We start from the raw sequence: 288,358 nt of genomic DNA on the forward strand, positions 1-288,358 counted from the left end.
CTGATTAACACAGTTCTCTCGTGTTTGTTTACACAGGGCTCAGCAGCCTCTGGCTAATGTTTCACCCTTGCTAAACAAACATAAGATGGTGCCAGGTTGTTCAGGACAAGAACTGTCTTTCCTCTCAGCGGGTTGTTGTGGGTAATTGTTGCTCCACCTCCAAAGCTCTCATCTGTGGAGTCCCACATGGCTCAGTCCTCTCTCTCCGCCTCCCCCATGATCCTTTAACTATGTGACGCTGTCAGGAAGGCTGGTGTGATAGCACAGATGGAAGTGGCAGCAGTGTGTAGAATACACCCAGCTATACATCTCCTTTGTGTCAAACACAAACTGTACCATCCCCCAGCTTTCTCAATGCCTACTAAAAATCTGCTCCTAGATGAACGTTGAATCCAGGCCACAACAAAGTGGTAGGAAGAAGGAAGTACTACAATGAACTTAACCCACTACAACAGTGGTTCCCAACCTTTTTGGCTCGAGGGCCACAGATATCATTTTTACAACCCTGAAGAGCCACCAGTCTCCACCAGCAGGTTCCCCCACCCCACTGCAGCCAGACAGAAGGAGCTCAGCAAGGATGCTGCCTTCTCGCTCATCTCCTGTCTCCCTGGCTGCAGCAGGGAAACCTCACGCGTCCTGTAGCCCCGGGCGCACCACCTGGGTCCCTAGGCAGTGGCTCCTTTCTGCAGCCAGGCGGATGGAAGATTAGTGTTCTCCTCTCTCTGGCTCCAGCAGGGACCCCAGCACCTAGGGACCCAGGTGGAGCGCTTTGTCATGCTCCCTGCTACAGCCAGGGGGAGGGGAGCGGTGATCTCCCATCCCCTCGGCTGCAGCCAGGAGCCTGCACCGGTCTTTTAGCCCTGCGGAAACGCGCTCTGTCTGGGTCCTTAGGTAGCAGCTCCCTTCTGCAGCCAGCGGGAGGGGAGCCGTGGGCTACTTTGAAAGCCTCCGCAGGCCACTTTTGGCCCCCGGTCCACAGGTTGGGAACCACTGCACTACAATATTCCTCTCTATCGAGGGCATTTGTCCTCAGGCTAAGTTGGTCTTCACCTCTCGGGGTTCTTTATTGCTCCTCATTGCTAATGGACACCTATGTAGCCAGGCACCAAAAAACATCCACGTCCAACTGCAAAGATTGTGTCCCATCCTAGCAGACAGACACAGCCCTGGCCATGCAGTTGTTCCCACTATACTAGATTGTTGTAACTAATTATTTCTGAGAATAAGCCACACACCCTTCAAAAGCTTCATCTTCTGCACTAGTTCTTCATTAATGACAGACTCCACTTACAGGTCTCTGTCACAATATTCAAAACCATCCCATAGGATTTGGCCTTCATTACCTGAGATCACTTCCTCCTCCATGACAGCTGCCTTCCACCAGAACAGAGGTTCTCAAAGTGTGGGGTCATGGCCCCACACTTCGTCATAGGGTTGCCAGGGCAGAAAGCCCCAGCCCGGAGCTTCATGGGTGGTGGGAGGTTGAAGCCCCAGCCCACAGCTCTGGAGGCCATGGAGTAATTTTTCTTCTCAGAAAGGAGATCACGGTGCAGTGAAGTTTGAGAACCGCTGCACTAGAATAATGAAGCTGTGGAGTACAGCTGGTTAAAGTCCTAATTTTAAAACAAGAAACAATCCCCCTCCAAAAACAAAAAAATGCAGTAAAAATTTTGAACATGTTTCAAAAAAATTTTTTTTTCTTTTTTAATTTTGAAAATGTACTACAAAATTTCAAAAAATGGTCATTTTCCCCCTGTTTGTTTGACCCTCCATTCTGTGGAGCCACCCAGGGCAGTTTGAGTGTATGGGAGCCAGAACTTTTACAGGGGCGGCACCTAAATCACGAAACTCATCACGGCAAGTGATAAAAAGTAGCATGGACTTTCAGAACTCACTGAAAACTTGTCTCTCTGACTTCCCTTTCCCTCAGTAAGCCCTCCACCCACAGAGATATACACATAATCCAACTCTCACTCTCATGCACACAGAATTAAAAAGAACTATAAACAAATCAAGCTATTTCTCCTGTCGGTCAGGAAAGAAAAAGATTGTTTCTTGTTTTTTCTATTTTGTATAAGTCTGTGGAAGTGCTCCGATATTGCTATTTTATTCAAGCTCTTATACCATGTCTATCAACTTTACCTATAGTGATAGGGACTATATAAATATCTAGAAGGAAGAAGGGACATAATAAAACTTGGCTCTTATATAATGCCTGTCACCTTTAGATCTTTACAGTGCTTGTCATCTTTCCTTTTACAAACAGGGAAGCTGAGGGACAGTAAGGTTAGGAGACTTGCCCAAGAGTACAAAGAAGGCTAGTGGCAGAGTTGGGAATAGAGTCCAAATCTCTTGAGTCCCAATATAGTTTCCTAGCCACTGAATTTCTGTTGTGACATTGATCACAATATCAACATTAAGCACATAAGCCTCTGAATTGCCACTGAAATAAATGGGGGAAGTTGTGGGAGTTCAGCACCTCTGAACACTAAACCCTTTTAAAAAAAAAACGTTCTTTAACTTGATGGTCATTATAACCTAGGTTTTATTCTGCTTTTAAAAGCCCTATATATAAAATTGATTTTTAAAAAGAAGAGAAAAGTAACAATTGGACGTATGAACCCTTAAAAATATACTGCAGTAGCGGTCCAAAACGCTATAGTTTACAAGAGGGTTTCTATAGTGTTTGTTGCTAGTGTAGATTTGTATTTTTAATGGGTGAAGAAAAGTTTAGTTACTACTATCATCAGTACTTATTAATGCACTTACAGAATAGTGCTGGATCCTGCAAGGACTTATGCATACGCTTAGCTTCACACACTGTGGGTAGTAGTCTCTCAGCTCACTTTGAAGGTATTACTCACAGTGCGCAAAGATAAGCATATATGTAGGACTTCTGATTTTAGATCTTACCCAATAAAACACCCATGTTACAAATAAAATAAAATTAAAATAGTGTTTATCATATAAACATTGGAAATGGTTACTTGTATCTAAGGGCTTGTCTATACAGAGCAGTGAAGGAGACGGGGGTGTGATTTCTAAAGCACACTAACTTGTTGCGCATTAACTGGTCTGTGCAGACCCTGCTGGTGTGCGCTAAAGGTCCCCTAGTGCACTTTCACACAGTGTGGTTCGAAACAGTACTATGTTAATGTATACTAGGGAGCACTATGAAGAGATCGCTCATTATACAAAGAAAAAGCCCCAACATCCTTCGTTTTTGGACTCACAGACTTTAAAGCCAGAAAGGACCATCATGATCATCTCGTCTGATCTCCTGCACATCGCAGGCCACTGAATCTCACCCCCCATTCCTGTAATAGGCCCATAACTTCTCAATGAGTTACTGATGTCTTTAAATCAAGATTTGAGGACTACAAGTTACAGAGAATCCACCATTTACTTTACTTCAAACTACTAAGTGACCTGTTTCTCATGCTGCAGAGGAAGGCGAAAACCCCCTGGGTCTCTGCCAATCTGACCTGGAGAAAAATTCCTTCTGACCCCAAATATGGCGATCAGTAAGACGCTGAGCATGTGGGCAAAACCCGCCAGCCAAACGCCTGGGAAAAGTTCTCTATAGTAACTCAGAGCTCCCCCATCTAATGTCACACCTCTGGCCATTGGAGATATTTGCTCATAGCAGTTGCAGATGGGCCATATACCACTGTAGGCAACCTCATTATACCATAAACTTATCAAGCACAAGCTCTCCATATAAAGCCCTTATCAAGCTCTCCATAAACTTATCAAGCTCAGCCTTGAAACGTTAGATTTTTTTGCCCCCACTGCTCCCCTGGAAAACTGTTCCATCTATAGCTACATAAAACTTTAAAATTGCTAAATAATAACTTCCCCCCCAAAATGAAATTAATAAACCCTGAAAAAGAGAAGCCCTACAATACGTAAGTCTTTGCAGGATCTCCAGATCTATAACGACATTCATCTAAAACACTTAAAGTTTGGGTAAGTGTTAGTAGCCCAGTTTTAGAGCTGGGTAACCTGACTCTGTAAAGGGGCTTCATGCAAGCAGACTCCTGAACCTACACAGATCCCTGCTGATCTCAACGGGGCTCCATGCTCCAGAAAGAAGTGTCTGTCTGTCTGGAGTCCTTTGCAGGATTGGGGCCTAAGGCACAGAGCGGCTGAAGGCCAGATTTTTAAAGTATTTAGGCACCTGAAGATACAATACAGGTGGGCACCTACTGTGATTTTCAAAAGTGCCTAGGAGTTAGGCATCTAGCTGGTTTTGTGAATACTTTAAAAAATGTAGCCCTAAATAACTTGCTAAGGTCATGAGTGAGTTATGGAAGTGCCACTACTAGTACCCAGGAGACCGAATTTTCAAGTCTCCTGCGAAATTGTTAGGCACATGCTTGAAGTTAACCACATGCTGAAGTCTTAAAGTAAGTCTATCCCTGTTCAGCAAGACACTTAATCTTGTGCTCAGATCCCAGGACTTCAAGTTTAGCGTGTGCTTAAGTGCTTTGCTGAATGGAATTAAGCACAACCTTAAAAATCAAGCATGTGCTTTAGTGCCTCAGGACCCTACCGACTACACTGCTCTCCTATTATTTTTATTATTACAGTTTAGCATGTACTGTTGCAACACTGAATACAGCTTGGTGCAATTTTTTTTTTCAACAAACAGTTTAATCACCCACAAATTCAGTTGACCCAAAGCTATTTGGAAACTTGTGTCGAGTTTGCTGAACAGTTTCGACGGAACTGAAAAAACGAAAAATGTCCTCAATGTTGAAACAAAATGAAATTTGTTTGACTTTTCGATTTGCCAAAATATCGTTGTCAGTTTGACCTCAAATTAATTTTTTTTTTAAATTTGGAACTGTCAGCGAACCAAAACATCCATTATTTGCCCAGCTCTAACACAGTGCAAACCAGTGGCTTTGTAGTTAACCCATCTTCTTTTTTTCCCCTTTTTTCCCCACCGGGATCAAGGAAGTACCTGTAATGATAATGACTCTGAGAGCCTTGCTTTCGATATCATGCAGAATATCATCACGGAGACACTTCAGCATAGAGAGTGACAGAGCATTTCTTTTCCTGGGGTTATTCAAGATAATGTGTCTGTAAAGATTTTAATAACAAATTAGTCCTGATCCAGTCAGAACAAATAAGAATCTCTGCAGTTGTTTCTGGAATCAAAGCTTTGGTCAAAATAAGGACGGGCGCTTGAAATTTGTTATTTGATTTAATATTATTTACCTGTATTGCAGTAGAGCCAAGAGGCTTCATCACTGCTCAGGACCCCACTGTGCTAGGCGCTGTACAAACAAGTAACAAAAAGATTGTCCCGGCCATAAAGAACTTACAGCCTCTCAACCTCCCTCCTTGGCTGGTGTGGGCGAGCTGGGGGCGTGGGGCCCAGTGCATTGCACCCTCCTGCCCCTCATTGTGGGGTCTGGGTTCTCTGTGAAATCCCACAACAGCAGGGACATCGCAGGAGGGCGCTGGGGAGTGCGGGGACGGCTCTGAAGTCGCAGCAGGGCAACGGGACACACGTGTGCGCGGCAGCGCAGCCTCACCTGATGCCATCCGCTTGCCGAGCGCGGGTGAGTTGCTCCAGCTGTGCCTGCCGCCCCGCTCCAGCTGTGGCGCCGCCGCTGCAGAACCCAGAGGCAAAGGGGCAGCGCAGGAGCCCGGAGGGCTTCAGCCGCCACAGTCGCGTAGCCATTGCGGGGAGGAAGAAGGAGTGGGAGGAGTTCGCTGCGCATTGCAAGTGCGGGAGCCTTTCCGGCTCACTGCTGACCCCTAGGCTGGCGCGGCTCTGCAGGACAGCGAAGAGGGGGGAGTCTGGCTCCACCCCGACCCACCAACAGCCCCAGTCTGTCTGTCTGCACAGAGATCTGGCTGCTATTCTACAGGCATCCAGAGCCTGATGTCCCCTGCAGCTCCCCCACGGGGGGGGATACACTTTACCAGAGCAGGGCCCGACCCAGGCTGCAAACCACATGGGGATGCGTGGGTGTGGGAGGGGGCCCATGTTACAACTTTGTACTGGGCCTGAAAAAATTATGCGTGGACCCTGGCCTCCTGGCCCTGCACTTCATGTACATCAGGGCAAAGACGTGGTCGTGCTGGTTTGGGAGCACTCATTTCGCATGGGGTGTGTGTGGACATGACTACGCGCTGGAGCAGGTCAATGGTGAATTGGACCCAATGACTCCAGTCCCCCCAGCCATTAGTGTGGTGCTGCATGGCAGAGTACTAAAGCAGCGGTGACCTCATTAATAATGCCCAGTGCAGGGTCTGGCATTCTGCTTGCAGAGCTGAATGGATCAGTCAGGGAGGATGTTGTTCAGGTCACTCTTCAGAGATGGTCAGCATTGGTGCAGAAGGAATTACTTTCCCCTCTTTTGAATAGAGTTCTGCAGTTCTTCATACCCTCGGCAAAACTGCCTGGATCTGTGACGTTCTGATCTTTTGGGAGTCGGGGATTTAGGTCTGCATCAGTAAATTGTCTTCAATGGCCTTTTGATAATGATAGCAAATGATTGGGCTGAAATCCATCATCCTGAATCAGTGGGAAGAAATACTTAATTTCTGAAAGTTTTGTCTTAATACATTGGAGTGATATTGTCTGTCTCTTAGCACCATCTATCTGAAGTTCTCAAGGAACATTACAAACCTTAATTAAGACTCACAGCCACCTCGTGAGACAGTTAATCAGCAGTCTGGTTATTTAGTCTCCTTTTGCAGATGGGGAAACTGAGGCACAGAGCGGAAGTGGTTCCCAAGATCGCATGATTTGATAGCAGAAGAGGGAATAAAAGAAAATCAGAAGTCCTTCCCCACACTTTTCTGTGCTCGAACAAAAGACCAGGCTCCCGTAGAGTGTCACTTGTGAAAAGGACAAGACTTGCAAGAGCAAAATGATGGCGCCCAAGTTGAGGAGTATGGAAGGGACCAATTAACCTCAGTGCTCCTATGATGTAGAACTGAGCAGTTCAGACCCAGGGGATTGCATTGGTACATGTGTACACTAGCCGATTAATCACAATACTTATTGTACCTTCCAGCCAAAGATCTCAAAGACGTTAATTTTTACAACATTCCTGTGAGCTGTAGATTCAATAGAATTATGGAATCATAGAATATTAGGGTTGGAAGGGACGTTACGAGGTCACCTAGTCCAACCCCCCGCTAAAAGCAGGACCAACCCCAAATAATTCATTCCAGCCAGGGCTTTGGCAAGCCGGGCCTTAAAACATCTAAGGATGGAGATTCCACCACCTCCCTAGGTAACCCATTTGATTGGTTCACCACCCTCCTAGTGAAAACGTTTTTTTTAATATCCAACCTAGACCTCCCCCACTGCAACTTGAGACCATTGCTCCTTGTTCTGTCAGCTGCCACCACTGAGAACAGCCTAGCTCCATCCTCCCTGGAACCCCCCTTTAGGTAGTTAAAGGCCACTATCAAATCCCCCCTCACTCTTTTCTTCTGCAGACTAAACAATTCTAGTTCCCTCAGCCTGTCCTCATAAGTCATGTGATCCAGCCCCTTAATCATTTCTGTTGCTTTCCGCTGGACTCTTTCCAATTTGTCCACATCCTTCCTGTAGTGGGAGGCCCAAAACTGGACACAAGACTCCAAAAGAGGCCTCACCAGTGCTGAATAGAGGGGAACAATCACTTCCCTTGATCTGCTGACAATGCTCCTACCAATACAGCACAATGTGCCGTTCGCCTTCTTGGCAACAAGGGCACACTGTTGATTCATATCCAGCTTCTTGTCCACTGTAATCCTCAGTTCCTTTTCTGCAGAACTGCTGCCTAGCTCATCGGTCCCCCAGTCTGTAGCTGTGCATGGGATTCTTCTGTCCTAAGTGCAGAACTCTGCACTTGTCCTTGTTGAACCTCATCAGATTTCTTTTGGCCCAATCCTCCAATTTGTCTAGGTCACTCTGTAGCCTATTCCTTGCCTCTAGTGTATGTTTAGTGTCATCTGCAAACTTGCTGAGTTTGCAATCCACCCCATCCTCCAGATCATTAATGAAGATGTTGAACAAAACTGGCCCCAGGACCAACCCCTTGTTACTGGCTGCCGGCTAGACATCGAACTGTTGATCAGTAGCTGTTGCACCCATTGCTAGCTTTCTATCCACCTTATAGACCATTCATCCAACCCATACATCTTTAACTTTAACCCATTTTATTGATGGGGACATCAAGTAATTTTCCTAAGCTCACCCAACAAGTCAGCAACAGAACCAGAGGTAAAACCCAGATTTCCTGACTCAGAGTCCCCTGTGTGAAGTACTCTCCTGAAATGCCTTGGCAGTGATGGGGTAGGAAGCTACAATAGTCTTCACCCAAATCACTTCCTCCTCACAGGGAGGAGTGTTGGGGCTGGTGGGCTTCTGGCACATCTGGCTGCCGCCTTAGAATGGTGACACAAATAGCAGAGAAACATAACTTCCAGTTCAGCAGAATGCACACAGAATTGCCAACCCCCAAGGTTAAAAAATCATGAGTCAGTCCCCCCAAAATGATGAGAGTAAAAAAAAAATTACATTATGTTTTTTTGGTCTGTCTTTAGATTGTTGAACTCTCCCTGATCATCCCTAGCGTGCATGTGACAATCGGTGCTGCTCTCCCGTCCATATTTATTGGGTAAGGCGATTTGCAGAAGCTCTCACCCTCACCCACTAGCCATCAGTTATTTCTGGCCACCTGCAACCTCCAAATCAGTCCTGTTCCCCCAGTCTCTGTATCACTTTTGTCCCCACATGAATTCTGCCTCACCCCACGCCCCCTACATCTTCCCAGTCCCCCAATCAATTCTGCCCCAACATCAGTTCTGTCCCCCTCCATGCCCACAACCTCCCCTCTGCTCCTCCTGGGTTTCTTCGCCCCCTCCCCCAGGATGGGGGAGGCAGCTCCAGGGGCCCTTCCCAGGCCACAGGAGGGGAGATGGGAGCAAAGCTGCCCTGAGTTGCTGGACTTTCTGCTCCCTCCTTCCCCCTCCCCTCCTGTGAGAGGGGTGTCAGGTTGCTGAGGGGACATGACTAGCACTCTGCCTGCTTCATCCAGCAGCTCTGATTGGCTGCTCTAACCCAGAACGTGGGGCAGTAGAAAAAACAGCCAATCAAAGGGAGTCCTCCCCAGGCAGGGCTGAAATTCAATAGAAAAGAGGGCTGGGGCTTCTGGCCTCATTGCTAGATGGAGAGCCAGCCATGACTGAAATCCCACCGCTGGTGGAAAAATCAAAAGAATTGGAAACACTGCTAGCACATAAAATCCTCTCTTAGCAGCTCCATGTCAAGAGATGCACACCAGAAGCCATTCTTGCAGTGCGCAGCAACTAATTGTATTGGTTCTGTAAAACCCAGGAGCTGTGCTCCATATTCTTGTGTGCCATCTACTGGCACCTTGTCAAGAAACTATGTACATGTATACAAATAGAGAGCACGCTCATAGCAACTCCTGCAGACCCTCTGCTTATTTGGATATTGTTCCTCAAACAAAAACAATTTTTTTGCTCTCTAATATTGCCTCCTGGAGCTCCCCCATTATTTGTTCCTCTCACTACTCAGGGGAGTGACTTCTCTTTGTTTCCAGGTTGTCTGGAAAATCTTCCTGTCAGAGTAGTTAAGCTCTGGAATAAATTGCCTAGGGAGGTTGTGGAATCTCCGTCACTGGAGGTTTTTAAGAGCAGGTTAGACAAACACCTGTCAGGGATGGTCTAGATAATACTTAGTCTTGTCTTGAGTGCAGGGGCTGGACTAGAAGACTTCTGAAGGTCCCTCCCACTCCTATGATTCCTCAGAGCTGGGAGGTAGCTGTGTGAGTCAGGCAACCAACAAAGGGACTGCTGATCAGCCAGAAAAGATGCTATTGTACTCACAGCAGATTGGCACTATGCATTCCCCTCTCCCCCACATTCAGCAAGGTTTTACACCTTGTCACAGATTTCCACCCTCATCTACGGTCACACCAGCTCACCCCATGCCCCTCACCAAATGTTAGGAGAAAATACTGATAAGTGCAAATGTTTTATGCATACGTGTGTTTCCATTATTTATACTTTACCATGGTGATTAGTGCAGTAGAAATAATGGCTAAAGATAGATGCACACAACAACAACAAGATAGGTGCACTTTGGATGTGAAGCTTTGCTCCCGCTTCATTGACTGCTCAAAAAAAATCCTCCCCACTTTTGCTAGCCTGGCTCCAACCCTGTAAAGTACCTACAGATTTCTAGAATTAGGGTCTGATTTTCAGAGGGACCTACTGAATACCCAGAGCTCCCATAGACTTTAATTTTAGTTGTGGGTGCTTGTCATGCCTGGTGGCTGAGACGGGCGAGAGGGCATCTCAAAGCAGTAGTCAAGAGTGCCTGGGTGGTTGGGTTACTGGGTGGTTGATCAATATCAGAGGTTGTCTGGGGCAATGCCTGGCATTCTTGCAGGGATTAGTAGCCAAAAAGTTCAATCCAAGGGGCCAGGTCAGTGAGTTAGGGAGGCAAAGTTGGGCGAGGTGGCGAGGCAGGGTTAGGTGAGGCAGCAGGGCAGTGACAGCAGTGAGGGTTGCCAACTGTCTGTAAATTTACAGGCAGTCAGTAAAAAAATGTGCAATTTTAAAACTGTCTATAAACCCGTAAATAAATAAAAACATCAGTGAAATTGGGTAGAAATAAAACATATTAAACATATTGTATTTTGACATTGATTGTCATCATTCAAAATCAATTTTTGTATCATAAAACTACACTGACCATGACTTTATCCATTTCCTGTTTTCTGTTATTGCACACGCCCAAAGAACCCGACTGATCAATGAACTGCAGTTAAAACAATTGCGTTATTCCAAATTCCTGTGTACAGAATATCACAAGTGAGCACACACTTTTGTGACATTACTATATTGTTTATGGCATTTTTAGTGATGTCAGTAAAAAGTTTACTGTGTCAGTAAAAAAAATCAACTTCAGATCTTCGTGTCAGTAAAAACTAAAATGCAAGGTTGCTAATCCTCAGACAGCGCCCACTTCCTGATGCGGTCTTGAGAATGCTGTCTGTCCATCCAGTCAGGAGCCTGGGGTTGGGGGTGTGGTTTGTGAGAGTCTGTAGCCCTTTAACACTAAGGCTGTTGGTCAGGGGGGCAGCAGTCCATGCACTGCTATGGTGCAGCCCTAAGCATGCCACCTAAGGAGCTGGCCGGTCTGGGTTTGATACTAGCGTCTAGACACCACTTCTCTTTCTCAGTGTGCCAAAGGACTGGCCTTATCCAGTTGGGCTCTGTGGAAGGCTCTAACATTTTCGGAAGTGTGCACATAACAGGCTGGTCCCAGGACCGCTCTTCTGGCCTGTACCCTTCCCAGTCAATGAGGTATCAAATCTGGGAGCCAGGATCTCATGGACAAGGTACTTACTTTGGCCTTGGAGTGATGGAGGGGGAGGTTGTTTTCATTTGGGAAAGGGATTGCTGGAGAAGGGTTTAAGGAGGGAGATGGAATACAGGGTGCACCTTAAGGTAGCAGGAAAATTGAAGTGTGAAGGTTACTGGGTTGATCTGCCTGCAGATATGGTGGTCCAGTTTATGTACAGGTCTGCTGGTTTTAAGTTGCATGGCCAATAGCCATACCTTTTGTCCTACTGCAAATATAGGGCCTTCCCACTGGTGATGGTCAGCAAGAGGTTTGCACGCCGTCTTGGCTGCATTTAGATTTTGTGTCAACCCCTCCTGTGTTTGATGGAGTTGATGAACCAGGTCTGGGGCTGTGGAAACTGTGAGTAGTGCAGGATGGAAATGGGGAAGCCATAATTTGCAAATCATCTTGGTGGAGGTGTGGTCTGCATTGTTGTACGCAAATTGTGTGTATGGAAGCAGTGAGGCCCAGTTATTTTGGTGGTAGTTTGTGAAGCATTACAGATACTGTTCCAATACCTGGTTCAATCTTTCTGATTGTCCATTCGTTTGTGGATGGTAGGCAGTCCATGCATGGAGATGCACTTCTAGGAGGAGGAACACTTCCTGCCAAAACCAGGACACAAATGGGGAACCCCAGGTTAGGGTTTTAACAAATCACAGGTATTCTATATTTTTGTGATCAGTGAACACTTGAATTGAGTGTCTGGCTCCTTCTAGAAAATGCCTCCAGGTCTCAAAAGCTGCCTTGATAGCAAGTAGCTCCTTGTCTGAAATTTCATAATTGTGCTGGGCGGGAGTGAGTTTGCAAAGTACACATGGAGATGGACTTCTTGGTCCAGGCCTCTTTCTGGGACAGCACCACCTGGTGCTGGTGACATTGGAATCATCAGTTTCCAGGATGAACAGCTGACTTGGGTCAGGCTGTGTGAAGACGGGAATGGAGGCGTATGATGCCTTCAGCTGAGTGAAAGCTTCTTGGATTTCTGGTGTCCGAGTGAACTTGGAGGGCTTTTGTATCAGAGAGGTTATAGGGGCCGGGATTCAGGAGTAGCCCCTTATAAAGCATTCACTGAAATTCACAAACCCAATAAAGTGCTCATTTCTGAAATGTTTCATGGTGTTGCCTAATCGTGAACCGCTTCCACCTTCCAGGGATCTGTGCGGACTCTCCTGCCAGACAGAATGTAGCCTAAGGATTTCACGGTGGGCTGATCGAAGACATATTTCTCCAGCTTAGCATAGGCTGGTCTTCAGAGCAAGTTAGGATGTCATCTAAATAGGTAACAACACAGTGCTCCAGTGTATCCTGTAAGTCATTAATTAGATGCTGAAAAGGTCGCGGGCGCATTAGTACGTCCAAAAGTCATCACCAGATATTCGAAGTGGCCATATCGAGTGCAAAAAGTTTTCTTCTATTCATCCCCTGACTGGATTCTGACTTTCTGATTAGATTGTACGCCCCCTTGAGGTCTAACTTGGTGAATACCCTGTGTGTTCTTACCTGATCCAGGAGCTTTGGGATCAGGGGTAGTGGGTATTGATTTTGCACTGTGATTTTATTTAGGGCACAGTAATCCACGTGGAGTTTTAGAGAGCTGTCTTCCTTTTTCACAAAGAGGACAGGGACCTGGGCTGGGGATACAGAATTTGGGTAAAATCTTTCTCCATATCCTAGTGGATGTAATCCTTAAGGGCAGCTAACTCGGGTTCTGATGTGGAATATATTTGGCCGAATGGAATGTTGGCCCCAGGTTGCAAGTCAATTGAGCAGTCATATTCCTGGTGAGGGGGTAGTTTGTCAGCATGGGTGAGGAGAATATGTGTCTGTGTCTTGTGCTGTTCCTGTGGGTTTCATATCCTTTTCAAGTAGGATGAGCCTAGGAAGAGGCCAAAGTGGTCTGAGCAAACTGTAATGCCTGGTGGCCAAAGCAGGCTACAGGACATTGCAGAGCAGTAGTCAACTATGTGTAGGTGATCAGGTAGCCAGCAGGTCAATCCACATCAGAGACAGTCTAGGAGCAATGGTCAGAGTTCTTGCAGGGGCCAGTAGCTGGAAGATCCAATCCTAGGGGCCTGGTCAGTAGGTTAGGGAGACAGGGTCAGGTGAGGTGACAAGCCTGTCTGAGTAGCAACCAGCAGGCAGTGGTCTGTTGCTTAGACAGTTTCCTCTTCCTGTTGGGGTCTTTATATAATCCAGGTACCCAACGAGAGTGCTGCCTGTTCATCCAATCAGGGGTCTGGGATATGGCTGCTGATGATCTGTAGGCCTTTAGTACTAAGGCCTGGTCTTCACTACAGAGTTAGGTCAATTTAAGGCAGCTTACATTGACCTAACTATAAGAGTACACTTAAATGTGGCTCCCATACTCCCCAATGTAACTTCCCCACTACACCCACTTAATAACCACATCTCTACGAGAGGCGGAGTGTTTAGGTCGATGTAGTTAGGTTGACACAGTGTCTGTGTAGACACTGCATTGCTTACATCACCTGTTGCTGCCTTTTGTTCCGACAGGTTAACGATCCCCCAGAGTCAATAATGAGTCAGTTAGGGAATAAAGGAATTTTATTATAAACACAGGAGTAATATAGATTTTTAACTAGTTATACTCATCTAAACAAACAATTAACTATAAAATATAGAATAATATACAAGGATATAAACACAATTAAGCACAAAACATAAATTGATATAAAAAGGTATTAAACAGGCAACTAACTGTAAAGACCTAAACTAATATTAAACAGACAGTGGTTCCCTGCTCAGGAATCAAACCCTGGTCTCTCACGTAGCAGACAGAGACACTTACCACTATGCTACAAAGACAGTTAGTTGCTTGTGGGAAACAGAAAGGGGGGGGAGGGGGCTTACACAGACGATTACCTATAAGGCAGAGTGGCAGAAGCAGCTAACTACAAGACAGAATGCTTTCACACAGACACACAGAGATTTCACACAGACAGTTACTTGCAGGACAGAAGGATTTTACACAGACACACAGAGAGTTTCTCACCATTACACAGACGTAACACGTTATTCATTATTCGATTTCGATACGGCCGGCAAAAACGATTCACGCTCGGGGGGGGGGGGGGGGAAGACGTGCGTGGGGAGAACAGACCAACTGATCAGGCTGGTTTCGATGAAGCTCTCCGAGGGGGCTTGGGAAAGACCCCTCTTTATGAACTAAATGGGACATGAAGGGTTAACTGATTGGCCAAGGAACATGATATGGGCTTCATGCCAGCACTGGATTGGCCGGGGGACCCTTGCAGTTTTCCTGGTTGCTGGGGAGTTTAGTCTCCCCTGGTCAGTTACATTCCACATATATGAGGTGGGAGCCAAAGGTGCAGCCGTGTCCATGGTAATGCCCTAATAAGGTCAGGTCGTGGGTTGACTGTTAGCCCGAATGGATGGGTAATAGTGCGAGGGGGGGCCATATGCAGGAATTGTGCAGCAACACCTTTCAGAAGCCATCCCTCAATGCTCCACGCCGATGGTTAAATTGGTGCAAAGGACACGCATCGCTGACACAAGGAGCGTAGCGCGGACGTGCAAAAATGATTTAATTACTGCGGTGCCTGTACGTCAACATAACTTAGGTCGACTTAATTTTGTAGTGTCAACTTGCCCCAAGGCTGTTGGTCAGGAGTTGTATTTACGGGCACCGCTGAGGACACTGTTGGTGGCCCTGAGTTCAATACCAGTGTTCTGACATTGCTCAGTATTTTTGAAAATCGGGCCCCAAGAAGTGCTGGCCTAGTTCATTATTGTTTCCATCTTACATAACTGGTATGACTTTGGAGCAGGAGCTGTCTTCTTGTTCTGTGATTTTACGCTGTTTTAAGCTGTTATGTTTGCCTAGCACAGTGGGGTCCTGGTTCATGACTGGGTGCTACCACAATACAAATTATTATTATTAATCAATATTTAATAATTATTGCTATTTTCATATGTATTTTTAAAACATTCAGTGTAACCAAACAACTAAGAATACCCACATTTCCCAAGGATTAGTCTTCCCATGTTCCAGGATGGGTCTCACACCTTTCCCGGCTCCCCTCCCCCATTTCATTTTCTGATGGGCCTTTTTTCTTAAACCCTGGCTGAGCTGTGTTAAAACTTCAGATTTTTAAAACGAGGTGACAATCTCCGGCCAAGACGCTCTCGTCTGGAGGCAGTTTCTCCCATTTTGAATTCGTCGCAAGTGGTTTTCAAAGTCTCGGCTTCATGTGGCAAAGGACGCTGCGTTTCAATTTGTGAGGCATTCAGAATCTCCTTCGTAACTGGTTAGTGACCTCCCTCCGTCAGCCCCAGTTTGCAGCTGCCCTTCTATATTACAATGCAAACATTAATCTTTTCTTATAAGATATTGTTTTCTGGACCCTTCTCCGCCCACTCTTTTTTTGTACATTTTCAACGGAATGTTTTCTAGTCTTCTTTTGAATATATCCTTTTTGATGCAAAAGTGCTTCCAGCTCTCTGCAAGTTGTGTTCTTTTTCTCTTGGATTGACACTCATCACACAGACATTTCCTTTCCCGCCTGCCCCCATTACAGACTTTTGTGGAGTTTTTTGGCCATGATTTCCCCATCTCATTAAAGACACCTGCTGCTGTCCTCTGCAGGGAAACGTTTCCTGAAGAAGACCTCTGTGTGGCTTGAAAGCTTGTTTCTTTCACCGACAGAAGTTGCTCCAATAAAAGACATTATCTCACCCACTTTGCTTATTTCATTTCCTGGCGATTTTCACAGTGCTTCTCTAGCAGCACTGTTGTTATGGTTGAGCTGGCATTTTCAACTGGAGATGCGTGGGAGCCAGGACTGCAAGCTCCAATAGGGCATGTCGAATGTTTATTTTTTATTATTTTTTCATACAATATAAAATTAGCATGATAAGGGACAATAAGGTACTTCAGTGTCAGGATGTTACTGAGACTTTGCAGGATATCATACAATGCTTAGATGTATGTTACTGGATTCAAGTGCATGTAGCTATAAATTCCATTCTGAGGCCCCACATACCTAGTTATTTCTCATGAAAATTTATTGCTGTGAAAACTACCAAACTGTCAGCTCTGGAAGATCTTGTGGCTCAAAGTAGCTGAGCACCCACAAATGCCCCTGGGAACCAGAGGCATTCAACACCTTTGAAAATCAGCAGAAATCCTCTCCTTAGCCAGTGAACCAGTGCCGCATCCACAGAGATTGAGCAAGTGTCTCCCGTAACTAGGGTTAGGAGAATAGTTCAGTTTCTATGGTTGTGCTTTCTGCTTGGTCTGGAAACACAGGGCAGATTAATGTATGCTGCTTTCTGCAGTGAAAAACTGGAATAAGATGGACCACCTAAAAGTCATTAGCTAGTAACACTTTTTGTCATACCCCTCTCCACTTGCTCCTCTTTGTCCAAAGGATTCATATCTTAAACGTACATACTGGAGTTTTATTGTGTAAAATGTTATATGTTGGCATCAGACTGTTAATAATTTCTCTGTCAGTTCCTGTGATGGAGATAGGAACATTAAAGTGTAATAATGTTAATAACTTGGGCTGGGATTTTCCAAGAACACTAAGGGCTCCATGGATGCTTGCCTCCTGAAATTCAATAGGATTTGGACACCTAACTCCCTTAGGCTCACGTGACAATTCTAGTCGTGGTTGTTATTAAAATATTTTTGTTTATGATCTATCCTGGAGACAAATTTTTGCTTAAATTTGTCTCACTTGATAATGAGACCTGCTCAAATTATTCTAATTGTGACTGATGGCAATGAAGCTCTGAGGCAATGTTAAAATACCAACCCTGCCTTTAATAAAAAGAGACATTTTAAAGTTATTCAGACTCCTAATTACAGAACAGATTCACTTCAGACTTTCCCAAGAAGACATCCTGTGCCCTAGTAGTAAGTGACATAGTTTTGATTCTCATGAATGTTTGTCTTTCATGCCTACCTAAAGGAGTAGAATACAGCCTTAACTATGGAGTTGCTGCAGACACCTCTGTAATAAATTCTTAAGCACAGTAACTAGTATAGCAGCCAGCACTCTAGCCAAAATCAAAGCAGTTCCTTATCTGTTAATAACACTGCCTTTTGTGGTCACCCATGGTGTTCTCTCAGCAAACAAGCCAACGTCCTGTTTGGCTTCTTTGTTGAAGCTAGCCATTAGGCATAAAGCTTCTAGCATAATTGCCTCTGCAATGCTCAGATCTCTTTCCTTGTCACTGTGTGGCAGCACTTCTCCACTGAAGAGATGCTGCCTATTTTTATTCTCTGCTTCAAGACCAGTTGAATGATCAAAGCCTTTCTGTCACCTGGTCTCTGCACTGTTCCCTCATTATTTGCTGCTGTTCCCATTGCTCCTTGCCTGCATCCCTTCTTACCCTCACCCACCTTGTTTCAGGTTCTTCTCTTATCCTCTTTCCCCACCTCCTTAGCCTTAGAATCTGAATTTTAAAACTCAGATTCCAAAGGTTATAGCATTAGACTTTCCTTGTGTACTGTTCGATTGTCAGTTTCTTATGCCAGGAAGAATGATAAAGATAATAATCTATAGAAGTCTGTAGACGCAAAGGGTCCATATTTTGCTCTCTGGTCCTCTCCACTGTTCTTACACACACCAGATTCTTAATTCCAGTGGACACTCAGGACCCGAAGGAAGAGTAGAATATCAGGGTCTAGATCCTCTGAGTCTGATTCTTCTCTGTCTCTATATATCAGGAATAACTGCACAGACGTTAAGTGGGCTACGCTAGACAGTTTTAAATTGCTGTTAAAGGAGAGACGAACAGGGGTTGCTGAGTAGATCTAAGAGCAGAATTTTGCCTAAAATTCTAAATTTCAGGATATCCACTTTCACTTGCAATGCTGTGTTCCAAGTCACTCCTGCAGACTATAAATTCAACTGCTAAGTTACTGCCCACCATGACATTTCCCAGTGCTAATAACGTTTTTCCAGTGGAGTGTGTTCAAATTTGCTGTGCTCTTCCTGTTAGCCTGTTTCCTGCCCTTTGTCCAGTTTCCAGTCCAGTGTGTGCCATCTTTCCTTCCCTCCAACCCCCAAGATTGTGCCAGAGATGATAGTGTATTAGAACAGGGGGATTTCTTCTTCTTCTTCTTTTGGATTGAAATAGGTTTTTGACCAATAAGACCAGGCTCGTAAAAATTACAGGCTGAGTCTTACTGGGAATAAATACATGGTGGCTCAAAATTTCTAGGGTGAATATAACAAAAGGTGAAGGTTCAGATAAGACAAAACAAATTACATTCACCCTTGATGTAGAGAGTCAGAATCAGGTGAAGTCCCCCTACTTAAGCCCTACATGACGATTGTGGGAGGAAGCTTGCAGATAGAGCCACTCAGTATATGTGCTTGTAAATCATAGGTCTGATACAAAACACATTGAAATAAATGGGAGTCTTTATATTGATTTCAATATGCTGTGGATCAGGCCCCACTTGTACAATTCTGTAAGTTTCTTTGTGTTGATTCCAAGTCAAAGAGGCTGTTGTGGAAGGATGCAATGGGGCAGGCCAGAGGATGGCTAAAGGATCTGTGCTTATATTGTTCCATTGGTCCCAATATTTTGTGCAACGGACTCATTGAGTGGAATTACTGCATTATTTTTCCTTTTTAAGGTTTTACATGTTAAATGCACAGTGTGTTGGCGCCAGTATAAGGGAAGACTGATGGCTTGATCTAACACAGCTGTGTGATATTGTGGAGAAACATCCTTTCAATCCATGTGTCAAAAGTGTCTGCAGTTCCTGTTTCCAGACAGAGGAAGCATTAACAGACAGAGAGCAAAGAAAACAAATCTGTATTTGGAGAATTTTAACACACAAAGTAAAAAGGACATTGTTATGATATAGGATTGTATTTAAAAAGTATCCTTCCTAGTGTTGCCTCCTCTTTTAAAACAAACACTACTGTGTTCTATAATAATAGCCCCACTCATTGCAGTATCACTATTGTAAGCTGCAGTGGTTTGGATCATTGCTGTAGAATAATGTAACACTATTTGTATTAAGAGCTGAGATTGTTAATACTGGAAGAATTTTAACATATGAATGGACTTTTCACAAGTTATTTTAGTGAATTTTTAGGATTCTGCTCACCTTAGGCAGTGGAAATTAGGCTGGTCAGTTTTTCTTTGTTTATATTCATTTTCACTTTTGCATTCAGCTTGTGTAATGTACTTGTGGTCAGGCTTCCAACGTAGCAGGGAAAAGTGTGTGCTCACTGATTTACATCTCTTCAACCTCACTGGAAACAATGGGGCAAAATTCTGCCCTGATTTAAAACCTGCTCAATCCCACTGACATTAATTTACTTAATTTTGGTTAAATTATTCATCCCTTCTGACCTGTAAGGCGTGTAAAAGACAAGGGTTTGGCAGTGTCTCTTTAAAGTAATATTGTCTAGCACATCACTTATAGTTTGAAAATCTGGATTACCATGGCTATTTGCATTTCCTGTTCATCAATATTTTATACACCCAGATGGAGAGAGGAAAAGCAAAGGCATTACTGGCTAATATTTTGTGTAAATTGCACCTTTTTTTTTGTTTTTTTTGGGTTTCATGAACAGTGGATGAATTATTCTACTCTTGGTACACTTAGCTCTGGAAATGTGGGCATCATGGATGACATTACTGTTTTCAGCAAGATCCTTCAGGGAGATGGATGCATATATTTGGAAAGCTGAGATAACATACATTTAAAAAAAATTAATTGTGACTGTGAAGTTTTTCATGGACTTGCTGTTTTTCAAGAAAACACACACTCAGTATCTCACTGTGGCAACTGGGTTTAACCTAATTGCTAAGAATGTAAAGGTGTCTGACTTTTGCAGGCCTTCTGGGTGAAATCCTGGCTCTTATTGAAGTCAATGGCAAAAATCTCATTGACTTCATTGGGGCTAGGATTTCACTTGCTAACTTTATGGACCTGATCCTGCATTCCTTGAATACTAATACTTCTAGTGACGCCAGTTTGGGATTCATGAGAAATCCAGGATCTGCGCATAATATACATACTGCACACACTAGTAAACACTGCATAGCCTACTTACCTTCCTTACAGCACAGAGCCACACTGATCAATTATATTCAGACATTACCTTTCTTTAAAAGTGCTCAATGTACTCAGCAAACCACACAGAGTCACGTAAATACTTAGGACATATTTACATTGGAGCTAGATGATGTAATTTCCAGCGCAAAAAGACATAACTGCACTAGATCTGATCAAGCTAGCATGCTGAAAATAGAAGTGTAGCTACGGCAATATGAGTATCAGGTGGGGCTAGTCGTCCCGAGCGTGAGCCCATCTGAAACCCCAGGTATATACTTGGGTTGGCTAGCCACTCCCTCTGCTAGTGTGAGCGCAGCAGCACTCCTATTTTAGTGCAGGAGCTTGATCAGAGCTAGCATGGGTATGTCTTCTTGAGCTGGAAATTACATCTTCCAGCTCCAGTGGAGATATACCCTTAGATAGGTTCACATATCTAGGGAGACAAAATGTAATTGCCTGGCCTTTAGTCAGGGAAATTTTTTTTTTTAGAGGAAGAAGTAAAGTAGGATGGAAGAAAGTTTGCAGAGGGGCACAGCTTACATAAAGACCACACAGGAAACAGCAGCCTGTTAAAGATATTGTCCAAAACCTTCAAACCTTGAGGCCTGAAGTTAGGCATCTAAATGCTTATTTAAGCACTAGTTTTGTCCACAGCATAAGTTAGAGCAGCTCAAAGGCAGTTTTAAGTTGTGTCTAGCTGTCCATAGCCCAAAGCGGCCATTCTGATAACCAGGAATAGCCAGAGCACAAAGACATTCTGGTCTTACCCCTATTTTTCTGCCCACTACACCAACTCTATATTACCTCAGGATTCCTCCTACACAGAGGAAATGATAAGAGGAGATAACTGACTGAGTTGGTTTTCTGTCTACTTTGCACTGCCAGATCAGAGACCAGAATCTGTGCTCAGGAATCCCTTTTTGATTTATGGCTACATTATATCAATCGTTGATTACACCAGCATGTATGTTTCTGTTGTGTGAAGAAATGTGGGTCACATTCAGCTCTCGATTACATGGTTTCAACTCCCATCCATTTATGCAATAGGAGCTGCAGCCATGTAATTAAGAGAAGAACTTGGCACTGTTAATGAGTGTCATTGGATCCAGATGGCTCAAAGTGGCTCAGCAACAATTTTTTGTTTTTAGGAACATTCTCTGAGAAGGGAGTCTCCTGTCCTTAGCAGAAAGAGAGCTGCTTTTGCCAAAGAATAACTCTCTCCTCACATGCAATCCTGCTTCTTCCCTTTAAATCATGTTAAATCAGGTTGGTTTGGTACCAATCGTTGGTACCAAAATGCTTGCCCTATTTACCTATATGGGCAGAGATTTGTTTTCCAAAGGGCACTGTGCAAGCCACATTGTTCTCACCTCTGTTGGTGGCCCATTTTGTGTTTCTGTCATAGTTCTTACAAATAATCCCTGACCTTAAAAATAAAAAAAAATAGTCCTTGACTGCAAAGAGAAACTCTAGGAACAAGTTAACTTAAGAGGAAGGCTGACATTTGTTTGTTATTATTTAACGAAAAACCCTGGGAAGTGGGTAAGTGTGGGCAATACCCAGTGTGTGTGATGTGAAGAACAGAGTGGGAGAGTCACCTCCTTACAAGGTATTTGTACAGTGCTTCTCAGAGTTGTATATGAATACCTTCATTAGCATTTGAGACACTGAGTTATATATATATACACATCATCATCATCTCAGGCAAAAACAGACTGCACTATGAATATTTTGAAACATATGTAAATGTACCAAACTTTACATACATACACACGGTATTATCACCACCCGAGGACATTAGCGCCTACAAACTGTGGATTTTCATCTGCAGTAAGAAGATTGTGAATCATAAAATGTGTCATCCATCCAGCACATTTTCATTAACGATAAACATTTTGTTTTCTGTGAGAATAGCCAGTCACAGTGTGTGTCTTACAAATTCAAAGACAGGTAAAATGCCCATAATCCTGAAAAGAACAAATTAGCCTAATTTAGTTCTGCAAAGTCAGAACCTGGTTTTAGGATATTTTGCAAAAAAACAGCAAAGAATGGGTCACAGGAAAGTGGGGGAAAGATGCTTCCACATAATATACTTGTACAGGCTGTGTGTTCAGTTCTCGAAGCAATTCAAGGCATTCACTATACTTTCCAAAGCCAATTACTTGAGAGACCACTTCTCTCCATTTATTCCATCACAGCTATTAAGATTCTAGATTTTAAGACCATTGTGATCATCTAGTCTGACCTCCTGCATCACACAGGCCAAAGAATCTCACCCAGCAACCTCTGAGTGAGTAATCTCTAATATGTTAAGTTAGGGGGGTATCCCTTGTGATCCTCACCTGCTTGGAGCTTGCCCAGAAATCCTGCAGATGCCCACTGATCCATTGTCCACCTGGGATCATCTGTGCGTAGGTCCAGTGCCTCTGCTGCAGCTATGGGTCCCTGGTGGCCACCCCACACTTATTGCTGCCAGCATGGCTCCATTGGAGCTGCACTGCCAGGACTTCCTATTGGCTGAGTCATCACCAGCCAGTGTCCTCTTAGCGTTGAGGGGACACTATAGAAAAAAGCAGGGTATCTCTGTGGTGTTGGAGGGGGAAGAGTATGTACTGATCTGCCCTGTCCCTTCACAAGGTGTGTCGAGACAGTACCACAGAGAAAACTGAGCTCCCTTTCTGCACAGGAAGGAGAGTACCTACACATGGAGGGTCCTTGTTCCTGTGTGATATCCCCTTAGAAATGATTGGTGTGGTGGTCAATGGGGTATACTTGGCAAGATTATGCCTTTGCATGTATGAAAAATGACAGTGGAACCCAGATGTCCAAGAGTAAACTTATCCAGCAAAGGCTGTTACAGCTGGTGTGACACAGATCTACACAGTTGTATGAAAAACCCATAATGTATTTTAAGCGACAAATGCTGTGTAATTTAATTAACTGGCACAATGGAAATATTAGTCCTGTCAAAGTATATTTCTAAGCCCTCTGTGCTATGAAGGGACAGTGGATTAATTTTAGGTGGGAGCTGATATAATGAGCTAACACTCTACTGCTGTTCTCTGCCTTCTCCCAAATGCAGTTTTTACCCTTTGCCTAAATAGGAGCAGGGCAGCAGCACTGTGTCTGGTTTGCATCTTCAGTCTTATACCTCACATTTGTGATTCGCTTTATCTGGTTATAAATTAAATTTGAACTACGGGCCAAATCCTCAGTTGTCTGAATAGGTGCAGATGAGGATCTGGTCCTCTGTGTTCAATTTGGCTTGTATAAGAGGAATACAAAATGAGTATTTAAGTATTTCATTGGACTGGAGAGAATTTAAATCAATATCTTGGATTGTTTTCATTCCAAATGACTTTTCTCATGATGTTCCATTCCATTTTTTTTAACAATGATGATAATATGTTGCCTTTATTCAGTACCTTTCAACAAAGGATCTCAAAGCACATTACAAATACTAGTTAGTTAAGCCTCAAAACCCCAGTGAGGTGGATACACAATTGCTTACCTTATCTCCTTTTCCAGTTTTTAGTTTTATTTCCCTCTGATGAGAGTGAAGAACCCATCCAATCTGTGGCAATTAAAGGGGCAACAAACACCATGTATTTTAATGCAATAGTTATTCTTCCTTTTATTCTTTAATGCATTTCACTAGATGTGCTCCCAAACTGGAAACTCAGTCCTGGGTACTTTATTTCAGTGGCTTGCTGCTATACATTTCCCTTGTTTTTAACTGCTCCCTTGTGAGCCTCCGGTTTATCTTGTTCCATTCATGCCCCTGAAGAGGTTCCAAGTTTTTAAAGTTCATTTCAGAAAGGTTTCATAATAAGAACTGGGGAAAATAATATAATCTTGCTTTAAAACATTTCCTTCCTCTGTTTTGCTGATGGAATCTAACAATTCACTACCATCTGGCTGATAACTCGTATAGATTTTACTGACTTGTTTTAAAGGTATTTGTTTCTTAGGTTGTAGGGCATTTAATAAAAAGAATGCTCCTCTGTTCAGACAGGTCCAGATCACAACCCTAGATCAAGACATGCTCCTCTTTTTGAGAGAGAGAAAAACAGCCTCTGCAAATACCCTGTACCTTTATAATGGGCCCAACCTTTAGATCCAAGCTGCGGCAGACACGTGGGTGGATGTAAAATCCAGATTTGACCCTTCTGCAGCTTGAGCCATTCTCTAAAACTAGAGAAAAGCCTGAACTGGAATCTGAAATCCAGCTAGCTTCTCCTCAGTGAACTTTATAGGAACTGATTGGACTTGAAACCCACCTCTTTAGCTCTTGGATTGAATCCAAAACCAGAAGGGAACTGTTTTCCGGATCCAGTTTTGATGTGACTCAGGGTGGTGGAAATCCCCACCATCCTGACTATGGGAAATCTCACAAGCACAGCTCAAGAACTCCTGGTGCTGTTGAACCTGTCTGGTTGGCCTCAGTCCCAAACCCTGACCGAACGCCTAAACCCAATCCTGTTCTAAATCTGAACATACAATCCTTGGCCTGCTTCTTAATTTGTAATTTCAGGCATAGTGATTGGCAGAACTGTATGGTAGTATCACTAGGCCAAATTCAGTCTGGCTTTAAAAAGGTTCAGTTCCACTGCAGTCATGCCCACTTACACTGAGGCTAAATTTGACTCAGTGGGTCAACTGAAAATACAGTGAAAATGAAAGATCAGTCAAAATATTGTTTAGATTCCCCCACAGCCCTTGCCTCCAGATTTTCTAAATTTTCTAAAAGTAAATGCTATGCATGGAGTTACTGACCACCTAGGGATGGAAATCCACTGTTTGGCCATAAAGCAGTGGCAATGTAAGTCTTCACCAAATGCCCTACCAGCATGAAGCTGGAACTTCCAGCAGGGCCTCCACATGGGGAGGAGGGGGAAAGGGTATGCTTTACCAGCGCCCAGAGGCTCAGGTAGGGGGGCTCTGTCCCAGGCTGCAACCCCCATGGGTATATGTGTGGGAGGGGGCCTGTGTTACAAGTTTGTACTGGGCCCGAAAAAATTATGCTTGGGCCCTAACTATCAGTCTTTAGTTTTGATGCCCATTCAATCCACAGCCTTGCTGATGAGATTACTGCTTATGTTCTATGATGCAGGTACTTGTTTAGTGACCACCAGGTCACTTTGTATAGACAACAGACAGATGGTAACAGACCTGGGCCAGATTCAAATTAATGACCTACAGGGTAAAATTTCCTATCTATTCTCAGTTACACAAGCCATCACAGTCCACAGAGTTAGGCACTTTAAAGAAAACTCTGTCCTACACTCAATATGTGGTCTTTCCGGGCATACTGCCTTGTTTTTATATATTCTCATATAATTTCATGATTAACTATTGTGTATTCTTTTTGCAACAAAGTATTCTTCTAATTTTCATATGGAATGATTTCAAATGCAACCTAACATAATTAGATTACATGTAATCTCTTCTCATTATGATCCTATACTCAACGGTGTTTGCAAAGAAGCTTATTTGAGTCTTAAATGCACAACATTAAATCATGCTGATGGTGACGAATGAGAGAAGGACCCTCTTACGAAAGCTGTTGATGCAAAGGACAAAGCCGTGTATCTTTCCCAGGTTAAACAGATAATTCCAGTGGCTTTGTCACACAGCTCTGTTTAAAGAAAGCTTTCATATGCTGGGCACACAATTTTTTAAAGTCCTGCTCAAAACCTATGACAAGTTGATTCAGTGTCTCTCACCATCCGTCTCTCCCCTGAATCGACAGTAACCCTTATTAATTTTTACTTCAACAGAGTTCCCAAAGAGATGGTATAGTTTCTATTAAGGTGTCAACCCTCAAGATAAACTGCATTTTGGAAGCATTTTCAAACAGCCATCACATTCCTAGTAGTATATTAAAAGAGATTATGTGTTGCCCGAGACAGTCAGCCTTGTCAAGTCAGGGCAAAACAACATTTTAAGCCGATTGGCTCATATATCTCAAGGTATGTGTGTCCTTGCACAAATTCACTTTTTTTCTCTGGTATTTAAGAAAATCGATGCTTCTTGATCTTGATTGATCTGAAATGCAGTCAGATTGAACCCTTAATATATTTTCAGTTTGGGGAAGAAAATAAAATGTGTGTGGCTGTGATGATAGTAAATTACTTGGATAAATAGGGATCTAGGATGACTGAAAACTCTATATTTGGTGTCTTGGTGTTCACAAAATTCCTGCTTTGTTTAATGACTTTTGTGAGGTGATGAACAATGTTTATACCCTACAGGCGTGTAGGTCAGAGTCTCTTCTCTGATGAAGTAGCTTTGCAATGCTCTGAAGCTGCCCTAAAGCTAGCTTTGTGGTCAGATGTCAGGGAATCCTCTGGTGGTAACTACAGCTACTGAAATGGCTACTATTCCAGATCCACACTGTGAGTGGCATAGGGAGCATGGTCATGTCTTCCATTTTCCATGGCAAATCATGCTATATAATGGCTCCTTAAGGCACCTTTTGGCTACTTTAACTTGCTTTAACTGGTCTGACATGGAGTGGTCCCAAGACATGGGAAAGATGTGTTTTAAAGCCACGTTTGTACCCCCACTCTGTGTTCAGCTGCGCACTCCTTAGCTAAAGATGAGGATCGGGGCTGTAGAGTATATATATATATATATTACAATTTTGTAGTGAATTCTCTTTGCATCACTGTGTTTGAACGGAAGACCTGAGCCATTTCAAATACTACTCTCTATTCTGTAATTTTTAAAAAGGTAGCTTTGGTGTATGTTTTATTTAGAAATATGCAAACAGAAGAGTCAGGGAAAAGGCTGTGTACATCACACTCTTGAACAAATTTATTCTGATAGTCCACAAGGAGCTTTACCTGGGTGAATTGAGTATGTTCCTTATCCATCAGAATCCATTACACTTCTCTATATGCTTGTCTCAGCAGCAAATGGAAAAGATACTGAAGATTAACTTTTGCACTACATTAGACATGTAATTACAGCTTTTGCAGTAACAAACGCTATAGCTCAGGGTACCTACAGTTTTCCATTATAGCCTCCTGTTTTCATGTGCTTGTAACTTTATGGAAAATTCTTTCTTGGCATTGAAACTTGCCATTCTTGCTGTCAGCCCAGAGGTGAATTTTTCTGCTAAATGTGAGGAAAATTATTTCAGTCATTTTTTGAGTAATGGATGAATGGCATAAATAAACTTTAGCTTTAAGTGTAGTTGTGCTCTGAAAAGTGACTCCATAAAAACGGCATCCAAGTATTCCAGGTTTATTATCTCACAATGGCTCCCTGTCAGATCTGCACTGATTACAGAAACATCTCTTTTCCAATTGCTAGCCTTGAAAATACACATGGGAATACAAAATTCCAAGCTGGCATCTTGGTGTGCATCATCACCAGTAACCCTCTGTTTTATCTTCTTAAAACTTCACTGGTTTCTTTCCAGTTCCACACCTCCTTCCTCTCCTTGGGGTGTAAATTACACCATCTTATTATGGCCTCTTTTCTCCCTTTGATTGCCTCCCGGCTCTCTTTGCTTTGGGAAGGGGATCAGGCCGGGTAATATTAAGCTGACGCCCCAATTTAGGAAAACATCCTGATTCAGGACACCATTTAAGCATCAGGCCATTGTTAAACATATGCTTATGTGCTTTCCTGAATTAGGTTATTTGCCTTTTCTACACATCCTTGTATAGCTCCTGTTGTTCTACACAGAGTCCTGGAAAAAGCTCTCATGTAGCATGCTTTCTTCCGGTTTCCATTTGCCGACAGGTAACGTATTTGGTAGTATCTGAATGGTTTTTAATTTCCCAGAAAGGCAATAGGTGCCACAGAAATACTTTAAAAAGTGTGGTCATGCTATATCTATTTATTAAATGTTTCTGTGTGTATTCTTTTTATAGATCCTGCAAATGTTCTGAAGGCTCAATCAAAATTAAATAAGTAGAGAGAGAAAGGGACAAAGAAACTAGGAGGATGTGAAATAGAGATAACGGGGGAGGGGGGGGGGAGGAAAAGACAGGACGAGGTTAATGGAAGAAAGGCAAGAAAATGGGAGAGGAGACAGAAAATATGAGAGAAGAGAGGGAGGCAGAGACATGGAAAAAATCTATCTTGACAGAAACAGCCCATTTTATCAGGCAGTGACAGGAAGCACTACATACATTCAAAACCGATTAGGAAGGCAGCAGCCAGCAGGAGCAGAGTGGAGGCTTCAATCAACTGAGCTGAACCTAAGACAACAAAAGAAGTCAGCTGACAATGGAACTAGACGAGGCCAAATGAACAATCAGAACCAAAGGGAACAGAAAACAAGATTTAGGCAGCCAGAAAAATGAGAGGACTGCAATTCAGTGGTAAGCAGTGTCTGAACATCCTGCTGAGCTGGTTGGGGGAAGGGGAACAGGTTTCTGGGCCAGACTATATTTGCACGAGCACACATGACCCTGCTTAGATGCCCAGCATGACGGGACTGCTTTGCCAAAATTATCCCTTTGGCTGATGATGTGTTACAAATCACTTCAGTGTTAAATGCAGGGGTAATGAAATGTTGTTCCCTTTATTGTACGAGCAAAGGGCAGCAGAACTGAGCTTAGCCTGTTCTGATTGAAGGATCACTATTTCCTGAACTGAACTGGCTAAGCAAGGGGCTCGGATGCCAAAGCCATGTGGCTAGGGATTCCTGCTGGGAATTTGTGGGTTTTGATGAAGAGCCCGAGGCATAACTTCAAGTCCATGATAGTGCTAATTAAGATTCTATTAGGAATCTTGTTTTGTTAAGTGCTTGCCAGAGTTGAACTCATCTATTGTGGGATAGTGGTCCTGCCCAGAGTCAGCAAAGAAGTTCACCAATTAAAAGCTGATAGTCACTGAGAATCAGAGAGCTGGGTGGACCCTCAGAGACCAACCCACAGAGGCCATAGCAGAGAAGCAGGTGGTAGCAGAAGGTGATGCTGTACAGCAGTGTGGCTGGTGAGAGTTGGCTGACAGAGTGGCCTGTGGAAGAAGGAGCGGCTGGCAAAGTGACTGGTGGAGCGACTGGAATGTGGTGGCCGGATAGTGGAATGAGCAAGGTTCCTTCTTTCCCACCCCCCCCAGCCAGGTGGGAGGCGAACTCTGCAGCTGTGACTCTAGACTCTTAGTCTGCCCTCTCTAAGGACGACACTTATGAGTGGGGTGCTGAAGGGAGGGGCAGATTAAAGGGACTTCTTGTTGCTGGACTTAAGAACCTGAGGCAAAAGGAGACTGCCCAACGTATTCTGGGAGGGGTGTTTTGTTATGGTTTTGTGTGTGTGAATCCTGCTTGTGGCATTTTCCCACGTTAATGCCGGGTTACTTTTCCCCTTTTTATTAAAAGTCTCTTTTCTACACTCAGGCTATCAGATCAGTTTATCCGGATAGATTGAGTGGAAGTGGAGACCCGTTCAGTCGACGCTACTAATCCGCAAAGTGGAGTAACGCTGCCTCGATGGGAGAGCATTTCCCATCGGTGCAGAGAACTGAAGACACCGCGGTAAGTAGAAGTTAAGAAGTCAACGGGAGATATGCAAGTACTTTACATAGCTTGCGTATCTCCTATAAACTGCTGTCAAATTTGGCAGCAAGTGTAGCCATAGTCTCAGTCTCTGCGCTTGTGAGAGGGGAAGTATTGCTTCTAGAGGCGCCCAAGAGGTGGTGTGTAATTGTCCCAGGTTACTGGATGGGGGCTCGAGCCAGTTTTGCATTGTATTGTTAAAAGGAACCCCTAGATATTGAACCTAGTCCTTGTTGCTGCTGACTCCAATTGGAAGGGAGAAGAGCAGAACACTCTGTGAAGCCCTCACGTCAGTCCAATTTACCTGGGAAGCCCGTAGTCACTCTGGTGACAGCTCTATAGAAAATCTGCGGATAGCAAAGTTACAACAATAAGGTGTCATGATTACTTTGAATGGTTCTGCACACATGTTGAAGGTTTCACAAATTTTTTAAAAATACCATTTTATTGAAAAGAGGTTTCAAAGACTCCATGGAAGGACAAAAATACAGGGCACAGCATACTAAGAAATAGTTTCTTATAAAGATCATACAGTCCTTATGTTATGAACTTTGACATTTGTCTTGCATCTGGTAGAAAGGAATAGATTATTATAGAGACTTTAGTCAGATGTGTAGGTCTTTTGAGTATAGCATGTTTTTTAATTATTACAGTAATGTCAGAACTCAGCCCCTTGCAGTATTGAGTCCTAAGTAAAAACAACAAGATGAAGTGCTGATCTGCAGAGTGCTCAGTGCCTTCACTTAGTTGGCATTCAGTGTGCCCAGAACACTGTAAGACTTTGGACATTGTCAAGAATGAAGGCCTGCAGCTGTGCCTGCCCATTCATCAGGCAGTCGATGAATGCAACCAGGCCACAGCAGAATCACCTGATTGGCTAAGGCATTTGGGTGGCTTCAGTGCTTCATTTCTGCCAAGCCTTGCAAGGGCTGAGCCTCAGCACCTCTAGGCTTGATGCCTCTGCGCTTGCCATGTCAGTTTTGAAAGTAAAAAAAATGCTTGAGCCCTGACCCTCTTTCATTACAAATTAAGCACTGAGTGGCTTGCTCTTAAACCCAGCAGCTATAGTAGATCAGTGGTTCCTCAATGTACACACGTGGATTCTGTCTCCCTGTGCTTGCCTCACTCTAACCCCAGCATCCAGCATTGCTATTGACGTGCAACCACTCCTACTCCTGCCTTCTCCGACTCCAGATAATGTGCTTCTGACCATCAGATCATTAATGGATGGCACCCTCAGCCAGTTTGCAGATGACACTAAGATGGGGGGAATGGTAGATATGCTAGAGGGTAGGGATAGGATACAGAGTGACCTAGACACATTGGAAGATTGGGCCAAAAGAAATCTGATGCAGTTCAACAAGGACAAGTGCAGAGTCCTGCATTTAGGATGGAAGAATCCCAGGCACCGCTACAGACTGGGGACCAACTGGTTAGGCAGCAGTTCTGCAGAAAAGGACCTAGGGGTTACAGTGGACAAGAAGCTGGATATGAGTCAACAGTGTGCCCTTATTACCAAGAATGCTAACGGCATATTTGGCTGCATTAGTAGGAGTATGCCAGCACATTGAGAGAAGTGATTATTCCCCTCTATTCAGCACTGGTGAGGCCACAGTTGGAGTATTGTGTCCAGTTTTGAGCCCCCCACTACAGAAAGGATGTGGACAAATTGGAGAGAGTCCAGCGGAGGGCAACAAAAATGATTAGGGGGCTGGAGCACATGACTTATGAGGAGAGGCTGCAGGCTTGTTTAGTCTGCAGAAGAGAAGAATGAGGGGGGATTTGATAGCAGCCTTTAACTACCTAAAAGGGGGTTCCAGAGAGGATGGAGCTAGGCTGTTCTCAATGGTAGTAGATGACAGAACTAGGAGCAATGGTCTCAAGTTGTAGGGGCGGAGGTCTAGGTTGGATATTAGGACAAATAATGTCACTAGGAGTGTGATGAAGCAATGGAACGGGTTACCTAGGGAGGTGGTGGAATCTCCATCCTTAGAGGTTTTTAAGGTGTGGCTTGACAAAGCTCTGGCTGGGATGATTTAGTTGGGGTTGGTCCTGCTTTGAGCATGGGGTTGGACTAGATGACCTCCTGAGGTCCCTGGAAACCCTAATCTTCTATGATTCTATGATCATCACTAATTTCTAGCTCTGACTCTGTCTTGACACTTGGCTCTAGCATTCAGACTGACTATGGTTCTGACCCTTAGCTCCGATCCCCAGCTCTGACTGTCTTGAGTTTGGGCTGACTGCTAGGCCTGATTCCTGCTGTGACCAGGTGGCAGTCATGACTTCCTATGACCTGACACAGACTGTAACCTTTTAGAAGCTAGGACCGTTGGCCAGACTCTCAGTTGATGTTAAACAGCACAGTTCCACTGACTTCAGTATAGAGACACCAGCTGAGGAGCTGACCCCGTGTCTCTTATTTGCCTGTAAAGTACCACATATATTTTTTGATGCTGTATAAATAAAACTGATTGTTGCCCTACTGTCTAAGCACTGCAGTAAAAAGAGAGTGCTGGTGGAGACATTACCTGTGAATTGTAGGGTTATTGCTAACACAAGCATGATATCACTGTCAGCCACTCTGAAAACTCCACTTTTAAAACAATTTCACAACCCTGGTTGTAACATTACAACAGAAACCAATGATCATGTAGGAAACAGAAAATGATGACATATAGTTTGAACATGTAGTAAGTGGAGGGCAGATAGGTTAGATGAAGGAGAAAGCGCTCTTTGGAAGACATTTATCTTAAGTAACTAGTCATTTAGGGAGGGAAAATATCCCCAGCTTGAAGAAAACCAAATGTGTTTATGTATTTGAACAGCTTCTAAAATCTTGAACAAGACAATTAAGACTTTAAATTGGAAGGAGTCAGAACAAGCAATTGTAAACTCTCAGGGATTCTGAGGTGCTGACATGCCAGTCAATCACAATTACTTTCTGAAATATTTGCAAGCCAGTAAATCACTGTCATTTGTGATTTCCTCTGAACCAGATGAGAACAGAGGAGACGCTGCAGATTTGATTCTCCACTGCCTACACCTTAGAGTCATTTTATCCCTGTACAAAGTCAGTGAAAAATGCTACCACTCTCACACCCTGATTTGCCAGACTTTCTGAAAGGTTATGTAGCTGACATGGGGGATCTGCCATATTAGAGACCCTGGGTTTTACTTCCAGCTCTGCCAGAAGCAATCAAATGCAACCTCCATTATTCTTTCTGTAAAATGGGGTACAGGCTCATACTTACCTTCTACTTAGGATAAGGACATGAGATCTTGCTCAGTAATATACATTGTGCAAAATTGTTTACCACCAGTTAGTAAAAGAGATTATCTTTATCAGCCACACTTGAAATCTATTTAAAAGATAACAATATGTTTGACTAGATTCTTTATTGATTGAGTCCCATATCAGGTGCTCCATTATTTTGACTGGAATTTATATCAGGTTAACCAATCTATAATTACTTGGGTCATCCTATTTACCTCTTTTAAATAGTAGCACACCACTAGCTTTCTTTGAATCCTCTGGAACATCATCAGTATTTTAAGGGTTATTAAAAATTAACATTAATGGTCTAGAGATCTCTACAGCTCATGGATGAGTTATATGGAGCTACAGATTTTAAAATGTTTAACTTTAGCAGATTGTTTAAATTCCTCCTTAGTTACTGTTGAACTAGAAAGTATTTAATAATCATTATAATATGAATACATTATCCAACATCTTTCAAATACAAAACTACTTACTTAACATTTGTTTTTTCTGCACAGTTAGTATTTCAGTCTAGTATCACAGAATCATAGAAGATTAGGGTTGGAAGGGACCTCAGGAGGTCATCTAGTCCAAACCCCTGCTCAAAGCAGGACCAACCCCAACTAAACCATCCCAGCCAGAGCTTTGTCAAGTTGCACCTTAAAAACCTCTAAGGATGGAGATTCCACCACCTCCCCAGGTAACCCATTCCAGTGCTTCACCACCCTCCTACTGAAAAAGATTTTCCTAATATCCAACTTGAGACCATTGCTCCTAGTTCTATCATCTACTACCATTAATAACAGCCTAGTTCCAGCCTCCTTGGAACCCCCTTTCAGGTAGTTAAAGGCTGCTATCAAATCCCCCATCATTCTTCTTTTCTGCCGACTAAACAAGTAATGGTAATGAAACTACATTCTTATTAGGATTCCTTTTTTCCTGATATGTTTTTAAAAAATTCTTATTGTCCTTATTTTGCTGGCTGTATATTTTTCATATCTCTTTTCCTAATTATGTCTTACCTACTGTCTTAGTTTCTTAACTTTTAGTTTATATTCATTGCTGACAATCTTCCTCTTTTTTCCATTTGTTATATATATATATATTTATTGCTACTGTTTACTTCCCTCTTGACTGCAATTTATTTTTAAGTCAAACTAGCTGCCTTTGGTGATTATGGAACTGTGAATTGCTGGGCATCTAATGAAATGTTTCCAAACAGCTCCAGTTATCTTTCACATTTTTCTATTTATTTTTTCCTCCCAATCAATTTTGCTCCTAATTATTTTCAGCTTTGGCAAATTGGCCTATTTTAAAGCACCAAGCATGTATGTATATATTATTTGTACACACATAATAGGACTGCTCACATGTAGAAAGTTACATGTGTGCATTATGTGGCTGTAGGATGAGGCCATAGAAGTCCCTGCCCTGAAGAGATTACAGCATCAGCAGATGAATAGGGGTGAGATAGGCATCGTTTATACACATAAAAACTTAAGGCTGATGCCACTCTACACTCTGTAGAGTTCTACCACAACCTTGAATATCAGCCTCTGATATGTTTGATTGTGACTATGCAGAAAAGAGCAAAGAGGTGGGACACCAGATTTCAGCAGTCCCTAAATTTAGGAAGGCAGCATCATCTAGGTGTAGGGTGAGGAGTTAAGAATCCTGGATTCTGTTTCTGGGTATGGTTGTCTGCTAATAGTTTTGTGCGTCACCTAGATAATGTAACTTAGGCCCAGATCCTCAAAGGTATTTATTCTCACTATGCCTCAGTTTCCATCTATAAAATGGGAGTAATACTTACCTATTAAATAGGGTCTGATGAGGACCGATTAGTTACTTAATTAACGTTAAAGAGCTCTGAGATTTGTGGTAAAGACAGGAATAGAACCCAGAACTACTAATTCCCAGAGCAGCTCTTTTCCAAAATGTCTTCCATTATCCGTGTATCATTCCTCTCCTTCAAATCAAAATCCTTAGTAACAACTCACTTATAACCAGCCTTCACTTAAGCAACTCCTTACTGCTGCTCTCAGCACCAACTCACAGTACTCCCCCCAAAAAAAACTATTTTAAAAAAATCACTTCCCCAATGCAGCGTGGCTAAATCTTGTGATATTTGCCATTTTTCTTGAAGCCCTAGTCTGAAAGAAATGCGATTATAGGATAATCTGTTTTCTTTCTTTCTTTCCAAATAATAAAAAAAAATCTCTAACCTTTCTGATTGCAGAGAAAAGCTCAATCATGTGATCTTTAAAGCCACAGAAACAAAAATAATAATAATACCAGGTATTAATTTTTCTTTAAATGTCATGATTTTTTTTTTAAAACATCTGATTTCTGGGGCTTGACTTATGCTTTTTGAAGACCTGGGGTCAGGAGGCCTGTGCCACTCAAATGATCACATACAGAAGTATCTGTGATAGCCAGAGACAAAGCTTCCCCTTTCCCTCCTCTCTTGTATTGTTACCCCATTCATTCTCCCCATCCCCCCACTGGTTACTTTAGGTAACCCTACGTCTGCATTAGATTGCAAGCCCCTTGGGGCAGGGCCCTTGTGACGTTTAATACCTATCCAACCCCGAGTATGCCCATCCCCCTGGAACTCGGACCCATACCCACTGGATCCAACTTTACCTGACCCCAGCGGGGGCCACCCTCCCCTCTGCAGTGAAGGAGTGCAACTGGCTCCCCGTCCCTCAGCACCACCTCGGCCTCGTTGTGAGCCCAAGATGGTGGCGGCCACGGGCTCGCGCCGGGAGGCGGCAGTAGCCGGGCCCCCCTCCGCCTCGTTGTGAGCCCAAGATGGCGGCGGCCGCGAGCTCGCCCTATGGGGCGGCGCTGTGGCCACAGGCGAGGTGGGTGGGGCGGTTTCCATAGCTGCAGCGAGTAGGTGTCACACACCAGGGGCACTTCCTGGTTGGAGGCCGCTGGGGCCGGCCTGGGCAGTGCACGGGGAAGCCCCGCGGGGAGGAGGTGGACGGAAGCACCCGCAAGGAGCAAGAGGCTGAGGCAAGGTAGGGACAGGACGTCCGGCCGTTGGGCTCCCCCTGGGACCGGCGGCGGCCCCGCTCCGTCCTTGAGGCCCCGCGGCCGGTGGGTCATGGGGGAGCAGGCGGACTGCTCCATTCCGAGTCCTGCGGAGTGTGGCGATGCGGACCCCTCCATTCGCGGAGCCGGGGGAGGGGGGGCGGACCTTTCTTTTCAGGGAGGCTGAGAGGAGGCGGCCCCCTCCATTTCGAGCGCTCTACGGGGGTGGAGCGCCGGGGTTCTACCTTGCGGGCGGGGGGAGTTTTCGAATCATGGGAGGGGCGCAGGCTCCTCTGCTGGGGGGAGGGGGCGGTATGTGTCCCCGCCCTGCGGGGCGGGAGCTGGGCCTCAGCGTGGGGGACAGGGTGCCAGGGGAGGGGCTGGTTAGCGTCATCGCTGGAGGGAGGCTTGGGGAACCCAGGGGGAGCTGGGTTTGGTGTCCTTGCCACTGGGGGGGGGGGAGGGATGTCCGATAATCTGGGGGCTCTTTGGTGTCATCGCTGTTGGGCAGAGGATGGGCTCTGCGTCAGGGCTGGGGGGATATTGGATCATTTTGGGTGGGTCTCTCTGGTGTTATCTGGGGGGGGGGGGTGCGAAGGGACTCTGTCAGAGTGATGGAAAGTCTAGGATAACCTGGGGCCTCTTTGGCGGGATGGCTGGTGGATAGGGAATGGGGCTCTGCCAGGATGCCTGGGGTTGGGGGCTCTTTGGTGCCGTTGCTCTTGGGGAAATGGGGGAGTTTTGGATAAGTGAGGTCTGGGTATTTGAAGTAACCGTGTCAACTTTCTGGCACTGATAATGATGGACGCTCTCAAAACTCTGGGTTGTGTTCTTGAGGGTGCCGGCCCTGCCAGCCCTTGAGGATGAAGTGCACAGGCTTGGTACAGCACTGTCTGACTAAACAAGGTTCCCCCATAGTGTGCTGCCAGGATGCTTCAATCGCCATGGCTCTCTCCATCCTTGGCCTCTACTAAGACTGCTAACAGAAGAGCCAGTTGTCAAATGTTATGGTGGTTTTTGTGGACACCTGTTTGTGGGGAATTGAACTGAAACCAAATTTATTTCACTGTTGATTTGGGCTGGATTCCAGTGAAGATAAATGCTCTGCCTCCTATTACCATCCCATGAACCATTCAGTTGCTCATGCACACTAAAGAACAACTTTCTTTGTGTAGCTGCAGTTTAGAACAAGTAACTGCATAGAAACGCAGCTGCTTGGGGCTGGTGGACTTTAGCTCTTGTGGTGAATTTCAGTGGAATGAAAGTATATTTCTTATTTACAGCATATAAGTAGCTGTATCTTTATACAAGAATAACTTTTGTATGATTACTTTGATTTGTATGATTGCGTTACCAAACTTGTGTATTCTATTATCTTCTTAAGCTGCTATTGTACAGTAGAAACTCAAATTTTGTTAGGCTTACATATACTAAATCCATATGCTGCAATCAACATTGCAGAGAACTAAAAGCAATTTGCTGAACACTTTTTTGTGGTTTAAGTACTCCAGCTGTGCTCAAAGAAGAGGGTGTGTCACTATGCTTATTTGATTTGTGCTTCTGCTGTAGGCTTCCTCATTTGTGGTCATTCAATGAGTCAGTGTATGTTATTAAACAGTAGTATGCAGTGTTGTAATTGTGTTGGTTCCAGAATATTAGAGAGACGAGGTGGGTGAGGTAATATCTTTTATTGGACCAGGTCAGAAGAAGAGTTCTGTGTAAGCTCAAAATGCTTGTGTCTCTCACCAACAGAAGTTGGTCCAATAAAATATATTACCTCATCTACCTTGTCTCATTAAACAGTAAGAACAGTGCTGGAATTTCTAAATATCAGATAAAAAGCTTTTAATTTTTGTAAGTTTCTCTTCAATGACTCTTCTCTTAGGTGACTGTGCTCCCTATTTTTAAACTTTAAAAAATATTTTATTTAATGTTACTTGATTATAACTTCCCACTTCAAATACAAACTAAGTGCAATGTAAAATGTTTTTAGTTTACTGAAATTGCCTTTAAACCAGCAATCCCTTTGCTCTTTCATTATGTGTCTTGGAAACTAATAATTTCAGATGTTATATTTTGATCACTTGCTGCTTGTCAGTTTTAAATATGCTCTTGTGAAAGCTCTAAATCTGCTATCTTTAGAAGGGTAAAAGCAGTTAAGGCTTATGGAGAAAGTATATTACACCAAAATAATTTCTTTGCACTTAGCAGGCTCTATTTAGATCACTTTGTCATGATTTTATATGTTCATTATCAAACTCTATGGGTACATGACATAATTGGGAAATCTGCAGGACAAAGATTCTATGGTCTCTCTGCTTCCTAAGGACTGGAAATGTACATTCTTTCTTATTTGAAAAAATGGTACTAAAATTGAGTATGCACAGAACAGTAATTAGAGCTGAATTTCTAATTATAATTTTAAAGGAATCTCATAATCTTGTGCTTTGTGAGATTCTACTTTAGCATTGCATGGGTGCAAACAGCATAGAACAAGGCTGTCATATCCTGTAATTTAGTTACAGCCCTGATTTCATTCATGATGATTTAGGTAGAAAGCATAGTTTGCAAGAAGAACGTTCAGTGTAATTGCTGATACAGTGTTGGGTGGGGTATAATATATTTGGATTTTTTTTTTTAAAGAAGTCTTGAATTTGGTGTTCTAAAGAGCTTCCTTCTTATACTTGAGGTACCCAAATGCTCCTTTCAGAGCTAAGAGCTAGTTACTACTGGTAGCTCAGTGACTGTGTAGGCAAACATGTCAGCATTTAAATAGCTCAGCAGTAACTTGCCAACCATCAAAGAATATTAGAACCTACTTTATTCATGGAAGCAGTATTGGCCAGGATTAACTGTTTTGGAAAAGAATAGGAGGCATAAGATATTTACTTTTTACCTGGCAAGCTACCAGAAGGCAGAAAGGACCTTGATTCAATGTCTTACAAGAAGATAACCTTTCTAAGGGACACATCTTTACTACAAGAAAAACAATTAACACTTCTTTCCTGTCTGACTGAGTGGCATCTGTATTATAACACTTTTTAATGTTGTTGGTATGTAAGAAAACAGTCTATAACTGTTGCAGAAAAATCCCCAAACACCTTTGTTTAAAAAAAAAAAAGGGGGGGGGGGGACGGTTAAGTGACAATGTTACAGTTACTTACTGCATCATTTAACCCCTCCCCCTCATAAATTTTACAACACAATAATAAGTACGCTCTTCTTATCAACTATAAAAATGAATAATTGGTGACAACACAGTAACCTCCACTGTACGCCCCCACTGTACCCCCTCTCCCCAATATTATTCTTTCATCAGTAATCTCAAAATACAAGCACAATACACAACCTTTTTAAAAAACAAACAAATAAACTGTATGTACATGTTGATCAGCCTCAAATGCAACCCACAAACACTTTTACCACAAATTGACAGTTACACCTTTTGTAAACTACCTATGCAGCATTATTTTTGAGGAACAGAAAGTATATTTCACCCTAATAATATTAAGGAAAATATTTAGATAGTGAAATCATTTAACACTGCCCCTCTCCACCACCCCAAGATTGGAGTTCACATTACAAAGTAATGAAATATGCATTTCTTTATACTTAATACACACACTTGATATGTGGGCAGTGTAAAATTTATGATGACCTTAACTATTAATTTTCGTAGTTTTCGGTGCTTGGATTTTGTAAATGATGTGTGGGATAACGACATTGTTGTCACTTAGCAACACGGATCTGTTTTTCAAAACTAAGGATTTGTTTTTGGTTATAGAGCCGTGTTTTCCTGTCTGTATCAGCAATAGAAAGTATTGTAATACAGATACCCCTACCAAAGCAGGTACGAAGCTAGTATGCAATTTTTTCCTGTAGTGTAGATAGGACAGTATCCCCCTGAAAATGCATTTGAGTACAGGGCTCTGTTTCTCCCACTGACTCCACACATGCAGCCACAATTGCAAGACTGGGGCTCAAATCTGTAGAACTCCAGTCAATAGCTTCTGGACCAGAGCTGAATGTTATCAGCTGAGCCTAATGATACTCTAATATAATAACTGTAATTAGTGTAGTAAATGATCAATGTAGTGAACATTACATTTGATAATTTTGACATCAGTAATCAAAAGAAAACTGACAAAACTGCAGTTCTAATGATATGTTTTAACTAAGCATTTTATTTTTGATTAAGCAGTGTGTGTTTAGATGTTCAATTTAGCAGTCATTCATGGAGAGAATTGACAGGACTTGAAATGTCAAGTTTTTTCTTCAGCGATTGCAGAACCTTACAACTTTGTGTTCTTTGTTTTGTTTTTAAATATGATTATTTAGTGTGGTTCCATTTTCTTCCCCCTCCTAAGTCTGCCCTTCTCAGGGCTGGTTTTAATATTCATTGGTGTTTGCAGTAGTGTGCGGTCTTACAGTCTTCTTAGCTGTTCCTTTTGCCTGCTTTAGCGATTGATCCAGCAGTGGGAGCTGGCTCAGCAGTGCATGACTACGCTGTTTCCTCTACTATTTTGGTATTTGCTGCAAATCTGTAGATGTTATGCTCAGTCACACTTTTTAAGAAGTTTGATCGTGGTCTCTCCTTGTATATATTCTCTTTAGCCTTATGAGATCAAGAGAGTTGAGACTTGAAATCTGAGTCAGCAGAAGGAATTATCTGGCTTGACTAGCACAGGTGGTCAGGCTCTGCAAGTTATATTTGGTCCTGGAAAGAAGAAATAGATCATATTAGAGAATATTATTAGTTTACAGAAAGTCTATCCCTGTGCAAGTCTTGAAAGAACACTCTTTATAGCCTAATATACAGTGGATTTTGTGTTTCTCTATTTTGGTTTTAAGTTAATTATGAGATATAGCCATCTCAATTTTAACTTTTTTCATACATACATGTTTTCTATATAAAATTGCTCATAACAGCAGGATGGAGGTTATTTAATAAACATTCTAAAATGTACTTGCTGTATCTTCATTGTTATAAATTAATGCTGCATGTTTAGCTATGGGGAAAGCCAGGCATGTATTGTTAAAAAATCAACACCTGTCCTACTAAGATATCTTGTTTAGATTTAGATTTTTATATTTGACAGGTGTGATGGCATATCCTCACACTAGATGGAGTTGTCACTTTTCAAGACTTGGTTTCTTGGGTGGGGGGGGGCGGGAGGAGAGAAGGGGGAGCGTTGGAATTTAGAGCCCAAATCATATTTCTTTACTAAATTTTGTGTGCGTCGTCTCGTTACAAAGTACTTTTTACTGCATCCTACTGCTAACTGAATTTACCTGGGGAAGGGGAGTATGACTCTTATAATAACACTACATCTACTAGAAAAAATGTGATCAATTTTGTATTTCATGCTTGATGAACATTTATTACTCATAAGGGAGCAGTTACAGTTTATGAATTAGTCTTTGAAGACCTGTTAGAACGACTGTTATAAGAAAGTGAGAATTTTAGAAGATTAAATTTCAAGAATGTTATTTCATATCATAAAACAATGAAGTTCAAGAGTCTTAACAAAGACACTTCTTTTGGTGCGAGGTTTCTTTCTTTAATTTTTTTTACAAAGGGGATGACAGTCTAGCAAGGAAAATAACTTGTTTTGAAAGCATCATTTTTAATTGTTTGGCTATTAAGTTGTGAAAATAATACCATTTTTTTCTTTGCTCAGGACATGTATACCTCTGAGAATTTTTTTCCAAGACGATACCTTGGTTCTATACCTGTCTCTGCTTATATGCAAAGAAGTTTCCAGTCATGAGTGAGTAAATTCCTTTACTTGACCATATCTTCGTAATAGTCAGAGCTCAATATAAGGATTTGTAAAACTTGTTTCACAGTTCAAAAGAAACCTATGCCTCTGTATTAGGTTTTGAAAGTTCCTCTTTCACAAAAAATATTTAGGTAAAATTGACATCTGAAAAGGTTTCTCTCTCATATTAAAAAGTAAGCCCAGGGTTGGTCAAGGTGATTCTGCAACCAAAGAAAAAAACATTTATTAATTTGAGTATATATTATGTGCATTCACTACTGAATAACAAAAATAAACATGGTAATGTTCTATATATGTTTTTATAAGTGTTATTGTACTGAGAAGATTTTGGTATAATTTAGGAAGGAAAGTTCTGAAACAAGTTGACCGTTTTAGTTTGAATCAAATATGCCACAGACTTTGAGTTAGAAAGCTTCTTTGTGCTACTAAATAACTCCAAAAGATGTGAAAATTTAATTAATTTAGAATTAGAATTAGAATAAATAAATTAGAATATTGGATACAAATACATCATAAAATGAAGGATTTCATTTAAGGGAACAGGAAATATATTAACAAAGTTCCAGTGAAGAGGTGTGAAAGCAAACGTGCTTTGGCCTGAGTTTGAGAGGCCTGAGCTGGAGACTCTGATGGCAAAATAGAGAATAAAGGAAGCCAGAAGCTCCAGTATTGGGCCTAAGACCATATCTGGTTGTGGAGATTTCTCTTTTGTTCCTTTTCTAGCAAATTGAGTATTTTTAAAAAGATAAATGTGATTTGCATATTAGGGAGTTTCACACTGGCAAGACCTAGTAAAATCCATGATAGCAACACTATCTGAGTTACATTCCGTAGAAACCACAATGAAAACTCTTAGTACAGCCCATTTACAATTACAAATGTAATGTAATCAGAAGGCAATATCAAGTTTAGTTCTAAGACTTAATCTGCATCTACATTGAAAGTCCTTTGGTTTGTCTTGTGTTAAATATATTACTTCACTTTTCAAGCCTGTCAGAAACACTAAGGTATTCCTCTTTCTTTGCCTGTGTGAGCAATAGCTAACTAATAAAACTATGCCCATGACAGTGAAGTCTTCATTAACAACATGGACATGCATATAATCCATGGGCTGAATTCTTCTTCTGTTGAAGATATTGGTAAAAGTCCCATTCATTTCTAACATGGCCCATGCTTATAGCTGTGTTTGGAGAAAAACAGCTATTAATTTCAGCTCCATTCAAAACAAGGGGAAAACATCTTCTCTTGTCAATTAGAAAAGAGCAGGAAATGTTGATTAATCTCTTTCCCCACTGCCCCCCAGGAAAAAAAAAAGGATTTTGGCCATCTAAATGAGAATAATCAGGTTAATTTATTGAACTTGTCAAGAGTTATTATTTAGCTGCTACTGTGGTTGGATATTGTTTTTAGGCTGAGGGTTTATGTAAAATTAATAAAGTGTTTTCTCCTGCACACAGCAGTTTACATGGGAACTGGTTCTCTTTAAAATATTTATAACATTGCATAAATTACACCTTTTACTGATTCTTTTTAAATATACCATGTATTCCATAAACTTGAATTTACTTGTTTGTCAAACATTGCTAGATTAGCTTCCTTAGTTTTATACAGGTTCAAGGACTGTGTCAGTGCCTGGTGAATAGTGTGGATATTCATTATGTCTGATAAAATTTATTTCCACTCAGAGCACAGTTGCATTGTCAGTCTGGTTCATAAAGTATTCTTGTAATTGTTGTTTATAGAAACATTGTAGGTTTTGGAACACTGAATGTTGTGATTTTGCCCGAGATAATGACATTGATTTCAGGGAGAGTTTTGGTTGAGTATAGATTTGAGGATTTGGCCTGGTACTGGGAAGTATAACTGATTCTACAAATCAGTTCAGATAAAAGTTAACTTTAGCATTGCTAAGGCCAACATTGTCAGCCATGATCACAGATTTGGGGTGCTAGTCTCAGGTACTTTTAGACCTGATTTTTCAGAAGTGCTGAACACCTGCAGCTCCTTTTGAAGACAGTGGGAGCTATGAATGCTTGGCACCTTTTAAATATCAGACCTCAAGCATCTCAAGTTGGACTCCTGAAATCAGCAGCCACTTCTGAAATTTTGGCAGCGTTTTTGTTGTTGGCAGTAATGTTACTCAGTATGTAGTTACCTGTATTCAGAGGAATAGCATATCTCTCTGTCAGGTACGGATGCTCCATTTAGTAAATTATGGATTTAAAGGACAGAGTTGTAAAGATGCATTTTCCTTTAAATGAGATTAGAGGAGATTGTGTATTTACAGTTGTTAGTTGAGGGAAGTATTACAGCTATACTGGTTTGAGGAAGCATTTGTTGAAGTTTGTTTCCTTAAAAATGGCTTACAGTAAGAATTGTTCTCTGTAATATTAAACTGTGCTCTTCTAAATGTCTTGAAAACTCAGAAGTATTTCCCATATCAGTGAAAAGATATTTACTTGTTTATCTCTCAGTATATAAATTATTTTCATTGATCACCCATGCATTGGGACGAGCTAGGGCCTTATATCTGCAATTGGATACCTTAAAGCTGTTTAACTATGTGGTTCTCATTTTTCCTAATTTTCACACCTGGTAGTGAATTTCTAAATGCACATTTGATGTGTAGTATAAAATATTAACATTTCAGTCTCTTCAGAATTCTATGAAGTACTGTATTTTAGATTATATTGTTTCTATTACCATCTGAACAGTGTGATTGAACGTAAAAAGCTAACACATAAGGCCCTGGTAGTGCAGATGCTTATCAATAACTTATATTTAAGCATGTGAGTAGTTTGTTACCTTCATTGGGACTATCCCTGGTCTGAAAGTTAAGCCTGTATGTGAGTGCTTGTAGGATTGAGGCCTATAGTGAAAAATATCTGTGGAGAGATACAGTCCAACATGCACAAAAGTTATTGCCATTGGACTGTATATTTTTTAAAAATACATTATCTGACATGTTCAAATGTAAGTGACTTCTATTGAAGCATTTATTTCACTGGCTTGATATCTAATGCCTTTATAAATGTCTACTGAGTTTACAAAAAGACAATTAAATGCAGTTGTCAAATCATATTTATAGTAAAATTATTATTTGTACAGTGTGACAATTAGATACATTGAAGACATGGTGAAGATGTATATTATGTTGAAGGTAGACTATTCTGGATTTATTTCATATTTAAATATTTAAATTTAAATCCTGGCTGTACCTAATCTTGCTAAAATCTGTTTGAAAATTTTTTTCTCTTCTTAGTGACATTTAGCTGCAGGAAACTTTACAGGGTCTCATTACAATTTTCCTATGATTACAGGCTCTCTTCTTTTAGTGGTGTTTTTTTTTAATGCCTCCATTGAAGAAAGAGAAGGTCAATACAGTGAGTTTTATTCTTTGAGCTGCTACATTAACTTGGAATTTAGAAACAATGAAATTTAAAAGTTAGCACACACTGTTGTAATAAATACAATCATTCTTGCAACAAGCTGCTGACTGCTTCATTTAAAAAAAAATCAATGGGATGTAGTGCTATGTCTCTTTCCTCCCTCCTTCTCTCCCCTCACCCCCAAATAAACTCTGCTGTCATAGTGATTTGGGCAAAATGATTCTGCCTTGACTATGTGTTTGTGTATGTCAATTTCCCACACCCCGAAAAATCTTACAATGCAGGAAAAAACTTGCCATGTTGCACACTTCAGTAACATTTCTTACTTTATAGATATTTTGTCCTTTAGATATGTAGGGCAAGAGCTCTGTCGTCTTCTTGTTGGGCAAGTGGATGCCACTGCAATCTAAATAACTTTTACTGCCTTCATATGAGAACAGGCCAGGTAGGACAAATATTGAGATGTGAAGCCTTTCACTTCTAGGCCACCAGATGAAATCAAGCCCCAATTGGTAATGAACAAAGGTTGCTTCCATTTGATGGTTGGTTGGTGGTCTCAGTTTGTCATTACAGTTGGTTGGCTTGTTGTTTGTCAGCAGAGAAGCTTTGGATTGTATGAGCATGGTGAGTGAATTACTGGTCAGGTGAAGGATGCGGCTTTTGTTATGATATCGTTAGGAACGCGTGTGTTTTATTACAGTATTGTTGGGAAAGCATCTGTGGTATACTTGTTCTGGGGATAAAGTGGACTCAGCTGTCAATCTGACATCTTTTCATGAGAAATACATAGACAAAAAAAAAGGGCCCAAAGAAAACGGAGCAGACAGGCACCATAGAGAAAAGCATTGTGTGTACACATTTGCACACATGGCTGCAATTGAGAACTGAACATCGGGCCTCTGTGTTTTTGTAGGGTTTCCTGGTGTTTGCATGTGTTCTATTCTGTTAAACAGGAGCTAAATTTTGGTTTTCTTTTCAATTTTTCTAAGGTAGGTTGTATTGAAGTGAACTTGAATGGCTAAGTTAATGTGTTTTGTAACACAAATGCTGGCAGACACACAGTTCCCTATGCTATCATGAAGTTTGAGGCTGTTATGTATTCCATATAAAGAGTTTTTTGCAAATAACTCTAAGACTGATTGATTAAAAAGATTTAAAAAAATACTTTGTTTTGGCTGCTTCCAATGAGATGCAATACAACATCAAAAAAGGAAAAGAGACCAAATGGCTCATATCCACAAAATAAATTGCATCTCTTGGAAAAAGAAAAAGTGAATTTAAATGTACTTATAATGAAGGGTAATAAAGAGCTGCCAAAGAAGATTAAGTTAATTTGTTTATTATATGCGATGTATTGAATTATTTGTACTGTGCATTCTTAACAACACAAATTCTGCCTAAATGTATGTTGTATGAATGTAACTTTTTTCCAAGAGTTGTCCTCCTGACTTCACAAGATTAATTATATGTTCTTCCAGTTATAGTATTTCTAAAGAATAGGAAGATGAAAAAATGAAATTTTTGTTTCCAGGACTTTACTGAAATTTGAAAACATTAGTCTAATATCAAAAGCTTGGTTATGGAACCATGGGGGACTCTATCTTGGGAAGCAGTGATTCTGAAAAGACTTGGGGGTCATGGTGGATAATCAGCTGATCTTGAGCTCTCCGTGCCATATTGTGGTCAAAAAGGCTAATTCAGTACTTGGATGTTTACTCCTCCTCGAGATTCTCCTGTTTAAAGAGGTTATTTTACTCTTTTTCTTAGCACTCGCTGCTGGAATACTGTGTCCGTTTCTGGACTTCACAGTTCAAGAAGGATATTGATAAATTGGAGAGGGTTCAGAGAAGAGCCACAAAGAATGATTAAAGGATTAAAAAACATGCCTTATAGTAATAGTTAAGGAGCTCAGTCTATTATCTTAACAAAGAGTAGGTTAAGGGATGATTTGATGATAATCTATAACTACCTACATGGGGAACAAATAATAATAATGGGGTCTTCAGTCTAATAGAGAAACCTATAACATGATCCATTTGAAGCTACATTAATTCAGACTGGAAATAAGGTGTACATTTTTAATAGAGAGCATAATTAACCACTGCAATAATTTACCAAAGGTGGTAGTGGATTCTTCATCGATAGCAATTTTTAAATGGATTGGATGTTTTTCTAAAAGACGTGCTCTAGGAATTATTTTGCGGGAAGTTCTATGGCCTGTGTGTACAGGAGATCAGACTAGATGATCACAGTGGTCTCTTCTGACCTTGGAATCTATGAATCCATGAACTCTGAATTCTAAAGAGCTGTAGCACATAGTCGCAAAATGCTTAATATGAAAAACTCAAGATGTACTCAATGAAATAGTAGAATATTTTGGGGATTACAGTTATTTCTGGGTAGTTGGGTTTTTTTAAATAACAGGAATGAACCACAATTCACCAGTTAAATATAAGATTAGTAAACACTAAGCACTATTGCATCTTAAAACTTCTATAACTGACAACATTCAAGGCAGGGTATTTACAAAGGGAAATTTATAGTGGATGTCTTGCTTGAAAAGACCTGTGAACTGCCTCCTCCTGAAGCTACACAGCAGAGGAATTTAATAGTAACTTGTTGTGCTATGATGTGGCATGGCTGTCAGGTCTCATGGAGAAAGAATATGTTACGCCTCTTCATGGGCATCGTAGAAAGACAGCATAAGTAGTAAAAAACTTAAATCAGTCAGTACTTCTAGTGACCTTTTTAACTTAAGTACTTTAACTTTAAACCTTTAACTTAAGTACCTTTCCTTTCAGGAGTTAATACTTTCCTCTCTTGTTTGTTTTTGGTAGATTCTGCTTTTCAGTCTACTCTTTGGTCTTCAATTTTGTACTTTAATTCCACACTTTTCAGCTACTGATTGTTCATGCTGGGTCAGCTGACTGGCTTCTCTGCCCTGCAATCAGCACTAGAGGGAACAGAGCAGTAACACCATGCTTGAGGCAGGTGTCTCGCCTAAAACAGAGAATTGGTGTTTAGGTCAGAATTGCTAAATTATGGAAACTTTCTTGTCTTTGAGAAAAGGCCTTGACTGAGATGTAATTAGGAAATTCTGGAGAGAGCAGAGATTGGATTAAACTACTGTATCTGAACCAGGGCCGGATTAAGGTTATGAGGAGCCTAAGGCTAATGGAAGGGAAGTGCCTAAGTATGAATTGCATATTGCCAAAAAATTTATGAAATCAAACATTTATTTATATACATATTTACATATTATTTATTTACGTAAAATTAACAAGTTTATTCTACTCTCACTACATTCAGTTCTTCAAACAAACACATTTTTTCACTAGCTTTATTTGTGGCAAAGTCATAAATGATGTTATTGTAATTCAAAGATCTGACAGTTTTATTCTCAGAAATGCTGAGATGCTCTTGAGTCATGGTGGATCCGAGGACATTTTTGACACTCGTTAGAAGAGGGAAGGAACATTCTCCACTACAGTTAGTGATCATTAGTGACAAATACGGCTGTAATGCAGATTCAACATTCCAATCTATGACATTGGATTCTGTAATAACTCGGTACATCCAAATAGATTTGCTTTCATCATCTTTTCTCTCTCTATCTGAGAGTGATGTGAATTCAACAGATAGAAGTACCCAGACAATCTCCCAGTATATTTTACTTAAAAATTTCTTCAGACACAGATGTTTGATATCTTCACTGACTTCAGAACTTGAAATGTCAGGTGAAAAATTTTTCAGAACACTAAAGATTTTGTCACTATTTTCATAAGCCTCGATCTGATGTTCTAATGAACTCTTCAGTTTGTCGATGGATGTGACAAAAGTATTAACTCTAAAGGCCTCCTTGTCACTGAATGAGTGGGCAGTTGCATTGATGCATGTCTTCTGTGGCATTTGGCTGACTTATACTCATGGTTAGCAGTCCTTGCAGCTCCCTGAATTTCAAACTCATCAAAACTATCCCTCATTTGTTGAAGAACAGTTCCAAAACTCCTCATTAAGTTTACAGCAGTGGAAAGGTCAATTTGAGCACTTTGAAAGCTTAGACTGCACCTGCTGAATGGCTGAATATATAATTCCAGACCTCACATAAAATACCAGTTTCCAAAGTGTGCACTGTATCGCTCAGGCTCTTCGCATCTTTTCTCATTGCTGATTTTTGAGATTCATCATCCTTGATGCTCTCTAGCGCTTCAGGGATGTTGGGGTCTCCCAGAACAACTGCAGTCAGAGCTTCAGCGTTGGTACTTCACTGTGTCCCTGAGAGTGATTTGGACACTGGGCATCCCTTTGGTAGTGAGTCTCTAAGAATCAGAGATGAATCAGAGAAAAAATTGTATAGTTCTTGGACAAATCCAAAAAAAAGAAACTGCTTCAACACAACAATCAATGGTAGACTTGCCAACAAGCTTGAGTGTGCAGCACATGGTATGTATTCAACCAAAGCATTGTGCTCTTTTATCTTTGCCTGCATCCCTGAATATTTGCCACTCATATTACTTGCACTGTCATAGCTTTGGCCATGATGAAGGCTGATGTCAATCCCATTTTTGGTGAGGAAATTGAGTAGGTATAAGGAAAGTTTCTCCCCAGTGTGGCTGGTGGTACTTATGAAGTTAATGAAACACTCAACTGGTCCTCTGGGTAGTACCTAATGCAAGATGATACTCAGCTGATCTACATGTGACACTTCCGGTGTTGAGTCGATGGATGCTGAAAAATATCCCACATTTTTTATCTCATCTGCAATGGCTGATAGCGTCTTTGCCAGCAGTGCAATGAATTCATCATAAAGTCTTTGATAAATATGATGTATGGCCTTTTCTACAATTTGCGGGTTCATTGATGTGTTGAGCTAAGAAAGAGTCGAACTTAGCGATTAGCTCTAGAATGCTAAGATAACTGCCATTATGTTTTGATCCAACAGTCTCATCTGAGCCATGGAATGGCAGACTATGCTCAGCAAGAAAAACTATGATTTTAACTACACCTTTGAGAATGTTCTTCCAATAAACATAAGCTTCCAAAAACTGGTTTTCCATTTCGGTATCAATTCTACCACTAACTTTCTTTCAGGCATGGTAGCTGCTAACTGACAATGTATGCTGCTCACTCATTTCATGATTAGTAATGCATGCGCAGTATTCTTCCAATCATTGAAGCCTTCGCAGAACATTCCCCATTTTTTGGTATCAGAAAACAGGCAGCAATAAAAACAGTATACTTTCTTCTTAGATTGGCAAGCGAGCTCATCTGTATGCCTTCTGCTTGTTAGGCTTCAAATATTCAAACATTGATTTGGTCAGATAACTATTCTGATAGGTGTACTCTCACTTTGTCAATGAAAAGTCAGCATCTAGATTCTGGCATTTCTGTGGCTCTTCTCAGTTCAGTATGCAATGAGATCTTGAAGTCATGTCCCACTCTCCTGGATCATTGGAGAAGGATATTTTTGTACGACTATTACTGGGAAAGTCTTCAGAGGAGTGTGTGAAATCAGAAACAAACAGTGCAGGGGAAAGGTTCATTTGCAGGATACAGGAGGTTAATGAGGCAGTGATGAGGCTTACTTTTATTGACTAAAAGATTTTATTTTAAACAAAAGATAGGAAAGGTGGAAAAGAACCCCCCCTTGCACGAAAGGTATAAAATGCACCAATTACAGGGGGTCTGTGAAACTTACAATCAACAACAACTAACAGCTGACAGCCACCAGCAGCTAACAGCTAACAAATAAGGATATCTGATTGACAAACAACAAGTAACAAGTAGCAATTCACAAGTAGCAAACAGTGTTCAATTAACAAGTAACAAACTACAGTGAGATTATACTTACAAAGATTAAGCAAGGATACATTACGTTGGCCAGTTTCAGTTCACCTTTGCTTTAAATTCTGCAAGCGGGGGAGAGCCGCTGTGGATGATCAGTTCACAGGGAAGCAAGCTGGGGAAGATGCGTCAGCCCGCCAAACCGACACGCCCAGGAGATACATGGAGTGCCAGGTGAGGTTCAGTTTCTCTCCGCCTTCTGCTACCTGGGTTTAAACTTTTATAGTTTCTCGCGGTCAGCAGGGCTAAGCTCCATTGGTGGCTATTTGCTGCATGACCTTTTAAGGTCATGGCTCAGTGTTTAGCCAACCAGGTGTTCATGATTTTCCCGGGCAGAGGCTGACCAGGTACGTGTGGGACGTGCAGTTGTACTGCTGAGTCAACCCTCCCCATGCTGCTTCTAGGGTGGCATGGATATAGTGGCGCGGCAAACGCCATGTTATAATTCTGTTCCCACAGAGTGGAGTGAGACTGCAGCTAGACAAGTCACAGGAGGCTGCTCCTTTTCATCAGGCGAAGTAGGTTCACTAGGGCTGGTATACGCCTTGACTTCCTCACCACCAGACATATTAGAAGGAAAAAATGTTAGGAGAGAAGGAGTACCTTTCAGCTCTACATCTTGTCTTTGCCATCTTTCTTTGGCCTACTGTGTACAAAATTCAATATTGCTTGTGAACCTTACTTAGCCCACAAAGACAAAATCACAACCACCATAAATTAAATTCACAACTTCGATGGATTATTTGTACAAAGCAATATCTAATGAGACAAAAAAAATTCCGATGGTCCTGCTACTGTCGCTCAGTTGTTACTCCAATATGGAATGGAGGGCCTATAGTAAGGCCTAAAAATAGGAGGGCCTAAGGCTATAGCCTTATTAACCGGTGGGTTTTTAATCCGGTTCTGGTCTTGATGTGTAGAGCATTTGAAAGTGGAATTTCTATCATCAGCTGATATATAGGAAAATTTAAGTTACTATCACTTTTACGCCCATAATCTTTTTTTTTTTTTTTTTTTTTTTGTGTTTTTTTGCATCATAAACTATAGGTTACTTTTTAATAATACCTGTGGGTAAACACCACTGAGGTCAGTACTAGATACCTCACATAGCTGGGTTATACTGCCTTTGTCTAGTGCTGTCTGGTAACTTAATTTCAGTGCTTTGCTGGAAAGCGTGAAGCACTATCTAAATATCCTTACTACTTATAGCAAACTGTCAGACAGCCAGTTAGAGGCTTCATTTTGTGTCTACAAAACAGTGATAACAATATGTCACAATGATGAATTGCTGAAAAGGAAGTGGCCTCCACAGACAATATCTTGTCCACTGATCTATACCACTTAAGTAAAGCGTCTCAGAGCATATTATGTTATGGTGTGAATTCTGTGTGACTAAATGAGGTGATTCCACATTGACTATATTTTGACATATCTCCATGCAAAGAAAAAAAAAGTGCAAAAATTTGAGGCAATACTTTCCTGTTCCTTGATTTTCCCTTGCTGATAAGAAAATCCCTTTGCTACTTGTCAAGCAAGTGGCAACCAATAGAAAATGAGCATTTTGGAACTGTGCGGAGGGCTAACTCCACAGGACAACTTTACTTCTTGCCTCTGAGAAAGTGAGTCAAAGAGAGGCTTTTTGATCATAGAATCATAGAAGATTAGAGTTGGAAGGGACCTCAGGAGGTCATCTAGTCCAACCCCCTGCTCAAAGCAGGACTAACCTCAGCTAAATAATCCCAGCCAGGGCTTTGTCAAGCCACATCTTAAAAACCTCCAAAGATGGAGATTCCACCTCCTCCCCAGGTAACCCATTCCAGTGTTTCACCACCCTCTTAGTGAAAAACTTTTTCCTAATGTCCAACCTAGACCTCCCCCACTGCAACTTGAGACCGTTGCGACTTGTTCTGTCATCTGCCACCACTGAGAACAGCCTAGCTCCGTCCTCCCTGGAACCCCCTTTCAGGTAGTTAAGGGCTGCTATCAAATCTCCCCTCATTCTTCTCTTCTGCAGACTAAACAAGCCTAGTTCCCTCAGCCTCTCCTCATAAGTCTTGTGCTCCAGCCCCCTAATCATTTTGGTTGCCCTCCGCTGGACTCTCTCCAACTTCTCCACATCTTTTTTGTAGTGCAGGGCCCAAAACTGGATACAATACTCTAAATGTGGCATCATCAATGCCAAATAGAGGGGAATAATTACATCCCTCGATCTGCTGGCAATGCTCCTACTAATGCATCCCAATATGCATTAGCCTTCTTGGCAACCAGGGCACACTGCTGACTCATATCCAGCTTCTTATCCGCTGTTACCCCCAGGTCCTTTTCTGCAGAACTGCTGCCTAGCCCGTCGGTCCCCAGTCTGTAGCTGTGTATTGGATTCTTCCGTCCAAAGTGCAGGACTCTACACTTGTCCCTGTTGAACCTCATCAGATTTCTTTTGGCCCAATCCTCCAATTTGTCTAGGTCACTCTGTATCCTATCCCTACCTTCCAGGTATCCTATCCCTACCTTCCTACTCCCCCTAGCTTAGTGTCATTTGCAAACTTGCTGAGGGTGCAATCTACCCCATCCTCCAGATCATTAATGAAGATGTTGAAGAAAACCGGCCCCAGGACTGACCCCTGGGGCACTCTGCTTGTGACTGGCTGCCAGCTAGACATGGAGCCATTGATCACTACTCATTGAGCCCTATGCTCTAGCCAGTTCCCTATCCATTTTATAGTCCATTCATCCAACCCATATTTCTTTAACTTGCTGATAAGAATACCGTGAGAGACTGTATCAAAAGCTTTGCTAAAGTCAAGGTATATCACGTCCACTGCTTTCCCCACATCCATAAAGCCAGTCACTTCTTCATAGAAAGCAATCATATTGGTCAGGCATGACTTTCCCTTGGTGAATCCCTTATATGGATCTTTCTTTAGACCAGTGTTTCTCAACCTGGGGGTTGTGACAGTTTTAGAGGGGTCGCAAGTGCAGAGCTGGTATTGGGGGTGGCAAGAAAGGCAATTGCCTGGAGGCACAGGGGCTAAGTTACATGCCTCAGCCCCGTGGGGGTGGGACTCAGGCTTCAGGGGTACAGTAGTTTGGAAAGGTTAAGAACCACTGCTTTAGACATTTTGTTTTGTTCAGTATGTTACCAAATTGTTGTTTGTTTCTTGGGAAGAATGAACATTAGCGCCTGACACACAGATATCTTTTAGGACTCTCCAGTGAGGTCTTCCTGTCCCACTTGTCAAAGGATGAAGGAGTAAGAACTGCCACTGTGAAATGGCAGCTCCTTCAGTCTGAATTTGTGGGCAGTTAGTTTTTTACAACCATGGTATCTTTAACAATACAGCACTTAAGGTAAACTTCTGCAGCCTGTCCCTGGCACAAGGACAGCATAATTTCTCGGAAGAGGAATTGGAGGATAACAAGTATGAATGAATCCAGGCATGCATTTGCTGGTAGACCCTGTGCATTAAGCTGGGCCTGTACTAGCAACATCTGCTGACGTATCTACGTTGGTCAGGGGTGTGAAGAGATACAATCCCTGACCACTATACCTCTGCTGACAGAGGTCCCCAATGTAGATGCAGCTATACTGGCAAAGTTGTGCTTTTACCAGTATAGCTTGTTTTGCTTATCACGGATGGCTTTACTATACTGGTACAAAGTGCAATATTCTGGTACAGTTTCATCCACACTAGGAGTGCTTTGCCAGTATGGTATTCCAGTAAAGATATACCATCAAAGCCTTCCAAATGTAGACCTGGTTTTAGTTTTAGGTCTGGCCTATGTATCCTATGTGTAGCCTGATTTTAATTGTATTTATATTAAATAGGATTATAGGTTTGTCAATTGATCTGATTAGAGAATCATGAGGTTCGCGTCCTAACCAGGCTCCAGAAGAATTTATAAGGACTCTTGGGGGTACCACAGGAATACTTCAATGATAACCAAATTTGTATAATTTTATAATTTATTAAGATAACATAAAATGATAAACAAATGACTGATATAAAGTAAATGAACAATCTTAATTATAGAGACTTATACAATATATATCTATGATATTCTTTAGCCTAATATACTCACACCTTCCCTAATGACCTGGTTGAGAGATGTCACCTCCAGGGGGGCGGGTGGAGTAGGCAATGCGGAGAGCTAAGAGTAAAGAAGCTTCAAGCAAGAATAGATGACGATCGCCTCAAATAGCACGATCTTTCCATTCTTATACCCTGAGAATATGGGTCCTCCTTCTAAGTCCATACCTGGGTTCCTACCCCAGAATAGTGGGGTATCCACATGTCATAGGCTGATCATTCATGAATATTAATGATTACTACTTCCGCTTTTCTTATTTCCATTACCTCATTTGTTATTCTGGCCCCTTATTGCCCCTTGCCCTTTGCGGGTTTTGTGGTATATTTGTTTTTCTGACAGGAAAAGGGTCCCGAGTCTTATGATGTATTGGTTAATACCTGACATCACCCCTTTCAACATCTAGGTCAAAAGGTCTGCTAAATCTTGATAAAAACAACTCCATATATGTCTTGTTATGTTATACCTCATCTCTTTCTACACTTAACTAAGTCAAAGGTCCCAAATTGCGTAGCTGTCTTACAGGATTTTTGGCCCGTAAGGTACTTGGCATTACAGCAATATATATAAACGTATAACTCTATTATTAATCACACCATCATACTTAAATCTTATAAGAAAAGATATATCCCTATAGAATGCAAGCAAGCAGGATAGTTTTATAGGCTACATATGACACAAACATATAGTTTAGTCATGGAGGAGAAAAGTGCTATCATCCCACCTTGGATATTGTCCCACGTAGGAGCTGTCACATGGCTTTTCTAAACACAGATGTTGCACTGCTTTAGTTAAAATGGTACAACTTTATATGTGGAGACTTTCATGTTTAAAACTGGCTTCCCACAGTTTAGCTTGCCCTGGTGGATTTAAACTGTAGTAGTTTCCAAATCAAGTTGTATAATTTTAACTTATGCAACTTCTGTGTGTAGACCAGGCTGTTGCCACTTGCAGAAACCCATCTTCACACTGAATTGACAGTATAGTCAAACAAGGAAAGCTAGCACAACAGATCTTGTTGTAGGATATTTCCTGTATTGGATCTCTGAGTATTTCAGGATTGATTAGTCTTTTTAGGATGAAGATCTTTGCACTCAACTCCATATCTGCCCACTTCAGAAATTCAGATTATTGCCATATCTTCACAAAAAGAGCCTGGAATAGATTATTTATGAAACATTAAATAAAAAAGCTGTCATATCTGTTCCAAATTGACAGGGAATTTTTTGGGACTTATATCTTTTTCAAATCCTCTATCTTTGACTGTGATGCTTTCAAATAACTACAGTCTGGCATTGCTCAACTGCTGGTCACCTATGACTACTGAGATCAATGTTATGACTAATTTATACCTGCACACCTGACTCTACTATAACTCTGTTTTCTCCCTGGTGCCATGTTAATCTAGATCAGTGGTTCTCGATTGGGGTACACGTACCCCTGGTGGTTCGCATAGGTCTTCCAGAGGGTACATCAACACATCTAGGTATTTGCCTAGTTTTACAACAGTCTACATAAAAAGCACTAGCGAAGTCAGTACAAACTAAACTTTCATACAGACAATGACTTGTTTATACTGCTCTATATACTACACTGAAACGTAAGTACAATATTTATATTCTAATTGATTTATTTTATAATTATATGGTAAAATGAGAAAATAAGCAATTTTTTGGTAATAGTGTGCTGTGACTTTTTTGTATTTTTATATCTGATTTTTGTAAGCAAATAGTTTTTAAGTGAGGTGAAACTTGGGAGTACGTAAGACAAATAAGACTCCTGAAAGGGGTACTGTAGTCTGGCAAGGTTGAGAGTCACCGATCTAGATTCCATACTGGGAGCTCTGTGGGACAGGGACTGTCTTTGTATTTGTTTGTACAGTGATTAGTACAATGGGTGTTTGACTTGGGATCTTTAGCATTACTGCAATAGAAATAATAAGGCCTGGTTTACATTAGAAAATTAGGTTGCTTAACTACATTGGTCAGGGGTCTGAAAAATCCACACTCCTTAGTGGTGTAATTAAGCTGACCTGAGTCCCCCTGTAGATGACTCTTTGTCAATGGAAGAATTCTCTTGGCGAGGTGGATTACCTGTGCCAGTGGGAGAATTCCCCTTGACATAGGTAGTGTCTACACTGAAGCACTACAGTGGCATAGATGCAGCATTTTAAGTATAGACAAGCCCTAAGTAACAAAGAACATTGAAAAACAGTTTAATGAAATATATATAAAATATCTGCCACTGATAGAAGAAATTCATTTTATCTGAGATCCTCGTTATTAGTGATAATCTGTCATATTCAAATACTTTCCAAAGATGTAGGACATAGACGATCACATCTAAATATAGGAAAAAATTGATTGCTGTAGATGTAAATGTTGGGGGAGGGATCCTCTTTGTTCTGTGTTCATACAGCACCTAGCATAATAGGATCCTGGTCCATGACTAGGGCTCCTGGGTGCTCTGATCATGGAGCAGGTGATAATAAAAATAATAGTAATGTCTTGGTGATGTGTATTATCTTCTAATCCATTCATAAGAGAACAGTTCCCCTATGCATGAAGGGAATGAGGTGGGTTGAAGGGAGATCTTTTCCAAAAGCAAATAAGTGAGGCATTTCAATAAGCAAATAGTGAGTCATGATGTTCTTCTTCTTTTGTCTGCTATTGATCAAGCAATATACAGCATTGCACTGGAAAGACTGAGCAGTTACCACCACCAGTGGAATGGAATTTGTGATAACACTAAACATTAAGCAACAGCTTTTAAAATCGTTGTTTCTTATTGCTCATATGTTCTAATTCAGCATATCAACATAGTGCGTATCTTTAAAATCAGTATGATTGATTTGTGGTTAACCAAAAGCTACACTACTCTGTGGCATTCCACTGTTCTTACCATGTTTTCTTATTGGATACAACCTCTTTGATTTGTAGCACAGATGGAAGATGCTGGGGATTGGTACCATATGCGGTGTAATGCATGTAATACCAGCAGGATCCCACAACTGGTTCTGTTTTTGTTTAAACTTAGAAGATCTCTTCTTCATTTAAACCATTCTTGCAGACTCTCAGCTGTTGTTCAGAGAGTGTTTGCAGTAGTTTTTTGCACTAGGTAGCTATGTTGAGGTGATTTCATATCCAGCAGCTGGTCACAAAGTTGTTTAATTTCTCATTGGAAAAACTATAGTTAAAATCCTTGCCTCAAAATTATATGGAAGAATGGCCAGACTGTATCCGTTTATTTTTTTTCAAGGCAATTGCATGCCTATGCCCACTCTGCTGGCCAAAATTTCTAAAGTGAGTAGGAAAGGCTAGATTACAAAGCTGAAATTGTTTTTCTAGTTTGTTATATAATCAGTATTTTTTTCTGAGGAGAAAGGATACTACTATGCTGTAGGATGCCCAGTGCTGACTTTTTGCCCAGGCAATTGCTAATCTCATAAATCGCTATTATAAAAGAGCACTTTGTTTTAAATAATGCAGTTGGGTTTGCCCTATGAGAAGATTCTTAAATGCAGTCTTTCTGGTTAACTATTCAAAAGCCTTTTGAAAATCTCTCTAATTCTATAGTAGAATATTGAATGATCCATTCAGAACTTTTTTCTTTTGTCTAATTCTAACTTCTGAGGATAAACTTGGAAGTTTTGAATTAAAAAGTCTGTAGTTAAAATATGTGGTTCATTTATTTTTATTTCCTCCCTTGATCTACAAAATATACAGTTAACCAATCTGTAAGGTTAAATCAGCATTCTCAGAGTGTGGCTGTGAACTCTTGTGCTCTCCATAGAGATGGCAAGTCACATGCAGAGTGCTGAGGGAGTTGGCTGTTGTGATTTCAGAGCCATTGGCTATTACCTTTGAAAGCTTGTGGCAATTGGGGGAGGTCCCTGATAATTGGAAAAAGGCAAACATAGTGCCCATCTTCAAGAAAGGGAAGAAAGAGGATCCAGGGAACTATCGACCGGTCAGCCTCACCTCAATCCCTGGAAAAATCATGGAGCAGGTCCTCAAGGAATCCATTTTAAGGCACTTGGAAGAGAGGAAGGTGGTCAGGAACAGTCAACATGGATTCACCATGAGCAAGTCATGCCTGACCAAACTGATTGCCTTCTATGAAGAGGTGACTGGCTGTGTGGATGTGGGGAAAGCGGTGGACGTGATATACCTTGACTTTAGCAAAGCTTTTGATATGGTCTCCCACAGTACTCATATCAGCAAGTTAAAGAAGTATGGGTTGGATGAATGGACTATAAGTTGGATAGAAAACTAGCTAGATCATCACTACTCTTGAGCCCGATCAATGGCTCGATATCTAGCTGGCAGCCGGTCACAAGTGGAGTGCCCCATGGGTCGGTTCTGGGGCTGGTTTTCTTCAACATCTTCATTAATGATCTGGAGGATGGGATAGATTGCACCCTCAGCAAGTTTGCAGATGACACTAAGCTAGGGGGAGTAGGAAGGTAGGGATAGGATACCTGGAAGGTAGGGATAGGATACAGAGTGACCTAGACAAATTGGAGGATTGGGCCAAAAGAAATCTGATGAGGTTCAACAGGGACAAGTGTAGAGTCCTGCACTTTGGACGGAAGAATCCCATGCATAGCTACAGACTGGGACCGATGAGCTAGGCAGCAGTTCTGCAGAAAAGGACCTGTGAGTTACAGCGGATAAGAAGCTGGATATGAGTCAGCAGTGTGCCCTGGTTGCCAGGAAGGCTAATAGCATATTGGGCTGCATTAGTAGGAGCATTGCCAGCAGATCGCGGGAAGTGATTATTCCCCTCTATTCGGCATTGGTGAGGCCTCATTTGGAGTATTGTATCCAGTTTTGGGCCCTGCACTAGAAAAAGGATGTGGAGAAGTTGGAGAGAGTCCAGCAGAGGGCAACAAAAATGATTAGGGGGCTGGAGCACAAGACTTATGAGGAGAAGCTGAGGGAACTAGGCTTGTTTAGTCTGCAGAAGAGAAGAATGAGGGGGGATTTGATAGCAGCCTTTAACTACCTAAAAGGGGGTTCCAGAGAGGATGGAGATAGGCTGTTCTCAATGGTGGTAGATGAGAGAACAAGGAGCAATTGTCTCAAGTTGCAGTGGGGGAGGTCTAGGTTAGATATTAGGAAAATGTTTTTCACTAAGAGGGTGGCGAAGTACTGGAATGGGTTACCTAGGGAGGTGGTGGAATCTCCATCTTTGGAGGTTTTTAAACTGTGGCTTGACAAAGCCCTGGCTGGGATTATTTAGCCGAGGTTTGTCTTTCTTTTAGTAGGGGGTTGGACTAGATGACCTCCTGAGGTCCCTTCCAACTCTAATATTCTATGATTCTATTATCTTTTTTTGGTTTTCACTTGCCCCGAAGAAAGCTACAAATACATTAAATACTTCCCTGGTTTTACATGGAAATGTAAGTAATTTCTGTAGTTACAAAAACGGTATTTTGTAGTAGTTAATGGTTTGTATATCCTGGCTTACAAAAAACCTAGATAAGTGTAGCTGTTCAGGTGTGTGTATGTGCATGTAATCTGCACAAATGTGATTGGAGATGTCTTTTAAAATGTAGTGAACACACAGTGAAGTGGCTTGAGGACTCCTGGTATGTAAATGGGGAATAGCTGCATGATCCTGATCATTTTGATAACCACTGTAAATGTGGTCAACTTGTAGTCAGTTAAAATATTCTGTTGTAAAACACATGTAAAATGATGTTAGATATTTTATGGGGTTTTTTGGTGGGGGAGGGAATGTTTACCACCAATCTGTGAACAGAAACATCTTTTGATTATTATTTTTACTGTAGTTTTATATAGAATTAAGTCCAAACAGTATTTATATTATTCAAACTAATACAAAAACATAATTCAGATTCTTCTAAATCAAGACCTGAGGAGGTTGGCTAGAGTGGAATAAGCACAATCTACTTCTTGAATCAGTCTAAAAATTCATTGCCTTTTCTAGAAAATAAATTTAATTAGCTTGTGTATGTTTCTAGGCCATGAATGCACATCCTTATCTTATACACATACCTCCAACCCCTTGTTACATGTGTGTAGTGTCTAGCACAAGGGGGGTGATCTCTCCTATTGAGGCCTTACATGTTGATATAATACTTTTATACTTCTGCAAGGCATTTCACTTGGTACTGCATGATGTTTTAATTTACAATACTGCAGCCATGTTTTATGTGAACAGACAAGGGGAGCGCGCGCGCTCCTCGGCCTTTTGCCAGGTAGCTATTCGCCTCTGGGACTTTGCTGTGAGGCACGATTTTCATTTGTCGGCCTCTCACCTCCCCGGGGTCAGGAACGACGAGGCGGACTGCCTCAGCAGGTCGTTTTCACCCCGACACGACTGGTCACTACACCAGGACATAGTGACTTCAATCTTCCAAGAGTGGGGTGTTCCCCAACTAGACCTGTTCGCGTCAGCCTGGAACAGGAAGTGCCCGAGGGTTTGCTCGCTCAGGGGTCGCAAGCCGGGCTCCCTGTCCGACGCATTTCTTATAAGCTGGGTGGGGGGTCTGATATATGCATTTCCCCCCATCCCACTCCTGTCCAAGTCCTCCTCAAAATCAAGAGGGACAGAGCGAACATCATTCTAATTGCCCCAGCCTGGCCGAGGCAGCATTGGTACAGCATGCTGCTCGACCTCTCTATCTCTGAGCCGATTCCGCTACCCAGGCGATACAACTTGATCTCCCAGGACCAGGGGTGCCTGCTGCACCCGGACCTGGACTCCCTCCACCTGACGGCATGGAGACTCTGTGGCTGACGGACGGAGAAAGAGCCTGCTCCTTGCAAGTCCAACAGGTTCTGCTGGGTAGCAGGAAACCATCCACACAGATTATGTACAGGGCCAAGTGGAGGCGGTTCTCCTGTTGGGTGGAGTCTAGGGGTATACCGCCAAGTTTTTTGCCTATACAGGCGATCTTGGAATACCTATTGCACCTTAAGCTTCAGGGCCTAGCTCTGGCTTCCCTGAAGGTACACTTGGCAGCCATTTCGGCCTTCCACCAGCCGATGGAAGGGCGGTCCCTATTTTCCCACCCTATGTCAGTTAGGTTCCTTAAGGGGGTGGAGAGGACCTTCCCTCAGGTCCGGGACCCGGTACCCCCCTGGGATCTCAACTTGGTGCTTACCATGTTGATGAGACACCCCTTCGAACCCATGGCCACGTGCTCCCTACTCCTCCTGTCTTGGAAGGTAGCCTTCCTGGTGGCCATTACATCGGCTAGGAGGGTCTCCGAGATAAGGGCTTTGACCTTGGAACCCCCATACACAGTCTTTTATAAAGATAAGGTTCGGCTGAGGTCCCACCCGGCTTTCTTGCCTAAGGTGGTGTCTCAGTTCCACTGTAACCAAGATATCTTCCTTCCCGTGTTCTTCCCTAAACCACACGGTTCCGAGGAGGAGAGGAGGGGGCATTCGCTGGATGTCAGACGAGCCTTGGCATACTACATTGAGCGGACCAAACCCTTCCAGAAATCATCACAACTGTTTGTGGCAGTGGCAGACTGGATGAAAGGCTCACCGGTCTCCACCCAGTGAATCTCCAGTTGGATTACCGCCTGCATCAAAGCCTGTTACGAGCAGGCAGGGGTGCCCCTTCCAGGTGCGGTGAGGGCACACTCAACTAGAGCCCAGGCCTCGTCCGCGGCTTTCCTGGAGCGGGTGCCCCTGCAGGACATCTGCAGAGCAGCGACCTGGTCATCGGTTCATACGTTCACGTCGCACTACGCCATCGTGGAGCAGGCGAGGGAAGATGCGAGTTTCGGCAGAGCCGTACTGTCAAGAGCAGGTTACCGATAACTCCTACCCACCTCCAAGGTATGGCTAATTAATCACCTATATTGGAATGCATATGAGCAATCACTTGAAGATAGAAAACAAGGTTACTTACCAGTAACTGTTGTTCTTCGAGATGTGTTGCTCATATCCATTCCAAACCCACCCCCTGTCCCCACTGTCGGAGTAGGCAGAAAGAAGGGACTGGGGACCCACGGGGCCAGCAGCGCCCTTTATACCGCAACATGAGTGCGGCACTCCAGGGGGCGCCTGAGCTGGCCCTGCAGGGCTTGCTAGGGAAAACATTTCGGGCATCTGTGCACGGGGCGCGCACACACCTATATTGGAATGGATATGACCAACACATCTCGAAGAACAACAGTTACTGGTAAGTAACCTTGTTTTCCTAGTGTGACACTTTGGTTAAAAGGGCTAACGTGATTCTTGGATATGTAAGGCAGTTTACGTCAATTTAATTATGTCAGTGTCTACACTACAGCTTTCCTCCCATTGATATAAGTGCCCTACTGTACTGACATAATAACTCCACCTCCACGAGAGGCATAAGGTGTAGTTAGGGAGATGCAGTATCTGTGTAAACACTTCATTACTTACATTGGCAGTTGTCAGGAACTGTGAAATTGACAAGAAAACGGGGCAGCTAGAGCCTAGTGGCCCCCATTCCCTGGAGAACCGGGTGGCTGGACCGCACTCCCAAAGCCTGTGTTGGAGCTGTGAAATTGATAAGGCTGCTCAGCACCTGGTAGGGAGCTGGTTGGGGGGGGGGGGGGGTCTGAGAGGCCAGAGCAGCTGGATCTCACTTCCCAGAGGGCAAGAACCCCTGGGTGGTTCCCTTTGTCTTCCCCTCCCCCCTCCCACTCTGGGCAGGGAAAGGGGAGTGGAAGCAGGGGAAGCCCTCTGGAAGCTGTGGGGAGATGGGCTCTGGGCTTTCTGCTTCCGACACTGCCCCTTTTAGCTCAGTGGAAGGACTCCTGTTGAGCACATGCACCACTGACCCAAGGTGGGTAGTGTGGACATGCACCACCGCAGTAATTACTGCAGTGACTTTGAGTCAATCTAATATAGGTCGACTTGTTTCTAGTGTAGACATACCTTGAGGGCTCATTCCTACAAACTGTTACATGCAGGTACCTGTGCAGAGCCTCTAGAGACCTAAAAGTGCAGGATCTGGGCCTAAGAATCTCTCTCATGGGAATTTTTATTATTTTTATCCCCATTTGTATAACACTGGTGCATCTGCACAGCATTTAAGTTAACACTGCAAACAAGTGGGATGATGGGGTCATTTTTTTTATCACCACATTGTCTAAATCTGGTTGGATCATTGGTTTGAACCAGCTGGGCACTCTCAGACTCAGGCTGCAGACCAGACCACTGCAAGTGTACTGCAATTTGCTGCCTGGAAAAACAGGTGATTGTGGCAGTGTTGTTAGGTCAGCTCCCCATTCGCCTACATTTTGGTTTTGTTACCTTTACTCTCAGAAAAGGCAGGCCTTGTCTCCTCCTGTCCACGCATTTGACTGTCTTTAAAAAGTAATAATTGTTGCATGTAGGTGCCTTGTCTACTAGTGCTTTTCCTGCCCTTTGTCTAGCTGAGCATCAGTGCAGCTCCGCCAGAGGTAACAAAGGCACACAGATTTTTTTACCTTGTCAATTTTATAGATAGGGAAATAGTGATAGAGAGAGGTGCAGTGACTTGTAGAAGCAGTGTAGTCCTAGAGTTAACCATATCTAGCCAACATGTTTTAAAATGCTGCCTGTCCTAGTCCTCTCTAAGTGCCAACTTGTATTTTAACTTATAAGTTAAAATGTGTTAATAATATGTTTTAAAACACAGTGCTTTGTCTGAATAAAACTAATACTGCTGGTGAAAAATATGCCCAGCAGCAAGTATACTTCCAAAATAGGAAGATAGAATGTTGTGGGTTTGTAGGCTCTTAAAATCAATTTTCCAAATTTAGGTGTTTTAAATGGGTAAAATCTCTATTATCCTCCTTATACTATTTATTTTAAATTAATAACTGATTAAAGAAATTTTCACTTGTGTAGGTGGTATTGGTTAGATTACTATGAAAAAATAAATAAAATTCCTTCAGTGGATAAAATCAGCCTACTCAAATGTATTTGAACTGAAGGTTTTCAAATGTATTTCCCTTTGTTTATCTTGGTACCTTATTTGGTAAAGGAAAATTCACTCTTTAGAGAGCAACATTTATTACTGCTGTCTGTTTGTTGTGTACATCTAATGAATCCTCGTATCTTGCAATGGTAAAATAAGGTATGGTGTCTTCTCTGAAGTGGCTGTGGGCAGCTGCACTCTGTTATTTCTTGGATTAAATATCAACAAAGGCATGTTTCATGCAGTGAAGAATTTGATTTTGCTAACAAATAGTGACAGATGGAATTGTGTAGTTACCTTGGTGCTGTGTAAGAGGATAATGATCTTATTAATATCTTTCTCAGCAGAAAATTGAAGACGGACGATGTTTAAGGACAAAAATATATTCTTTTTTTCAATGGTGTCTTTTTATTGTTCTATAGTCTTGTTAGTCTTTAATATGGTTTCTTTTGGCACAAATATGTAGATTTTACACAATCACTTAAAACCACAATGTGAGTATTAAAATGGGGTTATGAATAACATTAAAGTAATAAGACAAAAACCAGGAAGTGCAAGATTGAGGAAACATCTTGCTGTATCTATATTAGTATGATGTTATGTTAGTAACTAAAATTTCTGCTTTGAATATGCTTTTATTGGCTAACTGTTTTATTGCAACAACCTCAACTTCATAAAATATTTCTATTTGAATCTTCTAATATGTAAATTTTTTCTCTGTAAATCTGTCAATTGTTAGCGTACACAATTAAAAAAAGTGTATTATGGCTCTAACTCTAATACATGATGCATGAGAAATTGTATACCTTTATTTTTTCCATGTAGATGTACACTAAGATGAGATTTGGTTCCTGAATTCCTATTAATATTTCCATTGATTCCGTTTCTCTTTTAAATTTTATTAGATGAAATCTGATCTACAGATGAACTGTTTGGTTATAACATTTTAAAAAATAGGTCAGTTAAACCAGTATTTACAGTTTCATGATGTGGGTTTGGCTTCATTTATTGTTTTTAAAAGTGTAGACTCAGTGGTTAATGTGGACTGATGTAGTGCTGAAATATTGTTTGTGGAAGAAGGGTGTGAAGAATCATTCAGAATCTGTATTCACTATCTTCATAACATCCAGGTATCTAGACTGACATGACAGTATTGCCAGGACTTAAGAATAGCTACATTACCTTCATGTTGTTCTTCCAGGGTTCAGTGTTACAGCTGAACAGTTTTTTTTATCAAAGTTTCTTAATAACACAATGGTGAAAAATGACCCAGTCTCCATTTCTTAGATTTCTGGATAGCCATTGTTGCACAATTAGCGTATAGTACAGTTGGACTACGAGTGTTGCAGGTACTTGAACTCATTTATTCGCTTACTTAAATTTGATGTAAAGTTTTGCATGTGACGGTCCAGTTACCATAAGACTGTAACCAAAAACTGTACAACTCATGCATTTTGGTGGAAGAGACAATTCGTGTAAAACAGAAGCCTGTCAGAAAAAATGCAGAATAGACTATCCTAAAAATTGCTTCCAAAAGCTGTCCTTTTTCTGATGTATATTTTAATATGAAGCTTAAACCTGGCTTCTGAAATTATGCCAAATACAGTCTGTCCTCAGCTATGCTTGGAGCTAAATGGTGTTTGGCTGCATCAATGGCTGGCATCCATTGCCAGCAGGTAGTAATTTAGTCCCTGATCTTGAAAGATGATCCATCTGGGAGGATTTCGTTGGGTCTCTGCAAGGGCACAGGAGTTTGTCTAGGCTGGCTTGGGTTTTATATCTAATGTAGAAAATGTCTAGGAGGGAAGTTAGGAGGGAGGACCTGAGTAATGGTAATAATACCACATGATAGCTATGTGCACAGTTTGATAGTTATTTCAAAGTTTTAAAATAATTCACAACTGCTGCTTAGCTGACTTCTTGTATGCTTGCTCCACCTCCCCATCATTCGTTCTTTATATTTTTTTATTTTCCTTTGTTTTGCTTGATAAAACCTTAGATGACTCATATGGGTTGACAGATTTCGCTGCCTTTAATTGAAGGTGTTCAGGGTCCCCATTCTCTAATGGAGAACTTTTTCCAAGGATCAAATAAGTGTTACAAAAATATACAGAAAACAGAGGTTTAAACTTTAAATAAAAATCACCTCTTATCTCAGTTAATCAGATTTCACTTGCATAGTTTGTCTCTCATACACTTATTAGTTCTCCAGCCAGCCATGAGCCTTAATACAGGGGAAATTAAAATATAAAATAATTCCCACTGATTCATGCTAGATGAGTCTCACATGTCCAGATGTGGTTTTTAACACCATTTAACGTGATTGTGCTTTTCAGGAGCCTTAAAATGGTGATTAAAAATGCCAAAAGTTGTTGGACCTTTTTCACTCATAATGTACACATACTGGCCCCATTGAAACCTGTGGCATAATTCCCATGGACTTCAATGAAATCAGAATTTCACCTTCTGACTTCCACCAGTTCTGAAATGGTGGATGTTTATTGTTAACTTCCTCAGTGCTGCAAACAGCCAAAGTCTTCCAGGAAAAACTAGTAAAGAAAACTGGAATTTATAATGTAGAAAACCACAAATAGAAATGAGACTTTTTTTGAAATAGAAAAGCGTCATGCCTCTGTACACTCTAAATTCGAAAAAAAAGGGGCGCACAGTTTTGCCCCCTCCCCCTTTTTAAAGCTAGCAATGAGAAAAAAATGTACCTTTCTGCTTTATATCATTTTTTATCCCAAGGACTCAACCACTGATTCATTTTTTTTATCTTCTGTTTTTTTGTAACCTAATAAACTTTATAAAATAAAACTTCCAACCCTTTTGCTTCTGAGCCTAATTTTTCAAAAGCGTTAAGTCATTTTTGGAATCTCAGTTTTTGAGTGGCTGACTTGAGGCACTTTTAAAGGGGCCTGACTTGCAGAAAGTGCTGAGCACCTCATCTCTGAAAATCAAGCCCTTTTAAAGTGTCTCAATCTATGCTTTGGATTTTAAACTGGAATATTTCACAAGATGCAAGTAGTTTCCTAGCATATGGTACCACAGTTCCAGCTGTGATCTCTTGAGGAAAGCAGGTTCTTTTCCCTTTCATTTCTCTTATGATCCTCTTCTCCATACAGTACACTTGCACAGTGCTGCAATAAGTTTGATTCTCATTAGTTTTTGGAGATTTATGGGAGGTATTTGGCAGAATCCTAGTGTTCCATATTAATAACATTCTAGCTACTGTAGACTGTTAAAAGTTTAATGAATGTAAAATGTGGACTTTAATTCAGAGACTAAAGAATTAATTCAAAATATTGGTGAGAAGGGTAGATAACCTACTTTACAGCTGCTGTTAATATTAACTTACATCATGATAATATTGCCTATTTTAGAGGTGCTTTAGGTCCTACCTTTTTTTGAGACGTTCTTTTGAAGGATAAATCTGATAGCTGGTGTCGGAGGTGACTATTTTGAAACAAAAGTCCCTAATGATACTTTACTTGTTTTTAGTAATTTATTAACTTGGTAAAATTCAGATAGTGTGCCAAACAAACTATTTTTGGTGAAGAGAGTTTAATCTTTCTTCCCAGATTACTGTGCCTCATCAGTGTCGCAGATCTAAAAAGGGCCCCTTCCCAAATAGTATGTTTTACTTGTGCCTATTGTGGCAAAGCTCTTCCTCTACCTCAGTGGGTCCAGCGCTTCCTTCTAGCGGTAGGTCAGGGAACTGCTTCACCCCTTAATGTTCTTCCACTCTCTAGTGGTGGGGGAGGGTAATACACCTCTCTAAGGTGGCCGGTCCCTGCTGGCTCCCGGTCCTGTCTCTGGTTCTCAGGGGCCCTTGCTTTTTCGCTGGGGCTCTTGCCCCTCCAGTGAATGGCCGGTAGAGGGTAAAGGGTGGCCCGGTCCCACCCTCGACACTGGGCCCCAGCCCAGGGACCCTACAAGTAGCAGCTTCGCACTGTGGCTTCAGGAAAGCTGCTAGCTTCCCTGGGTTACTTCTCCGTGCCCCTTGATTTAATGTCCGTACCCTGCTCGGACAGGGGTCCTTCCTGGCCTCCTTGCCAGGGAAGGCTTTTGACCCCTGACGTCCCCACTGGGTGTGGTAGTGCCCAAACCAAATGTCCAGTTCAATCTTTCCCTTCTGGCAGGGTCTCTTCCCTTAGGCCTTGGAAAGGTCCTTTGCTCTCTTCAGGAAGGATTTTTCCCTCCTCCAGTCTTTGTACCTGCAGAGTTCTCTCCTGCTAGCGTTCTGCTCCTTCTCCTAAACCCGCCTGGCTCTTGACAGCGTCTTGCCTGCTCTTACACTCTGGTAGCTCACTTCACTCTCACAACTCCAGCCACATCCTTTCTCTGGAGGGGAGGCTTTGATTGGCTCCAGGTGTATTAAATAACCGGGAGTAACCCCTCCTGAGTTACCAAGGGAAAAGGGACCTGCTGCTTCTGGGGCTGATACATCAGCCCTTGAGCTAGCACTCTCGTTTAGAGGCCAGTCCCTCCTTCACCCTTTGCTGCTGCTGCTATTGAGGGGCCCTGTTGGCTTGCCTCCCGCTAGGGAGCAATTGGCCCCATCATTGTTGCTACCACCTGTGTGGGGCCTTTCCTGGCGGGCTGGTCTCTGCTGCTGCCACTGTCCCAGAGCCTGCTGCTACTGCTGTTGCTGTCTGAGGAGGAAGATCACCACTGCTGGGGGAGCGCTCAGGACCACTCCAGGACACTGTGGAGGAGGTTTGTTCATTGCTGGACTGAGTGATTGTGCCATCTCTGCTCTTGTGGTGGTGGGGGTAGTTGCTGTTATTGCTGTGAGGAGACGGGGCAGCAGCGTGGAGGTCTCCCCTGATCCATCTACTCCACCCCACCACCACCACTATCGCTGTCGCCCCCTCCACTATCCCCAGCCATCCTCCGCCACCTGCATCGACACCTCACCCCTCAACTCAGCCGCTTGCCTCCTGGACCACCTGGGACTGTTGCAGCAGCAAGGACTTTTTTTTACCACCACCCAAGTGCATGTGGGTGCACATGCTTTCTTTCTCCCCCACTTGGACTTGCCCTCCTTTCCCCAGCTACATGTGGCTAGAGGGCCCCCGACCCTCTACTTTTCCCTCCGGCCTGTCTGAGGCAGTTTACCCCCCCTTTCCCTTCACAGCCTGCCTTGCCTGCCCCTTGCTGCCCACTTTGTCCTCCCATTCCTATTTTTCCCTTGGATTCCTTTAGGGTTTGTTTGGTTCCCCTGCCCCGCCCCAGCCCCTCGGTGTTTGTTGCTCTCCCTTCCCCACTCTGCCATGGCCCCACCATCAGCCGCAGCCCCCCCTTCTTCTGTCGTCCCCTCCACCAGCTCTGGGGGTGTTCCTGCCTCGGCTCCCAGAGTGTACAGCTACCGCCCCGTCATTTGTCCCCGCTGCCTTCTTGAGTAACATCTCTAGTGGCCGGGGCCCCTTCCCCACCCTGACCAGGAAGCACGGTGTCTGTTGCCTCCTGGCGGCCCTCACCCCGTGTGGAGATCTACGTGCGGGCATTGGCGCGGGTGGTGGGGCCCTCAGCCATCATGGCAGCCTCCAAGATATATGGGAAGGTCATCTTCTTTCTGGTATTGGAGGCCGCCGCACAGGCATGTCCGCAGCGACTGCCCCCTGGTCTGACACGGAGGAGTGCCTGGGCCCCCCCGAGGTCCCGACGGGCGCTGGCCCTGCAACTGCTGGCGACCCTGACTGCCCAGCCCCCATAACTGCCTCTCCTCCTCCTCCTGTGCCTGTCTCCTCCACTCGGGAGGGGGGGGCGGCGGCGGCGGCCCCCCTGTCGTGCCCAGACATGTGGCTGGGTCCCATCGCTGCCACTGCTTATCTTGGGGCGGGACCCGCGGAGGAGAGGGTGGCTGGGTTGGCTCCAGGCCTGGTAGAGGCCTCTTCCCAGGGGGAGGTTTCCCGTCCCCATGTCACCCTGCCCCTACCTCCTTGACCCCCAACGTCATCACTCTTGCCATCTGGCCCCATGCCCACTGGCCAGCACTCCACTAACACCTTAGAGGGCTGGACACTTGTCGAGGGGCAATGCGGCAAGCGAAAAAAGGATCAGAATCTCCCCGCCACCTTGGACAGGGAGGAAGTCCCCTGAAAATCTTTGCAGGGGGTTGCCACCGGTGAGCCCTCTGCTGTGCCCCCTAATGAGGTCCAGGGGGTGGTGCCAGTCGAGGAGGAAGTCGCAGCAGCGAAGAGGGGCAGCATTGCCCTCCTCCGGGACGCCCTTTTAGATTTCCTCCCTGTGGAGGCCTCGGAGGGACCCACCCCCTCCACCTTGTCATCTGTGCCCCCAGTTGGTGCCGAGGTGGTTGCCGCCTCGGCTTCTGGCGCGGTGGCCCCCATGATGGCAGAAAGGGACTTTGGCTCTATCTGCGAGGAGATCGCAGTCCAGTCATCCAGGGGGAGGATAACCCTCTGTCAGCAGGCCTTGATCTGGGCAGCGACCTCCTCGCACCACCCCCTCCTCTTCCCTTTTCCCCCTTTCCCTAGATGACTGTTTCCGCCCTCGCCTCCGGGTCACCCCCGGACCCTTCCACCTGGCTGGCTGCCGACAGCACTCCAATTGCAGCCACCGAGCCTGCTGAGGCAATGGCCAGTGCCGAGCAGCAAGGCCCTGGGCCCACGTCTGCAGCGGGATAGCTGCCCCCTTCCGAGGGCCATGGCCTGAGTCACCCCTTGCCCTCCGCTGTGGCTATGGGCACCGAGTCCACCGTGGCACCCGGGCCTAGCATCTGTGAGGGCTCTCCCCCTGAACCCATGCCTCTGACCCTCATTCCTGGTCAAGTGGAGCCGCACCCTGGTGGCTCGGCTGCTGGGGCCCCTGATCCCAGCCCCTGCCAGTGCCCCTGCCCCTGAACCCAATCCTACCCTTGATACCACCCTTGTCCCTTCCCCGTCCACCCCCCCATGCTGTTGCCAGCCCTGGGGTCGAGTCGTTTTCCATTGCATCTGACAACTCCCGGGAGGCAGTATTCATGTTCACCCTTCCATCCAGGGCTGCTGTTTTCCATCTGCCGCCATCCCTTGTGCCAGGGCTGAGCCGGGGAGCGTGGTGCCCACAACATCGGTGCCGTGTCAGGGATCAGCCCCCTGTCTCAGCTGTCCGTGAAGCTGCCATGGGGACCTGGCTGGAGGATGGCTGGGATTCTTCAACCCTGGACTCCCTTGCGCTGCAGGACGAGCTGCGTGCTTTCCTGGCTGACTCCCAAGGGGCCAGGGACAGGGTACAGTTCACCCTGCAGCGGTGGGGTGACTTCCACCTCCTCCTCCAGACCGTGAGGGCTATACTGAGGGAAAGCAAAGGAACTGGGAGGCAGGATGCCGTGGCCTATCAGCGGCCCTGCAGCTTCCGTGACTCCCTGATGACTTTTGGGGTCGGTCACAGATTGCTGCGGGGCCCTGCTGGCGCACCTGCTTGTGAGGATTCTCCCCAGGCTTCATCATGGCCCCATCCATCTTTGCCATGTTAAACGCCCATGGCTGTAGGATGGGTCTCCGCAGGTGCCCGTTGCTCTCCGTCCTTCGGGAAGGAGGGTTACTTTGTGGTATTCCTGCCGGAGACCCATATAGATCCAGCCATTGAGACCAGCTGGCGGCTGGAGTGTGGACAGCGTGTTTTTTAGTCATCTCTCCGCCCATGCGGTTGGAGTGGCCACACTGATCTCCCCTGAACTCCAGCCCAAGGGGGTTGCCAAGATTGTGCCAGGTCACCTGCTGTACCTCCGGGTCCATATGGATGGGCTAGCATTGAATCTAGTCAATGTCTACGCCCCAAACTCTGGCCCGGTGCAGATGCATTTCTTCCACCTTCCTTGGCACCTTGGATTCTCACAAGTGCCTTGTCTTAGGCAGGTCTTTAACACCACCCTCAAGAAACGTGACTGCATGTGCAGTGCCAGGCCTCCACAGAGATCATCGATCATCACTCCCTGCTGGACATCTGGCGTGACCACCACCTGGACGATGTCACTATTTTCACCTTTGTCCGGGTGGGGGATGATCAGTTGTGCCACTCCTGGTTGGACCGCATCTATTTATCATGTCACCATCTTTTGCGGGCCCACTCCTCCAGGGTCTGGCTGGCCCTGTTCTTAGATCACCATATGGTGACCACGATGGCCTCTCATGACAGAGAGGCTGAGGCTGGCCTACTGGCATTTTAACAACAGTTTGCTGGAGAACGTGGGCTTTGTGGCGTCCTTCCAGGAGTTCTGGCTGGCCCGGCGGGGGCAGAGGTGTGCCTTTCCCTCGGCACAGCGCTGGTGGGACATGGGGAAGATGCATGACCAGCTCTTCTGCCGTGACTACACTCGGGGGGCCAGCTGGCAGAGCGATGTGGGGATAGAGCAGCTGGAGCGGGAGGTCTTAGAGCTGGAGGGGAATCTGGCTGCCAGCCCCAAGGATCCATCCCTTTGAGGAGTGTGTAGGGAGAAGCGGGAGGAGCTCCAGGCCCTCAAAGACCTTCAGGCTCGGGGCGTCTTTGTTCGATCCTGCATCTGTCTCCTTTGGGAGATAGAAGAAGAAGGAGTCGCAATCTATGTCCTGGAGAAACGGGGGGGGGGGGGGAGGAAGGGGAAGCAAAAAACACGTCACCTGCCTTCTAACAGAGGACAGCGCCCCCCTCATGGATCCAGCGGAGATGCATGGAAGGGCCAGGGCCTTCTATGCTAGTCTCTTCCCCCCCGGATCCGACTGAAGCCACTGCCTGCAAGGTGCTCTGGAACGAACTCCCATGGTCAGCACGGGTGACTGGGACTGGCTGGAGCTACCTCTCACTCTGGCCAAGTTCTCGGAAGCCCTCCGTTTCATGCCCATGAATAAATCTCCGGGCATGGACAGGCTGACCATGGAGTTCTACCATGTGTTTTGGGATGTCCTCGGCCTGGACCTCGCCATTGTCTGGGCTAAGTCCGAAGGCAGTGGAGTGTTCCCCCTCTTGTGTAGGCGGGCCGTGCTTGCCTTGCTGCCCAAGAAGGGGGATCTCTGCAAACTTTGGAACTGGCGTCCTATCTCACTCCTCAGCACGGACTATAAAATCATAGCCAAGGCCATCTCGCTGAGGCTGGGGTCCGTGCTGAAGGACGTGATCCATCCTGACCAGACCTACACTGTCCCGGACCGTACCATCTTTAACAACCTCTGTTTGCTCTGGGAGCTTGGGTGTAGGGATATTTTGTTGTTCGCCCTCCTGGCCCTGGACCAGAAGAAGGCGTTCGACAGGATGGACCATTGGTATCTCCTGGGCACCCTACAGGCATTTCGCTTCGGCCCCGTTTCGTAGGCTTTCTCCATGTTCTGTATGCCTCCGCAGAGTGCCTGGTCAGGCTTATCTGGATCCTGACTGAACTGGTCAGCTTTGGGCGAGGAGTGTGTCAAGGCTGCCTGCTGTGAGGCCAGCTGTACGCTCTGGCCATTGAGCCCTTCCTCCGTTTCCTCCACCGAAGGTTGATGGGGTCTCTGGTCCATAAGCCAGAGCTGAGGCTGGCCCTGCCAGTGTATGCTGCCGACATACTCCTTGTGGTCCAGGACCCAGGTGACTAGGTGTGGTTGGAGGCCTGCCTGGCTGTCTACTTGGCGGCCTCCTCTGCCCGGGTCAACTGGGTCAAGAGTTCTGGCCTGCTGGTAGGGACAGGGGACGGACAAGCTCCCTCCCACCCGCGCTTCAAGCCATCTGGTGGAGTGTGGGTCTGCTGCTCTATCTGGGTATTTACCTTTCCGCCACCCATCCCTTCCCGGCAGAGAACTGGCACGGTTTAGATGGCAGGGTGTCTGAGTGGCTGCGGAGGTGGACAGGACTGCTCCAGTGTCTTTCCTTTCGGGGGAGGGCACTGGTGCTCAACTAGCTAGTCCTGTCCATGCTCTGGCACTAGCTCAACACCCTGGTCCCACCCCGAGGTTCCTGGCCTACCTCCAGAAGACAGTTCTGGAGTTCTTTTGGTCAAGACTGCACTGGGTCTCTGCAGGGATCCTGAGTCTTCCCCTGGAGGAATGAGGGCAGGGCCTGTGCTGTCTCCATAGCCAGGTCCACGCCTTCCGCCTCCAGGCCCTGCAGAGACTCCTTTATAGTGCAGGTAGTCCGGCGTGGAGCCATTTGGCTTCTGCTGCTTTCAAGGGCTCCAATACGACCGGCAGCTCCTTTATCTCCATTTGAGAGGTCTTCCACAAGACCTCTCCGAACTGCTGGTCTTCTACTAGGACCACCTTTGGACCTGGAGGCTGCTCTTGGTCTCCAGGCCTGTTGTGGTCGCTGGGGGTTGTGTAGCAGTGGCTCCGCGAGGAGGTCCTCCCCCTCAACTCCATGTGCAGATGGAGGACGCCCCTTTGGTGCGATGGAGGATAGTCCTGGCAGGTGTCACCAGGATCAGAGACCTCCTGGACTATGACCAGGGGGACTGGGTGGATCCCCAGGCACTGGCTTGGCACATGGTGCTTTCCACCCTTCGAACCCCCCGGTGCATACTCCAGGAGGTGAGAGAAGCCTTGCCTTCCGCTGCTCGGGTTTACCTTGAGCGGGTCCTGTGAGAGGGCACTCCCTGGCCCCCCCTCAGTTCTAGCCCTCCGGAGCTCTTCATTGGGCCCTGGCCCTGTGTGCCCCCTGGCCACCCACTCCCCACGCACCAAGCCAGCTGCTAGACTTGCAGCCGATCCATTTCAAAACTCTGCCCAGGGACCCATCTGTACATGCTTGTGTTCCACACCCTTCATTTCCCCACCCTCGTGTCCCGCCGAGACACCAGATGGTGGGACCTGATACCATTTATGAAGGGCGAGGACCCCCCAGTGGGCCAGTCTCTATTCCACCCTGACCCCACGGCCTGATGGGGACATCAGTTGGTGGCTCCTTCATGGAGCCGTGAGCATGGCTGTGTACTTGGCTCGGTTCATCCCTTGCCCCGACACCTGCCCCTTCTGTGGCGTGGGGGAGACTCTGGCGCACGTCTACATTGAGTGCACTGGGCTGCAGCCCCTGTTCCGGCTCCTCCAGAACCTCCTGCTGAGGTTCTGACTGCACTTTTCCCTGCTCCTGTTCTTCTATGCACACCCTATCTGGGGCTCCACCAAGTCGCGGGACTTCCTCATCGACCTCCTTGTGCTCGCCTGCTTCCCGGATCTCAAATAGTAGCACTCTCCGGTAGCCATCTGGTCTGACCCTGTCACACTATATACTAAGAAATGTTTTAAGTTCAAAATGTCAGTGGATGAAACTCGCCTGTGAGTGGAAGAATAGTTGTTTTTGGTAAGAGCTTTGCTTCAGTTTCTGAGCTGAAAGCTCTCTTGCTGGGACTGGTTAGAACCCATTTGGAGTTGGACAGATGATGCCATATGTAATTTTCTAAAAGTGTAGCTTTAGAACCAAATGCTCATATCAGTTATGAAGGAAGCTAGCCCTAACTACTACTAATAAAAGGATGCAAATGACTAGTCTTTTATGACAAATATATAAAACTAAGTCTTGGCACCAACTTTTGCAGAACTAACCAAATAGTACAAACCTTAAAGGCATTCTTTGGTACCATGTCATTAACCTCTTACCTGCCTCTTTAGATGGTAGTGGCAAGATATAGGCTTGATCTGCCTGCTACTTATTTCAATGGCGTGGGATTGGACCTCCAGATGATGACCTTTAGTAGGTATATTCCCTCTATTGCTGTGTGGTATTTAACTTTTTTCCTGGCCATTATGGTTTGTAGCTCTTTTTATATCTTTAGCTTTATCAGGATGCTAAGGTTGGTTAATTTTGAACATATTTGGACACCATGTTTTCAATTCTTATATATGACCTTTTTGTCACATACAACTCCCGCTTTAAGATATATATTATGTTGATGGGAGAAGTCTTCATAGATATATCTGCATGAATCTGTGTGCTGATCAGCAAGGATCCTAGAAATGTGGTATTTGCATTTTTACTGAGAATCTTTAGTTTTTACATTTTGTGAAAAAATAGAAACCTATACAGGGGGACCTCAATTATCCATTTTAATTGTGATGCCAGATTGGATAATCAGGAGAAGGGGTGGGGTTCTGGCTGTCATCTTCAAAATTTCTCATACACACACACGTGTGTGTATATATATAATGTAAAAATATATCAATAAAACATTGTATTCAAATGATACCTATATATTTATATTGTGGCTAGGGAAACTAAAATTCAGCATTTCATTTTAATTGTGGCAAAATGTGGATTTATTTTTTTTATAGGAGAATTTTTGGTTTTTTATCATGGAAAACTAGGATCCCCATTGATTAGTGAGCTGCCTATTAGAGTCAGAATGCAGCCCAATTCTTAGGAAGGCTTGCTTTCTTTAAAATTGGAACCAGTGGCTGTGATAACTTTGCATCTAGAAAATGTGTGAAGTTTTATTTTTCTTTGTATGCATTCCCTTAAGCTTTTTTCTTTAGTAGCATGTACATCTTCCTCTCTTTAAATGAGGGTACAACAAACTGGTGCTTTTTTGGGCAGCTGTAATGCTGGCTGATGCTTGATGGCTTTTTAAAAGCGTAGACTGTATGTCATGAGTATTTAAAACTTTCCAGACTAGATGCTGGAAGGAAAGATAGGAAGAAAACATTGCTGGGATTTCCTCAAATTTAAGAAGTTGACTTTGAAAGCATTTTGGACAGATCTCCATTGAGCCATAGGTTTGAAGAGTAGTTTCTTGGCTCCTTTGTGCTGTAAATGTGTTGCCTCCTGGCAGTACATTTCATAAAAGACTGTTTTCAAAGAACAGCTTATTGTAATTACGTTAATGGAGGCATTTTTGATCTTGAGTGATGACAGCTGACTAATCAGAATGGAGGTCATTGTTTCTGTTATGTGAAGGATGCTTAAGACCCGATCCTAGTGATCCATAAAAATCTAACGTCAGTTAACTTTCTCTATATACCAGTCAGTTTCAGAACATTACTACGCCGCACTTTAATCTTCGAACCTTCTTCACTGTTGCATGGAATTTGCTATGTTTTATATTTTATCAGGTGTATTATAGTCAGCTAGGCTTGACAGGTATTTGTGCTGATTTCTTATCACACCAAGTTCTATTAATTGCATTAGCAGTAATTTAAAATTGAGAATGTTTCTTTGAAAATAATCTGTGTGATTTTAAATATTTGTATATAGTGGAATTATTACTTAATTTCCCTTGTTTGTCAATAATCAATCAGTCTTTCATAATCTTCAGAATTCCTGTAAGCTGTTCTTAGCCAATTGTAGTGAATCACTGTAGGCAGTAAAAACAACGAGAGTCCTGTAGCACTTTAAAGACTAACAAATTTAATTTCTGCAGGCATAAGCTTTCATAGGCTGCAACCCACTTCATCAAATGCAAGAAATAGAAATCAGATAGGGGGTATATATATACATCCAAGGGTGAGAAACAACAATGGGAAGGGTAGGTTTTAGCGAAGTCCATTCAGTTAGAGTAGATGAGGCCTATTCACAACCATTGATTAGAAGGTGAAAATGTGTGAACAGTGACAATTACTTCTTGTACTGAGATAACCATTCCAAGTCCCTATTCAGACCCAGTTTGATTGTGTCAAGTTTGCATATGAGTTCCAGCTCTACAGTTTCTCGCTGAAGTCTGTTTTTGAAGTTTTTTTGTAGAAGTATGGCAACTTTCAAGTCAGCTACAGAGTGTCCTGGGAGATGGAAGTGGTTTATGGATGTTACAATTTTTTATGTCTGATTTGTGTCCATTTATTCTTTTGCGTAGTGACAGTCCGGTTTGGCCAATGTACATGGCAGAGGGGCATTGCTGGCACGTGATGGCGTATATTACATTAGTAGATGTGCAGATGAATGAGCTCCTTATGGTGTAGCTGATATGTTAGTACCTGTGATGGTGTCACTAGAGTCGATGTGCGGGCAGAGCTGGCAACGGGGTTTGTTGCAGGGATAGGTTACTGGGTTAGTGTTCTTGTTGTATGTGTACGGTTGCTGGTGAGTATTTGCGTCAGGTTGAGGGGCTGTCTGTAAGCAAGGATAGGTCTGCATCCCACGGCTTGAGCGAGTGAGGGATCATCTGCTAGGATTGGTTGTAGATCCTTAATGATGTGTTGGAGAGATTTTAACTGGGGGCTGTAGGTGATGGCCAGTGATATTCTGTTGTTTTCTTTGTTGGGTCTGTCCTGTAGTAGGTGACTTCTGGGTACCCGTCTGGCTCTGTCAATTTGTTTCTTCACCTCTCCAGGTGGGTATTGTAGTTTTAAGAATGTTTTATGGAGATCCTGTAGGTGTTTGTCTCTGTCTGAGGGATCGGAGCAAATCTGGTTGTATCTTAGGACTTAGCTGTAGACAATGGATCGTGTAATGTGTCCAGGGTGGAAGCTGGAGGCATGAAGATATGTATTGCGCTCAGTTGGTTTTCGGTATAGGATGGTATTAATGTGACCATCCTTTATTTGTATTTGTGTCCAGAAAGTGGATTTCTTGTGTGGACTGGTCCAGGCTGAGGTTTATGGTGGGGTGGAAATTATTGAAATCCTGGTGGAATTCTTCGAGGGACTCTCCCATGGGTCCAGATGATGAAAATGTCATCAATGTAATGTAGGTAAAGGAGAGGTGCGTGGGGACGTGTTTTGAGGAAGCGGTGTTCTAGGTCAGCCATAAAAATGTTGGCATACTGTGGGGCCATGTGGGTGCCCATAGCTGTGCCACTGACTTGAAGGTATAGATTGCCTCCAAATCTAAAGTAGTTGTGGGTCAGGACAAAGTTCAGCTACCAGGTGTTCATCCAACCTATTCATGATGAACAAATCAGACATAAAAAATGGTAACATCCATAAACCAGTCGGAGAGCACTTCAGTCTCCCAGGACACACTGTAGCTGACTTGAAAGTTGCCATACTTCTACAAAAAAACTTCAAAAACAGACTTCAGCGAGAAACTGCGGAGCTGGAACTCATATGCAAACTTGACACAATCAAACTGAGTCTGAATAGGGACTTGGAATGGTTATCTCAGTACAAGAAGTAATTGTCACTGTTCACACATTCTCACCTTCAAATCAATGGTTGTGAATAGGCCTCATCTACTCTAACTGAATGGACTTTGCTAACACCTACGCTCCCCATTGTTGTTCCTTACCCTTGCATCTGATGAATTGGGTTGCAGCCCACGAAAGCTTATGCCTGCAGAAATTAAATTTGTTAGTCTTTAAAGTGCTACAGGACTCTTGTTGTTTTTGCTGTATACAGACTAACATGGCTACGCCTCTGGAACTGTAGGCAATCTTTTTTTTTGTTTTGTTTTTAAGCTTGCATGTTCTGAAAAATGACAGCTGTAGTGAATGCATATTTCTAGGAAAACTGTCAGTGGCAGATGATTAGAAAATGAGAAAACAAACCAAAACTATTGCCCTGTTACTATTCGTGACTAAAAGGAGATTGACTACTGAATTGGCTCGTTAAATTTTTTTTTTTTTTTTTTTGGCACAGTAGGACTGACATGAAGCTCAGGGAAACCTGTTTGTTTCTTTAGAAGCAGGAATTATTGTGCAATAGTATTTGTTTTGGTTGGGGAGAGAAATAGCAGCCAATAAAACTGATGTCTAAATCTGCAATGTATGAGTGAGTTTTCTTAAATTGTTCATTACATTGTTTATCATGAATAGTAATGTGGCTTGCTTCCGACTCATGCTGGTTTCTTCACTCTTTTTCATGCCCTTGGCAAACAGGATGTTCAGATGAACTAGTTTAGTTTCCCAAGACCACTTTAATACTTAGAATTCTTTATTTTCTATAGTAGTACCTTGCTAATGAGGAGGAATCACAATGCAGGTTATTGAATGCTGAATGAGATCAGTGCAAGTGATCCTACGCTCCCTGATCCTGAAGTTCTGGTGCATTTCCCTTCAACACTGTGAGCATGCAGCAACTATCTTTGTTCTCGCTCTATGGCAGGGGTTCACAATCTTTTTTTGCTGGGACCCTCTTTGAAAAAAATTCAGGCTGTGATGGCCCCTCTCATACTATGCCACCCTTTACTTCTGCACTGCTGCTGGCGGTGGTGATGCCTTCAGAGCTGGGTGTCCAGCCAGCACCCGCTGCTCTTGTGACCCCTCCCCCAACAACAGTCTCCCAACACCTTTTGGGTCGGGACCCTCAGTTTGAGAAACACTGCTCTATGGCATGCCTCATTGCCTCTTGAGGATTGAGGCAGAGGTTTACTGAAGAACATGATGGGATAGCAACCTTTCTAGAGGCTTCCTTGCTCCCACTCTTGTGTACCTTTTCATATGCCCATTGTAGCCCCAGCAAAACTGTCAGACAACTAAGAGCTGAGTCCTTCTGCATTTCTCTTCCTTATTACCAACAGGAGGAAGAAACTACTTCTGCTAGGAAGAGTAAACCGCGTAGCTTGGAGTCATGAAAGGGATTAGGTACTTTATCTAGTCTTTTCCTCTCTCGGCAAATGGAAAATGTAATTCCACTGATAATGAAACTACCTCTAACCCAACAGCAGTTGCTAGTTAAGCCTGGAGTGCAATCTCTTTTTCATCCACTCTGAGTTGCTTTTAGCTAGGTTTCCTCTCCTCATTCAAACACTCAAAAAAACTCACTTTTGTGGAAGTGAGAGAGTCCACTTTAATTAAAATATTATTTTAATAGAATAATCAAGATGTGCTCATGCTTAACTGGTTAACAATGTAGTCTTACATTGGAACCCTGATCCTACCTCACTCCTACCCTACTTTTTCTTTATCATTACTTGTTATCCCATCTAAAACTTAGGTTGTAAGTTCTTAGGGGAAAATGCTTTTATCTTTTTCTATAAAGAGTCTTGGGCTTAGCTTTTGGACACTGTAGGAATAATTTATAGTATTCAGTTCTGTGAACAATAAACTTGGAAATCCGCTTTTCAGTGTGACTTTGCAATGTAATCAGTTGGGAAATAGTGAGGTTCTACTGTACTGCACCTTTGAGAATCTGTTTACTTAAAGATAGTTTGTGTGATGACAATATCATGACTTCATAAAATAGAGAATGCATAATGGAATGGTATGGTATAAAGATTTTATCAGTGTGAGTTTGGAATGCTGATATTATTAACAAGTGATGAAGTTGCAAATGAGTTGTGGAGGTCATTGTGCCGCTCTGCCTGATCCACATAAAAGAGGGCTTTTCCTGCATTGGTATGTACCTATATAGTCCCCCCACTTCTCTTCCAGCCATCTGGGTGGGGACGGGTCAGTTCCCCCACACTGACCTGATCTGCAGCTGCAGTCAAAAGTAACTCCCTGCCCACTTTTTTCCAACAAGCCAGATAACAGCCTCCATTGCCTAGTGTGTGGTGAGGTCATTCTAAACAAGTGCTTATAAAATCTCTGTACCACACATTTGTGTATTCAATGTATCATTTAATTTAAAATAAGCCTTAGTAATTATTTTAGAGTTGTATTTTTGTTCCTCATTGGAATTATCATTTTCATTTCCTGCCTTACTATTGTAAGTCCAACTGTACAGGCATCTCAGGGACAGAGAAATTACAACATATTTTTAAAATCCTTTAAATAGAACTAAAATGGTTTTTCTCTATATGATAGTCATTATTTTAAAGCCTGAAATCTTAGGAGGTGTACTAAGGTTAGAAAGGGGGATTCCTGTTCTTCTAACAGCATAAAGCATTTTTTTCTAGCAGGAAAATTTGCACAGTAGTGGTTTCTAAACTTCCTATTGATCCAGCACTAAAGTATTTCTTTTGAGAAGTTGTCTGAGGCTATGTTTACACTGGCGATGACAAATTTGTCGCCACCATCTTTCATGATCGATTGAGCGGTCAGTGAGACCTGCTCAGTCGATGAGGGAGTCGACTGAATAAGTCCACCCCCTCAACTAGTGTAACACTGAGCCGTTCCCGTCGGCTCAGCGCAATGTGAACAGCTCGCAGACGCAGTCGACGGGAGTTACGCAAACTACTCTGCGTGGTTTGCGTAACTCCCGTTGACTGCCGCCGAATTTCCGGGTAAGTGTGAACAAGCCCTGAGTTTAGTTCTTGTTTTTGTTTTTTTGTTAAAACAGATATGATGGCTGTTTGGAATGCTGTTACTTATGGTGGGGATGGATTAATGTGCAGAATGTAAATGAGCTTGACATGATAAATGCAGTTTTTCATGCATTTTGTGTGTGTGGGAGAGGCAGAGGGAGGTATGCACACAAATGTGCCAGCATGGTTAATATCTTAAATGTTTTCACTCTGCAGCTAGAAAGTGGAAAGAGCTGACCTACCTCCCACACCAAAACTTGAGCCATGCAGTGTGTTCAGGAACAGAAGGTCTAAAGGCCAGAACATCAGTCTTGCTGTCCCTAGGTTGTGGCCCGTGGTTTGTTTTAATGTTATGGTTTTCCTGGAATATGTAGTTGGCTTCTAAACTATTCTCTCTGTGTAGTCTAGGCCACATGATTCTTTGTAGGATTTCAGTTTTTAAAAAGGTTCGTGTAGAAAGAGCTGACTGCCAATCATTTAATGCAGCCTTTATAAAAATGATTTTCCCTTTCACCTTTTGTTAGCTTTCTGGATAACTTTGACGGAAAAGATTTCTGAATGATCAGTGTACATTTTGCAAAATGGTTTTAAAAATTAATTTGGCATTTGTTGCAATTCAGCTGTTAAAATTACCTGACAGAAGCAATGATAATACTTTAGTTGAAACTCTGTTATCTTCGCCTCTGGTGGCGAAAGAAATACGTCTAGGATTTCTAGTGTGCAGTGTAATGTATAAGAATTCTAGTGATGTACAATAATGTAAGAGGTATGTGTGTGAAGGGAGAGGGAAAGGAACTGAAAGGCTCTTTTTAGCAGATGCTTGAGAATGTGCTTGATGGTTTTGGCATTGCTGGGAACTTGGAGCTTAGTAAACTAGATTTTTAGTTTCATTAGTAGTTCTGGCACATTTCATTTTTCTTCATTACTATGTTTTCAGGTTTCTTTACACCAATAGTTTTCTTAGAATGTTTCATAAATCATGCATTGAAACATGATTTTAAAGAAGGTGCAAATATGCTTTTTTGGATGGTTTACCTGAGGGATCATGTTTCTTCTGTCAACTTTGATTTCAAGGAATTTTTGCTGTTTTTTTCCCCCCTTCAATTAGTTTTCTTTATGGGAAACATTTTCTTTAAACTTTAGTAATTGAAAAGGTCCATGTTCGCTTTTATACGTAACTAATTTAAAACGCCTTATGCTAATATAATCAGCTGTCCTTGAGGGAATGTTTTTGTCTCCATGTGCAGAAGCCACTTTAAATCCCTCTCCTCAGACTGTATAATTGTCATGAAGAAAATTTTCTCGGAAAGGTAACAGAGTTGCTTCTGCATCGGTTTTGTTAGAGCTCGTTAAAGACAGACATGTAATGATCTGTAGTGATGAAACCTGTAGGAAATCTAAAGAAGCAGCTGGTGTCTTTGATCTTGCTAACTAGCAATGATTCAAGTGTTACAGATTGTGAAGGAGCTAGTGTCGCCAGCAAGACGTAGAACAGATGCTGTGAAGAAAGGTAGGAGCAGCATTGAAATATTAATTCTTAACCCTTTAAGCAATTTGTTATAAAATAGGATTATCTCCCAGTTTGGTTCTAGTATGATTATTTGAAATGTATGTTTAGCCCTTATTATAAGATTGTATATTATTGCACTCTGACATTCATCTATTGTAGTTGGCTTTGAACTACATTATACCTATTACCATTATTTGCAACTGCAACTCTTCTAAAAAGAATCCTAATCAGATTTATTGTGCAGAAAATGGAGTTTATTTCAGTATTTGTAGCCACTACTTTGTCATAAGGACCATTTCCTTCCCTTTTTGTACTAGAAATACTTGCCTTGTACACATAGCTTAGACAGTGAAAACTGTCACAGGAGTTCTGTGTAACCCGATCAGAATAGTTTTTTGAATGTAAGTATTTTAAATTAGAGTAAGAATAAAAAATGACTTAATGCTGATTGAAATGAGAGAGATTGAAAGTCCAATAATAACAACTGATTTTAAACCCCTAAACAGCAAGACAGTTATGGAATATTTCTAATGTTAAAAGGCTAAATGGCTCTTGCAAACAAATGTTGCCAAACATTACTTGAAACATTTTGTCACTGGTTAAAATTAATTGATATGAATTGTTTTTGTTAATCTGCTCAGTGTGTCAAATACTTGCTGCTTTTCTTGTTTAACATGACAGAATTCTTTGCAGAAAGTGGCACACTTCAGCTGATTAGGAACTTGATAAATGCTGGAGGTGTGGTTTTTTTGTTTTTTTTTTAAGTGCCCATTTTTAGTTTAATTTAGTTTATTTAAATCTTTTTTTAGAAAAATGTTTGTTGACAAATATGTTGTTTGAAAGGATCCTTAACAATGAAAACTGTTTTTAAGAAATCTTTTATAGAAATTCACTTCCTGAGACTTTAAATATTTTAATAGTTTGTGTGTAATTTGCCTTGACATTCACTATGTAAACATCTGTGTATGATTTGTCTACCTGTTTTGTGTGCATCCCCCTCAAGTAGGCTCTGAGAGGCCAATGACCTGATTCTAAATCACTCATACACCAGTATTAATCCAAAATAATCCCAGAGAATTCAGTGGAACTACACCATTGTAAAACCAATATGAGCACAGAATTGGATCTTTTTTGCCACCTATTTCTTAAAGAGAACAGGTACTGAATAAAACTGAACTTACTAAAATTATTATTTTTTATTTTGTAGTGATTTGGCTATTTCATTCTGATCAGTGAAATTATACAATAGTGTCTTAGCATGGAATCTTCAGTCGATCTGATTTTATCTTTTTATGAATGTCTAATGTATAATTTAAAAAAATGATTCGGGGAGGAGATCCTAGTCTCCCTTTTGATCTGAGTGCTTAGCTTCCATTGATGACAGTAGAATTTATACACATTCGTTAATGGGAAAATAGATTGGTTTGTTTGATATGAGCATAACTAGTTGATCAGGTAATTTACGGAGTAAAGAGTGTTTGATTTTACAGAAGTAGTGGAATAAAGGGGTTTAATCACCTCCCCTCCACCCCAAGAATCCCCCCCCCCAAAACCCCTGACTATAAATATTTTCATTTTGTATTGCGATCAAGATTTGCTTGTCTGGAAAAAGCTGAGGAAATGCAAATTAATTTTCATAGTTTATAGTTCTGTTTTTCTTGGTCCCTCTTGTTTAAATGGCTTTGAATCTGTTCTTCCTACTTCTTGGTGATCATATAGCCAAGGCTCACAGGTTGTTGGTAACTGATCAGGTTTTAGGTTTTACTTTTTAACTGCATTACCTACTTGTATAAAATTATTTAAGGATATTAAGATTTTGATATTAGTGACCAAATTTATAATATTTTGAATAAATCCTCAAAAATGGGAAAAATGCTAATATTGCAAACATCACTGTGAATATATGTTCAGTTTTATTTCACTTGAGATTGTAATTGAGTTCAACCTTGGACAGTTTGTGTATCTGAAGGACTATATTCTATTGAATGAGTCATTCTCATCAGTGTTTTCAGTAAACAGAAAAATAAATATGTAAAAGAGAGTTGCTAGGAAGCCCAGTGTATTAGAATGTGAGGTGAATTTAGTGAGGCATGACAGACATGTGAAGCTTGTATCAATGTATTTTCCAATCATTGTTAAATGGAAAAGGTCAGTCTGGCTCACAGGTACTCATCCCTCCTCCCACTCCCTTCTTCCTCCTAAATAAAAAATGCTCATTTGTTAAGAGCAAAATGATTTGTTACAAAATTTTTTTTACAACTGTTCAAGATCACATTTCTCACCTATCACAACTCTTCTAGTCCCATAGCTGTTGAGTCACTGATACTAAGGGCTAGTTTATGCTTAAAACTTACAGTGGCACAGCTGTATCGGTACAGCTGTATCGATACAGCTGTGCCACTGTAAGAGTGCTTGTGTAGTTGCGTTATGTCAACGGGAGAGAGCTCCCCCGCCAACATAATAAAACCACCTAAACGAGAGGTGGTAACTATGTCAGTGGGAGAACATCTCCCGCCAACATAGCACTGTCCACACAAGCACTTATGCTGGCAAAATTTGTTGCTCAGGGGAGTAATTTTTTCACACCCCTGAGTGACAAAAGTTTTGCCAGCATAAATGCTAGTGTAGACAAGGCCTAAGAGGGAACTGATGTTTGAAAAGTAGTCTTTGCCAGGTGGGGGCACTACACCTAAATTTCAGTGAGGCATTTGATATGGTTCCACATGGGGAATTATTAGTTAAATTGGAAAAGATGAGGATTAATATGAAAATTGAAAGGTGGATAAGGAACTGGTTAAAGGGGAGACTACAATGAGTCATACTGAGAGGTGAACTGTCAGGCTGGAGGGAGATTACTAGTGGAGTTCATCAGGGATCAATCTTGGGACCAATCTTATTTAACCTTTTTATTACTGACCTTGTCACAAAAAGTGGGAATGTGCTAATAAAGTTTGTGGATGATACAAAGTTGGGAGGTATTGCCAATCCAGAGAAGGATAAGGATATTGTGCAAGAAGATCTGGATGACCTTATAAACTGGAATAATAGAAATAGGATGAAATTTAATAGTGGAAAGTGCAAGGTCATGCATTTAGGGACTAATAAGATTTTTTTCTATAAGCTGGGGACGCATCAGTTGGAAGTGACGGAGGAGAAGGACCCCTGGGCGTATTGGTTGATCACAGGATGACTATGAGCCGCCGATGTGATGTGGCTGTGAAAAAAGCTAATGCAGTCCTAGGATGCATCAGGCAAAGTATTTCCAGTAGAGATAGGGAGGTGTTAGTACCATTCTACAAGGCATTGATAATACCTCATCTGGAATACTGTGTCCAGTTCAGGTCTTTGATGTTTATGAAAGATTAATTCAAACTGGAACAGGTGTAGAGAGAGGCTACTAGGATGATCCGAAGAATGGAAAACCTGCTTTATGAGTGGAGACTCAAAGAGCATGGGTTGTTTAGCCTAACCAAAAGAAGGTTGAGGGGAGATATGATTGCTCTCTATAAATACATCAGAGGGATAGAGATACCAGGGAGGGAGAGGAATTATTTAAGTTCAGCGCCAATGTGGACACAAGAACAAATGGATAATAATTGGTCATCAGGAACTTTAAAGTTGAAATTAGATGAAGGTTTCTAAGCATCAGAGGAGTGAAGTTCTGGAATAGCCTTCCAAGGAGATCGGGGTGGGGGGAGGCAAAAAATCTAACTGGCTTTAAGACTGAGCTTGATAAGTTTATGGAGGGTATAGTATGATGGGACAGCCTAATTTGGCAATTAAAGATCTTTGATTACTAGCGGTAAATATGCCCGATGCTGTGTGATGGGATGTTAGATGGGGTGGGTTCTGAGTTACTACAGAGAATTCTTTATTGGGTGTCTGGCTGGTGAGTCTTGGCCACATGCTCAGGGTTTAGCTGACTGCCATATTTGGGGTCGGGAAGGAATTTTCCCCCAGGGCAGATTGGCATGGGCCCTGGGGGTTTTTCACCTTTCTATGTAGCATGGGGCACGGGTCACTTGCTGGTGGATTCTCTGTACCTTGAAGTCTTTAAACCATATTTTGAGGACTTCAGTAACTTAATCATTAGTTAAGGATCTATTGCAGAAGGCGGTGGGTGAGGTTCTGTGGTGTGCGTTGTGCAGGAGGTCAGACTAGATGATTATATTGGTCCCTTTTGACCTTAAAATCTATGAGTCTAGGTGTCAGGTGAAAATATGTATCACTTAAATATGCTTTAATTCAGGCAGAGTAAGGGCAGAGGAGGTGTTTCAAAAGGTATAATGTATTTAAGAATTCACATACTGAATATAGTTCTTCTTAAAAGTTCATTACTTTTCCGTTGAAATATACAGGCTAATGACCTACAGATGTATATTTTAAAATGAACTTTTTTTTAAAGAGGAAGTTTAGTAAAAATAGTCACAGTGCTGTCCACTGACACCCACCTTGCCATCCCTCCCTCCAAGTTTATTTCCAGGCTGAGACCTGGAATAGCAAATGTCAGCCAGTAGTCCATATTTACAGCCACAACTTCAAGACTTGAAAACAAGAGTTGATAGTAAAGCCAATAGCAGACCTGTATAGTATAAAAAATAATCTTTATTCCATGGAGGACTCAAGAATTTTACTAAAAGGAAACTTTTATCATCCATTCTTAGAATTTCATCGGTTACACTGTGAATTTAACAGGCTAGTTGAACAGTTTGCCAGCAGTCCATTCTAACGGCACATTACAAAGAGCCTTGAGCTTGTTTTCAGCCTAACGTGACACAGGCAACCAATCAAATTGGATTTCATTTAGTAGCTTTCACGTTAATGTGACTTAAGAAATCGACTAACAAATATGGCTCTAAATCCAGGAAACACACAAGCGTAAAAATATTTGCATGCATAATTTTTTGTGGGACAGGAACTATAGCTGGGTTTGTATGTAATATTAGCTATTACTGAATAATAGAAAGACTTCTTCACTGTCCATTTAGCTCTTTGTCCAAACTGTACAATGGATTATAAAAAAATGTAGTGCTGATTAACAAAATTATCTATAATGACCAATAATTTTCATTTATTTTATACATTTTAAAACATTTTCTATAGGTGATTTTTGCTTTATAAGGCTGATGTGAGATCAAATCCAAGCCAAACTAGGTTTTGTAAAAAATGTGTTTTCATGACTCAGAAATTCCAGTGGAAAGGTTATTTAACCATTCCTTTGCCATATTCCCATCCTCAAACCCTGGTGCTAATGAAAGGATAATTAATATTGTCAGTAAATGGATAAGAGAACACAAGTGAAAGACTAGTTAATTATCACTGTCCAAACGCAGAGAAATGTGAAATGTAATGGTATTTGTAAAAACTATTTCAATTTGAAGATTTTTAGTGCTTTTTCTTACCTGTGTTACAGAAATCTCAAAAAAAACCAACCAAATTGTAATTATTTAAAGGCTGACCTGAAGCCAATTGAAGTTAATGTCCTCCTGTTGATTTCAATGGGCTTTGGGTCAGTGCTTTTAAAATAAGAGATGCTCTAGTCTAGACAAAAATCTCTCAAGAATTATTCTAATACTAAAATAGACATTCCTCAACAATTAAATCACTATTTTAAAAGGTGTGTTAAGGTTATTTCTGTCAATGAAATCCAGCTATGTTGAATGGTGAGTGAGTCTGGCCCTTGGCATTTACCTGCTCTCAAAATATATTCACTAGTGGTTTAGGCTTTCTGAAATTGATTTCTGGCTTTTCTTCCCATAATCTTATTGAAATTCTTGCAGGACTGCTTGATGGCTGCAGCTTCAAATGCTTTTGTGTTAAAACTCCATTGTTTGATTGGGGCAGAACTTAGAATTTAGAGGATATGATGAGCAGTCTGCATGCCTTAGGAGTACTGGCATAGATAGATACAGCCATTTAGAAGCCCTATGTTGTTACAAAAGCTATTGTTGTGTACTTATTCTATAAGAATACCTCTTGTTGATAAACATACACTTTTTTTTATTAGTTTGTCTGGTTATAATGAACAGGTTAGATAGGAATCTTTGTTTGGCTTGGTGTATTCATGGACATATCTTTCACTACTGGAGTTGTGAGTTCAAATACAAATTATGTCAAAATAAAAAATCATCGTAGCTCTTTTGTTCCTTATCACAGAACAGCCATACAAAATAGTACATTAGCAAATATCATCTTAATGTTAAAATAGCAAGAATATTGGGGTGAAACACTGAAATGCTTCGGTAGATTAGAAGTCATAGTTATTTAAAACCTTGACTCATAGAATTACACAGGTGCTTAACATACCAAAGTTATAGATGCCGTAATACCTAAGAGAAAATTATTTGAGCCTTCTGGCTGATTACAATAGGGAACAATAGATTTGGTCACTATCTGTTTAGAAGCACTGGACCATAACTCCAGGATAATGCTGTTTAGAGCAAAATTTACTGTGTACGTAATGGGCTGTACCAAACCCAATGAATTCATGGTCATGTATGGGAAAGCCCAGGAATATCTTCCATTCCAAGGTTAGGGGATTTCTAAAAGCTTGCATCTAGAACAATACAGATCTGTTGTGCAGGGTAACCTGTTTTGATTTGTCTGTAATATAGATGATACTTTTGATACTGTCTGAGTTTATGCACAGATAGTATAGGGCTAGGGCCCTGCTTTTCAGTGGTAGGCTTGGTGATCAGTGAGGCAGGAAACTGACAGCATTTTTTGGTTTATCTTCTTTTGGAGGATATGGAATGTCTTAATTTTTTTCTCTTGTCTGTAAAATACCATGGGTACTAGCTGTGGGATTTTATTGTTACTTTGGGTGATGGTACAGCAAAGTATCATCAAATATATTCCTTCATGGTAACTAGCCAAAACAGCAGAAACTTGTCTTCACAGCATTTTGATCTCTCTATTCAACCTAGTCGCTTTGATGCAAAAGTTGTTGAGGGTTTGCCTTTAGCAGCGATTTCAAAGTTAACTCTTGCCCTTCACAGAAGGAAATCCTTTGAGTTAAAATGGAAGAAACTACTAAGATAGGCTTTTGGAGAAATGGGTCATTTAAAAAATACCTTGATATTAGTCTTGCTTTTTTCTAGAGAAAACGTCTTTTTCCTCCTTTCCCTCCCACATCTCAGAAAAAAATCTTTTTTTGGTTGTCTTAGGATGAAAATCTATCTTATATTTAGTGACCTTAAAACCTGAGGTTCGTTTTTTTCTGCATTGATATTAATGATTTCATGACACTATGTTAAGGTAGGGATTTTCTCTGTTGCCTTAAACAAAATTCCCCCCACTTCCCAAAGAACCTTGTGCAAGAAGTGGTTGCCTCCTGTCTATACTACAAATTTGAATCATGTTGTAATTGGGTCCCCTGATGTGGTTGTACTTGTATTGTAGGTATGCCCTTAGCTTAATTTGTGGGGATTTAGTGGGGAGTTTCGTGCCAGGCTGATGTGATAACATACAGATAATTAAACCATATGCTTATTAGAGAACAAATGGACTTGTAATGAATGTTCTACCTTATCAAGAGGACTTCTTGATGATCAGTTTTACTCCAAGTAATGTTAGTTTACTGCCGTTAAGTATCTCTGTCTTTCAATACTGCTGTCTTGTACAGAATGTAAATGTATTGTTTCTACTGCATTCCTTATCCAGATAATTTGTTGCCCTTTAAAAATGGATGGCTTAGACATGTCTTCCTTCCTCAGTTGTCAGACACCAGATGAAGTGATTAGGAAAGGTTTCATTACTGCTTAGCCATGTGTAGTCATTATTGTTACCTTTGCATGTGTTTTTGATGTTTTTTATTAGGTATGGTGATATTTTCAACAAAATGCTTAGATGTTGTATCAAAGGATTTGATCTGCCGTTACCAAAATTAGTTCAGATATTTTGAGTTTGATTCAGCTATAATGGAACTTCAGAAAAATGAGGTAATGTGGATTTGCATGCATACAGTTTATTCCTGGGGGAATTCTGCGCCAAAAATTAAAAATTCTGCACACAATGTTTTAAAATTCTGCATATTTTATTTGTCATTATAACGCAATTGTAATCATATCAGTATCAATTATTTTGGTAACTTATTTCAAAATACTTGTCAGCAAGACTGTAGCAATACAGACAACAACAAAAATTCAGAAAACATTTTTTGACAAATACCGTATTTCCCCATGTATAAGACGCTCCCATGTATAAGATGCACCTTAATTTTGGGGCCCAAAATTTGAAAATAAATGTATTACGGTACATCACCGGTAAGTACCACTGTATAAGACGCACCCAGTTTTTAGACCCCAAATTTTTCGAAAAAGGTGCATCTTATACATGGGGAAATACGGTAGATTCCTTACTAGGCATATTAATAAAGAACTTTGAATAATAATTCATTTAAACTACAATACAGATACGTATTTTCCTGCACCCCTCAGAAGCAGTGCAAAAGCTTGAGGGGGAGTCAAGGGTAACAGAGGAGCTGAGGGAGAGGAAATAATTGCTGGGAAGAAGCCTGGGAGTGAACCTGGAGGGTTGTTGGATGTGGGTGGGAGAAGTATGGAACAAGTTTTTTGGTTTTTGGTGGGAGGGATTATTAGGGAGTTGGGGAGCCTCCCCCATACAGACTCTGGCTGACCCCAGCCTCTCCCATTCAGTCAGGCACATCTGCCCCTGTCCCCATGTGTCTCTGCAGCCCCAGTCAGCCACGCTTCCTCCCCTCTCCCCATGTGGCCTTGCTCCCTGTGGCCCTGCATCCCCAGTCCCATTCATCCCCCCATTAACCCTTCTGAACCCCAGTCTGTGACCTCCCCTAACAGCCCCATGTGCCCCACTGTCTGTCCCCCCATATCCCATGCCTCTTTACCTGGCCCTGTGGGCAGGGTGTTGTGAGGAATAAAGCCACTGCTCCCTCCCTATCTGCGGCTGGCTGCTCTGGCCTGTGAACCAGCTGGCCTCTATTCTGGTGCCACAGCGGTCCCAGGTGGGTGAAAGGTGTGATTGCACCACCTCTCTGGCAGGCTATTTTCTGCTGGAGGAGAGAGGAATCTGGGGGAGACATGAATTCTGTGCATGCGCAATGGCACAGAACTCCCCCAGGAGTAACAGTTACTGTCTCAGAAGGAAGGTTGGTTGTTTTTTGTGGTGTTTTCCCCTTGTCCATTGTCAGTTACCTTCATTACATTAAAGTGTACATCTAGCCAATGAAAGCCAAAAAATTCAGAGGTAAAGACATAACTGTTGTGTGTGAATTTGAGGTTAATGAAAGAGAGCAACTTACACAACTGGCTTGAACTAGGCATAGCACATGAACTTGCTTTCCAGGCTTGCTATCACAGCTTGGCACTCAAAGTGTAAAAAATGTAAATGAGTGGCTAAATACATACACTAACTTGAGAATTTAATTTACGCTTTTACTTCATTTTATTCTTCATTGTAATTGCTCTGATCTTCAATAGAGAGAGAATGAGAGAGGCAAAACCAAGGCACCAGCCAACCCTTTTGGGATTAAAAATGGGTGTGAGACTATGGTTTTACACTAGAGAATGTAAATTTTTGGTCTAGCCATTGCAGAAGAATTTTCATGAGGCTGTGTGACTTAAGCAGATTTTGCAGGAGCCAACCAAACCAAATGGGTGTTCTGTGTAATATGGATTACCATTAACCTTGTGTGACACAGAGGCCCATTTGTGGTTCACTACTCTGTGTCAACAACTCTTGTTAGGCCTGACATATTCAATGCACCTCTCACACATTGTTGTCATGATATTTATTTAAAAAGGTGACATGTAACATATCATTTGAAATCTAATATATAAGGAGGGCCCTACCAAATTCAGGGTCCATTCTAGTCAATTTCATGGCCATAGGATTTGAAAACTGGTCAATTTCGTGATTTCAGATGTTTTCATCTGAAATTTCAGGGTGGGGGGTCCTGATCCAAAATGTGGTTGTGTGGGAGAGGGGGATCACAAACCTGTTGTAGGGTGGTGGCAGTATTGCCATGGTCACTGCTGGCGCTAGCAGCACGGGGGAGATCAGACCCAGCTCCAGTATCTCCCCCGCTTCAGAAGTGAAGGGGCTGGGCAGCAGCCCTGGAGGTCCCTGTAGCTGGAGGAGGCTTTGGATCTCCCCATGCTGCTGGGAGTGCCCCAGCCGGGATGAGACTAAAAGCTAGGGGCCCCCGGCTGGGCACTCCCAGCAGCATGGGGGAGATCAGATTTCACTGGGAAGGGCCAATTTCATGGTCCGTGATACGTTTTTCATGGCTGTGAAATTGGTGGGGCCCTACTAATAACTCACTGGTCAGTAATGTTGCCGAAATGTTTGTGTGATCGAGTGCCTGGGGTAGACCACACTGATAATGCCACACTCAGGGCAGCCTGCAAGAAAAAGGGCAGACAATTCCTAGACCTGATGGTTTACTCTATATTAGGTTCACCAAACCAGTAACAAAAGAGCCTCTGCAGTACCACACTGGTTAACCAGAAGCCAAACACGGTCCCCTTTAGGCATTCCAGCCCTGGCTCCCATCCAGGCAACTCAATCTAATATAGTGAGAGGTTATTGAAAACCTATTTCATCATATGTGAGGTTCTTTCTAATCCCAAAAGATCAGACACATATCCCTAGGCCAGTATAAATCTGTTTTTAACCAAATATCATGCTGTCAGCCAATCCTTAGTAAGTAAATTAACTAAATATTTAATAAGAAAAGAAGAGATTACAAAGTCCGTATATCAGGTTTGTAGCAGTGATGGAATTGACTGCTGGCTTCTAAAGTCTTTCTGGTAATTTCCAAAAAATTAGAAGATCCTCAGTCCATAGTTTAAGATGCTTCTTTTACTCGTAATTCCACAGTCCAGAGAATTAGAGCAGGAAAGAGGCAAAATGGAGATGCTTCAGGTATCTTTATGTATCCTCTGCCATGTGCACGGAAATTTACTGTCCCAAACAAAGCCCACAGCCCCTGTATGTGGAAAGTTACTGGCCCAAGATGGAGTCCAGGGTCACATGTCTTTGTATGGTTTGCTCAGTCACAGGGTCTATTGGCTTCTCACTATCTGAGGCATCCTCAGGAAGAGCTATCTGGATGTGATGAGCTTCTTCAATGGCTCATGGTTTTGGGAAAATCTGGGATGGGAATGTGTTGGGGGTTACCTTACTGGTTGTAACCAAGGCTTGTGGAAGCCAGAGTGGGGTTGTGGGGCTGTAAAAAAGTGGCTGGGTTCAGAGCTGCTGAACCAGGGCTGTCTACTACACACAGGCTCCCGATTCGACCTGCACGCTTATAGGCTGGCTGTGATTGTCCCAGGAGGGGAGTTACAGCAGCAAAGCATTTGAGGCACTAGAGCTACAGGGAAGCACCAGGAATGGCATTTGAGGCACCCGGGGCACAACCTCTCACTGGTCCTGGGTTGCACCCTGAACTGTCTGTTCATGAGCATTTTAAACAAAGAGAATTCTGAATTCCAGCCTGATGAACTTGTATGTCAAGTGTCTTTCTATCTCTCTCTAAGATTGTAAGCTATTTAGATCAGGACTCTGTGTACCACATGGTGCCGAGTGCATTCTTGATTTTAAACAAATAATTGTATCCATTTTTAGGGTATAAGCTTTTGAGTGTCTCTTATGTTTGTATAGCTGCTAGCATATTATGCCACTAACAGAAATACATGGAGGCCAGCGGAGTTGCAACTGCTTCTGTTTACATGCACTTGCCCGTTTACACATGGTACTAGAACTAGAACAGAAGTCACAGTATTTTCTGCTTCTTCATATTTATCTGTTGGAGAAGTTCACCTACTGTTGTGGTGCTGGCATTAGTCCAGTGTTTCTCAAACTTTTTGTGCTGGTGACCCCATTTGGACTTAAATAAATAAAAAAAAAAAAATTGCAACCCCCTATCTTCAGCTCCAGAGAGCACAGGACTTCAACCCTGCTCACGGTGGAGGGGTGAGAGGGGTGGGGCTATGGGCTTCAGCTGCCCTTGGGGCGGAGGCTTTTGCTCAAGCTCTCAGCTGGGGCTTCAGCCCCCTGTAATCCGTGGAACTCCCACCTGCGGCTTTCTGCCCTGGCAACGCCATGAAAAGGAGTCACACCCTACTTTGGGGTTGCAACCCACAGTTTGAGAACTAGTCATTAATACTGAAGAACTTTTACAACCTCAGCTGGCTCGCTAGATCCCTGTTGTAGGCAGACTTTAAATTTTTTTATATATAGGCTTCTTTTCTCTATCTTTTTTGTTTCTTAGAAAAGAAAATAGTCATCAAAATTGAAAATCCCTATTAAAAATCTTTCCATATCAGGTATTGAACTGACTGATTCTTTCCAGTAAAGATACTAGCACAGTGAAGCTAAATAGTCTGCACATCTACCCATCTTTTATCCATGTCTTCTAAAATGCTGGTAGTGCTGGCCTCCAATGGAGAGTATGTCTGGCTAAGACAAGTATTTCTTAAACAGTTTTTCCTTCACAGACTGCCATAGTACAGTGAACCTGGCAGTCAGTTACAAACACCAACCAAAAACAAGGTAGTTTTAGTAAGTACCCTGATTTTTAAGGAGATTCTTGACAGAAAAGTGTGAAGACAATTTGTGCATGAGGCATTAGTGACTTTTCAAGTGCTTACTCAAAGTTTTGTCTTTTTTTTTTGGTTTGTTTTGAACTCGAGGCTGTGGGTTGACTCATGTAGTTTCTGGTCTTTAGAGATACTACACCTTGATGTGAATTTTTCAACATGGGCACATCTCTAGTTTTGGTACTAGGGAAACGTCTAGGAAGGGAGTTGTAAACTTGACTGCATGTCATCAGACATTAGCCCAGTATTTTAGAAAATTTGTGGCAAAACAAATCATTTCACTAACTTGATGCAGCTGTACTTTCGGATGAACATTTCATTGATACCTATATTTGGGAATATGGTACGGATTCTAAGTTTTTTATGATAGCAAAAATTATTTTGGCACATACACAGGCTTTTTTATTGGACCCTCTTGTTACATGTTCAATAAATTATACAACAATATATTCCTTTTATTAGACAATTAAAAGACCCTCATTTTATCTAAAGATAAACTTGCAATATTAATATGATGCAGATGCTTAAAGCAGTTGGAGCTGACCTAATTTAAAAATTGTTGCTTTTATTGTAAGCCTTGAGCAATTTTATACTCTCATGCTTATAAAGTTTGGAATTAATATGTTAAGTATTAATATTAGCCCGAGGTTTAGCAGTTGTGAAATGTACACAGAATTTTTTGTTCTCTTACTGCTGTGGCGAGCGAGGCTTTGTGTTTGTGTTAAAATAGAATGTGTGAGAGAAAAGAGAAGAGCAGAAAATAATAGTGGTGTGGAATATAATTGTGGTGCAGAAACAAATACCATTAAGTAGATTATTGGTGAATTAGAACCTGGTACATCTTCAAAGTGAGAAGGTCTCAGCCAGACAACCACAACAACAGATGATTGTATTAGTCTGTTGGCTCATAATGTCTTGGTCTCATTCCTGAATTCACACAGCTTCCAAGATAGTTTATCTGGTTTCCCCAACGTGTCTTGTGTTTAAATGCTCTCATGCGCTTGTAAATCTTCATAGCTTAAAGGCAACCTAGTATCCAGATGCCTTGAACTGAGTAATAGCTCCCACTCTACTCAATCAGAGGTTCACAAACTGGGGAGTGGAAGGGCGCGGCGTGGAATGTATTCTGGGGGTGGGCATGAGAAGTTTTAGGAAAAAACCAACAATTTGCTGCGTGCTTTCAGAGCTGGGTGGCTGGAGAGCAGTGACTGCTGGCCAGGCGCTTAGCTCTGAAGGCCATGCTGCCACCAGCAGCAGCAGCGAAGTGAGGGTGGCATGGTATGGTATTGCCACCCTTACTTCTGTGCTGCTGCTGGCAGCGTTGCCTTCAGAGTTGGGCGCCCAGCCACAGCCACTACTCTCCGGCCGCTCAGCTCTGAAGGCGGGGGAAATGGGATAAACTACTACAGACACAAAGAAAGGGGGGGGGGCACGATCAAATAAGTTCGAGAACCACTGTACCAGACAATAATTTCCACTGTTAACAAGTTATGTCATAGCAAATCTAAATACTACACTACCGGAGGAGATATTTTTTTCTCTTCCCAGCTGGTTACAGTAGTTCCATTCTGAGAATTAGAAAACCATTATAGATCAACAAAAGTACTTTTCAGTAAGTAGTTACATTGGAAGCCCAAGCTGTCTGCCCCTCCCAAAAATTACAAATCAGTGCTAGCAGTTAAGCCACCCAGAAAAACGTTAATTCAAACTGAATCTGAAGTTCAAACAACAGAAAATCTAATTAATGTCAGTTAATTAAATTCTTGGTGGGAATGGGAAAGTAAGTAAACAAATATGCAAATGTCATGCTAATCAAGAAGCTAGCAAAAAACAGTCTCTAACTCCACCTGTCAACTACCAGTGTCCTGGACTTCTTTGTTAGGCTTCATTATGGGGGAAAGTACACAGATGTTACTCAAGTTGTGGTGGATGGTCTTGTGTCTACAGACAGAGAAACTTCATCCATACTCATCCTGCTAGAATTCCTTTGATACTGTTAGTCACCAGACCAAGCTGTATGAGCGAGCGTCTCAAACAGGTTATTAAGAGAGAGCCTACAAGGAATGGAAGATGTGACGGATTCAGCAAATGTAGGAGAAAAAGTGAGAACTGCCAAAAACCAAGCAGAATTAGACCTTGCAAAGCAAATTAAAATCAATAGTAAAAGGTTCTGTAGCCGTATAAATAAAAAGAAAATAAGGAAACTGCTATACACTGAGGATGAGGTGGAGATTAAAGATAATCTAGGCATGGCCCAACACCTAACCGAATACTTGCCTCAGTTTTTAATAAGGGTAATTAGGAGTTTAGGGACAGTGGCAGGGTGGCTAATGGGAATGAGAATATGGAAGTAGAAATTACCACATTTGAGGTGGAAGTCAAACTCAAGCAGTTTAATGGGACTAAATCATGGACCCAGATAATCTCCATCCAAGAATATTAAAGGAACTGGTATATGAAATCGCAAGCCCAATAGCAAGGATTTTTAATGCCTCTGTAAACTTGGTTACCTATGACTGGAGAATTGCTAATATAGTACCTATTTTTAGGAAAGGGAAAAAAAGTGAGCCAGGAAACTACAGACCTGTTAGTTGGACCTCAATTATATGCAAGGTCTTGGAACAAATTTTGAAAGAGAAAGTAGTTAAGGATATAGAGGTAAATGGTAATTGGGATAAAATACAACATGATTTTACAAAAGATAGATTGTGCCAGACCAGCCTGATCTCCTTCTTTGAGAAGATAACTGATCTTTTTTTAGATAAAGGAAATGCAGTAGATTTAATCTACCCGGATTTCAGTAAGGCATTTGATACAGTTCCATATAGGAAATTATTGGTTAAATTGGAGCAAATGGGGGTTAATATGAGACTTGGTTCTGACTTGGTTCCTCAGGGATTGGTCTTGGGACCAGTCTAATTTAACATGTTTTTAATGACCTTGGCACAAAAAGCAGGAGTGTGCGAATACAATTTGCAGATGACACAAAGTGGGAGGTATTGCCAATATAGAGGACTACCGGAATATCATACAAGAAGATCCGGGCAACCTTGAAATCTGGAGTAATAGAAATGGGATGACATTTAATAATGCAAAGTGTAAGGTCATGCAATTAGGCACTAACAACAAGCTGGGGATTTACTAGCTGGATGTGACAAGAGGAGGAGAAAGACCAGGGAGTATTGGTTGATCAAAGAACTGTGACTGCTAGTAGCAAATATCCCCAACAGCTGGTGATGGGACGCTAGATGAGGAGGGCTTTGAGTTACTACAGAGAATTCTTTCTCAGGTGTGTGTCTGTTGGGTCTTGCCAAAATGCTCAGGGTCTAACTGACTGCCATATTTGGGGTTGGGAAGGAATTTTCCCCTGGGTCAGATTGGTAGAGACCCTGGGGGCTTTTTGCCTACCTCTGCAGCTTGGGGCAACAGGTCACTTGCAGGTTTAAACTAGTGTAAATGGGGGCTTCTCTGTAACTTGAAGTCTTTTTCAATCATGATTTGAGGACTTCAGTAATTCAGCCAGAGGTTATGGGTCTATTACAAGATTGAGTGGGCAAGGTACTGTGGCCTGCAACATGCTAGGAGCTCAGACTAGATGATTGTGATGGTCCCTTCTGGCCTTAAATTCTGAGTCTAAATACTCCTGCCTTACCTCCACTGGATTGCAAGTGTGCTCAAGAATACTTAGATATGGCTTGAGTTCTCCTGTTCAGATGGAACTTGATATGTAACTGTTCCTCCATCACCAGTGGTCTCATCTCTGGAGTGCCTCAGGATTCAGATTGAGACCCACTGTGAAACACTATACCTGCTCCCTGCATTGGGTCATCTTCTTAAAATATATCCGGTTTTTTGTGGGTATTGATGATTATTGTGTATTCATAGTACTAATTTATCTAAGCTCCATTGCTTCTTTCATATCCGGCATAGGCAAAGGTTCTCTCCTCTGTGCCTTAGTAGTTTGTAAAACTTCACTAAAACTTAAAACTATTTGCAGTAAAGGTGAGGGAGATGGGAACTAAAATCCCTTCACTGCCTTTTATTTACATTCTTAGTTGAAAAATGGTCAGCTCAGTTCTTAATAGATATTATGCAGTAATGTCTAAATGTATTTACTCAAGTTATCTGCTTCTCAGCGGCTTCTTGTCATACATCTTTTAAGCTGTAGGTGTGTCGTCTTCTCTCCCTCTCTCCCTCCCTCTGGAAAAGGGGGTGAACTGTGAGGTGCCAAAATTTTTAGATGATAACAAAATTACTCAAGATAGTTAAGTTCAAAGTTGACTGTGAAGAGTTACAAAGGGATCTCACAAAACTGGGTGAGTAGGCAACAAAATGGCAGATGAAATTCAATGTTGATAAGTACAAAGCAATGCACATTGGAAAACATAATCACAACTATATATAAAAATGATGAGGTCTAAAATTAGTTGTAATCATTCAAGAAAGATGTTGGATCTTCATGGATAATTATCTGATAACATCTGCTCGGTGTTCAGTGGCAGTCAACAAAGCTAACTGAATGTTACAAACTATTAGGAAAGGGATAGATAATAAAATAGAAAATAGCATATTGCCATTATATAAATCCATGGTAAGCCCACCCCTTTAATACTGCATGCAGTTCTGGTTGCCTTATCTGGAAAAGGTAAAGAGAATGGCAAAAACAATGATTAGGGGTATGGAACAGCTTCCATATGAAGAGAGGGTAAAAAGACTGGGACTGTTTAGATTAGAAAAGAGGTGACTAAGGGCATAGGTGCTGGAACTAGTGGTGTGGGAGGTGCTGCCATGCCCCCTGACTTGAAGTAGTTTTTATTATATACCAGGTTTACAGTTTGGTTCAATGGCTCTCAGCACCCCCACTATAAAATTGTTCCAGCACCTCTGACTAAGAGGGAATATGATAGAGGTATATAAAATCATGAATGGTATGGAGAATTAATTATTAACCCCTTGACATAACACAATAACGGGGTCATGCGGTGAAATTAATAGGCAGTAGGTTTAAAACAAACATAAAGAAGAACTTTTGCACACAACACACAATCAACCTGTGGAAATCATTACCATGTGATATTGTGAAGGTCAAAAGTATAATTGGGCTCAGAAAAGAATTACATTAATTCATGGAAGATAAGTCCGTCAATGGCTATTTGCCAAAAAGGTCAGGGACATAAACCCATACTGTGGGACTCCCTAAGCCTCCAACTGCCAGAAGCTAGGATTGGGTGATAGGATGGATCATGCAAAATTGCCCTCTTCTGTTCATTCCTTCTGATGTTTTTGGCACTGGCCACTATTGGAAGACAGGATACTGGGCTAGATGGACCCAATATGGTTATTTGTGTGTTCTTATACAATATTACATGTTCAGTGATTATATATGCTATCACCTGAAGAAATATAACCAACAGAAAAGGTGGTTGTCCAAATATATGGGACATTTACATGTCATTTTACACAGAAGTGATTGTAATTGAAATGTTTGTTGTTAAATATCTGCTTGTATTTTTTGAGGTGTGTATGCTTAGAGTGAATTGTTGTCCTGCTTCGCTTGCTGTACTTGACTGATTCCTAAATCTGCTTTAATTGTAGCAGTTTTACTAATTCTCCTGGCTTCCCAATGAATGGCAGGATTGTGGTAAGTTTCTGATTGAGTCTTGAGCACTAGTCTTTCATGAATACTGAGCCATTCTTAGTAGAGGTGAGCACATTCTTTTGTTCAGTGATGATGTGAGACAACATAGATCCATTGAACTTAGTATGGAATGTACGCCATACCATCTAAAAGTATGGTTTTCATTGATATGTAGAAAAAAAGGTCAATTTTTTTGTCATTTTACTGCTATTAGGTTGAGTTAGAATTTAAATTTAAAAAATCTAAAAAAAATAGTAAAGCAAAAGCTATTGCAAACTTTACTGAATCCATATGTAAATATAAATAATTCAGATTCAGGTTTGCAATATGACATATGAACATAGATTCATTTAAAATGTGCAGTGGCAGTTCTCCATATTGAAAAATTGGTTTGCCCCACATTTTTGCTTAGTGAGTGGTAGAGCTACTGAAGTGCTTGGTGTCCTTAAAAGTATTTGACAGACTGTGGCAATACTGCATGAGAAATAAAGACTGCATGCTACTGGAAGCTTTTAAGACCGAGAACTGGATTAGGATTGATGGGATACTGTTGGATGTGATTTGTTTGGCAGAGCCTATTTGGTATTCATTTTAAATATGTCCATGGCTATAAATGTACTATTAATGGTGATTTGTAGCTTTGATATTTGTGTCAGCTATCTCTTGCATTTCTGATGCCTTGAAATTCTTAAGTCAAGCCCTCTGCAGTAGTCTGCATCAGCTTCCTTTTCTCCTCTTTTCTTCCTTTTATGTTTCATGACTTTCCTCAGTTTTGTTTATCAGATTCATTACTGAGAGAAAAACAGGTTTCTAATTAAAAATAAAAAATGCTTTTCAACATCAGACTTTAAAGACCTTTTTATGGAAAGATGTCACAAAATTGCTTTAGCAAGCAAAGGATTTCAATTCCCTCTTCTTGTTTTCTTAATGATGTATTTTTCACAATTAAAAAACTCAGATGAGTTCATTGCCAATGCATACCTTTTTGTTTGAGACAAGTCTGTTGAAAAGTACGCCAATTAGGTTTGTTTTTAAATCCTGGATTTCAGCACAAGAGCCTACACCTATTTGGTACATCATTTAAACTAGGAATTTGTTGATGTGACTCCAGATTAGTCATAGCACTGTGGAAGTTGCCTGTCTAGTTGTCTGCACTATCTAGAATATAGCATAATAATGAAGGTGAAAGAGACAATTACATTAAGCTACAGTCACCTTAGAACAGCACTCCAAATACTTGGTGAAAGTATGGTGAAATAGGGGTAGGATACGTCCGTTGAATAATTACAGGAGCTTGTGTGTATGGTAGCTCTATTTCTTTTTAAGGTAACTAAATCCTGTAAATTAGTTTTAATAAACACAGTCTAGAATGGTCTGCCTTCCAATCATTCACTCTCTAATCCCCTTTCAGGGGCTTTAGGAAATGGCTGGGTTTTCTATGGTTTTAAAGTCTCCATGACAGCAGTAAGTTTCTTTTGTAGCTTTCCTTCTCTGCAGCAGCCTGCTTTACACAGTACTTAATTTATAAAGAAAGATGTGCTGGAGCTCAAGCAGAGTGTACTGCACAGAGAACAGCATTTTACATAATGCACTGTTCCGCCCCCTCAGGCATGACCTCACACTCATAGTGCATACAGGAGGCCATGACAGAAAGAGTATTGGGTCTGTGCCTTGGAATGAAAAGAGATTCTGGAGCTGATCAGCCACAAGCCACAGAACAAATTAAGCTCTGGCTTTATAGCTCCCTCTAGTGATGCACGTTTGGAGCTGCAGACACATCTCTCCCAGTATGGGCTCAGAGGAAGGAAGTTCCTCTGAACTTTTCTTAGGCTTTGACTGTTTCACTATGTTGCTTTGCACCTGTACAAATTGGGGATAAAACACTACTATTCTAATTTGCTGCTATAAATGACTAAATGGTTGCAAGACAGTGGAGAATCAGGCCCAGTATCTGATGTAATTAGTTCTATGAGAAGACAGTAGGATACCAGAACAACTAAATAATACACTGGCCAAAACATCTAATTTGGTGTCTGCTTATCCTCCAATTTATATATATATTCATATATTGTATTGTTCTGGTACCGTGTTGCCTTGACAAAAAACTAAATGTGCGTGCATGCGCTCTGTGTTCTCCCCGCCTCCCTAACTCCCTCCACCCTACATGACTTTTTAAGCTGAAAGCTTATTGCATCAAGCTGTTTCAGCACCTCACCCTTTCAGGCTTTATTTCCATAAATAATTTTGAACATTGCTGCTCTTTTTCTCATTCCCTATTGGTCTTCTCCATTGTATCCTTCATGTGTACCATTTTTTGGCCACTTAGAACTTCTAAATAATTGGTCTTCTGCTTTTCTGAGCTTAGAATGTGCTGCCATATTACAATAAAGTAATTATACAGGTCATTGAGTCTGCAAAATTGTATGCATCTGGGTTCATTTTGTAATATTGGAGCTTAACTATAGCACTGAGGTCTGCACAGCAAATAACTCCGAAATGCAATTTTGACTTTTATGGCTACATTTATGTTGTGTTGGTTCATAACTGGGTCATTTATGATAGTAATAGCCTTGTTTTACACACTCATCAGAGCCTAATATGTATTAGAATCTGATTAGTTTAATTGCAGATCCATGTACTTCAAGTGTTCTTTATTTTTTTTAACTTAAATAAAATAAAAACAAAATGAATACAAATGTTTTATTTTTTTAAAAAAGCTTTGTTTTGCTGCTTTGCATAACCAGTGGTTCAGTAAAACATCTTAGTTGATGGTTACAGATAGAATAACAGGCTGGGTGCTGCTTTAATAAAGGCAGCATAAAAACATTGCCCAGAAATTGAATCTGACTCAAATTTTCATAGAAACTTCACAGTAATTAGTTTTGGAGAGGGATTCAATGTTAAACAACCTATCTGATACTTTTTATTCTTATTACCAATTTTTATAGTACACATCATACAGTATCTGAACTTGCAACAATGCTCTGTTGTCTATCATAAAGCTAATTGTTGTGGTAATGTAAATCTGCCACTTGTCTGCAGTTCCTAGTGGTAGCACACTCCCACACAACTGTGTGTTTGGTGAACTGAGAATTCGTCACTGACTTTTATAGTGTATATTTATTTCATGACTAGCCCATTTTAAAATCCCAGTGTAGAGAAGGCAAGTTGTAGCTTGAAGATGAAACTACAACTTGGCCCTGTCTACACTAGGATTTTAAAAAGTGTTAACTGGGAAATAACATGCCAAACGGCGATAACAAATATAGATTATAATAAAAGCCAGTGATACACATGCATTGTTTTTTCTAGTGTGGACAAGGCTGTTTGTGGGTCCTTGCAAAAATATAAATAAGACCGTGGCCAGGTCTAGACTGGAAAACCAGTGTGTTCTTGACTTGTTAGGTAACTCAGAGTAAAATCCTAATAAAAAAAAGCTGGTTGTAATTTTTACATGTATTAGCAGGTCATGTACCCAGTTTTTGAAGTTCTTGTCCTGCTTGTGTAAATAAAATGCTGGCAAGTAACTTTGACTTGGTGAAGAGCAAACATTGATGAAAAATAATTATTAGATCTTCACTGAATTTGGAACCTTTCAAAATCCCATGACTACAGCAATGTGTAGAGTGTTCAATCTTATCCTTTCTCTTCCAGTAGCCAGATATATTTAATTTGTCTTTATGTCGTTGAGGGAAGCATTCTCTTATTGCATTATAGTTACCTCCTCCAGAGAGAGAGAGAGAGATCTTTTCTATGTTATGGGAAGGATTTCAGGTCAAAGGGAAGACAGCTAAGCTTGGATTTTAATGTATACTGAAGAGAAGATATTCCCTAGTAAGGTTCAAAGAGAACTCTGTTTTCAAAGTGAAATATTTTAATGTCTTTCCCTCCACCAAATTATGTGGTTGTTTTAGTTTCTGCTAGTGAGGATTGTTGAATGAGTGCTGTTCTTCTGACTCCTTTCTCTGAATCTTCCATATGAAAGCAATAAACATTAGAATGAGTGTTATGGTTCAGGGCAAGCTTTATATTTTGACTTCTCTGTCTTCTCACAGGCACCCCTTCCAAGTGACAGGCCTGCATCTGTATTTCTTTCTGGGTGGAATCCTGTGATTCATCCCCACCCAGTCTGAGTCACCAGATACTGTACCCCTGTTTACTACCCCTGTCCTCAGCAGGTCCAACTGGATTTTGGCCCCTGTTATATAGGCTTTCCTTCGGGAACCTGTGAGTAATATGAAAGGGGAGTGACAGAGTACTGCTTGTTGAGAATAAAATATTATTTATGTAGCCATAAGAATATAACAAAGAGAGAGGAAAAGGGTTAAAACAAAAGAATGCTTATATGCATATTATATTACCTACACCGTAGCCTTTTCTTGCATGTTTTCTCTTTTCTCCCTTTGTTCCAGGTATCCCTTCATATTTGGGGGTTGGATGAGGCAGGAGCCTCTGCGTCTTACTCTGATCCTCAGTCAGTGTCTCTGCCCTGGTTCCCAGACAGTCTTTTATCTTTTTCAAAGTCCTTTTGTTTGTTGTGGGGCACCTGAATCTGGTCAATCTGGTTTATGCACCTTTCCAGGTGGTTTCAGATAGATTTCCAGCTGTGGATTTAATGTACAGTAGAACCTCAGTTACGAACACCAGAGTTACAAACTGACTGGTCAACCACACACCTTATTTGGAACTGGAAGTATACAATCAGGCAGCAACAGAGACACACACCCACACAAAAAGCAAATACAGTACAGTACTGTGTTAAATGTAAACTACTAAAAAAATTAAGAGAAAGCAGTGTTTTTCTTCTGCGTAGTAAAGTTTAAAGCTGTATTATGTCAATGTTCCATTGTAAACTTTTGAAAGAACAACCGTAAAATTTTGTTCAGAATTACGAACATTTCAGAGTTACGAACAACCTCCATTCCCGAGTGTTCTTAACTCTGAGGTTCTCTGTATTGTCCATTTGAGCACTGATAATTGCCTGGTTACTGGATGCATGTGCAGGTAAGAGAATTAATCTTTGGTGTTCTAGAGAACTGGTCACAACATCATAAGTAAACAGAGAGAGAATATTTGTAAAAATACAGATATCTCCCACATTCTTCACAATGATTTTTTTTGCTGTCTTTTCCGTTTAGTGCTGATATAAGTTGCAAGTATTGACATTCCCGAAGGAAGAGAATTGCAGACATTGTCAAGGTTGCAGTGTTGTCATTAAGATATAGTACTGCTTATAATTTTACCATAAATGATCACGTGAAAAGATGCAATGAAATATTTTGATCCCTGTCGGTGAACTTATTAACATAGACATCACAACTGAATAAATTACTGAGAAACTTCTTAAATTAAAACCACATTTTATAAAATGTTTTCAATACAACATAGGAATTAACCAAATAGAATTATTCTATCATATAATGCATATTATTTGTAGATATATGAGGGTGTGATCTATACTTAACATGAGTATGCTCCTTTTGTCCAGAGCTTTGATCCATTTATATAGTTTGTGCCTTTTTTTTTCTTTTTCTTTTGCTTTCTACTGCTTTTTTCCTAAGCACAGGTGGAGACATGGGGTAAAACATACTTATGCAGGACATGAGCGTTAACTCTGCTGTAGCAGGTGTCTCCAGTAGATTGTCAAAATATATGTTGGGGACATTCGCTTAGGGCATATGGATAGGTGGATTTTAAAATCCAAATAAATAATGTAAATTACTAAAGTAATACCAAAATTTGAAGTGAGATTGAAGCTGGTGGAACAAATAAGATGATTAGAATGACATGGCATTGGATCCATTTTATCACAGTTATCCCTACTACAAACTCCATGACAGACCCATGAAAATCTACATCTACAAATAGTATGCATTATATGATACAAGTAATGTAATAATTTGAGGATGAGCAAATGTTTCCTAAGTCTTGGACCAACAATCAGAAAGGAAGGCGGGAGAAAAGAAGAATGTAGTACATGAGCTGGTCCTTCTAGGTCAGACATCTGGGAAAGTCTGTCCTGCCACTACTGCGTTTGGTCAGTGGATAAGCAGAAATTAATTCTTCAGGGCTTGTCTAAACACTTTTTTTAGCACTGATTTAATTGAATTTTGGAGATGCTTCATGTGACAGATAAGACTTGTGCTGCAGTATCCTTGACAAACCTTCTGGAATTAAGTTGAATAACTTTGGTGTCCAATGTTTAAAAATGCAATTGTTTGTTGTTGTGTAATTGTATGCAACTTCTTTAGGAATCATGACTAATGCAATTTCTAGGAAGTACTTCTTAGGGCAATGCATGTGAAGTGTATTTCCTAGGAAATACTTGGGGTAAGGGTAATGCAAATGACACCCACCCCTACACTTTTAAGTTACACCTTGAGCAGAAAACAATTGTCTGGCTGATTACCTATTCATGCTCTTTCCAAAGACCCAAACTCAATAAATGAGGGTTCTTGTTCCGGGCAAATGGATGTTATGAATATGAAACTACAGGAACACCCCATGTGTGGCATTTTGAACGACTGCTCACCTGCCAGAACCTAGATTTGATTTGAGGGGGAATATCTGATAAGCTTATTAGTATGTGTGTAGGTTCTTTTATTGTTTTTATTAGGTTTTTCTCTGTAATACTTTTACCTGAGGAATACAATGGGCTTGCTTAAAAAAAGCTGTGTGGTAACTTATACCTGTGGCAATTACACTGTCCACTGTCTCTGAAGAAAAGGGAAAAGAAGCATGCTTAGGCAACCTGTCTTTTGCTAGAGATTTCACAGTATAGTCAGGAGACTGTAGCCTGGAAACATCCTGATTTGACGGGAGAGACAGGCGGGGCTCTACCCAAGATAGCCAGCCAGAAGCCTAGAGTGGTTGCCATTGCTAGGCTATAAAGGCAGGGAATACAGGTGCATTTGTACTGATATGTGACACTTTGTACCAGTTTAAATTGTTTACGTCTGTTTAGTTTGCATTGACAGATATACCAGTTTAAAACTGTTCATGAGTGTCTCCCATAAGGGTTTTCACCTATTTAGTTAAACTGGTGCAAAAACTGCATGTAGACTAGGTCTCATTGGTTATTCTGACATGTTTAATAAATTCAGGGTGGTCTTTTTAGGCCCCCAAAGTACAAGATACCCTCTAATAGCTGCACTCCTATGCTGTCTGGGAAATTCCCAGGATGGCTTGATTTCTTTTCCCAACTTCTGCAAACTGTGGGGCTTGAAGTAGTGGAAACTTGCTGGCTGATCTTGACTTCCCTGTCTGGCAGTAGGGTTGGAGAAAGTAAAAACAATAGCATAAGCTGCATTACCCCCGCCCCGAACCACTTCTCTTTTCTAATTACCCTTTTCACTCTCTTGTCTCAGCCTACATCTTTCCATCATCTTTCATTCATCCACTAGTCAGCTGTTAGACATAAAAATCACAAGACTGGTTGCGCATGAATATTAAGTTCACTTAAAATGTTGTAGGGGGACTTTTCTCCTTTCTGTCCCAATTCTATTTTAATAGAATCAATGTGACCACCATGATTGATATTTAACAGATGTTTACTTACTCAGATTTTCAAAACCAGTGTAATTAGTGGTGCATAGACATAACTAATTTATAAGTGGGCAAGGATCTAAATCTGCCTCAAAGTGTTGCAGCAGATTTATTCAAATATAACTTGAAGCAAAGAGTAGATTGTCATCGGGGAGCTTCCTAGTGCCACTCATGCTTTTCACAGACATCACTCAGAGGTTTCCGATTTGTACTGTCATATATAAATATATATGTGCTTATGCACTTTAAGTTGGTTAGCTTTCAAAAGCAGAACTGCAGCAGAAGAAAGTTGTTTAAAGTGCAGTGAGCCATTGCCAAAACTGTAGCATTTAATTTAAAACTAGTTTATTCCATGATTTGGTGGAGATAATACTGCTTCGAACAGTAAGGCTTTTAAAGTGAGATGTAAGTTAGAGAAACGGGTCTAGATTCTCAGCCACACCCAGAGCGGGGGTTGGCCATGAGGGAGCTAGTTGCTGCTTCTTGATTATAGGGGGGTTCTCTGCTGGCCTTCGTTTAGATTAGAGGAGCCTGAGGGCTGCCCTAAACCACACCAGATGGCTATGGCTCACAAGGGGGGCCATCCACTAGCCAATGATACCTGGAACATAATGTGCTTAGATTAGGACTCTTCCTACTCTCTATTCTGGGAACTGTGGGGTGGAATAGAAGCAATTACACTAGCTATCTGCCATTACAGTGACTTGCCCACACTGGAGAAATCCCCAACTGGAGAGAGATGGCTTCATCATTCAAGAGAAGCAATGCAAAGGAGGATGAGTGGTCCTTAGAATCTGGTCTGCTGTATTTGTAGTGGACTTCAGTGGAATTCAGAATTACTGTATTTATCTTTAAGTTGGAGATGGTGTTCCAATGGTGTTTTGGGTAGCTGCTGAGTTGCAGTGTAAAGCATAATGTGGAGAAACACAAGATAACCTGAGTTACAAACTTTTCCTGTATACCACATTTTCAGTTGTGCAGTAGCAGAAAACCATATTAACTTTCTACTTGTAAATCATTTGCTGGCTAACTATTATAAATACTTTATTCTTTTCAGCTGTTCTCAACTTCTTCCATTTATCGCCATCAAACTACCCGCTTTTGGCAACCCCAAAGCCCTTTATCCCAGAAATCTGGTTCTTAAATGCAATGCAATGCAATAAACTTGTTAATTTCACATTTTGAAGTATAAAATTATTCTGAAAATTCTAGGAATTAAACCTTCCTCTGCAGTGTTTGTTTTTAATCAACAGTACAGATTATTTAGAAAAACTTGTTCACTACTTGAAGGGCTTTCCTTGACAAGTCCACACAACAGGTTTGAAATTGGAATAAAATATAAAAATACGTTTAAAAATATAAACTTTAGGGACTGTGCACTTTATGAACAATATGATGGTTACTTACAGTTTAATAGTCCTATATGGATAAGTATTATCATTTTTTGTATTGTATTTGTGTTGAATCGGAACCAATTCTCTGAGCCCAGTTCAGAGCAAATTTGTCAAAATATTGGATTGCTTGAAGTAGAGTAGGTCCTCTTTAACACTTTATTGAGATTTTTTTTTCATACTTAAAAATGATATGTTTATTCTTCAAATCTGAAGTAGAGACCATAAATTAACCAAAGTAAATAAAATGAGTGGGGTTGTTTTCTTAGTGTATATAAGAATTAAATTTAAGTTAGATTACCAATTCTTGTATCTAGCTAGCAGTCGATGGTAGGGCATACCTTAAGTAACCACAGAGTTTTTTGGGCTGTTAAAAACGATATTCGCAATCAGTGAGGGAGAAATCCTGGTTCATTTTTAGTCCATTGTAGATTTGCTGTCAGCAGGGCCAGAATTTCACCGCAAATCTTCTAGCCTGAATGATACTATCATCAGTGCTCAGTACACATAAGATATGAAATATTTATCTTATTTATTGTATTTCTAAATCACATCCAAGTTAATTTGAGTTCAAAAGAGAGAGGTACTTAAACTGAAATCATGCAAATTAAAAAAAAACAACTTTCCAAACCTGAATTAAAATAACTTCACATACTTAACCTGTCCCTGTGTCCCTTGTCTATACTTGTTGTTTTAAAGTCCTATTTTTCTAATTCTTGATATGAAAGACTAGCACAAAGAAGGGAAACTGATTTACTATTTGTGAGGGAAAAGCTGTTCACAGTGCTGTCAAGTGGACAAAAACTGAAAACCAGAGAGATTTTTGTCTTGTCTTTGTCTAGTAACCATAGGTATTTAATTGTAACAATAATACAGGGAATAAAAATAGTAGGGGGAAAAATCAGACAAGTGATTTTTTTTTTTTAAATTGGTGGCATACCTTTTTAATAAGACTGTGTACAATCTGAAATACAAGCTAAAATAAGAACATTGCCTGGAAAAGGTAATTTTCCTCTTCTGGGAAAAGCATAAAGAAATATTTTTCTCAAGAAAATATATCAGCCATCAACCTAGCACCCAGGATATACCTGCTGAGAGCTATTGATTCCCTCCAGCCTGTTGAATAACTATTAAATATAATTTAGTGACTTGTCAAACCCTTTTAAAGCTACTAAACGCTAGCAGTACAGTTATCAAATGGTATACAAATTATATGTTTTTATAATAAAAAATTGTCCATCTTTTTAACTAGGTTGCTTTATTAGGGAAATATAACTTCAAATTGAACAATTTTTCCTTCCTTTTTGAAACATTTTGAGGTCTTACTCTTCCTTCTTGTGTCTTTGAAACCAAACTTAAAAATCCTGTTCAGAAATACTAGTGCTTATATGTTCCGCTACTTAGCTTGTCTCTGGAGTTCAAGTAGCTAGAAAAGAATTTGGCATGTTGCAAAGTCGCTTCCTGGGTAAAGGTTACTTGTTTTTCTCTTTAGAGTAGCAGAAGCCAAAATCTTTGATATCTCAGTAGAGAACTCTTCAAATTGTTTTTCCCCCATGCAACCTTCCCCAATCTCCCTATTTTTCTCACTCTAGGATTCCTTGTCTTAACAGGCAAAAAGCAATTAAAATTGCTGTGTGGATGTTTGGGCTGGAGCCCAAGGTCTGGGACCCTGCGAGTGTTGGGGGGAGGGGTCTCGGGTTCAGACTCCAGCCTGTGCTGGAACCGTCTATACAGAGATTTATTTATTTATTTTTGCTCTGTGAGCCAAGCCCGAGTTAGCTGACCGAGCCAGCCGCAGCTGTGCTGCGGGTCTTTTTATCCCTATGTAAACTTACCCTTGGTAGCCACCTTACCATTTTTTTTCTCTGTATGCCCCAGTGACTTTAGAGGAAACTCCATATATTCCAGAGAAAAATAAGGAATCCTGGATCTTCTTCCTGCACTTTCTGCTCCACTGGATAAATTTTTAGAAATGGATATATGTTTGACTACCACGTGATTGATACATGTCTTTCTTCTGAAGAGGCTGTTTGTAGAAGATGAAGAGGCTCTGGTGAGGTGGGGGGACCTGACGACTTTATCCTCCTCTGTGTGGCCCAGAACAAGGGAGGAGGTGCAGAGAAGTATTGGTTCTTGCTGTGGCTGAGAATTAAAGTGAATTAAGCAGAACTGAAAAAAGGCCACTTGAATGTTGAATGTATGACCACACAGGGGTTTAATGCAGTTTAACAAATGCATTTTTTAATTCGCACCTTTAGTTAACTAAATTAATTTTCCTGAGTGTCCCCATATAGACAAGCCCTGAATTAGTCATTCTTGCCTATACTCTTGTATTATCAAAAGGATGCCATCAGGGTATTGGGCTGCACATTTCTTAACTGTCTTGCCCAAGGGGCTGCAGATGCTCAGGCTAGATTAATTTTCTATGATCTGTGGCTTGCTGATCCCAACATTGGCTAAGTAGTAGCTTTCTACTTTAAATAATCTGTTTCCCCTCTTCCCCTCCTCTGGAGATAAAATGTTCATGAAGACACTCCCTGGACCACAAAGTAGAGGGGCTATTAGAACATCTTTGGAGAAGGCAATTATTATAACTTGTTTTACCACTTCTTCAAATTCAATGTGGGTACATTATTGAAAAGGGATTTCTGTCGTTTAGCCAGTATATAATTCAAAGGTATGTGGGTGGGGGAACCAAATGTTTTCTTTGAAAGCTGGGAAAATCTGTGGAATGGAATGAACACATTATCAGACTTGTACTGCTGATACTACCATGTATGTGGGAGGAGGTCAAATACAAGTTCCTTTATTTAAAAAAAAAAAAAAAAAAAAGAAACTACCTCACTAAAGAGTCCCCATCCAACTGTGCTCTTCTGAGAGTGTTTTTGGGCAAAGTCTAAGCCAGGAATAGAAAGTGCACTAGTAACAATGAATATTAAGACAGATTTATATTTTGTATAATTAATTTTGGCTAATCTTGAGAGAAAAATGATTGATTAGAAGACTCGAAATGATGAGTACAGTGTGATGTCTTTATTTATGGCTGTCTATTATTGTGAAGTGCTTAACTCTTCTGTATAAAATGTTTAGAATTCTGTTTTTGTCTCAAACTGGAATCATGTTTTGGTCAGAGCTGTACATAACGATGCAGCAAATCTGAGTGCTAGTAAAACATTCACAGTTAAAATATAGTAAAGCAACTTTCAAATAATAGCTATTGGAATAAATGTAAAAGCAAATGTATTTAAAAATGTTCCCATTTGTTTATAAAGGGAAGATTATTGAACCCTTAAATTGAAAACCTTGAAAGTATATTTGCAAATCTGCCACAAAATAAATAGACACATATGGAAGTTTTTTTGTTAAACTTTACGATGCCATTAAATGTTGCTTAATATAAACCAGATCACTGATAGGGGTTCCAGTGTTTTAGACAGCAACACAGAATGCTGAACATTTTGGATGGAAGAGTTATACACTATATTTAATGTGTGAAAGTCTGTGAGAGACGCTTATATAAATAGATATGGACAATCTTTGATATACTCTTGATAAGAAATAATGCAAAGCAGTATAGATACCAGAGATCAACACAACCACATTACTATGACACATAGCAAAAGGAACATAAATGATAAAGGGAAAAACAAAATGTTAACAGTCGTTAACACACACAAATTTCAGAAGGGGAAATTATGCCAAATTTGAAACTACAAGTAATAGGAAATAAAGATTAATTCACAAGAACATTGGCATCAAACAAAGGCAGAGTTAGGGTTGACCTTGGTGACTGCTTGAGTAGGGTTAATTACATTTGGTAGGGGAATAGAGTTGTGAGTGGTGTATGAAGGTATAAGATATTGAGTCTGTCTTAACTCGATTTCACAAAGTGTTTTCTTGTATAAGAGTTTAATATATAGATGTATGAAATAGTATGTATTTGTAAAAATAGGTTTACATTTGCTAATATATGGCCAGAAAAACCAAATGACTTTTTATACTTAACGGTGTTTCCCTTAGCCAAAAGGTGGGTTAGACAGGCCACAGTGTGACAGTTATTCTCCAGAGTCTCATCTTTTTCTTTTACATTTTAATGCAAGTTTCTAGCTGTTATGGTTGCAGAGAGAACCTTGAAAATGTGTCCTGAGTGTAATTGAAGCAGCAATGTCTGTGAGTTTGCAAAGAGCCTCAAACTGCTCTGAGATGTGAACTATTCCATTCTTTTTAGTGGGTGTTAAATCAGGTGCCAAAGATAATACTTTAAATGACATCATTGTTACCTTTTTCTTACATGGTTTGATAAGCAGGGAAATAGTTAATACCATACTCTGAAGAACTATTCAGTTTCTTTTAAGTGAAAGTCAATTTTGTATATACTTTTAACAAAACATGACATGATTGAAGGGATTGATTGGTTTCATCACCCTGAAGGGGTGGTTCAGCTTTCAAAATAAATCTGGGGAGCAGTGATTTAAAGGATGTTATCCTGAGAGACACTAGGGACATAAAATCAACATTTCAGTAAAGTGGGTTTTTTTATGCTGCCATAAACAATACCTGTGTGTGAAAGAGTAGGGCCAAGAGTAGTTGGCTTACATTGGGGGTGGTGATAAAATTCTTGAAAATATTCGTGGTAGTGTGTGTTTAATGTCACTTGTGTGGTAACACAGCTCAGTGTATTTTAACATCAGTAGATTACCTGTTATATTAGTATTGGTGCAAGTTATTGGAGAGAAGTAGACTGTAGTGTTGGAAATCAACAGATGCAAACTTGGTACTTTGGTCACATTAGGCACAGAGATGCAGATAACTTTGAGAGAGTTATTATGGATGGAATGGTGGAAGGTCATTGTAATAGGATGACCAGTGAGGAAATGGATGGATCGTATGTGGCTGATCACTGGAAGGTCAGCTGCTGAGTGCTCAAAGTTAGAGATGGATCATGAGGGTTTCTGAAAATTCTGCTATAATGTCATAGATATTTAGATATGAATAAATGGATTTACTTATTTATGGGAAAAATTGGTAAAAATTATGAAATTCATGTTAAAGGCTGACATTGACTTACACGTGTGGGATGTCAAAAGCACGTTACAGCTATGTGAATTACAGCCAGAGTAGTTTTATTAATTCTTTTGGTCAATTTAATTTTTTCACGGAAAGTCGTAAAATACATACCATTTACTAGAAAGCACACTGTTGTATAGAGACTGTTTGCTCTACAGTTTCATTGCTTCTGGTTAATAAGTGAAGCATTGTTTCCATATAAACAGTGGCAATACAATATGCTTTGATCACCATTTTAACAGCTGGTTGCAGGGTTGTGGTTAATCTAGCCAGAATAGTGGTTAATATCTACATCTAGGATGATTTACACATGAAGTGAGTGATACTAGACAATATCAAGTGCTCATACCAGTGAGAGACAGAAAATAATTAACTGCAAACAAGGACTGATACTGACTACACCCATTGGAGGAACTAGAGCTCAAGATGACCTCATCTGAGAACTCAGGAAACTAGCTAGTTGTAGCACAAGCAGAACTGGTCCATAGATACTGTACTGCCAAGCCCAAAATATACCCAGCCCAGGTTTTTCATTTAACTTTCCTGCCATAGAATGTATGTCTTAAATATTTGGACTGTATTTCCAGAATCCTGTTTGTTTTTTCTTGAATGGAATATTGTCAAATTGCTGTTAGAGGAGTGGACTAGCAGCCCTGCTCTCTCTTGGCTCTGGCACAGATTTACTGTGTTGACCTTGAGTAAATCAATACCTACCCCCATCCACAAGTACTCATAAACTTGCACATAAGGTACAGCTGTAAAATGGGTGTTTAATTCCTATTGTACTGATGATCTCTGTACCCCATGATTCAGATGCTAAAAAGTGTACAGAGCTCAGATTTAATAGAGTGCTGTAGTGAGGTTTCAGATTACAGCTTCCAAATTGGGTACAAATATTAGTTAGTTATAGTAGTGCGGTGTAGGGGCTAAATATTAAGATTTTCTTAGTAATTTATATATAAATCATAATGTGAAGTATTACTAATTAAAACTAAACAGCATGTCAAATTACCAAAATACATTTTGTGATGTGTTTTTTGTTTGCTACTTACTAGTTGGTAAAATTCAGTCATTTTCAATGTTTTCACACTAAAGGAGTACACATTAGTAAAGCTCTACTATAAAAATTCTTATCTACTTCATAACAATGATGAGGATTGATTTTAATATTTGTAAAACTTCTTTGGCTGCTCAGATGAGTTGCTGTTTAAGTTTGGTGTGGTCATAGTTTATTATTAAATTATTTTGTAACTGTGTGACAAGATCCTGAGTTCTGATCTTTTCTCTGACACACACACACTGTGGTAAATTGCTTAACATCTCTGCCTTAGTCTCCTCATTTATAAAGAGTGAATAATACCTACTTTATTGAAGTCCTTTGGGGGTTGTTTGTAAAAGTGCTTTGATGTTGACAAGTTGACAGTTGCTATAGTATTATTATTTATAATTTATCATGGAACCTGGTTTCCAAAGAATCCTTATTGCATCAGTGTAATATGCAGGATCTCACAGGAAATCTTACAGAACTGTCAGTCTTCTGCTGTAATGAAATTAGATTCTTCATAAAGGTGAGCGTTGAGTCACGTTCCCTACAGGGAAGGTAAATTTATGCTTTCCTGTATTGTATATGCTACATTCTCTACCCCCATCTTCCCTCCACCCCCTATGGCTATAACTACAGGAAATTCTATTGAAGAAAACTTGACAGTGTTCAGTTTATTTTTGGCATATATTTGAACACACTTGGAATGTGTTTTCAGTGCAGAACAGTGGTTCCCAATGTTTTTGAGTGAAGGCCCCACTAGTAACACTAGGTAAAACACAGGCCCCCCCCCACTCCCTTTCTCACTGGCCATAAACACATATAACCCCTATAAACGAATTATGATGATAATAATAACACTAAATTACATAAATAATAATAATTAACAAATTACTCTTACTTGAGTAAGAAGCTAAGCCTTCCCTGGCACAGCTGCCACCACATGCCCTGTGTGGCCCTGCCTCTTCCCGTCCCTATTGGACTGTCGGTAATTGAGGCGGGCCCTAATGGGTTGCTTGGGGCTGCTTAGGGCCCCCACCAGCTGGGGTTGCTCTTCTCCAGCTGGGTGCCCAGCTGTTGCGGGGCTGTGAGGGGCTGCTTCTCTGCTCTAGCCAGAGTGGAGCTTGGGGCTGGTGCTCTCTCGATGGGGAACTATTTCTTTGCTCTAGCTGGCACAGAGCTTGGGGGGGGGGGGGGGGGGGGCTAAATTATCTCAATAATATTGAAGCCTCATGTACCCCCTGTAATCTTTGGTGCCCCCCCTCAGGGGGTCCTGCACTCCAAGTTGGGAAGCGTTAGTGTAGAATGCCATATAGGGCAACTTGAAAATTATTTTAAAATCTCTGTATTTCCTCTTGTCTGACTTCTCATTTGGAAAAATAACTCTAGTTCTCAGGCCAAAAACTATCTCCACTTTGTGAGGTTTTTTTTTCATTTTATTCGTATGTTTTTGTACTTTCTCTTGTGAGTTTCATTAAAACAAACAAACCAAAAAAAAAAAAGGGGAGGGGGTAGGAGAATACAGCTATTTACAATCACTAACCTAGAATCTGGTATAAAAGAATTTCAGGGTCATTAAAAACAACAATGTTATCTATTTTTCACATGATTCAGCGTATCTATTTTGAAACATACGGAGCTAATCAGCAAATAGTCAATTTTCACAGGTCCCTTTCACACTCTTTCCCCCACCAAAATTATACATTGAAAAGTAAGGTAATAGCTTGTAAGATAAGGAAAATAAATGTAATTAGTTTTACCAGGCTAGTTAGTCATTTATCATAAGGAAAGTTGGTAAAACACTTAAAAAAAAAAAAAAAAAAAAAAAAAAAAAGTGTATAGAAAGCATATTATAGTGGTATCACCCACAAGACACCATCACTGCTGAAGCAAATATGTGGAGTAGAGGAGAGCACACCAAATAGGTCTGCATTCAGTTACAATTAACTCTTTTTGGTGTTGATAGATCTTGTATCCTCAGCATAAGTACAAAGGCATTTGGTATTGGTACATTTTATTAACATACCCCATTGAGAAGATAAACAATCTAAATTTATTACTGTTAAGTGTAGAGTATCTGATACAGGCTAACTTTAGTGTTAAATACATCGGAGCTAAAGATAATTGTCAGATTCATTACAGTATAAGGACAGTGTGAGGAGGAGGGTTAAAACCATTGAAAAAGTCCTTTGATTCAGTGGGAGGCACCACTGAATAGGAAAAACAATCAAATGAAACAGATCACATCTGTAATAATGCCTTGCACTTTTAGGGCCCTACCCAAGGCCCACTGAAATCAATGGGAATGTTATCATTGACTTCATAGGAGTTGAATCAGACCATATATGCCTTGCATCTAGAGTTCACAAAGTTCAAGTTATGCAGTGAATGACTTACAGGGTCTACAACAGAATCTGTTATTTCCCAGTCCTCAGCTGTCATCCCTGGATAATTACTAGCATTTTGTTGAAGAAAACATGCTTAAAAGCTAGATATATAAATGGATGTCTTGATCTGCGTGTATGAATATGTGAAATTTGGGATTGCTTTCCAGTCCTGAGGGTGCTCACAGTTACAAGCTTTCAGGAAAAAGATGGATTCTGTCACTTCTGAATATTTAGCCAGTTTGTCTAGGAAAGGATTGTCATCAGCTCCTGAAAGTATGTTTTGTTTTGTTGCTAAGTATTTCAGACTCTAAAATAATACTTAGATATTTAGATCTAAGGAGAGATTTAGGGTTCTGTCTAACTTATTAGAGAATAAAGAAACCCTACATTCCATTTTTAAGTAATGCTGAACAGGGACTTCCAGATGGGTCACCAGGTCAGGCAGAGACTGGAAAGCCGAACTGTATGTCTTCAGATTCACTTTGTTTTATGGTTTCAAAATGAAACTTGTTTCTAAGTGTGCAGAGTTCAAAATGGAACACCTGGAACTATGTGTCTTCAGAAGTTTTGAATAAGATCTCTTTAGTTTGTGGTAAACACCGATAGAATTCTTAGCCAAGAGCGTGGCTGTGAGGATGATGTGTTTCAGGAACACCATATTGTGAAGCTGCTTGTTCAAATCCACTTGTTTATTAGTAGTTGGAATGTTAGACTGTAGGCTGAAATGGATAATACTTGTGTGTAGCCTGAAAGACACTTCTTTTGAACAAATAACATCTTTGTTTGAATGATCGTAGTCCACATAGCTGTAATGGGATCACTGCTTAAATTAGAAAAGGGGGAAATACAAAGTAACTTGGTTATCTGAAGCAATTGTCCCAAGTAGAGGAAAGAGAAGTTTAACATGTTTTATGCCACTCACTATTTACTTGATATAGTGATTTAGAATATGATCTAAAAGTAAATGAATTTACGCCATGAAGACCGACACAGTTTATAACTACCAGGACTGGACAAGAAATCAAAATCTAAAGAATGGTAAAATCTTTTTAATTTAAGTGCTTTAATTTAAGACTCCTATAATTCTTATGTAGCTTCATTAAGAATTATAAGAGGTTGCTCACTATCCTAGCCTACCTAATTTCTGTTTTACTTTGCTGATGACTTTCAGTATGGATAACTAATAGTACTAAAATAAATCACTCTGGCTTTAACAATAGAAATATGGTGAAATATATAGTAACATTTTAATACCATTTCTTTTCTGACAGGTCTTATTATTTAAGTGGTATTTCAGTTTTTTTCCAACCCTACATTTTTAACTTATTTTCACTGCTCAGAAAAATCTGCCTTTCAAGTGTGTGTGTGTGTGTGTGTGTGTGTGTGTGTGTGTGTGTGTGTGTAAATAAACGCAATACATACAATAAAAGGTGTTTAATATTTTCCAAGACCTGTTTAGAAATAGGTTTAATATGTGTATGGATATAGATATTTACCATGATAAATTATTATTTTTAAAATGAAGAGACAAGGTGGGTGAGATGATATCTTTTATTGGACCGACTTCAGTTGGTGAGAGAGACGAGCTTTTGAGCTACACCGAGCTCTTTGTCAGGTCTGGGAAAGGAAGGTACTAACAGCGTCACAGTTAAATATAAGGTTGAACAGATAGGGACCATTCAAGTAAAGTGGTCCATTAATACCCTTGTAGTCATAGGACAAAAAGGGGGATTAGTGGGTTACAGATTGTTGTAATGAGCCATAAATCCAGTCTCTCTATTTAATCCATGATTTTTAGTGTCTAGCAAAGTAATGAATTTCACCTCCCAGACTAATTTTTTGAAAGTGTTGTGCAGGTTTCCTTGGAGGTTGAGGACTGATAGGTTAGATATAGAGTGATCGTTTTGTGAAAAGTGTTCACCCAGATGTGATTTGGGGTTTGTCTTTTATCATTTTCCTGTGAGTTCATCTGAGAGCATAGTGATTGTCTGATTTCACCCACATATTTGTTACTGGGGCATTTAGTGCACTGGGTGAAGTACACCATACGTTGTGATAGGTGTGTCTAGGACCAATGGATATTGAAGGGTGTGTTGGGGAGGGTGTTGATCATTGTAGCAGTAGAGATCTGTTTGCAGGTTTTGTATTTGTTGCTCTGGCAGGGTGTGGTGCCATTTTGATTTTGTGTGTCCTATTCTGTGGGGAGCTTGCTTCTGATGATGAGCTTGGAGAGTTGTTGTTTGAAGGCTAGAAGATGGAGTTCAGGAAAGATTTCTTTCAGGATGGTGTCCCCAACGAGTATTGGTTGTAATTGTTTCTTGATACGCTCTGTGGGTTCCTGTGTGGAGTGGTAGGTGACAACAAGAACTCTGCGGTTGGAGCGGGTTTTATTTCTGTATTGAAGCAGGGTCTCTTGGGATATTTGTGTGTCCCATTTCATGAGGTGATCTACTTTTGTGGTGTCCTTGTTTGGTGGAGGCGGTTTTGAGTGAGTTAAGGTGTGTATCCCAGACTTTCTCCTCAGGACATATTCTGTGGTATCTGAGTGCCTTGTGTAGATAACATATTTCTTGATGTGTTTGGGGTAGTAAGTGGATCTTCAAAGGATAGGTATGGTGGTCCGTGCGTTTCTTGTAGATGGTTGTCTGTAGGGTTCCATTGCTGAAGCTGATCCTGGTGTCTATGAAATTAATGCTGGTGTGAGAGTGTTCCAGAGAGAGTTTAATGGATGGGTGTTGGGTTGAACTTGTGGAAATCTATGAGAGAGTTTAGGTCATCTGTCCAGAGGATGAAAATATCATTGATTGCATTTCAGGCATATCATTGGTTTTGTGGTGCATTTGTCCAGAAATTCTTCTTCGGGGTGGCCCATGAAGAGATTGGCATATTGGGAGACAACCCAGTACCAGGGCTGTTCCTGTGCTTTTGACAAAGGATTTATTGTTGAATGTAAAACAGTCATGAGTGATGATGAAGTGGATGAGTTTAGAAATGTGTTTGGGATGGATATCTGAGGGCTGTCCATTGTCGTGTAAATATTTGAGGCAGGCAGCCATGCTGTTATTGTGAGGGATGTTGGTGTACAGGGAAGTAACAGGGAAGGATAGTGTTCTGAGGGAGGCTGTTAATGCTGTGGAGTTTGTGGAGGAAGTTGGTTGTGTCCTGGAGGAAGCTGGCCCTTTGTGTTGTGAGTGATTTGAGGATAGTTTCTATGAGTCCGAATTGTCATTTGGTAAGAGTGCCATGGCCAGATATGTCAGTTACTCATAGTAAAGGACTATAGTTTAAAGTGATTTTAAAATAGGAAGGGAGAAGGAATATAACTGTCATTAAAAGGACCCTCTGATTTGACCACACACTTTAAAAGAAACCAACCGCCCCGCCCCCAGTATCACTCTGATATGAGCTTTGAATGTGGTGTTGCAAATGCAGAACAACTGTTGATAGTGCCTGCAGTTAGTAGCTTATACCAATGCAGCTCTTTCTTTTTACTGTGGAATGTGCAAACAAGCAAGAATTTGAGTGAAGTAATGGGAAATAATTTTGCATCTTCCATGGCTCTTTGGTTCCTTTTTTCCTTTTTACTCCTCCAGCTGCAAATGTATCATGATGGGAAAATTACCAGATAGTGGGGTACTCCTTTTCAAGATACATGAAATAATATAATAATTCTTTTTAATTTTATTGCACCTTTCATCTGAGCTTCTTGAAGAAGTTTACAGAACTAAATTAACTTAGTCTTCCAACAGCTAATTATAACTAACAGGTGGGGATACTGCAGCATAGAGAAGTAAGTAATAGTGAATCCACTGATGAAGCTAGATTAAAACCTAGTTCACTTGGATCACAGCCCAACGCTCTTTGATACTGCTTTGTTTGTAGGGTAGTAGGGCAGTTGGTTGGACATCTTAAAATTGGTAACTTTTTTCACAACTTTAATTGCAAAAAATGCAATGCTGTGCTTCAGCAGCCCATGCTGCTCATGTTACTAGGTTTGCTGTGCTTACTTGGATTAGTATTATGATAGCACAGAGTGTAAAGTGAGCATGGATTGGAGGAAGAACAAGGGAAAGGCCACCATGTGAAACTATAAATGATGATTGAAAGAGAAATGGGATAGATTTCTCTTATCCATAGGGAAGGAGACACTTGTGTTACTTTCTAGGTAGAGAACATTGTAGTATCTAGTTCCTTAAAGGTCCATTTATAAATCTGTAAAGGATTAATAAATGATAAATAGATGCTTTAATAAATGGTTAATCAGTTGCTATATAGTTATATACTCCAGCTTGTCAATAGGTTACCTGCAGCCACAGTGCCAAATCGTCTATAACACCTTCTAATGATTTGCTTATAATCCTCTATAACACATACCATTCATGTCTGTAGCATGTGTATAGCATCTTTTTAATAATTTATTCACTCTTTATGAACTACTTATAGAAGTACCCTTAATGTAAAGTGTGATCCAGTCATTAAATAAGAGTGTATATGTAACCATTTAATAATGATCAAGCGACCTGAGAAAGTATGTTGTGCTGATATATGGTCTCTCAACTATCAGTATTCAGGGGCAGCTACGTCTGTACTCATTGAAGAGCTTGAGGGATTGACTTGTTCTGTCTTCGCTGTGTTAAACATTAGACTTTTGTAAATTAGGTTGCAGAGTGATATATTGTTTAAGTACCATTTCTCCTTCAGTGATCTTGTTCTTTGAATGGCTATCCTGAAAGGAAAAAACTGCAGGGGGGGAAAAAACCTTCATTATAGTATGTGGTGCACTGATTTGGCAGTTAATATCGTACTTACTTGATTTTTCAACTGATTTTTATATGAATTTTACAGCTGCTTCAGCATTAGAAAAAATCCTTTTGTTAATTAGCCTAAAATGAGAACTCATTTTCAATAGTCTCCTATTTATATTAAGAGGACTATGGCTGAATACTATTGTCACTCTGTGAACTCTAAACATCATAAGAGTTTGCTAACTGTATTATATGTCAAGTCAGAGCACTCACTAGACAGTAACCCAGCTGTTGTAGTACAAGGCAAGTTTCTATTAGGTATCTTCAAATGTAGTTTATACATTCTCCTGAAGTCAGAGTTAATTGTAGGTTTTGTAAAACAAGATTTGAAAAAATCAAATAGATGATAACTGGAACTGAGAAAATGTAGGGATTGGTGTAGTTAATTGAGATTATCATGGTCAGATATGGCTTTTCAGAACTAACTTGGTCTGCATCTCTTCAAAGAAAAACTTACTTTAACACTTAGTCATTTGGATATGCTGGTATCCTTAATTAAAACTTGTTGCTCTTGATAGCTGTAAAAATGAGGTTCTGACCACTTGTGCATTCACATGCAATCTGATTCCAGATTATTTTTTTAAAAAGTAGTGTGGTTTATTTTTTAGTTTTATTTGGATACATTATTCGTCTGTTTCTTTAACTGCTAAATAGTGTTGCTGTTCACATTTCAGTAGCTAAGTTGCTGCTGTGTTCTACTCCTGAGATAAATGAATTTTAGTTATGTATTTTTATTTATTCTTTTACTACATCTCTCTTGCTTTTGTTTGGAACCTTCTTTCCCTTCCTAGATTCACTGCAGTTTTCTTTTACTTTCCTATAATACTTCGTGGTTTATCTGTTTTTCCAGGGTTGTCTTCAGTAGTCTGTTCTCTCTCTCTTTTTTCTCTGAAGGAATTTCAGTGGGAACTGCTCAGTTCTCTTAAAAAACAGGTCATTTATTTAGGAGCCTCAATATGGATTTAGGAGTCTTAGCTTTTGATTTATTTTTAAAGAAAATCTTGGCCCTTATGTATAGGAAATATATTTTATATCAATTTTAGAGGTATCTTAAATTTGAAGTTTCCAATTTTGTTTTGCTTTGAGACCTCTGTTTGGACTCGCTAATAGGTGGAAAGATACAAGAGTTTCAATAATATTTTTAAAACCTCTTGTAAAATATTGTTTTAATTTAATATACGACACATACAGGAAACCCGGTTGTAGTAGAAAGTTTTATTTATATTCATTCGGAATGACTTCCATAACTCACTTGTGGCTTTGTCACTACTCAGCTAGAGCAGTGAAATTGACAAGTTTTCTGGGCACTGGGTTTTGAGCCAGGGAAGGGGGTCTGCCATCTGGGTAAGTTTAAGTGGCTGCCGCCTGGCTGCCAACCCGGAAGGTGGGTGACTGCCACCCAATCCGAGCTGGGGCAGAGGAGGCTTCTGCGCCGGCTGGGACCCATGGATGTGGGCAGGCGGCTGCTGCCCGTCTTCAAGCCGGGGCGCTGGAAGCTGTCCCTTGGCTTAGAGCTGGGATGCCAGTGGCTGCCATCCAGCTGCGTGACCAGCTCGTGAGATGCAGGAGGCTGCCCCTGGGCTCTGACCTGGGACCCGGTGGGAAGTAGGGGGCTGCTGCCTGCCTCCCTCAAGAGTCGGCGGCTGCCGCCCACCTCCCCTTCACTCTGTTTTTCCGCGGGTACACCCTGCATGTGTCTCGCATACCCCCAGGGGTACACCTACCACAGGTTGAGAAACTATGGCTTAGAGCAGCAGAGGAGGAAGCTGCTATAAGACCTGTTCTGATAACAGTCCACAGATATCCAGTTCAACAGGCCTTACTTTCCTTCTGATTTATTATAAATAGAAGATGAGCTACAAATGAGAGCTGCTACTTTCTAGTGCCCTCTATGAAGTTAGTTGGCAGTTAGGAGTCTAGTTTTTTATGGACAAATGAATACATATAAAAATACTAGTACTAATTGGCACTTTTGTTGACAGCCTCAGAAGAGAGGTCAAGTATTAAATGGGCTTGTAAGTTTTGGGTTTCTTCAGGTCGGATTTGAAGCACATTGCTGCATTAGAAACCTGCACTGATGGTGTCAAGTACTGTTTCTGTTCTATGCATAAATAGGGGACTTTTGAGGCCTGCCAGTATATATATCTACCACTGTGTATAAACATAGCATTTTTCAACCTTTATTACTTAAGGTTAGCCTTTGGTTTTAATTTAAAAATAGCACATCAATGTAGAAAAGTCAAATGCACACGATGAGTTGCTTCATTTCCAAGTATCATTCTCAGTGTGTTTTCCCCGCCAATATAAAAGTAGCATTCTCCTCTCCCAATCATTCCTTCATATTTCCCTGTTTAGCTATTAAACATATGCTCTAGAATGACTATCAATTGGCTATGTGATTGGAACCTTTTTAACTAACCAGGAATTTTATTTTTCATATGTCCTGACCTGTTAATTTTTTTTTAAGTATCTTTAAATAAACAAAATCCAATCAATACCACAATGGACTATGACAAATGTCATTATTGTTAATTATCATTCTTATATTTTAAGGCCACATGGAACTGTTACGATCATGTAGACGTCATGTATAATGCAGACTATTAATTTCACTTGGCAGGAGCGTGCAGGCCGAGTGAGAGTAGGGTCTGCCTGAATCCCATGCACCGGCTGGTCTCTGAGCCACCAGACATGGAGGGCGGGCACCCTTTGCTTTCCGGGGGCGCAGTCTGAGCACCGCCCATGCCAGCTCCCAGGCTGCATTCACTGTGGTGCTGGAGAGTGGAGATTGGTAGCTGTGGTGCTGAGCCCATCCCAGGCTGGGTCTGCTGCGTGCATAAGTGGCAGGGCTGACTCCTCCTACGGGAGATGGTGAGGGGCTGGAGCGTGGGCAAGGCGAAGAGGCACAGGAGCTTCTGGTGGCAACTGGTTGGGAAGGCTTAGCCTCTCCCAGCCTATTATTATGGAGAAGGAGTAAATAACACTTCCTTATTTACCTTCTCCACACTAGTCGTGATTTTATAGATCTCTGTCATATCCCCCCTTAGTTGTCTCTTTTCCAAGATGAAAAGTCCCAGTCTTATTAATCTCTCTTCATATGGAAGCTTTCCCCTATCATTTCTGTTGCGCTTTTCTGTACCTTTTCCAATTCCGAGATATCTTTTTTGAGATGGGGTGACCTGATCTGCCCACACAGTATTCAAGATGTGGGCATACCATGGATGTATAAAGAGGCATTATGATATTTTCTGTCTTATCTATCCCTTTCCTAATGATTCCAAACATTCTGTTAGCTATTTTTACTGCTGCTGCAAATTGAATGGATATTTTTAGAGAACTATCCACAATGATTCCAAGATCTCTTTCTTGAGTAACAGCTAATTTAGACCCCATCGTTTTATATGTATTGTTGGGATTATGTTTCCAATGTGCCTTACTTTGCATTTATCAGCATTGAATTTCACCTCTCATTTTGTTGCCCAGTCACCCAGTTTTGTAAGATTGAGTTGCTTTAGTCTCTCATCGTGAGACATATTTTCCTGTTTTCCTTGATGTTCACAAATCATTCTTATAGCTCTTCTAACATTCCCCCCACCCCCTAACCTTCTTCAATTTTTCAATACCCATTTAAAAGCATAGATACAGTGTTTCACTAGTGGTCTCACCAGTGCTGTACATAGGAGTAATATATTACTCCTTCTCAGCGTTACCTTGGTTAATACATCCAAGTGTTTAGTCCTTTCTGTGACATCACAGACTAGGAGCTCATATTCTGGTGGCTATCTACAATGATTTTATAGTCCCTTTTGAAATCACTGTTTTCCAGAGTACAGACCCATCTCCTGTGTGTATGGACTGTATTATTTCAATCTTGGTCATAGGCATACTTGCTCAGGAATGAATTTATATTTTCCTCCAAGTCACTGATAAAAATATTGAATAGCATCATAAAAATAGATCCCTATGGAACCTGATGAGTTGATAATTCCACATTATCAGTTCATTTGAAATCTCAACCATAATGGGGAATTAGGAAGAGGAGGAGGAGGAGAGACACTCGCACCACCTTCACTGCAGGCCCACCTCAGTCAGCTCCAGGCTCAGTCCCTGCCCTGGGTTGGACAATGCCACCAACCTCCGAAGCTCCCTGCTTGATCAAAACTCCAGCAGACTCTCAGCAGCAGTTTCAGGACCCCAGCAGCAGTGAGCAGTCAGCAGCAGCTTCGGGACCCGGCAGCAGCAGGCAGCCAGCAGCTTCGGGACCCGGCAGCAGCAGGCAGCCAGCAACTTCCAGCCTCGGCAGCACTCCACCCTAGCACCAAATGGAGTCTTCACGTGCTTTTTTCTCACGCCCTGGAAGGGGAAGAGTCTCTCTCCTTTCCCCAAAGCATCATGGGAGTTGTAGTCTCCCAGGATCTTCCCAACTGTAAAACTCCCAATTAAGTTCCAAGGCCCCTGAAGTACAGGGTGCCTACACTTTTTTTATAAGGAAGATCACGCTATGTCCTTTATATTCTAAAATGTAACTTATTGTCCCCATTTCAAGCTGTTCCCTAATTTTTGTGTGTGGATGGATTAACATAACATTAAATTAGTTTGATATAGCTTGATAGAAGATGAAGTTGATGCTGGTAGGAAATGAGGAGGATTACTTAAAGGCAGTGAATATGATATTTCTGCAATAAATCTAATTGAAATTGTCATGAAGTATGGAACATTCCAAACTGTGAGTCCTGTGTTACTGATACAGGAGAAAAGCAGCCAAATCTTAAATATATTTTTAGAACAAATTTATTTTCTCAAATTTTCCTACAAATGTAAAAGCTTAGGACCATAAACCTTTTTTCTTACAAGGATTAAATTAGACTTTTAAGGATAAAAGATCTGTGTTCAACTTCCGACTCGGCCACTGATTTAGTTTGTGATGTTGGGCAACTCACTTTACCTCTGGATTCCTTCATCTGTGTTTATATATTTATAAATTATAAAGTGTGTGTGTGTGTATAAAAAGTGTATATATTTGTGTGTGTGTGTGTCACACATATATATATAATCATATCCACCTGTATAAAGCACTGTATAAAGATCTATTAGTAAAAAGCACTATAACTGGAAATTATTCCACTTAAAGGTTTCTCTCAAGTCAAATCTGGCCTAACATTTGTTTTGTGAAAGTAAGCTTTTATTAAACCTAGGACCAATATAAATATTTCTGTAATGTTTGTTGAAGTCCTTTAGAAACCATTTTTTAAGCAAATAAACTTTTTCCCTGGAGAGTGTGCAACCTGTTCAACAGTAAAAATTGACTTAGTCAAATTGGCCTAGTCTTTGTTCTGCAAGATGAGAGCAGTTCGTAAGAAAGCAAACATATTCATAAATAGTGAAAAGTACACTTTTACGTTTAAAATTAATTTGTCTTCTGTGAGAAGTTTTTTGTTATAGGCACAGATGTTTTGTTTAAAAAACATTTTTTTTCAGCAATGTGCCTTTAACTGTTGCTGGTTGTACAAAGTACCAACACCTGATATGCTGCTGAACACGTGCCAGGTGTGTCCTGATGTTCTGTAGATTTCAGTGGAAAGTTAATGGATGGTGTCAGCTTAGTAGATGCAATAGAGGAACAGCTAAAGGGAAAAAATATTATGATGGGATCTAGGCAATACATATGGTTTGTGAATATGCTGAGCTAAGCTTAAAATCTATTAAGGATCATCACCCTGTGACCTCACAGTCCCACAGAGCGTGTTCTAGAGGGATATGGGAGTTAGTGAGTAAGAGTCAGACTGTTTAGTCAGTGTTTGATTAAGTGGTTAGGCCAGGTGTGGAAAACAAGACCTCTAGTGTAGCATCTGTAAATCTGTGCCAAATAAAACAAACCTGAAAACCAAATTGTTCTGTGTCCTGCAGTCCTGTTTAAGCACAGTAAGAACCAGCATAGCAGAGGAATCAGCTTGGATGCAGCAACCAAGGCAGCAAGAGGAACATGATACTTCAGAGAGCTAAGTACAGAGCACCAAGGACTTAACGCTAGTGTTAAATGAACCAACTCTGCCCTTGGCTTATGAGAAGTAAATATCTGTCAGTTTTACAGCACAGGGGTATGAAGTTTAAAAAAGGTAGCAGATTCAGACTTAACCTCAGCTTCCTTTCTTCCTCAAATAAGGCTATTCTACTTATGGTATTATACAAGCATTGGTACTTTACACACATTGAAAAAGGCAAGCTTCCTGCCCTGAAGAACTTACGCTATAAATCACCCGGCTAACACGAGGAAATATGACTTGTCAGCAATGATGGTGAGGAAAGGAGGAGAGAAATAACAAGGGGAATGGAATATAGTTTTGGGAGATAGTGGATGGCAGCTCTAAAAAGTAGACAGGATTTCAGCTTTGGGGAGACTGGAAAAATATTCCATAGCAGCATAAACTTTTGGTACTTCTGTCCTCAGTAAGGGAAGGTTCATTTTAAATAGGGGCATAGTTCTGCACCCCAAAATGCAGCATTCATGTCTTGATCCTGTTCAGAAATATATTTCTAGAGTTTCAGGAGTGAAAGTAGGGTTCTACCTCTCTACAATTGCCTGCCAAAAAAAGCATTTGTCTTCCAAGGCTGGAATGCTGAAAAAAATTGAGCATATACCTGTAAGCACATGAGTCTTCAATTGAAAATAGTGGGATTACTCTCATGCATAAAGTTAAGCACATTCATTGTGTTTTCAGGATCAGGGTCTAAAGCTCTTTGGGCACAAATTGCCTTTTACTGCTCAAAATGCCATGCATAGCCATGGCACTGTGTTAATACACAACCATTTTTTAAAATGGGTTATTTTATTATTATCTTACTATGCGGTTACATTTCTGCCACATGACTTGCAGTAAATCTTTCTCAGATCAAGAGCACATTGCTACAGATACATATATAGACACAAATATGGGGGGAAGAACATTTCTGCAGCTTTGGTATGTGTTCCCATAAAGAAATTTAGCAAAAAGATAGGTAAAACTCCTGCAGCCTGTTGAAACGTATAGAACTTAGTTCTTATTTTTCACTAAAGAAATGATTGTATTGCCTAATCACTTAAGTTAACACTTAAAGGTTACTAATATAAATGTAATGAAATACTTCAGACTTCTATGACTGTGGTGTCAGGCTTCCAATGAAGTGGTGTAACTTATTTTTAGTCTTTTAAATAAGTAAATGATTGATTCACAGCAATTTATCTCAACTCGTTAGATTTTTTTTTTTAAAGGTGGGGGTCTTTGTGGTCTGGTAGATTTTTGTACTCTGTTGATGGGACGATATAAGAATTTGGATGGACAGGTAGATACCTGAGAAACTGGGAGTATAAAACACTATTTCTTAAATTAGGCAAAAGCCCATGCTGGTAAGAACTGTTGCAGTTGGGCCAAGTAATCCATAATATATGCAGTCTGAAGTCTCCTTCAGACAACCCATGAAATAGTGCATGCAACTTAGCTGTAAAGTAAGGGTGGTGTGATAGGAATAACAGTACCTGAAAGCCTGTGCTCTCACACGGGTGTAATTCATAAAGTCGAAATGGCTAAGAACTTAAAAAGTTGTATGGTAACAGGCAGCAAATTTCAGTGATGATTGAACCTGCTGACATCTAAACAAAAAGAGCTTTCTACCATGTTTTGTAGCCATTTCGATCTCTTCACAGTGACTCAACAGATATTCTAGGCTACAAAATGACAATCCTGGAATCTTTTAATATAGATACCTTGCCCAAAACTTTGAATGCAGATGGGACACCTGCATGTTTTATTCTGTCAGCTGTGGTTTTAAAAACCAAAACCACCACATGAAATGCAAAACTTAATAGATTAAAAGGTATTTTCTAGCAATGATTACCTTTAACCAGCTCTTTGGTTAACATATTAAAGCTTTTATCTTTTTCCCTTTCTTATTAAGGCATATTTAGCTGTCATTCATTATTCATTACAATCCATTTGTCACAGTTAATATTATGTTCAGTTAGGTACCAGTAAGAAAACGTGTGTTCTTCTAAAAAATGTTCTACCTTTATTTGTAATCAGAGTAGTGGAAATACTTAGGAAAACCATTATCCTGGAAAATAGTGTTGGTAAATCACATAAGGAAATATAAGGGTTGAACACAAATAGAAAAGCATGTCAATAAAAGGTCTGTCCTTGGAATATGATATTTTTAACTTCCTTTCATTTTACATGTCTCCTTTACCTCAGGAGCACTAAGGGTTGAGTGTACTTTTTACTTTGGGATTGAAGCCAAATAAGCTAGTCTAGTTGTTCACTTTCTTATTCTATTTCCCCCTCCCATCTCTCCATCAAATAAGATCCTTCCTATTGCTATGACCCCAATGGCACTGAAATGTTACTTCCTTATTAGTAGGTCGGAAGGCCCTATGCTACCTGTCCATCCATCTCCTCTCATGTGTCAAACTTACCATCCGGATGTGTCATGCTGTTCCCTCTGCACTAGCTCTTTCTTGCCCCAGCTTCAGTTCCTGACATGATCCATCTCTTCCTTTGAAATCCTAAGGGTTAAGGCAAGCGGTATTTTTTTAATAGTTCTGGTGTATTCAGTCCTGCCACTTTATGAATCTTGGGAATTATTCATACACAGTTAATTTTAGATATTTTTAAAGTGGCAGTAATGTGTATTGCAATATTTGAGTTCTTACGGGTAAGGCGCATGTGGAAGTTCTTGCCCTGAGGTCTTCCAGTTCTTTTCAAGATTTAAATATCCATCTTCTGGGAAGGTTGGAGAAGATACTCCAGCATTGTCATGCCAACACTTTGCAGCATACAATAGCACTGTAATATCTCCGATCATGATGAGTGTAATTTAAAAAAAAAAAAAAGAAAATCAATGTATGAAGCGCTATGGCTAGTGAAAATTTTGAAAGAATCACAAAAACTCAATAGTTGTATCTCAGCAGTCCCTAATGCATATCTTACCGCAAGAAGCTTTAGCTCTTCAGTTTCTCATAATGATATAGAAATAAAATGATGTTAGATTACAGATTTGAGAGTTGAAGTTACATCTATTCAGCAGTTGGAACAGTGCACAATTGTATTACTCTTGTATAGTATTCAGATTGTTACTTTTCAGGTTATGCCACAAAGTTCATATTTCATTTTGGTACTCCTGAGACCTAATGATCTTTATGTGATGTTAAGATTTATTCTCTAATTATCTAGCAACAATTCTCTATTACAGAGAGAGCAAACCTCAGTTACTTTTTATTTTAATCCTGAACAGATTCAGATGCCGAACAGGATGCTGCTATCAAACTTGCCCAAGAACGAGCCGAGATAGTTGCCAAGTATGACAAAGTAAGTGTCCCTGTTAATAGTATAATTTTGTCATTGATGATTAAAATTGAAATATGGTCTTCCTCTGGCAAGTTTAAAAATAGATAGCCTTCTCTTAAAATATTCTCTGATATTCTGCATCATGTTCAGAACACCTTAACATCAGAAGAGGTTGCTTTATTTTTTTTTCTTCTTGGTATTTTTGGTGATGGTTTGATGAACTGCAGTTTCAGATGAATGTATGTTGCTTCAGGGCTATTTTAAGATTTTTGTCATTTTCTCACTTATATTGAGGTCCCATGTTTTACAACCAGTCAGGTCTAATTTATTCTGATTGATGCTGCTTAGTGAAACCCACATTGTACCTTATTGATATACAGACACTTTTTTTTTTTTAAAAAGGACACACGTACTTTAATTCTCCATTGAGGCATGATAATAGAAATTAAATGCTAAAACAGTAATGGCAATTGAAAAGAAAAAAGTAGCCACATTGATTTGCCATAACAACCTATTTTATGTAAAGAAAAAAAATCTGTCCGTGCTCTCTTTGAACCATATAGCAAGTAAAGACTGTCGTATAATACAACTGGGATATGCATGCCTACATCTTACTCATATTTTCTCATACCAGTATCATTGGTAGCCACATTATGTGCTAAACCAATGATTCTCAGACCTCAGTGGTTCAGGAACCAAATTAGTGATCAACATTACCCAAAAGAACCATAGTAGTAGCTGGCTATAGTACTATATAGTCATATTTAAATAGTATGATGGGAAAAATTTAGTTATATATATTAATTATTCTCACAGCAAATAAGTTAAAAACTTAGTGCAAGCTGATAACTTAATTGGTTAATAACATGGTAAAAGCATCCTGATTGGTTAATAACTTACATTGGTTAAAAATTAAATCACACAGTGTTTTAATATCATGTACTGCAGAGAGCCACAGGAAACCCGTTAAAGAGCCGCTTGTGGCTCCCAAGCCTCAGTCTGAGTCTCACTGTGCTAGATTGTAATTTGTGGAGGTAAGGAAACATTGTGCAAAATGGTATATAAAGTGAAGCAGTATCTATATAAGGTGGAATATGTATGATTTTAAGGGAGACATAGGGATTTGCTTTTCACTGACTTTTTTTGTAGCAATAGCTTTAGTACAAAGTTGGTACCAATCATGGCTGAAAAAAATTATTTAATTATAGTGGTGAAGCAATGCCACAGTAGCTAAGGTTGCAGCATGACCTCTATTTAAAGGTTGTCATTGCTAAGTGGTTTAGAATAGACCCTTTTTTTCCAGATGTCTTTGAAATTCACTGTGCCTATGGAGTGTGCAGGCTAGGGTTGATGACTCAAATTTTGAGTCATTTGAGCCAGGGGTTCCAGATATGTAAGCTCAGTTATTTTTAGTAAAAGTCAGGGATAGGTCATGGCTTTTACTAAAAATAACTATATCAAAATCTTAACCTCAATCATGATTGCCATGAGGCTGTGAACTCACTCTTGAATGAACATAACGAAGGATAAAATAAATGGATTTTTTTTTTTTTAAACTGAGAAGCTGGAGGTTGCTAAATCATATAGGTGGCAGTTTTGTTTTGGGGGGAATATAATTAGTCTTTTTTGGGGGGAAGGCAATTAGACATGTAATGCACCCTGGGAGGGGAGCAGAGAGCTGGGGCATTACGGGATGGAGGAATGGGGAAAGAGGGATTTGGGGCTGCAGCAAGGAGAGGAGAATGATCTGGATGGAGATAAATGGGAATGATAGGGGGAGGTAAGAAAGGGTAGGGGCTCAGATGAGGGAGGCAGGATACTCCCCAGCTCTACCAGTGCACCCCAACCATCCTGAACCCCCAGCTCTCAGTGCACCTCAACCTTCCTGCATCCTCATCCTCCTGCACCCTAGAGCTCTTCCAGTATATCTCAAATCTCTGCACTCCAGCCCTGCCGGTGCACCCCAGTTCCCTGCATCCCAACCCCCCCTTCACTCCATAACTCTGTGAGTGCACCGCAACCCCTCTACATCCCCAGCTCTTCCAGTGCATTCAAACCCCTCTGAATCCTCAAAATCTTTGGGGGAAAAATTAGATATGTGAATGCTTTCTGTGAGGGGAGGGGTGATTAAGGGGCAGAGGAATGGGGGAATAGGGGGAGAGGCATTTGGGGCTGCAGCAAAGGTAGGGGATTATGGGGAGGTGGATAAATGGGGATGGAGGGCCGGGTGGGGAACTGGGATTAGGGGCTCAGATGAGGAAGGATTAGGGGGAATGGAGGGGTGGGGCAGTGGGAAGGGAAAAGTGGCAGTGAATGGCAGGGGGATTTAGGGATAATAGGAGCAGGAGCATCTGTCAGCCTCACATTCTCCTCCCCTTATACGTGTGCCCACATCTGGGGGGCTCTTTAACCCTCGGGGGGAGTCTGAGGCCCTTCTGCTGCCCCCCATGTGTGTGCCAGGATCTGGGGCAGGAGTACTGTTCCCAATTATAGGGGCATGTTGGGGGATTGCTGAAAGAGGGCAGAGTAAAGGTTGCATGGACAGCCTTAACTGCATTTCCTAGTTTTCAGTTCTTTTGCTCAATTATGTGTTCTGCAAGGGGACGACAGACCACCAAGCAACCTTAACTCTGTAATAACATAGTTTTTTGACAGCAAATTGAACTATTTTTGTGCTGGTGAACAATGAATATTGATCTTTACAGCTTTGTTTTGTTTTTGGGAGTTGGATGAAACAAAAGTTTTCCAATGCATATAGAATTTTCCACCTCTGTGTCTCATTCAAATTCAGCCCATGTTGGTAGTAACAGAAAGTTGTTTCCATCTTATGATTGTTTGAGAGCTTCTGTAAAATGGCAGTCTGTTCAACATCCTGGGAGACAAGAATGCCTATTAAATAGTTATCACAGCTGGCTCTAATGGAGACCTTTTCTAGCACTCTTATCACAGTTGTTATTGACTGTACAGGGTTCAAGACTGAATTTACCCATGGAGGTGGCCCGGGCAGGTCAATGCTGAGGCACACTGGCTGACAAGTGACAGTATGGCACCTGTCATGGACAGCAAGTACGTGTGTGTGTGTGTGTACATGCACATCAACTTTGGTTTTTATTAGAAATTGTCATCTTCTGGGTCACTCAGGCCTGTAACCTGGGGGAAATGTTTGACTACTCCTTCTCACCCCTTGTATCCAGACAGTATCTAAATGTGGCTGATCTTCATCCATATATGTCTAAGATTCATCTTTTTCTTTCTTCCTTTACAGCTAAAACTGTTCATGATCTCCTGTCTTTACTACTGCAGCCTCTTCCTCCTCTCCTCAGTCTTCTGACAAACATGTTACTCCCACCCATTCTACAAAATGCAGCTGCTAAAATAACCTTTCCCTGTTGATCTGACCATATCACCCCTCCCTTTTTTAAACCTCCCAGCTAGCTCTCCCTTGTCCACCACATCAAGTTAAAGACACTTGCCCTGTATTTCAAAGCCTCTTAAAACGTTGACCCCACTATTCATCTGTTCTTTTATCACATTGCACCTCAACTCCACCAGTGACATAAAGGGTTGTACAAAAAAGACAACCCGATGAAGTCTTCTGCAATGGAAATACTGTTTAAGTGAGTAAAATTGGTGAGATGTTTGTGGTGCTTTCTCATCCTCTGTAAGTCAGGTTGGCAGTTCTATGGTGATGTTCTGCAGGACAAATATAGAATGTCTCTAACTGCAGAGCTCATGTCCTGTCTTTTAAGTTTTAGCCAAGCCTGCTATATGGTTCCATAAATCTTCATTATTGCCTTTCTTTCTTTCTTTTTTAGGGACGAGAAGGTGCCCAGATTGAACCTTGGGAAGATGCAGACTACCTTCTTTACAAAGTCACAGATAGATTTGGTTTTCTACAGTAAGTTTTTAGTTTTAAAAGGAAATAAGATTAAAAGCTTGTTACGACTTATTAGCATTTTTTGAAGTATGCCTACTTGGTGAAAGTATTCATTGCTTACTTGTAATAGGACTACTGTGAGAACAGAATTCTAGTCCATGTATACATTTTAAATGATCTTGCGCTGTGGTTTTAATTATTATATTCTCAGAAATTTTTTATTCTGTGAGTGAAATTGATCTGTAGTTAGAATTAAAAAGTTTTGCACTATTTTATTTGGTTGTGAAAGTTATAGTTAGTTACAGTGGTTATTTATAATGCAGTTGAATTAAGATTAGATAAATAATTTGTATTTTTAAAATTATGAAATTCAAAATTGCAGTGTAGTTGTAGCCGTGTTGGTCCAAGGATATTAGAGTCTTGAAGAAGAAGAGCTCTATGTAAAAGCAAAAGTTTCTCTCTCACCAATGGAATTTGGTCCAATAAAAGATATTACCTCACCCACCTTACTTCTTTAAAATTAAAATTGTAATATACATATAAAATACTTGAAAAGTACAGTTAAGAAGTTTTGAAGTCTTAGAGTGGGAAGTTTCTTTTTATGTTTTTGCTAAATTTTCTATCTTTTTCCTTTTAACAAAAAGTGTAGGAAATTCCATACAAAATTCTACACTAATAAAAATGGAAGTTCCTGACTTTGCAAAGACATATGCCAGCGGTTAACGTTATTCACTGAGTCGTCTCAATAAAGTTATTGGGACTATTCATATTGTGCAAAGTAAGCTTGTGCAGAAGTGCTTTGTAGGGTCGGGGCCTAAAATTTCATAATTAAGCACTCTAAATCAGGAAATACCGGAATCCAGATTGTGATAGACTTGATCACATACTGTTTATTAATTTAAAAAAAAAAATACAGCATTCAGTTGTGGCGTTAGTGGTATGTGATATTGTAAGTAAAGACCAGCATATCAAATATATAAAAGAAGGCAGAGTGGAGATTGGTATTTCTTCACTTTTCTGTACTTAGTAATACAATCATGACAATCTGTTAACATAATGGCATCTTTCCATTGACTTCATAAGCATTGGATCAGGCTATAAATAAGCCTCAAGACCTGGAAATGTCTTTAGCAAAGCTGCCTTTGTTCTATGAGTGACTCTAGATGGGTGTAAGAGTATATTATGAGAATATCAATTTACAGATATAGGACAGCACAAAATGACTTGCTAACGTTTCTGCTAACCAGTCAGGATTCTTCAGCATTTTTAGGTCATGTCTACACTACAAACTGTGGTGGACATAAGTTATGTTGGCATATAGCCACCAAAGTTTTCACATTGCTTCATCGTGTGCATGCTTGACTGCTTGTGTCAGTGCAATGCAATACTCACTAGGGGTGCTTGTGTCAGTGCAAAATGTGGTGCATCATGAGTAAATGTCCCAGTGTGCTACATGCCACCATCGGGTGAAATGCCTTTTGGGAAATTCTTGCAATGTGTTGTGAGATAGAAATCACTTGCCCAGGGATCTCTGGGAGCTAGAAGTCAAGTTCCAAGCATGCAGCTTTCTCCATCTCATAATGCCATCCATAGTCCATAATTTTCATGCCTTTTCAAAAAAAAAATCCCACAAACTCACATGGCACTCTTCTGTCTCTGCCATCTCTGACAAGCATGGAGCCTACAGAGCTTTTGCAGTATTCTTATGAACGTTGCAAATACAGGATTCATGTATTTTGTATTTGCAGACCTGTAGGAAGTCCTGCAACAATGGGGGATGTAAGGGTTTCTTCTAGGTCAGTTTGCTGAGGGACATAGCTACAGACAATTCAAGGCTGTTGGTGACGTTTATGGAGCAGCTGCAGACAGTGAAGCACCACTTTGGACCTGAGAAACAAGCACTGACTGGTGGGATCCCAGTAAAGGGGCACATAAGGGTTATAGTACAGGATCCCAGTACAGGGGTGCATAAGGATTACAGGGATCCCCTGGGTCTGGTATTTACGTACTAGTTCAGCAAGAGTGTCATATAAGGTTTCTATTGAAAACCTGTGTCAAACTGGTCATCGCAATTTTTGTGAAATGTATGTGCAGATATTAGGTAAAGATATTGGAAATGTATGTTCTTAAGGCTTTGGTAGTTAAAGGCAGATCACCCAAAGGTAGCATGCCTTGAGACAGATTCCTCCAAATAGGAGATGGGACACACACATCTCCTAGCTGACCATTGTGTATTGCATATCTTACAATAGAAGTCTATAAGCATACTGAGTCAAATGCTAATGAAGAGCCTGCAGCAACTTAAAAAGGAAAATTTAATGGGAAGAGGTGAATAGTGGGCATGTGCCCTATTTTACAAGGAAAGAACAAGATTGGTCTGATTTATACAGAAAGACCTCCTGGCACCCTTCATTGGTGGGGTGGCAACCTGCCAGCGGGCTTGGGTTCATGAAAGAAGCGTTTCAGACATTCTGGCTGGAAAAAAAGCTGTGAAAAAGGACTTTGTGGTGAGCAGTATCTTATTAGACAAGAGCGCATACTGTTAGCTGTCTTTAGGCTATAGAATACGTGTTATATATAAACCTTTTGTTTCCAGTAATTTGGTTTGCCATCACTGTATACAGGAACAGCTTTCTTCAGAGGCCCCACCAGGGAGTCAGTGGCCGCTGGTCCGACTGGCAGCACCTCCCGCGGAGTCAGGTGTTGATGGAGCGCCCCCCCTTTGTCTAAGTGGTGACTTCTTATACCCTTCCATAAACAACCTTCACCTAATTAGCTCTCTCTCATTATCATATATGCTAGTTACCTACATTGGGTTTCCACCCTTAACTTCATTCTATTCTCACCATGATAATTGGGGTTGTCAAAACAACATCTGGTGATAGGAGGGGCGGAGTAAAAGTATGCCCCTTAGCAATAAAACAGTGTACCTCCAGACGTTCAAGGATAACTTGTTGTTCCCATCACTGTTAGCTATGTGCAGCTGCAAGCATATAGTATCTGTATTTTGTCTTGATATGTGCCATGGTATGCAGAAACTGAGACATCAATCAGCAAGGTTACTCAGTAGTCCTGTTCATCTCTGCCAACTGGAAGATGTCATGCTACAGGGGGTCAGAATAGCCAAGCAGGCAACTGAAGCTATACTAGCCCTGTAGGACAGTGGTTAAGCAACTCAAATTGTACTGGGCCTCCAACATAACCTACTAAGATGGATGCACAACTGGTAGGGAAGCTGTACTTGGAGAAGTTATCAATGGTTCATAGTCAAGCTGGGAGGGCATATCATGTGGGGTCCTGCAGGGTTGGTGTTCTCGATCTGGTTCTATTCAATGTTTTCATAAACGATTTGGATAATGGCGTGGAGAACACAAACTTTATAAGTGTAATCTTTAGGGGTTGCAAGATTTGGAGGACAGGATTACAAGTTAGTGTTCTTGAGAAATTGGAGAAATGGTCAGAAATAAACAGGATTGAGAATCACTAAGGACAAATGCCAAGTACAGCATTTAGGAAGGAATAATGAATTGCACAAATACATAATGAGAGATGACTACATAGGAAGCAGTACTGCAAAAAAGGATCTGGGGGTTTTCCTTCGATTGCTTGCTCATGTCGATTCCAAGTGTGCACAGTTGTCAGAAAGTTTTTCTCCTACTGGTATCCATTGTGTCGGTGCAGGTGCCCCCTAAAGTTGCACTTTTATGGAGCCATATATAGGGCCCTGCTGACTTGTCGCCTCTTCAGTTCCGTCTGGGTCGAGGATGATTGTCTTTCATGGATTGTCCATTCCAAGTTATCTGTGAGTCTGCTTATGGCTCTAGAATAGTTCTCATCAAACACAGACTTTGCCATATTGCAGACACATATTTCTGAGCAGGGTGGGTGAACTTGAGATGTTAGTTCGAGCCATGGTGTGTGTTTTCTATTGCCCCATTTTTCTATTACATGCAGTTGCATCTGATTCTCAAAGAGCTGAGTTCTCTGCCTCAAGCAATTCCTCCACTGTTGTTAGTCTTGGGCTATCCATTCTCATGAGTTGGTGTCAGTGTTGCATTTCCTCATATTAGCCTTGAGGATGTCTCTGTAGCGTTTTTTCTGCCTCTTCTACTGTGTTTGCTTTGGCTGAGTTGAGAATAGAAAATTTGTTTTGGCAGTCTGGAAGCAGGCATCTGAACAACATGACCTGTCCAGTGAAGTTGATGATAAATAATCATCACCTTGATGCTCATGATATCAGCTTGCGAAAAGACGCTGAAGTTAATGTGTTTATCAGCCAATTTAATTAGAAGAATCTTACACATAGAGTGTTGTTGATACTTCTCTAGTGCCTTAAGATGTTTTCTATATGTTGTCTGCATTTCAGCCCCATAAATAGGGTGAGGATTACAACAGCTTTGTAAACCATAAGTTTGGTTTTAATTCTGATGTCGCAATCTTCAAACACCCTCTTTCTCAGATGACCAAAAGCTCAGCTAGCACATTTGAGCCGATGCTGGATTTCTTCGACAATGTCAACTGTTTGTGAGAGGTGGCTTTCAAGATACAGGAAATGCAAACGTTCTCTAGAAGGTTATTGTTGATCTATATTGCTGGTATTGGGAGTTATACAGCAGGAGCTTGTTGATCGATGACCTTTGTCTTCTGGATGTTGTCAGTCCCATTTTCTTGTATGCTTCAGCAAAGACGTTGATAATTGCCTGAAGATCTGTTTCTGAGTGAGCACACACTACAGCATCGTGAGCCTACTGAAGCTTGATGATCGAGGTCGGCAATGTTTTGATTCTAGATCATCAGAAGTGGCCCAGGTTGAGCAGTTTATCATCCATTTGGTAGATTAGCTGCACTGCTGCTGAGATCTTGTCAGTTACCAAATAGAGTATTGCAGCAAGGAAGATGGGGAGGAGCTTTGGGGCAATGACGCAGCCCTGCTTAACCACCTGCCTTATCCTTAAAAGAAGCCATAGTAGATCAATTACAAAGGATCACTGCTTGCATGTCATTGTGAAGGAGATGAAGAAGGGTGACAAATTTTGGTGGACATCCATACTTCAGAAGGATTTTCCACAGTGCCTCGCTGTAGATGGACTCAAAGGTTTTGTCAGGTCAATGAATGCAGATATAATGGTCTGTGGTGTTCTCTACATTTTTCCTGCAATTGACAAGAAGTAAAGTTCATGTCAGTAGTGCATCTAGATGGTCTAAACCCACACTAAGATTCAGGAAGAATGTCTTGGGCATTTGGCAAGAGGAAATCTAGCCAAGGGCCTTTCCTGAATTTGCTAGCAGAGAGATTCCTTTATAATTTCCATAGTCGGATTTATCCCCTTTCTTAAAGATCATCACAATCGTAGCATCGCTAAGTTTATCTAGAATTTTCTCGTGGTTCCAGATTTCTGAAATAAGAGTGTATATCTGTAAGGTGAGTTCCTCTTCCCCCTGCTTATAGATTTCTGCAGGGATTCCACTGACTCCAGATGCCTTGTTGTTGTTCATCTGCTTAATCGCTCTGGGTATTTTATATATATTATGACTGGGTATTTTCCTGAAGCTATGAATTTGTGGTGCTTTTTGTACATTTAAAAATACAGTTTGCTTTAAGTACTGCTATGAATGCCACAATATTTGTTATGAAGTAATAAGAGACTTTATAAAAATATAACTTTGTGTGGGGAAAAAACTGTGCAGAAAATGTACGGTGGAAAAAACCCAAAGGCAACGTTATACACATTATTAACATAAATTAATGGGGTGAAATTTTAAAATAATAATGAGTAAACATTTATGTCCATTTGGGTGCCCAAATGTAGTCCGTTGCGGCTACCGTACACCAGCCGTAGTTCTCACAGGTCAGTGTATGTGAAGCTGTAGTTTTCCTTGCTGTCTCATGGTGTGGAGTGGGTAGGAGTAAGGATGCTGTTGGTGATGCCACGTGGTATGCTGTGGGGTGTAGGGAAAAACAACCACGGAGTTCTCCAAGGCCTGCTAAGGGTGGAGGCTCTAATATTTTTGGACCTGTAGGTCAACCAGGTCTGTAGCATTTGGGTTCGCTGCCTGAGAAGACCCATTCTGTCCTGGTGCGTATCCCTCTCCTTGTTCGGCTGGGCAGTGCTTAATTTGTAATGAAAGAGGTGCCAGGGCTCAAGCAATTTTTTAATTTCGTAAGACGCAGCAAGCCCAGAGGTGCCAGGGCTATGAACTGCCAAGCTTAGAGGTGCTGGGACTCAACTGTGGCAAGCCCTGGCACATATTAAGCATTGCTTCAGGAACTTGTGGGCCTTTTTCCTGGCCTCTCTTTCCTTCTCTGTACTGTCAGTCATATTGGCCCACCAATTTGTTCATGGTCTGATCAGCTCTGGTTTGTGGAATCTCACAGAACGTGTTCTCTCTAATCCTCTTCTTTCTTTTCCTTCTCAATATTCTGCATAGGTCGACCATAACTCCACTTTATTCAGAAGGTGGGTGCTTACGTCAGCCAGAGACAAATTTGAGCATAGACACATGCACAAATAGATTGATGCAAGGTGACTTCTGACCTAACTTTATAGTGTGGACCAGGCCTTAGTGTTTCATGGAATATTTGTCCAACAATTAAAAAAAAAAAAAAAAAAAAAAAGTTCAGAAATTGGGAAGTCTAGATTGTTTACTGTCTGGTGATGACATTTATAAGGCCTAGTAAATATGTACTTATAGCATTCTTCCTCCCTTCCTGCCTATACTATTCTGTGATGTTGCTGTGAGCCGTTAATTAGCTGTCAAATTTTGCCTTGGGGGTGGTTTTTCTTCATTAATGGGTGAATTGATTCTTGCATATATGGTTTGTAAAGTGCTTTGAAGACAAGTGGGATGAAAGATGCTGCACTTTGTGTACTAATATTATTACATTGCAGGTATTTTGGGTAAAAGAGAGAAAAACACATGGGGGGGGATATGTCTTTTTGCTTTCCTAGGGCCTACTGCAAAGCTCACTGGTCATTGGAAAAAGTCTCTTATTTTGTTCAAGGGGTGCTGAATCAAACTGCTGGAAATTTACAAACAGATTCTGCATTTAGGTATCTTTTATTAACTACTTCTTTAAGTTGATTTTTAATGCTTGCTGCCTGAATAACCCTTTCTTCCTTGACTAACTTCTGAAGGTCAGTGAACCACTCACATCCACTATAATTCTTTTTTCTCTTCACCTAGTCAGTGTTCCGGAAACTCAGATCTCATGAACCCTAGTCCCGTGTCTTAATCATTAGATCATATTTCCTCTCCGATACCGGCATTATTCATCGGTAGATAGTACTGTAAAAAATCCAGTCCCTGTGTACTCAACTCTGTGGGATGGAAACCGAAAGATTTATAATACACGAAGACTGCATAAATTAGCAAAGAGTTTGGATACTATGGCTCTTCACTAATTACACAGAGCTATCTGCTTATGTGCTAATCTTCATCTCTTTATGAATGAGAGTTCACTTGAGTTTCATCAGTGCAGCTCCATAATTCTTGAACCTAGAACTCATTCCAGATGACATTTTATATTACTCTGAGATGTACCATGCTGCCCAAGGAGGAATTTACTCAAAACAGAATGTCAAACTTCTTTTGCAGGAAAGCCCAATTTACATGGTGTTCGCTGTTTAATTATGGTCAGGGGCTTGTGTGTTTTGCAGTACTGAAGTTGCATCATTTATCCCTTGCCAAAGAATTTTGCTTCAGGTTATAAGCTTTCATATAAGGAAAAAAGCCTTTTAGCTGCATGGTTGTAAAGATAACCTTGAAAATACGTACAGTGGAGACATAATGCAGTTTGTAGAAAGCCTGTAACAATGGCCCCAAGAGACGTGAACTGCCCCCACTCTTTTTAATTTGCTGTGAACTCCGAAACCTGATGGTAACAAAAATCTGCATTAACTATTTCACTGGTTGACAGTTTTATGGGAACAAGCTTAGCTGAAGGCTTTTGTCTTCCAAACTGTTCCTTACTCAAGCTGTCAAGACCATCTTCCCCTGACAGCGTGTATAAGCCCCTTGAATTGTGAAATAAAAAAAGTAAATGTAGAAAACTGGAAAAAAAAAAAAATTCCACCATGGCTAAACAGCAGAATTAAAAAAGGTGGTTAGAGGCAAAAAGGAATCCTTTAAAAATTGGAAGTCAGATCCTAGTGAGGAAAATAGAAAGGAGCCTAAACTCTGGCAAGTCAAGTGTAAAAATATAATTAGGCAGGCCAAAAATAATTTGAAGAGCAACAAGCAAAAGACATGCATTGGAAAAAAAAAATTCACCAGCAGGAAGCCTGCCAAACAATCAGAGGGCCACTGCGCAATCAAAGTGCTAAAGGAGGACTCAGAGAAGACAAGGCTGTTGCAGAGAAGCTAAATGTATTCCTTGCATTGGTCTTCACTGCAGAGGGTGTGAAAGAGATTCTCACACCTGAGCCATTTTTAGGAGCCAAGTCTGAGGAACTGTCTTAGATTAGGGTGTCAATAAAGGAGTTTTTGGAACAAATTGATAAACTAAACAGTAATAAGTTACCAGGACCAGATGGTATTCATCCAAAAGTTGAGAAGAAACTCAAATATGAAACTGAAGAACTACTAAGTGCTGAATGTTAGCTATTGTTTAAATCAACCTCTGTACCAGATGACTGGAGGATAGCTAATGTAACACAGATATTTTTTTATTTAAAAAAAAAAGGTTTCGTTAGTGATCCTGGCAATTACAGGCAGCTAAGCCTAACCACCAAGCAAATGTGTTGAAACTACAGTAAAGAACAGAATTATCTCACACACACAAAAACATAGGGAAGAATCAACACAGCTTTTGTAAAGGGAAATCGTGCCTCATCAATCTATTAGAATTCTTTGAGGGTGTCAACAAGCATATGGACAAGAGTGATCCAGTAGATATAGTATACTTGGACTTTCAGAAAGCCTTTGACAAGGTCTTTCACCAAAGGCTCTTAAGAAAACTAGGCAGTTATGGTGTAAAGGACAAGGTCCTCTCATGGATCAGTAACTGGTTACAAGGTAGGAAACAAAGGGAAGGAATAAATGATCATTTTCACAATAGAGAGAGATAAATAGCGGGGGTCCCATAAGGATCTGTACTGGGACCTTTACTATTCAACATATTCATAAATGATCTGGAAAAAGGGGTAAACAATGAGGTGACAAAATTTGCAGATGTAACAAAATTACTATAGGTAAGTCCAAAGCTGACTGTGAAGAGTTACAAAGGGGTCTTACTGAACGGGCTGACTGGACAACAAAATGGCAGATGAAATTCAATATTGATAAGTGCAAAGTAATGCTCATGGAAAAAATAATCTCATCTTTACATACAAAATGATGGGGTCTAAATTAGCTGTTACCACTCAAGAAAGTGATCTTGGAGTCATTGTGGATAATTTTCTGACATCATCTGTTCAGGGTGCAGTAGCAGTCGAAAAAGCTAACAATGCTAGGAACCATAAGGAAAGGGATAGATAATAAAACAAAAAATATAATATCTGTATATAAATCTGTGGCATGCCCACATGTTGAATACTGGTTTCCCTGTCTCAGAATTGGTGAAGGAAGAGAAAAGGGCAACAAAAATGAAAAGGGGTATGGACCCATATGAGGAGAGTGTGACATACTGGGGCACAATCCAAGTTAGTGGGGGGCTGTGTCACCCCTGCTCTGCAACCTTGGATTCCTTAAAATGCCTTGCTGTAGTAACTCCCACCTGGGCCCCACAAACAACCTTCCAGCATGCAAGCCACACCCTGAGTATCTGTGTCTAACTGAGCCTGCCAGCTACACCCTTGTTTTCACCAGCCTGGGGTATACTACAGGGTGACCTCAAAACACTCCAGTCCCGGATCTTCCCCCAGAAAGGCATGTTCTATACTGCCCAACTGTTTCCTGGATAGTACAAATGTATTAAGTTCTTTGAGGGAATAATATGCTAGTTTATTATGTCAAATGGAGTTACCCAGATAATTCACTGTAAACACACTAGATTAGATAACTGTAAAACAAGTTTATTAACTACAGGAAGAGAGTTTCAAGTGAGTATAAGTAATGAGGCATAAAAATCAGAAATGGTTACAAGAAAAATAAAGATAAAAACGCTTGCTAGTATCTGCTTAAGAAACTATCTTAGTTGCAAAGCAAACTCTCTTACTACATGATCCAGTAGATTTCAGGTCAGGACCCCTCCCCTAGAGTCCAATGGCTGTTTCCTTTTGTCTTCTCAGGTACAGAGAATGAGGTAGATAGGAAGAGAAAAAGGAGTGCGTTGGGAGTGTTTGTCCCTCCTTTTTATAGTTTCAGTCCCTCCCTTGAAAAACGTTTCCAGCTGAGAATCAGGAGACAGAATCTATGTGGATGGATGTTCCCTACTGTTTTTTTCAACTGTTTGAGCTTCGTTTGTTTCCCTTCCTGCTTGATGACTCTGTTTACTACTTAACTGCAAATTAAGGCAAGAATACATTTCTTTGTTTAGGACAGACCTGTTGTGGACTTCTGCTTGGGCAGGGCTATTGGGTTTGGAATATGTCTTAATAACATCGTACACGGGAATCTTATCACTGCACATACAATGTTACCACACATTTTATCAGGACAGTACTGACCAGCAAATTATGAGTTTTCAAATGATTTCTTACAAGGCATACTGTGTACAAAGATTATTACATTAGTGTGTAGGGTGTGAATATAGGGGTGTATTCCATCACAGAGAGATTAAAAAGACTGAGACTGTTCATTTTAGAAAAGAGACTAAATGGGGTTATGATAGAGATCTATAAAATCATGAATGGTGTGGAGAAAGTGAATAAGGAAGTATTTACCCCTTCACATAACCCAAGAACCAGGTGTCATCTGATGAAATTAATAGGCAGCAGTTTTAAAACAAACATAAGGAAGTACTTCTTCACAAAACACAGTTAACCTGTGGAACTCATTGCCATGGGATGTTGTGAAGGTCAAAAGTATAATTGGGTTCCAGAAAGAATTCGGTAAGTTCTTGGAGGATGGGGTCTGTCAATGGCTGTTAGCCAAGATGGTGAGGCAACTCTGTGCTCTGGGTGTCCCTAACCCTCTGACTGCCAGAAGCAGGGACTGGATGACAGGCGATGGATCTCTTGGTAATTCCCCTGTTTTCTTCATTCACTCTGAAGCTTTTGGCACTGGCCACTGTTGGAAGACATGATGCTGGGATAGATGCATTGGTCTGACCCAGTATGGCCATTCTTATGTTCTTAATCCCTATTACTTGGGATATTTTAAAACTAGTCTTGACAAAACATAGCAGAATGTTACTGAAGGGAATAATCCTGTATTGGCAGTGGGGTGGACTACATTACCTAATGGTTTTGTTCATTGCATAATACCTATGATTTTATTAGTTATTCGATAATATGAAGTGTATTTGCTTAATTCTTGCATGAACTAGAAAGGGGTAAACCTCTTCACTGGGCAGAATGGAGAAAGCTTGCTCTTAAGCTGTCTGAGTTGCCAAGCTGCAAAGACCAGCTGTGCTCCCTAAGGGGGGGAAGCCATGCAAAGAAACATAGAATTCCAGAGGAGAGGACTGGGCAAAATGTGTTTCTAGGAAAGACTGGGAGCTGCCTCATGAGTCTTCCTGTGACAGAAAATATCTGAACCAACCGCAGTTAAGGAAAAGGAGTAACAGGAATTACCCCCTTTCCCTCCCTGTGCCCTGAGGAGAGCTATATTACTGCTAGAGACTGTAACCAATGCATGAACTAGGTGTTTTTCTTTTGTTTTTGTTTTTCTCCAGCTGAGCCTGGACTCAGTTAATCTGCCTTGTATTTGTGCCTTGAACCAGCTGGAAGGAAGCTGCCGTGTTTGGTTTGTTCCATTTGGTCCTGTGACCAAAGAGCTCTCTTGTGACTTTATTTTCATTAGACTGAGACTGGAACTTATTTGTTTCTCCTGTTGGGACCTGATTTCAAGGGGTGAGGGCCCCAGTCGCCCCAAGTATTCCTATTATTTTCTCCGTTAAACCTTGCTGCTTATAGAAAATTCTTTCTCCGGCCCCATTCCAGTCTGGGCCATGATGTTCTGCACCACAATGAATGGATATTTGGGTGTCAGTTTCATAATCAGGAGTTGAGCAGAAGTTTCCAGTATGTTTCTGCTTTTTAATCTTTTCTGGCCACACGTACTCCCACCCCATCCTCCCAGGAATCTCTAAGTTTTTGGGCAGTATGTGTCCCGTGCGTGCGTGCATGCATACGAGTCTTATTCACCTATCTCCAGCCATAGTTATGTAAATTTTCTCACTTTTTTACATTGCTCTAAACTTTCTACATCCTCTAATGGAGAATCCTAAGCATTGCTCCATATATCCATCATTTTCCCTTTTTCAAAAATAAGAGTGAAAATCTGATTTTGGTTACATAGTGGTAATCTTGTCTTCCTTTAGAATATAAGTTTTCTGGACTTGGACCAGTTATTAGTACAGCCTGTTAACTGTACATCATATCACTTACTATGTTAACTACCCAGCATGCCTTCCTGGACATTTAGTGGGTTTTCCTTTGACTCAATTAGATTTAGCCTAAAGCTCTGAGACTAGCTCTAAATAAATCAAACATTTTAAGTCTTTTTTACTGTGGACATTGCCTTAATATAGAGAGTTTATCTTGTGGATGCTTCCCCTTTCATTTACTATAAATGGGTAAGTAATTTTAGGAAAGCATTTAAGGTGAAATCGTGGTTACGTTGAAGTCAGTGGCAGAAGTTCTGTTGATGTCCTTGGAGCCAGAATTTCACCCTTATTATTTTAGCTGATTTGTTAATGCATTTTAGCAGCTGGAAACAAGAGGAACCATGTGACCAGCCTGTTGTTTGTGGAGCACTAGCAAGTACTCTGAAGATCACTAGTGGCCTTTGTGCCATTTTGAGAGCCAGATGATTTTTGCATCCTACAGTTCATTTAGTGGGAACAGTTTGAAGAATGTGTGATTTAAAGGCCTGTTGACTGAATGATTTGTATGACTTTTTGAGCTGGCTGGATTCCTTAATTGTTAATTTTTTAGACTTTAGTGCTTGTTTTTTATTGAAAAAGGTAGACTTTTTGTAAAGAAACTGAAGCATTTTACAGTGTTAGCTTAACTCTAGTGAAGCATGCCTTCTGTCTTAACTCTTTCTTACTAAGATTTTTTTTTGTGAATTTGAATGCATCTTCTTCCTATTAGCTAGCTGGAGTTCTGCTTACAAGTTATATTTTAAAATCTACTATAAGGCAATGTTAAGGTTGCCCAGTAAAGCACACAGAGTCAAGAAATGCCAAAATTAAAGTGAAGCACACAACCCCAACTCTACCCCCTTGTGCATATGCATTTCAGTATAGTCTTTGCATGAGCCCATACTATTGGTCACGTAGAACAATGCATCATTATAGTGGTCTGCCAAGTAAACTTATAGTTAAGGTTTATATTACCTCTACTGCATCCTTTGATACATGTGTGTAATACCTTGTACAGTTTTTCCTGCTTGTATACTTTAGTGCCTTAGACTGGGATTTTCAAAGGAGCCTAGATATCCTATGTTTGTGTCTCATATGTGCAACTACGTCTTTGTAAAGCTTGTGCATATTCCTAGAACATACAACAGATGTAGGAGTGGCAATATTTGGTGGCCCTGAAGATCAATGGCAGTTGCTAAGGTGACACCTCTGTTTCTTAATCTTCAGGCTACTCAGCATCTGAGGGAGAACCAAAGACTGATATAGAAACAGCAGCCTCAGCAGCTTCCTAGGGTGGAAGGGCCGTAACTTGTAGATAAGTCAGGACAGCAAAAAGGCACATTCCCTTGCTTATTTCTCCAATCAGGCATGCCCCTGCCAAAGTGCAGCTAGAGATTTCACACTCCGCCTCCATATGGAAATCACCAAGTCACTGAAATATGACCTGAAGAAGACCTCTGTGTAAGCTTGAAAGCTTCTTTCACCCACAGAAATTGGTCCAATAAAATATATTAGCTCACCTACCAAGTCACTGAAAGACATTCCCCTGCAAGATTAGGCAGCATTAGTTATCTGAAGTATGCTTGAATACTTCAATTGGCACCTGTCAGAGCTAATTACTTTAGTTGCTCATCAGATATACAGTGATTAAGTAATAGGTCTCAAATTCTGCACCTGTATTTTCTGTGTTTATCGAGCTACTGAGATCACTATTATTCAGTCATATTCAGTCTACAGGGTTGAGCATATCTTTGTCCCCTCTCTATATCTTTATATCTCTGTTGTCTATGAAGGATGTATAGTATTTTTTAGAGACTTATCAAAGCAACTACTACACTTTCGTCTTCATCTATTACACCTAGGATTTTTGGAATAAGTATTGGTCAAGACTGGTCTCTCTCAAAATCTGTTGGTCAAAAATATACTGTAATAATATGGAGATTTCTCTGCTTTTGGGGAGCACAATATCGATTTACAATATTTAAAAAGAAAACTATTTAGACATGTAATAATAACAAGCTGCATAATCTTACCTGTTTAAGCCTCCCTTAACTTTTTTTTTCTTCATCCCATCTCCCGCTCTTTGTTGTCATCCAGTGTCCGGTCTGAAATTGGATTATAACAGTGCAGAGCAGAGATCACTGTATTTTTTCTGCAAGTAGCACCAAGGTGTGGGAGCCAAGCATTTTTGGGGCTGATTCTGGAAAGTGGTCATTTGTACAGACTTTTAAAAAATATGAAATCTATCAGTTAATATTGGAATATTGAAATTTAGATTATTTGCAGTCACAAGGTCCTTAAAAAAGATATTCGACCAGATTCTCAGCTTTTGTAAATTGAGGCAGCTACATTGAGTTCAAGTATTGATTTCAGTGGAGCTGCATTGATTTACAACAGCTGAGTGTCCGGTTCATAGTTTTATTCTCTTTATTTTAAGAGGCTGTTAAAATACTGAACATGTTTCACAATAGTTTGCTAATGCTGGAAATTATTTTTTTGCCTAGGGCATACATCAGACAGCAGAGTTCAGTACTTTTTCTCTCACTAAGAGACTGATATGTACCCATTCTTTTTCTATCAAACTGTATTCTTTAAATGTTTTGAATTTTTATTAGTTCCCTAATGTATTTTTGCAGCAGGCAGCAAAAATGAAAATAATGAAGCAAAGAAATGGATTTCAATCAAGAACTGTTAGATACTCCATTAAATGTCTTCAAATAAAGCCATTGATTTTTTTTATCTATGTATCTTTAGAAGGAAACATTTTGATAAGCATAATGTTGATTTATTTTCCTTTTCATTTCAGTGTATTTATGCATGGGCCTTGTTGGAATATTTTCTATAGTCCCTAAAATATTAGTTCCTTTTAATATCACTACATCATTTATACATTCCCAAGATCACTGCAACATAACTCACTATAACACCATGGCTTCCAAGAGCAGTCATAGAACTAGGTCTTGCAAACCCTCATTCATGCAACTGGTCCCACTGACTTGAATGCGAACATAGGTAAGGACTACTTGGGTAAGTAAGAGGTTAAAGGATTGGTCCCTGTGAGTGTTCTTGGATGTCAAACATGTTTGTGTGCTATAGTGAAGCATATAGAAGTAGTAGGGATTTACAAGGGAATATTAATTGAAGATGGGAAATAGGCTGCTGTAGATTTACATCACAGAGTGGTATAAAAAATGGGAGAATTGTAACTTTAATTTAATTGATCTTGGAGGTAGACATAAATAGAAAAACCCACCCAGCAAAGCTGTACTGACTTGATGTATTAGCAAAGCTATATTAACATTAAGTAAGGTTGTTGAAGAATGTGATAAAGCCACTTGGTGAGGCATAACCAATATTCTTCAATTCCTGGGCCCCGCCAGGCATTAATGAACTCATTAAGTGGCACCAAGTTGTACCAATGTACTAAAGAATCAGTGAAGTGTTTGTTCTTTACAGAGATTAATTTTGAATTCAAATCTTGTCACATTACTGGTATTTATGTCTCACATCAAGCTTGCTGTCAGGGTTTTCCCCCTTCTCACCTGCATGTGAGGAAGGGTCAGGCGTGTCAGTCAAGATAGTGACTTGATTTTTCCCTTCTCTAAGGAGATCCTAGTAGTCTCCGTCACTGGCAGACCCTCAAACAAATTCAGAGCTCAAAGTTAGTTTCTTCTTCAAGTGCTTGCTCATGTCAATTCCAAGTAGGTGTGTGCGTGCTGCATGCACAGTTGCCGGAAGGTTTTTCCCCTAGTGGTATCCGTAGGGTCAGCTCTTGTGCCACCTGGAGTCGTGCCCTCATGGCGCTGTATATAGGGCTCTGCCTATCCTCCACCTCTTCAGTTCCTTCTTACTGCCCGTGATGGTCGCTGTAACATCCCTCTTCTCTTGCACAGCAAGCTCTTCCCTAGTGGACTTGTTCTTATGTATCTGTAAATAGTTAGTATTAGTTTTAGTAGTGATAGTTCATAGATTAGTATAGTTAGAGTAGTTTAGGATCCCACTTATTGGGGTCTTGCACCCCCTTCTTCCCCCCCCGGTCCAGGGTATGCCTCGATCCCCTGGCTTTAAGCCATGCAGGGCCTGTAAGAAACCTATGCCACAAAATGATCTGCATTCAACCTGTATCAAGTGTCTGGGAAAGACCATCAGAAAGATTGCTGCAAGATCTGCAGAGGTTTCCGCCCCAGAACTCAAAGGAAAGTAACCAGAGACTTAAATTCATCTTAATGGAGACACCATGACGGCACAACTCCAGGGGGTAACAGAGCTGACCCTATGGATACCACTAGGGGAAAACCTTCTGGCGACTGTGCATGAGGCACGCATACACCTACTTGGAATGGACATGAGCAACACATCTTGAAGAACAATAGTTACAGAGAGTTAGTAACGGGTTTTTTAAATTTATTTTTGTAAATTCAATTTAGGATTGAATCCTTGTATATGGGAGTTTGACTGGCAGAGATTTTATTTTCTATGAAGTTGATGTTGCTCCTGAGAATAGGGATTTATTATCAAAGTTGTAACATAACCTTACATAGTGTACCATGAATTCTGCCTGATAGTATGTGAGGCATTTCCCTAGACTGATTCTACTCTGTGAAATTATGCATTACTAATCAGAACTGGTGGAATTGTCGAGGAAGTGCTGTTAAAAAGCAAATTCAGCTCCAATTAACTTTTTTGGCCTTTGTGACCTATTGTGCAGTCAAGCTTTTTTAAAAATGAGCATAGTGGAAGTTTTTTCTTAGGTTAGTAATTGAAAGTCAAAAGAAATTTTAAGATTCATTTTTACTAGCACAAGAAAAGATCTTTTTGGTGCTTTCAAAGGCATTCAGCATTTTTTAAAAATATTTATTTTTAATTGCATATTTTAGAAGGATTATAAAACATAACTAAAAATATAATACACAAATGTTCATGAAGATACCATACAAGCTTCAGGTCAAGAAACCATCTGTATCATTTTGTCTTAATTGTTATCATTCCTGTTTAAAAATTAAGCAGCAATTCTGACTGAATTCCGAACTCTGGAGCATACAGAATAATGGCATTAAGGGCCTTTTCAAATTACGCAGACCACTGGATTCTGTGGTATTATTAAGGTATGGATAGCTTTGTATTTAACAAACAATTATTTTAATTTAAATATTACATAACATGGCAATCGTGCATCTGCTGTAAGCTTCAGCCAGCCACAGTCTGTTCTGACTCTTGTCGTCCAGAACATTGCTTTCCAAAATGGAGGATGAGCTTTGGTTTCAACACTCACATCTTTATACGATAATGGCAGCTGCACCACACATCCTTCCCTTTTAATAAACAAATGTTCATTTTCTGCGTTTGAAGATTCTGAATGCATGTGCCACATGTCTTTCCTTTGCAGTAGTATGCCACCTGGTTCTGAAATCAGCATTTTGTTGTAGACTGAAACATGTGGTCAGAAATGGTGCTTAAAAGCGGGTTCTAGTTCTGGCTACTTTGGAGAATTTTTTAATGGTCACTATTGTCCCTCCAAAAGCACCTTTTCTGTAAAGTTTCAGTCTGTTCCTAACTGTCTTGTGGATGATAGCTAGTCTCTTTGTCCAGTGTGTCCAGTACCTTCAGGATCAGAAGGATGGCATTCAGGATGATATTCCTCCTCTTTCTGCTATTTGTCTCCCTTAGCAAGAAGGAAACTCTGTCTCTCTGGATGGGCTTTCCTTGTATGTTTTCCTTTCACGGTATCCTTGATAACTTTGTGTACTGTTTCTTCACTCTTCTCATTACATAAAGTCTGAGACAGCAGATGGATACAGACAGGAAAGTACAAGGCTATATTTGTGATAGGCAATGGTCATAGCCCAGGGGTGACGTGGGGGAGCGGATGAGTCCCAGGTATCTCTATAGAGGGACAATCTTGCTAGGCAGCACACTGGGGCTGGGCAGGGCCATTGGAGCATGCAGTGGTAGCAGGTGGCGCAGGGCTGTTGCCGGTGCCTGGCAGTAGAGAGCTGGGCTGGGGCGAAACCAGCAGATCCATCCTCACCTTCACTGAACCAGCCACGGATGCCAGGCTCAGCACTTATATGATGGTCAGAGATGCTCCCCCCTGCCGGCCTGCATCGGGCTCCAGAGAGCTTTGGCACACAAAGGGCTTGGCTCCTCCTGGGCAGCACCCTGTGCAGGAGGGTCTTAGGCTTTCCTGGAGCGCTGACCTGGCCAAAGGCAGCGGGGAAGGAACAGGCCAGTCGGCAGGTGTGCCGAGTGCTCCTTCCAGTGGCTCGTTCTCCGCACAGCTCTCGGAGCAGGACGCACCCCACCAAGGGTCTATGGAGGAGCAGTGAAGCTGTGGGAGAGGGGCAAAGGGACAAAGAGGGAAGGGGACAGAGGGGGGAGGAGGGAGCGAGGAGGAGAGCATACAAATGGCCCATGGGTAGGTAGGTCATGGGCTGTCTAAGCAGGGGTGAAACAGCCAAGTGACTCTATCTCCTGTCTTGCACCCAGCCCTGTGATCTGTGTCACAAACAGCTTTCTATTGGCAATAGGCTGAGGCTGCCTTGGCTGCTTGGCCCCTTTGCTTAGAAACTGTGGGAGTCAAGAAGAAGATCCCTGCTTTTATGTGAATCAAACATACATTGTTTGTGATTTCCCTAACGATCACTTTGCTGTGCATGGCATCTACTGCAGCTGGTAGCAGACAGGATGTGTGGAGTGGTCACATGCCCCTCCAGAACCTTTAAATTGTGTCCTCCCCCACTATCAACAGTTATAGGTTGCTTCTGATCATAGCATACCAGCGGTCTAACTGTTGTCAAGTTTTGTGTAGACATCATGGCAACAAAGAGTTTTGAGGAGGGACTTAAGGCGGATAATGAGGTAGCTTTGCAGATGTTTACAGAGACTGCCTCCCAAGCATGAGAGTGCTGTGCATATTGTCACCATTCAACACATAATTTAAAAATATAGTTAATAGAATCACATCTGATCCATCCCTCTGCCAGCACAGGATTGTTTTTTGTTTTTTTTGTAGTATATCTTTTAATAATTATAGCATGAAATAGCACCTGGCGTTATCTGTTCAACATGTTAGTTAATTGTTTCCGCTTGTTTATGAATCTTAGTGAAACTTACAAATAGCTGCCTTTTATCTGTAATAGCCAGTGCAGAAAGACATCAGTCTGTCTTTTAGACTTAACAGGAGGCTAATGGTTCAATCCTACTTCTCCCTGAAGCCAGTACCCAAAGCTCCCATTAAAGCTGTGTACACACTGCAGCTTAAGTTGGTACAGGTTGTTGCTCAGGGGTGTGAATAAGCCACCCCCTGAGTGACATAAGTTACACTGACCTAAGCGACAGTGTGGACAGCGCTATGTCAGTGGGAGAGCATCTCCCGCCGTCATAACTATTGCTGCTTGTGGGGGCTAAAGTAATTAAGTTGACGGGAGAGCTCTCTCCCGTTGGTTTAGAGCATCTGCAGACTGTAGCCGTAACCTAACTTTGAATTTTTATAGGTGTAAGAACAAACCTTAAGTTATCTACTTGAAAAATTGGGGAGGAGGGAGAAGGTAGAAGTGAATTTTATCTTTTTATCACTGAATTTTTTTTTTAGATCTCACTTGTTTACTTTATAAACTTTTCTCCTTGCTTATTTCTCTCAGCACAACAATTTGCAAAACCATCGAAAGAGCTGCAGCTCCAAATATAATTTATTTTGAAGAAGACACTATTGCTGGTAATTTCCATTTGAAACTTGTTAAGGTCAGAAGCAATAGCACACAACCAGAATAGGTTTCCAAATTAGTTTTGTTATACAAAGGATATCTTGGTTTTTGTTCTGAGCTCAGCAGTAGTCTAAAAATATGGGGGGTGGGGGACATATGAGGGGGAAAGGAGACAAAATTAACATTTAGATGTACTCTTTATAAGGGTAGAACAATTTAAAGATGGGTCTGAACAAACATGTAAAATTAATGTATTGTTTTATTCCTATTTGTTAAAGTAATTGGTATCTTCTGGTTTATTTTAGATGTTTGTTTTGTGACACATTCTGTTAACAATAATTTAATGCAGTGATAAAAATCAAAACTCATCTCAAATAAGATTTGATATTATAATCTCTAATTTACAATATTAGTTTTAGTTACCTTATATATATGACAATGTAAGTTAACTCTTTAATGGAGGTCAGCTGCTCTAAAATGTTATTGCCTCATTTCAGGTTATGGGGCATCAGTTTGAAAGCTATTATGAAATGGTAACATACGTTTGCGTACACAAAACTAGATTATATCCTACTGTTAATTACTATAGTATTTATATACTAAATATTACTTTTGACAAATTTTGTGCATCATAGAATCAGAAGGTGAAAGAGAAAGAAAGACCTGTTAGATAATCTAGTTCAATATGCCTGCCAGTGCAGAATTTTTACCTAAGGTATAATTACTAATATTTTGTTCAGTCAAATTGTAAAAGTCCTAACCATTGAGACTTCTGCCCTTCCTATTTGGCTAGCTATACCACAGCCTAATAACAGTTCACTCTAAGGAAGTTTCCCCTCATATTTAAGTTTTTTTTCATTATCATATTAATGTTAGTTTGTACCCTTTATATACCACAATAAATAATGCCATTTCTATCTTGTTTTTCCATCTTATCAAATATCTGCAGGTTTAAACTTGCTCCTTCTTCTAATCTCTTATCCAAATTTATGGATATTCAGCTTTCTAAAAATTTACTTCATGGTCATTTTGGTTGCTTGTGAATTCCCTCAACTGTCATTCTTTTTGTTAATGTGATGGTCAGAATTGAACTCCCTGTTCTAGGTCTCTTCACAGAAAAACTTAAGAATTTCAGTCCAAAAGGTTAATGTTTCAGGAAGTCATGTTTTTTCAGTCACTCATTATTTATTCTTAACAATACAGTGTATTGCCACTTCTACTAAAATTATTTGAGTAATGGTACTGTACCTGATCATGTAATTAAATATTGCAATACACATGCAAAAGGGGGCAGAGGTAAAGTCCTGACTTCCAAGTGCTGAACTGTGTAACTTTAATGTTTTATTAATACAATTTTTGGTATTAAATTATTTACTTGTATGAAGATTGTCCACTGAGAGCTGAAGTCATTTTAAGAGGCTTCCAGGCTGTAGCAAGTATGTTTTTCCTTTTCATTTTGAACTCCGAAGATCTGCATCACAAAAAGAGAGAGCTTGAGTTCTTTTCCTGTTCATGACCACTGGAGCTGGAGTGTTTCTAAAAGGACTTGCTGCCCAAGTAGAAGGTAGCTTTCCCATGTGAAATTCATCTCTCATTCCAGAATGCTGTTGTGTTATAGTATATGTGGTGGTAACCTCACAACCTGTTGCTATTTTAGTTTTTTTTCTGGTCGTATAAAGTCAGTAGTACTGCTAGTGTTAGTTAGATTAGTGTTAGTTGTATTTATTTAAGTATTCCTCTGTGATGCCCTCACCGGGGTTTAAACATTGTCTGTCAGGTGGGGGAATGATCCCTAACAAAGATCCCCACATATGGTGAGTGCTTTGCTGGTGTGAGGCCCATTGTCAGGAGCGGTGTTCGATCTGTAGATTGTTCATGAAGCAGACTCAGGTTTCTAAGGACCTTTGCCTAAAACAGCACCTACCCGAACAGGCCATGTGGCTTGCTTTGGCACCAGTGCCTTCATCGGATTGGAGGTCACCTCAGGTTCCTAGAATTCTGCTGCCTTGTGATCTGGAAAAGGGGCCTTTCTGAAGAGATGGAGGAGCTGTTCCCCGTTGAATGCCCTGAGGAAAAGGTTGCATAAGACCAATTGAGACTGCTCCAGGTCTCGTGGGGACTCTCCTGCCTCTCTTAGGAAGAGTGTGGACCCAGCATGGGGTTAGACCTGGCACGTCAGATGGCGCAGGTGCTGCTAACCACTCCCTGATGCCAAGTAGGGGGATTCGAGACCCTGGGGTGTCCAATACCCACAAAGGTGGTGCTAGCATTGACTTGTTTCCAGATCGGCAGCATACCAGGTGGCTGCAGACCACCTCTTCCTTACCATCTTGGCCTCTCCTTTGGTCCGGAACTTGGCCAGAGCTGCATCGTTTATGCTGACAGGATGGGCTGCTAAACCCAGGTCCAGCGTCTGGCCAATCCATACATCCTCCCCTGGTGCCCTCCAAGTTCCAATTTTGACTCCTTGGTCCAGACCAGTGGTCCGGTCGTCACTTCCTTTTCCTCATCTCCATTCAGAGACTGACTAGCTTGCTTTTATGGTTTTGGGGCTCGATTACAACTGACAGCTGGTCCTAAGCACCATCATATCGAACTATGTCCGCATTCACACAGATGGTTCAGTTTGCAAGGTTGTACCTTCTCCCTCTTCGCCATCTGTTTTGCTGTCCAGCCCTTCACCCTGTGGACAGATTTGTCTGCCTCCCTCCATTGATCCTGGACTCCTTGCAGTGATCGACCGTTCAGGAGAATATATATCGGGGCGTTCCCTTTGTCTGGCCCTTACCAACCAGGACTTTTGTCACCAACATTTCCCTGATAGATTAGGGAGCACATCTGAGGTCGCTGAAAGTTTGGGGCCTGTGGTCAGAACAGGAAACTTCACTGCATGTCAATGGCTTGATGCTTTGGGCCATCTACAATTCCTGTCTCACTTTCCTAAATCACATCGAGGGTTCAGTAGTTCACATACTTACCGACAATACCACTGCAATGTATTATGTGAACAGGAAAGGGGGAGCACATTCCAGGGTGCCCTGCCAACTCTGATACCTGATTACTGCCCGGGGTCCAGAATTATCTTGCGGACCATCTCAGCAGGAATTTTTCCCCAAACCACAAGTGGCCTCTGAATTCCATTGTTTTATGAGTCATCTTTGCAGCATGGGGCATCCCAACAATCGACCTGTTTGGTATAAGGGACAACAGGAAATGCCGGCTGTTCTGCTCTCGAGGGGCCTTGGTCCAGGCTCCCTGACCCATGCCTTCCTCCTCATCTGGCAATCAGCTATCCTGAATACTTTTCCTCTGATCTCAACCATTCCAGAAGTCATTCTCAAGCTGAAAATGGATCAGGTCAAGCTTTTCCTCATCGCCCTGGCATAGTTGAGGCAGTATTGGTTTTCTGACTTCACACTATTGATTCAGCTTTCCTTATTTCTTCCTCTCCAGCCCAACCTGTTCACAAAAAATCAAGGTCGCATTCTGCATCTTGCGCTCTGCTCTCTGTGTCTCACAGCATAGCTGTTCCAGGGTTGAGGAGAAAAAGCGAGGCTCACTGGCTATTTGTAACCATAAGAAAACCCTCTACCAGATGGCCTATTCAGTGAAAGTGAAAGCATTTTCCAGTGTGGTCATTGGCCTAAGGAGTGCAGCTGACACTAGCTAGTATCCAAGACATCTTAGAATATTTGCTGCATCTTCAGTCATCAGGCCTTAAGTGTAGCTCATTGAGGGCACACCTAGCAGTGATCTCAGTCTTTCATCCACTCATTTATGGAAGGTCGGTGTTTTCCAATGTCATAGTGGTGAGATTCTTGAAAGGATCCTTCATCTTTCCTTGTGGGAACTTAACCACAGTCTTAGCAGGTCTCATGAACTTCTGGCATCCTGCCTCTTTCCTCTAATGTAAAAAATCCCCCAAAACCCCGTGTTCCTTATGGTGATAACATCTGCGAAGAGAGTGAGAGCTGCAGACTTTGATGGCAGAGCCTCTTTATACGCAGTTCTCCAAAGACAAAGTCATGTGGCCGCACCTGAAACTTGTGTCTAAAGTGGTCTCTGTCTTATTTGAATCAGGCGGTATATTTGCCTGTTTTTTTCCCCTAAACGGCACTGATCCCCAGAGAGGCAGCATCTTCATATATTGAATGTCAGATGATGTCTGGCCTCTAACTAGACAGGACTAAATGGTTTTGGGCTTTGCCCGGTCTGTTTGTTTCATATGCAGACATATGAAGGGACAGGCAATCTCCTCACAGACGATCTCTAAGCGGATAACTTCCTGCATCAAGACTGCATCTATAGCGTTCTTAAATGATATCTCAGTGTTGGATATTTGCAGGGCTGCCCCATGGTTGCCAATACATGCATTTATGAACCATTACATCGCTACCGTGGCATCTAGAGCAGATGCAAACTTTGGGAAGGAGGTCCTGCAGTCCTTGTTTAAATAGACTCTGAGCCCCATCCTCTGGGGTACTGCTTATGAGTCATCTAAATGGAATACATGGCTTCATCAACTTGAAAAAGAAGAAATTATTACTTACTGTAACTATGGTTCTTAGAGATGTGATGTAGATGTGTATTCTACAATCTGCCCTCTGTTCCCCCTGCATTGGAATCTAGTCTTTTGGCATTCAGTCTGAAGGAACTGAGCAAAGGAACTACCTCATATAGCCAGGAGAGGGGCTAGGACCACAAGGCATGAGAGCCGCCCCTCTACGGGTACTGCTAGGCAAGATTCTTTGGCTCCGGTGCACTGGACGCACACAACACCTAAGTGAAATACACATCTGCATCACATCTCCAAGAACCACAGTTACAATAAGTAACCATTTCTTCTTAGAAGACCATTCTGTGTAGCTGTTGCACCGTGTTTGCTGTATATGTGCACTGCAGCATGTGTGCACTGCAGCCAAATCAATACTGAAGGAATTGGCTTAAAAAATGTAATGAACATTAAACATTTTGAATACTCCAATTTAAGAATAAAATTGTAACAATAATTGGATTTATACAGTGTCCTTCATTCTGAAGGACCCCAAAGCTCTTTATAAACTTCATTGATATATAGCTATCATGTCTGGGAGAGAGGGCTACAGCCAGGACAAATGGTGCACAATGTGGGGGGGAGGGAGGGAACATTGGCCAAGAACACTAGAGCAAATCCTTATGCTTACCTAAATTGCTATAGGGACATCAGCGTCCATGCAGGGTCGACAAGATCTTGGGTTTTTTAGACTGTTTCTAAAAGACCTTCCTTGTGTGGTACACGGTTTATCTGTTTCAGAAATATGAAGGACTGAATTGATTCTCTCAAGATTCAACTTCATAGTTCTAGGGAAGGTAGGCATTTCAAAACTTATGTTTAGACTCCTAACAATCCCTCCAGAATGAGATAGGGATTGCTGAAAATCAAAATTCTAAACTACAGAAAAGAGGGACTTACCTATTTCTGAAATAGGTACCTTGAGCCAAACTGTGTACTGGATGGATATGCCCTCACCAGGAAATGCTATGGAGCATATCTTGGCACTGTCACTGACGATGGAGCCCACAATGCTGGCTCCACGGAAACATGCTGAAAAGAGCAAGCATCATGAAAACGAGGAGGAATTTGTAACATGTTCCCCGTTATCACTTCTCTACGGGACTGACACCTCTCCAGTGCACTTCACTCATGAGCAGCCCATTTCTCCCATCTCCTTCTCCAGTGATGAGGAGTATGGTGGCAAACAGGCTACCTTTTCTCCCCAACAATCATCACCCAGAGTCCACCCTTCCAGACATTGACCACGTTACAGACAACCAACATATCCATGATTTGGACTTCCATGGTTTGCTCCACCATATCGTATGCACTGGCCTGGCTGGGACACCTGGTCTACGTACTCACCATTGCACAGTAGACCACCAACCTCCTATAGATGCAGAGGAAGATCACCTATTAGACCTACTTAAACAGGACCCAAAACAACTGGTCCTGCTGACGAACAGGATGTGAGTGTAGAGCAAGAAATAACTCCTACCACACACAACTCATCCTCCTCACCCGACGAGACCATAGTTCCCCCACCTCCGATGACTGCAGATGACTTTAAGCAGTTCCAGGAACTGTTTAAGAGGCTGGTGAATGGTTTGGAGATCCCCCTCCAGGAAGTGGCAGGGTCACAACACAAATTACTTAAAATATTGCAGACCTCAGCTTCTACCAAAATCGCCCTTCCAATGGATGGAACCAGCAAATAACATCTGGCAGATGCCTGCCACCATTCCCCCAACTTGTTAAAGGGCTGATGAAAAGAATTATGTCCCTGTCAAAGATACTGAGTTGCTCTTCACCCATCCAGCTCCTAACTCCCTAGTTATAGAAGTTGCTAACCAGAGGAACAAGAAACATCATCATAAGTCGACACCACACGACAAAGATGACAAAAGGCTGGACTTCGCCGTGTTATCAAATTACGGTAATGAAAATTATTCTAAGGTATCAGAATTTATTGAGTTTGTCCAGGAAGATAAGAAACAGTAATTTCAGTCGTTGATCAAAGAAGGGCAATTGGTCCCAAGAACAGCGTTTCAGGCTTCCCTTGACATGGTGGACACTGCAGCTAGTACTGTGGCAACTGCTGTCGTCATGTATAGGGCATCATAGCTTCACTCTGCAGCCCTGTCTAAACAACTGCAGGCAATGATTGAGGATCTTCCTTTTGACAAAGCAAAGCTCTTTGCAGAAAAAATGGATGAAGTCATACATAACATGAAAGATTCCAGGGTTACACTCCGCACCCTTGGAATCTACACACCTGCAACGAGAAGACGACCCTTCAGGTATCAGCCGTAGAATTCCAGATACTAACATTACTCACAAAACAGATGGTATGAACAATCATGCTCCCATCAAAGGCCATAGTGACGTCAACAGACTAACCAGCAGCCATCAACATCCCAGGCTGTCCCTCCAAAGCAACAATTTTGAGGATTTGGTCGAGGATCAGTACAACCTCCCCTGCCTTCCGCAGCCAGAGTCCATCTTGTTCAAGCATTGACTACAGCCCTTTTACCAACACTGGGCAAACATAACATCAGACAAATGGGTACTAGAAATTATCCGATCTGGATACGCTATCCCCTTTCCCTCCATACCTACAACCCAATCCCCTTCCCTGTCCCTTTTCACAGACCCATCTCATGAACAACTATTACAACAGGAGGTCAATCATTTTCTCCAGATACATGACATAGAGCATGTTCCCTCCCAACATAGTGGCAGAGGCTTTTATTTTCATTACTTTCTCACCCAAAAGAAGACCAGAGGTTGGAGACCTATTTTGTACTTAAGAAAATTGAACAAATTTATAGATACAAAAATTCAGGATGGTTACTCTGGCTACCATATTGCTGGCGCTGGAACAGAGGGACTGGTTTGCAGCCCTCGACCTTCAGGACGCGTACTTCCACGTTACTATTCATCCGGCCCACAGAAAATTCCTAAGATTCACACTGCTCAACAACCACTATCAATACACGGTGCTACCCTTCAACCTTTGCAATGCTCTCAGTCTTTTCCAAAGTACTTGCTGTTGTAGCAGATTACCTTCGCAGACTGGGGATCACCATATTCTATCTCAAAGATTGTCTAATAAGGGCACGCACCTACATGGAAGTTATCCACGCAATTCACACTACAAGGACATTATTTCACACACTAGGGCTTATGACAAATGACAAAAAATCCATCCTACAGCCTGTGCAACAACTGGAGTATATAGGCGCGCACCTGGATTCTCTCACTGCCAGGGTGTTCCTACCAAAGACCAGATTTCAGACAATTGTGAATCTAGAGTCTATAATACAAAACAGTCCAACTCTGAACGTATGCACATGCCTCCAAATGTTGGGTCATATGGCAGCCACCACCTTTATAGTGCAAAATGCATGATTGCACATGCGACCACTTCAAATGTGGCTTGCGACAGTTTACAAACCACACAGACAATCTCTATACAAAATGGTGGCAACGCCAAAAAAACAAACAATCATTAAAATGGTGGACACAGACCAACAACCTTCAAACAGGAACTCCATTCATAAGTGAAACACCCTCGATCTGATCATGATAGATGCATCACTAATTGGATGGGGAGCCCATCTGCAAGAACATACTGTTCAAGGGAAATGGTCACCACAGGAAACGAAATTGCACATAAACCTACAGAGTTATGTGCGGTCTGCAATGCCAGGCTACACTTCCTACGTCTTATAGCAGGGAAAACTATAAAGATAATGACAGACAACATCGCATGTATGTTTTACATCAATCATCAAGGAGGGGCAAGATCTAGCTCCCTATGTTCAGAGGCAATGAGACTATGGAATTGGTGCATATCCCACAACATCCACATTTCAGTGGCATATCTACCCGGTACCCAGAATACCACTGCAGACAATCTAAGCAGAAAATTCGGCAACAATCACGAGTGGGAATTACACAACACAGTCCTAGAAAACATCTTTCGTCAGTGGGGTTATTCCACAATCAGTCTATTTGAGACAACGAAGAATCGCAAATGCCATTACTTCTGCTCAAGAGTAGGTCTAGGCACATGTTCAATGGGGACGCATTCTTCATCATCTGGAGTACAGGTCTCCTGTTTGTGTTCCCACCTATCCCCATGAAAGCTAAAACCATACACAAAATGCGCAAGGACAAGGCAAAGATGATAATGATACCACCAGCATGACCCAGGCAACCATGGTTCACTTACCTCACACACAGGTCGATCCAAGCACCAACTGCTCTCCCACTAGTTGACGATCTCCTCTCCCAGGACAATGGAACCATACGCCATCTGCACCTGAAGAATTTACGTCTCACAGCATGGTTCCTAACTGGTTCTTACAATCTGAACTGCAGTGTTCAAAACCAGTAAGACATATTTTACTGAATAGCAGAAAACCTGCCACAAGAAAGACTTACCTTTAGAAATGGTGTAGATTCTCCTTAGTGCGTTGACCTGCCTCCGTTGACACCATAACAGTCTAATATAGTGGGGATTGAGGCCATCTCCAGGAGATAAAAAAAAAATTGGATTATCGATTTTGCTCAATTAAAGTACACCTAGCAGCTATCACCACTTTCCATGATCTCATAGATGATACCACAATTTTTGCGCATCCAATTGTCAAACACTTCATGACTGGCATACAAAATGTGTACCCAAACATATGTGCTCCCATAATACCGTGGGACCTCAACCTAGTCCTCAGGACCATCATCAAGCCATCATTTGAGCCGTTAGCAACTTGTTCATTAATGCACGTGTCCATGAAGATCACATTTCTAGTGACAATCACATCAGCACACTGCGTGAGTGAGCTCGGAGCACTCATGACCCACCCACCGTATACAGTATTTCACAAAGATAAGGTAACACTGCAACCTCATCCTAAATTCCTCCCCAAACTAACATCAACATTCCACCTTAACCAAAACATTCACTTACCTATATTTTACCTGAAACCACACACTAATGCACAGGATGTGGCCCTCCATGTGCTGGACGTCAGGCGAGCCACTGCGTTTTACTAGAAAGAACAAAACCTTTCAGGAAATCTCCCAAACTTTTTGTATCAATTACAGAACGTTCCAAAGGCAACACCATATCCACCCAAAGACTTTCAAAGTGGATTTCCAGCTGCATCCACACATGCTATACACAGTCAGGGATATCACCACCACAAAGAGTTAGGACACATTCAACTAGATCAATCGCTACATCCACAGCCGCCTTGCATAATCTTCAATTATTGAAATATGCAAAGCAGCTACCTGGGCCTTGGCCCACACTTCAAAAAACACTACGCCATCGATCAGGCATCAAGACATGATGCAGCAATCAGACTATCAGTTCTCTCTTCTGTTCAACCTAACAACTCCAAAGTTCCCTCCTCCAACTGAGGGCACTGCTCAAGAATCCCCTGGAGTGGAGCCACCCACAGGGACACTACTCAAAGAAGAGAGGATTATTCACCTTGCACAGTAACTGAGGTTCTTCGAGATGTGTGTCCCTGTGGGTGCTCCACTACCCATCCTCCTCCCCTCTACTTCGGAGTCAAACATTATGGCTCTACGGTAGAGAAGGAACAGAGGGGCCCAGGTTGCTCGTGCCGAAAAGGGCACCGACAGTGCCACGAGACAGGGACAGTGCATGAATGAACCAGATAGGCCCTGCTGGCAAAATCTCTGATCGAGGATGTGAGGATGCACCAACACCTGGAGTGGAGTACCCACAGGGACATACATCTTGAAGAACCTCAGTTAGTGCACAAGGTGAGTAACCCTCTCTTACCCTTCCTCCCCTAATATCCATATCACCACAACTGTTAAAAGTAAAGTAGTCTCCACAAGATAAAGAATAGATGTAGGAGGATACTATTTAATTTACAAATGCACATTATTACTGGACAGCGTGTCCTGATGTAAAAATAGAAAAATGCAAGTTTAAACATGCTTGGAAGATTAAAAAAAAAAAAAAAATCCAAACTATGTGCAAAAAAGAAGGGAATAATAAAATGAGGTTCAGTTATGACCACTAATTATTTCCTTATCTATGATTCTAACAGATGGCTTCTTTTACTCAAGTTTATTAGTCTCATTACTGACAAAACATATATTGAGTAAAAGGGAGTTTACTGATTTTTTTCTTTAATATCATAAGGAATGAAGGAGCTCGTTGGTAGAGTGCCTTTCTCCACCCCTTTAGTGATAGACTTATACATCTATGTTGGCATATGTGCACAGGTAGCATGATGTAGTGGACTGATTGTAGGTCTAGCAGCCATGAACTCCTGAGTTCCAATCCACTGACTCACTGTGTAGCCATAGCCAAGTCACTCAAGTTCTCTGCTTCAGTTTCCCATCTGTCAAATCAGAATAATACCTCAGAGAGGTGTCATGAGGATTTGTACTGAGCTTGTTCTGATGTACTGTCCTGGTTCTAGGTATGTTATTGTTCAAGCCAATCATTTAAAGGATTAAATTTTAATTTGTTCATCAATTTATCTAAACTAATCTAACAGAAAGAGAGAGACACACACACCTCACAGGAGAAAGGAAAGTGTCTGTTCAGCAGGCTCAGCTGTCTGTCTTCTTTTGTGTGGACAAGCACTTCAGTTTCGTATAAAGTTTACATATTGCAGTTCCTTAATAAGTCAGTTGCTCTATTTCTGTAGGCGGAACTGACACCAGAGTTACTCGGTGTGATAGACTAAGGTATGACAGTGTAGAACAGATGGAGTATATAATAAACTAGCTTCCACAGCAGACCACAAAATGAAAAGTTAAGCTGCCAAACCAGACTATCTTGGTGGTATAATAGCTGTGTGTCTTGTATGAGATACATAGAAATATGGAGACTTTAGAACACTGTTCTGTGTGCTGTTGATGGTTACATGCCTTGGCACTGAGAAAAGGAATCTCTTGTGTTTGGAACCAGTTGCTTGCGTCATCCATAAGGCCATGAAGAATCCAGCTACTGTATATTCATATGGCAACACAAATGAAGCCACTTCTTCTGGTGCAGGCAGATGGTGCCTGCAGCTGAACAAGCCACTTAGGAGTTGTCACTGGGGGGAAATTAAGCTGGTGATTGAAGAACTAAAAACACTTTTTTTTGAGTGAAGTTCTATTTATTTATTTCCATTTTTTCAAGGTAGTTTAATTTTAAGTGATATTGAGTGTAATTGAGGGGCTGCTTTCAGTGTGGTTTAGTTGAGATATAAAGACAAACATGTATGATAGAATAACAGAGCACATAAAGTAACAAGTAACCCTTAAGATAATCATATACAGACTCCTTTTTTTAATCTGCTGCTGTGCAAGCACTGAGGGTTTTGGCATGACTGTTCAGCTCTTACTCCCGGTATTCAAAGGATAGTGTTGCTTGTGAGTCCAGAGCTGTTTTCAGCCACAATTGCACATAAGTGACATCGTTATTTTTTCTCCTGTGTTTTTAGAGGATTTCATATACCTAGACATTTCTTCTGCAAAGCCTGTGGTCAGCTTTAAGCAATTACTTTTCTTGGTGTTTACTTCCTTATTGTTTATCCAAGCTCTACAAGATAGGGGAACTCTTAATATTACAGATCAGTTGCTAGAGTTTCACAAAGGCTGAAGATGATACACACACACACACACACACCAGAAGGAAATGCTATTTGGCAGCAAGTTAGATTAACCTTTTTCGATGGTAGCAAGGACAATGGTTAAATTTTGAGTCTCACAATGTAAGTATCTAATAAAGCCTGAAAAAGTCCTTGGATGATACATTTTCAGTTAGGGTTGATACGATTTCAAGCTGCCTTTTAGAATTAAGATGAGAAATGAAAGAATTTTCTTCATAGTTTAGACACCTGCTAAAAGTACTACATGCGCTTTTTCCACCAGTCAGAGTGAATTTAGTAGGTAATTGAAATAATAGAAGCGTCTTCCCTTTTGCTCAAAGACTGTTGGAGTTCTATGTCATGAAACTGGGTAAAATATAAAAAAAAAAAAAAACCTGTCTTCAGGTTCTTTAGTGAAAGTAATAAACTCAGACAGTTTACTAAACAGGACTGGCATTGATTGAAAGCCATAGGCAATTGGGTAAGGATTGCCAGGCCCATATTTGGAACTAGATAATCTTGTAAAACAGGCAAAGCTATTCATGTAAACATTTATTTGGGTGAAAAAGATTTTGTTGGAAAGGCCTGACTGATTTGAAACTGTACAGTATACATCTAGAAATCTGACAGGACAATGACTTTAAATTCTATTTCACTAGCTTTTTTCATTGCAGGAAATAACTTCTTTATGTATTCTAATAAGCATTTGATGACATTTTTGAAGCCAGGTTAACCCATGTTGATTTAGATGGCTTACTTTCCATTTATGCCATCTGTATTTTGCTTTTTAAAATTATTGGGACTCTCTTACTGCACAAAATCTTACAATGCTCTTTTGTGCCATTGTGATCGCTTGCAGGAAATCTTGCAGTAATTTCGGAGTTAACAGTTCATTTTCTGCATTCATCACTATAACTTGTAAGAACCTATGAAAAAATTAATTTGTGCCAATTTTGCAGGACTAACAGCTTTTTCTTTGTTTTTAGTTCAGAGGAGCTTCCTTTTCATGATGCAGCAATAGAAAGGGTAAGTCCTATGTCTTACATCCCTTAAACTGTAAGTAAGCATCTAGAATTTGACAATGTGTCCTTTATAATATGTATATGTTTTACAACTGGGGGATATAGTGTCATACTGTGGACTTTCATACTGACAGAAACACATTTCTTGGATTTACTAGGGGATAGGAATCTTCTCTTAAAATCACTCATTTGATTGAACTGCACTTCTGTTCATATAGGACCGGATGCTATTAACTCCCTCTCGAACTATTAACACCTCTCTTGGGTTATCCATTAAAAGGTCACTATATTACTTTGTACATTGCTGCTTCCACATTCCTCATTCATCCTAGGCTATGCTGGCTTGGATGAATTATGGACAAACACAAGTCCCTAATGTGGTTGCATGTTGAGCTGCTGCTTCATCAGAAGACAATGTCATTAATGAAATATTTCAAGTTGTGCTTGGCTCTTGCCCTACTTCAGTTCCCTTTGGTTAATTGATACCCTCTTCTATTATCTTTTCGAGTTAACGGTCTCTGTGCTGCTCAGATCAGCTCCTAGTACATGGAGGTTGGATGAGTTTCTTTGTTTTAAATAAATGCAACTCTCATAGCCTTTAAAAGCTGTCTTTAGAAAATTGCAGCATTCCGAGCCAACAAGAGACACTGGTGGGTATTAGAGTAGGACCGTGTGACAAGGAGAAGAAAAATCCCTGAGTCCCTATCTGTTTTGCATCACTAGGTGGTTCTTGGTTCATGACGGTGTCTTTCTGCATGTGCAACCAGAAACTGTCATTTTCCTGCCATGTTCCACTGCATTTATAACATACTGTGCATATATTGTTAACTTCATTTTAATCAGAAGGATACAGCTGTGTGTGAGGCTACGAATGTTCATGGTCTCAAATGTTAGACAACTTAGTTATTTTTCAGCATCATATATGGTATTTGAATCTCTGATTCACTAGGCATGGATATATATATTATCCTTAAACTGTGGTATGAAAATAGTGTCTAATTCTCATATCCCATGTTTTAATCATGCTGTCCCAGACCCAGTGTCTGAATAGGAACTATATTTATTGAATACTTTCCAATGTTAAGTTGCGAATGTAGTTACTTTTTATAACTGCACTGTATTCTAGTTATACTTTTGGTGATATCCTGACCTCTGCTGGCCTGAGGCTTTAGTTTGCATTACTCCAGTCAGTGACGCTTAATTCTTCTCTGCAATTTCCATATTACCACAGTAGTTGATAGGACAATTAGCATATAATTTCACTGTGGGCTAATAATAAAGAAAAGATGGCGGGCTTTTTAATTATCTTACAGTGGGGGACTGCCCAGGCTTTTTCTCTGTATCATTTCTGACCTTGTATGATGTCCAGAAGCAAATATTGGTGTCATTTTGACCAGTTTGTAGTCGACATAAAGAGTCTTTTACTTCTTACCTGTTAAATTTGAAACTCTTTCCCTTTGATCACAGCCTGTCCTTTATACATGTTCCACTGTGCAGCCTACATTGCTTTTCTTTGTGTAACATGTAAAATGAAGGATGGGCCCATCTGAATGTTTAAATGCCAGAAACCATTATACTGTGTTATAAACCAATTAACCTTCAAATTTATGCAATGTTTTAAAGTGTAAAACTAGGAGAGACACTATGGTCCAGTGGATAGAGCATTGAACTGAGAGTTGGAAGACCTGGGTTCTATAACTGTGTCCATCTCTGATGTGCAAATCATTTTGTGTCTCTGTGTCTAACCCTAGCACTGTGTCTGTTTCTCCTCGCTTTCTCATGTTTGTTTAGATTGTAAACTCTTCAGGTTTTAGTAGTTCTTACTATGTGTTTGTACAGCACCTTGCACACTGGAGTCATGATTTTGGCTGGGGTCTTGACCAAGGTACTAGTCTAGGCCCTCTACTCTAGGTGCTATTGCAATATTAATAATAAATAAGAGAGCTTCACAAAAGATGGATATTTGCCAATTCAAATTTCATCCCTTTCCCTCTCCAATAGCCCATTATTTATTTAAACTGGAGTAAGATTCTCTCCTAATTTCAGTTTGACTCTGGTATTCCCAGAGGTAAAAATACTTCAAAGTTTAAAACCTACTGCAGAAGTCAGAACATGGACTCTAGATTTCCTGGAAGACCTGTAGTAGCCATATTCTCTGCAATGTGCTGCTTGAGAAGTAGCTATGTTATCCGAGCAACTCTTGTTGGATGTGAATATGAGCATTATTCAGGTTAAACCCCCCCCCCCCCCCCCCCCCCCCCCCCACAGCTGTTCAAAAAACAAACTTAAAAGCGCATAAGAACCAACATAGACTGACCCAAGAGACAAGAAGTCTGAATTAACTTAAAGGTGAAGTGAATTCCTGACTGAAAAAGCAGATCTTGAAAACGGATTACAAAGCTCAATATTAGAGGCTCAGAGTGCAGATGGGATTTTATTTTTCTGACCAACTAACTGAATAACTTCCCCAGAGCAGAGACCTGCTTTGCTTTACTGGAGACTTTGTATGCATATTTCTCCCCTAGCCTGAACTATACCCAGAAAAATAAATTGGAAAACCTTTACTACTGGGATTATAAGTGATCACTGTATTTTCTCAGCCTCACTGTGAAAACATATTCAGTGATGCTAGACTTAGGAAACATGGGAAGTAGCAGCTTTTCTACAGTTCCCTTTTAAGCTAAATGTTACATAATAGAGAATAAGAATGTTTTTAAAAGTTGAAGACGCCAGCATCTGTCTGCAAAACCTCATAAAGATGCCACAGCAGCATAAAATTCCACAAGAACCTCAGGGCAGTGAAATGCAACGTGATAAGTCAGATAAGTAAGGCTGGCAGAGTAGCAATATCTGACTCAATCCTGTTAGTAGGAGCTGGTGTTAAACAAACCACCCAAGAAAATAAATATACAGTTGTCGTTTCATTATTCATATCATCCATGTATTTACTATGACCACATTTGTCATTGCCACTTTATTGTGGAAAAAGTTCTTTGGACACTTTTAATATTCTAACACTCTCTTTCATCTTTTCAGACCTGTTGTTATATCAGTCAGCTTAACTATTACCTTAGTTCTAAAATATATATTCATAATATGGGGTCATTTATGAAATTACCAATCAGCATATTTAAAAATGAAGTTATTACGCATTCACATTCAGATTTTTTTAATGATATCTCATGAACGTTTCCTCCTTTTTTTTAAATACCAAACTTTATGGACTTATGATAGCTTGCCATAGAATTTATAGGTGAGAGTCAGAGAAAATGATCATGCACATCGTTTCTGCTTTATTATATTGGCCTGAAATGCTGTAAAATCACTGTTATGCCTTCTGACTGGCAGGTGCATAGCTCTGTTGGTCTACCCAACATAGCAGTACAATGCTATCATTAGCCCACACATGGCGTTTGGCTGTTTCACACATCCTTTGTGGCAATTTCAGCATGGCATAATTTTATTTTTTCTAGCAAAAATTGTGTGACCGTACAGAAGTTTTGTGTGTGTGTTTAAGTTAAACTTTTGTGCAATTGTGTACACAGCTTTTAAAGGCATTTCTGAAATAGTTGGCCTTTATCTTACTACACAAAATAGTAGTAGTGTGCATGGGTTAATTACAATAAGATATCTGATACAGGAAGTGGATTGTCTTTGCCTCCAGACTTGGGCCAGATAGATGAAGATAACAATAACTGTGTTAAAAACAAGTTATTTTCCAGGCTATTTCATGTATTTTATCATGGAATTTGATTTAAAGGTGGAAAATAACTGTAAGGTCACTTAGGGCATGTCTTCACATACAGCGTTACAGCTGCACCGATACAGTTGTGTGTAGACCTGGCCACCGCCCTATTTCTGATAGTTCAGGCTTGGACCAACTTTTGTTGGTGAGAGAGACAAGCTTTCGATCTTACACAGAACTTTTCTTCAGGTCTGGGAAAGTAAGGCCAGGTGTACACTACCACTTTTGTCAGTGTAACGTATGTCGATCAGGGTTGTGGAAAAAACCACACCCCACGTGACATAAGTTACACTGACAGAAGTGCCAGTGTGAACCATGCTATGTCGGTGGGACAGCTTTTCTTGCTGACATAGCTACCACCGCTTGTGGAGGTGGTTTTATTATGCCAACGGGTGAGTTCTCTCCCCTTGGCATAGAGCGGCTACACGAGTGATCTTAAAGTTGCGCAGGTGCATTGGTACAGCTGTGCCACTCTAAGTTCTCTGGTATAGACATGACCTAAATCAATGTGTCACTGCTAAATACAAGGTGGAACAGATTGTTTAGCATAAGTATTTAACACATATTTCAAGGTGAAGTGGCCCATTAACACCCCTTCAGTCAGAGGGAGGAAAGGAAGTGGGGAGGAAGCAGCTGGGGGAGGAGTTGTTAGTGAGTTACAAATTGTTGTAATAATCCATAAATCCAGTGTGTCTATTCAGTCCATGACTTTTAGTGTCTGGCAAAGCCTGGAAGTTTAAATTCAGAACTTCACCTTGAATGGTCCCTTGAAATATGTGTTAACTACTTATGCTAAACAATCTGTTCCACCTTGTATTTAGCAGTGACACTGAGTTAGTTTCCCAGATGTGCAGAAGAGCTCTGTGTAAGCTCGAAAGCATGTCTCTCTCACCAACAGAAGTTGGTCCAATAAAAGATATTACCTCATCCATCTTGTCTCTCTAATGTCATGGGACCGGCATGACTACAGCCTCACTGCATAGTTCAGGCTTGGTCATTCTGGATCTTCGCCAAGGAATTCTTTGCCCATCTTCCTACATTGCAGGGAGAGGGAGAAAGAATGCACGCAATCTGATGGGAAAATAGGAAGAGGAGAGAAACAAAGTTAGAATTCCTGTGCGAAATGCAATATCAGATAGTAATTTTCATCATTTTTTCTCCCACAACTTCTTTCTTCTCCAGAGCCACAGTTAATGGACACATTAAACAGTTTTCAGTGTCCTGCAGAAATTAAACTTTCTCTTATATGATCTGTAGAGTTTTATCGCTAGCCATATGAAACAGAATATGCTTGATGTCTTATCAAGCCCCAGATTTGAGGTCAGAAGGTCTGGGACAGTCCTTTATCAAAAACAAAAAATATTTTGTCTTAAAAAATGAATGTAAAATAAACAACACACTTTTAATTTTTTCCTTTTATTTTGAGTTTTTAGCACCAATCCCAAGCTCCAGGACACCATATAGCAATGAAAATATACAATATTTTGTGCAGAAGTTAAATCTGTTACCGGTTAAGAGACTATCAATGCCAACAGCAACAGGAAACTCCCTTCATAACTGTATAATTAATTAAATGATCCCATTCTACCTTCTCCCTGAACCCCCAAGGAAAAGATAGGCTTTGCAGCAAGCCCAGGAGGCTTTCCTTTGAAGGATAAAAGAAAGCAGCAAATTCCGAAGTCTAAAAGTGCTACAGAAAATGCCCTTCCTGTAGTACCCTCTATCCTACGTCAAGGATTGTCTGTCTGAGCACCTTGTTGCTATTATGGTAATAGTGTGAAGGCAGGATGGCAATCAGGTAGCCACATCCAATACCATTAAGGACCATATATATGATGTTTTGGTATTCTGATGTATATGATCGCATTGTTCTGTCTGGAGTGGCTCACAACCATTTGTGCCAACCTCAGAACAGACTGTCAAAAGGCAAGGCAGAAACCCAAACCGGTTATATGTTCTATAATTAGATTTCAGCAGCCCAGTAACAAGTGTGAACTCCTTAAGTACTATAACAGTCTTATGATGAAGTCATAAACAGTCCCCTTGGGCATTCCAGTCTATCTTGCCACCCAGACAAGCTGGACTAGATAACAGAAGATCGCTTCATGCCAAAAGTCACATCAATATTCAGGTTATGCCCAGTTCCAAAGGACCAGTCATTTACCCCAGGCCTATTATTCTTAGATATTAAGCCAAGAGCAACACCTGTAGCCAAACCTGTAATAAACTAACTAAAGATTCATTAACTAAGGAAAGAAATGAGTTATTTATGTGGTTAAAGCAGATGAGTATACACACACAAATAAGGTACAATCTTAAATTCAAAAGGTAATAGAAGTTTCTATAATAAGCACGTCTTTGGGGCTAACCCAAGTCAAGCAGCTTGGGGATCTCTTGTTTGTGTCTAAGAATCTTTGCCCCTCAGAGTTCCGACAGCATAAAGAGACCCAGTTTCTCTTTGTCAGGGATTTTTTCCCCCCTCACCCCAGAATCCAAGATGAGGGGATGAACGCTTCTGCATGTAAATGTATGGATGTGGGAAGCAATTGACAAAGTCTCTGTTCCTCAATGGCCCATTTGGATTCAATAGTCCTTCCTGATGGGCAGGAGATAACACCTCCTTGGGGTGAACTAATATTTCGCACTTGGTAATGCTTCTCCCTGACTGTGAGGAATTTACAGTTTTAATAAACATTTTTATAGTTACAGAACAAACATTTAAACATTCCCTTATAACATGGGCTTCGGATATTATAAGTAGGATTAATACATGCTGCATCCTACAAATGTTCCATAAAACCTAAACACAATGTTATAACTCTAGTATCTATAATGATCATGATAACACACAGGTAAGCTAGACTGGTTTCCAGCTATGCATTTGTAAGTGTTCTGTGAGGCCTAGGCACCTTGGTGTGAGCTGGCACCTGCTCTGTGAGCGTCACAAACATTAGATTATATATGTTGTAATGCTACCTGGTGTAACTGTACATCTCATTTTGGGACAACTTTTTCTGGGGTTTTTTTCTTCAGTGTATCATGTTTTTACTGATGCATACTTGTCAGTAAAAACCTTTGAATTTAAAAAATAGAGAAACTACAAGGGAATATTGATGTAGAGATGTAAATATTACAAGCAACATTACATTTTAGATTGTTTCGCTATAACTCTGTTTTTGACTTGTGGTGTTTCTCCGCTGGTATTTTTATTAAATTTTTTTAGTTTTTTAAGTGTTCATCCTTATAACAAACAAGTAAAAAGACAGAATAGGAGAGGAGTTAGATTAGATTTTCTTTAAATTCCTCCTTCTGCTCATTTAAATGGAATGATACCATCTAAGGCCCCAGTCTTGTAAACACTTTTGCATGTGCTTAATTTTAAGCATGCGAGTAATTCACTTGTGTGAGCAAAGTTAAACCTATGTGTTTGCGATATTGGTACCTAAAATGGTGGTTCATTTAGGTTTATGTGGCAATGTTGTTGCCTAACAGTCAGTCTACATTTTTAATGATTTGGGAAGAGCTATGCGATTATTGATGAAAAAGTGAATTTACATATGAGGCAAATCTGCATTTGATTTAGTCTGGGCAAGGGAGGTCGTCACCTCAAAGCATCAACAGTTCTATGCAGAATTCATTTTTAAAACATTTGCATTGGAAATTAACTGGCTGGAGATTTTATTAAGACATTTATTGTTTTTGGTGCTTGCCATATATGTGACAGGAAGAAAGTTAAAACTTTCTTCACTGCATCCCCCCTTCCCCCCCCCCCCCAAAAAAAAAAAAAAAAAAAAAAAAAAAGTCTATCTATCATCCTTCCATCTAATCTAAAAGCACCTTTAGGCTGACCGCTTGTATGCAAGAAAACTGCTTTTTCAAGATAAGACTAACAAAGCTGGTGCCACTGGTGCCACTGTAATAATTCGGGATGTTAAATGTTCCTGATATGGAAAATATCTTGGTTAAACTTATTTCCAAACACTTTTAGAAGACTCTAAAGTAGATATTTTTGAAAAAAAATTAGGTTTGAAAGTATAATGAATTGCAATTTTATTTCAGCAAAAGCACCTTGAAATTGAAAGAACTACAAAATGGCTAAAAATGCTGAAAAGTTGGGAAAAATACAAGAACAGCGAAAAGGTAAGTTATGCATGTTTTTCATCAGTTTCCTCTATTGAATGTAACAGTCTTAAATTAAATATAGTGGTGTTTCATCCCTATTTATATAATCAGAAAAATACATTTAAAAAGGAAAAGATGTTATGATTGTATGGTGCAATAATATAACAAATTAACAAAGAAACGAGTCCAAATACAGGAGTTTTGAAAGACAGCATTTTGGGGCCATATGACATATTCAGAACTATCATTGCCTGTGAATTCCTGTATAAATAACCATTATAATTGTGGAGTGGGATTGGGACATGCAGGACTAGAAAGTGTACAGTGTTAGCATGCATGCTGCATAACATCAACGGTAGAAGGTGCACTGTACATCGTAAGATGATCAGGTAAATAGGGAGTGAACTGCTAATCTTCAAACACTCACTCACTCACTCAGTCACTCACTCACACTTTTATAAAGTTAAGCAGAGAGGGGCCAAATCCAAAAGTCCAGATCAGAACTCTAGGAACATCTGAAGTTTTAGGGCTGGTCTACACTAAACATTTTTGTCGACCACAGTCAACTTTTGCCAACAAAAAACAGTGGAGGTGTACACACTGAAATGCTCCTTCCACTGATGTAACTCTCCTGCTATGCCGACATAATAAGCCACCTCCGTGACAGGAGTTGTTAGGGCGACGCAGTGTCAGTGTAGACACTGTGTTCTTTACGTCGTCTGTTGGCTGTCATTCTTGTCAATTTAAAACTGACAAGAAAGCCGGAGAGCTAGAGTCCAGCTGCCCCCCTGTTCCCCTTGAGAGCTGAGCAGTTGGACCCCACTCCCAGGTGGGAGCAGGGCAGGGAGAAACCCCAGGCAGCTGGAACCCACTTCTGGCGGGGTGCAGGGAGAAGCCCCAGACGGCTTCACGCAGCTCCCAGCGGGTAGTGGGGAAAAGTCCACCGGTAGCCAGTGAAGGAAAATAATTGTTTGCTTGACCACAGTTACTCCATTTTAGTTGTTTTTAGTGTTCTGCTTTCTGTTGAAATCACCCACCCCCTCCTCTTTTCTTTGTTTATGGTGCTTATCTCTGCCAAGTCAGAGAGAAAGATTAAAAGGAGAAATGAGGAGTCAGCCTGTAGTAGTTTTTGCTTTCTCTTCAGTCTTGGGAAATAGACCAGACAATTTTGATAGATAAGTTGAAATCTTCTGCACTTATCTTTTATGTTATGCATAATCATTATAATTAGAAGATGTAGAAAGTGTAAGCCAATAGTAATATAATAATAATTTGAGTGTACCAATAAGCATTAAGAATTTATGCATATGTAATTTCTTTGTTTGTGTTTGTATAAATATGCAAAAGAGCATGCCTTCGAGGTCTCACACTGACCACTTGCTGGGAAGTGTCCGACCTCTGCAGAAATAAAACTTGGAGACTGCCCAACTACCTGCGTGGATCTCTTTTCTATCTGGTGCAGGGCAAACGAACCTCATTTGGAATCTTTTTTCCAACACCAGGGAGCCTGTGGGACAACTTGGCTGCCGGCAGGGAGCTGGCAGATTGGGCTCTCAGCTCCCCACGCTGCCCCTCTTAAGTCATTAGAAGTGCTTCTGGTGAGGACACACTTCACTGACCCAAGGAGGGTCACTATACTGCTCCAGGGTGGGGATTGGACAGCACTCTCTGGGCAATTCTCTCCTCCTCCTGTGGCACAAAGACCTTTTTTATGCCGTCTCTCCATTTCCTCTTCTGCTAAAAGTCCTGCTAAAAATAGAGGGACGGAGCTTACAGAATCCTGATTGCTCTACTTGGCTGAGGCAGACCTGATACCCTTATCTGATGCAGCTTGCAATGTGCCTGCCGTTCTCCCTTCCGGACACTTCACACCTCCTCTCACAGAACAAAGGGCAATACAATAAAACAACAAAGGGCAATACAATACACCTCAAAGCATGTTGTTCCAGCACTTAGAAAACTCATGCTTAAAGGACATGCAAGAGGTCCTACGACACATTAGAAAGTCCTCCATTCCTCCATATGATGCACTTACCTGCAGAGAAATAGTGCAGATTTCAGATTCGCAACAAATCTCTCTAGTATCACCAACTCTTTCACATATTCTGGAATATGCTCTGACCCTTAAAAAATTGGGGTTATCCCTCAGCTCTGTGAAGGTCCACCTGGCAGCTATCACGGAGTTTCACCAACCCCCTAAGGGGGGTACTCAGTACTATCGCATACAAGCACTAAGAGGTTCCTTAAGGGAATAACAAACCTCTTCCCCCAACCTCAGCTTCCTACCCCCTCACGGGACCTAAACCTAGTATTGAAAGGGCTGACCAGGCCCTCCTTCGAACCTATGGCTACCTGTTAGCTAACATACCTATTGATGAAAATGGTTTTTCTTGTAGCAATTACCTTGGCTAGAAGAATAGGGGAGGATAAGCAGCTTTGCTGGCACATCCCCCATATACAGTGTTCTTCCCAGATAAGGTTACACTCAGACCGCATCCAAGGCTCGTCTCTAACGTAACCTCCTCCTTTCACATGAATCAGTCTATCCACCTTCCTGCCTTCTACTCCAAGCCTCACCGAGCCAACAGGGAGGCCATACTACACACCTTAGACAGTAGGAGAGCCCTTGCATTGTACCTCAATAGGACAAAAGCTTTAGGAAGTCCCGTAGATTATGCCTCTTTATGCAGAAAAGTATGAGAGCTCAGCGATGATAGCCCAAAGGCTCTCTAAGTGGGTCTCTAATTGCATCAGGCAGTGCTGCCAAATTTGTAACATGCCCCTCCAAACTCGATCAGTATACATTCCACGAGATTGATCTCCACATCTGTCGCCTTCTTTAAGAATGTCCCTGTCTCAGAGATCTTCAGCGCGGGCATCAGTCCACACCTTCGCAGAACATTAGGCAGTCACCAGAGACGCTGCCTCTGATGCCATCTTTGGCTCCACAGTATAATCATCTGTGATTAACCCGACTCTGAAATCCCAGCCCTCCAAGAGGATTACTGCTCAGGAGTCACCTATAGTGAAGTAGTTACCTTGTGCAGTAACTATGGTTCTTTCAAGATGTGTGTTCCTGTGTGTGCTCTATACTATGCGCCCTACTCATTTCTACTTCGGAGTTCTCGCTTATGACTCTGCGGTAGAGAAGGAACTGAGGATGGTTAGCCTGCGTGCACTGTTTAGCCTCGTGGCACAGCATGAGGAGAGACCGAGCATGTGCAGGCCCAACAGACACTGCTACCGAAATTCTCCAATCAGCAGCACAGGGATGCAGACACACCTGCAGTGGAGCCCCCATAGGACGCACATCTCAAAGAACCATCGTTACTGTATGAGGAAAGTAACTTCTTCTTTTAAAAATAGTAAAATGTGGTTGTAAAACCACAATTTGACTCTGTTGCAGCTGAAACCATTTTTAACTCATGTGCTTGTTTATTTCAGAACTGATGATGTTTCAGGCTGATAATATCCCTTTAAAAATCCACTATGTCCTGAATTTCATTTGAGGGAGATGTGAGATTTAGATGCTTGGGACAGACAAGTAGCACTCCTGCTTAGATGTCTGGTGTGGATGTGTGTTGTTTTTTGTTTTATGTGAATTATTTTTAATATATTAATTTAATATGTATCTAAAATAATGCATAGCGGCGCATTAATCATTTATATTGAAAAAAAATTTAACTTACAACTTTACTAGTAAGAAGAAAGAGTGAGGAATTTTTTCAAGTATGAGTTCCTTTAAGTTTTGAATAAAGTAAATTGTGACTTTGGCGACTAAGTGCAGGAGACCAGCTGATGATTGTTTTTGTCTGTGTCCCTATCTTCTTTTTTTTTAATCTTCAATGTAAATGTAGCTACATCAGAATTAGTACTGATTGTAAATAATACTGCTTGAGCAGAGCTTTTGTGGACAGAAATTTGTGTTTTAAATAACACCCGCTTCCTGATTCCCAATAAAACAGTGGAGATGATACTTGTATTGTGTAGATTCGTACCTCAGGTGTGATGGGTGATGCTATCTGAAGTGTCATATTGCAGTTATAAAGTGCCTTTAAGATGGACATTTACTGTTCCCAGTAGAATGGGGAGTGCTTCAGTAAATGCAACTAATTGTACAGAGCACTATAAATAATGGCAGGGATAATAGAACTTTATTCAGCAAGGGGCTTTATTCGCCAGAGGCTAGGAAGTCGTTGGCCCCTCTGATCATTTGAATACCACTAGCATAGCACACGGAGACTTTTAAAACAAGGACTGAGTATTTCTCCCACCTTCTCCCAATACACGAGTGACCCAGAGCACAAAGTAGACCTTCAGCCTCCCAAAATAATGCCATGGAATGGTAAAATAAAGTATTATTATTTACTTTTATTAGAGAGCTTCTGCTACTGCTTAGTGTTGTACAAAGCTCTCATAAAGAGAATGTGTGAACATAAGAAGGGCCACACTGGGTCAGACCAATGGTCCTTCTGGCCCAGTATCCTGGCTTCCAACAGTGGCCAATGCCAGGTGCTTCACAGAGAATGAATAGAACAGGTTATCTTAGAAGGTCTTATCTTAGAAGGTCCCATTCCACCAGACATCCCTGCAGTTTTGGGGAGGACTGATCCTGAAATCAGTGTATTTAGAAAGCACTGTAAAGAGAATAGCACCATAATATTATTGTAGAGTTGTGGATTATAATTGTAGTTGTGAGTGTGTTTTGGAAAATGAGATATTCCGGGAATGCAGAAAAAGAGAGAGGTGCGTACACTAAGTATAGAACAACCATGAGAACAACTAGTATTAGTTGAGCAGCATTTCTGTAATGACCCCTTCATAATATATAACTCAGAAAGTTTTGCCTTCATAAAACTTATTATCTCTGCATGAGTCAATTGATTTGATTATATTCCACTAAATCTTATTTATTCATGATTGCAAAATACAGTTTTCTTTAATCCTCTGTTTGGTAAAGCTGATTAACTACTGCTTCCTTATGGATTGTGACCATCTGACCACTAGGAACTTGACTGAGACCAAACAGCCATCAGAAGGTTAACATGTCAAGCCTTGGTCAGATTTGAACTGGTGATCTAAAGATAATCAAAAGTGCCTTAATGGAAACCATCTTTAAGGTAACTCTATAGCCACATCTCAAAATAAAGCCCTTTAGTTCCAAAATGATAATTATTCAGAAACCTCTTCAAGAACAGGTTGCTCTTTCAGACTGTATAACGGTCTCCTGAAGCTCCATAAACTACTCTTTTGCTCTTTTCATGTCTGATGCTTGTCAACATAAAATTCTTCTCCAGCAGCAGCTTTTTATGCAGAAGGTGTCTATAGAATGGCAAAGTTCTTCAATTTCTATGTGGTATTAGTAGTTGTTGGCACCAGTTCTTCTACTTTGTGCTTGTACCCCCTAATTGTATTCTACAGTATAACAAGCCAGGGTACATGAAGCCATCAGTCACTACACATAGTAAAGCTTTCCTTAGTGTGGTCATGCCTTTCAGGAAAGATTAAATAAAATTCCACTTACTATATTCACATTGAATATTGACACCAATATATGTCTGCCTTTCATTGTCTGCCTTCAGCTTTACTTGAGAATCTATCCAAATAGAGGGAAGGAGGGGAAAGGAGAAACTACCAAGAAAAGGTAGCTAAATTTATTTTAGAATTCATAGAGGATGTGATAGTCAAATCTCCACTTGCTTTATGCTCAGTCTCAAAAGCCTGAATAAAGAATCACTTTCCCTTCTCCGAGATTTCAGAATAAGATAGTGCAGAGCTCTTGTGCTTGCACTCTCCTGTTATTGTTACAAAACCCGTAAAAGATTAAATACTTTTTGGACCTCAGGATTTGATTCCTATCCTTGTCATGACTGATTCTTTTTCTTACGTTGCTGTACCATGGCGTCTTCATTGTGCTGCGTCGACCAGAGAGCACTTCCGGGGTTGATCCCCAAGTCACCCGCAGTGTAGGCATACCCTCCATAGCTGGTGTGCATTTTACAGTCAGGTAGATTGACTAATCGGCTATTGTTACTGCTCTTGTTGAGCACCCACCTTGTGTCCACTCACCAGACTGCTGTGAGGGAATCCAGATGCTCACATTTTAAGTCTCTGGAGTCTGAATAGAGCCCAGACACTGTTCCAGTCTTGGTGACTCTAGGCACCTGCTCAGGGTGCATAGATCTACAATCTAGCACCCTGTCCTGAGAATTTAGACCATGTGGCCCACTGCATAGTCTCTGAACAAAGGACTAAGAGTATTGAGCTCTTAGAATCCCCCTATAGCTCAATCATACCTTCTCCCAGAACTCCATCAAAAGTATGAGCCTTCTAGGTTACTGTTTAATTTTTTTCATGGGGCATGTGATAAGGTATAGCACATAACTCATGCAGACTTTGCACAGGACTCAAACACAGTATTGCTCTTTACTTAGGACACAATAAATACACAAACCTAGAAAGATGTAATAAATCCTACATATATTTTGTTGCCTCAGTTTCCTCACCAATCCAGAACATTCTCTCGGCTGGAGTCAGAGTCCTTTGAGGCAGTCCAGTGTTTTTCTGTTGTAATGCATGGTTTATGAGCAGAAGTATGGAGCCTTCTCCCCCTCCAACCCTCCAGCTCTTCTTCTCTCACTATGCCCGGTCAGTCCCCTTCCTCTCGCCTGCTCAAACTTCTTACATTTCTCCTTTGAGTCTTCCCCTTGTGAATCCTTTCATATTCTCCTTCTTCAAGTCTGTATGTTTTTGCTACTTGGGGAATTTGCACTCTGCAAACTCCCAGCCCTCTTGCAGATCAATTTGTCTGAACTGGTTTCCCAACTTCACCTTAGCATAACTGTTGTGTAGTCAAAACACAGTGATTAAAGTTAAGTACTCCCCATTGTTCTTAGTCTGACGTGTACCTGCTGCAGGTCCCGTCTCCAATGGTGGAGACACATATATAATGACTTTCTATGATACAGCAGTTTCAGAAGAACAGCTTCATAATGTCCACCAGAATTCCTAAGTTGTACAAAAAGATTCCCCAAATCATCACAGATAGTCATCTTGCAAAATCAAAATGGGATAGTTTAACATCTCTTTTTAATTTTAATTCATGCCATGTGTTTTCACTTCAGAGTTGGAAAGAGCTACTTAAGGATCCAAATCTACAGCCACTCCTCTCCCTTTAAAGTCATGGGGGCATATCCTTAGCTGGTGTAAATTGTCATTAGCTCTATTGATATCTGAGTTCAGTTTTATCAATAGTGCTATGACAATTTACTCAAGCTGAGGATCGGCCCCAGTGTGTGCCACATGTAGAAACCTGCATTAAAAATATATTTGTTTTACATTTTTATATATAATACTTTCATAATTTTTTCATCATGTTTTATGCTCAGGGCAATGTTCCCGTTTCATAATGCCATGCTGTTGCAGAGAAATATTTTCAGACTGTAACAGTTAACTGAAACATAGAATAAAATCTCTAACAAGAAATACAAGTATCTAAACTTTGTGAGCACTGATATTTCTTTTAAATCAGATATTGTTATAGTTTGATTAATGAATTTTTCCTCTATTTCTGGAGGAGCGTAATAGTTCTGGTAGGTGTATTTTGTTTTATTTTTGAATCTAGAGAGAATACAAAATCCATTTATGATCATTCAAGTCATATGATGATATACAAAAACAGCTATTTCCGACACAGGTATATAATCTTACATTTGCTTTATATAGCGTAGTAACAATGAACTTCTTGTGATGATGGAGCTAAATATGCTTGTATTCTTTTTGCTTTTTCATTTGAATAGTCTTTAACAATTTGGTAATTGAAGATTTATCCTGAAGGAGAGATTTTCTGTTGTGTACAGCTCCTGGTTTTGCTGGGTGTGGTATGGCTGTGTCTTTTCCCTCTCATAGAAAATCTTTCATGTTCCTTTCCCTTCTTATTGCCTGTTTTAATTGAGCATATGTCATGAAAGACAAATTTCTTCCTTCAAAGGAGATATCTATCTTGTTTCTGGCAGTTTTTGTGCTTCTTTTTGTCTTTGAAACCTGCTTCAGACAATGGGAGTCCTTAATCTGGTGTTCTGTTGTGTTTCTAGTCAGAATCTTGTAACATCTCTGAAGAATGAGAGAATCTTCCTCTGTCTAAATCAAGTAATAGTTCTGAGAGCAGAGTCAATTGGATCTGAGTCTGTATTAGCATGCAAGAAAGCCTAAATGTTTGCTCACATCAATATCTTCCCATAGGCTTGAATAGCCCTGATAGGTCCTAGTATTTTTTCCGTAGACATCCTGCTTTGTGCACCTTTCACTCATTTCTTCATGTTTTTTGTCTGTACTGACTCTTCTTCCGGCTTTGCTTTCACAGAAGTTCTATCAGCTGTCTTATCAACCTTCAAATCAGGATTTCGGAGAGCTGTCCTAGGTGCTGGTTGCTTCAGCTTTAGTGGGGAGATAGGGTGATAAAAGTGCCCACGCTGTTGAGTCCCTGGAAACAAATCTCTCTCCATCCTTAATTTTACTCATTATCAAAGGGTATTTTGTTTAATAATGTAGTGCTTGCGCCTTTGGCTGCTTCATATATTCCATATGTGGCTGTTTTGTTTTTACTTCAGCAAGAAGTTAGTATCAAAAAGCATAGATTATGGAGTTTCCATTAGGTACAGCCACTCAGTATCCTGCTAGCCTTTCCACACCCCTCTTTTTCCCAACCCTGTGTGTTTATTTAGAATATAGATCTGCTAGTCAATTTTTCTCCAGTGTATAGGTTGTTGATTAAGAGAGTACTTGATGGGAATGGATGAAGAAACAAACAATATTGTTATGAAATGGCAAAAATGTTAGTGATCAAGTGATATGTACTGCAATAATTATCACCGGATTAGGAGAATGGCATGATTTAGGGGACTGGCAATAGGATAGAACCTTTAATTTACTGTTTACTAGGTCAGTTCCAGCCTACTTTGGTAGCTGCTGGAAGTCATTACTATCTGATGGATGTTGGATGATTATTTGGAAAAGAGTTGCATCATTCCAAAATTTCTAGTAGACAGTGCTCACTTTGCCAAACAAACAAAAAATACCACAACTGGTGATAATTGGTGTCCAAAAATGGGCCCTGAAGACTAAATCAGCCTCTCACTTATGAGTAGTTATCCCTGCAGATCAGGGCTGAGACAGGCTGGTGGGACTGTGTTGACTAAAGTCTGGTCTACACTCAAAAGTTTTACAGGAGAGGGGTCTGACTGTTCACTGAAATAGTTAAACTATTAAATAAAAAGCCATAATGTGGATGCAGTCACACCAGGTGGTATAAAGGTGCCTTATGCTAGTATAGTTAAAGCAGCAAAACTTTCTAGTATAGACAAGGCCTTACAATACCACTGTCACCATGCTGCTTCCAAGGTGGGCAATCCAATTCTTTTTACAGGCATAAAATTTCACCCAAAAATTTTAAATGAAAATTCTCACCCGAGCAAGTGCCTGCCTTTTAACGTGCATGAATCATGTAGAAATGTAGGTTATGAAATAATAGCAGCAAAATGTGAGTGTTAAAATCTATACACAACACCAGTGTGCCTGATTGTGGCTTTAGAGGGCAAGCTTTTTGAGGCTGGCACTCATTCTGGTTGATGTGCATATATTTTTTGCAGTGGTGAAGGATTGTGTATGTCTGCCTTGTATACTAGAGATGACAATCGAGTGCTGAGTTTCCCTATCTTTGGGAAGCTCTAATTTGGCCACTAGTCTTTGAGCTTTTTAGCCTTCCATGTTTTACTTTTAAATGGGCCTCTGGTCCTTGGATTATTAAAAATGAAAGAATTTTTAAAATTTAAATAATCGTCTAGTTTCACCAATACATTCCTAAAACTAAAGTTTGGATCTGAACTACTTGATAATGGATCTTTAAGATAAGGGGGTTTATTCCCAAACAAATAGCCTAAGGTTTATCACTGGGGCTTATTTACTAGCCTTCAACCTCTGGAAACTTGAGCAAAAATCATAAATGAAAGTAAGACTAAGATTCTCTCTGTCTGGGGGGGGACCGGATGAGGGGGAGGGGGTGGCTGGAGGGAAGCTGTTTTAAAATTGCTGACAAGTTTACAGTCTTAATTCATACAGCTGCCTTATGTATGCAGTAACTTGTCATTTAATCTTTTGTAACTTTCAAAGCATTTTAAAGAAAAAGAAAAATCCAGTAGATCTGTAATTGAATTACCTCTTGTTTGGTTTATAGTTAATTTTTTATCTGCACGAAATGACTACAAAACCATTTATCAAAATTTCAGAAGAAGGATCTATGTTTTTTAATTATGCTGATGTTGTGTACTGTCTCATGCTTTCAGTTATAATATATTAAAATAACGAGTGAGAAGAAATGCAGTACATGGTAAGAGTCAGTCTAGACTCTCTGTTATTATAATGACAGCAAAATCTTTAGATGCACAAGTACTACAGTGGTGGGGGCAACATATGAATCTGCAAAGAGAAAAATAAATAGAATTGATTCATTCTTAACCCCCCAGTCCATCTGTCCAAACATATATATTTTTTTAAATTTGCAATATCTTACATATTCCTCTGTGTGTGTGTGTGTGTGTGTGTGTGTGTGTGTGTGTGTGTATTGAGTTTATATATATAAATAAAAACTCAAATATACTTTTATGTTAAAGTCACATATTGGTCAGGTTTATATCTTCAAGTGTATTAACACTGGAGCATGCTGTTTGCTCCACAGGGGAATGGAAAATGTATTTGCACTGGATATAGGTGCATCAGAATTAATTGATTTTATACTGGTCTGTTGTTTACTCTTACTTTTAGTGATCTTTCTATTGCTAACCGAAGTAGCTATGGTAAATTCAGAGATATTTCTCCCTACCTCAGAGTTATTGAGATCTGCTGTTGATCAGGTGTATGTGCTTGCTTAATCATATCTCCAAAAGAATACTATTTTATAGGTGGCATTCAAAGAAATGCCATAGTTTAAAAGCAGTGGTTCCAGGAATGATTGCTAGAGATATTCAGCTTATTTTGGGAGTGGGAAGAATTCTCCAGAATATCATCCATTTCTGTTTATCTCCTTTCCTTCTCTCAGAGGGTTCCACACTGGACCAACAAATCCTGTGGCCAAGGGGAGGGTTGGATGAGTCCTCTCACAGATCCAATCTATACTTTTGCTGGTTCTTGCTGGGATTTCCCAGTATTTGACAATTTTGGTGTTATTTCCTGTAGCCCAAGTACAGTAGCACGTTTTGGAGGCAGTATTTCAAAAAAGAATGGAAAAACACGGTGGTGTTTGCTATTAAGTGCTGGTGGTGGGGCTGTGTAATTGGAAGGATATGTATAGGTTGTGCCTTTCTCCCCCATTTCTCATCCTTTCTGTATTGTCATAGTGTAACAACATGATTATGGGGAATTTAATTTGTATTCCATAGCTAAAACTAGCATTCACAACATGTACTGGAATTGAAATACTATTACATCATGACTATCTACCATACAGTATTTGTCACTGGAGCCAAAAGTATTAAATCTTTTAAGAATGCATTATGTAATTTGTAAGTGATAATGCACAGCTAACAGGAAAAAAAATGTCTAATAACTTATTAGTGGACTCTGATCTGATCTCTCCAAATGTGATAGTTACCAGAATGCACAACTAACAGGAATCTGTTAGTTTGATATGTGATATTTCCTGTATTTGTGGTGGTCTTGTACTTGCATACACTTTAACTCAGGGTAAGTCTACATTGCAATCAGGAAGTGTCACTACAGCTCCTGTAGGCATAGCCGAGCTAGCTAGAGATCAAAGCTGGCTTGAGTAACAATAGCGTGTAGCCATGGCAGCAGGGGTGGCAGGATGGGCTAATCTCCTATGTACAGCCCTGTCCAGGATCATGGGTACATACTTAAGTGGTTGGCCCATGCTACCACCGTGTTGCCGAGGCTACATTACTACTACCGCCCATGCTAAATCAAAGCTGTCTTGAGTATGCCTACATGAGCTGCACTCTCCTCCTGATTGTAGTATAGACATACTCGCCTCAGTGTTACAGTTTTACAAGAGATTTTTCAAAATTGATAGTGCCTCATGTCTTGAGAGTTACTAATTTTCACAGAGTTGTAGTATACTACTGGATTGTCTTTTTCTCCCCTCTCAGAAACTTTAACTTCTGTAATTCATACTGAATAATAATGAGTTACATGTGGACTCTTTCGGAACTGTTCCAGGAATGAGAGGATAGTTCAGTCTCCATGTCTATTCCAATCTTTGGCCTTTCTGCTAAGGCTGCCAACAGGGGTCCCAGTTACCAGTATTTATTAGACACACACCGAGTCTACCAAAATACTTACAGTACTTCTTCAGGGCTTATTGATACTATTATGTCCTTTTTCTTTTGATAATAATGTGTGATGCAGGGAAGGCCCTCACTCGGCTCAGGATTTACTGGCTTGTGTTTGCATTTATATTATTTTTTCTTTTCTTTTTACAGTTTCATAGGAGAATTTATAAAGGAATCCCACTGCAGCTGAGAGGTGAAGTCTGGTGTTTACTACTTGATGTCCCTAAAATGAAAGAAGAAATGAAAGACTTTTATAATGTGAGTTTGCAAAATTTCCCCTTAGAGTTAACAATTACAGAATCTTAGATGCTGGGAAATATTGAGCTTTTTATTTTATGTAATGTAGCAAAAGGAGTGGAAATTGTATTTAACAGTATTTTCAACTCTGTAGCCAAAGAGAAACCCAGGAAGGCTCAGCATTTGATCCACCTATTTTTTCGTTGTGTAACTTGTCTAATTCTTCTGATTCTCTCCCCCCATCAATCAAATAATTAAAGTGCAGTTCTGTTCAGAAAAAATGATTGTAGAATTCTGCACTCAGCAGAATTTTTTCTAAGTTTGTTTCCTGGAACCCTTAATTCAGTGAAAAAGTAAGTTTTAGGTGGGATTTTGTGAGGTTTTTTTTAGCTCTTATTAGCCCTTCAGAACCAACACAGCTCTGGGGGAGTGAGCTACTCCACATGTGCACACACTTATTCCAGAATGAGTCCTTATTGTGAATTAGTTTAATCCACTTCCAAAGTGGATTAAGCTAATTTGAAATAAGAACAGCCAAACAATAAGGAATATAGTTCATCCACTTAAAATTCACCCCGTGCTTTACTCTGGATTAATTTTCATGTATGGACAAGTCCTAAAAAAAAAATGAAGCCTTGTAAATTTGACTTCTGTTTTGCAGAAAGAGGCAGCAATAGGTGAAAGATCATACTAATCATTAGCCAGAAAGTAAGCTTGGAGCACTGTATCTCATGTTCCTGCCCTCGGCTGGTGAAACTTTGGCAATGGTCCCCATTGTTTTCTTGGAACTGGAGACAGATTTCTTTAAAAAGAAAGTATGGTGGTAAATAAAAATGTTCAGTTGTAAGTTTTAAAAATAAAACAATAACTGCAGGCTGTTTGACTCCAAAGGAATTTCATGTATTTGAATATTTGCTCAGAGGGAAAACAATATAATAAAGCATTAAGAATAACCAAGATGCATTATTTTAATATTTGTAAATTACTTTGAAGATGTAAAGTAGTCTGCAAATGCTTATTACAACAGAAACTTGTTAGTTTGCAGTAAATACTGTGAGAATATGGCAATTTACTGAATTTTGGGAACTTAAGAGAACAAGCACAATAAAAATTAACGAAGTTAAGCACCATGGAATGTGCTTTATTGATTTATTTTGTCAACTGCATTTTAGTTTATTCTAATATTTCATAATGTCCTAGCCAATGTTCTAATGGAGTAAAGCAAATTTCTGTAGCTTTTTTTTGTAAACATATTTAAGTCTTTGCCTTTTGAGACCCATTATGGCTCTTTGTTGTTAAATTTTTGCTGAGAAATGGAGATAGTAATTTTTACATACATTTTAACATGGATAATGAGGTTCTGCTGATTCACACAAGTATGAATGTGCCTTTTATAAATTTAACAATTTACAAGCTAGTCACAGAAATTTGTGATGGGGGAACTTTCTACATAATATGCCTAGGCAAAAGAATAGCTTTTGGTAGACTATCATACATATACTGTACAGGTTCAATTAGTCTGTCATATCAGGCATTTGGAGGACTAAGATGAAAATATTAAGGAAAATGCCGAACAAGAAGGAGCCATATTCTGTGATGAATACATACAAGATGTGGGAGACGATCCTTTTTCTAGTGTGGAAGTGAGGACATATTTGGAGTTCTTTGGTAATGAGTGTCTGTCTAACCTCAAAATGGGGATAGACATAGAAGCACTGTCTATCCACCTCCCATCCTACAATATATCTTAAATTTAAAATTGTATTGAGCCTTGTAAAGTGATCATACAATTCGACCCAAACAACATAAAAGAGAAGTGAAATACAAAAAACAAAGCAAAGAAGTCCAATCTCTACCAGAGATATTGTCAAAGGGGCAGACCAGTAAGCAAAACTACGTCTAGCCGTCTTCACTTACCCTTTTGAGCCTTGGTAGGATTTTATCAAGGCTCCTCGTAATAACCGTGAAAAAAGTCATAATCCAATTTGGAAAGGTTTCAGCTATGTGCAAAGTTGGGAAATTTAAAAAATGGCTCACTAAAATCTTTTTAGCAAATACATCTCAGTGGAAGAATTTTAAATTCTTACCTATTAAATGCTCTTTGGTAATAGCCTCATTTTTATTAATTGTTGTAGGCACAGAGCTTGGGATGGTTAGTAAGCACTATGAACAGGAAATGAAAAAAATTATGTAATTGTTGAAAATTGCATATTTTGGGGTATTTCCTCGGCTTAAGACATCCCTATTAATGAGACCAAACTGTTTGCAATAGAAACTTTAAAAATAATTTATGGTTACATAATGGTTGTCTAGTTCTACAGTAATGTTCTATCTGTTTACAAGTTTGGACCCTTATCCCCTAGTGGCATAGGTTCTCCTGTCAGGGTATTTCATTGTCCATCTGTATCGTTTTAAGTAAAAGAACTGATTTTAAATAAACCCAATGTGTCCATCTAGAAAGTAAAACCATTTAAGTTAAAGGTTAATATTTAATTAGTTTTTAAAATAACTTAGTGCCAAAATATGTGTCTTACATACATTATGTAATGTTATAAATAGAATGAATTGGGTTTTTAAGTGTGTATGTTTATAATATATAAAATAGAGTTATGGAGGGAGAGGAAAATGGAGGAGGTGCAAGCTAAACACACAGATTTAAATCAGTTTGAGTGTCCATAATCAAAGATGCAGCAGTTTAACTGAATGGGTGTATATATAATCACATCTTTAGTTAAACCGATGCAACTTAGTGTGTACAGCAGGCATGACAGTGCCTTTCCTCTCCTCATCACTGTTGCTGGTTGTGCTGCTGCTGACTCCGCTCCTGCCAGGGGAGACGAGTCTTCATGTTCTCAGATGCGACTCAACCCTAGAAGCAGCTTCTTCCCTAATAGACATGACAGACCAAGGGGCCTGGTGCCCTGCGTGAAAACCAAAATATATTGGTTTGAATGGATGGGGGCCTGGCCTTCAACCTCCATCCTGCCGCTCTTCTCTCAGCTCCCGGCTGTTGTGTACAATTTAAAAGGGGAAACGTGAAGCTGCTCAGGGGTTTGGAATGTTAAAATAAGGCTCCAGTTATATGGATTAGAGGGGGGCATACGGCATCTGAGAGACATATGATAAATGTATGTGCCACTTGGCTCTTTCCCTGGACATAACTTTCATGGGTGTATGTGTTTGTACCTATATATTGTTCATGTGCACACATGTAAGTTGGAGGTCTAAAATGATTCCTTCTTCACAGGCTTTTCTATAGTAAGCATTGTGAGTTCACAAACTACAAATGTTTTTGTCCAGTAAAATGTTCTGAGGTCTTAAAAAGTTTCTCTTCCTATTTTAGATGTCAACAGAATTTTGCCTAATTTATTTTCTTTATTGCCATTTCTCCTAGAAATTAAAACATCGAGCACGAGGATCTTCACCAGATATCAGGCAAATTGATCTTGATGTAAATCGAACATATAGGGATCATATCATGTTTAGAGACAGATATGGTGTTAAGTAAGTGAATACAATTATATTTAATTCGGTCATTCCTTGTATGTCTTTCAAATAGATTTTGACCTGCCAAAGATTCCTTTTACTACCCAGGAAGTATGACAGAGATTTGAATGTAAAAGCTGCAGACTTGTTTAACCTCCAACCTGTTAGCTTTAACAGGAAAGCTGTTATGGCCACTGGAAATTTGAAGGAAAGTGTTTAAATTGTGTCGTCGTCGTCGTGTCCCCCCCCCCCCCCCCCCCGCTGTAGACATTTTTACAAAATTGGAGAAAATTTGTATTTTCTTTATATTTCTTAATGTAGTCTTCTTGAGGACCAAATAAAGCAAAATTTTAGCTATAAACGTATAATTATTTATGTAATTACACCTTGCTACCTTAATACTTTTAGACTTTTTTTTTTGCAACATTTTGTTTTAGTCGTTGGATAAAGCATATTAGTTAATTATTTCACTATTTAAACATTTTTAACAAATATACCTTCCAGGACAAATGACAGCATTGTTCTTAGGCTTCAGAGTCAACACCCCAATTGAGATTAATGAGACACATCTCACTCCTCTTCAAGTGTATTATGCTGTTCTTTTTCAGTAACTTCTGGAAGATATCACTGCATTAGTTTATCTTCCAAAGGTTGTATTCACAGTCATAAGGGCAAAAACTTAAATACATTATTTTGTTTGTTTTATTACTTTGTTATTCATATTATTGTAGAATGTTGCGTTGGATACTTCACAGAGAAGTTTAAAAAAAAAAAAACCCGCCAAGATCTGTACCTTTGAGAACTTAGAGTCTAAATGAAATCCATAAATTCTGTAGAACTCCAGAAATAAACATTTTGCAGAGCAAGACTAAATCCATGGTAGAACGTGGAATTTCCACGTTATATATTGCCAATGCCACTTCTAATGTCTTTTGGTGAAAGTTCAGTAACCATATCCTTCATGAAAGTAATGGAGTCCAATTATTTTTTTCCTGAAAGTAAATTGCTTTATCTTTTCAACAGTTTGTATACTTCTGAATGCTTTTGTGTTCTACCTGTTTTAGGGCTTTGGTGGGAACAGTTAGGGTAAATAGTACTAAAATGTTACCATATTTTGAAGATAGTTAATGTTAGATAATAATAGTGATATTGTGCCCTTTACATTTAGTTTTCGTTTGGTCACTTCCTTCGATATGATTTGTGCACAGGGTCCCTGTGAAGTTTATTGAAACCTCATAATTATATCTGATGGGTAAAGTTTGGTCCAGGTTCTAAAACCTGTGGGGGGTGGAAATCAGAAGTGCCTGCACATGATAAAGATTGGATCTTTGTTTGTATTGCTAAAAAAAATTTAAAGCAATGTATGTTAAAATATAAATAATTTAAAAAGCATGTTAAATATTTGACTGTTAAGACAATAGATATCAAAACTGTCAGAATATTTTGTTTAAAAATATACCTAATGGTTAACAAAAAGAAGTTCGTGAAGGAAGTGTGTGTATTTGTATAAAAGGGAAAAACCACACACATTATTAAAGAAGAGTAATTTTATGTCTGATCAAAGATGTCTTGCTTAGTTAAATCCTTTTCCATTTACCCCAGGAGAAGTTAGATCAAGATTTTCTAATCTAATGTATTCTTAATTTAATTTACATGAGTCTGGCATATGAAAGTGTAGTGTTTCATTCATACATTGAGAGTAAACCTTGAGAGAAAGCTGAATGCTCTTTTTTGTTTTAAAATTCTTAAACTGAATTAATGAAGTGTGATTCAGTATTTTAAAATGCAGAACTCAATCTGTTTATGAAGCCTACATATAGATATGAATGAAGCATTTTACTCACCTCTTTGTTTATCTGTCAGTGCAGATTGTCTTTAAAGTGTCCCTTCTTTTTCTTGTGAAGTGGATCTGTGTTGGATGAATAAGAAGAAATAAGTGGTTAAATGCAAATTTTCTTCAAATGAAAATAAACGTGCTTTAATCACCCAGTGCAATAAAAGACCAAATAAAGCGAAAGACCAAAATTGTCCTTTCAAAGAAATAAGATTCAAGTTTAATTTCTAGTACCATAATAATTCATCATCATTCAACAATTAAAGGAACATAGAAACTGAAGTCCAACTTCCTTTGTTTTGCCCATATTGTTTCTGTGGCAATCCTAAAACTCTGGAATCAAAGTGTGTGAGGTTAGGGCTTAAAAAACAAAAAAACACCCAAGACGCGCACACTTTCCTGACCTCTATATAGCATAACAGCTCATCCACTCAGTTTTATAAATAAGTGGTATCTACTCACATAATCATGCAGCGAGCATGTGCAGAGGAAACACTGATAATTGACCAAGGGGAAGTGCTCTCCAAGATTAACAGATTATCCCCTCCCATCTCCATTTATAGAAAACATAACATTTTTGTCTGACGGTCAGCAGAAGATTGAAAAGACATTTACAAGTTTTGGTTCAGTGATGGAGAGGGGGAAGAATGCATTGGGGCTTCAGGATGGCTGACTTGTACCTGTGCAAAACTCAGCAGCTTCATTCCTGTGGTTTTTTAGTTTTGGTTGATATTTTCTCACATTCCCAAACTCTCAATTCTGAACCTTCACACTTAAGTTTGCTGAAGTTTACACACAGTTCCAGCAAATCTTGGATTTCATTAAGAAAGTTCTGCACAACTCTGCAGCCAACATTATTTAACTTCTAAATTGGAGAAGAAGCAGAATTAACACTTTCAATTTTAATACATTAACAAATAGTAATTAGAACATGATGGGGTAATATGGAAAGAAAAAGAGAGAAATTATTAAACAGGGGAAAGCTTTCTCAAAGCATGTATGAGAGTCAGCAAGCTCTGTAAGCCCGAGCACAGGAATGGGAGTCAAACACCTCAGTGCTGTTCCTGGGTCTGCCATTGACACACTGTGAGACCTTGGAAATTCATTTAGGCCTAAATTTTCAAAATAGTTCTCTAATTTTGGGTGCCTCAATTTTTGAATGCAGTTTAAGACAAATTGGACCTGTTTCGTCAGATCTGCTGAATTCTCATAGCTCCCACTGAATCAATAAAAGCAGCTGGTGCTCAGCAATTCTAAAAATTGGGTTCAAGGAGTCTCAAATCAAAATGGATTCTTTGAAAATGTAACTTTTACCGAGTCTATGCCTCTGTTTTCCCAGCTGTAAAAATTGATATGTTATACCCACCTATCTCCTAGAGGTGTTATATGGATTAGTTAATTATTGTTTAAGTGCTTTAAACATGTAAACCATTATAAGTAGTAAGTATTGTTAGATTATATTACATCTGTTCTGATTATGAAGTGTATTTCTCCAGGTTTTTGAAATTAGACAAATTATACTGGAGAAACAGATATCCAGAAAGTAGATTCAGTAGCTTTCTGTTTTTCTGTTAAAAACAATGTTAAATATTTTCATTTACTTACCGTCTTGTTTCTCCAGGCAACAATCCTTATTCCATGTTTTAGCTGCATATTCGATATATAATACGGTAAGGCATATTTCATGTACACTTGAGATCAAATATGGGTTCTTTAAATAATGTTGCAAAACCTGAAACCATATCTCTCCACACACAAAGATCTGAACTGTTAGCAGCTCAGTCTGGCTGATGTGGGATTGGGAGCTTGAGTTCAAACACTTTAAGTATTTCTCTTGGAAATCAAATACATTACAAAGGGGATGGACTGGGTCTCTGGAGCCTATGAAAATGGAGCCTGTGGTATACAAATTTTGCAAAAATTTCTCGTTGGTTTAACTCCACTGCGATTGGCAGAACTGGGAGAATGTAGTTTAGATGGGGCCAGAAGTTGCTGCCAATATCTTACTCTGCTCAGGAGAGATCTAATCGATACAGTACTTCAAATACAAACAGTCCATCAACGCCAGAACCCCTAACATTGATGTAGCTGAATGAGTGGTAGCAAATTTTAGTAAAAGTTTTCTTATTGTGATCCAGGCTCAGGAGGGCAAGGGTGCTAACAGCAAGACCATTCTTGCACAGCTCAGTTTGTGAAAGTGCTGTGGTTCATCTCCAAAGTCACCATTTCTTGCATTTTTCTGGCTGCAGGTAAATGTAGCTTGGTAACTGGTGGCAAAGAAGGAAATAAGCCACGCACATACACTGTCTCACACACACATGATGGGCATCATGTAAAAAGGCTTGAGGCTGGAAGGAGCAGGCTCCGCTGATGAGAAACCTAGATATTCAAATTAGCCAAAAACTGAAAAGCAGCATCCTTTGAAGACATAGTTAGGAAAAAGCTGGCAGCCAAGTGATACTCTGCACTTATGTAGCAGCGTTCTTCCAGGGATCTCCGTATTTTACAAACTGTAACGCCTCCCAATGTAGCTGTGAGGTAGGCAAGTATTTATATCCATTTTAGAGACCTGAGGCACAAAGAGATTAAATGACTCACCCAAGCTCACATTGTGAGTAAGTGGAAAAAGTTAGAAATAAAACCCAGGGTTCTGATACTCTGTCTCCTGTTTTACTACTCGATCCTAACTCTGCAAACACTTTAACCAGGAATAACATAGTGTCTAGTGAGCATAATAAGTTTGTGCTAAATTTCTTGTGGCTTCTGTTGGTGGAGGAATTTGACTTTTAATGTATTGCTATGTTCTTCCCACTAAGAGTATTTTAATAATTAAAAAAATATATGAAATTATAGCAAGACATGAAATGGAACAGTCAGACACAGCAGATGTGATGTGGAGGGTACAAACTAAAAGAACAGTCATGTACCATGTTGTACCCAGGGCAACTTAAGTATGATTCAGGAATGCACTTGAGCATGTGTGGAATTCCATCCTAACAGTTAAGACTGGCATCAAGTGCTGTCTCAGAGACTCGTGGACTTTAAGGCCAGAAGGGACCATCATGATCATCTAGTCTGACCTCCTACACATTGCAGGCCACAGAACCTCACCCACCCACTCCTGTAATAGATCACTAACTTCTGGCTGAGTTATTGGAGTCCTCAAAACATGATTTAAAGATTTTAAGTTGTAGAGAATCCACCATTTAGGCTAGTTTAAACATGCAAGTGACCCATGTCCCATGCTTCAGAGGAAGGTGAAAAAACCCCAAGGTCTCTGCCAATCTGATCCAGGGGAAAATTCCTTCGTGACCACAAATATGCCGATCGGCTAGACCCTGAGCATGTGGACAAGATGCACCAGCCAGATACCTGGGTATCTGGGAAAGAATTCTCTGTAGTAACTGAGGCTTTTCCATCTAATGTCCCATCACCGGCTGTTGGAGATACTTGCTACTAGCAGTTGCAGATTGCCTACAATGGCATGTAGCCTGTCTCATCATGCCATCACCTCCATAAACATATCAAACTGAGTCTTGAAACAAGTTAGGTGTTTTGCCCTTGCTACTCCTCTTGGAAGGCTGTTCCAGAACTTCACTCCTCTGATGGTTAGAAAACTTTACCTAATTTCAAGCCTAAACATATTGGTGGCCAATTTATAGCAATATGTTCTTTTGTCAACATTGGCGCTTAACTGAAATAACTACTACCCCTCTTGTATTTATCCCATTGATATATTTAAAGACAGCAATCATATCTCCCTTCTTAGCCTTCTTTTGGTTAGGCTAACCAAGCCAATCTCTTTGAGTAGCCTTTCATAAGGTAGGTTTTCTATCCCTGTCCTGAATGGGGATGTTTTTCCAAACTGGTGTTTTTAGACCTCTTTTTATGTGCCAGAAAATGTCCTGGTTTGTAGCATCTTAGTCTGAGTTGCCTATTAAAAATGTAAGTAATGTAAATGTTGTCAGATATCCACTTCTAAGTGCGTGGTTACACATTATGCCCTCATCCTGCAAACACTATTATAAATGTGTTTAACTTTACACACGAGTAGTTCCACTGAAGTCAATGAGACTGTATGTAGATCTGAGTCTGTGCATAAATGTTTGCAGGATTATTCTCATTATAACTAATGATAGAAGTAATTATTCTTATTATAAATATCACTTTGCTTCCCTTTCAGCTTTGCTTTTATTTAGAAGAAGTTTAGTTTTGTTGTCCCAAGATTGAAAGCTCTCTCTTTTGGTGCAAGAAGAAGCTAATATTACAGTTTTTAATTCTAGAATACGTTTTCTGTCATTTAATAGGTGCTTTGCATTTTTGATTGTAGAGTGCCTAGGGTTACAATTAGGATTAAAACTCTGATAGCAGGGATTTTCTTTGTTTTCCCCAGCACATTGTTTGGATTAACGAATAATAATTTAAATTACATGAAAGGTGCTGTTACATTTAAATTACATGAAAAGCAACAGTTATTGTATAGAGATTGATATTGTTTAAACTAGTAGTAGAAGATTATTATTTAGGCTTATTGAATTTTTTCTCTTTTATTATATCAGTTGTTTCAAACTTCTTAGCCAGTTTCCTTGTTATCTTTTGGCATTAAAGCAAATTAAAAGGCTTCCTTGGCCAAAGCTCTTCTGAAGAACCCATCTGTCTAAAAGACTTTCTCAGTAATTATCTTTCTTATCACGTATACATTACCAGCTGGTTTTGTAAAGTCAATATTAATCCTTACTTAAGCAGTCTGATGTTTCTTATTGTTGGTTCCCACCATAGAAGTTAATATATTAGTACAGTAGCCTTGTGAGTTTTCCTGCTTTTCTTTGCTACAGTTTTTGAATAAGAGGAGAGATGTCTGTCTCACTTGTCTCTTTCTCACTTGTTTATGTATCTGCAATATCTCATTGCCATATATTGTGCTGCTACCCTTGGCTGTGGACTGTGACACTTTGCTGCTGAAAAATAAGCTTATGGAATAATGTGACAGGAAATTCAAAATGTAAACTGAGAATGGAAAACATATGTATTCTGGGTGTGGGTTCATATAATTTATATGCAAATATTTTAAACTAAAAGATTTAGTATAGAAATATACTGCATTTAATGAAAGGCCAAAGCCAGTTCAAGCACCAATTGGAAAACAAGTGAATCATGACTCCCAGTAGAGAATGTTTTGTCTTTGTATAGCCATGGTAACAAAGTTCAAAGAAAAATTTTAACCATGAAAATTTGAGGGGTATGTGGGTTTGCTGTATTTAGAGAGCTTATTCCAAAAATAGTGTATTTTCTGGTGTTAAATAAAAATACAAGTAGGTTGGGTTTTTTGTTGATTTTTGTTTTTAAACAAAGTTAATGTTCTCTGTCCTCTAAATTTCAGGAGGTTGGATACTGTCAGGGAATGAGCCAGATCACAGCTTTACTCCTTATGTATATGAATGAAGAAGATGCCTTCTGGGCCCTGGTGAAACTACTCTCAGGTCCTAAACATGCTATGCATGGTATGGAATTTCAGTTCACATAGTACAAATTAAATTTAAACATGTCCTAATTAGATTATAAATTTTTGAGACAGTGGCCACGTCCACTTGTGTGTGTTCAGTGTCTAGAACAGTGGGGCCCTTATCTTACATAGGGCTATTGCATGCTACTGCAGCACAAATAATGCTTATTAATCTCTTAATAAATATGGTTAACGCTTATCTACAATTTCAAATGATTGTTTTATAGGTTATATCCTACGAGTATTCATTAATGAAAATTAAAGGTTTCACATCCTCTAATCTTATTTGGCTTGTGTCCCATTAAAAGGAGTGAGAGTGAGAGTGAGATTTAACTGCTCATGAAAATTCTGGGGAAAATACCAAAAAGTTCTCTTAGAGAAGTCACTTTGTTGAAATGTGTCAGTGTCTCTTCTTCAGCTATTAGTGTCACTGATTTGTTCTGTAAAGTAATATTACAGATTCCACTTTGTCAGAGCCTTGTAAAATGTAGATAAAGTTATCATTCTAAGTTAAGTGCTGCACTTACAGGTATTTATTCTAAGGACTGTGTTTCTGGACTTCATTGCCGATATTCATGGAAGTTACTACAGTTATCTTTGCCCGGCATGTTGAAATTCAGTTATACAGACATTTATATAACAGTAGCATAATAATGAAAACTATATAAAAACCTATTAAACAATGTGATATCAACTGGCAAAGCTGGAATCCCACAGTTAAAACTACCGCTGTAGGTGGGCACAATGGAGTGAACTAAAGGTAGGCTGTTGGCAAACTTTCTCTCTGCCTCACACAGAATTCCCTGGTTCCACCATTTTGTTACTTAAATATAATTGTGTTTTCTCTCTCATTTATTTGTTACTTTTAAATATTAGTATTTTCTATGTGTTCTTTACCTTCTGACAGTGACCAGTCTCAGGTGTTTAGAGGGATTGAACTGAACAGGGCAATTACTGCGTGAGCCATCCTCTGTCGTCCACTCCCGGCTTCTGTAGTTAGTGGATTAGGGACACCCAGGGTATGGGGTTGTGTCCTTGACTGTCTTGGCTAATAGCCTTTGATGGACCTATCCTCCATGAATTTATTGAACCCAGTTATACTTTTGGCCTTCACAGCATGCCCTGACAATGAGTTCTGCAAGTTGACGAGTGTTGTGTGAAGTACTTCCTCATGTTTGTTTTAAACCTACTGATGATTAATTTCATTGGGTGACTCCTGGTTCTTGTGTTATGTGAAGGGGTAAATTACACTTCCCTATTCATTTTTGCCACATCATTTTTGATTTTATAGACTTCTATCATATCCCTCCCCTTAGTCCTCTCTTTTCTAAGCTGAAAAGCCCCAGTCTTTTTAATATCTCCTACACAGAAGCTGTTCCATACCCTTTTGTTGCCTTTCTCTGTACCTTTTCCAAACCAGTGTAAACCAAACCAGTCCATTTTTATTATTTTCCAAACTAGTTTACCCATCTCTAGTGCATATGGACTCTATATACCTGGTTTTTTGTTTTGTTTTTAGGGATGTTGTTTTGGAGCAAAAGCTAGTCTTCTGTAAATTCTTAAATAGGATAAGGAATGTCCTCCAGATTCTGAATGTTTGGGTACATCACAGTGTTGCTAGAAGAACTCCTTACCCTTGGATCTGTGCTTTTAACAAGATGTCTCTGAAGAACTCTCATAGCTTAAATTTCTAAAGCTGTTAGCTCTTGCAGGGGTCATTTCATACTGCTATAATGAGCCCAAGTGCACCCAACTGGCTGATGGTGAAGGAGCTCCATGAGGATTGCAGTGTGTGCTCATGGTCACAAGTGTATGCTCCTTTTGCTTGTCTGCACTGAGCTGGTAGCTAGCAAACACTACTGCCAGAGCTGGGCATGCAGATTCTTTTACATATGTGAAGAACTGTCCTATGAGCAGACCGAGAAGAAAAGAAAAAACAGCCATGATGATGATTTCTACTTTGTTTAGAAACATAAGAGTTATATGGGAATGGAATAAAAACAAGTGTGTCCCATCTCCCCCTCACAACCATTACCACTGCTTGTGTAAGCTGAAAATGTCTGGATTTAATTTAATGAAATTTGTTTTACAATATTCCCTTCCAGGCCAAGTTATTGCTTGATAAGTTTGAGTTTGGAACCAATTCTTTTCCATCAGGGCTATAAAATCCTTAAAAACGTGATTGATAAAATACTTAGCACTTTGAGATTCTCAAATGGAAGATCTTAAGTGCTTTAGAAGTATTAACACCACCCGGGTGAGGAAGTTTATGTTTATAGATATGCTAACGCTTGAATGAATAACAACTCCCTCCCCAAATAATCAAATACATTACTTCAGTTTATATACCTAAAATCCATTTACAGCAGTAAAAGTGTTACTATAAACACTAGAGATGCTAAAGGGGAAACTTTCAAATTGATTTACTTGAAGTATGCACGCACATTGCTATTTGCACTTCTTCCTGTGTACATCTTTGAAAAAGTAGCCCTGAACTATTGCTTTGCATGCTATGTTAAGCATAAACTATTTCAAGTCTAAATTGTTGCTATGCATGCATTCCAAAACTAAACATGAGGGAAATGTCTCTTTTCACACTTAATGCCAATGATCATGGCATCATTTTCTGAAATAAATGGCTAATAGTGATGGCTGAGTAGCTCAATTAAAAAAAGTTGCTGCCTAGAGTAGCAGAGCTAAAATATTCCTTCCTATAATAATCAAAGCACTTTGTTTCATCTGCCACCCACCTGTGACCTAGGGACTCAGACTGTTTTTTCAGTGCAGCCAAGTGTGTCTCAAAATACACAGCCCAACTAACGCCTGATGTAAGTCCACTGAAATCAAGGGATGAATTTGACTTTAAGAGTACATCTACACTGCAAAAAAACAAACAAAACACGATAGCAGTGAGTCTTAGAGCCTGGGTCAACTGACTCGGGCTTGCCTACAGTTTTAAAAATGTCAGTGTAGACCTTCTGGCTCAGGCTGGAGCTGGGGCTCTGAAAATCACCCATCTTGTCAGGTTTCAGACCCTGGACTCCAGCCCAAGCAAGAACGTCTGCACTTTACCGTTAGACCCTGAACCTAAGTCAGTTGGCCTGGACTCTTAAGACTTGGCACAGGGGATGTGTGTGGTTATTTATTTATTTTATTTGCACTGTAGATGTACCCTAAGTGTTTTTGGTATGGCATGAAGTCTCCAAATCATAAAATATAGGTAGCTGACCATGAAAATTATCTAGATTTTTTTAAAGCTATTTTTTTTTTAGGATTTCCATAATTATCTTCCAGATTCAGACTAAAGAATTAGTGTGTGAATGGAAAGAGCAGTGGTACCTTTGAACATTATTAATGATGCACAGTTAGCTTTGAGGTAACGATTTGCTGTTTGTGAAAAGAAAAAAATGTTGCTTAGCTGAGTATTGGTAACATAATCAGACATTCCTTTTTTCAGATGACACAAGAGTCGTTATATTAACATACATTCCATGATTCTGAGATAGGAGATCTTGATGCTTAGTGACTATGCATATTGCGCTGAATTACTGGATTGGCAACTGGACAGAAGACATCTTTTGCTTTTAAAATTTGATTCTATTCTGAAACCTGTTCTGTTTAAATAGTATTTTGGAGTCCTTGTTTATTATGCTGCTAACTTCCATGTTGTTTGCGGTGTTGTAGCCATTTTAGTCCCAGGAAATTAGAGTGGCAGGGTGGGTGAGGTAATATCTTTTATTGGACTAGCTTCTTTTGGTGAAAAAGACCAGGAAGAAGAGCTCTGTGTAAACTCAAAAGCTTGTCACTTTCACCAGCAGAAGTGGGTGCAATAAAAGATGTTACTTCACCCATCTTGTCTCACTAAGTTCCATATCGGCTATCTCAGTTTACAAGTTAAAATGACTTCCCCCCCCTCATTGCCTGCCCTGCAAACTCCGCTGAGGCAATAAAAGTCAATCTGGGTGCTTGCATTCTCAGACATATCATCAGTACAGTTTCCATAGATTACCTATGCCCTTAGTTTCACCTGTACAAGCCATGGTCTTCAAATGATGCTTTCTGTGATGCTTATTAATTCCACATCTGGGTGGAGAGGCCCTACCTTACACACACTCTCTTTTTCTACTCTTGCTGCTGCATGGGTTCTGGCAGCTGTGTTTTATGTCTGCCCTTTTAATACACATGGAGAGCAGATCTGCTGACTAAGCCCTGGTCCACACTTACTTGGCAATTCGGCGGCAGTTGACGGGAGTTACGCAAACTATGCAGAGTAGCTTGCGTAACTCACATCGACTGTTCTGCTTCCCTTCTGCGTGCTGTCTACACTGCGCTCTGCCGACAGGAACAGTGTTCCCATCGACGCAGCGCTCCGCTACTTGAGGGGGTGGTTTTACTCAGTCGACTTCCTCATCGATTGAGCGGCTCTACACTGACTACTCAATCGATCCAGAAAGATCAATCTGGCGGTGGCGATTTTGTATAGACATGCCCTAAGAAGGAGCTTTTCTTACTTCAGATTTCTGTTTTTAATATTGTTTGGAATCTGTTATTGAAAAAAAAATTAGCCTTGCTTGCCGTGTGCTTTTATAGTGGTTCAGACTAAATCAGAGTTGATGCAGCTTGTATCCTTCACAGCTATTTCTAAATTGAAAGTAAGCAATAGGAAAATGTTTGAGATTTTACCATAGTAGCTTGGACAGTAACAACTACACTTATCCTTGAATGAGTGTAGTAAAATGTATTGTGTAAATTATTTTGAGTGTTGCAGTCTTGAAAATTTGTGTAATTGAAACCAAAGCACTTTTAAAGGTTTTTAGATGCTTTTTAGATAATTTTTTGTAAAACTTATTCCTGTTACTGCTCCACTTTCCCCCCTCTTTTTCTAGGCTTTTTTATTCCTGGTTTTCCCAAACTGTTGCGGTTTCAAGAACATCATGAGAAAATATTGAAGAAGTTTTTGTCTAAGCTTAAGCAACACTTGGTGAGTAAATATGATGCCAGATAAAAGCAGTATTCATGGCACTAAAATCCATCATCTTGTTTCAGTCCAATCTAATCCGTTGATTTTGAATGCTACAACATTGGGGGATGGATGTTGGATTCTAACGGGCAAAAGTCCTAGAGTTATATGAGTGAAATCATGGGGAGTTTTGGCTGGATTGGGACATTGACATGACTCCTAATCTGATTATTTTAAGAGACTAATCTCTGAGTGCTGGTTTTCTGTAAATATTTGGGTCTCCAGTGAATGCAATTCAAGGTGTTTCTATTTAGCAAACCCATGGGTATGGAATGCCTTTATAAAGGATTTATCACGTGCAGAATGACCACACAGTATCTCTGGGCCAGGGGGACTTTGTAATCAGACAACTTACTCTTCTTTGAGTAGTATCCCTATGTGTGCATCACTTCAGGTGTGCATGCACCTCTCGAGCACGGTTTTTCCGTTAGCAGTGTCTGTTCGGCATGTGTCCAGTATATCCTCGTGCATCAAACCAAGCATATATGGGACTGCCTGGCGAACTGCCCTGAGTTCCTACTCAGCCGCCTCAACCTGAGATAGAGTCTTAGCGCATGTGCCTTGAGCATGCCTTGACTTTTCTCTTATACAGTTGACCTATAGGTTTTTGCTTTCATATTTGTTTAGTTTTCATTAGTTGTTATGTGTAGCTAACTATAAACTATCTAAATAGTGGAGGATTGACTTTGTTTCATCTCTCTCACCTTCCTCCGAGGAGCCTTACTCTCTTGGCAGGGCATGCTTGGCTTGCCAGATTTCAAACATTGCCTGTCTTGTTGGGAGGCTATCCTGGTTAGCGACAGCCACTACAAGTGTATCTGTTGCTAGAGAGAAGTGCATGTCTCCAAATCCAGAACAGGGAGATTAAATTGAAGGTGATGCTCCTTTTGACCGGCTTCTGAGTCAGATCAGGGGACTCCACACTCCAATACATCTGTTTCTGGGTGGATCCAGCACCTATTTAACCTCAGCGCAGGCTTCCCCTAAGAAGGGAAGGCAATGGAGTTCTCAGGGAAAGTGTCGAAGAAAAGGAGCTGGCTCCTAAAAGGCCTCCACCTCTCAGCTTTGGTACCTTAGAGGTAAAAGACTCCTCTCCAGTACTGGTGAGGCTGGAAACTCCTAGTTCTCTAAAGAAGAAAATGGCACTGACAGTGCCCCAGTACTGTCTACGGGGGACAAGGAGGGCAAGGATAAAAGTACTCCTCCAGACTGGTAGTATCTGACACAGCCATTGGTACCTCCCTACTCAGCACTTTTGTTACTGGGAAAACCAAGGCCCAAGGCACTATTGGCCTCTGCATCAGTATGCTCCCAGTTGATGGTATCATCTTCTTTGACTACCACATTAGTACTAATCCCCTATCAATACAGCAGGAATTCAGGTACTCTAATAACTTATCAGTGATGGAGGAACTGGAGTCTCCACTGCTCATGGGCACCACTGAATGTCCAAGATTCCAATTTCCAGATTACCATCGCTCTATGGTATCACAGGACTGTCCAGTCTTTTTTCTGCTGGGTCTCTCCCATCCCCCTACCCTCCAACCTCATTGGAGGATATTGAGGAGGAAGAAGGAGACCTCCAGTTAATCTTTTCTGTCTCACTACAGGGTTCTTGTACCCATCTGTATAGGAACCTGTTCTTTGATGCTTTCAGGAAGAACCTTATGCACAACAAGAAATGTGGTGGTGGAACCAACTGTGAATGCCTCTCTCTCTCTCTCTCTCACTCACTCACTCAGTATGGCCATTGAGAGAGCTCATATGAGAATCTGTGAACTGCGTATTCGCAGCAGTTTGCCAGACCGCTGATTCTATCACATAGGAAGGTTAGAGTTGTCCAATAGTCTTCTCCCCAACCAGCCCACCAGCACAAGGAGAAGTTTGAGAAGCAGGCGGCTAGGGTGGATAAAGAGGCCACCACTCAAATTCTTATTTCATTCTTCACTTCAGATGAGGTTATGCCTCCACCACCATCCATGGCTGACAACTTCTGGCAATTTGAGGACCTTATAAAGAAGGTGTAGCTGGCACTCTTCAGATATCACTCAAAGAGGTCAAGGACTACTGCTGGACAGTCAGCATCATCCACTAGGGTTGTGTTACCTGTTAATGAGGCACTCCTAGTAAAGACTGTGTGGCAAACACCCACTGCCATTCCACCAACTTGTAAATGGGAGGATAAAAAATATTATGTTCCCTACAAGGATTTCAAATTTTTCTTCTCCCACTCCCCACCTAACTCTCTGGTGTTGGATGCAGTAAATGAACCGGGTAATCAACATTACTCCAAGTCTACGCTATATGACAAGGACAAAAAGAGACTAGACCTTTTTGGATGGAAATCTTCTTTGTCCATGACCCTGCAATTTGAGATCACAAACTATCAGGCGATCATGGACAAATACAATTTTATAAACTGGCTTTTATTGAACATCTTCCACAGGAACATAGGGAACAATTTCAGACCATCATCTTGGATGGTGAATTATTAGAAAGAAACCATTCATTTAGTCTATGTCATCAAGGTTTATTAAGGATTGGGGAATCTTTACCCCCATGTTAGGGTTCCCACTCTGACTTGGGACTTCAACCTGGTATTTAGTATTTCATGAGACCACCATACAAGCCAATGGCAACCTGTTCACTGCACCACTTATGTATGAAAATGGCCTTTATAGTAACTATCCTCTTGGCCTCTTGGGTCAGAGAAATTGGGGCCATGATGTCAGATCCCCCACTTGAAGGTGTTCTTCAAGGACAAGGTCTATTTACACCCATACCCTAAACTCTTACCTACAGTACTATCAGAATTTCATCTTAATCAGTTCATTCATCTACCAGTGTTTTTCCCCAAAACTGCATAAGTCTCAACAGGAGATTTGTTTTCATACCATAGATGTTAAAAAGGTGCTGGCCTTTTACCTAGATAGGACCACACAATTTTGGAGGTTGCCTAGGCAGTTTGTTTCCGTTGCAGACAAATCCAAGGGGTCCATAATCTCTTTCCAGAGACTGTTGAGATGGCTCTCTGGGTGTATTATTGCTTATATTACTGCTCAACCCTCCCAAAGGGTGATAGTGCACATTACCAGTTCACAAACAATGTCCACAGCATTCCTCAAATACATTCCAGTAACTAAAATATGTATAGCTAATACATGGGCTTCAGAACATATATTTTCTAAGCACTCTGTCTTGATCTATGCCGCCAGATCCTATGTGGCACTTAGTAATGTGGTACTATCTTCAGTTCTTGCCTCAATTCTGAAGCTCCCTCTGGTGATATTGCTTGGGCGTCACCTGAAGTAGAGCATCCATAGGAACTCTGCTCAGGAAGAAGAGGTCACCTTCTGCAGTAACTGCAGTTCTTCAAGATGTATCCCCCTATGGGTGCAGTACTCCCCATCCTCCTTCCCCTCTGCTTCGGACTGCTCTCTTAGAATGTATGGATGGAGAAGGAATTGAGGGAAACTATATACCTTGGTGTGTGGCACAAGGATACATAGGACATATGAGTGGGTAAAACGGCCATGGCTAACTGAAAAATCTCTGATCAAGGGTGCGAGAGGAGCAGGTGCATTTGAGGTGGTGCACCCATAGGGGGCACATCTCAAAGAAACTCAGCTACTATACAAGTGAATGGTAGGAAGAGTGAATTTTCAGAACTTGGACATAAGCAATGGTGTATACTCCTAAGGAAGACTTAACAATCTGTTTACCTCTCAGTTATAAAATCCTTGGGGCCGGAACTATGTTTCTATTATTTTCATTACAATGTTGAGCACATACATGCCAAACAATAAGTAAAGTTCATGTAACGTTTTTAGTGAGAATATTACACACATGCATTCTGGCATGTATAACTTCCTAATGACTGTAGCTAGCACCAATTCTACTAAAATGTATTTATTTCTGTTGACCATGAATACTATTAACTAAAATCTAATCAATTTTTTTTTTAAAACAATGTGCTGAGACTTATTCAGGCCATGCTATGACATATGCTAGATTGGAAGCATTCCCTTCAATACAATAACAAATGAATCCAAAATCACAGGGCATATCTTGTGATTTTATTAAACTACTGTGTAGTGAAAACAGAAATTCAGTAGTTCACTTGGCCTTTGGAATGAAAATTATGGCTTCAGTTTTCACAGTAGAGTTCATGCAGGGTTTGGACTATAGGTCAGAGCTTCTTATTGCTTTAATTTCGGAGGGTTTTGGCTTACCAGGCATAGAGCCATTGGTTATAATGGACAGTGTTATACTCTTAGCACTTAGTTTTTGAATAGGTGGTTTTAATAAATCAAAGTAAAACAACAATAAAATAGTATTTAATAAGCACAATAGGATATGACTAGATGACAAAACCTCATGGAGGTCAGTCATTCTGCTGATATGATGTTATTGCCCATATCCATTATAATAAATTTTATAACCAAGAATAGTTTTTCCTCAGCTCCTCTTAAGGAAGATTTGCAGGATGTCAGTTACAGGTACAGCTGTGCCGCTGTAGCATTTCTAGTGTAGACATAATTTACTTAAGGTATCTTAATAATGCTCACCTTCTGAGGGAACTTTCAGCCAGTTGCACACAGGAATATAAAATCTCAATAAACATTCATGACTAGAATCTGCTAGATCTTCTTTGAATTATATATACCAGGCCATGTGCTAGAGTAAATCGGTTTAGCTCCATTGATTTTATTGGAGCTACATTAATTGACACCAGCTGAGAATCTGACCTGCTATATTTTCTTATATGTAGTAGACTGTTGAGTCACCTTTTTACTGGGAAATCCCCAAACAACCCCCATTTGTTTTAATGATTCATCCTATAAATGAATTCTTTATTTTTTTAAAGATGGTTTCAGGTGGTTTTAGAAGTTAATTGTCACGACTTCTCACTGGGGGTATACCACATCTTACTTAGAATAATAGTAGCTATTAATTATTTTTAAACGGAAGTTATGGTTTATAGAGTCTCGACTATAGCATAATATAACAATGTACATAAAATTAACCTGTCACAACTCTATATCTCAAGAACTGGCAAGACTGGACTATGCGATTGGCTTTACTGATCTGACACAGGCCTTGAATCCAGAGAACAATCAATAGCTTTGTATTTCCAAATATTCCACCGCTTTAAAAATTTTCATTATATATACCTTAAAATGAGAGAGCAAGCTGCAACACTACTTGAACAAAGAGACAGTATTTGTTTACCTTCTAGATTGTGATGTCCACTGCTGAGTCTGTATGACAATTAAGAACACTATGGAATGGCAAAGCGTATGTGGCCTGTGAACATGCCAGCTGATTGACTCTTGTACTGTCAGTCCCTCATTAATTCAGTACTTAAGTTTCTGAGACTTGTGAAATAGCTGAATGTGACAAGCATGGAGGCTTAATTTAAAATTGTGCTATCCCATAGTTATCAGAGAAGACAAATTCAGTGTCACTTAATTTCTTGGCTGCCTCACCACACAAACAGCAGCCTAGTCTCCACGAGTTTCAACATTGTAACTAGTGCTAATGCAAGTGACAGGAATGGCAGTGGTTATACAATTATGAAAAAGTATAAGCATGTCATGTCTCTCTGCCTCTTGCTACTGTTAGCTGGTGTTGACACCAAGATATGGAAAGTTATTTTTGGCTTTTTCTTATTTATCTGTGTTCCTATGCAGAAACATAACCTGTGTACATGGTGGGAAGACAGTAGATGGCTAATGAAATACAGAACCTTTCATCTCTTAAACCCCTAGTTGGAACTAAGCCCCTGTTATTAAGAAGTGAAATTCATTATCATTCTAATTACTCAAGGTCCTGTGTGAAATGAATTGATGGTCTTAGTCAGTTTCCTGGTGAATAGGTGTCCATCTCACCTCATCTAGCATTAATTGGGATCCTTGCTATCAGCCTTGTCAGCAGAGAAGTTAATGATTAAATGGGCAGGCTGAGCTCTGGCTCCTCCAGAACACAAAAGAAAATTGCACTCTCTTCTATGCTTGTTCTGATGATAAGTGGAAGACTTATTGTTTCCAGGGGTATCTGCTAATAGCCCTTCATCCCAAATCATTTACATCTCTCTTCAGAAAAAGTTGAAGAAGGAAAAATTTAAACACGAGAGAGAAAGCATTTGTTGGACTGAAGCAATGTTGTTTGAAATAGTCAGAATTCTTTTGTGTGAAGAAAATTTTGGTTGAACACTTTGCCCCGACAGCAGTAGCAGTAAGTTCAGTTGTACAGCGAGCAAGACATAGGGAAGGAGTTAATCCAATAGCTCACTTTTTGGGTTTTGGGCTGAAGACACTTTGCTGTTGCTCCAGGTTAAAAAATGGGAGACCTTTATGTGCCAGGCAGTACCTTGCTGTGTTCTTAATTGAGTATTTATAAATTGTTGCTTTATACAGGAGGCCCAGGAGATCTCAACTAGCTTTTACACAATGAAGTGGTTTTTTCAGTGTTTCCTTGATCGTGTAAGTATCTTTATATTTTTGTATTTCTATTTTTAGTTATATGTTGGGGCAAGCTGTTTTGACATTTCTGGCTGATTCTGTCATTGCAGACTCCCTTTACATTAACTCTCAGGATATGGGATATCTACATACTTGAAGGAGAGCGAGTTCTCACTGCTATGTCTTACACAATTCTGAAACTACATAGAAGTAAGTGATCTCTCATAAACTTAAATGCAAAGCAAAGATTCAACTAAGTTTTAAGTAGTCTGTCATTTTTGAAAAATAGCCATTTCCTCTATTTTGCCTTTATTTAACAAAAAAAAAATTGCATGTTAGCTGTGGAGAAGACTATGATGTTCTCAAATTAGCAACCTTCTCGATCATTCTACATAGCTGATGCTGGAATTATTGTTCTGCAAGGAACTGACAATAAAGAATATTGTCCAATTGCATGACAGGACTTGAAAAGCTAGTTATCTGATAACTTGGGTAATGGTGGCACAAAATCTTAAATAACTGTCAGGAGAAGAAATGTTTTATTTAGTAGACTAAATTACTCATATACAGATGAAAAGTAGTAAAAAGATTTAAATTGTGTTTACTCAGTAAATGACACAGCCTCTAGAAAATTGTGGAAATAATTGTGGTAATTCTTTAATGTAGTGGTTTGATAGATCAAAACGGGGTTAATAGTCTCAAGTTTGGCCCTTTCCTAATCTTTGCTTTTCCCTATTGCATTTTTGCAGAAGCTTTTTCCTTAGCCAGTACGAGGGGGATGCTGCTGCATCTACTCCTAATGCTACTCCTTGGTGGACCATCTATACTTAATGCTGCTCTGTAGTGGATACTGCTTCTCTTTTCCTTACCAGCTGCTAAAATAATCACCTGTGTAATTTTTCTTCAATTCTGATTCTTCACTTGAAGACTCCGTGCCATTAGCTATATAAATATCTGGTACATAGACAGTCTTTTTCCCTGTAACTGCTTTGTATCAGGCTGTGTTTATCAGATATTAAACTCCACTTACTATAAGCAGCAGAAAAAAATTGTGCAAAATGTAGTTTTAGGAAAAACTCATAGCTGAAACAGAATCCCCCCCCCCCCCTTCCTAGTTGCTTTCCTATAGCAAACCAAAGTGTTAGTTCCCTAACTGTGTGCAGTTATTCAATGTAGGCTAATATGAGAATAAGCCACAACAGGGTTTTCATTACTATATTGTTGCTATGAGAGACAACACCAGAGACATGGTACCTTCAGCCACTAGAGAAATACATCAATAGCCTATTTGGGCACACTCTGCAGTGGCCTATAGTTATTAGAATGTGGCTCATTAATCTGATATTAGTCTCCCTCATACAACCAATGAAATTGTTGTATGTAAATTAGCTGTAGAGGGTGGTGATTGAGTTACTTCTGATTCTCCAATGGTCTAGGACTCTTGTCATACATTCCTTAATGTCACACACAGATCATAGAATCATAGAGTTGGAAGGGACCTCAGGAGGTCATCTAATCCAACCCCCAGCTCAAAGCAGGACTAACCTCAGCTAAATAATCCCAGCGAGGGTTTTGTCAAGCCGCAGTTTAAAAACCTCTAAAGATGGAGATTCCACCACCTCTCTAGGTAACCCATTCCAGTGCTTCACCACCCTCCTAGTGAAAAACTTTTTCCTAATGTCCAACCTAGACCTCCCCCACTGCAATTTGAGACCATTGCTCCTTGTTCTGTCGTCTGCCACCACTGAGAACAGCCTAGCTCCATCCTCCCTGGAACCCCCTTTCAGGTAGTTAAAGGCTGCTATAAAATCTCCCCTCATTCTTCTCTTCTGCAGACTAAACAAGCCTAGTTCCCTCAGCCTCGCCTCGTAAGTCTTGTGCTCCAGTCCCCTAATCATTTTTGTTGCCCTCCGCTGGACTCTCTCCTTTTTGTAGTGCGGGGCCCAAAACTGGACACAATACTCCAAATGTGGCCTCACCAATGCCGAATAGAGGGGAATAATCACTTCCCGCGATCTGCTGGCAATGCTCCTACTAATGCAGCCCAATATGCTATTAGTCTTCTTGGCAACCAGGGCACACTGCTGACTCATATCCAGCTTCTTATCCACTGTAACCCCCAGGTCCTTTTCTGCAGAACTGCTGCCTAGCTCATCGGTCCCCAGTCTGTAACTGTGTATGGGATTCTTCCGTCCAAAGTGCAGGGCTCTGCACTTGTCCTTATTGAACCTCATCAGATTTCTTTTGGCCCAATCCTCCAGTTTGTTTAGGTCCTTCTGTATCCTATCCCTACCTTCCAGGGTATCTGCCACTCCCCCTAGCTTAGTGTCATCTGCAAACTTGCTGAGGGTGCAATCTACCCCATTCTCTAGATCATTAATGAAGATGTTGAAGAAAACCAGCCCCAGAACTGACCCCTGGGGCACTCCATTTGTGACCGGCTGCCAGCTAGATATGGAGTCATTGATCACTACTCGTTGAGCCCTATGCTCTAGCCAGTTCTCTACCCATTTTATAGTCCATTCATCCAACCCATACTTCTTTAACTTGCTGATAAGAATACTGTGAGAGACAGTATCAAAAGCTTTGCTAAAGTCAAGGTATATCACGTCCACCGCTTTCCCCATATCCACAGAGCCAGTCACCTCTTCATAGAAAGCAATCAGGTTGGTCAGGCATGACTTTCCCTTGGTGAATCCATGTTGAGATACATGCCTTAATGTCACACAGGTGTAATTCCTTTGATGTAAACAAATATCTTTGAAACTCTCTTTTAAAGTGTCCCATCCTCCTTTAGTACAGGTCCACACAGAGGATAGCAACAACCTACTAGTACAACTACTACAGATGAGTTGAATGGGTGTCAGTATGATGCCATGTGATTAAATTAGGGGTTTTTTTTTTTTTCAGTTTTATTTTTTTAAAAACTAGGAAAATTACACACACAGAACTATCTTAAAAGAATACTATTAAGATTGCAACATCAAGTTAGGAAATTCACTACAAAATTACTTCAGTATAACTATGTAGCTCAGGGGTGTGAATAATCCACACTCTTGAGCGATGTAGTTATACCGACCTAAGCCCCAGTGTAGACAGCACTAAGTAGGCAGGAGAGCTGCTCCCGCCAATTTAGCCACCACCTCTCACGGAGGTGGAATTAAGCCAACAGAAAATCTGTCTCCCGTCGGCTAGAGCATCTTCACCAGACATGGTACAGCAGCGCTGAAGTGAATTTCTGGTGTAGATTTGCCCTTAGCCTAAATTTACCTTCAGAGTCTGTATTTCAAAATCTACAGAGGCATTTTAGAACTGTTTTGCCTCTAGTGAAGACAAGTGTTATCCAATGATTAAAGCAAGAGTGTCTCAGATTGGGAAATCTGGGTTCAGAGCCGACTTGCCACTGAATTGCTTTCTGACCTTTGACAAGATACTACTTTCATAGAGCTGCAGTTTTACAAGATATTAAATGAGGATGATAATTTATCCAAGTACACTGAGATCCTTGGTGAAAGGTACTATATAAAACAAAATACCTTGGTTTACTACATGGTGGTAACTGTTAGATTGCTTAGATGGACATTCCTGCCTAGAAAAATGTACCATTTCTGGACCTGTGTAGTGCCCAACAAAATGGAGATCTGATTCTGACTGGGGCTTCTGGACATTACCATAATACCGTAACAATTTGCAATAAGATTATTCCAGTCCATAGGCATGGTTTGAAATTGTACTCTTGTTAGCTTTTTGCTTCACATATATTTTGCATTAAGAAGAAATACAGACATGAGTTAAAGCTTTAAATTTTGATGCATAAACCCTTTAAATGTTGATAATCACCTATACCTAAAATGATGAAGTTGCTGTATATTTTTTATTAGAATATATTGGAAACAGGGAAACCAACACTTGAACTGAAATTCTGAACTGTAAAAACAAATGCATCAAGGACAGTATGTATTGGAGCTTTTTTGAAAGAGACGTGATCTTATGACCTGAGCATGTGATTTAGGAGCCTGAACATCATACTTCTTGGGTCTAATTTTCAAAAGCATCCGTGTCCCATTTTCTAAGTGACTTGGGAGCCCAAGCCTCATGGACTTTAAAAGAGATTTAGGCTCCTAAGTACATACTTCACTTTTGAAAATGGGTCTTGAGCTCCTAAGCCACTTAGATGCTTCTGAAAATGTTACTCCTAGTCATGGTTTTGGTGCTTTCTCCTTCCCTGGGTAAATCATATAGGCCTATCAATGAAGACTCCAGGGCTCTGTAGAAATGCAGCGGTCCATGTGGAGGAGTTTGCAGAATTAATACCCTAATCTTGCTAGGTAATTTACCACATTAAACTATGGAAATGCCTCATCACTCTCTCTCTTAGGTGTTGCTTATTAGTTTCTTCATTTTCAAAGCATTTTGTGAACAATGTTTATAATTGTTTAACTTCTTAAAATGATGTACAAGAATCCTAAAACAAGTAATGGTAGGCATCAGATTTGAGTCTTCCTCTTAATTTACAAACATAAAACCAATGTAATTCTTGTCACCCTCCAGTCCCCCCTTTTTGGGGGGGTTTGTTTTGTTTGTTTTAAGGGAAGAATTTTCAATCTCAAGCCTCTGAGAGGCAATAGTGATACTTTGGAGTTTTTTATCTTCACATTAGACTTTTAAATGTGTTGTTCAGTATAGCACCTTGCTGCATAAAAATATCTAGGCCCCTTTATAGGGTATGCCTACACAGCAAAGAAAAACCCATGCCTGACCCATGCCAATCAACTCAGGCTTGCGGGGCTCAGGCTGCAGGGCTGTTTCGTTGCTGTGTAGACTACCATGCTTGTGTTTGGAGCCTGAGCTCTGGGACCCTCCTACTTCACAGGGTCCTAGAACCCAGGCTCCAGCCCAAGCCCGGAAATCTACACGCAGCCCCACAGCCCAAGCCCCACAAACCTGAGTTGGCTGGCGTGGGCCAAATGTGGGTCTCTAGTCACTGTGTAGACACCTTAAATGTCTTAAATGTCATTGCTGTTCAGAGCCTTTAAAAAGGAGAAGTATATTGTGAACCATTTCCCAAAGTGTGTGTGTGTGGGAGGGGGTTTAAGGGATGGAAAATGAAAATCTGTAGATATTAACATCTCATATGGAGATTGTAGGGGTGGTTTCATTTTCCGGAAGGAGGATTCAGCTTTCAAGTTTGGGAAACACTGACCTAGAGAGTACAAAAAAAAGAGAAAATATTTAGGCGGATAGTGAGTGTGTTTCTAGCATTCTTATTAGATGGTTAGTGTAAAATAACTGCCTCTGATTATTTTCTGTTTAATTAGTTAATGTGTTTCATTTCATTTTCAAAATTGTTAAAGAATCCGTAAAGGCATTTCACCTCTCTAGTAGGCTTTTTCTGTGAATTTTTATCATAAAAATATATTTGTCCATAATAGTGTTCTCATTCTGATCTAGAGCATCTGCTGAAACTACAAATGGAAGAACTTGTAGAATTTCTTCAGGAGACTCTAGCCAAGGATTTCTTCTTAGAAGATGACTTTGTAATAGAGCAGCTCCAAAATTCTATGTCTGAACTGAAACGAGCAAAGTTGGATCTACCAGCAGCTGGTAAGAAACTTCCACCACACATGCTGATCTGTATTCTAGGAACTTTTTGAACAAATTAAGTGTATAGTTGCCCACTTACAAATTGTTAATTGCCTGCCATTAAAATCCATGAATACATTTGTTTCCTCACCACTACAAAGTGGTTATTGTATTTGAATGACTTTTTGATTTACAAAGCCAAACAGCAGACTTGAATCTGTATCATGAGCCTGCTACATTTAAAAAACTGTTTAGCACTTAATTGCATTTATATGGAAAATACTTAACTTCCTAGGTTCAGGTAAGTGTGTTGAATTAACTTTCTTAAGTTGAACTTTTAAAATGGAGATGTTTACAAGCAAGAAGATAAAAATCAGGGGCTGCTTAGTTCCCAAGTCAACAAATTTCTGTCCAAGATTCTAGATTGTTTATAGATTAGTCACTGCCCAGAACTGCGATTCCCCCAAAATACAACGGGAATAAAAAAATCCACCTTTTAGTCAAGTCGCCCTTTTGAATGCCTGGTAGCTGGTCAGCCTTTCTGAATCTTGAACTGATTTGACACTTCCTTTCCCTCATAAACTTTGTCTCTCTAATTTGTAGTGGAAGGGAAGGGATGACTGTTCATTTTAGAGCTATGTATGAACTGTGTAATGGAGCACTCCTTTCTATGTAGATGTTCTTTCACCTTTTAAAAAAAAAAATCCAATTTTAAAAATATTAAATTATCTTGTGATTATTTACAACTGTCTATGCTATAACAATTTACACAAAAATATATGTTAAAGAACATTAAGGATGCAAAATCAAGCACCCAAAAGTTAGGAAATGCCAGAATTAAGGTTGCTTGGGTAACCTTAATTTGCCCCCTTCTGCAGGTGCAGTATAATACAGTCTTTAATTACATGCTCACATATTATTTTTTATCCTTGTTCATTGTGTGGCCCTGGATTTTATTTAGTACACACTATTCAACTGTGCTCTGAAAACAGAATTATTAATTTCTTCATGGACTGTTCTATGGTGCTTGTCATTATAGTGTCTGTTTCCCCCTCTCAGCTCCTTATTCAGTCTGCTTCTCCAGAGCAGCCTGGTGATTAATCCTTCTGCATTTGAGTCAGGTGGTTTCTTCCTCCACATTGCCTGGATGCCGGCCTGTGGGGTCATTGCGAGCAGAAGCAAGACAAGGCTCCGTGCCTTCAGCTCCAACGCCAACCCCACCACAGCCCAGAGTAGCTGGGACCTGCAATTACAGGGAAAGTCAAGCTTCACACTTCTGGCCTTGGGATGGAGCGGGCTCATTTGCTTTTTGAGGATGGCACAAGTGCAGTCTGAAAGCTAGAGCTTTCCAAAGAAAAGGTCAACAGAATTTTTTTTAACATTGCAAAATGTATTTTTCCCTATGTGTGTTCTCGGAAACTGAACTCTTTTGGCTGAAATTTTCCCCAAAAATTCATCTTGTGGAAGATACCCAACATGGAGAATATCAGCCTGTAAGGGTGCTCCACCGAGGCCCCTCTTCTTTTGCCACCCTCTTATTCAAAAATGACTCAAAGACTCTGATTTAGCAGTTGCCAGTGCAGTTTATTTACAGCGTGTTTGTGCATCCACCGCTTTCATATAGTGCTTGGCTAGGGCTAGTCGCCTCTGGGTCTTCTCTGCTCCCTATGAGACAGGTAGAGCCTCTTGACACCTTTGGGCCCTCCTCTTTCCTTCCTCTGGCTGGCATATAAGCCCTCCTTAGTCAGCCTGGCACTGCTTCCTGTCTGCTAATCAGGTACAAGCAACCTCTCAGCCCAGTTAGGCGGACCGTTGTCTCCCATTCCCTAATCAGGTACAGGTCCTCCTAACCTGCTCTGCTGCACCTAGTTAGCTGGGGCTGGCATGACAGAGAGCTGGGGAGTTACCACCCAGCACTCTGTCACACAGCCCAAATGGTTGAAGTTTGGTAAAATTATAAGACTCTGCTTTCTGTTACTTATAATGGAGAGGGTTGGGCTGCCTTTATAATACTCATTGCTACTACCCCAGCATAGGCTGGTTCTGGATACCAGCACTGGATTGGGAGACTAGGACTGGGATGAGGGGACAGGTGGAGAGAGGATAGTCAGAAAGGTCTGTTACCACTAGAATGCAGTCCTCTCCAGAGTCTAAATGGAACCCATGATTCCTTAATCTCACCATTCCTATGCTGTCATCAAATATATGAGAAACCCACTGGCTGGCAAAGTGCGTGTCTCATCCCGCTCTAGTGCTGGTCAATTTAGAACTTAGTGTCCCTGTGCAACATTAATTTGGCCTTTTGTGCATATGCATTATGCACATGTCTGTGCATTAGAATACAGTTTTTTAGTTAAATGGTTATACTCTTGGTTAATAGTTACATTATTTTTTTCCACAGGACCTGTTCCTTATTTAAGTGTGTGGTGTGTTACGTATTTGGGGCTGAGGGAGAAGTATAGGGTTATAACTGAGGTTTTACATTATAATGTGAGGAAGATTAATGTGTAGTGTTTATTTTTTGGAAGCAGAAGAGAGTTGTTTGTGGATGTGCAGAATTTGTTATTGTCAGTGGAAATATGCTGTATGAGTGTTAAGAGATGTCCCCTAACTTGGCATTTCTTTGCTGTTTAGGGTTTACTTTGTGGGGGATGGAAAATGTAATGAAGTTTTTGTTAATGAGAATTTCCTAGGTTGTTAATAGGACAATTAATAAGATATTTGAGAATTAAGAACCCACCCAGATTGGGGTTGAGGACTATTGAAGTAGCTGGAGATTTCTGAGGTGGAGAGTAGGGGAGAGAGTGATGAGAGGGAATAAGTGTGGAGAAGGGAGATTTTTAGAGAACAAGAACACCTCAGTACGTGTCTCACCACCCTGACATCCCTGGTTCTGATGAGGCAGAGGAAGCCCTGCTGGAAAAGGGATGATAAAGTACTCGTAGAGAATGGGGACTTGTTTTCCCACACAACTCGTCTTATCCTGGTGCATCAGGAGGTTGGGATGGGGGACAGGCAGCTAAACATGAGTGCTCCAGTTCTCCACCAACAAATGAGGTGGGACAGTTGAGTGGGCTAACTGGTCAGTGGGTGGCAGGGTCCATCCTTACCTAATAATTCCAGCACTTCCCATGTTTCTGGGTTAGGGAGCCAGTCAAGTATGGCATTTTCTCTGCTGGACCATGCACATCTCTTCAGCGTGGAGGTGTCTGTCAAAACCATGGTATATTGACAGAAGTCTGAGCCCCCCCCCACTTTGGAGCTCTCAATTCCTCCCATTTGGGAACCCTGACTATTAACCTTCCCCCTGCCTGGCCAGCTCAAATGAGCCTGGATTTGCAGCATGGAGGAGATAGGCACACTTGTGTTAGTTCTCTCTTACTTTAAGATGAGGGAGGGAAGCAAGAACCAGGCTTGAGAGGCCTTCTCTCCCCATTTTCAGATTCTCGTTGAAAGGAGGAGGAGGGTAAGTGAAGTTTCCCAATCAGATGAATGCTCCAGTGGGAGTTACATAAACTGTGAAAACACTTTCCATTTGATTTTCTTCTGAAGAAGTGTCAACCTGAGGGAGACCTTCCTGTGCTCTTTCTCTTCATGGTAGAAATCATGCTTCTCTTCAGTGTGTAACCCATGCTTACACAGTGTTGCTCTGACCCCTTTCTAGGGGCTAGTTCACTTAGAGAGATTGGAGCTGGTGCTACAGCCTTTGTGTTGCAGAAGCTGAGTGCTTTAGATCAGGCGGTAGGGGATCTTGTTTTTACATCCAGAGGTCACAGGTTCATGCTTTGCTGTTGCCCACCCATCCAGGAGTGTGACTTTAAAGCAGAAAAGGAGATTGGGTTTATATTCAGTTCTTGCCTACAGTAATGAAATAGGACAAGTGTCCAATCCTAGGTCTCACTTGGGAGGGGAGCAGGCATGTTCTGTAAGGGAGAGAAGTGTGCACTGGAGATGCATATATTTGAGTTTAGATATACAGTAGAACCTCAGAGTTACGAACACCTCAGGAATGGAGGTTGTTCATAACTCTGAAATGTTCGTAACTCTCAACAAAACATTATGATTGTTCTTTCAAAAGTTTATAACTGAACATTGACTTAATACAGCTTTCAAACTTTACTATGCAGAAGAAAAATGCTGCTTTCTCTTTAATTTTTTAGTAGTTTACATTTAACACATTACTGTATTCGCCTTTTTTTTTTTTTTGGTCTTTACTGCATACATCCAGTTCCAAATGAGGTGAGTGGTTGACTGATCAGTTCATAACTCTGGTGTTCATAACTCTGAGGTTCTACTGTATCATAGAGGGAAGGGGAGGCTTGGTATTTAGGAGTAACTGTCTCTGGGGAATGATGAACCATGGGGGTACAGGGTGTGTATCTCTACCATGAGAAATTATGGAGATGGTGTGCAAGTCATACTCCACAGTTGACAATCTCGTTTGGTAAAAAATATGGCTTTTGATGAGCCAATAATAATTTGTTCTCAGAATTTCTTTTGCTCTTATTTTTGGAAAGCCAAAGCAACATTGAGGTGAAAAAAATGCCTATTTTTCAGCATGTGGTGTGCTGCTGCTTGCGGAAGATCACTGTAAACAAAGGAAACTATATTTTATTGCTGGAATGGGGGGAGAAGACTTTAATTTTCTTTTATTTCTGCCTTAGTAGGCTGGGAAACTCTCTGGATGTTTGGTTTATTTTTGTTGGGGGTGAGTGGGAATATTACTCATCTTTTTTCACAATAATAAATATAAAATACCTTTATCCTAATCCTCGGAAATCTAGCAGATTTGTCTCCTGTTATCCTTAGCTGAGCAGGTCTGATGCCTCATTTGTTCTTCGTATGAATTTGCCTTAGATTTTAATTCACTCTGATGTTCATTTTGGTTTTTCTAATCACTGTCTTCAGGCAATAATATTTTTCTACAAGCTCTCTGCATTCTCTAGACACTTAACCTTGCTCAAATGTGTCTGTCTGTCTGATTCTGCTACTTGCATGATCTTTAGCCCTTTTATTATTTTTTTACATAAATTTTCAGATCAGGTTTTTTTTTACATACATTGTCCAATCACTATATGCCATGTACTAATGCATAAAAAAACTAGTCTGGTTGTGAAAGCATCCATTTCAGTCTGGGGAATTATTTTTTCTGAACTAAAATCGGAGAGGAACACCACTTCCCTTCTTACATTCTTACACTGAGCAACAATTACACCTTTAATTGTTATGAATTAAAAACCATCTCAAAAGAACATAAAAATATAGCCTTCATCAGACTGCATCAGTATCAGTCATCCAAAAATAGCAGAGTGCTAATTAAGCTCAGTGGAATTCTCCATCTGTCAGTCTTTGTTAGTGCAGGAAAATCCAGACACCTATGTGTGCAGGCAGTGGTCAGATATCAAAAGAGGTATTAACTTTGCCCAGCACTTAAAGTAATGCAAGTTTCTTCCTGGATCAGATTTCCCTGGATTTCTTCTTGCATGGCTTCAAACTCAGAACCAGAGAGCCCCCACTTCTTCAGAAGAAGGGCAGGCGGACAGAGGGGTGGGAAATTTCAGTATTTGTCTTTTTTTTGTTTGTTGAATGGTTTGCCCACGGGTGTTAAGATGAAACCATTAAATACTTAGCATGACCATCCAAGTTCCAGGAGCACAATGAGATTGCAATTAAGTTAGCTGCCATGGAGCTAGCCATGAAGTATAGAGCACCCACTGAAATGTCGAAGATCAAAGCCAGGAAAATATTGTTCATAGAGCAGATTGCAGGTCTTTAACCTTGCTGGCAGAGTTCTCTTGTGACTCAGTCTGTGCCAGGATGGCCCCAGCTAACCCGGTGGAAGCATTAGCAGCGTTACAAACGCTTATGTAAAGGCAAGCAACCCTTCTGATACTTCTCCCCTGCATCCCCTCAGACAGACTTAGTGGAAGAGAAAATAACATCTTCTGGAGCCGTTGGAATACAGTGAGGGGTGCATGGCCAAGGAACAACTTTTCAAATCTGCTAATGTACGCCATCTCTTAAGTGTGCTTGACTGCAGTTTCGATCCTCCTTGTGGAACAGGCTGTTACTCTCTGGGTATTTGGGGTCCTTAGATCAAAGGAAGTATTCTCATTGAGATACGCCATTCAGTTCCAAAAAAAACCCTCCTAAGCACAGATTCTTTACTTGTCCAGTGACAATCCTTTGAAATGCTCCTACATTATGGGAATAGCTTCCCATCTATTCTCAGTCATAGGACCAGTAACAAAATCATTGTGCCTCCAAGAGGTCTGCCTTCTCCTTAGAACTTAAGCAATTGGGTGGAAACAGGATCCTGAATCTAAAGTTCCTGAACAAGTCAAGCAGGTCAGAATTAAAAATTTGACGACCCTGAAGTCAGTCCTTGCAGCAATCTACCAGGCATATCGTGATCCACAAAGCACATAAGTAGCCCCCAAAATCATCTTGTGACCCAAATCTCACATTTCTTCACATCTATAAAAACCTTTAATGGCACTACACCAATTTACAGGAGCTGAGAATTTGGTCCCAGGTCATCTAACAGGGCAGTATTCCACCTTTAAATAAGCAGTATTTCTGTCAAATTCCAAAATTAGAATCGGTCTGTCCACTTACTCATTTTACAGTGTGTATGCAGTAACCCGTACTTTAAAGTTTGGCTGATTCAGTCGCATCCACATCTCTGGCTTTTCTATGGGCAGAAAAAGTAGTGGGAAGTTTTGAATGTTATGTTTTTCAAAGATTTTGTTTTTCAGTTTAATATTTTTCTATGAATTCTGCAACAGTGTATGTAGTAATTTAGTGATAATCTGCCAAAGGATGTATGCCCTTAGCTGTAAATGTTAAACAGGGAAATGCATCTTATGACACTGACAATGCAACAAAATTATGAAATTCTGCTTAATTTACTATTTCTAATGTTATGTATCTTTTATTGTTTTTTGTTTCAGAGGAATTTGGGATTTTTCACTTATATGTTTGGAGAAAACAAACGTAGCTATTTTTTATTTTTGGACTGCACTTTATTAACCAACTAAACCAATATACTTTTCTATCATGTGTTTCTCATAATTTCTCTAGTGCCTGTCTGATATGAGTGTGTTTTATTATGTTATAAAGGATGTTAAGGCATGGAATAGTGTTATTTCTAGCAATTTTATGTATTGGTTCTGCACTATTTTAAAAATCTTTTATTGCTTGACCTCTTTAGTTAGCACATTTTTATATCACTATAAATGAAATTATGATGCAGCTGGTTGTATTGGTTATTGTTCACAATCTTTTTGAACTGGATCTTTCAGAACGAACTAGAAATTTTCTCAAGAAATGTAAGAATTAGTGATATAAAATGTAATGTGATTATAATCAGAAAGTGACTATAAAAAAGTCACCTTGTTTTGACATGAAACTGTCCTGTGAGTCTGTTAAACTTTTTTTATTAATTGCATTGTTTTTAATCTAAATACAAATGTTTATAATTATAAAGTGAGTTCTTGCTACCATCAGCACTGCAAACCTAATATAGCTACAGAAAAGCAAGCTCTGTATTCTGTTCTGCCTCATGCTCCGTCATCAAAATTGCTGTCCAAGTTATAACTCCAGAATCTCTTTTGTTAATGTTGGCTTATTGAGGACCTGACTGTCAGATAGCAGCTTGAGCTCCGGTACAAGCAGTTACATTTTAAAAAGTCCTTTTTGACTTGTAAACTTAGGAAATAAGATGGAGGAAGTCACTGATGCTAAATAAACACAAAATACCAAGATGTCATGTTAACTGAATAATGTTTCTGACCTTTTACCATGCCTGAAAACTATGTTAGAATAAAATGTGCATATGCTAGTGCTGAAATTAAGGACTAGACTGTTATTCACCAGAGAGAGCACTTAAAGCACTTTACTCCAATTATATGTCTGTTATTCAATGCAAGAAGCTGTTACTGCCTACTGAAGCAATTAATCTGTAAAGTCTTGTAGTTGGGATTGATTTCCACTGGGTGGTGACAGAGACTTGTTAGATCAAGAGTAAGTCTGTAGAATAGAAACCTTTTTAATAGGACTCTAATTTCAGATCTTTTTAGGAATGGTTGTATTGGCTCTTATCTCTGCTTCATTCCAATTTACACATTTTAGCATATCCACCACCAACAAATGAGCACCATATTAGTAATTTTTCCTTAGATTTACCCTGTTTTTTGCTGCTCTGTCTGGTTGTTGGTAATGATGCTGAATGGACTCCCTTGACTTAAGACACAGGACAACTAAATCATTACATGTTTCCACAAACAAATTGCATAGTAGCAACTTTGGAGATTCTGATGCAGAGTTTCTATCAGATTCCCTGTGAGGAACACTCAGTAATTAAACCCTTTGTCTAGTTTCTTGGTATGCTGAAGGAGGAGAGGTGGAGAATAATACAATTTCACACCTCGCTATGCATCTTATAGTGAATGGCAGGCTAAGAAAAAATCCAGTTGCCCAAAAAGCTCCAGAAAACAAACCCAGCACGTTTGGGCAATAATAATGCTAATTATTGCTGTCAAAACAGCCACCAGCTGAACATGATAGCTTTCACTTGATATTTTCTGTTTTTTCAGTTGCCCCATTCACCTCTTCATGCAAATACAATTTAGAGAAGATTTGTTAACCCTTGTAAACTATATAAAAATACCCACCCCAGAAATAACTCTTCACATGATAAAAATGTGCCCTGCACTCAAACAAGTGAGTGTGCCCTGAATGTTAGTAAACTCAATCTTTGGACTAATGGTGGAAACAAATTCCAGTTAAGGTAGCACCATGAACACCCCAGTGCTAATTCCCACATCTTCAGACCTAGGGACTCTTAGCAATTGAGCTTAAAAATCACAGTTGAAGGGGTCAAGATACAAACGTGCCTGAGGCTGCAGGTGAAGCTTTAAGCTGAAGTATGGTGGAATATGATGCAGAACATGCAAGAGAATATTTGGCATGTTACTGTGACAAATCATGAGATGTTTTATTTGCATACTTTTTCTCAACAGAGGTGCTTGTGCTCTTGCTCTCTCTGTTTCTATGGTTATTTGCTTGCTTTTTCACTCTGGATATTTCTTTTTTTTTTTTCTTCTCATTTTGGTTTTTTTTTTTTTTAGAGGTGAGAATGAATCTGTTTTTCTTTTTCCTCTGTTCCTACCAGCACCCGACATCGTGGTCTTCCTGTTCGCTACTACCCCCCAAGTGTCTCATGGTATTTTATCTCTCGCTTGTTCACAACATTCATGTATATGATTTGCGTGCTTTCTTTGTGAGTTTGAGCCATATCTATTTTCATTAACATGCATGGTGATGGGTGTGCAAATTATTTTTCCCGTTTTTATTTCATGTGCCTGAAAGGATTTCATTTTCTTTAATTTTAGATTAATTTAAGAGTTCTTGTTGTTTTCAAGAGCAATACATTATTCTTGGCATCCAATGCAGTTGGTAGCCCCTAAGAATGTTTTTGTTTGTGGTTCTCCTGGGAGTGACCAGCACCTTTATTAAATATAGTCTGGTCTATTTGATGCCATGTTGATTTCTAGTAGGTATTAAACACACATTTTATAGCTTAAAACAAAGTGCTTTTCTTGTAAGAAAGCTAGGAGCTAGTGGTTTGGAATATGCCTTTATGCTGTAAAATTCTTGTTAGTAGATCATGCCACTTCCCCATCTCTTTTGATGATGCCTTTAATCCTAGTTGTGTTATGGTAAGAGATGCACAAACCTTAGTGCATGTTACTCTGAGCATGACTGAGCCTGAGATTCAGGTATGTGTTTTGCTACTTTGTCTATGAAAACTGAGCATAGCTAACAGTTTAATAATGTGGCTGTAGCTAAAGGTTGGAGTGCAAATCCTATTGGCTGGTCCAGACAAGACTTTTTATGTTTGAGCATGAGGCCAAGTTAATTTGTGTTGTAAGGCTTATGATGAAGATATAAAGCTGTCTTTTTTCATCCCGTAATTTGTCTTTTGTTTTCTATGCAGATTCTAAACTCCAGTATCATTAAATCGTAGAAAGCTAGAAGTCAGGTATCACATTATTAGAATGCCCAAGGTTTTGTCAGTTGTAGTTTTGAACAATTGTAGTCTTGGAACACTTTGACTGTTACTCTGGACTTAGAATTCATTCTAAGTTTAACAGCTTCACAACAGTGTTGCATAACTACTATTACTGTGTAGGATTGTTCTGACATCCTTTTTATGAGTATAATTCAGGTTATTGCATACATCATTTAACCACACACACCAATGCTAATGCACTCTGTTGCTCTGAACTATAAGAGAAAGATTACAGAAAATAATCTTCAAAGCAATGTAGAAATTCAATAAAAAATGTCTGCAATATTCTCGCTTGGGTTTTATGAAAGCTTAATGGTAATTAAGAGACCTTAAGTGTGTCAAATTAAAAAAAACTAAAAACATATTGTTCAACAAAGCACATTTCAAAAGGATTCCAATCTGCTCTGTGTGCATTTCTTCAAGACTGAAAGAGAAGGGAAAACAGTTGATGCTTCTAAATGTGTATATACAAATATAGAAAGCATTGATGTAGGTACTGGAAGAGCACTGGAATGCATATTTAAATATGAGTGCAACTATTTATTTTTTAAAAATAGATTGAATAGTTATATTTGAAGCATGGAAGACATTAAAAGAGGAAAACCACTTTTCTAAAAAAGACGTTTATTGCATACAAGCACATTCAATTATCTGTGTTAAAATTACATAATTATAGTTAATGACAGGGCCATTTTCTTGCAACATCCCATAACTCCTTATGGATCACCTGAAAGTTGCAAACCACTTAACAGCATATAAAACCAAGATCACGTCTGTATAATTTACATTACCTTTTTTTTTTTTTTTTGGGAAGGTGTTTTGTGTATATTTGCTTCCCAATTCAGTCTTAATTCTTATCATTAAAATAGAGAGTTTAGGATTACACAAGTGCTTCATTTTCTGAAATGCTGCATTTCTTTCTTTTTTTTTTTTTTAAATTCATTAAGACGAATAAGATATGGCTTTAGTGTTGAGAATGTTTATTAAGGGTGAAATTCACCCTTGTGCAGAGGACAAGTGCAAGGTCTTAAGTTCCACTTATAACCTAGTTTGAAGGCATAAGTGGGACTTAAATGATGTAAAGGTTTGGCAGAGGCTCTGTAGGGGGTGAATTCCATCCCAAAAAGAATATGGGAAATTTTTTTAACAATGTGGGATGTAGTGTTCAGTGTGTTGTTTTGGAAAGCCATCTTTATGAAGAAATCTCACAGCATTCTGTCATCATAGTTTCTAGGTACTCTACATGGATTGTAAAAAACAAGAACCATGCAGAAGAGCAGTCAGTTCTTTCCCGCTGCTCATGTCTTCTGTGTGATTTGTGTGCACTTGCAGATTCAGGTTTTTTAAGACATTTATGGATTTTCTATTAGCCCCTTCATAGTCTCTCACTTTCTTTTTTATGTCTTTTTCTGTGTCTTGGAAACTTGTGGGCAAACAATTCTAACTTAACTTTATTTCCTTAATCTTCAACTTGAAAGTTTCACTTGCCGTCTTTTGAAATATAACTGTAACAGAGCAGCAAGATCTACGACCCTGCCTAGGGATGCTGGGCTCTCCTGGTGACCTACCAGGTTAGCAGGAGTTAGTGCCCTGCATAAATAGCTGAATGAATTCTGCTGACTCTTTGTGGCAGGAAGCTTGTTAACTTTGCCAAAGTTCTGAGAGGTGGACATTACCTTCTGATTAGCAGGTAACCAAGGATAGAGACAGAAAAACTTAGGAAGTCAGGCTGGAAGGATAAAGTTTAGGCTGAAGTTTGTTTTAAGTTACCAGTGCAGCCAGACCTCAGGAAGGGGTAAGTTTGATCTTACACAGCACATGTAGACTTCATTTGGAGCCGAATGAGAATGACCACCATCTGACAATAACCATGAAACTGGCATTAGTTAGACAAGTGGCAAACAGAGACTTCTGTTTCTCTGCTAAAATCGCATTTTGTTACTTTGCCATCCCTCCTATCCTCACATTTCTCTGTTTTGTCCATGTGTCACCTTCTGTCTGACATCCAGACTGTAAGTTGTGTCTTTATTTGTCTGTACAGAATCTAGCATGTCATGGCCCTGATGCTTGATGGGAGTTCTTACATGCCATCCTAATGATGATCTCAGTGTCTGCCATCCCATTATATGTTCCTCTAACGAGAATTGACTGTCAAAGATTTAACTCATATTATTGATTGTACAATTTCCATGGTGCTATTAATACTTCTAAGCACTGTATTTTAGAGAGATGAGTATGTCTGAGTGTTTGTTCGGGTGCACTTATACAGACATACAGAATGATTTTATCATACAAATAACTGGTGACAATGAGATGTTAACTTTTAACTTCAGATTTTTGAGTGATAGATGAAAGTTGCATGGTCCTGTGTCTCTAGTGTAGCAGGAGGATCAAAACACTGTATTATTTCTCTGCCAATCATTTACATACCTTATTCTACATAATTTTTCAGCAAAACTGGGCTTTTTCTGTCCTTGCAGTTGTTTTACTTAGTAAGCTGTAATACAGTGGAGTTCATTTGGCTACGCTGTCTGATTTTTAAAAGTTATAAGCAAATTTTCAAACATTGTGTGAGAGAAGCATTCAAAAATAACATACTTGCCTTTTTTTCTACTTATAAAATGAAAGAAATTGTTGTGCATAAGTAAGGAAGCTACGGTTTTACGAGGTGTGGAAATAAGACTTATTTCCCAGTGTTAATTTAGAATGGGAAAATAGCTCTGACTGCTGAAAGGAAAGAGTGATTTGAGCAGAAAGGTTGGTATAAATAGTCATATGGGCATTATCATACAGCCTGTATAGCTATCATTTCTCTGTTTATAATTAAGTCTTTTCCATGGTTGCAATCTGGAATATTGTGTTCCCTTAAGACACTGGCATTTAAACACTGAATGACATTAAATATGTTGTGCTCATAACCAAAAGAGAACGCTCCACTTATATGCTGTTCTTAAGTAAATGCTGTTGTCTTTTATTGCCATCTTTGTCAGAACAGAAATATTAGTGTTCCCATTTGGCATTCAGATTCTGTGGTGATTGGGACCATATAACTATCTAAATATTTAAATAAATTATCTTCTAACTATAGTGACCATAAAGAGAACTGAAGTTAAAAAATGAAGCTGGTAAGCATAATCTTTTAGCTGTACTGTATCCTTTTAATAGGGTCATTATGAAAAGAAGCTGATTAGCTGACAAAGCAGTTAAGTGTAAATATAACCACTTGTTAGTTTTAGTGAGCTTACTAGTCAGAGTTTAATAAAAATCTATGGCATACTTTAGGTGTATAGCTAAACTGGGTACCCATTTTTTTTGTTTTGAAATCTCTTGGCCTTATGCTTCACCACGCATGGTGTAGTTGTCTAGCATAACTAATTGCATACTTATACTAACGAAGTTAAGAAACAAGCATTTATATGCTGAATTTATTTCTGATTCCCCAAGGGTCGGTAGGCTGTATATGTGTGAGTGTAATATAAAGGACTTCAAAAATTTGCCAGACATCTGCAAGCCAGAGGTCTAAACCTAATAGGAGGAATTGAATTCAAGGATAGTGACCTCATGAGAAACCCAGCATCTTACCTTCAACTGTTGAGAAGGCAGTTTGGATGGGAGTTCTTACCAAGGTTCTGTCCCTCACCCCCTGTTATGGACTCAACGTAGAAGGTCACTAATAAAATTGAAGTCTTCTTTTCCCATCTGTTTTCTGGAAGGGAGAAACATTCCCTTTCCTCCAGACCTCTTAACTACTTAAGTGGAATGGGACTTCACGAATCTACTCCTCCCCACAAGATTTTTCTGGGGAAGAAGAGGGGTTCCCTGTATGAATACTCCAGTACTCTACTGCTAGTAATTGCTTTCCCAAGCAGCAGTAATGTAATTGAATTTAGCTGTCTGGACCTTGTCTTTTATGTATTTAATTTATTTCAGAGAGAATGTGTGTGTGTGTTAAACTGATACACTCTCAGAGTTCCAGATAAAGACACGTCAATTTACTTTATTATTACTTATTTTTTAGGTAAAGAAGATGAATTTCCAAAGAAGCCATTGGGACAAATTCCATTGGAACCTCAGCCTGCCATGCTTAATCTTACTCATATGCTCAATGGACAGAACAACACTAGTGTATCAAGAACTCAGACAATAAGAAGGACAGAAAGGAGACTGCCTCCTGAAAGTGTACAAGAAAATTCACCAAATGACCGAAGAAGAATTAATTCACTGGAAAAAAAGCCTTCTTTAAAACAACAAAGGCCTGGACCAGTAGACCGGAGTGGGCTATCTAAGAATGACTTGGATATCAGAAAAAAGCCTCAGCCAACAATGCAAGACAATTCTAGACAATATAACAATGCAGCTGCTAACCAAAATTCTAATGCTACTGCAAACACAAGAAAGGAATTTGTACCTAAATGGAATAAACCTTCAGATATCAAAGTTATTGAAAAGACTACAAAACTTACTGTGGAGGTCAAAGGTAGGTCAGTAAACTATGCTATTTCAGGTTCACCACCGAGTCCCGGTGAACCACAGCCATTGAATGTAAAGCAAAAGATGAGGGTTTTGGATGCTGATGAAGGTAAGCGAGGGTCTAACGCGTCACAGTATGACAATGTTCCAGATGTTGACCATGAGAATGAGAATCCTGTTGAGGAGATGCTAGAAAGAGCTCATCCACAAAGTCCCAGGAATGTAACATTCTCCAATAGTCCTAGAAAGCAAGTTGCAAAAATTCCTGGCCCACTAAAAATATCCAACAATTATGCCTTCAGTTCCCAACCAAGAAGCCCAAGGTATTCATCTCAATCTGATGGGTCAGATCACGGATCAGGTGTTAAAAAGCCACCACCATCTTATAGTAACCCGCCTACTTACCATGGAAACAGTCCAAAGCTTGCCTCCAGCGTAATTAGTGCGAGTTTTTTATCTCCACAGTATAATCATGTGAATCAAACGAATGCTTCTGGTAGACCATATGGGTCTATCTTTTCAACAGATTTTTCTCCAGAGAAGCCACATATGAAATCTTATTCTGCCAACCACCAAAATCCTTTTTCTCCACCTTCTAGTCGAATAGAAGTCTTACCTGTTGATGCCTATCCTGGCAACTCTAGATCACCCACAGGTGTCAAATTTATAATTCCTCCAGTGGATTATTTGCCAGATAATAGAAAGTGGCCAGGTGCTGCTTATATGTATAAACATGAGATATATGGGCAGCCCTGGAACCAAGATGCTAGCCAAAGCCACTTGGGTAACTTACAGAAGTACCCAGCCTTTCAACCAACACCTATTCAGGACCATAATCTTCCAGCTGTTTCCGTGGATAGTCCAGTAAGATATAGGACTTCACCAACCTTGGAAGACAAGGGTTCACCACAATATCAATATTCAGGCCCACCGGCCCCTGCCCAGCACTACAGAAATCAAAGTGATGGGTTGTCTATGCACGAATCAGTGCTCCTGTGAGAATCAATGTATGCTAACTCAAAAGGCAAGCACTGAAAACACTAGATATATATTGCTATTTATAATTGTCCAAGTCAGTGTTCTATACAGACTGTGGGCAGTTCATGCAATTCTCTGATGAAGTAATAACACTATTTCAAAGCAGTTTTAAATCTTGGCTGACAGCTAGGTGAGCTTTTAAATTTGCATTGAACCTGTCAAAAGGGATCTGATGCACATAAACATAGCAATACTGATAGGCATCTGCAAAATGTGTCTAGCACTACCATTGTTTCTTACATTTAAATAATTTGCATAGAGCTGTGATCTTTCTGCCTTTCAACTGTAATACATTTGCGAGCTGTATTTTGACTGACATTACAATGCACTAAGTGTGTGTGTGCAAATACACAAACATGTATATGGAGAAGAACAAAAGAGTCTAAAATGTAGATGCATTTACTTTTGGGCTAAGTTAGTGAAGAACTTTTATTTTAGTTTAATTATTTTCTTTTGTAATTTATTTGATAAATGACCCATTCATTTCGGATGGTCTTTCCTGTCTTTGTATACAAACTGCCTCAGTAACCCAGGATCTGATTGGACTTAGAGAGATGCTCTGGGTTATTAATGTAATCTTACATGGGATGATATTCCCCAGTTAATCTCCATTCCTTTGGTTGCTACCTTGCCTTTCCCTCAGCCAGAAGGAAGAGGCAAGCAAAACAATGGAGCCAAAAAGAGTGTCACTCTGATCTGACCAGCAAATGGTGCTTAAAATCAGGACAGTCTGCGTGTAGCAAGTCTTTAGGGATGGATGAACTTTCAGCACAGAGTCTGCACCTTTGCACTCAAATCCAGTGTTACAATGAAATGCTTTGTGTTCCCATTTAAGTCCCCTGAACTGTTACAGCACAGTGTGTACAGTGCTAGAAGCAGAAATGGTACTGCATTCTCTCGGCATGCAGCTTTACCATGGGGTCTAACTTAGCAAACCAGTCATAGTGTGTGCTATTGGATTGCCAAACAGTCCTCTTACTGGTACAAGGGTATTGCCAGCCACTTGAAACGTGGGGGGAGAATGTGGGGGTTGTATAGCTGTTTTGACCCTCCGCATGCTATGTAGGGTTGCCAAGCCTTCAGGAATGTCCTGGAGTCTCCAGGAATTAAAGATTGTCATATGACGAAACCGCCAGGAATACGTTCAACCAAAATTGGCAACTCCTCGTGCTATTTGCATGCATTCAGTACCCTTTCCCATAAGCTCTATAATGTCAGTTCAATGGCATGTTTTGCTTTTGCCCTCCTTTTTCCAGAAAGCAATAAGTTTATGTCCAGGGTTGGCAAGTGCTGCTGCACCATCAGGCTGTTGAGAGATGTGTGCTGTACTATGCTACAGCAACCCTGACTGTTAATAAGAAGCTTAATAGACTCTCTGTAATTAAATATTTTTTTAAATTTGTGTTTGCAGCCTTTTGTACTGTACATTCTTCTCTGCTTCACTGTGAAACGAAAAAAAATTGCAGGTTAAGTGGCACACTTGGGGTGCAGTCTCGTGAGCTGCTGAACGTAGGAATTGCTAAGCACTCAGAACTCTCATTTGAAGTTAATGAGAGCTGAGGGTGACAGGCCTTTTGCAAGACTGAGTTCTTAGAGATTTTAACAGAAAAGATTTTAATACTTAAATACCAAAACACTGGTAGGGTCTGGGACACTTAAAAATCAGTGTTCATTTGTTTGGGAAGGTTTTTGTCATTTGCATTTTGTTTTGAGAGGTGTGTTAGCCAAGTACATTGAACATGACATTGAACAGTAGAAAATGGGTAACTTTTTCTTTACAGAATGAGCTGTAGTGCCTATTCTTGCTGCAGGTTAGCTGTCTAGGTTTTAAGGTACAGAAGTAAAATGTTTTGTTTTTTTAAATGGGAGTAACATTTAGTATATTTCACACACTTCGTTTGTGTATATAAAGAGTGATGTAATTTTTAATGAACTGGGCAGTTTTATATTTAAAGGTTACAAACTGCAGTGAAGTAACAGTAGCTAAGCACTACACTGAAAAACTCTAAACTGAAATTGTGATGATGAATATTACTTGGGCTTACCTTAGTTTTGATTGCTTACAGCAGCTTAGAAATGTATGTATATAATAATGTGGCTAAGTGTAATAATCCCAAAGTTTTAACCATGGTTCTGTGATTCATCATAAATAAAGCTGTACAATTTACTTTGTGCTAGCAGCCTGGGACTGCTCCAAAATATGTATCAATACTAGTAAATAATGTAGATTTTTATATATAAAGTATATACACACTATTTTCTTATGTCATCTGCAACAGTTTTTTAACTGTGTATTCTATTTTGATGTGATTGCATTTTTAACATGTTAAATAATAATAATAATTAAGTCTGTGTTGTTTTGTGTCTTTTTTTTTTTTACCATGTTTGATTATGCTTGTAGGTAAAAACCATACTGCCGCTCTTCCCGGGATAAACTATTACTTTTTAAAACTAATGGTACATACTCTTTTATAATATACACCCTATTTAATTTGTCTGTATGTGTTTTCTTTTAGACTGAGCAATATCAATATAATCCTTAAAATGCCTTTTCATTGTTTCAGCAGCAGCAAATATATTGATTATAGTCTTTGTTGCTAAACCTAGCCCTCTTCAATGGCTTTAGAAACAAGGTATATGAACTGTCATTATAATTTTCCTACCCTATCCCAGTGTTCTCACCCAATATCAGTCAACAATAGTGGACTTATTGACATGATAGGCCTATAAAATTGTGAGAATCAGACTGAAAAATACAATTTTACTCGGGATTTAGGTAGCAGAGTGATCTGTACTGTGCTAAAGGAGAAGCAGCACATCATAGTTTATAGAATAAAAGTCTAATTTATGCATGGATAAACTTCATCTGCCTGTTTAAGGTAAATACATTGCAAGCATCAAAGGCATTATTCATTTTAGTTACCAAAAAGCGCAGTATTACAGGAAACAATAGGAGACAACTCTGCCTGTAGCTTACAGTAAGAAACAATTCTACATTGGCTGCCGTAATAGATTAGATGTCCTGATTGGAGCTTTTCCTTCTTTATTTTATATAATTCTAAAACATGCAATCAGTAAATATAGCTACATAAAAAATGTAGAGCCCAATTTTTCCCTCAGTAACACTAGTGAATTCAATGGGAGTTGTACCCAGATAACTGAGAGCAGAATTGAGCCTTTTTTGTACAAGTAACACATATCCCAACATTTCCCCGCACCCAATAAATAAATTTCAAAGTGCTGAGGAGCTTAGCAACTCCCTAGCCATGGCTTAGGAGAGCTGTTTTAACGTTAGTCAAAAACACACCTTTGAAATGAACCACTCAATAATTCCCAAATTAGATTTTAACAATAAACAACATCAAAATGTCAAAAAGACAGAATAGCTTTGCGAAGCAGGGAGGTAAATCCCTATGATTCCCTGAGGAACATAAGTACATTTTCCAAGAAGATTTTCTAAAGAATCCTATCCTGAGTTTCACATTATCCTAGATATGACTTTGAAATTCACTTGCAAATTATAGATGTTTTTTATCTTCCCCGTGGGTCCCATTACGCTGCCTGCACAATATATGCCATCAAATGCCCAGCTTTTCTTTTCCAGCAGTGTGCATTCTGCTCCCAATACTTCAGTGAGGAAAAGACCCTTTTTATAGCTCTGTAACCATGGCATGCTCATGAAGGTCTGTGAATGTAGCATACTTAAAGCTTAACAACATTTTAACCTGAGTAGTTTGTCTTAGTGTCTTCCTTTTGGGGGATGTGAAGCCAACCCAAATGTTTTTCAGTGCACTGTCAAAACGAGGAGATAGCTAGACCAGTAACAAAAATCAGAACCATAATTGCAGTAATTTGAACATGGCCGTTAAAATGGTTGGCAGTTGGCAAATCTATCAAGCATGAGGAAAAATACTGTTTTGGGGCTTCTTTGTGCTAAAAGGAATTTTTTGCTGGAACAAAGAATCTGAGTTCTCCTGAGTTTTTTGGTCCCTTCACTATCTAGCATTGACTTGTTTTGTTTGTACTTATATTGTAATGCATCAATAGAAAACCACTCATACTTTTAACAGGTACAAAAACCAGTGGATTTGAATCTTCTGAGAACCAGCATATCATCCTCTGGCTTTTGACACTGATTTTGAAGTTGGTTTGTTCTGCTTATATTATTTGCTTAGATCAGACAAAACTAAGCTATACTTCATTTTTCTCTTCTCCCTTCATTCTGGTAACCTCCAGAGACTGGGTCAAGGGAGTTTCACAAATAACTGAGTTCCATTCTTGCTCATCTAGTGCTAGTCATTGGTAATGCTATCAAGCTGATTAAGACTACAGAGGTTATCATGTATCTCTTCAGATTTTTCCAGACAATGTCCAAAACAAAACTGTATTCTGTGCATTGAATGCATTTATCCACAGGCTTAATGATAAAAGTTTATTTAGGAGCATGGTTACATATATACATATTTTAAGCCTCTCTTGTTCAGGAAACTTTTTTTCAAGGAAGGTGTGTGGGGGAGAAAGAGGGGAGGGGGCCTGTGAGAGAGAGAGAGAGAGAGAGAGAGAGAGAGAGGTGCTGATCTCTGAAGATAGTATCACACACTAAGAATACAAGAGGTAGGGACAAATTTTTCCCTTGGATATGTATGCACATTTCCCTTCCCCACTTCACTTATTCTCTTTGTCTCGACTTTTTCCCTCCCTCTCTTGCCACTTTAGCTCTGACTAATGCTGGTCTGTCTGCTTGCTTTGTCTAAGAACTCTTTTAGAACAATGGCTAGAATGATACTGCACAGGAAGACAACACATTAGAGGTGAGATTGGAGTTATGGAAACTGCTAAGAATATTATCTGGGTCTCTCCCTCCACATTTACCAAGGCAGGTGCAATTCAGAAGGGGAATCTACTAGATAAAAGGTATGTCAGCCTTCTTGATGGATATTAAGATATTCAGTATAGTCTGAATTTGCAACACCTTTTCTTTTGGGAAAATGTGTTCATCATAATTATGAACAGGGGTCTTCATCTCCTTGCTCCACATGCAGTCAACACAATGGTTATTTTTATTCACAAAAAGAACTCCAAATTCAATGAGACAAAATCCCAGTCAAGCCTTCTCCCCAGGCTTGTCTGCTCCTGGGGTTTCCTCCCAAGGGCTGCTCAGCCCATACTCTGGGTCCTCTGATTTAAGAGCTACATTCACCCCTGCTAGCAGTGAATGAGCAACCTTCAACGGTTGAATTAGAAAACTATACTTGAACATTTTCTAGCATCATCACCACCTACTAGGTGAGGGAGGGGCTTTCAGGCAAATAGCCACCCTGTTATACAAACCTTGTAACTGTGGATCCAGCACAAGCATGCTGAGAACCCACCCTCTGAAATCAGGCACCCCAATATGCAGGACCTTTCACTTAAAAAAATTGGGCAGTGGGTCCATCTACACTTAAAACACTGCAGCGGCACTACTGAAGCGTTTCAGTGAATGCACTACCTATGCTGACTGGAGGGGTTCTCCCATCAGGATTGGTCATCCACCTCCCCAAGAGGCGGTAGCTAGGTTGACAGGAGAATTCTCCCATTGATCTAGCACTGTCTACACTGGGAGTTACTCGGTTTAATTGCGTTGCTTAGGGATGTGAATTTTTCACAGCCCTGAGTTACATAGTTACACTGACTTAATTTCCTAGTGTAGACCAGGCGTAAGTCAGCACTGTTTCACCTAATAAATGTGTGTATAATAAAGGTTTTCTATATCCAACGGAATGGCATGGATTTAAAAAACCGAAAACCTATCAGCTCGAAGCTTCCTTGAAAGCCACAAATTAACTCCTCTGTAAAGAAACTAATTGTGTTACAGGAGATTAACCTGACATCAACTAATTAGGCAAGCAATCCAGGCATTTGTTTTAGTGCTTCCTTTCAAGTTCAAGCTGCTTATCCTAACCTTTGATGCCCTTCACAACTCTGTCCCTTTCAATCATTTGTCTACCTTTTCCTGTTCCTTCAGTTCTGCCATCGCTGCCAGACCCAACCTGCCCACTTGTGTCTATCACTGACAAATGTCTTCTCTCTAACTCCTGTGTCACCACCTTTTCCATGATGCACCCTGCCTGCACTGATCCCTAGTAATATCTTGAAGCTCTTCCTCAAGATCCACGGCTACCACTATGCATACAAGAAATCAGCCGATCTATGATGGCTGGACTGAGGGGCAATTGGGAAAAGCAAATCTCTTTACATGATTATCAAAAAAGCAAACAAATGTATACACAATATAAAAATGTACTAATGACTGTTTAAAAAATACTATAGTTAATGGTCTCCATCTCCCCCCACCCCTTCATGTGTTGCTTGTCACCTAAGGCCATAGATCTTGCAGAGACTTGTGCACCTGCTTGACTTTGTACACTCTGAGCAGTCCCATTGACTGACCTACATATGTTTTTTGCATAATCAAGGACTTGGATTGTAAGTTCTTTGGCTCAGGGACTGTTTATCTTTTTTGTGTTTATATAGTGGCTGGCACAACGGTGGGGAGGGGGGGTAACCATGACTGGAATAACCGGGCACATTGACACTATGTAGGTATTTAACAAGTAGCAGCAAGCTCAGCAGGAGATAAATAGCCTATTTTAGCTATAGAATTAGCAAGTTCATTGCTAAAGTAAGTAATTTGCAACTCTTCATAATTGTACCTAAAACTTCATTGCTGTAAAGCATGATATTGCTACATAGCACACTATTGCAAAACGTGTTAATAGCAGCAGCATCAGGTACTCGTTCTCTGTTGCAGCCGAACAACTAAGCTGGTAACTTAAGTTCCACTTCCAGTAATTGTTTTACTAGTGTTTTCAACTCACATTGGGTAGGCCTATCTTCATAAACAATCAAACGAGTCCCTTGTTGCCTGTAAGCTTTCATGGCTGCTCAGATAGTAAATTTTGTTTTTTATGGAAAGGCACAAAGAGGTATTCAATTTTAATGACTTTTTTCCTCCACCGGCCCTCTGTGTACTGTCCAAGTTTGCCAACACATTAATGGGAAGGGTAAGACTGCTGTTGAATGCTGCATAATTCCTCCATCATTTTAACTTTCACATGCTCTAAAATTGCTGAAACTTGTACAGTTTTGTTCTGTTCTTCTCTGCTCCCCATGGAGCAAAATTCTATCAGAAGGACTTGAGGAGAAGAAAAGAATTTAGATTCTTAAGTAACTTTATAAAAGAGCGTGTATTCTATCATACAATCATAGAAATGTAGGACTGGAAGGGATCTCAGTAAGTCATCTAGGCCAGCCCCCTGTACAGAGGCAGGACTAAGAATTATAGATCATCCCTGACATGTGTTTGTCTAACCTGTTCTTAAAGGCCTCCCATGACAGAAATTCCACAACCTCCCCAGGTAATTTGTTCTGGTGCTTAAGTACCCTGACAGTTAGGAAGCTTTTCCTAATATCTAACCTACATCTCCTTTGCTGCAATTTAAGTCCGTTACTACTTGTCTTGTCCTCAGTGGATAAGGAAAACAATGTATCATCCTCCTCTTTATAACAACCTTTTATATACTTGAAGATTGTTATGTCCCCCCTCAGTCTTCTCTTCTCCACACTAAACAAACCCAGTTTTTTCAGCCTTCCCTCATAGGTCATGTTTTTTGTAAACTTTAATTATTTTTGCTGCTCTCCGCTGAACTTTCTCCAATTTGTCCACATCTTTCCCAAGGCCTGGTGCCTAGAACAGGACACAGTACTTCTGGTCAGGCCTTATCAGTGTTGAGTATAATTGAATAGTTACTTAGTATCTTGCTTACAACACTTCTGCTACTGCATCCCAGAATGATGTTTGCTCTTTTTGCCACAGCATCACATTGTTGACTCATATCTAGTTTGTGATCATTTTAATCCCCGCATTCTTTTCGGCAGCATTCCTTCCTGGGTAATCATTTCCAATTTTGTATTTGTGCAATTCATTATTCCTTCCTAAGTGTAGTACTTGGCATTTGTCCTTATTGAAGTCCATCCTGTTTATTTCAGACCATTTCTTCAGTTTATAAAGATCGTTTTGAATTCTAATCCTGTCCTCCAAAGTGCTTGTAATGCCTCCCAATCTGGTATCACCTGCAAACTTTATAAGTGTAGTCTCTATGCCACTATTTAAATAACTTATGAAGATATTGAATGGAACTGGACCCCGGACAGAACCCTAAGGGATCCCACTCAATCTGTCCTTCCAGCTTGACAGTGAACTATTGATAACTTCTCTGAGAGTACAGGTTTTTCAACCAGTTGTGCACCCACCTGATAGTAGGTTCATTTAGGCTGTATTTCCCTAGTTTGCTCATGAAAAGGTGATGTGAGACAGTATCAAAAGCCTTACTAAAGTCAAGTTACATCCCAACTACTGCTTTCTCCCATTCACAAGGCTTGTTACCCTGTCAAAGAAAATATTAATATAAATTTGACATGACAAACTGTTGACCGTTACTTATCACCTTATTATCGTCTAGTTGCTTACAAATTGAGTATTTGATTATTTGCTCCATTATCTTTCCAGGTACTGACATTAAGCTGATTGGTCTATAACTCCTTGGGTTGTCCTTATTCCCCTTTTTTTATAGATAGGTACTATATCTGCCCTTTTCCAGCCCTCTGGGATCTCTCCCATCCTCCATGAGTTCTCATAGATAATTGCTAATGGCTCAGAGAGCTCTTCAGACAGTTCCTTAAATATTCTAGAATGTATTTTGTCAGGCCCCACCAACTTGAAGACATCTAATGTGACTAAGTAATTTTTAACTTTTTCTTTCCCTATTTTAGCCTCAGATCTTACCCCATTTACATTGATGTTCACTATATTAACTGTCTGAGCACTGTTTAGCTTTTTGTGAAAACAAAAAAGGTGTTTAACACGTCTGCCACTGTTGTGTTTTCTGTTCCGGTCTTTCCTTCCTCATTGAATAATGGGCCTACCCTGTACTTGGTTTTCCTTTTGCTTCTAATGTATTTGTAAAAAAATGTTGTTACTGTTTAAGTCCCTAGCTAGTTTATTCTTGTTTTGTGCCTTGGCCTTTCTAATTTTGTCCCTGCATGATTGTGTTATTTTTTCATATTCATTCTTCATAATTTGACCTAGTTTCTGTGTGACTTTCTGAATTTCAGGTCATTGAACATATCCTGGTTAAGCCATGGTGGTCTCTTACCATACTTCCTATATTTCCTGTCCTGTTGGGATAGTTTGCTTTTGTGCTGTTAATAATGTCTCTCTAAAACATTGCCAGTTCTCCTGAACACATTTTTTCCCCTTTGACTTGCTTCCCCAACAGGATCTTACCTACTAATTCTCTTGAGTTTGCTAAAGTCTGCCTTCTTGAAGTCAATTGTCTTTATTCTGCTATTTTCCCTCCTATCTTTCCTTAGAATCATGAATTCTATCATTTCATGATCACTTTCACCCAAGCTGCCTTCCACCTTCAAATTCACACTTGATTTCTCCTTGTTTGTCAGAATGAAATCTAGAACAGCCTCTCCTCTACTCGCTTTCTCCACCTTCTGTAACAAAAGTTGTTTCTGTGCATTCCAAGAACTTGTTGGGTAATCTCTGCCCTGCTGTGTTATTTTCCCAACACGTGTCAAGGCAGTAGAGTCCCTCATTACTACCAAGTCCTGTGCTTTGGATGATTTTGTTAATTGTTTAAAACAAGCCTCATCCACCTCTTCTTCCTGGATAGGTGGTCTATAGTAGACTCCTAGCGTATTTTTTTTTACCCCTTTTATCTTTACTCAGAGATTTTCACAGGTCTGCCTTCCACTTCTATCTCAACTTCAGTGCAAGTGCATCCATCTTTGATATATAAGGCAACACACCCTCCTTTTATCCTGCCTGTCCTTCCTGAACAAGCTGCACCCTTGTATACCAATATTCCAGTCACGTGAATTACCCCACCAAGTCTCTGTGATGCCAGTTATGTTGGTACTTGGGGCACACTGTGCACCCATTTAACTTCTTAAAATCTCTCCGAAGTACTTTGAAATGCTTTCAGAAGTTATGACTTTGAGCACAAAAAGGTGTAGCCTGGGAAGGGTATAAGTAGGTCACTTTTAATGTATGACTCTTATCCTTAATAGGGGGTAATACTCTCCTCATTTAAGTGGTTTCTTACAGAGGTCTTCAGCCTCCAAAATAACATTTGTGCAGCCCTGGTAATTACTTCAACATGACTTCTCTAAAGGTAGATTGGCCGACCCTCTCTTTAGAAATGGAACATGGTCTGGTATATGGAATCTCTCTAAATTGAGGCTTCATAATTTCCTTTTCACTTGGATTAATGGGTCCTGTCTAATTAGCTCCTGATTGGCGAAATGAAGGAAAAATACTAACTACCAATGGAGTAATGGATTAGTGGCCAGACATGTAGAAAGCCATACATGTCGTACGCTATTTGAACTACCCAATATTTTTAAAAGTCTCCCAAGGTAAGGGAGTTTAAGACTGTTTTTGTTTGATTCATTATGTTTTGATTTTCTGTGCTGGGGAATGCCAGTAGGATCTTCTTTGATACTTGGGTCACTTAGCACCGAGGCGCTCGGCTGGAGGGAGACAATGGAAGAAGGAGTTGAGCTCCCAGGACCCCCTTTCTATTGTCACCTGTGAGCCTGAGTCAAAGGCCATTCAAGTTAATAAGATCTTTCCATGGGTTTCAATGAGCTGAGGATTAAGCCCTAGGAGGCGGAAGCTGGAACGCTCCACAGCCTGTACTGCTATCCTGAAATTCCTCTTATTTTTAAAGAGTATAGTAACAATTGTCATGTGTCTATAATTGCTTCTATCCCTAGAGAGAATGCTTTGCACTTACAGAGCACTTAACCAACATGAATGTTCATCACCTCCCCCACCTGCATGGTAGTTATGTATTATTATTATTCCGACTTCTAAAGCAGGTCAAAGAAGAGGTGGTCTGATTTTTCCAATACAGACATTCCTGTGACTCTAAGAGCCCCTCAACGGCAGTTGGTAAAGGGTTTACTGTGCAGTGATAGTAACTCCTCACAGCCCTGACAACTCACTATACCCAACACATTGCTTTCATAGTATTTATCCACAGAGGGGATGACATAATTGTTACGAGATGTATGCGTGGATGGTATTTAAGCAGTTGTGTATATGCACTGAAAATGTTTTAAAATCTATATCCAAGGCAGAATTGACACACAGGTTTTGGGGTCAGACAAAGGAGGTTAATTCACCTATCTGTTGGCCATCTCGATTAAGATCTGTAGACCAACTCAATGGAAGCTCCATTACCTACGAGTCACAGGAAGATGGGAAGTCAACAGGAGACAAAACACGGGAGAATAAACCCTGAGGGGGGAGGGGGTCATACTAGCTCTGGAGACAAAACAATGCATTTTGGGGATATAAAAAGAAGGTGAAAGGACACCATTTTGTCCTCTACTGAGGAAACAAAAAAGACAGTGCTTCTAGCATTCAGGAAAAAGGGATTCCTGCCATGTTGGTTGGAAATCCTTTAGATGAGGGAAGCTGCTTTGGACAAAGGTTTTTAGCCTGTTAAAGTTAAGTTTAGAGGGTAAGATGCTTTATACTTTTTATTTTATATATATTTTATATAATCCTTTTTGGTTCCATAATTATCTGTATACGCTGTCTCTTAAATTGTATCCTTCGGTTTCACTGTAAATATATCTCAGGGTTGTGAGGTTATCTTGGAGCTCATCCTCAGTTGAGCTAAAGAAGCTGGTGGGGATACTGTCCCTAGAAATGTCTGTGAGCGTTCAGTGGTTAAGGGCTGGATGTTGGTGGGGAGTGCTCTGAGGACGGTGAGGTATGTACCTATTACTAGTCTGCACATAAAGAGTGCGGTCTGCACATACCTGGACCATACATGCTTATGTGGCCAGAGACTGCTGGTTTCAGGGAGCTGAGCTACAGCAGATACCGACACAAGATGGCTTCATGCTAAAGGCAAGTAGTGGTGAGGTGTCTCACAGTCCTGGGGAGCATCATAGTTCCTGGTACCTCGATCTCTGCTCAGACCAACACATGCACCCAATATTATTACTAGACCATAGCTTTATTTTAAAATCTAACAAGTCTCCTAATTTTGCATATTCTAAATTATACTTTAATTGAAATGCTGTTTTGTAGTAAAAATCAGCTGGCACTTTATTATAACTTATGGTAAAACTTAAAACTTTATGGTAACTTCATACATTAACTATAGTAAGTTTAAGTGACAAACCAGTAATGGAATTTCCCCTTCATTAGAGAAGTGATTGTTACTGAGCTTAAAAAGGACTCTGAAGAAATTTAACCTGCTTCTCCCAAAACTGTATTTAACATTTCATTCCAACGCTCTCCCCCCGCCCGTAGTGCTTCTTTATTTCTAGCAGAATTTATCTCAAAATATTTCTCATTCCAATGCTTTTGATAAACCAGTTCTGATCGTCTGTCAGTCTGTATTACTGGCTTGAGATATTCTTTTGTAGTTACTGGCCACCATGTTTCTCTATCAACTCAAATTGGTATTTAAATATTAGATGGACACTATGTAATCTTATAGGATCAGTACTGAATGGTTCCTTTTGTTTGCCTTTTGATTAACCACTGCTAGCTTTTTAACCAATGCCAAGAATGGAAGAATCAGTCTAAACTGGGAAGCAGAATAAAGATATCTGTTAAAGTAGGAAAGGCCGCTGCAGAACGAATTTTCAGATGAACTTCCCAACATCTCTATCCCTAGCATGTATGTTGTCTTAGACCCTCATTCTGCAAACACACAGGACTTGACTTAAGTGAGTACTTCCATTGAAGTCAATGGATCTACGTGCACGAGTAAAGGTAAGCATATGCGTTACAGTGTTTGAAGATGGAGGCCAATGGGCATAAAGCTAGGTATTTCCATCAGTGTTTGCAGGTTTGGGGCTGTAGGTATAAACTCCTGGGATGTGTTCATAGCTCTTTGTAAAGCATCTCATGCAGTGTTGGCAATATACAAACAACTGTTTTTTTCTGCCCTCCCATTTTTTAAAATTATATTTCTGTAATCTTCCATTTCAGTCAGTTCATTTTTTTCTTAATTAAAAAAGGTGAAGCTTTTGTGTCCATTCAGAAATGCTACATCTGAGCTCTTGTTGATGCTGAGCATTCTTTATACATTACCAAATACTTTGGTCTGTTTTAGCTGTCAGACAAATCTCTTGCTCTGTGTGCGTATTGTTAATTCATCCTGGAAAGCGTTTTCGACTTTTTTTTTTCCAGTGGCTTTTCTTTCTTTTGAGATATTGTTTAAAAGATGCTGTTTGAAATGAAATTGCATTGTAAATGCTACAGGATACTCAAAACCCTCATAGCCTTGACATCTGAAGTCTTCCAGAACAAGCTAAGTGGGCTCTGTATTTGAAGTGGCAATACAATGCTAAGATGTAGCAGAAGGGAAATGAATCACATTAATTCTAACAGACTTCAAGAAACTTATTGCCGCTCTGCAAGTTCTTTACAGCTTTGGTTCAGAGGTCCTTGGTATAAAGAAGTGTTGAAATCAAGGACAAAGACAGACAAAGACTGCTGGAATATGGAGGGTTTATGGCCAGAACTTGTATGAAAGCTTGATTCCTTCATTCTGACTTGTTTCAGAATTTGAAAAACCTTCAACAGTTCTGAACACAAAGACTGAACAAGACACACTGTCTTTAGCCTCTGAGACTAAATGGATTCTTCATTGACAATTACATATAGCGATGGTCCATTGTGATAAATGCTACAGTCTTATCCCAAGGTTACATATTTTTTAAACTGGATTTTAGTAAGCTACCAAACTCACAAGTTACCAGCCCCTAAATTCAGAACCCAAGTTAGTTTAAAAAAAAAAAAAAAACTATACAGGTTTGGATGAAGAATTTTTTCACGCACTGTGCAGAATCATGGCCCTGGGGTAAAGAAGAGAAGGTAAAGGAACATCCATCAGTAGGGATTACATTCTTTTATATTTTAGCTTTAAACATAGAGACAAACCAGTGGAACTTGGAAATCTTCCAACCACTTCTGACCCTAACATTACCAAGATCCATTGGCTTTCCTGGATCCTTGCAGCTAACCCCTTTCCTGTCTTTGTTGCTGCAAATTTCTTTTCTTTGGCCCCCTTTGAAACTCACATCGCCGCCCTCCTCCTTACCTTACTCACCCATCAGTCCAACCTCCCTCTTTGAAGCCCTTGCCAGGTGCCCCTCTTCTTCAATGCATCAAGTTCAAGCATCTTGTCTTAACCATGAAGATCTGTGTACCTCCACCTTTCCCAATGTATCAGCATTTATCTTTTTTCACATTGCTTACCTTTAAGGCTCTATTTAATTGGCTCCTTCTACAAGGACTCCATGCCTTCTTCCATGTCATCCATGTACATGGAACTCCATTCTGCACTGTCCATCACGCTGACCAGTATGTCTCCTTATGCTCTTCCGTCTGGGTGTGTCTGTCTATCCATCTGTTGTTTCCTGTCCTATGCTTGGATTGTAAACTCTTGAGGCATGGACTGTCTGTTTGCCCTGTTTTTGTACAGCACCTGACACAATGGCTTCCTGGTCCATAAATGAGGCTCTGCAATACAAATAATAAATAAATCCCTCCTGAAGATCTCCTTCCACTAAGACGCCTACTCAAAACTAATCGGCTAGACTTTAGAGGCTGAGGGTGTGAATCTGGTGTTTTAACACAACAGTTTTGTTTGTCAGTTACCTAATTCCCACCTTGACTGATTGCATCCGTTGCATACATTGCATCCCTTTCTCTTACCTGTTATCTGTTAGCTTAGCATTTAGATTTTAAGCTCTTCAGGGCAGAAGCTGCACACTCTACATTGGAGAATGCCTGGCACATCATGGGCACTACAGGAAGCAAAGTAAATTATGAGGATTGTTCTAAAGTCTTAGATTGTGCATTCTTTAGGCTAGGGACATCTTTTTTCCCTGTATTTGTACAGCAGCTAGCACAATGGGGTCCTGGTCCATGACTGGGGCTTTTAGGCGCTATGGTAATACAACTAATTAATTATAAAAATACATAAATTCTGACTTCCCTTTAAAAGAGAGATTCGAGATGGACGGCATTGGAAACCTTCAAAAGTGGCCCATGATTTTGGGTGCCTCATTTTTTGGGCATCTGTACTAGAGACGCCTCAAAGGGGGCCTGACTTTCAGAAAGTGCTGATTTTCTGCCCTATGAAAATCAGGCCCTTTGAGTTGCCTACATTGAGTATCCAACTCTGGGTCTTCTTGGCTTGACATCTTCTGTCCACCAGTACATATAGCACAGGTGGCAGCAATGGCAAACTTCCATGCCCTGCCCTTTCAGCATGCCTCACCTTGATCTGCAGTGACTACATCAAAGGCCATGTCTACACTAGCAAGTGTGCCGCTGTATCAATGCAGCTGTGGTGCTGTAAGGGCGCCCGGGTACCTGCTCTAGGCTGACGGGAAAGAGCTCTCCCGTTGACGTAATAAAACCACCTGCTGGTAGGGTGGCTGCCCCACACTAGCCTGGAAAGGGTTAATAAAGCCCTAAGGAGGCTGCGCTACTGGCAGCCAATCAGGGCTGAGGTGGCCCTGTATAGGCAGCCAGCAGAGAGCAGAGAAGGCAGTCCTCACTCCCAGGAGCTTCGGAAGGGAAGACTGGTTGCCCTGCAGCCTGAGGAAGGTCAGCACCTCGGACAGAGCAGTGGCTCGCTCTGGAGAAGGAGCAGCTGAGAGACCTGAGGTAAGAGCTGGTCAGTGGACTGCAACTGCCACTGAAGGAAGTGGCTAGACCAGGACTGCAGAATCCCTCAGCAGCGGGGACAGCATGGATTGTGGCACAGCTGGAATTTTTGGGCACGGATTCTAAGGCAGAGATGTAATGGCAGGCGAGACACAACCATGTGGGGGCTCTGGGACCTGCAGAGCTGATTGTCCAGACTAACCAACAGGAGGCGCAAAACTGATGAGTGCAACCCCATTATACACTTCCACGAGTGGCAGTAGCTATGTCGGCGGGAGAAGTTCTCCCACCAACATGGTGCTGTGTACACTACCACTTATGCCGGCAAAACGTATGTCGCTCAGGGGTGTAGACCCGGCCTACAGTACACTGCTAGGTCAGTCTCTTTGCTCATTCAGACATTTGTTTTTCTGCAGGAACTGCCACTGAGGGTTTCAGTTGTGGATACCTGTCCACTAAGAGTTGTACTGAGATTTTTACAATTATTTTGTGATATGGATGGTGCCCAAAAACTTTTAACTGGTTATTGAAGCTGTGCCTGAATAGGAAGTTCCAGGGTGGGCAACAGAACTCAGGATTGTGGCCTGGTTCTTAAAATCCTCAAAATCTGCATTATGAAGGAAATATTTTTTTTCTTTAAACACTACAGAGATGTGTTGGGGAACTAACATCTATCAGAAACCTTATGTACAACTGTGGGGCACAATAATATTTTTTTCAGAGTTACAAAAACACTTACATAGACAATGGCTTCTGAAAGAGCACTGCAGAAGAGAACCATCCGTTTCTGCATTTAAAAAAGATGGATTTAACCCTAAGCGCTTTGATCAACGTATCGATGCAAACTGCATCATTTAATGTATTGTCCATCCAGGTCCTTAGATGCTCACAGGCATTAATTTTTTTTTCTAAGCTGATATTGGCTGAAGCACTTAAAGATAATTCATCACTGTAGTTATTACTGTGGTTGCCTATAAACAACATTGATTTTGTATTTTGATGTAGACGGTGGTAGGCTTTCTCTTTTGGATAGTTCTGAAAACAACCCACTCAGCATTTATAAGCATGGGACTGCTAGTGTTGAGTTCTTTTGTGTACTGCTGCATTGCTAATTTCCCTTTCTATAACCCCCGTAGCCCATACAGTATTTACAAAGCAAAGCAATGTTTATTGGTCATTTTAATACCCATGTAGATTTCACAATACTTGTAGTGGATGTTTTTCCAAAGGATTTATGACCTCTTAAAAGTCTACGCTTTTGACTTTATTACAAGTGTTTACTGTCTGGAGTCTGTTGCTGAGAAAGGAGCAATTCTTGGAATCAGCGTTGTGGACTTTACTACATATTGCAAAACTGCGAAATGTTTCTGGTGATTATTAGAGTAGTTTGGGTGCTTTATGGCCCCTGTACAATGGCAAGCGCTCTCTGCTGGGATCTAATGTACCTGATAATGGTGGACAGGGAAAGCTCTTCATTTATGTGATTTGCAATGGTGTTTGCTGGGTTTCATCGGTTGTTTCTCTTCTTAATTGCTTAAATGGTTTCATGCACCAGCCCAGGGATTTGCAGATTCATGAAGAAAAATAAACTGCATCGGAAGGTGAGGGAGTCAGAAGAGCATCCTGCCCCCAGCACCACATTCAGACCTCCCAGTTTGTTCCCAGATCAGATATCGGCATTAACTGGGAGTGGGAAAAGCATTTGCGGGATACAAGAGCAAATGAAAGCACAAAGCATTCCACTGTCTTTCGGAACTCCCGATAGCCCATGGATGGAGCTTGCTGAAAAATAAATTTTTTCAACCAATCTTTTAAACTGGAGCAGGGTTTCCATGTGCACATGTCATGGATCTATAGGATCACTGCTATGGCCCCAACTTTGGAGCTGTCCTTTGGAGGAGCCCCTTCAGTGTGCCAACCTCCCGAGGGGGTCTCACTTTCTCCAGGGAAAGCCACATGGCTTCACCGCCTCCTTAAGTTTGACCTCTAGGTCTGCAGCACTCCTGCACCGTGAGCTCCTTTCAGTGAGACCAAAGGAGATAGGCCCCTGATGGAGACTTGCATACGCTCCGGGGGTTAATGCATCTCACTGAGTATTTCCAGTGACACAGACGCACAGCGTTGTAAAATAGTTGCGTTTATTAGCCATCTGGGACACAGCATAGGAAATCCTTCGGTTAGCAGACAGAAAAGAAAGTTAAAGCATTGTCCAATCTGGTTAGCCCAGAGCCCAACCAAGCTGTTCAAACTCTGTCTGACCCTCCATCTGACCTCCTTTGTCAGACTCCATGTGACAGCCCAGACTGCCTCCAGCTGCCCATTCTTATGCCCCACCTCAGATCTCTCCAGTCCTTTGGTCTCGACCTGAGGGAATGTTCCTCAGGCCTCCTGCTGGGAGATGGGGAAGTCTGTAGCTCTCCGGGTCGTCAGTTGCTAGGTATCAATGTCTGGACAAGTAGATTTGCCATGGTTTTCTCAGATACTCCACTGACATGGGGATTACGGCTTAGGCAGCTAGATGACAGCATGTCTGTGTCTCTTCTTATCTGCCTTGAGAGCAGAGAGCCCTTTTCCACCCCATAGGTAACAATGCAACACACAGAGGGGAAACTGAGGCATACACAGGCTTCATAAAAATATGAAAATAGCATTGTTAAAATAGATATTAGAGCTATAAGCACCTGTTTAGTGTTTAGACATTATGAAATGCTTCTGGGATGCTGCATGCATTAGTCTTACTAATAACATCTGGACCCCATGTTATATGAATATTTCAGTGTTTGCTCTGTAACTATACAAGTATTTTGCTCTAAAACTGTAAACCCCACAGTCAGGAGAGAAGCCTTACCCAGTGTGAAATGCTACTTTACCAGAAGAGGTGCCATCTCCCGCCCAACAAAGAAAGGCCTGTAGACATGAGCCAAGCCATTGTGAAACATCAATGGACAAGAGACTTTGTTGCCTGCTTCCCCACACCCATGAAGAGGAGACATGCACAAATGCTCGTCCCATCACAACTGGGGGAAAAGAATGAAAAATCCCAGTCAAGAAGAAATTATTGTCCCTATGCTGCTTGGACTTCAGGGAGAGGGCAAGACTTCTAAGCATAAGCAAGAGATCACAGGCTATTTAGCTTGGGTTTGCTCTAAAGGACACGTAGAGTTTGCACGTAGAGTATCACTTTCTGGAACCTAAGACTCATTTGTGTGTGCATATTAACCTGCTTTAATGTTGTGAATAACTTTTTCATACCTTTTTTTTCCCTAGTTAATAAAACTTTAGTTAGTTTATTATAGGACTGGCTATAAGCATAGTCTTTGTTGAGAGCGCTAGGGTGCACTTGACTTGGGGTAAGTGACTGGTCCTTTGGGAGTGGGAATAATCTGAATATTGTTGTGATTTTTGGTGTAAGGGACCATTTGTCACCAAGGCAAGGTTGCCTAAATGGCAAGATCTTCCAGAGTATCCAAGGGGACTATCTGTGATTTCATGTTAAGGCTGTTCTTATTGCTTGAGGAGTTCACACTTGATGCTTGGTTGGCGAAGTCTAATTATAGAACACACAGCCAGTTCGGGGTTTGTGCTCTGTTTCTTATCAGTCTGACACTGTCAGTCTAACACTCATGGGCGTGAGCTGCTCCAGCCAGCTAATCAGCTAACTACTGGGAAGCCAGGCTAGATGAGTACCTGAGTCCGCAGCAAGTATCTCCCACCTACTGGGTGTAGCACTGTATGATTCATTGATTTTTTTCGGTTCATTGGCCAAACTGAAAAATAAATCATTTTGGATCAAACTTAAATCAATATATTTTTTTTTTTGGTTTCCTTGGTGAAACAAACAAAAAAAAAAGGGAGGGGCGGGGGGAATTATTTTAGGTCAAACTAAAGTTTCATTTGACCTGACACATAATGGTTCGTTTTGATTTAGGGCATTTAAACTACTTTTTGGATGAAGAAGCAAAGGAAATTTGGAAATGCCATTCATAAAACCACAGGAGGTAGTGGTAGTAGTGATACCTGCTCTCCTTATCCACTATCTGTAGCCTTACAGATAGATAGAGCATTCACCCAGGATGAGGAAAACCCAGGTTCGTGTCCCCACTCGGCCTGATGTGTAGCAGGGATTTAAATGTGGGTCTCCCACGTTGCAGGTGAGTGCCCTTAACCACTGGCCTATAGGGTATTCCAGGGTGGGTGTGTCCGTGTCTCCTCTGGAAGCTGTTCCACTTAGTACATAAGAATGGCCATACTGGGTCAGACCAATGGTTCATCTAGCCCAGTATCCTGTCTTCTGACAGTGGTCAATGCTAGGTGCTTCAGAGGGAATGTCTAGAACAGGTGAGAATCAAGTGATCTATCTATCCCTTAAGTATGGATCCTTAAACATTCATTGGGCCAGAGACGGAGAAAGAGCGAGTGACTCTGCAGCCTGGGGGTTCGGGCACTCACTGGAGAGAGGTTTCGGTTCCTGCTGTAATTAATATTTAATTATTTATACAAATTGGAACAACTTTAAAAGGAGGCACCCACCCCAGAATACCCTGTAGCCCTGTGCTTAGGGCACTCACCCATGATATGGGACAACTAAGTTCAAAACCTGATCCAAATCAGGCAGACTGGAGACTTGAACCTGGGTTTCATTCATTCTGGGTGAGTGACACCGTTTTCACTTCCTTCTCTATTTTGTGAATGGCTCCCAAGTCCCCTTGTTAATATAGCCTGAAAAGGGGGGTGGGTTTGGTTTTCCTTCCAAAAAAAACTATTCAACAAATTCATGAATAGATTTAGTAGATTCCAAACTGCATTTTGTGGCAAATGAACTTCACCTGAAAACTTTCACCCACTTCTAACCAGGAGACACCCCCATTCCCACAGTTTAGGCTCTCTTTGCATTCTTTGCCTCTTCTCCAAAACTGGGTCCTCTCCTTAGACTGAGATGATGGGAGAGGTAATATCTTTTATTGGACCAACTTCTGTTAGTGAGAGAGGCAAGCTTTTGAGCTGCACAGAGCTTCTTCAGTCTGGGAAATGTACTCAGTGTCACAGGAAATACAAGGTGGACCAGATTGTTAGCATAAGCAGTTAACATATATTTCCAAGGAGCGTTCAAGGTGAAATGGCCTGTTAACATCTCCACAGTCATAGAGGGAAAAGGCTGGGGGGGTAAGAGGGGAGGGGTTAAATGGGTTTTAGATTGTTGTACCAAGCTGTAAACCCTGGCTCATCTTTTGAAAGTGTTGTGCAGGTTTCCTTTGGGGATAACAACTGAGAGGTCAGATATGGAGGGATCGCCCTGTGAAATGTGTTCACCCCAGGTGATGTGGTCTTTTTGTCTTTTATCGTTTTCCTGTGTGAGTTCAGTCTAGAGTGCAGTGATTGTTTTGTTTCACCCACAGTTGTTGGGGCATTGTGCAGGAGCGGTGAGTGCACCCCAAGTGCCTCCTGTCGGCTTGGCGTGGTGTTGCAAATTTCTTTTTCTCCTGGTACCCCTTGTCGGGTGTTGATCTTGTCAGGCAGATCTTCAGTGGCTCAGCCCTCTGGCTAAATCACACAGGCCACAATGGGTGAGCCCCTGCCGAGGTAACAAAAGTCCACCAGGGCCTATTGCTGTGGCCTTGTTAGTGTCTTCAGTCCAGTCTCTGGGCTCAGTTCTTAGCCCCTTCTGGGTGAGCTTTAAGCCTGTTCCTGCCCTGTTATAAAGCAGCGCCCCCAGGGCTCTCTCTCCCTCGAGACTCTTTGTCTTCATCTGTTCTCACTGCCCCTGCTCTCCAGCCAAGTCACCCCTTAAGTTCAGCCTCCCTCTGGGGTAAGAAAGTTCAACAAATGGTTCAACAGCCTGGTCTTTGGGCCTGTTTAAATTCCATCCCCTTTCTTGGGCTTTTAGTGAAGAGTCTTATCCCCTTCTCAGGGCTTATGTCACTTTCCTAATGGCCAGTAGAGGGACTCGGGCCCATCCACTACTCCGGGTCCTGAGCCTGGCACCCTATGAATTGCACTCACACAGTGCTGCCTTTAACTCTGACCATTAGCTGCTACTGTTTTCCTTGGAGCTTCTTCCCGTTGGGTCTCTTCCCTGTCACCCAGTACCTTGGGGTTACCATTCTTAGGTCCCCTCTCCCTGTGCAGAAAGCAAAATGCAGCCAGAACTCAATATCTGGTTCTCTCTCGGGCTTCTGTGGCCAGAGCAGAGCACCCTTCATCCCGCTCAGATCCCAGCCAGGAACTGACCTGTTCACCCCTGCAGCTCCTTTTAACGGAGTCTGCCGGGGTTTGAATGGCTGCTTCCTTTTCTAGGTAGGCCTGGAGGGGGAGCCACCTTTGCTGCTCCTTTCCTGGGGCGGGATGTGGTAGAACCCGGAGGCTGCCAGTAGGGGGCCTCAAAAGGTCTGGTACACTCAGGTCACAGCATTTAGTGCAGTGGGTGAGGTACACCACATGTGATAGGCATGTGTAGAACCCATAGATCTTGAAAGGTGTCTTGTGGGGAGTGTTGGTCATTGCAGCAGTGGAGATGTGTCTGTAAGTTTTGCATCTGTTGTTCTGGCAGGCTGTGGTGCTGCTTTAGACTCCATAAACCTTAAGGTCAGAAGGGACCATCAGGATCATCTTGTCTGATCTCTTGCACAACACAGGCCACAGAACCCCATCCACTCCTAAAATAGACCCCTAGGCTCTGGCTGAGTTACTGAAGTCCTCAAATCATGGTTTAAAGACTTCAAGTTACAGAGAATTTGCCGTTTACACAAGTTTAAGCCTGCACGTGACCCATGACCCGTGCTGCAAAGAAAGGCAGATGAAAAACCCCCAAGGTCTCTATCTGACCTGGGGGAAAATTCCTTCCCAACCTCAAAGGCGGCGATCAGTTAGACCCTGAGCGTGTGAGCAAGACCCACCAGCCAGACTCCTGGGAAAGAATTCTCTGCAGTAACTCAGAGCTCTCCCCTACTAACGTACCATCACCAGCAGGTGGGGATTTTTGCTACTAGCAGTTACTGATGGGCCCCCTGCCACCATAGGCTGTCCCATCACATCATCCCGTCCATAAACGTATCAAGCTCAGCTTTGAAGCCAGTTAGGGTTTTTGACCCCACTGCTTCCCTTGGAAGGCTGTTCCAGAACTTTACTCCTCTGATGGTTATTGACCTTAGTCTAATTTCGAGCCTAAACTTGTTGATGGCCAGTTTGTCCATTTGTTCTTGTGTCCACATTGGTGCTTAACTGAAATAACTCCTATCACTCTGATGTATTTATAGAGAGCAATCATATCTCCCCTCAACCTTCCTTGGTTAGGCGAAACAAGCCAAGCTCCTGGAGTCTCCTCTTGTCAGGCAGGTTTTCTATTCCTCAGATCATCCTAGTACCCTTCTCTGCACCTGTTCCAGTCTGAATTCATCTTTCTTAAACGTGGGAGACCAGAACTGCACACAGTATTCCAGATGAGGTCTCACCAGGGCTTTGAGTTGATGGGTCCTGGTCTGTGGGGAGCTGGCTTCTGATGTTGAGTTTGGAGAAGTTGGGTTGTTTGAAGACCAGAAAGGGGGGTTTGGGAAAGATTTCTTTCAGGATAGGGTCCTTTCCTTGTGAAATAGCAACAGGGACACTCATTGCTGCTTTAGAAAAGGGTCAAACATGGGGGGAAGGTCTCATGGTGAGAGGGGTATTTGTCCTTCGTGTTTCCAGGACTCCAGATGAGGTACATATATGGATGAGATTTAAATTGTCGGAGGAATACTGCAGCCTTCAGGTCTCTATAGCAGCTGCTAAGTTGGTTTGAAAAAGAATCACCTTAATAAACGGAAATTTAAAACTTGATGCTGTTAGGTGATGAGTGCTCCCTGCATGTCCTGCAGGATCAAGCCCAGGGGAGAGGTGCATAGCAGCTGGTTGGTGGGGAAAAAAGAACATTTGGGGAAAAAAAAAAAGCGTGTATGGAGCGGAATGTAAGTTGCCCAATGGCCCTGGCACGCGCTGCCAGCTAAACTTACTGTTCAGAGTGAGCACCTGCACAGCAAGTAGAAGAGCAGAGTATTAACAGTCCCATCAGAAACCAGCTGAAGGCAAAGGCTGGCAACTTCTACCCAATGAAAGAGAACAAAGAAGCCTGAAACCGGAGGGTCAGACATGATTAAACAAAGAGAACAAGGGGTTTATAGTTCACCTGGTGAGCTGGGCCCACTGTTCTCAAGATCTTTGCAAGGATTTTTGTCTGAAGATTAAAATAGCTTACCCTGCTGTATATAAAATATTCAATATCCCCTTATAAATTTTTAATTATAATCCTTCACTGGACTCCAGGTGCTAGGAAAAGACTCTGTCCTGGTGTTGGTAGGCCTGATGTGCACCTCTGAAGCACGGACTGGCACCAGTAGTGGTTATGGGCTATGTATCTGAATGCGGCCTTTCTAGTTGTGTAAGATAATAATGGTTGTCTGTGTGCTCCTTTATAGTGACTGATGTGATTTCCTGTTGTCATGTTGCCTGGCATTTGAAGAGGGAGGCTTATTGTTGGTTCTCCCTGGTGAAATAAATTAACAGTATTTGACATTTAAATTGTCCTCCAGGGAAAATTTCAGAATTAACATCCTGCTAAGATGGGAGGTGGAGGTCTCCTTTTCTCACTATTAGCCTATTTTTCTCCCCTGTGACTTTTCTCCAGGTAGCTTAGCTTCTCCCTGGATGTTCTCTGTTCCTGTGTAATATTGAGGACCAAAATGAGCAGCATTTTAGATATGAACATTCAATTATTTACATATTCAAATCTTGTTACAGTGGACAAGTGAATTATGCAAAGGTCTGGCAACAAGACATCACTTGAAATCCATTTCCAACCCTGGTGTTGGCTGACTGTGTGTGCAGCCATAGGCAAATTATATGAACTCTCTCTGCCTCAGTTTTCCTGTCTATAAACTGCTAATAGCGACACTAGGTGATGTAACTGTATCACAGGAGTGTCAGGAGGTTTGTATCTAAGAATTATGTTAGCATGTACTGCATTAGCACTGGGAACCCTTGAATAAGTTCATTCCAAGCCTTATTTGTCTCATTTCTTGGAAGTTACAAGGATAAATATTACAAATTATCATATGAAAGACCATTTGAGATGAAGAGAAGTTTTTAGAGATTAGCATATGTGGTAATTTTCTGTCACAAAACGTTAGTACTAAATTATCACCAGCATTCAGTCCAACATGGCTGCAATTCAGAACATCAGGGGTCCTTATCTCCCATTACTTATGTAGAAATTATTGCATATATCATCATCCAGCATAGACCAAATTCAGAACTAGCTGTCATGTTCCTCACCTCAGTTAAAGGGATGTTATCAAGGCTGGATGGCATACTGTTTGCATAGTCTTGGCATTTGTTTTTTCACCTTAAATATTTTAAAGGTTTTCTTTTTAAAAAAACAATGCCAGGGCTTCAGCTCTCATTAATAGTGACCCTACAATAACAAGCACGTGTGCATATGTGATGGAGAGGAAAGTTAGTAGGGGAATATTAAATTTTCAAGCCTCCAAGTGGTTGGGTATAAGCAACATGACTTGAATCTTTTTTCTATTATTAATGTTTCCTTTTACTAACATTGCACCTTCCACGTGACGATCAATAAAGTTTGGACCCTCAGGGATTTAGACCTGAAATTTGGATTTTACTTTTAAAACGTGTGGACAAATCCTAATATTAACCCAGCTGTTTCCATGAAATATTTTTAAAATGCCAGTGAAAACCAATCTTTTGTATAGATGTAAGTGTGTAGCTGTGCAGTGTTCTCAACCGAGATATGGCGGCATGCCAGTGCAGCAGAACCAGAGAATAAAACTTACTGGAGCTGAAACTGCTGGGTGATTTCCTTTACCTGTGCTGAGTGAAGTGTGGGATAAATAGTGAAGAGTAAATTAGAAGGTGAAAGTACTTTTAATTTTAACTGAAGGTGTTAACCATAGACATTTTAAAACATGTTTTTAACCTGGTAGTGTCCCTTTAAGAGAGAGTGGCCTAGGATGCTGGAGATCTGAGTTCTTTGTTCCCGACTCTGCCACAAACTTCCTTTGGCTACAGTAGCAAGTGTGTAAACTCTCTAGTGTAGCCGCTCTAATCCGATAGGAGAGAACTTTCCTGGCAACTTAATGAATCCATCCCCAAGGAGCGGTGGCGGCTACGTCAGTGGGAGAAGCTCTCCCTTCGACATGGCGCTGTCCACACCAGCACATAAGTTGGTGTAATTTATGCCACTCGGGAGGGTGGCTTATTCACATCCCTGAGCGACATATCTTATACTGACGTACGTGATAGTGTAGACATAGCCTTTGTCATACAAGACTTAATCCAAAGCCCATTGAAATCAGCGGGAGTCTTTCCACTGACGTCCGCATGCTTTGGAGCAAACCTTTAATTCCTCTGTGACTTGGTTCCCCATCTATAAAATGGGGATAATATTTCCTTGTCTCACAAGAGCATTGAAAGGATAAATTCATTAATGACTGTGACAGATACTATAGTGACATGTGAGATAAGTACCTAGAGAGACAGAGTTCAGGCCCTGATTTAGGAGAGCGCTTAAGCACATGCTTAAGTCCCATTGGCTTCAATGGAATTTAAGTATGTTTTTACAGTTAAGCGCATGCTTAAGTGGTTTCCTGAATATGGATGATTTCCTGAATTTGGGCCTAAGTGACTTGTCTGCAGACTCATAGACAATTAATGGTGCAGCCAAGAATAGAACCGTAAGAGTCCCGACTCTCCAATCTCTCTAGCTGCTAGACCCCTGCAGCCTCTTAGCACCGTTTTGATTAACTATAGTGTTTGTGTGCGGTTACCTCCCCCCCCGCATTCCTCAGTAGAAATGTCACTTTCCCTTTTCCGTGCATGTTAATCTGGGAGGCAGTGCTTAATCTGTGCCAAGGCTGAGCCCTAGCACCTCTAGGCTTGGCAGTTCATAGCCAGGGCACCTTTGAGCCCCCAGCCAGCAGCCGCTGCGTTCCGGCTGTCCAGCTCTGAAGGCAACAATGTCATGCCCTGCTACCTTTACTTATCCACTTTGCAGGTATTCTCTTGCGCACAAGAGATTTCAAGCAGCCGCAGCGCAACACTCCGTCTCCACTCACACGTCCTGCAGCTGCCAGAGGAACGTCCTTGGAGCGTTGTGCGTGATGCACTAGTGTCTTAAGTTTCCCACCGCTGCCACCAGCAGGTTGTGGTACTGACAATAATACCACCGCATGTTCAAAGTTGTAACAAATTTAAAATTAAATCATTGCTTGAGCCCCGGCATCGCTTTCATTACAAATTAAGCACTGCTGGGCGGTGAGCATTGGCCATGCTCTGTAATGCTCTTTTGGTTTCTGAACATTTCAGCTGACTGATGAACATTCAAGGTTCTTGATGATTTCTTCTTCTGTTTTTTCTCCCCAGCGCTGTTGTTTGAATAGGGGTAATTTATGGAGGAGTATATTAAAAGCCAATCACTCTAATGTCAGGAGCATGAATTATCACAGCATGCACTGTCATTCGGTGGCTGTTTTAATGCCAGACATCAGCATAATCTCAGGAGCCAGAAGATCATTCTTTTTTGTTTTGGTCCTTTCAATCTGTGAATGCTGTAATTAAACATTTGGACTGCAAAGAAGAAGCTGTTTTAAACTATTCTTCATAGAAGGTAAAACTGCAGTTTGTGATGAGGGCTTTTCAGATGAGGGCGCAGTTCATCCTGTGTAGAGGGCCAGCACAAAGCCTGTGTGTCTCTGATGCCCTACTCTGAGGATTAAGTGGTACATTGGTCCTTTTGCTGGCACCTGCACAGGAGAGAATTTCACCCTCCATGTACACTCTCATTTCAAAATTTTCCTCCATTCCACACCTTTGATATTAATGTCACCTGTTAGGAAACCCATTACCTTGGAGCTGACTAATGAAATATTTCTCCATGGAGCATGGGCCTGCCAACAGCTAATGGTCTCCAACTATGGCTCTGCAAGAAAGATTTTCTCTCTAAGGGTCACCAATGCAGATTCTCTGCTAGGTCAGCTCTGACCCTTTCCTGGCAATTACTGTGTGTCAAATGATTACACATTCGAACCACTGAATTCTTTCTCGGGAAACCCACCACCTCCAGTGCATGCACTTGCACTGACTGCCTGGAGTAAAGGTCAGTATTTTTCATATGGAATTTTGTAGCCTTCTCTTTCTTTTCCCCTTCCCCGTAAAACTCAATTTAAAAAGATGTAAAACTCTTTTTTTAAAAAAACCCCACACACTGCAGGCTGGCAGCCGGACCTCTGAAAATGACAAGAAAGAGAAACTCCAAGGCAGCATCTGAGAATTGTGCGAGAGAGAGAGAGAGAATTTTGATCTCATGAAATTTGTTCGTGTGCAGGGTAGGAACAGTGTGTGTTCCTGGAATGAAAAATTACGGGGTTGAAGCCAAATTTGATTTTGCAGTGTTTGGAGAACAAGCAGGAGCTTGACTGAAGTCCCTCAAAATTGTCTGTCTTACTCCATGTTTTAATCAACTCTCAAATGCTGGGTATGGGAGGACCCCCCAGTTCGTACCCAATGTGCATACACATCTCAACTGTGTTGACCTGATTCGTATTGATATAACTATCAAGGGTAGGTACTGACGACTTACAATGGCTCACTTCCCCTCCTGCTGCCTGGCCTGAATCCCTTTTTGGCATCCTGTGTGTATCCAGCACCTGCTCCCTGCCAGCCTTTCCTAACCCCTGCCTGCCTTTTCCTTGGATGTACCCACCCTCGCTGCCTATTCTGCTTCTTCCCTGACCCCTGGCAGATGTCTCCAGGTCCCCTTCTCCTCGGATTCCTCCACCTTCTGCCTCTCACTGTCTAGTCTGACTCCTGCACCACATCCACCCCATCTTTCTACTTCAGCTCCCTCCCAGTGCCCATATTCATACCTTGTATCTAGGAGATTCTGAGAGTCCAATACCCAACAAATTCAGGGGGAAAAGAAAACCCTGGTTTCATCCTCCTCTTATTAAATACAGTTAGATACATTATAATGCAGACCGCGATTTCTAAACTCTGCTTACACCCAATATGGTCCCATCCAGTCTGGCTGGACAAATGGTGTGTGAGAAGGCCCTCCCTGCTTAGATCTCACACAGGTAAAGTAATGAAGCAAAGTAGAGGTCAGAAGTCCTCTCCAGATGAAATGCAGCAAATTCTTTAAAAAACAGCTTCCTGGTAAGCTACTGGGGGGTGCGGAGAGAGTGCCTGTTGATGTGAGAGCTCCATGTCCGGTTGCTAGAAGGCTTGATTGTAGCTTGTAACAATGTTTACTTGAACTATATTATTCAGCCTCTAGATGTCACTGTGCAGCATAGAATTCTAGACAGAATGTAGTCCCTGGTAAACCTGAAGGACAAAGTTGGAATTCGAGCTTTGTGGAAAACTGTTAATCTATGGCGCTAGCTGTTTTCTTTACTAAATGCCACCAGTTTAAGAAGGACTTGGACTAAATCCAAGATGTGTTTTTGCTGTTTAATTCATCAAAACTCTTTGTTTCTTTCATTAAAAACTGTGTCATTAAACCTTAGGAAAACCATATTTTGTGACAGATTTTTTTTTTCTGGTTCAACTGTCTCAATCAACCAGTGCTTACATAATGTTTGGTTCAGACTACCTGGGTTTAATGGGTAAGGCAACTTTATAAGTGGTTTGACAAACAATGGGCAATTTTCCTCATCTTTGTAACAAATAATATTGGAACAATCTGACAATTCTACCAAAGAATGAGGGTATTTGGTAGAGAGAGGGATTTTACATAGGGGATGAGATTGAAAGTTCTTAATTCATTTAACTAGAAACCCAAATCCAGGACTCTAGAGAAATAATCAGCCCCACTGTGACACTTGCTGTATTCTTAAACTTAAGTAATTATGACATGTGCACGTACTGAATATTGTTCTCTCTGGTCTTAAGAAGGACATGAGCCATCTTGGAAGCAAAGTTACACTAGAAAATTATGTGGCAAGCTAATATAACCTAGTAAATTCATTTGCTCCAAGTACATGAAGTCTGTCTATCCAGGTACTCATCAATAATATCTGAGCACCTCACAAACATAAAAGAATGTATTCTCCCAACACTGCTTATGTGGTAGGAAATTGTCTATCATGTTGATGAGGAAACTGAGGCACAAAGAGATTAAATAACATATCCAAAGAAGCTCAGGTAGTCCATGGCAGAGATAGGGACTGAACCCAGATCTCCTGGATCTGGATCTAGTCCCTTAACTATCCTTCCTTAGTCCTAAGCTGCTTCCATGTAAACCTTGTGAAGGCCCTCAACAGCCACTGTCTGCATGGACTCCTTTGCTTTATAATGGGCTTCTCCAAAATAATTCCAGTTTTCTTGTAGCAGGTCAGCCCAAATGCTGTATTGTAGAATCCACTTGACAGGTGACTCCACAGCATGCCTCTCAGAGGCTGGCTGAGAAGCACATGCTGTGCGTTTCATTTAAATGATTTTAGAGGGGGAGACACTTGGGTTGAAATTAGGTTTTGCAAAAATCAGCCATTATAATTTAGGTCGCCAGAGCCAAGAGGCTAACATACCAACCCACTGTGCCACCTAGTCCTCCAGAAAATCTCTTGCTGCAAAACTTTTCTCTTACCAATTGTCCCAGTATAATACAGAGTGCAGTACGGGCAAAGGCTAATCTTCTTGTGATTGAATATTAGATTCTTCATTTCAAGAGGCTCTTGCAAACAGCTTAGAGTCAGATTGATGGAAAATGGGGGGAATATGAGAGAATTTGAGGGGAAAACTATACATCTCATCCCTCCTCCCCAGCTGCGTTATGTTCAGTTTTTGTGTAGCTTGTAAATAACTGCACACTCTGAATAAACATTGGGTATGAATTTCGATGAGACTAGATCATGACTGAGCAGCCAAAAGACCAAATCCGTCTCCATAGAAGACGGATTGCATTTAGTGACGCTGAAGGGGATATAGGAGAAGAAACATCCAACTTCACGGCTAAGGACAGACACAGAAACCAGCCATAAGCAGGAGGGGACTTGTAAAGGAACTGTGTGTGCCTGGTTTGGCTCCTTTATGCTCTATAAAATCAAAGGCCTAAAATGTTGTATTTAAAAAAAAAAAAGTGTGTGTGGTTATTTCTGTTTACTACATTCATAGATCACGTACACTCCAAGAGAGAGGATTGCAAAAAACAAATCTGTTCCTCAAGCACAATGGAACCATTTGCGTCAAGAGTAAAGCTTGTTTGTGTAGGAGACGGAGCTTTCTGGGGAGGCTGGACCAAGACTCTAGAATAATCTATTGTGGAATCTAAAGACCAACACAAACCTCCCACCTTCCCTTCTACATCCAAAATGCTCTTCTGCAACCTCACCTCTGCTAATATAAATACACAGAATAATACACACACACCACACATATATATTCAACTAGGAAAAAATGTGCCATACGGTTTTCCCCTGGACAGAGGAAAGGAGAAGGTAAGAACTACATATGGCAGACATTAAGCATGTCACTTAATGCTCAACTATTCTATATCATTTTTGATACTGCACTCGTCACTGTATCTGAGCACCTTCCAGTAGTGCATTAAGCAACATGACCACACATCTGTCATATGTTGCTTATTCTGTCATTCTCTCCCCAGAGAGAGATGTATATGTAGTGGAGTGTCTTGTTTTGGTTGGGTGTCTTTTCCCACCCCCCTTGAATAAAAAATACCCGTGGCTATGTGAAGAAGCCATAGTCTAAAAAATGTGACTTGCACTTGGAATGGAAGGTCAGGAAGTTTGTAAGAGTCCCTAGTTCTGTGGTGGGGGGCTTTCCTCCCACAGTCTTGGCCCAGCCTTGGAGAAATTTTCACCTTCCTCACAAACTAACTTTATTCTTATTGTAGAGAGTTCCATTGTATCAGAGTAAACATAGTTGTTGACCATGGTTTTCATCCTGGCGGTTTAGACAATCTTTTACATAACCAGAAGGTACTAAAACACTAAGATGCCATGGTAATGAGGGTGGTGTAAGGACATGAATGGAATAGACATTAGAATTTCAAGCCTGGCCTTCTCTGTTTTTCTTGGGGGACACACATGATGAGGTGGAAGAGAGGTCAATAATGGCAGCGAAATAATTCAGATAAAATAGAATTGATTGAAGAATGAAACGTGTTGGGTTTGGATACTCAGAACTGTAGGCATCTTTCTTAAGCTCCATTGAAAACAAAGGGTTGGAAGAAAAATTATTTTGTTCAGTATTCAACACCCCTGCATTATCAATTAACAAAGCTTCTATCTATGTTTAGATTTTCCAATAATTCCTCCAGCAAAGAGTGGAAGACCAGAATTTAAACCACATTCCTGATATTTCTAAGGTAACACACACATTTCAGGCCTTCTGTATATGTCCAGAGAGAAGCAGAAAGAAATACAATCCCAAGTATTTCCCTTTACATGTTGGCTTTAACCATTTGAACAGCAGGGCTGAGTCTATCTACCATTATCTGGTCCAAAGTTTTAAAAAGAAGCACTTTGGGGAAAATGTTAAAAGTGCAGTTGGCTTAGTTTTCAAACTAAAACCATTCAGGCGGCCGCATTATCAAGTGAACAATGGTCAGGGAGGCGGTATCAATATAGTATTGATGGTCACCTGCTGCTAGGATCTGGGCCGAGACCATCAATACATTTCATGCAAGCCTTCAAAAGACATCAAGCAGCAATGACGTTCATTCACTTCTGATCAGCATTGCACTTGAATCAGCACGAGTGAGGTGAAAGGCTCTGGCGCTCCATGAGCAATCCTCTTTGCCTTTCAGCTCCAGCAAAAGTGGGCCTCTCTTAACATAGTAGGAGCCAGATTTCCAAAAAAGGGTCTGGTATAAGCATCTAAAAAGAAGTTGTCAAAATGTCAACTGTTCTGTACCTAACAACTCAGCCAGCCTGGTCATGTGGTTAGAGTGCTGGAGTCAGGAGACCTGGGTTCTAGATTTCTGGTTTCTGTGTGATCTTGGGTAAGTCACTTTACTTCTCTTTTTCCCACCCAGCCTTTGTCTGGTTAGGTTGGCAGATCTTTTGGACTGGGACTGTCTCTCGCTATGTAATTGTATCACAATGGGGCTCCAATCTCGTTTGATGCCTCTTATTACTACCGTAATACAAATAATAAAAAACCCCTCCTGCTTTTCGTCTCATAGGGAGCTTGTGAGTGATGTGCTCATTTGAAAATCTGGGACCCCTTGTCAGTGCGGGACACTTTCGAAAGTCTGCCCTGTGTGTGTGTTTGTTATTCCATAAAATTCTGTGGCTAGACTTGACTAGAATTATTGGCATATTTCTATTGTTTTTTGCTCCTGTTTACAACTTTTGCTCACAGTTGAGTGAGCTGATGAATATTTTTAGAATGATTTTCTTTGTAATTTAAGGATGGGGCCAAGAAGAAGAGGAAGCCAAAAATAAAAAAGCAGAAGTTCTACAAAACTTTCAACGAACTATGCAGATTTTGAAAAATTCCCCATGGTGCTGCCTTGTTCCTCTCATGTATTTTTGTATCAAATCATAACGGTATGACCTTAATGAAACTAGGAAGGGGAAATCATTAAAGTAGTTTGCTTGATCAAATATTGCCATGCCTTGCACTTCTATATTATATGTTTCTAATCCTCCTTGATTAACCGCTATGTAAATTGTTATATAACATGCTGAGCCTTGTCTGTCTTTTTATTTACATTCTAAAAAATGTTTAATTTGAACAGCAACATTAGCAAGCCTGGTTTAATTACACTCTTCCATTTGTATTTCATGTCAATCTAGAGAATATTTTATGGGGAGATTAAAAGCTTTTTCTTTCTCTCTCTCTCAGAGCGATTTTCATTTCTTTCAGTATCTATGGTTAAACAACACAATTGGAAAGCTCAGCTTCCGAAGAAATGGCTTTGTTTTTCTAAGGGGTTGTCTACATGGTGAGGTAATGAGCTATATCGGGGTGAAATTTCTAAAGTGCACCAATGTGTTGCACATTAATTGGTCTGTGTAAATCCTGCGGTGTGCACTAACAGCTCCCTAGAGCACTTTAAGGTAATGCACTTTCAAACCTTAAGTCCTATCTTTGAAGTTAAAGATGTCAGGAGATGCCACCTTGCTCTGACACTGACTTGCTGTGTGACCTTGGCAAGTCATTTAACCGCTTGTGTCCCAGTTCTCTATTTGTATACTGTGGATTTTACTAGCCAGCATAAAGGATGGAGGTTGGGATGTTCATATTTGTGGAGCAACTCTGTGGTCCTTTGGATGGTAGGTGGTATATAAATGAAGAATGTTATATTATTTCTTAATGACCAAGGCCCCAAGCCATGGTAGCATTTTATCATGTGTAACTTTAAGCACGTGAGTTATCCCACAGTTGCAAATATGCTTAAGAGCTTGCATCCATCAGGGCCTAATAACTAAATCTGGAACTGCCTTCTGTTTGAGCTATGAACAATTCTAGCCAAAGATGTATGCATTCAAACTGAATCCATTTTAATATAGTGTCTTTCTCCAATCTCTTATTTAGCGTACAATTGTATTTTATTTTAAAAAAGCCACTGTGAAATAGAGTTCTGTGGCTTCTCTAGCAAATCTGCTTGCTTCTCAGTCAAAAATACGATTTTTCTGCCCACCTTGCAAAACTCAGCCCGCGATCTGATTTTGCCTCGCTCTCGAATCATCCTTGCCAATAAAGATTTTAACTGACCGTTCTGGTAATGATACGAAGTGGAACAGAATCTGGCTTAAATTTCTGCAGCTGCACTGCCACTGCCACGTTTAACAGCACTAAAAATTTTTTTGCAGGGCCAAATCCTCAGCTGGCATATATTGCTGTAGCTCCAGTTTAGAATCTGGCTGCAGACAGGAAATAGATCTGTTGAGAAAGGAGGAGCCATTTTTACAGTCACTTACACCTGCAGTTTAATTCTAATTATGATTTGTATTACAGGACCACTTAGAAGTCGGGCCCCCTTTGTATAACTGCATAGGCACTAGGCGAGGCGAGGGGCTGTATAATCACACAGTAAGACAGTTCCTTTCCTGAAGCGCTCATGATTGAAATAGAAAAGACAGACAAAGGGTGGGATGGGAAAGGTGACTTGGTTTGCAGAAGTTCGTGCAGCAGGTGAGTTGCTAACAGGGACTAGAAACCAGCTCTCCTAATTCCAAGTCTAGCATCTCATCCATTATGCCACACTGCCTCCAATGGTTGAAAGGCTGTTGAAGCACGGCCTGCCTGAAAAATGTGTTCAGTGAGCAAACTTCTGACAAGCAAGGGTTAGTGACGTGAAAAAGAAAAAATAGAGATTCTGAACCAGTCTAGCAGCAGTAGCTGTGAGCCTTCTCCAAGACGATGCACACAAGCTGTTCCACAGCTGCTCTAAGCCAAGAAGAGAGCCAGCCAAGGCACCAGACAAGAAGCCAAACAAAGATCCAGATGCCACTGCTGGGGAGAAAAAAAAACCCAGCTACTTCTCAGAGCTTGGCATTTGTGTCTTGCCGCCTAGCCAACTGCGCCCCATGAGTGATTGCAGAGGTAGGCAATGCTCCTGAAGCAGATAGATAAAGAAGTTGTAATGGGACCACTTTCCACACAGCAATTAACAGGAAGAGACAGCACCGAGTGAATATTTCAATTGCATGTACAGGAGGCGCCAATATGTTTTGCCATTTTGTGACTGTGTTCTAGAGGCGCCAGCGGCGCTGTTACAGCGAAGGTTCTGTTCAGTTGGCATTTCCATTGTAATCCCAGTTTTTGAAGAGGGTTATAATTCAGCTGCTTTAATTAGCAAGGGGATTCAAATTGGCACACAGGCTCTCTGTGTTGCTGTTTTTATTTAAAAAAAAAAAAAAAAAAAGCAATCTTTTAAGCCATTTCAAGTCATTCATCTCTTTACAGTTGTCTTTGCTAGCTTTAAATAGATACATATATATTAAATAAGGTGTTTGTCCGGTGTAAGAGTTAACTCTGGCCAGGCTGCTGAAAAGTTCCATGCCCCTACGGAAGGACTGCGATAGCTACCTTTTATGACCTAACACTCAAGTTGGTTGTTATAAAAGCAGACACAAGATCGTTTTATTAACCGTCAGCCTTTCATAGGTGTAACAATTGATCTTGTGCACAGTCCCATGGATTTTTATGGACCCAGGCCTAGATTCACAACATGACTTAGGCACCTGACCCCCAGATTTAGGTGCTTCTGTGATCCACTTGTAACCCCTGCCTGCTCGGTGTAGCACCTGTCCCCCTCTAATGGTGGCTAGAACAGCTACAGCTTGATGATCCTACTATAGCCTTGACGTATCTTTGAGCTGAGGCAGTGGAGGCACATGTATTAAGTTCGAGGTCTCAGGATTGATCCCTGCTGTCGATGACTGGCCAGTCGGCGTTACAAGATGTGACCCGTACGGGGAATTCAACTGGGAAGTTTCTAAATCTCGAGACCGTGCTTCCCTGCCACGAGGGAGTAACCCCTGCCGACTTAGCGTGGCGCTCTGTCCCCCTCTACTAGAGGTGAGGCCAGCTAGAGATGGATTAGCTTGCTATTGCCTTAGCTAAGAGACATCTGTCTCCGCTTCTGCAACGGAGGCTCATGCATCAAGCTCAAGAGGTCTTGGGTTGTGCTACTGATGCCCGGGGTGGTCAGTGTTACCCACAAACCCCCCAGTCAGCTGCTGCCTAAATGTGTAGGCGCCTACATTTCTGCAGTAAAAGTTCTACAGGAGCCTACGTTTCTGTCTCTGAGCACGTGTGCTACTGCCTCAGGAGAGCTTCTGGACACCTATCTCTCACCTAAGCCCACCACAATCCTCAAACCAGGTGAAGACAGGCGTTGCCCCACTCATCTTGCTGGTGGGGCCTGATCCAATAGGCATATTTTTCCCATTCTCTTCGAGTCAATTCCCACCCCCAGCCATTAGGCTGTGCTGGAAGCTGCCAGGCTGCATTGATATAGGGAGTCGAGAAATCTTTACACTTTGCATGGGTCCACTTCCCTGCCACCCATCCTGGCCAGCTTGTGGGTGATGGATACGTATTAATGCATCATTGTGGTGACAGGCCTCTGTGAAATGACAGGGCGCGTGTACTAAACACATCAGAAGACAGCAGAGGTGCTGCAGGGTACAGGTCTGGTTTTGGCAGGGCAGGTTCCACCCTTAGAACTTGCTTCATGCAATTCAGTGTTGAGACAACACCCAGAAGTCAAGCATCTTCTTCAGTAAATCATGGTCTGGGGGGATAGATCACTGGACTGGGATTTAGGAGACCAGGATTTTTTTCTTAGGTCTGCCACTGGCTTGCTGGATGACTTTGCACAAGTCACCTCACCCCTCTGTACCTCAGCTTCCCCTATCTGTAAAATGGTGATAATAATTCCCTCTCTTTGTAAAGCACTTTAAGATCTACTGATTAAAAGCTGTATCTGAGAGTTACGTGGCGGTGGTGTTTGCCTGATCCTATTCTCTTGGAGGAAAAGGATTGTTTTTCAGCCTGCCTCTTCTGAAGGGCAAACAGGCAGGGAGAGTGGGTGTGGAGGGAATAGGACTGCACCTGTACTTCATTGCCCACTTTGGCGATGGCTGAGGGGTTTCCCTTGTCCTGGGACGGAGACAGGCCATTTTCACCGTACGTGTGGTAGTTTCTACTGAGTTGGGTTTATTTTTCTCATATGAATTGTTTGCTCCTGGAGTGATGAGGGAGCTATCTGAAAGTGTTCGACAATCACCCTGCCGTGGTTTGTTGGATTTGTCATTTTATGGTAGTGCTGCTGCTGGAGTGTGTGTGTGTGTGTGTGTGTGTGTGTGTGTGTGTGTGTGTGTGTCAGTTGAAATTTTGCTGCCTATTTCCTTGACAGGCACAGTGACTGACATGCATTTCCTGAGGAGATATTTCCACATTCTCATTGTTCTTCAGGCATCTGTGACATTTCCCAACTCTAGTGGGCTAAGCCTCAGGATTTAAGTATCTATTCTCCCTTGAACCAGATCCCAGCAGGCTTAATTTGACCTTTCCACCTCTCTGTGGTGGTTAAAATTGAGGACTATGCAGTTTATTTACTCTGCAGGGGTCATTCACCAAAACTGTAAAAACTGAGGTCTACATCTTCAAGGTTGGTGCCTCTGTTTTTAGGTGGCCAGTTTTGCCAATCTCAAGCATTCAAAAATCATGAGTCTAACCGTTCAATATCATGAGAATGGCATAGAATTCATGATTTAATTTTAAAATAAATTTGGTCCTTTTATTTGCCTTCTAGTTTTGGAATGTTTAGTTTTCATAGTTTTGAGCATTTCTCTACAACCATGTGGGCTAGCACTGTTTCTTTTTAAATGAAAGCTGAGAATTTCACATGACTCCAGGAGCTGGGGCTGCCAGAACACCAAACATCATAAGACTCAAGATAAAATCAACTGTGAGTGTGATGTCCTGTTCTTTTAACTGTTTGAGCGCACACTCCCTCCCCAGTGCAAAACCTCACTGTTGGGTCAGTTTCAGTTTTGCAACCAGAACACTAAAGCAACCATCAGAGCAGACAGCTGTATGTCTATCTCCTTCTCTGTTGGGTCCAGGTAGAAATCCTTCATCATCAAATATTCTATCCCATGCGTGTTCAGTGCTGCCTCTGTTTGAAAAAAAAAAAGAAAATGTAAGCAAATAATACTATAGAAAGAGGGGAAAGCACAAGGTGACAGATGGCCACTTTTTGTGGACGTACAAGGTGACAGACAGCTGCTTTTTGCTGCTTGGACAGCATGAACCAACCAACTAGAGAGGAGGAAGTAGGCAAATAAAAACAGAATTGAGGAATAGGCTGCTGCCCAGAGTTACAGCAAAAAAAAAAAAAAAAAAAAGGGAAGTAAGCAGCCATATTGGTTGACCATCTGCAGGCAGGCAAAGAGGAAAAACTGCTTAGTCTGCACTGATGGTCTGTAGCTAGCAGAGGGAGGCCAAGTACAGGCACAGGAAGAATTCTGCTGTCTGCAGTGTTGGCATGCAGTCAGAAGAGGCAGGTCTGGCACAGATATGCAGTAATAGCAAAAAAAAAAAAAAAAAAAAAAGTTTCTCTGTAGCAGAAATGGCATCTGGGAAGGCATGAAGTCCAACAGGAAAGCAGAGACAATGGCACCTTTTGTGGGCAAGGCTGGTGAATTTGATAACAACTGAGATTCATGGGTGGTGTACCAGGAATGTTTTGAGCAATATGTAACCTGCAACACCATTCCAGACGGACAATGAGTTTCAACCTTTCTGACAGTAATAGGTCCAAAGGTGCATGCCCTGCGGTGTGAATTGCTGTTTCCAACTGTGCCCAGAACTTCCACATATGCCACACCTATTGTAGCAATGCAGGAATATTTTTCTTCTATCCAATCGATGATAGCAGAATGACATTGGTCCTATCAGGGAAGCAGAAAGTTAGTAGCACCATTTGTAGCTGCTCTAAGGAAGTAGCCGTATTTGGGGTTGGAAAGGAATTTTTCCCCTGGGTCAGACTGGCAGACACCTTGGGGTCTTTTTTTTTTTTTTTTGCCTTCCCCTGCATCATGGGGCAACAGGTCACTTGCGGGTTTAAACTAGTGTAAATGGTGAATTCTCTGTAACTTGAAATCTTTAAACCATGATTTGAGGACTTAGGTAAATCAGCCAGAGGTTAGGAGTCTATTACAGGAGTGGGTGGGTGAGGTTCCGTGGTCTGCAATGTGCAGGAGATCAGACTAGATGATCACGATGTTTCATTCTGACCTTAAAGTCTGAGTCTATGAGACACTGGCCAAGACCTAGCATTGGACATGTTATTAGAAGCTGGAGTCAGATATGGCATCTGGGTCACAGCTTTGATTGAAGGAGTTCTTACAAGAATGGAGCTTGATACTGGAGCTGTCATTTCATTGATTTCTGCATCTACCTCTCACCAGAAGTTGTCACAAATTCCTCTGGAAGAAACTGCCCTGGTTTTGAAGACTTTTATACTGGAGAAAAGTTGCTCCCAAAGGGGATGCTCTAGGGTAAAGTTCAACTAGATGGACAATCAGTCATTTTACCCTGGTATGTAATATAATGAAAGTATCCACCATTATCTGGCAGTGCTTGGCTTGAGAAGCTCAACGTGAATTGGACCAAGATCAAGGTGATCATGAAAGCACATTGAAATCTTCACGAAATACTGGACAGACACTCCGCCATTTTTTAAATAGAGTTTGGACAGATACCAGTGAGCTTCACTAACACATTGCTTCAGTCTGACAGCTAGCCAAAATATTGCAAGCAACAGTTGCTCTGAACCTTCTGGTGGAAGCTTATTTGGACTGTTTAATGAACATTGGAGTCTCGTCACCAGTTTCACGCAGTGAGTGGGCTGCAACCATTGTACTAGTGATCAAGAAGGATGGCTCTGTGTGAATTTGTAGGGATTTTAAAGTGACACTGAATCCAATTTTGTGTGTCCAGTATTCACTACCTCATACTGAAGACACATTTGTCACTCTTAGTGGAGGACAGTGTTTCAGCAAATTGGATTTGCTCAGTGCATACCTACAAATGGAAAGTGATCTGGCATTTTGCAAATATCTCACAACCAACACACAAAAGGCTTATTTTGTTACAACAGGTTGTCTTTCAGTATCACATCGGCACCTGTCCTGTTCTAGAAAGTCATGGATGATATTCTGAAGAGAGTGAACAGAATGCTATTTGGATGACATCCTAGTTACAGGAAAGGATCGAAGATCATCTTTGTAATTTGGATGCTGTCTTGCAATGTTTGAAGATGATGGACTGAGTGTACGTTGAGACAAATGTAAGTTTTCTGCTGAATACTGTGGATGTGTAATTGAAGCCATGGACTTAAATAAATTGACAGAGAAAGAAAAGATGGGTCTTGAACTGCCACCATCAGAAAACATGTCACTGTTATGTTCATTATTAGGACTGCTTAACTACTATAGTAAATTTCTGCATAATCTGATGGCAGTTTTGGCACCTTTACATGAACTGTTACAAGCAAAGAAAAAATGGAAATGGACTAAAGAATTTGAGAGAGCATTTAAGAAAGCAAAGAAACTGTTGACATCAGCTGAAGTTCCTATGCATTTTGATGTTTCATTACCATTTCAATTGACTTGAGGTGCTTCACCATTTGGAGTGGGAGCAGTTCTTTTCCACACTTTTTCAAATGGTATGGAGAAATCAGCTGTTTTTGCATCATGTACACTCATCACGCCTGAGAAGAACTATGCACAAATAGAGTGAGAATCTTTCAGCATTATCTTTGGACATTGGAAGCTCCCAACCATGCCTATCTGTATGGTAGACATTTTACTTTGCTGACGGATCATTGCTCGTTGCTTTCAGTTTTTGGACTGAAACATGGAATTCCATCATTAGCTGCTGCTCGTATGCAACGATGCGTATTGCTACTTTCAGCTCATCCCTATACTATTCAATTGTATAAAGGGATTCAGCATGGCAGTGCTGATGGGCTGTCACACCTGCCATGCCAACCTCTCGTCAACCCAAAGGAATTTCAGATGAAGAGTTCTATCTTAATTTGAGGAATAGGTTATCCATCATCCAGCATAAACATCAACAAAGAAACTGCTAAGAATGATATACTTTCTCTTGTGAAAGGGAAGGTGCAGTGTTGAATCAAGGGAATCCCCAGTTTACGCAATTCATGTCAAGTCAATGTGAATGATCTGTGAATCACGGTTGCATTTTATGGGGAATACAAGTGATCATTCCAAAATCAGGTTTTGGAAGCTCATCACAAGGTCATTTTGGAATTGTATAAATGAAGACTATGGCCCACAGTCATGTCTGATGGCTGGGGATCAACAAAGAGATTGAGAGGAAAGTGAAGAACTGTATTGTATCAGCAAATTCAGCATGATCCTGGCCCAGCTCATCCATGACCTTGGTACCAGACCCAGCTGATTCCATACCAATCTGTTGTTCAGGACATGGCTGCACCACCACCACATTATTACAAGGGAGTGTGAAAACCAGTTGTGCGCCTGAATTTATAAATTGTTGAGCTAGTGAGTTGCTAGTCCAGGGCAGCATAATCCCTTGCAATTTGAGTCTGCAGGAGTCCACCCCCAACTTTTAGTTAAGTTATGTTAGCCATGTAAACAAAAATGTGTATATATATTTGGGAAATTTTTTAAAGTAGGATGGTGTATTGTGATGAACTGTCCCTTTAAATATTTGAGCACTCTCCCTGTTCACAAGTGTGACGTCTCATTTTTGGGTTAGTTTGCAGCCAGAACAATAAAGCTACCACCATAGCAGACAGCTGTGTATCTATCAACTCCCTCTGTGTCTGTCTGTTTCTGCAGTGTTTAAATATAGCAATGGGTGTTGAACATGACACATGTTAAAGAGGCCTGGATTTCAGAGGCTGGATGTTCAGCAGTTTCTGAAAAGCAGGCCACTTTATGGTGTGAAGTTGGGCACCCAAAATCACAAGGAATTTTAAAAATATATTCAGAACAAGATGAATCCTGACAATGGCATTGGTCCGTTACTAAATGGAAAAGGTAGAATTAGCATAATAATGTAGAACAGGCAGAAGTATTCAGTAAATATTTTGGTTTTGTATTTGTCGGTAAAACAGATGATATAGTCTCATCATCTGGTGCTGATAATGCTCTTTCCATTCCACTAGTACCTCAGGAGGATGTTAAACAGCAGTTACTAATGTTAGACATTTTTAAAATCAGCAGGTCCAGACAACTTGCATTTAAGAGTTTTAAAAGAGCTGGCTGAGGAGCTCAATGGATTGTTAATGTTGATTTTCAATAAGTCTTGGAGCACTGGGGAAGTTCCAGAAGACTGGAAGAAAGCTAATGTGCCAATTCTTAAAAAGGGTAAATGGGATTATCTGGGTAATTATAGGTCTGTCAGCCAACATCAACGCTAGGTAAGATGGTGGAGCAGCTGATATGGGACTTGATTACCCTCCTTTAATTCTTTATTAATGTAATTAATGCAAATCAACATGGGTTTGTGGAAAATAGATCCTGTCTGTCAAACTAACTTGATTTTTTTGGGATGAGATGACAAGTTTGATTGATAATAATAATCTGTTGTAATAGACTTAGACTTCTGTAAGGCATTTGGCTTGGTACCGCACAATATTTTAATTAAAAATGAGAATGATATACTATGAATATGGCACACATTAAATGGATTAAAAACTGACTAACTGATAAGTCCCAAAGTAATGGTAAATATTTAATGACTTAATAATTAAAGCAGGTGTGTTTCCAGTGAGGTCCTGCAGAGATTAGTTCTTGGCCTTCTGTTGTTTAACCCTTTTATCAATGACTTAGAAGAAAACAAAATCTTCACTGATAAATTTTGCAAGTGGCACAAAAATCAGGGGAGTGATAAATAATGAAGAAGACAGGCCACTGATTCAGAATGATCGGGATCCCTTAGTAAAGTGGGTTTGAGCAAACAATATGCGTTTTAGTACAGCTAAATGTAAATGAATACATCTAGGAATAGGAATGTAGGCCACATCTACGATAGGGGACTCTATCCTGGCAAGCAGTGACTCTAAAAAAAGATTTGGAGGTTGTGGTGAATAATCAGTGTAACATGAGCTTCCAGTGTGATGCTATGGCCAGAAAAGTGAATGCAATCCTGGGATGAATGAACAAGGAAATCTCAAGTAGGAGGGGTTATTTTACCTCTGTATTTGGTCCTGGTGGACCACTGCTGGAATAGTGCTTCCAGTTCTGATGTCCAGAATTCACGAAGGATGTTGATAAATGAGAGAAGGTTCAGAAAAGAGCAGTGAGAATGATTTGATGATTAGAAACTATGCCTTACAGTGATAGACTCAAAGAGCTCAATCTATTTAGGTTAACAAAGACGATTAAGGTGATTGAAGATGACTTGATCATGGTCTATTGTTGTGGTTCCCTTGAAGCGTCTTTCCACACAGTTCCCCACGAATTCAATCTGACTGCAGTCTCCTCACTCAGGTTCCTTATTGGGCATACTACAAAGCTACGCTGAGTTGATCTGACTCAAGCCTGCGGGTGGGTATAGGGCATATCACACATCCAAAGTCACACAGCAAAGCTCTTCCTTTATATACATTTCTACATTACATTGCATTTACCACACCATGCATCACACATTTTGGATTGGGCTTGGTAACTTTGTAGGAACCAATCCCTGTACAGCACATGTTCTCTGTGCACAACTGACTCTTTATTTCATCTTATGTGCCAGGCCTATCTTGTCCCATTGTAAATGGTTCCCTAGCTATTCCCCCTTATTTTAGCTAGTACAGACATTCTGTTTCCAGCCTGCTGATCCATTTACCTCCCTAATCCTGTCTCCGAAGAAATGAGGCCTCACCTGTGTCCAATTACTCATGACAAGCCAGGCCCACATTCCACTGCTTTTGGTTTTTTTTGTTTACATTTCTTTTACTCCCTTTACTGTATACACTGCATGTTCCATGGGAATGCACACTCCTTTCATAATTTAACTTCCACTTTTTAATTGGCTCTTCAGTCTAGCAGAGAAAGGTATAACACAATCCAATGGGCGGAAGATGAAGCTAGACAAATTCAGACTGGAAATGGGTGTATATTTTTGATGGTGAGGGTAATTAACCTGGAACAATTTACTAAGGATCAAGGTGGAGGCTCCACCTGTGTTACACAGGAGGTCAGACTAGATGATCAACGTGGTCCCTTCTGGCCTTGGAATCAATGAATCTAGTCATTTTTGATGATTTAGGCCCACTTTCGGCTCTATCTGAATGTTAAAGATCCCAGGGTACTTTTTTGTAAGAACAGGGGATTTGTCTTGGTCTCCTTGGTCAAAATTTCAACTTGACCTACATTGCCCATGCTAGTGCAGCTGGAAGAGATGCTGCTGTCATTTAAGGACTAAGCCTGATAATTTTAAAAAAAAATATTTTGTATCTCCAAAAGTTTACTTTTTAATCAGTAAGTTTTCTTCACTGAGAAATTGCAAATGCAATAATGAATGAAGTATAAACTACTGGCCATCCTGGATAAATTGGACTAGGGCATAAGACCCTGCCATTGTACAGTATGGCCCTTTAAGTGTGTTAGAGTCTTGCCTTGATTGCTGGCTGTGCTCTCTCAGATGGGATCCTGGAAGAGGGACAAATGAAACTCACTGCTTATGAAGGGTACAGATTTGCCCTGAACTCTACTACTAGATTATGCTGTGTAAAATAAAGCAGGCTTAAAATTGCTAGAGACTAGCACTATAAGTGCAGTCTGTGGACCTCTTCATACAAAATGATGTCAGAACAAACCAAGAGACCTAACTTGTCCGTGTACTAGAGATCCAGCATCAAATGACTCCTGTGTGGAACTCCACTGAGGAGTTCACGGGAGTTACCCAAGGGATGCATTTGATTTCCAGGGCCTAGCTATCTTTAACCTAGAAAAGTCAAAGAATTTTTGATAAAGGGGGATTCAGAGATTAATTCTGTAAAATAGTCAATCCTTTGGGAAATGTGTCCGGGTCCAGTCTTGAAAATCCATTGAGTCAAATGCAGGAGTTTATATTCTGAGATATGCAGAGATGTGTGCCATGGACCAGGCACAAGAATCAGGACTCCCATGTTTTCCTTTTTAAAAATATCTTTGAGGTATGCAACAACATTTAGCAACACAGCATGTGAATGGCTAATTGAACTTCCATGGTGTATTTCTCTCCTACTCCAGTTTAAAATATATACTGGGGACTACATCTAACCTGTGTGACTTGTAGGCTGCAAATTGAATGCTTTCCTTTGCTCAAACACGCTGAACTGAACAATCAGTTTCTGTCCAATCTGTTTTCAATTTTTATCATTGGTAGGCAGGCTATTCAGCTGGTTTTAAGCCGGACAGTCCTCTTTTTTCTAAGGTTTGTTCTCGTCTGGAACTGAGACAAAACCAGATGTGATTTTATCCAGTATCATAGCTGGGGGATGCCATTTTGAAGAGTGTGCTGCCCTGCCTCTGCTGCTGTGACTTGGCATGCATGGTGTGGGTGAAGTCACACCAGCAGGGAGCAAGGCAACATGCTCTTCAAAATGTCATCCTCCATGTGGTGTGACCTTGCGTTCCCCATGCATGTGAGGTCACGCCGGTGGGGTCAGGGTCATGCTGTTCCCTGAATGTCCAGTATTCTGGGGGTGTGGCAGTGGCCATCCTAGTCATTAGTAATTTTTTAAATGACATAATATTGAGGTTGGTTAATATGAAAAATACTGCCTACTTTGAAGATAAGTGCAGTCCTGGGATCCCTGTTCCTAACACACACGTGCTGTTGACATCAGGAAGATGGTCATGTGAATGTTTTAATCCTCTCTGGCTGGGAAATGTGTGTGTGTGTGTGGGGAGGATAGCTTTCTCCCATGAAAAATTTAAATGAAAATAAATTACATTGAAATTTTTCTCCAAAATTTTTTTTTGCGGGGGTGGGTTTCAGCAAAAACCTGGGGTTTTTTTTTGGTTTGTTTATTTGATGGTGGGGTTTTTTTATTTAATTTTTTTACTTTTGGTAGCTGAAAACTAACAAATTTCAGCCAACTGGGAAAAAAGAGAAAAAAACAAAACTGAAAAGTTTTACTCACTAGCCGAACTTTTTCAGTTTTCAGATGCTGAAAATGGAAAAATCTTTTCCAATGAATATTGGAAATGTTTAGTTGAAATGGATGTTTTGTGTGCAGACTTCCATTTTTGTCAAAGAGAACAACAATTTTTCACTTAAATAAAAGATTTGATGAAGAATTTCACTCACCTCTACTTTTAACGAAACCATCTTCAGTAGAATTAATTGGTCTAATAAAATAGGTTTTCACTTGGTTCTTTTAAAGTCTTGCTGTGCACCATGCATATGGGACTAAGACCTGTGATAGGCTTTTCTCTGAGGAATGGATCTGATGACTGGATCAGACCCGAGGTCCATCTAGTCCCGTATCCTCTCTCTGACACTGCCCAGCACCAGTGGAAGGTACAATTCCTCCCCCACCCCCCAATAGGTGTGATAATCTATCCCCCTACCCTCATTATGTCTCATAGAATCATAGAGGATTAGGGTTGGAAGGGACCTCAGGAGATCATCTAGTCCAACCCCCTGCTCAAAGCAGGACCAATCCCAACTAAATCATCCCAGCCAGGGCTTAGTCAAGCTGCACCTTAACAACCTCTAAGGATGGAGATTCCACCACCTCTCTAGGTAACCCATTGGAGTGCTTCACCACCCTCCTAGTGAAAAAGTTTATCCTAATATCCAACCTAGACCTCTCCCACTGCAACTTGAGACCATTGCTCCTTGCTTCATCATCTACCATCACTGAGAACAGCCTAGTTCCATCTTCCCTGGAAACCCCACTTCAGGGAGTTAAAGGTTGCTATCAAGTCCCTCCTCATTCTTCTCTTCTTCTCATCCTGATCTCTAATAATTTGGAGATTGGCTTAAATCCTGAAGCATGAGGTTTAATATCTGCTGCAAAATGTATTATCCTTAATTATAAACAAGTGTGGATATTCTTATTTAAATAAACATCTAATCCTGTTTTAAATCTTGCTAAATTCTTGTCTTTAACCAGTTCTTATGGCAATGAGTTCCCAATTTTATGCTATGTGAAAAAGATTACCTTTTATCGGTTTTGAAGTTGTCACCTTTTAATTTAACTGAATGTCTTTTTCTTCTTGAGTTATGTGATAGGGATAACAGAAGTTCCTGATCTACCATCCCTATGACATTCATTATTTAATATGCTATCATGTAATTTCTTATTCATCTTCTTTCTAAGGTAAACACTTCCAATCTTTTAATCTCTCTTTGTATGAGTTTTTCCAGGCTTTTGCCCTTCTCTGAACCCTGTCTAATTCTGCATATGTTTTTGCAGGACAGGATGACCAGGAGTGCACACAGTATTCCAGATGAGGTCCCACCGTTGATTTTATTATAAAGGAATTATAATACTCTTTATATTATTATCCATCCAATGTCCTATGCATCCTAACTAGAGCTGAGTGAATAACTGATTTTTCACTGGAAGTTGCAAAACATTGGAAAAAAATTGGTTTAGTTTGAACTGAATTTGAAAAGTCTGAAAAATGTTGACAAACCAAAGGTGTCCATTTCGGGTCAAACGAACCATGCCATTTGACCCAAAACATTTTGTTTCTGGGCTCTGGAGCAGGGATTTGAACACAGGTCTAACCACCAGGCTGTTCTCATTCTTAGTCTGTAGCCCAAAGACTATTCAAGTATTTTATACAAAGTGGAACAGCTTCAACAGTAAAGACTGAGGTCTGGTTTACACTGGTGGTGGCTTGCGTATCTCCCGTTAATGTACTTACGTTCACGTAGCATGGTGTCTTCATGGTGATGCATCAATGGGAGATGCCCCCCCGCCCACCCCCGACAATGGAACCTTCCTCATTTTGGGGAGGTGGACTAATTGAGTCAACCAGAGAACGCTCTCCGATCGACTGAGCAGGTCTACACAGACCCACTCAATCGATGCCGCTGCATCGATGCCTGCCATTATGGCAGTGAAGACATACCCTGAGAGAGTCCTACTCCAGAATAGTTTATAGAATGGCAGTTAGGGCACTTACTTGGGAGGGTTCAGATCCCTACTCTGTGGAAACGGAGAGAAAAACTCTCTGATAGGTTCGGTTTGGGATACAGGGGGTTAAGCGAGACAGTGATGATTCTGGGGGTTTGCTTAATCAATAAACCCTTTATTTTACAATAAACAATCCTATTCTTATAATAAAACAGTTCTATTTCTATAATAAACAGTTTCACAGCAAGCAATTGCACAGCAAACAGTGATAGCAAAGGGCAGAAGAACTCTGTGCATGAAAGGACAAAAAGTGCCACCCAAGACTTTAGCGTTTTGTGATCTCTCCTGGATCAACTCATGGCTGCCAGCATGTGACACTAGGGTGCCCGGTTTTGGAGTTCCCCAAATAAGTTACAAGACAAACACAACAGAAAACAGTTAATCCATACTCACAAACATTATATACAGGTATACCATGCTGGCCAAATTCAGTTGCCGTTTGCTTTAGATACTGCAGACAGGAGAGAGCCACTGTGAGTGATCAGTTCACAGTGAAGCGGGCTGGGGAAGACGCATCAGCCCGCCAAGCCAACACGAGCAAGAGATACACGGGATGCTGGGTAGATTCAATTCCTCTCTGCCCTCTGCTACCTGGGTTTGAACTTTTATAGTTTCCCACAGGCAGCAGAGGCTAAGCCCCATTGGTTGCTATTTGCTGCATGACCTTCTAAGGTCATGGCTCGGAGTTTAGCCAACCAGGTGCTCCTGATTTCCTGGGCAGGTATGGACCAGCCAACCAGGTGATTACAATTATCCTGGGCAGTTGCTGACCATGCACCAGCAGGTGGGGTCACTTCATTTCCTTATAAGGAGACAGGTACATACGGCTCGTGCTGCTGAGTCAACCCTCCCTAGGCTTCCTCTTTATCCACGTTGGGGGGGGGCAGTGCATGTGGTGCTATGCGATTCAGTCTCCACATACTCCACAGCAGGAATTCAAAAGTTTGTCTCACAAATCCCATGTGAGTGCCCTGATCACTCACATCTGCAACTGAAGTCACTGGGAGCTGTTCTTTGAACACAGAAAGTGCTTCATACTCTGAAAAATCAGGTCTTAGGTATCTCAAATAGAAATCCAACATTAGTGGATACTTTTGTTCTCAAAACTCTCTGTGCATCAGCTCACCATCTGTAGAAGGAGCACTCAGGGGATGAGCACCATAAAAAAAGGCCATAGGTAAATTAATCATTCTGTCTTCAGAGTGGGATTTGAACAGTGTACAGTAAATAAGGGGCCACACATTGAAATGAAGAGAAAGCAAAATATTAAAAATCTGTTCCTAAAGGAAACACTGTCTATCATATGCACTGAATGAGGTAAAGATCTATAGAAAAAATAATATGTGATCTTGTAATTACGGACTATCATAATGCAGCACCAGGGGGTCTACCCAGTAAATTCTGGCATTTCCTAACTTTTGAGTGCTTGACTTTGCGACCTTAATAATGTTCTTTTAACATAGTTTTTGTGAATGTAATTAATATATTTAACATCACTGGACCTACTATGGAAAATTGAAGCACCGCACAGTTAATTTTTGGCCATGATGAAAATTGACCATTTCATCATCATCTTTTTCTGCCAGGTTTTGATCCATGACTGTACTTTGTACTCACCCTTCTCACAAGAAAAATAATTCTAGCTTTTGTTTTTCGTTTGAAATATTGGGTTTTGGCTTCCCTGGGTTTTCTAGACGACTGTTGGGATTACAACATCACAAGAGACGGAATCCTGGAACGTTGAAGGAGAAAGGGATTTTGAGTCTGACTGATTAAAATGGTGGGCTGATTTTAATACCTGTTTAACTGAACTTGTTGGCAAACATGTGGAGAGGAAAGCTTTCTCTGTAAAAGATCCAGACTCCTCCATTACCCATTAATTGGGGGATGAAAATGCTTCCTCTTAGACTTTCAGCAAACCCAGGGAAGTCAGGATTTTATATTTCTGATAATTCTAAGATAACAAAAAAAACTACCAGGGGAAAATATCCTTATTTATAAAAAAAAAACTTTCAGGCCTTTATAAATCATGAAAAAGAACCAGAGAGAACATTTTTTCCCCTTTGCTGGTGCCATTAAAAAAAAAAAGAGAGAGAGAGAGAACTACAGAAGCCCATTGGAGAAACCTGGGTTTATTGGCATGTTTCCTGAAGATGTGTAATTAATGTAACTTGAACTGTGACAGTGTCTGGCACAGCGAGGTAGCTCACTCTGCACACTGCTTATGTTTCTGTTCCTTCTATTTCATGTCCTATAAATTAATGAGCAAATATTGGTTTTCTCCCTTCTTCTTTGTGAATGCGTTAACACTGTTAACACTTAGTATTCTCACTAATTCACGAAGAACTAGACTGACCAAAAAATAAAAACGTATATCTGGCACAAATGTTGAAGTTATTTTAATTTCAAAGCGACTGAAAGGGATGCATGTATGTTTTGTTTTAATTTTCAGGTTTTTTAAACGCAGGTTTTGAAAAACAGATTGAAAATAGTTCTAGACATTTTCCATTTACTGAAAACCTAAATTTCTATAACATTTGATACCATTTTCAAGAATTAACTTTGGGGGAAAAAAAAGGCAGAACATTTTTCATAAAAACCAATATTGATTAATTTTTTCTTTAAAATTTCATTTTATAAAAGACCTTTCTCAACATACAAAAGCTTATTGTTTGAAAAATGACCAGTTCTATTAGGAAATCCCTACTGGGTGTTTCTCAGAAGAACCATCTACAGTTGGAGAAAAAAATCACTTTTCTTTTGCCCTCTGTGTGCTTGGATAGAAAAGGAAGTGCTGAATATGCAAAATGGAATCTGACACCCTGCCCTCCCACCTGCCAAAGGTCACTTAATTATTCTAATCCCACCACTGTCACTTCCAGGCTGCATGAACATGGTCAAACTGCTGAGCTCTGCTGTGACACAGTGTCCCCTGTAAAATAGGGACAACATTTCTCTTCCTCACAGGTCTTAATTAATTGTTTGCAAATGCCACCCGCCTCCCTCAACGGGTCGGGGAAATTGATGGGGCTGGCAATGGAGGCAGAGGGAACACTCGCTCAGGGACAGCAGGTAGCTCCTCCCCACTTGGGAGTCTCTGGCATCTATTGGCCAGCTGGGGAAGGAGGGTGCTGATTGGCCAGCATTCCCTCAGCTCCCAGGATTTAACCAGGAGTGGGGGCTACTCACCTTTCCAGCAGCAGTGAGGATGCAGAGGATGACTAATAAGGATTCTGGGGCTCCTGTCTCCATGGGTGGAGGGTCTGCACTGGTGGGGGTGTCTCTGCCCCCCCACGGAGGGGTTGTACCCCTGCCCCCCAGCACGAGGGCTCTGCTCGCTGCTGGAGTAGGAGTCCCCTTAGGGAGGGATGCCATGCTGGCTTCCCCCTCGTTGCTCGAGTGGGGAGGGAGGCCGAGGGCCACACAGGGAAGCCGCTGAGGCGGCTGGGTCCCAAACCAGTGCACCTAGTCAGGCCTGGAACCACAGGCCCCCTGCTGGTGGGGAGGAGGCCAGGGGACACGCGGTGCTACCACGGTGACTGGGAAGGGCCTCGTGTTCTGAGTGGCTCTGCTGAGGCTATGGCATTTGCTCCCTGGTTCCTCTGACCCTGGAGGGGTAGGAAGCCAGGGCTCACAGAGTGCCTCTACAATGGCAAGAAGGGGCACCGGGTCTCTGGGTGGCTCTGCTGGAACCAAACTTGTTGCCGTGGGCCATGGGCCCTTCCCTCCCCCACTGCTCATGGGAGTAACGTGGTGCCACTGCATCGGCTGGGGGGGCCCCTGTGTCCCCAGGTGGCTTTGCCGGAGCCAGCTCTGTTCTCTCAGCCCCACTCCTCCTTGCTTGTGTCCTGCTCCACCCCCTCACTGCCGGCTTCTGGCATTGAGAGTGGTGGCCTTGCAGGTGGGTGAGAGTTCCTTCAGGCAGCTTTGCCAGGGAATTGTGGGCTTTGGACCACAGCCCCATGGGGAAGGATGTGCTCAATCTCCACAGGAATGGAGATTGGGTGCAGACCAATGGCCCCACAGCAGACGCAGGAAGAAAGTCACAAGACAAGGGGAGTCACTAGGAAGAGAATGGTGTTGATAGTGTAGTATTTTGTTTTGGTAGGGTGTTTTTTAAAATTTATTTTAAATGTACACGCTTCAAGGAAAATTTGACTAGTGGAATAACATTCATGTCT

The 288,358-nt window shown here is 40.8% G+C and overlaps 2 protein-coding genes across 3 annotated transcripts in view; one reads left to right on the forward strand and one right to left on the reverse strand.

Annotated features, from left to right (window-relative positions):
• Positions 1-5,698, reverse strand: part of ECHDC3 (enoyl-CoA hydratase domain containing 3) — a 13,590-nt gene extending 7,892 nt beyond the window's left edge. The window contains exons 1-2 of the mRNA XM_067534970.1: positions 5,550-5,698; positions 4,970-5,091 (exon numbers count right to left, since the gene is read on the reverse strand). Of these exons, the coding sequence (XP_067391071.1) occupies positions 4,970-5,091; positions 5,550-5,698 (271 nt within the window). The remainder of the gene's footprint in view (positions 1-4,969; positions 5,092-5,549) is intronic.
• Positions 5,699-36,157: 30,459 nt separating this feature from the next.
• Positions 36,158-238,107, forward strand: USP6NL (USP6 N-terminal like). Of its 2 annotated transcripts, XM_067534940.1 has the most exons (15): positions 36,158-36,279; positions 41,974-42,063; positions 134,546-134,619; positions 138,414-138,496; positions 171,802-171,841; positions 179,642-179,722; positions 192,196-192,303; positions 195,677-195,786; positions 199,224-199,272; positions 202,983-203,103; positions 207,992-208,086; positions 214,545-214,610; positions 214,700-214,799; positions 220,041-220,193; positions 234,266-238,107. In XM_067534940.1, the coding sequence occupies exons 2-15, from the start codon at positions 42,060-42,062 to the stop codon at positions 235,714-235,716; spliced, it is 2,535 nt and encodes an 844-aa protein (XP_067391041.1). In that variant the 5' UTR covers positions 36,158-36,279; positions 41,974-42,059; the 3' UTR covers positions 235,717-238,107. The 2 variants fall into 2 exon arrangements, with proteins under 2 accessions (XP_067391041.1, XP_067391040.1); XM_067534939.1 differs by lacking the exons at positions 36,158-36,279; positions 41,974-42,063 and adding an exon at positions 121,383-121,514.
• The last annotated feature ends 50,251 nt before the right edge of the window (positions 238,108-288,358 follow it).

This window comes from Emydura macquarii, unplaced genomic scaffold (genome assembly GCF_026122565.2).
Source record: "Emydura macquarii macquarii isolate MOO-44397 ecotype Brisbane River unplaced genomic scaffold, CSIRO-AGI_Emac_v2 contig_3470, whole genome shotgun sequence".
In the NCBI taxonomy this organism is placed as follows: Eukaryota; Metazoa; Chordata; order Testudines; family Chelidae; genus Emydura; species Emydura macquarii.

What these genes read in the sequence shown, in the direction of transcription:
- USP6NL (XM_067534939.1), top strand. Translation starts at nt 121,454, where the DNA reads ATGAAGACCGACACAGTTTATAACTACCAGGACTGGACAAGAAATCAA. An exon ending in AGAGACAGATATGGTGTTAA is followed by an intron (nt 195,787 to 199,223) that starts GTAAGTGAATAC and finishes TTGTTTCTCCAG; the next exon opens with GCAACAATCCTTATTCCATG. An exon ending in CATATTCGATATATAATACG is followed by an intron (nt 199,273 to 202,982) that starts GTAAGGCATATT and finishes TCTAAATTTCAG; the next exon opens with GAGGTTGGATACTGTCAGGG.